The 268,247-nt window shown below is 37.9% G+C and overlaps 2 protein-coding genes across 20 annotated transcripts; both read left to right on the top strand.

Moving 5' to 3' along the window:
- The first annotated feature begins 3,031 nt into the window (after nucleotides 1–3,031).
- On the top strand, nucleotides 3,032–19,797 carry RSAD2 (radical S-adenosyl methionine domain containing 2). The gene is made up of 6 exons (XM_043987665.1): nucleotides 3,032–3,383; nucleotides 9,248–9,409; nucleotides 11,658–11,887; nucleotides 16,187–16,336; nucleotides 18,423–18,455; nucleotides 19,539–19,797. Exons 1-6 carry the CDS (start codon nucleotides 3,032–3,034, stop codon nucleotides 19,701–19,703), a joined length of 1,092 nt encoding a protein of 363 aa, XP_043843600.1. The 3' UTR covers nucleotides 19,704–19,797.
- A 19,334-nt stretch (nucleotides 19,798–39,131) lies between these two features.
- RNF144A (ring finger protein 144A) lies at nucleotides 39,132–204,046 on the top strand. 19 transcript variants are annotated; one of them, XM_043984372.1, is made up of 14 exons: nucleotides 40,512–41,038; nucleotides 41,953–41,996; nucleotides 48,526–48,616; nucleotides 49,981–50,074; nucleotides 65,978–66,033; nucleotides 67,367–67,402; nucleotides 67,968–68,024; nucleotides 130,408–130,553; nucleotides 164,140–164,244; nucleotides 164,424–164,484; nucleotides 171,785–171,992; nucleotides 177,633–177,780; nucleotides 189,083–189,172; nucleotides 197,752–204,046. In XM_043984372.1, exons 4-14 carry the CDS (start codon nucleotides 50,058–50,060, stop codon nucleotides 197,881–197,883), a joined length of 1,056 nt encoding a protein of 351 aa, XP_043840307.1. In that variant the 5' UTR covers nucleotides 40,512–41,038; nucleotides 41,953–41,996; nucleotides 48,526–48,616; nucleotides 49,981–50,057; the 3' UTR covers nucleotides 197,884–204,046. The 19 variants fall into 19 exon arrangements, with proteins under 19 accessions (XP_043840326.1, XP_043840312.1, XP_043840315.1 ...); XM_043984377.1 differs by lacking the exons at nucleotides 40,512–41,038; nucleotides 48,526–48,616; nucleotides 49,981–50,074 and adding exons at nucleotides 39,175–39,275; nucleotides 128,493–128,611; XM_043984380.1 differs by lacking the exons at nucleotides 40,512–41,038; nucleotides 48,526–48,616; nucleotides 49,981–50,074 and adding exons at nucleotides 39,175–39,275; nucleotides 92,994–93,035.
- Nucleotides 204,047–268,247: the final 64,201 nt, after the last annotated feature.

Below are 268,247 nucleotides of genomic sequence, written 5' to 3'. Positions count from 1 at the left end.
TGTTATTTGTTAGGCTGTCTCCCTCTCACCCTGTGCACTCTTATTTTCAGATACTTAGAGACAAATGCCCATGATTAATCAAAGTTGTCCTAGATAACTTCTAATCATTCAGTCTTTTCATTATTGTTCTGTGCAGGGAGCACTAGCAATCAGGCTACAAGGTCTATCTTCGTGTTTATGCTATGGTACGCAAGTGAAAACTTCTCACCTCTCTTCCTCTACTTCCCCTTCCCTTCCCTCCTATCTCTTCTCTCCTTCTCTCCCTTTATCAGGGTCCACACTTAAATGAACCAATATTTCTCTTTAGAACCTTCTATGCTTAGAACTGCCATTTTATAAACACTTCAAATATCACATATTAGCACAAAAAGTGACTTTGTAATGTTCTTTATGACCCCTTAAGGAATTATAATCACTTGTTTCTTGACAAAAGACTAAGAGAAGAAATCTACCAGAATGGGAAGGTCTTGTGTCTTCCCCTCTCAGCCTTGTATCACCATATGTTTTCTGACACTATTGAGTTGAGAAGATTAAAGGTAAATGATGTTTTTCAAATATTTGAAAGGATATATTGATGAAGGATTCAGTTTGTTCTATTTCACTCTGACAGGACATAACTAGGGACATAGGGTTGGGATGGTGGAGAAGTTGCAGAGATGTTGATTTTCATTTAATATAAGCAAAACTATTCTAAGCATCAGAATTATCCAAAAGTGAAATGGGCTCTCCTGGAAAGCATTGAACTTCTTTTTGCTAAAATATGTAAAGCAAAGCACCTGAAGCAATGCCCATTCAGTGATTAAGGCTAGTGAAGTGTCAGGCACTGCTAGGCTCTGGGGAAGCAGAGGTATGTGCTATCCACTTGGGTTTCTCTAGAAGTGTCATACAAAGAGGAGATTGAAGCCATTAGACTAGCTACTCTTCTCTCAGAGAAGAGTTTCTGGTCTAGAATTATATTTGCCTTTTCCCAAATATTGCTCTTCTAGGGGGAATGATTTTAGCTTCAAACTGTGTTTTCTGGATGCTATACCTTTAACGAGGAAGAAATGCCCCATTTAGGTGCATGATTCTCATTCTCATTCTCTCTCTCTCTCTCTCTCTCTCTCTCTCTCTCTCTCTCTCTCTCTGTCTCTCTCTCTCTGTCTCCTCTTTCTCTCTCTCCCCCTCTACCATCTCTCTATCTCTCTCTCCCTCTCTCTCATTCTCTTTTTACACACACACACAATCTGTGTGTATATAGATAGATATATACATATATATGTATCTATACATATATATGTATAGATACATATATATGTATATATACTAAGATTTGACTTCTCCACCAAATGCAATTTAGACAAAGTGAATGAGCTATCCCACTAGGAGTGAAATATCTCTGCTCAACAATCTCTGGTCTCACCCAGGGGGAAATTCCCTAAAGTCTATAGTGTAATAAATCGGGAATAAGGACAACTCCACTACATGTTGGCTTCTCCCCAGAGTCTTTCACTTGCTGCAGAAGAGCCTGAAACTTAGTACCCTCTCTTGAAGCTGGAACCCTGAAGAACTAAGATCTCACTTCTTCCAAGTTCTCACTCTGTCCCCCTCATGCAAATGGAGAATTAAGTAATCATTCTCCACTAACAAGGAGAGTTTTATACAAATGTCCAACTTTTCATGACCCCATTTAGGGTTTTCTTGGCAAAGATATTGGAATGGTTTGTCATTTTCTTCTCCAGCTCATTTTACAGATTATGAAATGGAGGCAAGCAGAGTTAAGTGACTTGTCCAGGGTCATATAGCTAGAAAGTGTTTGAAGGTGGAGTTGAATTCAGGTCTTCCAGACTCCAGGCCCAGCATTCTATCCCCTGCACAGCCTAGCTGCCCCCCAGACACATAAAAGGCATTTAATAAATGCTTGCTGATTGATCAGTTGCTTGACTAGTGATATAAGGCTTTGGTTATAAAACATTCTATATGTTACTTCCTTTTTATCCTCACAAATGTCCCTGTCAGCTTATTGCTATGTGTTCTTTCCAAATATCTAATGAAATTTAATCAGTAGGAGTTTGAATTAACAGGTACCTTTCTGAAGTCATTATCCTTGGAAAATATATTATGTTGTCTTAGGATGTCAGTGATTCAGAATTGATTTATTTTTCATGTCCACATTAACCATGTTGAAAAAAATTAAGAAAAATAAAGAAAGTGAAAAAAATATGCTTCAATCTTCGCTCAGAGTTCATCACTCCCCTCTCTGGAGGTGGATAACATTTTTTTATCATGAGTCCTTTGGAATGGTTGGTTTACAGTTTATTGTCAATTAGTTCATTAACTCTTACAGCCAGAAGTTGCTCTCAGTCCACAGTACCTGACCCTTAGTGAATGCCAGAAGATGAAAGGAATGAGAAACAAAAAGATTTAAGATGAAAGCACTTTTGTTTCTTTGTTAATTATGGAGCTGGCATTCCAGAGGTCTCTGGGGAAAAGGCAGACTGATTTGGAGTGGAACAATGGGAAGAATATAGTTGAGAGGAATGGCCTGCTTTCAATACCTCCCTCCCAACTCTAGATCTTTGATTCTATAAAGCTAAAAATCTTCTGTTAGAATAAGCCCAGGGATATAAGACAGCCTGAGTGCAGCTTCAGAGGCGAAGTTGAAGATAAGAAAACCCCGGGAAGTTTCCCCCAAAACACACTGAAAAATATCTTCTCAAGTGCAATACTAGGGCCTTAAGTTAAGCTATATCACCAAGGCATCCAGAACACTACAATGTGGTGCAGGTAGCAAGCAGTGGGTGAAAGAGGGAATCCTGAGAAGGTAATTTCATTTTCTCATAACATAGATTGTGTAATTTCTTGTCTGCATTCCAATTTTCATTTCACAGAAGAAGGAAATGAAACTACTCAACTGACAAGAAAAACAAGAAGCATCATCTCTCACATGTGACTCAGCAGCCAGCCCATGGGAACCCTGATATTTAAGAGCAGAGTTTGAAGTGAGCTTCAGTTGTGTCCTGTGCACAGCAGTGAGAGAGAGGTGGCAGATATGTGGTTGCTCACGTTAACAGGCTTTTCTGAGAAGCTACTTTATGTATTCAGTCTCCAGCTAACTTCTCTGTGGAAGATCCTGATACATTTATACTCCTCAATTGGGGCACTGCTATGGTCTTCAGGTAGCAAGAGGAGCAGTCAGCACGGAGAGAAGAGAGGAGCAACAAGAGAAGAGGCTGCAGGAGAGGAAGATGCATCAGGGCTCTCTGTTAACCCTGTCAGTGTAAACTATCATTTCACTCGACAGTGTAACTACAAATGTGGTTTCTGCTTCCACACCGCTAAAACATCATTTGTGCTTCCTCTGGAGGAAGCCAAGAGAGGTCTCCTTATGCTGAAAGAAGCAGGTGAGTCTGACTTAAGGGTCTTCAGTGTCCTGCACAGAGTGCTGAAAGGAACACAAGATTCAGAGTCTAAAGATCTAGCTTTGAATCCTGGCTCCTCCATGGGAATTTAGAAGTTGGAGGGATGTTAGAGAACATAGTCCTGGGTTCTTAACTTTTTTTGTGGAATGGAGCACTTTGGCAATTTGGTAAAGCCTATAGGTCCCCCTTCTCACAATGTTGTTTATTGCGTACCATTCGTAAATGAAAGAAATGTTATCTTTCAATTAGAGGGGGATAAAAATAAAAGATGTAAATGTTTTTGCCATTCCAAGTTCACAGACCCATGAAATCCATGGAACCCAGGTTAAAATCCCATGACCTTTCTTTTTGCATATGGAAAGGCTGAAGCCTAGAGGGGTGAAGCAGATTGCCCAAGATTGCACAGCTAGTAAGTGACAGAGCCCAGAGCCAAGACCAAAGGGGCTTCTGACTCTAAATCCTATGTTATTAATATTAACTATGTGACCTTAAGCAAATTGGTTTCTCCATCAGCCTCATTTTATCACCTGCCAAAAAAAAAAGAATTGAAATAGATGATGCTAAAGATCTTTTCCAGCCCTAAAATCCTATGATTTTTCCAGGATGTTGTGTATTTCTGTTTATCTGTGTAGGTATGTATGTAAGTGTGTAAGTTGGGAGAAGGTAACACTGAAATAAGAAGCCCTTCTGTTAACAGGCTGAAAGTCTACCCTGGTGTGTTGTTCAATCTATTCTTTCCCAGCTAATATTAACAATTATTCTATTTTAAAATGCTAAAACAAAATTGGGAAGGAATCCCTGGCCCTTGCAGGTTCCACCAGAACTTTTTAATTGGGTCTAAAAAAAGAAAGGGGAAAAACCACATAATCAGGTGAGATAACATTGCAAAAGTTCATTCTGCCACATGAACAATGTTAAAACAAGCTTATAGGGTATGAGTTGAATGATGTTACAAAAGGTTTCATAATTTTATGGTAGGATTTGATTCTGATGCATTAACAATGAAAACAAAAGTTAGGCTGGTATAGGCTGTGACTTACCCTATTGGAGGGAGCTTTCAAATGCAGATCACAAATCCATTTAAGTGTCAGTAATATTTTTCTAATATTGGCTGGGGAGAAAACGCTTATGATACTTTCTTGGATGTCACATTGAGGACAATTTACTTCCACATAATTCTCAAGAAAGCAAAGCCCTTCCTGAACTAGGGGTTGGAAAGTGGTAAGCTGAGTAAGTCTGTTCAGAGTTTTATGAGCTGATATACAGTGGACAGTGATGCACCAAATGAATGCATGGTACCTGTGTTGATATGTCTGTTCTCAGGAGAATAACTTATTTATCTCTTCATTTAAAAAGGTTCAAGCCAAAAATGTACCTTCAGGAAACAATTTATGATTTTATCAGGCTCCCTAGTCATTGGGCACACAGCCTCTGACAACAACATGAGTACTGTACTCATTAAACAATCAGACTTTAACTTGACCACAGAAGTGTCTACAGAATTGTAATTGTGGATCATTTTATATCTGTGGACTACTTCCCTCCACCAAAGAGAAAAATGGTGTCTGGTAACTGAGGATGCTATTATATCATTTTATGAAGTCTTAGGATTTATAAGGCACTTTCCTCAAAACCATTCTAAGAATAATGTAGAATAAGGATCATTAATTACAGTTTATACATGAAGAAACTAAGGCTCAGAGAGCTGCAGAATCTGCCCATAATCACATGACTAGTAAGTTAAAGAGCCAGAACTTGCCCTAAACCTACACTACTCAAGGCCCACTGTACGTGCCACTATACTACATGACTGTACTTCTAATAAGGAAGTTTGAGTGGGACTATTAGTCATGATGACATGATGAAATATCAGTTGCTATTTTGAATAATTGAGGAATGTTTAAGACATTTTACATAGACCTTCAAAACTGATTTTGAGAGTTGGTTAATGTCTTAGAAATTATCTAGTCGAAGATCTATTAAACTGGCATCTATGGAGACATAAGGGGTCCACAGGTATATTTAAAAGGATCCAAGAATGTGGGTTTTTTAATACTCAATAACTTTTTCAATATGATTGGTTTCCTTTGCAATCCTACATATTTTATGGTATGAATTTTACATTATTCTGAGAATGGGTTCATAGGCTACACCAGACTGCCAAATGAGTCAATGATACAAAAAAGGTGAAGGGGGAAAAAAGGTTAAGAAACCCTGATTTAGGGGGCAGCTAGGTGGTGCAGTGGATAAAGCACTGGCCCTGAATTCAGGAGGACCTGAGTTCAAATCCAACCTCAGACACTTGAAACTCACTGGCTGTGTGACCCTGGGCAAGTCACTTAACCCTCATTGCCCCACAAAAAAGAAAGAAAGAAAGAAACCCTGATTAGTTAAACTGATTTAGAACCAAAGGATTTAGAGCTGGAAGGGACCATAAAGACCATCTCATCTATCTGATTTTAAAATGAGGGCATTAAGTCCCAGAGACAGTAAGTGGTTTGTTCAATGTCCTACAGAAAATGTTAGAGCCAAGATTTAAGTCCAGAACTTCTAACTTCAAATTCTTTCCACAGTGGCAGGTTTCATTTCCTGGAGTATGAGATATGTTAGAATAATAGCTCTAGAACAGTGTTGTCTTCCTGTACAGCAATGACTGTAAAAGTCTTTGCAGGTTTTGAGCCAAGAAATAGAAGAAAAATAGAAACAACTTCCTGCTATGTTCAGTCATTTTTCAGTTGTGTCTGACTCTAGTGACCCCCCACCCCCCCACCCATTTGGAGTTTTCTTGGCAAAGATATTAGTGGTTAGCCATTTCCTTTTCCAGATCATTTTACAGATGAGGAAAAAGAGGGAAACAGGATTAAGTGACTTGCCCAGGGTCACACAGCAAGTAAGTGTCTGAGACCCAATTTGAACATTGGATGAGGGTCTTCCTGACTCTAGGCCCAGCCCTCTATCCTCTCTGCCACCTTACTGTCTTAGATACTTTGACCATTATATATTTAAAAAGAAATGTTTAATATTCAAAGGTATAGATCTTTCTGAGATGTATTATACAATTCCCTACCTTCATAGCAAAAGAGTATTGATCATAATTTAGCTTAGTTATGACTGAATGTAACCATAGTGAACATCAATTATAGCACCAAACCATAATATAGTGATGCCTTTTAGGTTGCGTGCTACTGATATTTGAAGGCCTATTTGGCTCTTCACTGACTGCCAATAGACTGTTCAACTGCTCACAATGTTTCACTTCCTCTGGACCATTTCTGATGTCTATTGTCATGGCATCTGCTCCTTTTCATGAATGGGTATTTATGCGTCTTCCCTCGCCACTGATTCTTCTGCTCATTGCCCTCTTCTCACTCATTATTCTCCATTTCCCCCCCTTTCTTCTGTTCTTTCTCTTTTTTTGTTTCTGCTTCTATTATATTTCTAGACTCAAAGCCCACAAGTTCTCTTGTAGCCAATGTCCAGCAAGACAGTACTGTTCTAGAGAACAAACTAAAGATATAGCGTGTTAGCTAATATTTTCACTGGTGTCTCTATTTGGAAATTTATGTATATAACTAACTTTCAGCACTTTGAAGATGTGACTTGTGGAAAGGCTGTGTATCATAATAGTTGTCCCACTTCCAGCAGTCAGGATGTTGTGATTGATTCTTGTATGGTTCTTTAATACTTATGGTTTTGTTTTTGGTCCATACCTGAGATTTTATTAGCATGTGTTTCCGGCGGGGGAAGGGGGGGGAGGGGAATGGTATGGAGAGGACTTTCAGGGTGGAAACTAACTCCATTAAACCTTTCAATTTGTGTAATTAATGAAATGTAAGAGACTGTAAACAGTTGATCTTGACATTTCCCAAAGCCAGAGGGATTACAATTAGAAAGATCTAGATTAGGGGGGTGGCTAGGTGGCGCAGTGGATAAAACACCGGCCCTGGATTCAGGAGTACCTGAGTTCAAATCCAGCCTCAGACACTTGACACTTAACTAGCTGTGTGACCCTGAGCAAGTCACTTAACCCCCATTGCCCCGCAAAAAACAAAACAAAACAAACAACAAAAAAAAAAACAAAAAAGAAAGATTTAGATTAGACTTTGGGAAATTGAAGATATTACCAAGAGAGCCTGTGATAACACTCTCATTTTACAGATGAAGAAATTGGGGTCTAAGGTATTTAAAACGACTTACCCAAGGTCACAAAGCTAGACTGTCGTAGAGATAGAAATTAGATCCAGGTACCATGTTGTCTCCTGATTCCATAATGTCTCTTTCTTAAGAAATATAGCCTTTTTAAAGACAAGCCTTTCTGAAGTTACCTGGATGAAAGGACAAACACAGTAACAATTAGAGCTGAACAAAAGCAAAAAAAGGCTGCTGCCAGTGATTCCCTTCCACCCTCCCCAAAATTCTTGGATCTGAGCTGGATAAACACTGTTATTCCTGGCTGTCCTTGATATTTGTATAAACTTGAACCAATCACTTAACCTTTCCATTATTCACTTTTCTCATATATTTAAAAAAAAAAGATTTCGATCTGGAGGATTGTAGGTGAAAGAAGGAAAGGATGGAAGGAGGACAGGTCAGACCAGGTGGTCTTTTTTCATCCTATCCAGATCTGAGATTCTGTATTTTGTTGGAAGAGAGGCTCTATAAAATGATCCCCTCACCATCCAGCCTCTGCACAATAAATTGCCTGCCAGCCATATAATTCCATAATTCTATCATATGTCCCTAAGCCATGGCCCACTTTCTTCATTGTCTTCCTCTACTATTTTGGATCAAGTCATTCTCTCCTTAATCTGTGCTTGCATGTGTTACTACTTATTTCTGTACAACTCCTTTTGGCATGTTATCCATTATTATCCAATATTCCATTGCATATTATCAAACTTTCTTGTTGTTGCATCTTAACTCTCCAATTGTACTGTAAGACTCTTGAGAAAAGAGACTTCAGACTTAAGGATTTAGAGCTAAAAGGAGCATTGGAAACCCTCTGGTCCAAATCCTTTTTTTTTTTTTTTTTGATAGATGAGGAAGCTAAAGAATGGAAAGGTTAAGATATTGGCCCAAGGTTACACAAACATCAAGAAGGACATCCAGGAATAAAACTCAGTTTATAAGATCATAGGATCCAAGGTTGTAGATCTGGAACTCAAAAGGACCTCAGAGGGCAACTGTGTCAGCCCCCTCATTTCACACATGAGGAAACTGAGGCTCATAGAAATTAAGTGATTTACCCAATATTACACAGATAGAACATATCATAGGAGAGAATTTCAACACAAGTTCTCTGACTTTAAATACTCCATATTACCCTGTATCTTAGACTTCTTTGTTTCCTACAAATATTCCTGGTGCTTTGTACAGGGCCTTGCACATTTTAAGTGCTTACGTAACAGTGCTTATGATGAATTAGGTGTTGCTCCAAAAATACTTGATAATTAAATTTAATTCAAATCTAATCTGAACCCCAACATTTTTAGAGCTAAAGTTATTTTGTAATTTTTAAATACTGCCTAAAAATTATGAATATGTATCATATTAATTTTCTACTTGTCTTTAAAATAGTTTGGTTTTTTTTTCTGCAAACATAGCCTAATGTTTGCTAAGTGGCTAAAGGATTGTTTATAAGTTAAACCCAGAAACAAAGCACTCTGTAAAGGTCAGCTATTCTTTATCTAGTAGTTTCTATCTAGTAGTTGAATATAAGGACTGTGTTGTTCTTCATTCTTTTCTTCTGGCTCTGACATAGGGCTTTGCATCTAGTAGGTATATAATAAATGGTTGTTTAGTTTAGTGAAAAAAAAAATCATAAATTTTCCCATGCCATTTGACAGGTATGGAGAAGATTAACTTCTCAGGAGGAGAGCCATTTCTACATGACAGGGGAGAATTCCTAGGCAAGTTGGTGAAATTCTGCAAAAAAGAACTAAAACTCCCCAGTGTCAGCATTGTGAGTAATGGAAGCTTGATCAGAGAGAAATGGTTCAAGGATTATGGTGAGTGAATTCTTATGTGCTAATTGGTTTGGTACTTTTTGATTATTGTTGGAGTCTATTCTTTCTTTCTCCCAGAGGACTGAGATCAATTGTCTTGGGGAACTAGAATGGGGAAAAACCAAAACTCATCTCCCAGAAACTTTCTGCAAGCTATCTGTACAATTTGAGTTCAGCAGGGACCTGAATAAGTAACAATTATAGTTTTTGGAACCAGAAGGATCTTTTGAGATCACGTAGTCCAGATTTTCATTTTACAGCAAAGGAGGCTGAGGCCTGGAAAGGGAAAGTGATTTGTGCTAGCTTATACTGATAGCATGATCCTAAAACAAGATTTGAACCCAGGTCTTCTGATTCTCGATACATGACATCACAAGACCTAGAATATAACTTATAGGACTCTAATTCTGAAGGCTATTTAGTCCAAAGACATTAGTTCACAAAAACAAAAAAATCCTGATGGCCAGGGAGACTGTGACTTACCCAACGGCACACAGATAGAGGAAGTAATTAGCTGAGGGGAAATTCAAACTCATGTCTTCAGATAACAAATTCAATGCTCTTACCACTGTACCATGTCATTAACATTAAGAGGAGAAGGAAATGAACAAAGTGGACCTTAAAATGTACCTTAAATGATCAACTGGATATGTGGCATAGCTGAAAGAATACCTAATTAGGAATCAAGGGAAGTAGGTTCTAATTCCAACTCTGCCCCTGTCTAATCTTGATAAACCTTGGCCTTAGTTTCCTCTTCAATTTTTAAAAAATCTCTTATTTTTGGGTGGGGCAATGAGGATTAAGTGACTTGCCCAGGGTCACACAGCTAATAAGTGCCAAGTGTCTGAGGCCAGATTTGAACTCAGGTCCTCCTGAATCCAGAGCCAGTGCTTTATCCACTTCACCACCTAGCTGCCCCTGGTTTCCTCATCAATTAAATAGGGATCGTGAACTAGATCATCTTTAATGGTCCTTCTCCCCTGTGAAAACTGTGGCTCTTACAGGTAGGACATGGCTTTATAAGAAAGAGGAACATGGGTAAAAACTTGGACATGAATCATAGGGTCATGGGATCATAGCTTTTAGAATAGTAGGGGACCTAACAAATTATCTAGACTAGCTCCCCTATCTGTACAGAGGAGCTCCCCTAAGTCAGACAGGAGAAGTGATATGCTCAAAGTCATATAGGCAGCAGGAAGCAGAGTTGGAAGTTCCTAGGATGCCAGGTTGGTTATGTGTGGATCCATTTGCTAACATTTATATAGCTCTTTGGGGTTTTCAAAATACTTGATATAGATGATCTCATTTAAGCCTCACAATAAGCCTGTGATACAGGTGCCATTGTTATCCATAATTCACAAATAAGGAATATAAGATTCAGAGATTTACCTAGGGTCAGACATCTAGTAAATGTCAATGTCATCTCCAAAATGAGAGGGTTGGACTACATGTTCTTGAAGACTCTTTCAACTTTCTCACAGTCTATGTGCTCAACAGTGTATCATTCTTTTACTTGACACTTGACATTGTCAATATACATTTTAAAATTTTCATTTGGGGCAGCTAGGTGGATAAAGCACTGGCCTTGGATTCAGGAGGACCTGAGTTCAAATCTGGCCTCAGACACTTGACACTTACTAGCTGTGACCCTGGGCAAGTCACTAAACCCTCATTGCCCTGCAAAAAAAAAAAAATCATGCTTATTCATACTTTTCAAAATATGTGTCCATAAAAAATAAAGCTTTACAACAATAAAGATTGCCTTACATACAACATAAATTCCAATGGATTCATGTTGTATGAATCTAAATCAAGCTATTTTTCACAAGTCCATTCCCTAGCCAAACTGAGGCTACAGAAAGCAACTGTGGTATGTAAATCATGTCTCAGGTAGTTGAAAAAGAAATAAAACTTTTCTAATAGAATGGAAAAAATCATAGTAGAAAACTACCTTGGACTTCAGGTTCTCATCTTGAAAATGAAGGGTTAGATTATATGAACTCTGAGGCCCCTTCTAACTTTTAGATCTATGATCCTATTCACAGATGCACATATATGTACATATATATGACTATTTATACAAACAAATATATGCATAGATAAATACTGAGGCATACCTATGTCAATTCATATATGTATATACAATACATATGTAGATACACATATACATACACTGATGAATATTTATAAGCTAATCATTATATCCAGTTCTTGGAAAGGGAAAATTAAATACTGTTTTTTTCCCCTACAGGTGAATACCTAGACATTCTTGCTATTTCGTGTGATAGTTTTGATGAGCAAATCAATGCACTGATTGGTCGTGGACAAAGGAAGAAGAATCATGTGGAGAATCTGTGGAAGTTGAGGAGGTGGTGTGCAGATTATAGGGTTGCTTTCAAGATTAATTCTGTTATTAACAAATTTAATATGGAAGAAGACATGAATGAACAGATTCAATCCTTGAACCCTGTTCGTTGGAAAGTAAGTACATAACCACATTTGTCATATTTTTTTTCAAAATAAAGCAACAGTTTACTGAGGTTGTTGTTGGCAAAGTTTGGGATCACTCAAGCTCAGTGAAAACTCCCAGCTTGGATATAAGGGATCTAGATCCTACTTTTGGTTGGGTTACTGGTGTGTGGAAGCATAATACTCTCTACCCATTCTTAATTATCTACCTAAAATAGTTTTAATACTCCATCTGATGTATGACTGGTGGATATCACAATGCCTTCTTACCCTGTGTTACTCACCTATATTTTCCCAACATCTTCAAAAGATCCACCCACAGGAACTGTGGTTCTTTCCCTCTGGTTCTCCATTTGCAAAATAGGAATAATAGCACTTTGGGAGGGGATGAGGATAAAAGCTAAAAGATATGCTAAACACTTACACATTTCTCTGGGGAAAGGCTATGTGATATTATTATTATTCTTTTATTTAAGATAGTGATAGGAACCAGACTTGTGGTTTAATTAGCATAAAAAATTCCCAGGTGAAAAAACTTCCTCTCCTAATTCAGGTCAACACCTTTGCTTCAACTCTACTTCCTCTTCACTGGAAATTCAGACAGCTTTTGGAAACAATCTGGGCTCTGATAGGCTTTATTTGGCTTATCTTTGCTGACTAAGGCCTCCATCACAATTCTCCTAACAATATTTCCATGTCCCCCATGTCTCCTCTAGCTTTATATATTATCTTCTCCCATTATAATGTTAGCTCTCTGAGGACTGGGACTTTCTTGTCTTTGAATCCCTAGCTCTTAGCATAGTTCCTTACTCATACTAACGCACTTAATAAATGTTTTATCTAACAATCTGGATATCATCTGATCTTAGAGAGTTACTAGCTTAGAGCACTGAGAGAATGAGTGACTTACCCAGGGTCACACAGCATGTAAAAAAGACAATAAAGATCAATATTTATGTAAGAAAAATGGCCGACTGATAAATGAACTTTGTACCTAAAGGGGGATATAAATTATTCTAAACAGAAAATATAAGCGTCAGCCTAGACCAGCAGAAAGGAAGCCAGCCTCAAAGCCAGAAAGACTTACATTAAAGTTTGACTTCTGATATATACTGGTTTGGGGGAACCTGGACAAGTCTCCCAGTTTCTTAGTGTTCTAGGTGGTTATAAGATATTAATATGGACTCCTGTGTCTATGATTTTCAGTTGTTCTATGATTGAATAAAAGGGTTTTGTATTTTATGAATATTATTTTTAATTTTATTGATGCTTTTTGTTCCATCATATTAATTACCAAGGGTACCCCTACTCCTTTCCCCAACTAGAAATCCCTCTCTTGCAAAATAAGTGAATGAATGAATGAATGGATGGATGGATGGATGGATGGATAAATGAATGAATGAATAAATATATATATATATATATATATATATATATATATATATATATAAATAAATAAACAAATAAATAAATAAATGAAAAGAAAGTGGGAAATAGAGTCAGTTTAGCAAATTCAAACTCATATCCTGAATCCAAGAGTATATTCACCATTTACCATTACACCTCACCACTGAAGTGAAGAAAGGAAGGTGAATTTTCTCAACACTTTTCTGATTATTTTACGGTGTTCAGTTTATTTTTTGTCATTATTCTTTCTGTTTACATTTTTGTAGTCACTCTGGATACTGCTTTACTTTTTTTTTTGCTTACTTCATTGTCCTTTGATTAAGAATTCTCGGGGGGAGGGGCAGCTAGATGGCGAAGTGGTAAAGCACCGGCCCTGGATTCAGGAGTACCTGAGTTCAAATCCGGCCTCAGACACTTGACATTTACTAGCTGTGTGACCCTGGGCAAGTCAGTAAACCCTCATTGCCCCACAAAAAAAGGGGAAAAAAAAGAAAAAAAAAGAATTCTCTACCATACCTAACCATAGTTGCGAAAGATATCATCAATTAATTTTTCTCCTATCTTTTTTCTTTGTAATGTGACCTTTTGCTCACATATTTACATTTTTAATTTCTTAGAGAATATGGCATAAGATTTTGGTCTACACCTAGGATTTGCCCAACTGTTTTTCAGTTGTCCCAGAAGTTTTTTTCATGTGGGGAGATCTTCATGAAATTATTTTTTTCTGTTTTATTGGACACTGTCAGTGAATTTGATATGTTACAAATCTTGCTTATCTAAATTGTTCTTCCCCTCTATTTTTTTCTTTTTTTTTGGCCATTACTATGTACTCTTCATGATTTAGCTTAATATGATAATTTGAGGACTGGAAATGCTAGGAGAAAGTATATTCAAGTACTACAAATTCAAAGAAATACTCAGGTGGTGGTCTAATATTTGGGAGGGTGAATGGTATGATCCCTCATTTCTTTTTTCTTTTTTTTTTCTTTTTTTGTGGGGCAATGGGGGTTAAGCAACTTGCCCAGGGTCACACAGCCAGTAAGTGTCAAGTATCTGAAGCCAGATTTGAACTCAGGTACTCCTGAATCCAGGGCCAGTGCTTTATCCACTGTGCCACTTAGCTGCTCCCGATCCCTCATTTCTTAAAATAGAGGGTTTAATGTGATTGGCAGCTAACCAAATAATGATTGTTTTTCAATATGAAGTAACATTTGGGTCTGTGCCCCACCCCAATTTTGAACCACTTACCACACCTAGAAATATAGAACTTTAGACTCATAGGATGCTGTCAAAAGCAAGAAAGAATGCACTAGGCCAAAAATAAGGCTATAGGTAGAGGTCATGGCATCTAGGGGAAAAGGAGTGATTTTAATGGGGTGGTTGTTTAGTGGTTTAATGAAAGATATGAGACATTAACGTGATTCTTCTCTCCTTGGAGGGAGTAAAAGACTAATTTCCTTCTTTATTACCTATTGGGTTTAGACAAGATGATCACCGATGTCCTTTTAGGCCCTAACTTTCAGTGATCCTTTGATCCACTGAGAATCTGAAATTTAATAATTCTATAAGTATCCACTTGGAAAGGGTTCACTCATAGTCAGTTACAAAGTAAACCTTGACAAAAAATATGTACTGAGTTTATCTTATCTCTTCCATTAAGCATAGACCCTTTTACTAAAATATACAGGCTAATTTTACATGTGAACTTCCTGCCTTAAACTTCTCCCTGCTCCAATCCATCCTTCACACAATTGCTGATTATATTGCTAAAGCACATATCTGAGCACCTTAATCTCCTGCTTAATAAATACCAGTGGCTCCTCTTCTCCTCTGGCATCAAATACAAACTCCTCTGGCATTTAAAACCCACCACAATCTGATGGCATCCTACCATTCCAGTCTTCTTTAACATTCTTCATACAATCTACATTCCAACCAAACTGGAGTTCTTGCTATTCCTTACACACAGTCTTCTGCCTCTTTATGTCCTTGTCCTAATACAAAATGTGCCCCATGCTTGGAATACCTTCCCTCCTCATCTTTACCTCTTGGAATCACTTTTTGTTTTGCAATCATTTTAGTAGTATCCAACTCTTCATGACCCCATTTGGAGTTTTCTTGGCAAAAACACTGAAGTAGTTGGCCATTTCTTTCTCCAGCTCATTTGACAGATGGTGAACTGAGGCCAAAAAGGTTAAGTGATTTACCCAGGGTCATAGAAATAGTAAGTGTGTGAGGCCAGATTTGAACTCAGGAAGACTCATCTTCCTGACTTCAGGGCCAGCACTCTATGCCACCTAGCTGCCCCTTGGAGACACTGGTTTCTTCTAAAATTCAGTTCAAGCTTCGCATCTTACATTGAGTCCTTTCTGATTCCCCCAAGAAGCTAGTGCCTCCACCAAAATTATCTTGTATTTATTTATTTTGTATGTACTTATATTTGTATATATTCTCTCCCCTTAAAGCATGTAAACTGTTTCCTTTTTGTTCTTGTATCCCTATCACCTAACCTAAGTGCTTTGCACGTTCTCTTTAAACAGATATAAAAATCATATTAGTTGAAATTTGCATTTAACCTATCTGACACTTCTTGGAGTCTGTACAAGAAAAAGAGATATGTAAACCTTAAAATGCTATATAAATATGAATAATATTTAATATAGTTATTTAAAGCATCTGTTGGATGTTTCTGTTGCTGGGTGAAATTCTTCCTTCTTTACAGACCTTACAGGAGTCACTTATATGTCCCTGAAGTGACTTTTCTATGTAACATACTTTTTGTTTAATTCAAAGGGAGCTCTGTGCAACAACAGAGAGGAAAGTAAGTTTCAGGAGGAAGCATGCTCTGATCCCCTAACAATGAAAGGTACTTGGGAGAAAACAATCACAATGCTACTCTTTCAGGTGTTCCAGTGCCTGATCATTGAGGGGGAGAATGCTGGGGAAGATGCCCTAAGAGAAGCAGAGCGATTTGTTATCAGTGATGAGGATTTTGAAAAATTCCTGGACCGGCATAAAGGCATCTCCTGTTTGGTTCCTGAATCTAATAATAAGGTAATGGTGAACAATAAATATTTCTTTTACTTTCAGAGAGATCTAAATTAAGCACAAAAATATCATTGTTAGAAGATCATTGTGAAATTTGGATGGGACATCAGAGGTCATTTAAGTCAAGCCCCTCATTTTACAGGCAAGGAAACTGAAGCCCAATGAGTGGAAATCTTGCCTTATCTTACATAGGTAGGAAGCAACAGAGACAGGATTCGAACCCAGGGCTTCAGACTCCAAATCCTTAAACTCTTCCACTGCATCATGGATCAGTAGATTTGGGGTCTCAGGAGCTGTATTTTAATCTCTACTCTCAGTGCCCTCACAAAATAACTAAGTTCTCTAGGCCTCAGTTTCCTCAGCTGTAAAATGAGAGGCTTGATCTCTAAGCTCTTGTCCTTTAGCTACATTATGCAAGATAATTTTTTCAGTCCCAGAAGTCCTACTCACATACTTTGAAAGAAATTATTGATTTTCCTGTCTGAGAGACAATCTAGTGATAATATATATGTATAAATATTGTGTGTATGTGTGTGTATGTGTGTTTATGTATGAAGGAGAAAGAGAGAGAGAGAGAGAGAAAGAGAGAGAGGTGAAGTAGATAGAGTATGAGGCTTGAAGAATCAGGAAGACCTGAGTTCAAATCTAGCCTCACATACTTCCTAGCTGTGTGGCACTGGGCAAATCACTTAATCTCTGTCTGCAATAGTACCTACCTCACAGGGCTGTTGTGAGAAGCAAATGAGATATTTGTAAATTACTCTGTAAATCTTAAAATATTATTATTTTTACTTTTGGTTCTAAATTTTTGTGTGAACATATAAAAATTATTATTTCAGAATCTCAGACCTGGAAGGGTCTTTAGAGGTCATTTAATCCAACTGGTACCAGAAGAGAATTCCTCTTTTTATGGAATTCCTGAAAAAAAGACCTTGTACTTTCTGCTATGTGGCAGTTATAGTGAAAAGTAATGGACACTGGGTCAGAGAATCTGGTTTTGAATACTGACTCTGCTAATACTTAATACTTGTGTAACCCAGAAAAAGTTACTTTCAGGGCAGCTAGGTGATGCAGTGGATAAAGTACTGGCCCTGGATTCAGGAGGACCTGAGTCCAAATCCGACTTCAGACACTTGACACTTACTAGCTATGTGACCCTAGACAAGTCACTTAACCCTCATTGCCCCGAAAAAAAAGAAAAAAAGAAAGTTACTTTCCCTTTCTGAAACTCAGTTTCATCTTCTGTAAAATGAGGTAATAAGACTAAATGACCTCTTTCCCTTCAGCTCTAAATATTGGTGGGGAAGCTATTGTCCATGGCTCCACCAAATCAACTCACTTAATTGTTGAACAACTCTAATTGTTAGGAAATATTTCCTAGTGTGAAATAAAAGCCTGCCTCTCAAAACTCTACCAATTGTTTCTAGTTCATTTCTCTGTGGCCAAGCAGAGTAAGTCTCATCCTTTGTCCATTTAATAACCCTTCAAATACTTGAAGATAGATATATTTCAACCATTCCCCATATGGCAAGATCTCTAGGTACGTCACCATTCTTCAAATTCTTTTTCAATGTCTTTTCTAAAATATGGTACTCAGAAACAAATGCCCCATATGTGACCCAATCAGGGTCACAGGGCAGAGTGCAAGATAACCCCCTGTCAGGGCTTTAATGTTCTTGTTTGTATAACCAGGAGGTGAAACTCCATGATCAGTTGGTCTCCTTCCAGCTCTAATATGTTATGAGTCTGTGACAAATATACTTTCAAAGACCCACAAACTCATCCATATGGGTACCCCTTCCACTGACAATGACCCTTCAAAAGTTACCATGGTCAAGAGATTCATGATTTGTTAGTCACCTTTTCAATGCTGAACCTTTGTGGACCTCAGTGCACAGACAGGCTGTCACCAGGCCTCTATTGAAATATTGCTAGCTTAGTAGGCCTTTGACAGCTCAATGTCTGCTGACATAACCTTCAAGGACTGTGGGTCAACTCCATGTTGCAATGGAGTATTTGAATAACACTTTAGTGGATCATGTAAAAAAAATTGAAATTAAGTTTTTGGTGATTTTTTTTCTTTGCATTGCAGATGAAAGATTCTTACCTTATTCTGGATGAATATGTAAGTCAACAAGTTATAAAAACAATATTGCTTACAAATCAGTTAAGTGCAACAATTTTACTTGTGTTTTAATGAGCTAAGCCATGTGTATTATTTTGAGTGTTTCTAAAGCAGCATTTCATACTTTTAAAAAAAATAATATATTAATGAGTAATTATTTCTTATCAAATCAAATATCCATTTAGGCTCATTTATGGAAAATGTTCATTGTGACAAAGGATTTTTTTAGCCTTCTTAAAAACTAATTCTTTACAGTTGTCAAAATCCATTTTAGGATTATGACTGTGTCTATAGGACACAAGATAGAGTAGTGAATTGGCAATTATTCAGTAAAACTGGTTACGACAGAGAGCCAGTTGGTATAATTCAAAAGCAGAGTGTTTTGGTTTTGGTTTGGTTTGGTTTTTTGAGGGAAAATAATCTCTTTGGGGAACTTAAGAGAACATTGGCTTGGGTGTATATAGACCTGACCTCCCCCACCATCTGGGTAACCTTGGTCAAGTTATTCCACCTTTGTTGGCCTTAGTGTTTCTATCTTTAAGTAAATGAATTGGACTAGAGGACTAGGTTCCCCTCTGGCATTAATGTTTTGTGAATCTTTCTTTCTGTAGTTCTGAATCTCTCATTTGATTGTTGAATTTTCTCAGAATGGCCAAATGAGCTGCTAGATAAACCACTTTGTTTTGTGAAAACCACATCTGAAGCCAAAATGCGGGTTTAGAAATTTTAGTTACTACTAAGTGCTGGGACTGTGTTAGACCTAGTGATAGACACAAAGACATAGCCTCTGCCCACAAGGAACTCAAAATTTCTCTTCTTATCTCTCCAACTAAGTAACAATATATGGCACTATGTGAACCAATCAGTGAAAGTACAGGCTTAAGACTCTTTGGACTTTAGTATATATACTTGGTCAAGAAGCATTTATTAAACACCTGTTTTATGTCAGACATTATACTATACACTGGTGGGAAAGAACAACAAATGTAAAGGCAAAGGTTCTTAAGCCCTTAATGAATGCTAGAGATAGTAAGTGATAGGAGCATTTTAGCATGTACTAATTTTGTATCATCAATTTTCTAGATGCGCTTCCTGGACTGTACAAGGGGCCGAAAGGATCCTTCTAAATCAATTCTAGATGTGGGGGTTGAAGAGGCCATAAAATTCAGTGGTTTTGATGAAAAAATGTTTCTAAGGCGAGGAGGAAAGTATGTATGGAGTAAAGCAGACCTTAAGCTGGACTGGTGAAGCTAATGAAAACATTGGCATGCAGGAAAGGAATCCTTAAGATAAATGGATGGTTCTCTTTTTCAACATTGTAATCCTATTTCTGAACTACATGTGAACGACATCATTTTTGATCATGCAGATGCTCCATGGGATTTTAGATCTTATAGGTCATCTATTCTAACACCTTCATTTTACAAAGGAGGAAATCAGCAACCATAGACACTGCGTCTTGGTACATGTGAAAGAGGAAAATAGGAAAGCTGAACAGGATTTGAATGCCTCTTGCAATGCTCAGTAAGATCACTAGGGGGCATGTGGTTATTATAGAATACACAATAGACAGTTGTGTTGAACTATCGTAGGCTTTTGCTTGGAGGTAGCAATAACATTGTCAGAAAAATTGGTAAACTTGACCCATTTTCTAAAGCTAGCATAACCACTTTGATGAAAATAATGCTGTGTTATTTGACTTAATTGATCTTTCCAACAAATGGGAAAGAAAATGTGCCTGCATGATCTTTTTTTAATTGTTTTCCCCTCCCTGCCTAAATTTTGTTAGAACACTGGACTTGCGATCAGAAACAAACAAACAAACAAAAAAACCTTAGGTTGGAAACTTGCCTAAATGACTTTTATGGCCTTTCCAGATCTAAGACTATAATGCCATGATCTTTCCAACTACCTAGTTTATCCTTCACCTAATCACTGTCAGAATCTGGCCTACTATTTTAAAGTATTCATTCATTCATTCATTTATTAAACACTTATTAATTACCTGCTATGTGCTAAGCATTAGGATACAAAAAGAGGCAAAAGACTCTCAAGGAACTTACATTCTAATGGGGGAAACTACTATATATAGAGAGAGCAAGCTATATATATATGTTTGTATATATATATATGTATATGTATATATACACACACACACATATATATACATATAAATAAATGGAAAATAATTGAGAGGAAAAACATTGGAATTAAGAGGGGTTAGAGAAGTTTTCCTATAGAAGGTGGATTTTAGTTGGGACATAAGTAGGGTTTTTATTAGAAGAACTTCATCAATTTAGCGCTGGAGGAGACTGAAGAAGACAACCCTATCCTCCACTTACCCCCACTTATTTTTCTTTTTTTGGTGAGGCAATTGGGGTTAAGTGATTTGCCCAGGGTCACACAGCTAGTAAGTGTTAAATGTCGGAGGCCGGATTTGAACTCAGGTACTCCTGACTCCAGGGCCGGTGCTCTATCCACTGCGCCATCTAGCTGCCCCAACCCCCACTTATTTTAAAGAACTTAGGTGACTTAACCAAGGTTACATGGGCATTAATTGTCAGAAGTGAGATTTGACTCAAGGTCTTCTGACTCCACAATCCTTTTCCCACACTAATACAAAGTATTACTCGAATTTTAGATGTGATTGTGCTTCAGTATTTTTAGGGGGAAAGTATTTAGAAACCAAGTACCTCTGTTTGCAAGTATTTATGTTTCAATATTTTGGAATGGTGTTTTTTTTTTCATTGTTACTTCTTTGGAGAAATGCCTAATTCCAGGCATTTCCAATTCTAGTACTTTTTCATATTTCTCTAGTGTTTTAAGGTTTACAAAATACTTTTTTCCCCAAAATAAATCAGTAAGGTATATAGTTCAAGTATTGCTATCTTCATTTTACAGATGAGGAAATCGAGTCTCTAAGAGGGGAATCCAATTGCTCATGGTTGCATCATTTACTACATATGTCTAGCAGTGCAACACCTTGAGTATAATTAAAACAGAGGAGTCATATGTTTTACAAAAAAATTTTCTTTTTTGTTTAACCTACATAAATCAACAAGCATTTATTTTATAAAGAGCCTGCTATGTGCCTAGTACTATTCTAGGAGCTAGGGATAGAAATTAAGAATGAAACAATCCCTCATCTCAAAATAGTGTAAATAAACTCTTGATAATTACTGATATATATTGTCTTCTACATTTAAGCTTGTCACTGTGTGGAGATTAGACTAGCTAGAATCATAACTAGAAATTTTTATTCCCAAGACAAATCACACAAAATGGCTCAGGGAAAAGCAGTTTGAAATATTCTCTCAAATGAACTTTTTAAAAGAAATTCAGCTGAGAAGCAGTGAGAGGTTCCAAGCCACAAACTCCCTTGGCAAGAGAGACTCTCCATTGGAAGTGTTCCATCTGATAGCTCCTTACTTTGAACAATTATTTTTACCAGGTGCTAAATTCAGTGAGTTATATGATATAGGAGTATCAGTGATGCTACTGTCCTTTAAATTTTAGTGCTCTAGGGGTAAAGTATTTATTACTCTACTCTAATTTTTGTCTCTATAACATAGAGATAAAGGTTTGCAAAACAAGGCAAAAGCTACACCAGAAACTGATTTATTAAGAGTTCTAACCTTTCAGAACATTCTTTGTTGTAATAAGCTATATTTAATGTCTTTGATTTTGTGTTTGTGTGTAAAAATGCTTTTTAAAAATAAGTGGGTAGATGAGAGTTAGTTAGTTTTCTATGATTATTTCTCTGTATATGATGACTTTGAACATTAGTTAAATGTATGCTGAAATAAAGTATTTTTTACATCATTCATTTTTCTATTTATATTGTTGTTATTTTACAAATTGTTTTTCAGGTTGAGCTCCCTTCACTTTGCATGAGCTCTTAAAAGTCTTTCCAGGTTTCTGTGAAACCATTCTTTTGATTATTTTTCATGACCTCATAAGGTTTTATTATATTCCTTTATTGCAACTTGTTCTACCATTCTCCAATAGGTACCCCTTTAGAGCTACATAAATTTCTGAACTTTTATAAATATGTATGTATATATAGCTCAATCACCTCATAGATTATGCATTCTTCTCCAAGTATTACAGTGTACTGAAGTGTGGAGTAAGGGGTGGGATTCTTAGAAACAATCATCTGTGTTCATAAAAAGCCTTCGCTAAAAGCTGATATTAATAATCAGTAGAATTATCAATAATGAATGAGTACACTTCAAATAACCTAATCAGGGCTAAGCCTTGATGTGATAGGATGATGGGGGAAGAAGTTTCTCCATTATGTTACAGATTTGGGCCATGACCTATAATAAGAGGGAAGAAAAATCCAGAATGAAAGCCTCATACTATCACTTTGCCAGTTTGCCATGCCAGTCAAAAGACCGAAGAATTGTTATAGAGCTAGAAAAAACAATAATAAAATTCATCTGGAAGAACAAAAGGTCAATAATATCAGTGGAATCAATAAAAAATGGGAAGGAAAGGAGCCTAGCATCCAGATTTTAAACAGTATTATAAAGCAAAAAACATGAAAATAATCTGGTACTGGCTAAGAAAGAGAGTTATGAATAAATAGAATAGATTACACACTAGTAAATGACCATAGTAATCTAGTATTTGATCAACTCAGAGATTCAAGCTTTTGGAACAAGAATTCGTCATTTGACAAAAATTTCTGGGAAAATTAGAAGTTTGGTAGAAAGTAGGCACAGACCCACAGCTCACATGGTATAACAAGATAAGGTCAAAATGGGTAAATGATTTAGACATAATTGATGAAATAAGTAAATTAGGGGAGCATGAAAAAATGTACCTGTTAAATCTATGGATAAGGGAAATGTTTATGACCAAACAAGAAATATCAATTTGATATTTGCTATTGCAGATATCCATAATATATGGAATAGAGATTCAATGTAGCATAGAGAATAGGGAATAGGCCTCGGGTTCAGGAATAGTTGGATTCAAATCTTGCCTCTGACACATACTGATTGGGTGGCCCCCCAAAAATCATTCAACCTCTCAATGCCCCAGACAACTCTCTAAGACTATATATTACAGGGCAGATACTGTTCTGCATTTGTTAAGAAAATTTCTTCATGGGACATTCACTGTATTGATAAATTAATAGGTATAGTCTCTTTCCCCCTCTCCCAAAGGGGATCATTAAAGAGGTTGAAGAAACCACAAATCCCAAAGCCATGAAGTGTTTCTCTCTCTCTCTCTCTCTCTCTCTCTCTTTCTCTCTCTCTCTCTCTCTCTTTCTCTCTCTCTTGCGCGCTCTCTCTCTCCTGTCCTGTTCCTCCTCCTCCTTTTTCTTCTCCCTCTTCTCTCTGTCTCTCTTTTCTTCTCTTTCTTTGTCTCTGTCTTTGACTTATTTCTAACACACACATAGAGTTTAGCAAATGTTTATTAAATCCTTATATCGGGGGCAGAGCCAAGATGGCAGAGGAAAGACATTAAACGCACAGAGCTCCTGATACAATTACCCCAAAAACAGCAATAAAAGAACCCCTGGAGCAGAAAAACACACAAAAATACGGGCTAAGATTATTCTCCAGCTATAGATAGATTGCAGGGGGCTGTGCTGGACTACGAGTAAAGTCCAACCCTGTGATCACGCTGACAGAGACTCTATCCATGCCGCCAGAGGAATTTACCCCAGAGCTTCTGAATCAGCCACATCACCAGTGTCTTCTAGAACAGAGCATTCAGTCCAGTGAGAGGGCTGAACAGCTGGCCAGGGGGGAAGTGCAGGGGTATCAGAGTGACCTAGGGAGGAATTCAGCTGTCCTACCCCAACAGGGAACCAGGAAGAAATCCTGAGCGGCAGGAGGCCCAGGTGGGGGAGGGGCACAGGCTCATTGAAGCTAAGAACCACACCACAGAAAGCTTTGCTGGTTGGTTGTTTAGTAAGTAGACTTGAGGTTATCTTCAGACCAGAGAACAGGCCAGGCGAGAGTAAAACCTGCCATCCCTCAAACCAAAACACCTGGGACCCTTTGAAGGGGAACAGTAGTGGAACCAAAAAACAGAGCCCCCCAGTAGAGAGTTTAAAGTCAATTAAAAGATGAGCAAGCAAAGAAAGTTCAGAATTATAGAAAGTTTCTTAAAATAATACTTCCAACTCATAAGAACTTTTTCAGAAAGGAATACACAAAGGACACAGGTCTGAACTGAATATGAAGGGATAATATTTGTAAAGCATTTATTTTTTGTGTATCCTTGTCCTTTGTGGAGCAAACAGAGTAGGTTTTTTGGTGTCTGGGGCCAGATTTGGGCTCGGGGCCTCCTGGGCCCAGGGCTGGTGTTTTGACCACTGTGCCACCTAGCTAACCCATGATGACATCTTTAAAATAGGGGTTAGGGGTAGGAGGAATAGACTGGGGGAAGGTGGAGGTGTGGTAAAAAAACATAAGTTTTAGCTGAATCATTTGAGAGTTGAGCGCATGCTACTGAAGCGGTTTTTGAAGGACTGCCCCTTTGGGGAGGAGACTGAGAGGAACGGCAGGTGCACCAGCGGGTGTGCCTGCTGCTGCCCCTGCTGCTGCCCAGAGAGTGTGGCCAAGCACACCGTACTTCCGGGACGCCAACTTAAAAGAGAGTAGAACAGAAACTCGCTCTCTGTCTCGCACACTCTGGCTTCTCAGTTTAGCAGCGATAGCGTGCTTTGGTGATTGGCTCTGGTTCTCGGCCTGGCAGGCAGTTTTGGGATTCGGTGAGTTTTATAAAAGAATATAGACTAAGCTTAGATCTAGGATTATTCATTTGTATTTCTACTTTCCTATTTCTCTAATCGGTATCACCTGTTTGTTATCTAATTCCCAAACAATAAAAACTAATCTCTCACTGATTAAAGCTCAGAGGCTTCTTTTTCTTAGTGATCTGGGAGATATATAAGGGAAAAGTTCAAAGGGGAGCTTAATGCTCTTATATCCAATTTTAAATCTCACAGAGGAGAGAGGTAGAATGGGGAGAGGTAGCCCACATGAAGGAAACAAGAAAAAAACCTATGGAGAGGAGGGGAAGAGGGGGAAGGAGAGGGAAGTGAGTGAACCTCTACCATCAGAATTGGCTCAAAGAGGGAATAACATACATACTCAAGCGGGTATAGTAATATATTTTTGCCCTGAGGAAAAGTGGGAGGAGAAGGAGATGGGGGGGGGGAGGAGAAGGGAAGGAGGGAAGGGAAGTTGGGGAAGGGAGCTATAAAAAGCAAAACACTTTCAAGGAAGGTGAAGATGTTTTGCATAACACCACATGTATGACATATATTGAATTGCTTGATTTCATAGGGAGAGTTGAGAAGGGAGGGAGGAAGAAAAATTTAGAAAACAGAATTAGCTCAAAGGCCTTAACCTCATCAGAGTGGGCTCAAGGATGGAATAAGACACACACCCAATTGGGAAAAGTAATCTATTTAACCCTACAGGAAAGTAGGAGGGGAAGAGGATAAGGAGGGAAGGGTGAATGAAGGGAGGGTAGAGTGGGGGAGGGGGCAGTCAGTAACAAAACACTTTTGAGGAGGATTAGGGCAAAATAAGATAGACAATAGAGTAAATATCATTGGAAGGGAATGGGATGGAGGGAAATAGTTATGAAGATTGACTACAATGTCAAAACGTATGATACCTACTTTGCTGGGCTATTGTGAAGAAAAATCTCTATCATGTTCAAGGTACTATATAAAAATTATGATGAATGGGATGCTATCAGAAAAACCTGGAAAGACCCACATGAACTGAAGCAGAGAGAAATGTACTATATACAAAATAACAGCATTAGTGTAAGATAATCTGCTGGGAAGCAAATGGTTATTTTCAGCAAGGCAATGATCCAATATAACTCTGAAGAATTTATGAAAATTACAATCTATTTACAGAGAAAGAACTGATGGTATCTGAAAACAGACTGAAACACATTTTTTTTGATAATTCCTTAATCTGAAGTTTGTTTTTATCTGTTTTCTCTCAGAATCTAAATAATGTAGAATTGTTTTCCATGGCTACTCAAGTATAATTTATGTTGAATTCTTTGAGTTCTTGGTTGAGGGTGGGAGGGGAGGGAGGAAAAGAAGTTGGAACACAAGGTTATTTTTTTTTTTATTGAAAATTGATGTCAAAATTTTCTTTTACATGTAATTTGGAAAATAAAAGTCTAAAAAACAAAAACAAAACAAAAAATTATTATATCAGGGTTTTGTAATGTTTCATGAAGATGATTTTGGGCCTTCATAGGTTATGTCAATAAAGCACAAATACCTGTAGGTTCTTCGAAGATGGTCCCAACAATGGTCTATGTATTTGCTCTTCAAGGATAAACTTTGTGAAATGTAAAGTGTCTATCTCAAGCCCTTCCCCCAAATCTATTCTCCACATACATGCAAAAGTGATTTTTCTAGAGCACAGTTCTGACCATGTTGACCTTCTACTCAGTAAATTCCAGTGGCTCAGAGGTGACAGAGAGAGTCACTGGAAATGCAATTTCCCTTGACATTTAAAACTCTTCACAAAGTCTTCGCCTTTCCATATTGGTCTAGCCATATTGGCCTTGGTGTTCCTTAACCAAGATGTTCCTTGCTTTGCATCCCTCCACTGGCTCTCTCCTATTGCTGAAATTCATTCCTTCTTCACTTTAGTCTTTTAGACTCCATGGTTTCTTTCAAGACTCAGTTTGTGTTACCTTCTACAATGAAACCTTTCCTGATTCTTTCAACTTCTAGGGCCATTTCTCCCCAAAATGTCTTATATTCAGTTTTCATGTATTTTGTATAATCTCAGATTATAAAAACATGATGTTTCCCCTGACAGAATGTAAGTTTATTGAGGTTAGAGTATTCATCTTTGTCTTTGTATTGTTTTTTGTTTGTTTCTTTTTTTTTGGTTGGTTGGTTTTTTTTAGTGAAGCAATTGGGGTTAAGTGACTTGCCCAGGGTCACACAGCTAGTAAGTGTTAAGTGTCTGAGGCCGGATTTGAACTCAGGTACTCCTGACTCCAGGGCTGGTGCTCTATCCACTGTGCCATCTAGCTGCCCCTTGTCTTTGTATTGTTAACCTATAAATTAAGGAAGCAATCAATGTAGGAGAAATAAGGTCTTTAATCAGGGAAAAAGAACTATAGCTCCTGGTATGGCAAAGCTCGGAAGCTAGGAATACCCAAAGATGGGAACAGAAGACAAGGTTTTTATGGGGTAACAGAACAGAAGGGAACCAAAGATAGCTCCAGAGTCAAGTACAACTACTTAATATAAATGAACCATTAACAAAAGAAACAATAAAACTGCTCCGGACTCTAAATAGAAACTACTTAATGTAGGTGGACCCTTTTTACATAAGATAAAGGGAGTAAGGAAGGGATCATTTTGCTTGGGGGAAGGTCCATAAGTCAATCAAGAGTCTGGAATTGACAAAAAAATTGGTTAGCCCCAGGCAATTCACCTGCCTAAATTGAGGGAACTGGGTGTGGAATCAGTTATAAGTAAATTTGCAGATATCAGTATCTTCATTGTTTGACATAATGCCTTACACATAGCAAATGCTTAATAAATGACTGATTGATCATGGCGGGGAAAGGGGAGGATTGCTTAATGTCTATGGTGAAAGCACCTTTTATGAAATATCTTCTAAAGTGTGATAAGATTTTGATCTCCACCAAAAGATCCAAGCCAATAACAATTATAATTTTTTTCAAGTATTGAAAAAGAAATAATGTTCAAAGCAAGGTGCTAGTTGCTGGGAAAAATGCTAATCCTTCCTTGAAGGCATTTATGGAGTCAGACATTCAAATAAGCTCTTTATTGAACTTCTGCATGTGGGACTGAATTAAATATTTTACCAGAATGTATATTAATTATGAATAGAGATTGTTAATTTCTTTTTGTATTTGTATTCCCAGAACCTACCACAGTAGCACCAATTCATGTAAGTCTACCATAGTAGAAACTTTTAAAAAATTTATATCAGTTCCAATCAACAAAACTTTGCATCTTACCACTCCCCCACCCCACCCAATGATAACTAGGAAAGAAAAAAAAACTATTCACAAACATGAATAGATGAGCAATATAAATTTCAGCACTGGCCATGTCCAAAAACATGTCTTATACTGTGCTCTGAATTGTCAACTTCTCCATAAGGAAGTATGTAGCAAGTTTCATCACCAATCTTCTTCAATTGTGGTTGTCCACCACACTGATCAGAGTTCCTAAGTCTTTCAGAGTAATTTGTCTATACCATATTGTTGAGATTTTAGACATTGTTCTTCTGGTTCTCTCCATTTTACTCTCCATCAGTTCTTTTTTTGGGGGGTGGGAAATGAGGGTTAAGTGACTTGCCCAGGGTCACACAGATAGTAAGTGTCAAGTGTCTGAGGCTGGATTTGAACTCAGGTCCATTGCGCCACCTAGTGGCGCCCACTCTGCATCAGTTCTTATACTTTTTCCAAGTTTCTGTGAAACTATCCCCTTCATTATTTTTTACAGCAAAATAGTATTCTATCACATCCATAACTTGTTCAGTAATTCCTTGATTTATGGGTACTCCCTCAGATTTCTACACTTTACTGTCTCAAAAAAAAGCTATAAATATTTTCATGCATCTTTAGGATTTGTTTAATTTAGGAATAACACCTTCCTTATTCTACCCTCCCTTTAATTCCACCTTCTCCCTTCTCCCCTTCCCCTCCTAATTCTCTGCTGAGTGAAATGTATTTCTGCACTCCTTTCTCTCCATTTTGACCAGTTCAGATGAGACTGAGCTTCAAGTGTAAACCACTTCTTCCTCAACCCTCCCCTACCTTCTTCCTTGTTTGTATAGTTGTCTACTTGTACAATCCAAATGAGAAAATTTTTCCTAACCTCCTTTTAATTCCCTCCCCAGTCCCAGGTATGGGGCTTTTCTTTTCCTCCCTTTCCATTCTTCTTTTAAGACATAATAGAATCATTCTGTGGCCTTCTGTCTAATTAGATTCCCTCTATGATACCTGATAATGATAGGGTTTATAGGTATATATGTAACACCTACCAATATTAAAAATGTATGCAGGGGCAGCTAGGTGGCACAGTGGATAGAGCACTGGCCCTGGATTCAGGAGGACCTGAGTTCAAACCTTCCTCAGACACTTAACACTTACTAGCTGTGTGACCCTGGGCAAGTCACTTAATCCCAATTGCCTCACCAAAAAAAAAAAAAATGTATGCAGTTTACCCATGTTTAAGTCATTTATCATTTTTGTTTACTTTTGTACATTTGTGTTTACTTTTTTATGTTTCTCTTAACAACTGGGTTTGGATTTCAAAGGTTTTTATACAGCTATGGTCTTTTTTATTTAAAGTCAAGAATATGTAGAAATCCTCTATTTCATTAAAAGTATACTTTCCCCCTGTAAAATTATACTCACTTTTTTTCTGAATAAGTAATTCTTGTATATAAGTCTAAAATCTTTGCCTTTTGGAATATGGCATTCCAAACTCACTGCCCTCTTACAGTAGGAGCTGCTAAATCATGTGTAATTACAACACTGGTTCTTTGGAATTTAAATACTTCCTTTCTGGATGCTTTCACTATTCTTTTAATTTGACCTGGAAGCTTTGGAATTTGGCTTTAATGTTCTTAGGAGTTTTCATTCTGGGGTTTCTTTCAAGAGGTAACTTGAAGATTCTTTTTCTTTTCACTTTACCCTTTAGTTTGAAAAGATCTGTGCAGTTTTAAGATTTCTTGAAATATGATATCTAGGCTTTTGTTTTAGTCATGGCAATCAGGTGGTACAATTGTTATTAATATTTTTTTTTTCCTGGATGCTTTTCAGGTCAGTTTTTGTTTATTTGTTTGTTCATTTATACTTGATTTGAGAAAATGGGTAATTGTCTCCAATCAATGAGGATATAATAGTCAATCATACTCTTCCAGACCTGTTTTTAGATCAAAGGTCTCAGATCCCCTCCTCCCACTGTGGCTAACAAAATCACATGGTTTAAGGAGCCCTGAGTTGGCCTCAATAAGGTCTGCTCCTGGGTTGTGTCCATATAAGGAAAAATAAAGTCCGCTCCTGAGTTTTGTCCATATAAGGAAGAATTGATTAGGGTTGGGAATACTGCATTCCAGTTAGCTAGTTTTTGGGTGTAGATTGTAACCCTTGAGTAATCGGCCAGTGATGAAAAGGGGGAAGTTCCATTCTAGGGACTAGGGTTTAAAATAGGGCCTGTGAGCCCCCATTCTTAGCACCCACTAGCTGCACACTAGGGTGCCCCTTTCTCATAAGAAGGAAATAAATGAGCCTTTGTCACATCACTGCTGAGTTCCCAAGAATTATTGAGAAAAGGATTTTGGAAGAGGATTTTGGGATATAAGGAGCTGTGGGGGGACCCTCTGTGTTCCAGCACTCTTTGATAGGATCCCACTGAACTGTTATCAGTGGTTGAGCGATCATCAGAGCCAGGAAGGCCTCCCTCCCCCTCACCACCCCCCGCCTCCCCAACGCCTGAGCCCAGGAGACATCGAAAACGCAGGGTGGAGCGCACTCACAAAGGGGGTAAAAATTTATTAACAGGAGAGAACTTCAATCACATCTGCGCACACAGATCCCAAGAGGAGGAAAGGGCTGTCAAGTACTCCTTTCTTGGTTACCACAGGAAAAAAGGCATCTGGTGTGCCAAGTGGTTTGAGTCCATAGGCATCAGATTGAGGGAGCTATAGGGAGGGTGGTTCCCAAGAATTCAAAGGGTCCATTAGAGACTGTGTTGAAGGAACTAAGTAAGATGGGGAATGCCAGCTCCAGTAATAAAGAAAAAGAAGAAAGTATATCTCCTGAAATTCCCCAAAACAGCCCTTTGGAAGACAAATTAGAAAGCTGGGATAAACTTGAGAGGTAAAGAGAAAAATGCAAAAAGAGAATGAAAAAATATTGTTGCCTAATATGGGCTAGGGTTCCCCTCAAGGGAGATCCAGTCCTTTGACCTAAATTTGGATCTAGTGAAAATCAGGTATGTCAAGCCTTAAATGTATATGTGAGGGGCAGCTAGGTGGCGCAGTAGATAGAGCACCAGCCCTGGAGTCAGGAGTACCTGAGTTCAAATCAAATCCGGCCTCAGACACTTAACACTTACTAGCTGTGTGACCCTGGGCAAGTCACTTAACCCCAATTGCCTCACTAAAAAAAAAAGAAAGAAGAAAAAAGAAAAAAAATGTATATGTGAATAGTAAAAATCCCCCAAATCAAGAATAAGAGGAATATGCTAAACTATGGCTTTCTGAGGCTAGCCTGTTTCCCCTATGGAATTAAGAAACTAAGGACATGGAGAATAGCTCAAAGTGGGATCCATTAGAGTACTTGTCTGCTCCCCCTATACTCCCCTTCCCCCAGTTGTGGGAGCATCTAGAATACAAGATGGGGAGGGGGTCTTGAGTTCTATGGCCCCCTCATCCTCTGGAGCCTTTCCTAAACCACATGGAACTCTCCAGAGAGAGCTGCACCAACTCCATAAGGATATCCAGAATCTCCCTCTGGGATCAAAAGTAGAGGAACCCAGTGTCAGTAAACAAGAAAGATTGTTCCCATTAAGGGAAGTTCCATTAGGAGGGGGTGAAATAGGTTATATAGATGCTCCATTAACCAGCCTAGATATAAGAAACTTTAAGAAAGAATTGAGCCCCTTGGTGGAAGACCCCATTGGATTAGTGGAGCAGTTTGATCAATTTCTAGGTCCCAGTATATATACCTGGAAGGACTTAATGGCAGTTATGAGCATTCTATTTTCCGTAAAGGAAAGACAGCAAATCAGAAGGGCAGCAATGGAAAACTGGAAAGGCACCATGTGCCTGGCCTCGGGGTAGTCCGAGCTGATCAGAAATTCCCAAATGAATATCCAGGGTGGGATAATAATAATGAGAATCACTGGAATCATATGCAGGACTTAAGGGAATTGATAATACAGGGAATAAAAGAGTCAGTCCCTAAGAGTCAGAATCTCAATAAAGCCTTTGAAATACAGCAAGGGAGGGATGAGTCCCCTTCTGTGTTTTTAGAGAAACTGAAAGATCAGATAAGACAGTATAGAGGTATGGATCCTGAAAGTCAGCTAGCACAAGAAATGCTTAAACTTTGTAACCAAGTCCTGGCCAGCTATTTAAAGAAATTACAAAAAGTGGAGGAGTGGAGTGAGAAGCCATTGGAGGAATTAGTGAGGGTAGCACAAAAGGTGTTTATTAGTAAGGAAGAGGAGAAACAGAAATAAAAAGCTAGGATTATGATGTCTACCATGACCGAAAGCATACGAAAGCAGGAAATGAGCAATAGTAGAAAAGCTAGCCATCCCCCAGAGGGATTTCCCAGGAGGTATTAAGGGAACTGCGACAAGTATGGGAGAAATAGTTCAAGGGAAACAGGGCAGGAAAGCCTATGGAGGAGGAGTACTGAGAGGAAACCCCTCACCTACTTCAAGTGTGGAAAAATTGGGCACATGCAGAGGAACTGCCTAAGTAGTGAAGAGGAGGCCAAAGTGCTTTCCTTGATGGAATTTGATGACTAGGGAAGTCAGGGGTTCTTTATTCTGGGCCCCTGCTCAGAATCCTTGATAAATATAAGGGTGGGGCCAAGAGAGGAAGAGGTGATTTTTATGATACTTACTAAATTTTTTAGGAGATAAGGGGTTAGGGGCAGCTAGATGGTGCAGTGGTTAAAGCACCGGCCCTGGATTCAGGAGTACCTGAGTTCAAATCCGGACTCAGACACTTGACACTTACTAGCTGTGTGACCATGGGCAAGTCACTTAACCCCCATTGCCTAAAAAAAAAAAAAAAAAAAGGAGATAAGGGGTTAAGAGTGTCCAAATCCAAGTTACAATATGCTGAGAAGGAAGTAAAATATTTAGGACACTTAATAACTGCAGGAAGAAGAAGACTAGACCCTGAAAGGATTATAGGGATCCTTCACCTCCCCTTGCCTAAAACAAAAGGAGAACTGTGAAAGTTCTTGGCTTGGTAGGACATTGTAGGCTATGAATTGACTCCTATGCCCAACTCAATAAACCACTATATTCCAAGTTGTTGAAGGAACCAAATGTCATAAGGTGGACAGAAAGAGAAGAAGAGCAGATAGAAGAAATAAAGTGATTATTGATTAAATCCCCAGTACTAGCCCTTCCATCTCTACAATGAGGCAATTTTATTAGGAAAGGATGACTTGGTACTCACTGTGAAAAACTGTCTGAACCCCACATCTTTTATATGTGTGAGAAATGGAATGACACCCCATGCTGGGAGGGACATTGTGACCTCTGGCCTGAAAAGAAACTATGTGACTTTAGCTTCCAGAAGTGACCTTTTCTGGGGTTTTGAAGGTCAGATCAGCATCAGGAAGTGATGTTTGCCACGCATGGGTCCTGTCAATCAGTGCTACCAACCAATTAGCTTGGAGCTGTGTGTGTGTGTGTGGACAGCCCTGTTTCCTGTTTCACAGGATGCTTCTGGGAGGAGCGAGGCCATTCGTTTCAGGACTGCGGCTTGGCAGGAGGACAGATGCTGGGCTCTCTTAAATAGTTAGATGAAGTTTGCTTTTTACCTCTCTCTCTTCACTAACTTCTGATATACTTTAATAAATACTTAAAAGTCTAAACTCTTACAAAAGCTTCTAATTTAAGGCAATCACTCATTAGATTTTAGACATCATAGCTAGAATTTTAGGTCCTTACAGATGGCATGGTGTTAGTGATAACAATGATCCATTGGAGCATGATTGTCTGAAGCTTATAGATTGTCAAATGAAAGTTCGGGGGGTGGGGGGGACTTACAAGAATCTCCACTCACTCAAGGGAAACACTTGTTCATAGATGGGTCCTCTAGGGTGGTGGAGGGAAGGTGACATAAATAACAGTTATGCTATAATCGATGGGAACCATGCTATGGTCATAGAGAGTGGAAGGCTGCCAAACAACTGGTCAGCACAAACTTGTAAACTATATTCTTTGAATCAAGCATTAAAATGCTTAGCCAATAACTCAGGAACTATATATATCAATTCAAAGTATGCCTTTGGAATAGTACATGTGTTTGGAAAACTCAGGGAGGAACCAGCCCAGGTGTACAATAGGGATGGAGATAGACTCTTTTGTCTAGCTAAATTGAGTTGATGGGATTAAACCACATCTGGACTTCTCCTGCCTTGCCCTTCAGGGATGGTCTGTTGAATACTTCTCTATTTGGTCATAGGTAGAGTTCATTTTAATTTGGACCATCCTGAAGTCATGTCAACCAATGGAATTGAATACTAACCAATTAGCTTTGATCAATGTATAATGACCCACCTTGACCACAAGAGGATCACCATTCTTGGCTTCTTGGACCTGCTCCTTTGGCTCAGAATGCTGTAGTTTGGTGCACACTCTTCCTCTTAAGCCTTGAGACCACATGCTGGCTCTGTGAGAGACAGCATGGGTCTTCTGAGGCTATTTTGCCTGTGTTAACTGCCACTTGGTCAATTCTTTACTCGTAGATACATGATATTAACTAATAAATGGGGGCAGCTAGATGGCACAGTGGATAAAGCACAGTCCCTGGATTCAGGAGGACCTGAGTTCAAATCTGGCCTTGGACACTTGACACTTATTTCCTGTGTGACCCTGGAAAATTCACTTAACCCTCATTGTCCTGCAGAAAAGCCAAAAACAAACAAACAAAAAACCCCTAATAAATGCTTACTGCCAAAATGGGTGAAATAACCGTTATTATATAAGTGGCAAATAATTTTTTTAAAAACAGTTTAGCAACAATAATTAAAAAACAGTAGGGTGTACCTCACACTTATCTGATTGGCTAATATGACAAAAAGGGAAAATGATAAATGTTGGAGAAGATGTGGGAAAATTGGAACATTAATGCATTGTTGGTGGAGTTCTGAACTGATCCAACTATTCTGGAGGGCAACTTGGAACCATGCTCAAAAGGCTATAAAACTGTCCATACTCTCTCACCCAGCAATACCACTACTAGGTCTATATCCCAAAGAGGTCATAAAAAAGGGAAAAGGACCCACATGTACAAAAATGTTTTTTTATATCTGCTCTTTTTGTGGTGGCAAAGAATTGGAAACTGAGGGGATATCCATCAATTGGGAATGGCTGAACAAGCTGTAGTATATGAATGAAATGGAATGCTATGGTACTGTAAGAAATGATGAGCAGGCAGATTTCAGAAAAACCTGGAAAGACTTACATGAATTGGTGCTGAGTGAAATGAGCAGAACCAAGAGAACATTGTATACAATATCAACGACATGGTGTGATAACCAACTATGATAGACTTAACTCTTCTCAGAAATACAATGATCCAAAATAATGTCAAAAGACTCATGATGGAAAATGCTCTTGACATCTAGAAAAAGAACTATGGTGTCTGAATGAAGACTGAAGCATACTATTTTCACTTTTGTTGTTGTTGTTTTTTCTTTCGTGTGTTTTTTTTTCCTTTTGTTCCTATTCTTCTCTCACAACATGACTAATGTAGAAATTTGTTTAATATGATTGTAATGTATAATCTATATCAGATTGACTCTGGGAAAGTCACTTAACCTCCATTGCCCCGCAAAAAAATTTACAAAAAAATCTATATCAGATTGCTTACTGGCTTGGGGGGAGGAAAGGAAGGGTGAGAGAAAAATTTGGAACTCAAACTCTTACAAAAATGAATGTTGAGGGGCAGCTAGGTGGCGCAGTAGATAAAGCACTGGCCTTGGATTCAGGAGGACCTGAGTTCAAATCCGACACCAGACACCAGACACTTGACACTTACTAGCTGTGTGACCCTGGGCAAGTCACTTAACCCCAATTGCCCTGCAAAAACTAAAACAAAAACAAAAAAAATGAATTTTGAAAACTATCTTTATATGTAATTGGGAAAAAATAAAATAAAATACTATCAAAAAATAAAGAAACTAGGAAAAAAATCCAGTGTGATAAAAGTGTGATTTCATTGTGAAGAATCAAGGCATATATGGTAAAAACTTTTGAACTCCATTCTAAATACTGCACAATAATTGATTTCACCAAAATAAGGACACATTATGTATTAAAAGGTATTTTTTAAGATGTAAAAATCAATAAATTAGCAAGTATTTGTTAAGCATTTACTATGAGGCAGACACTGTACTTGACTTTGGAGATATGAATACAAAGAATGAAACAACCTTCACTCTAAAGGACTTTCATTCTAATGGAGGAAGCCAAAATTTAAATGAATATATACATCATGAATAAAAAGGGAAAATTAAAAATATATAGATAATATTATGTATATATTAATATTACAACCTGATAAAATATATGAACACCGATGTTAATATATACATAATACAACTATGTATATAATATTATATATGAGGGAATTAGCCTATGGAGGCTAGGTGACTTGCCCAAGGTCACACATTAGTAGCTCAGGTAGGATTCCAAATCAAGGCAGCTCATTGCAAAGTGGTTAGAGAGTTGGACCTAGAGTCAGAAAGACTTAAGTTTATATTTTTCTCCAGACACTTAAGAGCTGTGTGACTCTAGGCAAGTCACCTCTGTCTGTCTCAGCTGTTTTTTGGTTGTAAAATGGGGATAAAAATAACACCTACCTCCCAGAGTTTCAAATGAGATAAATTTGTAAAGTTCTTAGCACAATGCCTAGCATATGCTGTTGTTCAGTCATTCAGTTCTGTCTTACTTGTCATGACCCTATGGACCATACTGTCCATGGAATTTTCTTGGCAAAGATACTGGAATGGTTTGCCATTTTCTTCTCCAGTGGATTAAAGCAAACAGAAATCAAGTGACTTGCCTAGGGGTCACATAGCTAGTTAAGTACCTGAGGCCACATTTAAACTCAGTTCTTCCTGACTCCAGATGCAGTATTGCTGACTATTGTATCTTGTGATATTATTTAATGCTTGACATTGGAATGTATCATCTGACATTATTAAGTACTAAGAAGAGAGACTTAATCTACTAATACAATTAAAATGAGATATCTAAATATAATAAATTACAATTTTCTGTTAATATACTGATTATTATAATTAAATCACTTTAAATCTCTTATAATTAAGGGATGGGGAAAATCTCACTCACAGGGGAATAGATTGGGTTCCCAGATAGGTAATTCGAGACATATACAAAATAAATACACAGTGAGGGTGAGGAAGAATGGGGTCCCTAACACCTGTGAAAATCAGGAATGGCCTCTTGAAAGAGTGCCAGGAGTATGAGGAGAAAGAAGTATAGAAGGAGAACATTCTACTCTTGGGGTAGAGCCAGTTCAAAAGCATGGGGATGGGAGATAAAATATTGTGTATGAAGAATAGCAAATAGACCAGCCTGGTGAAGAATAGCATATAGTGTTTGGGGGTCAGTAATATGTAATTAGCCTGGAAAAGACAGTCTGTAGTCAAATTATTGAGGGCTATAGATAGCCAGGAAAGCTTCTTGAGCAGAAGAGTGGCACAGATCTCATTTCAGTGAGATATCATGAATCCATCTAAATATGGTCATTCCAGTAAAGCAGCATTGATTGGATTAGGAGCCAGAAGTTGTTTTGCTGGTCCTACCTCTGCTGACATTGACTTTCTACATGACCTTTCAAAAATCATTTTCTACCTTTGGAAGTCAGCTGCCTTCACTAATTAGATGAGATAATACAGGTCAAGCGTTTTGCTGCTTGGCACATGCTAAGTGTTCAATAAATGCTTGTTGACTGATTGACCTTAACATAATAGATAAACGTTAGCTATTATCATTATTATTATTTGCCTTAAAACTAAGAGGTTGAGCTAGATGACCTTTTCCAGCTCTGACATTTTGTGATTCATTGTCAATTCTGCTGCTCCTTTCTTATCATTGCTACAGACATTGCCAGATAGATGATATGGATCTGAGTCATCAAAAATGACCACCTAGAGCCTGAAGATTTATTTCTGGAGTATTTACCTACCAGAAACCGAGGATTTTTAATGGGGAAAAGCGGTTCAAGAATCATTATCCCAAAGCCTTGCTTGGGTTCTAACCCAGGCCTTTGACCCCAAATCCAATCCTAAAAAACATTATATGGTCAAAGTCCATAAGCAAGTGTGGGAACCAGGATCAGAATCCAGATTTAGATCTCTTTTCACTTAAAGGAGGATGGATTAGGCTTCCAGACTTAGATGCAATGATTTCCTTTAAGGAAGGACCATCTTGGTTTAGAAAGGTTAAGAGGAGAGGGGAAGCTTAATCAGGAATGGATGCTTTCTCTTAGTTGGTACTTCGTCCCTTTGGTCAGCAGAGGGAGCTGTGCTCGCGCTCCGAAGGGATGAAGGCCAGGCGGTGGTCTTCAAAGGCAAACGCTGCAGCAAACCCACTGACGCTTTATGGCGTCTTTGTGCACAGATTAGCAGCTTTTTCTCCCCCTCTGCCTCCCCCGCTTCTCAACCCCCAACACCTCCACTAACGTTTTAAGGCCTGGGGTGGAGGTGAAAGGACGGGCGGGGGAGCCCACGGAGCAATAAAGAGAAGCCACTGCAGACAACCCAAGTCAGACCTTGCAGCGGCGCGCGGCTGAGTCCCGGAGCCGGGGCCTGCGCGCGCGGGGCAGGGCGCGGGCGGAGAACCAGGGGGCGGGGGGAGCAGTCGGTGCCCGGAGGAGGGGCGGCGGTGGCAGCGGCGGCGAGAGCTGCAGCTGCTGCAGTGTCAGCTCGGGAGGGAGAGACGGAGAGAGACAGAGGCAGGAGATTGCGCAGCCCCGAGGAGGCCGTGCCCGTGGCCGTGCCCGCGCCCGCCACGGCAGAACTGCGGCAAACACCCAGGTAAAGGAAGAAGCGGCGGCTCAGACCCCCTTTGTGTGCGCAGTGCGGACGCCTTCGGGGAAGGATTCCGGGGAGGAGGAGGAGGAGGAGGAGGAGGAGGAGGAGGAAAAGAAGGAGGAGGAGGAGGAGGAGGAGGAGGGAGCCGGTCCGTCAGTCCTACCACCCGCCTGCCTGCCTGTCTCTGAGATGGCTTGCTCTGTCACATCCAGAGCAGAAGCCGAGCGAGCGGGAGGATGTTGCTCCTGCTTGCCGGAGCCTGGCTGCGCCCATGGGGGCTCTCGGGGATCTGCTCCCGCTGCTGCTGACAGCTCTTCTGTCTACTGGCACCCAGGAAGGCAGGCAGGCAGGCAGGCAGGCTGGCAGGGAGGGAGGGAGTGTGCCCTTGGCCTTGACTGCTCTGAGAACTGGTTTGTATATTTGTGCAGACGGCGGGGACGATGGAGAGAGGAAGGGTATTGAGGGGATTCTTTGGAGGGGGGCAGCTGCCTGCCCTTTGAAAGGACCGGGGGGAGGGGAACGGGGGGGGGGGGTTAAGGGCCAGTGCATCTTGCACCTACTGCATTGTTGGTACTTTAACATCCTCCTCTCCCCTCCCCCCCTGCTAGTTTGCAAAGCACTCGCCCTTTTGCATTTTTTTCTCTTTGTGTTTTGTTTTGTTTTGTTTTTTTGCTTGAGGGTGGGGGAACTTGGCCTGTGGCTTATGGGCCAGGGGTGTGTGTGTGTGTGTGTGTGTGTGTGTGTGTGTGTGTGTGTGTGTGTGTGTGTGTGTGTGTGTGTGAAGACCTGAATTTTTTGCACCTGGCCACCCTTTGATCCCCATGTTCTTTTTCCCACCTGCCCGGAAGACCAGGACTAGGTTTAGGTTGGGGGGGGGTAAGGTGGGGGGGGGCAAGGTGATTGTCTAGGTCAGATTCATGAGGGAAAGAGAAAGGGAGCTGGGAATAGAGAAGGTCAAGTTTGGTGGATTGCATTTTCTTCTCTCCCAACATTTAGAGGGTTTGCGCAGCTTAGCTCTTTCCAGTCGTGACAGCTGCTGCTTCCATCCCCACCCTGCTGCCCTTCTCCTTGGCCCATCTCCCTGCTATGTGCATGAATTTGTCAATAGATAATCAAGACCCAGTTTCTGACTTGGAGAGAACTGGGCTGGCTGCTGCCTGCATTCCAGACATGGCGGGTCGCCATGGGGGTGATGGGGTGGGGTGGGGTGGGGGGATTGCGGCTGTGTTGCTTGTAAAATCTGAAGGAGAGTGATAATGCATTTTGAAGGAAATGCATGTTGAGGTAGTGGAGAGATGATCCCTTCCCACAATCTGTGGTCCTTTGACTGAAAGGTTCCTTTCATTCATTCCAGAGAAGCTAGACTGGGAACAGTTTAATTTTGTCTTTGTGCTCCCAATGCCCAGAGCTGGTGGGCACTTATGAAAGACTTGATAATTGATTCCCAGTTGAGCATCTTCCTCACCTATAAAGATATTTGGTTTTTAGACCAAACTATATCTCATCTCTTTCTTCAAGGGTTTGGGCTCACAACCTTACTGTAGGGTAGGAGAACAGTGTGATGTAACACTTTACTAGCTCTAACATGTCATTATTTGATTCTGGCACTTTAAGGATTAGAATAGTCAGAAAAGTAGAATCTTAGAATATTAGAGCTAGAAGCTATTTTAGGTGATCTAATAATAATGACATAATAATAGCTCACATTTCTGAAGCACCTTAATGTTTACTAAGAGTTGTTTTCCTCAAAATGGTTCTTCTGAAAGGTAGGTACTGTAAGTATTATTATTATTATTATTAATTCTTATTATTATTATGTGTGTTTTACAGATGAGAAACCCAGAGAGGGGAGGTGACTTGCTTGAGGGTGCTTCTTAGTGGCAGGAGAAAGACTAGAATCTGGATTTCTTGCTTCCTCTAATTCTCTTTCAGCCCCATCTAGCTTGGCTCTCACTTGCCTCCTTAATGATTTGGCCCCCTTGGATACTTTTTAGTTATTCTTTCTCTAATAACTCATACTCCTGAGGTTTTTCCTGGATTAATAATGGGTTCTGCTTACGAGAGGTTTTAGTATGTCATATATGAAAGTGCTTTAGGATAAGTAGAGATCACTCTCATTTTACCAAGGGGTGGAAAACTGTAGTGTTTTAGGCTATGTAAGTCTTACATAAGCTATACCCACGTTATAAGGCCTTCAGCCAGTTTCTTGAAACTGAAATAAGTAATTTATGTGAAGGTGCCTTCTTTATGCAGGACTAGGGGAAAAATGATTTGTTGAAATCAATCCTGGGAATCTCTTCTTCCTTCTCATCCTCCTTATTTTATCATTTGTGAAAATATGAATACATAAAGGATCTGTGATTAACTTTGGTGCGGGAACTTCCTTCATCTACAAATTAGTAGATAGATAAGGTCCTCTTAATTTCCTTGTTTCCTTGTAAATACATGGACAACTTCTCCATTAAAGAAACAAACTTATTTAAGAGGCCTTTAAAATGGGGGCAAATCAGCAAAGACATTTTAATATTCTGAAGAACTAGCTCTATGACCTTGAGCAGTAACTTCCTTTCTCTGGGCCTCAGTTTCCTTGTCATTGAAATGATGAGTTTGGATTAGATGATGTTTTAAAAACCCTTTCTAGCTCTAAAAAAAAGTCTGTTTCTATGATTCTGTCTTCTAGGTGGAACTCTATTGCTGAACTACTAACTAGCTGCTTACATACTTGTAAGTCTTAAAAAGATGAACATTTCTTTTCTGGCCAGAGGAATAGATTAGCCACATAAAATGTAACACTTTTCTATATCTTAATCTAAGAATTTGAATAGAGAGTGATAAAGCCGTGATAAGAGCACTTAAAAAAAATTGTCCAAGAGAGTTTCCGCTCCTTTTAAAAAATGTTTTTCCTCTGAGACTAAACCCAAGGGCAAAAGTTCTTAACCTTTGTGTGCATGTTCCATAGACCCTTTTGGCATTCTGGTGACATGTACAGACTTTTCTTGGAAATAGTTTTTAAGTACATAAAATAAAGTAGAGGATAAAAAGGAAACCAATTATTTTGAAATATATATGTGTGTATATATAAATATGTACAACTACATGTATGTATGTGTCATGCACACACATACATATACATGTTTTATATGTGTGTATATATATATATATTCCAACATATTGTCAAATAATAACAGCCACCACCTTCTTGATCCTTAGGTTAAGAACCTTTGCCCTAGGGCAACTTGACAAGTATCATAAATCTATCATATTAGAAATCTGTCCTTTAGAAATCTAGGAGAGGGGCTGGGGGCAGCTAGGTGGCACAGTGGATAAAGCACCAGCCCTGGATTCTGGAGGACCTGAGTTCAAATGTGGCCTTAGACACTTCACACTTACTAGCTATGTGACCCTGGGCAAGTCATTTAGCCCTTATTGCCCTGCCCCCCCCCCCAAAAAAAAAGAAAGAAAAAAGAAAAACAATAGAAATCTAGGAGAGAGATATGTCCTTAAAAATCTAGTTTCCAAACCTTGTTGGTAGAAATAAATGCTTTGATGGCTCTTATAAACAGCTTGTTAAATCAACCAACCATCATTTATTCTGCGTCTATTACCTGCTTAGCACTAGATATACACAGGCAGAGATGAAACAATTCTTGTTCTCCAGAAGGTTATGCATTGTGTCAGGGGAAACGATAGATAGACAGACAGATAATACATATGTATATATATGAATGCATTTGTATATATACATACACATATATATCCATACAAGATGGCCAGTGCTTTCAATACATGGAAGAAGTGAAACAAGAAGAGCCTTATTAGAAGTGTCCTGAATGGTAATAAAATCCAGCTTAAGCAGTTGATTTTGCAAGCATTTTTTTTCCTTTCTTTCTCTTTTTGGTTTATATACCACTTTACCTTTGAACTGCCTTCCTTGCATTGCCTCTTATTCCTCTTTATCTCTAATGTTGATATCAAACCACTAAATTTTTAAGGGAGGGAAGACAGACAGACAGTCAGATATAGACAGAGACAAGACAGAGACAGTCAGACAGAGATAGAGAGGCAGACAGAGAGACAGAAACAGAGAGACAGACAGACAGACAGACAGACAGACAGACAGACCAACCGACCGACCGACTTTGGAAGGTAGTAGTCAAGGAATGGTGAGAGAGGGACACTGGAAAATGGGAGACACAGGTGTGTTAGTCCTCTGTATATATTCGGGATATCCACTCAGACACTAAACAGTTACAATTATTATTGCAAACCCTTTCCTGCCAGAGACTGTTTCTTGAGGCTGGGTGGTAAAAGAAAGAATGCTGGCTTTGAAGTTAGAAAAATGGGCTAAATTCTAGCTTAGGCCCTTGCTAGCTGTGTGACTGACTAAATCACTTAGTCTTGCTAAAGTCTACACCTTAGTTATCTGTAAAATGGTCCTAATCTAGTATTACCACTTCTATCTCTTGCAAGAGTATTTGCAAGAATATATTTTGTGACCCTAATTGTGCTATAAGTGTGAATTATCATTTACCATTTAATATGACTTTGAAAGGCAGTATTCTATAGAGGATAGAGAATTGTGATTTGAACTGATAAAGAATGGTTGTGTGGTCCAGGGCAAGTCTCTTTACCCTTCATTGTGGCAGGTGGCCCTGTAAGACTTTTATATTTTGAGCAGGTGCTGATCTGCATTGGTAGAGGGAGTTTTCTTACTGGCTCTGCCATATATCAGTGAGAACACCAGTCTGGTCTAAAAAAAGAACAAACATTTTTACTAAGCACCTACTATGTATCAGACACTGTGCTCTGTGCTTGGACAACAAAAATAGAAATGATTTATGAACACCTAACTTGGAAACACCTGCTACTTCAAATAGTGCATCAGAGGCCACAGTTGGAGAGCTGCTTCCCAGGAGCACGTAGACATATTATGGTTTTAATTGGCTATTGATATTGGCTTGGGAACCTAACCACCCTTTATAGCGATTTTTTTCTTATGGGAAGATGAGTCCCAAATAACCATGTAAGAGATAAACCTTTGGAATACAGCCCCTCTACAAATTGGCAACTGCCTGTATGTGAGATGTGGCAGCCAAGAAATGTAATAGGATCTTAGTGTCTTGTACCAGGGATTTAACAGTACTGTTCTGTGCTTCCCTGGTCACACCACGTCAGGAATATTGTGTTCAGTCATGGGCACCACATTTTAGGAAGGATCATTGATAAACTGGAGAGATCCAAGTGAGGGAGATGGGATTAGAAAGTACCTTGACATAACAATTGTTTGAGGGAACTGGAGATCTTTATCCTGGAGAAGAGAAGACTTCCAGTTGAGAAGGGTGGTATTTTAACCATCTTCAATATGGAAGTTAATTAGACTTGTTTTGTATGGCCTCCGAGGACAGAATTAGGAGCTAGTGGGTAAAAGTTGAATCTTGATATAGGAAATATTTTAATGATTAAAACCTGTCTCAAAGTGGAATGAATTGCTTCCAGAGGTAGTGAGTTTCCCTTCCTTGGAAGTCTTTAAGCAAAAAATTGCTAACGCTTTCTCAAGTATGTTATGGAGGGAATTCTTATTCAGAAATGGGTTATACTAGATGACCTTTGACTTTCAATTTTATTAATGTCTCCTTTGATTTTCAAAATTTCTAATTTGGTATTTAATTGGGGGGTTTTAATTTGTTCTTTTTCTAGCTTTTTTCATTGCATACCCAATTCATTGATCTCCTCTTTCTCTATTTTATTCACGTGGGAATTTAGAGATATAAAATGTCCCCTAAGAACTGCTTTGGCTGCATCCCATAAGTTTTGGTATGTTGTCTCATTATTGTCATTCTCTTTGATGAAATTATTGTTTCTATGATGTGTTGTTTGATCCACTCATTCTTTAGGATGAGACGATTTAGTTTCCAATTAATTTTTGGGCACTATGAATGTCTACTTGTCATCCTTCAACTAGTCAATTTCTTGGTGACATCTTTTACTCCTATTCTTTGGAGTTTCTCATTGGTCTTTTTGTTGTTGGTGTCGTAGCTTGCTTACTTACATCCACCATGTGTTTCTCTGTTCCCCTTTGTATGATACTTGTTTTTAATTGTTCAGAGGAAGTGGTATTTATTTCATGTCTAGATAACAGCAAATTTGTAAAATGTTAGTATTGAAATCTGGGTAATAGGCATTCTTTATCCACTTGATATTTCCTATGTCGATGGACAGGCCAAACTCCTTTCTTTGAGTGATTATAGATCTCGTTCAGAGACCTTTTTGGCTCTTGGGGGAGTCAGTAGAATGTCATCTGATAACTGAAGCATCTGGAGAATCTCACTATCCAGAGACAGCCCCTCTTTGATGGGTTCAGAGCTGGCTCTCCTTAATCACAATGGTGATTTGGGGGAGCATAAAGCTCCTTGTTTTATATCTCAAATAATCAGTAGAGAGTCATTGAATAAGGTTATTTCTATTTTTATATCTTCCAAGGAATCTTTATTTATGGATGGAAAACACCTTTTTTTTTTTAAAAGAAATGGCGCTTTGTTCTGCTGGATCAAAGGTGTTTTCTTTTTTAAATCAAACAATAAGCACAGTGAAGTCTCTATCTTTCAGTTAATTGGGAAATTGTAAAGATGTGGACCATTGTTGAATATTAATTGGAAAGCCTGCTTATTCCTTACCAGTAACCTCATTGAGGAGGCCCTCAATCTGTGATAATAAAGATTTTATACAAATGAGAGTGTAGGCACATAGGTCGTTAGTTAATTGATGTTCTGTCAGTTACCTTTTATTAATAATGTCTGAATTCTTTCATCTTCTTCATGTATCTTATATATTAATCCCTCCAAGTTCTTAGAATTGTATCACCTCTAGGATGGACCTCCATTACATATAGTTGGTCTTGTCCTGTTGCTTTTCCCATCTTTGTCCTTTGAGGTACCATTTATACCTCCTCTTTGAGCATATTTGGACACTGTTATTGGAACTTAAGTGTTTTCACACTGTCCTTGATGGAGAAAATAGTTTGTTAAAATGTGTGGGGTTTTTAGTTGTTGCAGTTTTTCCCATTTTTCTCCTATTTGTAGACTTTCTTACTCTTTTACTCTTAAAATCCAGTTTTGGAGCTGCCAGACCATTTAATTAGAAGGTACTTCTTGCCCATTTCTAGGTACTTTAATGCTATAAATGTATATTGAGTGATCCCAGAGGGTGGGCAATCTTTTGATCTGAGGGTTGAAAGATGGCTTACATCTGATCCTCTTTATGACAGCACTCATGGGGGCTTGTTTTCATCACAGCTCCATACCATTAATTTATTATTTCCCCCTATTATACCCTCTTCTGTCTGAATTTTGCAAGGTCCCAGACTGCCTTTCTGGATCAGGTCTTTGGAGAAGGTAATAAATCACCTACAACCTAGACAGTAGCAATACCTATACAGTTGGGAAAATCCTGTCCATCCTCCAGAATACCTAGATCCTATTATACAGGTCATCTAGTAGCTGTTCACACCTTTCACTTCCCATGGTCCACATTAAGTCACATAGAATAAACAGGCATGGAAGGGTTTTGATATGCAGTGCAAAACTCAAAATCTTTCCTTCTAAATCCATGGCTCTGCCAAACTTCCTTAGCATTTAATGTCCAAGGCACTACCATCCTTCTAGTAACCCAGGTTTGCAGTGTTAGCATCCTTTATTCCAGACTTGTCACTTCTCCCACATATCTCATCTGCAAAATTTTATTGTTTGTATTTCTACAATATCTCTTGCATCCATCTCTCTTTTTCTCTCTCTGTCTCTGTCTCTCTCTTTGTCTCTCTCTGTCTCTGTCTCTCTTTTTCTGTCTCTCTCTCTTCCCCTGTGTCTTTGTCTCTGTCTATCTGTCTCTCCCTGTGTGTGTGTGTGTGTGTGTGTGTCTGTCTGTCTGTCTCTGTTTCTGTCTCTGTCTCTGTCTCTCTCTTTCACTCTCCTCAAATGGCCATTGGCTCAGTTAGGTCCTTCAGCATTTTTCCACAGACTTATATTCTCCTTATTGCTCTCCCTACCTCGTTTCTCTTCTCCCTCTAAACTGCCAAAATGATTTTCTTAATTCACATATCTGACCATGTCACTGTCTTACTAAATAAATTCTAGCAGCTCCCTATTGATTCTAGGAAGAAATAGAAACTCTTTTTGGCATTTTGCGACACTTCATAAGCTGGCCCTGACCTTTCCTGTCTTATGTATATTATTCCCTTTTCCATAATCTACAAATTGGCCTTTTTGTTCTTCATACACCATCTGTACCTCCGTACTAGATTTCCTCCATGCCTGGAATTTACTAACTCCTCACCTCTGTCTCTTAGAATAACCTATTTTCCTTCATGTCAAACCTTAGTACTACTGAAGGGAAGCCTTTCCTGATCCTCTCAGATCCTAGTGCTCTCCTCAAACTTCCTTGTATTATTTTAATATAATTTACATATACTTCTGTATATGAAGAAATGAGAAGGAAAGGTATTTGAGGGCAGGGAGTTTTTATTGTCTTTCTTATTAGTAATTTGGAGTATAATCTTTCAAATGGTTGTTGAGTTGGAATTTCTTGCTCTTTTGACAATTATTTATTTATATATGTGTACAATGTATGTAGTAGGGAATGACTTTTTGGTGTTATATACCTGTGTTAGTTCCTTATATATCTTGGATATCAAAGGTAATTGTTGGATGAAGAAAATATTTTAACAATGATTGAAAGTAACAACTTATTGAAAAAAACTGGTACTTTAGGGAGAACACCTTGAAAATTGATATTTGGAAATATTTCCATCATCATGTGATTTCTGTTGCTGAAAGTGATGGAAGAGTGTCAGGTATAAAAATTATCATATCTTCCCATTTGAAAAGGTTAAAAACAGAATCTTTTAACTTGTTTAAAAAAGTCTTCCAAATGAATACTTTCAGTGATGCTTTAGACCATCTGTAGAAAAATGGAACCCTTTCACAATAATTTGGCAGAAATAATATTGCCTTTAGAGAACATCAAATTATGAATTTCTACAACAACCAAAACTTTGCATAATTTGTGAATGAATAGGTTTGAAAAGTGAGTATCATGATTTTGTAAGTACATCTCCAATGTACCTCTTTCACTTGAAACTATGTATCATTGAAAGATCTCTTTTTTATCAGTGCACATGTATTTATCAAAAGATTTCTATATCAAGAATAGAAATAAATTGAAATTAGAACCATGAGAACCTTCCATCTTTTGCTTCTAGTGTTGCCCTTTGGGGCCAAACAGAACAAATTTTCCAGGGGATTCCCTCTTCCAAATGACATCAGTCCTTAGAAGACTTGAAATCAGCTGAGGTAAGGTTGGACCAGATTGACAACATCCTAGAGTTGATGATTTTTCTAAATAAAGATCCCCTTGCAAAAGTTATGATCTGTTAAGGCAACCTCTGCCACACAGTGCAGTTTTGATGATAACATTTATTTTAGTCTTCAAATTTTAGAATTGGAAAGAAGATTGAAATTCATCTAGTCCAACCCAAATAAGAGAGCAGACTTACCCCCACATCACAAGGTTGTCTGATTTAGTAGTTGAAGAACCAGAATTAGTTAATATATCCCATGTAATCAATCGATCAGTAAAGATTTATTAATCACCTACTACTTACCAGGCACTGTGTTCAGCTATGGTGATACAAGAGAGTCCCTGCCTCAAGGAACATGGAATGTAATATGGATTATATCCTCTCTGTGAGGAATGTTTTCTGTGAATGGCTTTCGTATTTCTTTTAGCCTACCTTGCCTTGCTATTTGTACATTTAAAAATAACAAATATCCAGTGTTTTTGTGTCAAAGAATACCTTCTTTTTGGGGACATTTGAAAGTTTGCTCTGGGGACTGGATGTGCCTTGTGGTGCTTCAGAGCAGACAGAAACAAATAAACATGGGAATAAATAAGGAAAATAAAATTTGAAACTTCTGTTTTGGGACACCTGTCCTGGAGTGTATGTTTTGGAGTGGAATGAATGCTAAGCCAGTCAAGTGAAATGAGGACTTCCATTAAAACTTTCAGAGCTAGCTACTTAGGGTTTGGAAAATTCGTATTTTTAAATATGGGCATGTTCATAATCACTTCACACTGACAAGTTAAATATAGTCATTCATGAATGGGAGTAAGTTAGACTAATGTTTGCTTGGTTCTTGAAGAGCCCTGTCATTATGGTCTTATAATAATAATTTCTACTACATCTTTGCTTGCATGGCATTTTATAGTCTACAAAGTTCTTTCCTTACCTAACCAGTCCGATTGATAGGGTCAGTGGGTGGTACTGTCTCCACTTTGAAAATTGAGGAACAGACCCAGATCATTTAAGGGGATTTACTAAATTTTACATTGCTAATAAATACTCAAGATATCTCTCTAACTACATTTTTATGTTTCCTTTTCATGAAAAATAAAACATTTAGTGTTCTTAGGAATTTAGATAGAGGGTTGTGGTAAAATAAATGATTAATGGCATGTTGCCCAGTGAATTCAGGCAGAAGCATTCCTACCTTCCTTCAGGTGCAGGGGGGCCCCTTGGACATAAGTGTCTTCCTGTTTTGTATATGGACTCCTCCTTGCTTTCCAGTTTCCTTCTGTTTCATTTTACTTCCCCTCATCTCCATTCATTGTCTTCCCTTCTTCCCTTCCCTCTTTCTTGGTGTCTTCTGGGCTGTAGACAGTGGCACTGAGGTCACCAGGAAGATGTGGCGACTAGGATAACCAGGCATTAGGACAGGAATATAGTCATCAGAGATGAGAATCCATACAAGGTAAGGAATTAGGGTGTCAAAAGAGCATGTTGTTACTACATCTCAAGAATTTAAGTATGCAATTCACAAGGTAAGTAGCAACCAGAAGTCAAAGATCTGGTTAGTTTAAAGCATCAATGGTTGGAGTAATGATAATCAATCAACAAACATTTATTAAGACCTTACTGTGTATCAGGCAATGTTCTTGGGATACAAAGACAAAATTGCAACATAGTATGAAACTGAGCCTCTGGTAAAAGCGCTGAGTCTAGGACATCATCCATTGTAGGGCAGATACTGAACCCATAGGTAAGTATGTGCTTGTACTTGGCTGCACTGTAGATGAGAATGCAATAGAGACCAACAGTCAGGAGACAAAGATGGTGGGATTTAGACTAGTTTCTGATTTTTGTTTTTGTTTTTGTTTTCTTTTGTTTCCTGTTTTTCAGAATATTAAGATAGAGATGCCAAGAAAGGAAGTTATTTGTCCAAGGTGCCATACTTAGTAGTAAGTAATAGCAAAACTACGGTGCAGTTATGTGTCACAGTAGATAGAATGCTGGGTCTGGAGTCAGGAAGGCTCATCTTCCTGGGTTGAAATCTCACCTTAGACACTTACTAGCTGTGTGACCTCGAGCAAGTCATTTAACCCTGTTTGCTTCAGTTTCCCATCTGTAAAATGAGCTGGGGAAGGCAATGGCAAACCAATCCAGTATCTTTGTCATGAAAATCCAAAATGGGGTCAAAAGAGTTGGGCATGACTGAAATGTTTGAACAACAACAGTAGCAAAATTGGGATTTGAATTCAGATCCACTGCTTCTAAATGAAATACTTTTCCCACTACATCATACTAATGAAAGAATAGTAAAACTTATGCTGAGTGCAGATTGGGTTTTTTTAGCTTGTGTTTTCATAAATTTGGTGGACCAGCCTATTTTGTTTTGAAAAGTGAAATGTTTTAGGGCAAGAGAGGGGCATTTATTTTTTCTTTGTGTAATGCCTAGCTCGTTGTCATGTATACCCTAGCTTTCTGACACTGTATGTTTCTGACACTAGCTATGAAGAAGACATTCACAGGCAGAGTGCAGGCTCATTGTTCAGAGCAGGCACTCAGTTTAGTCTGAAAACAATTCACAGGCTCTTCTGAAAGCTCAAAATGGGCTGTATTGTTCCACAATCACTTATTTCCATCTTAAGCCTTCAGCATTTAGGGTTTTATGGATTCCAGAGACTAGACTCAGAAAAACTTTGGAAATTAGAGAACAGAAGGATGTGGGGAAAACTGGGTGCTCATGCTGTCACTTACCCATGCTTTAGTCATTTCTCTTGAAAGCTATCAAAAGAGATCAGCACACTGCTTTAGGACTCAGGGGCATAGCTTTTAGAGTCCAAAGGGACCTCTGATGCCCCATAGTCCAAGCCCCTTAATTTATAAATGAGGTGACTTGTCCGAAGTCACATATTAAACATTTGAGGCAGTATTTGAACTTGGGTTCTCAGATTCTAGAATAATACTAACTGACATTTAAATAGTGAACATTGCTAAAGGCTTTACAATTATCTCATTTGATTCTCACAACAACCCTGGGAGGTAGATGCTATCACAGATCAGGAAACTGAGTCATACAGAGGGTGACTTCTCCCAGGACACACAGCTAGTAAGTGTCTGAGGTCAGATTTCAATTCAGGAACATGAGTGTTCCTGACTCCAGGCTCCACACTTTATCTACTGAGCTACCTAGCTACTCCCCACAACTCAAGCTTTTTGAGTGCATTGTACCATGATGCTCTTTGTGACCCTCCATAGTGGTCTCCACATAGTGGATTATCAAATATTGAATGAATAAGTGAAATTCTAGTTGAGGAAAAATTCACTGACAATTAGAATTTCTCTAGAGAACAATGAGGGTTAAGTGACTTGCCCAGGATCACACAACTAGTGTCAAGTATCTGAGGCTTGATTTGCATTCAGGTCCTTCTGAATCCATGATAAGTGTAAAGGAGCTGAACCTTTACTGCCAGATCTTTATTGTCAAGTTTCTAATGTTCACAGCATTGTGCTATACCATGGAGAAGTTATAAAGATCTAATTCCTGCCCTCACAGAGCTTCTAGAGGAGATGTGGCATATCTATAGATCTATAGATGTATTTATATATACAAGTATACATACATATATATGCGCATGCAAATAACTACAGCATAAAGGAAGATGATAGTAAGTCATGAAGCATTTTATTAAATACTAACTGTGTGCCAGGCACTGTGCTAAGGATTGGGAATACAAATAGAGACAAAATATAGTTTCTGTCTTTGAGCTCATAATCAAGTAGTTAAGACTAGGCAGATTCTAAAGGCTCTTAGTGTTTCCAAAGTTAGATGATCCTCTAAATGGACTGTCTCTACTAAAGTACTCCTCTGATACTTCATCCAGGCATTTCTTTCTTTTTTTCAGGGCTATGGGGGTTAAGTGACTTGCCCAGGGTCACACAGCTAGTAAGTGTCAAGTGTCTGAGGTCGGATTTGAACTCAGGTACTCCTGAATCCAGGGCCCGTTCTTTATCCACTGTGCCACCTAGCTGCCCCCTCCAGGCATTTCTTAAGGGCTTACAGTGGGCCAGGCATTGTGCTAGGTGCTAGGAATATAAATTTAAGCAAAAAGAAAGAGTACTTGCCTTCAGGGAGATTATATGCTAATAAGGGAGGACCACACATAGTAGGAAACTAGAAGAGAGTCCAGAGAAATGAGGATAACCAGCTTTGGGGCATTGTAGAAAAAGTTAGGGGGGATGGTAGGGGGTTGGCCCTAAGAGCTAAGAATGTTTTTTCATTGTAAAATGTAGTTTATATTTAAAAATTTAAAGCAAAACACTAAACCCTCAGATTTGACCCAAGGGCTATAGTTTTACTCGAAATATAAAGTCCTCATGGTCAAGGTCAATTTTTTTGTTTTTATTCTTTGAATGCCTAGTATTTAGCACAGTACCTGGCTTACAGTAAGCACTTAAAATGCTTGTTGATTGATTGGTTTGTCCTGGTGTAGAGTTGAATGCTATGCAAGCAAGCACTGGTAATTCCTGCAGAATCTGTGGGACAGCTTCCTGTACACCCTCAGCTCTCAATTCTTATTCATAGTCAAGTTTGAAGTGGCTTATCTCCAGAAACTTTGCCATCAGGCAGTTGCGAAATCTGTACTGGGGCATTGAGGAACTGTGATCTCCATAGGTGGAGGAATCATCAGTTTCAGAAGGAACCACAGATTCCTGAGATGTTGAAGTCAGTAATAATGCTCCTTTAAGTCATTTGTCCTGGGAAATTTTTTCCCAACCAGTACGGGACACATTCTTTGATACTGACCTTGCTTTACCTTAGCTATTTGAATGTCAGAAGAGCAGTTTACCCCTAGTCCCTGAGAGGAGGAGTTTATCTGGGTCAGAACTGTATATAATAATTAGTCCTTAACACTTGACTATAGACCTGGTAGATGAAGCTACTCATCTCTCAGGAAAAAAAAAAAAGATTTTATCTGAGTAGCTCAGGCCATTCAGTTCTAGTCTAGAAAATAAAGCAAATGAGCAGATATAGAATAGAAGAGACAAACCCAAAGAAAATTGGCTTATTTTGAAGAATAAGATTTTCATGTGTTTGTGGGCCTTTTTCCTTGTTTCCTCTTACTCCAGAGAACCTACTTGCTTTATGGTTTTGATCTAACTATATTCAAGGACTTGTTGATAAGTACTGCTGCCAATCATATTTCTTAAAAGGCAGATTCATTTTAATGACTGGTAAAAATGAAAAACAGTGGGCCATGAGTAGCATTCCCAACCATTTTATTTAGAACAAGGAAGGATGGATACTGTTGAAATTTTTATTAGAGCAAAGGGGTAAGATTCACACATCAAAGAACCACAATTAGAAGGGGAAGATTTAGGGTAGGTAAACCTCTCAGCAGTTTTAGGAACTAAGCTGCTAATTTTGCAAGCAGACAACAGGAACTGACTAGAGAACACCAGATCTAAAGTTAGATCTCAGCCAAATTTTGCAGTCTGTTAAGTGACTTACTGTTTCAGGCAAAATGGCAGCTATGCCAAAATTCTCTTCTGATAGTTTCAAAGATGACCCCCCCCCTTTTTTTTTTAAGTTGAGGTAGTTGGGGTTAAGTGACTTGCCCAGGGTCACACAGCTAGTAAGTGTTAAGTGTCTGAGGTCAGATTTGAACTCAGGTCCTCCTGACTCCAGGGCCGGTGCTCTATCCACTGCACCACCTAGCTGCCCCTAGCTGACCCCCTTTTAAAAAAATAATAATAACAATAAATATTTTTATTTAAAGTTTTGAGTTCCAAATTCTGTCCCTCCTTCCTTCTCTCTCCTCCCCCTTCCCTTAGGTCATAACCAATTAGATACAGGTTATACATGTGCAATTATGTAAAAGTCCTATTAGTCATTTTGTATAAGAAAACTTGAATAAAAGGAAAAAAAGAAAGTGAAAAATAGCATGCTTCAGTCTGTGGTCAATTAATAATCAGTTCTTTCTTTGGAGGTGGAAAGTATGCTTCATTATTAGTCCTTTGGGATTGTCTTGGATCATTGTATTGATGAGAATAGTTAAATCATTCACAGTTCATCAAACAATATTCCTGTCTCTGTGCACAATAGTCTCCTGCTTCTGCTCACTTCACTGTATCTCAGTTCATACATGTCTTTCCAGGCCTTTCTGAAGTCATCCTGCTTGTCATTTCTTATAACACAATAATATTCCATCACCATCATATACCACAGCTTGTTTAGCCATCCCTCAATTGATGGACATTTTTTTGATTTCCAATTCTTAGCCATCACAAAAAGGGCTGCTGTAAATATTTTTTTACAAATAGGTCTTCTTCTCTTTTGGGGGTTGTTGTTGGGATCTAAACCTAGCAGTGGTATTGCTGGATCAAAGGTTATGCACAGTGCTATAGCCCTTTGGGCATAGTTCTAAATTGCTCTCCAGAATGGTTGGATCTTTTCACAACTCCACCAATAGTGTATTAGTGTCTCAGTTTTCCTATATCCCCTCGGATATCTAACATTTTCCTTTTTTTTATGTTTGCCACTCTGATAGGTTTGAGGTGACCTCAGAGTTGTTTTAATTTGCATTTCTCTGATCAGTAGTGATTTAGAGCATTTTTTTTCATATGACTATAGATAGATTTGGTTTCTTTGTCTGAAAACTGCCTGTTCATATCCTTTGACCATTGGGGAATGACTTGTATTTTTATAAATTTGACTCAGTTCTCTATATATTTGATGAGAGGAAAATGACCCCTGCTCATTAATTTTCTGGAACTCAGCAGTGAAGTGTCAGAGGCTCTTTTATTTCTTTCTCTTGAGAAAGGGCACCCACCTCAAGCAGTATTTCAGAGTTGCAGCTGGTGAGTACAAAGAGTAGGAGCTTGCAGGCTCCTTTTGTCCTATTCACTTAATGCATGTTAAGTCCCTCCCTCTTTCACCATTGACCAGTTATTAGAGGGTTACAATCTAGCTAATCAAAAGGCATATTTAGAAAACCTACAATGTCTTAATATCCAATCAGTTTAGAGTATTTCTCAATCCATTGGTTTCACATATCCTCCTTCCATCTCAGTCCTCTTCCACTGGGATTGTCTCATGTTACCATGTCCTGGCGTTATCTGGGGAAAATTACACTATACCCAAGATTGAGTCTCTAAATTTAAACCTCTTCCTTAATGAGAGGAGTCCAGAGCCTCTTCTCATATTTGAGAAATGAAGCCTGTAGCCATTTTAGAATTAATAGTCCTATCTAAGTTTATACCTTGATCTTTCCTATCACTGTAGTAACTTTCTATAGTCAAGATTTTTTTGGGGGGGGTGGAGTTGCTCATTTTTATGCCGTTTTTGGTGACTTGGTGTTTTTATGAGAGTTGGGCTCTATTCCCTCACTGTCCCAAGTTATTGTGTTGAGGCTCTCAGTTTTACTGTTAGCATTCACTTCTTGCTTTCTCTGTAGAGTAACGTTTCTGTATGACTGGTATGGGGGGGGGGGTTGGTCATCCCTTTTGGCCTCCCTTGGGTATGGGCTGCCCTATTTAGTGGTGGTGCCCTGCTGCTGGGTTGCTGTGGTTAACAGAGTCTTTCTGTTGGCTAGCCCTGGAGGAGTGATCTTGTTGCTGGTTGGCCCCAGGGGTGGTGCCCTGCTACTGGGTTGCTTATTTTAACAGGCCTCTCTGTTAGTAGGCCCTGGAGTAGTAATTTTGTTGCATATTTGCCCAAGGGTCGAGGCTTTGCTGCTAGGTTGCTATGGTAACAGAATCTCTTTGCTAGCAGGCTCTGGAGGAGTAAGTTCTTTGCAAATTTGCCAGAGGGTTGGAGCCCCCTGCTGCTGGTTTGCTATGGAAAAAGAATCTTTGCTGGTAGGCCCTAGGGGCAGAAGCTTGCTGTTGACCAGCCTCAGGTGGGTGGGGCCTCACTACTGGTCAGCAGTGGAGTCAAGATCACCCTGGTGGTCTTTGCTGGGGGTGGGGAAGCTGATGAAGGTCTTTGCTATGCTGTCCAAACAGCTTACTTGCCATGGGGAGATGCTAGTTTTTAGGACAGTGCCTCAATGATGGGTTGCCACAGGCAACCTGCTTCAGGCTCCCTGCTGTGAGTTTAGTTGCTGCTGCTGATAGACCTCACTTCTTCCCACCCAGGTAAGACAGACCTTTCCTTCTGCGCTGGTAAGCTGCTTCCTTGCTCCTGGAACAATTCTGAGGTGGTTTTCTATTGGTTTGGAGGAGAAATTTGGGAGCGTTTCGGAGGGTTCCTTCCTCAGTCATCTTGGCACTGGAATTGCCTTTGTTGTTGAACCTCAAATCATTATCTTCAGCCCTGTTCTTTCAACCCAGCTCCTGTTTCATATTTGCTTTGTGAACTTCACCTTCAGTTCAGTGTTCCTAAATCAAGCTAACCATATACTGACTTCATCATGTAACACCCCTTCTGGGTTAAATTCCATAGGGGATGAGGAAGAGGAAAATGCTGGTCATAATTTGAGCCTGAATCAGCATTAGTATCTCCTTGGCATTTCCTATAGGGCACTACACCAACTTCCCTATGTATGTCAACATACTTATAAGTTACCAGGCTCAAAATGTGACTCATTTTCTTTTCTGTAAAAATCAAAGGAGTTGGGATTGATGTTTTCTAAGATCTCTTAGAATTTTAAGTTTATGTAATTCTGTGAAATCTTTCTAATCATCACCTTCTATCATCATCTATATCTGAACTATTCAAAAGGAGGAAGAGAACAGCTAGTTAGTCAGTAAAAACCTTATTAAGTGCCTACTATGTGCCAGGCACTGTGCTACCTGCTGGGGATACAAAAAAGGCAAATGACAATCCATGGCCTCAAGGAGCTCATAACCTCGTGCTGGTGGGGGGGGGGGGGCACGAGACAACATACAAAATATCTCTGTCTCAAAAGCTATACACAGGAATTAGAAGAATAGTGATCATTGGTGATTCTCTTCTCAGGGCTACTTAGGTATGAGATTTTTCTCAACTTGTTAACAACAATAGAAAAGTATGTTATCTTCCTGGGGCATGTTTCTAATACAAAACAAAGAACCTCCTAAGAATTATCAAAATGGAAAACCACTGCCCAATTCTGATGACTTCCTCTTGTCACAAATGTCACTTTTAAGAAGGAACTTAGAGTATTGCCAGTGAAGTCTTAGGCAAGAAAGTGAAGAGGGCATATATTTCTTTCCTTAGTATTCTCCATGAAAAGCAAGTTATTGACAGAGAAAACATAATTTTGGAAGTGCACAGATGTCTAAGAAGTGGTTTCCGAGAATGATTTAGATGTCGATATCATGGTTTATACAATAGTTGACACGTTTCTTTTTTCTTTTTCTTTTTGCGGGGCAGTGGGGGTTAAGTGACTAGTCCAGGGTCACACAGCTAGTGTCAAGTATCTGAGGCTAGATTTGAATTCAGGTCCTCCTGAATCCAGGACCAGTGCTTTATCTACTGTACCACCTATCTGCCTCTCCTCAGAAGGTCTAACCAGCAGCTATGGGTAGAAGTTGCAAAGATTCAAATTAAGGCTTGATGTCAGGAAAACTTCATTATAATTTGAGCTGTCCAAACATGGAAGGTTCTGGCTGGAGAGGTAATGAATGGTTTCCATTTCCTCTGAGATCTTCAATCAGATACTAGATCATCGATTTTGGGGTTTGTTATAGTGGGGATTTCTTTTGTATATGGGTTGAACTGGATTGCCAATGAAGTCTCATCCAACTCTCAGAATCTGTGATTCTGTGAAGTCTTTCATTTTTCCTCTTCAAAATAACTCATCTTACAAATAGTCAATGTATTAATTTTTTTCTAAGCACAGCTCTTGATAATATTACTCTTAGAGTTCATCTATTCTAGAATAGGAGAATGACCTGCATCCTGTAGATTACACTGAAGTTCTACATGTTTATGTTATGAACATCTTCAAGGAATGAATTGGCAAGTGCAGTTAGTAATATCCCTAAACCAAAATAGATTATATTTTAACAGCTAGGAAAACACTGTTGTTATTATTATGGGAGGGAGATCTCACTAAGTGACCCAGTAAGTAAAAAGAAAAAAAGAAAAATAATGATAAAAAAAGACATGGCATACAATCTTTTTTTTTTTTTTCGGGACAATGAGGGTTAAATGACTTGCCCAGGGTCACACAACTACTGTCAAGTATCTGAGACCGGATTTGAACACAGGTCCTCCTGAATCCAGGGCTGGTGCTTTATCTACTGTGCCACCTAGCTGCCCCTATATGGCATATAATCAAATCAACTTAATTCTGAACTTTTTAAATGAATGTTTGTTTAGTGAAATATTTTGTTATAATGAGTTGGTATATGTTGTATCTTCTTAAGGAAGTTCTTTCTCCTTTTTAAGATGATTTTATAGTCTTCCAGATACTATTTTTGATGCTGAAGAAAAGGACTATTTATTAGAATAGTGAGGGTCCTTTAAGCCCAATTTAAATGCCAGCTTTTCTCTGATTCCTGAATCTGTAAGGATCTCTCCTGAGCTGACATACTTCAAAGTATTTTGTATTAGTTTCCTCTCTCTCCTATAAATGGAGGGAGTTGGACTAGTCTCTTAACTTCAATCCAGCTCTAAATTTACGAGTTTATATCTTAAAACTATTTTAACAAGATTTACAGTGCCAGTAGAAATCAGAGTAGATGACCACAAAGAACCCTTCAAATTAGGAGATTCTTTGAGTGTAGAAAATATATTTTTTTCCCTAAAATCAGTCATCCTAGCTGAAGATTTAGCTGATTTGTATCCTGAGATAATTATTTTTTAAATAATAAAAGTATTTTATTATTTTCCAGTTACATGTAGAAATAGTTTTCAACATTTGTTTATATAAGATTTCCAATTTCAAATTTTTCTCCCTCCCTCCCTCCTCCCCTAGACAGCAGGTAATATGATATAGGTTATATATATGTAATGACATTAAACATATTTCTGCATTAGTCATGTTATAAGAGAAGAATCAGAGCAAAAAGGAAAAAGCTCAAAACAGAAAACCAACAGCCCCTAAAACAAAAGAAATAGTATGGTCCAATCAGCATCCATATTCCATAGTTCCTTTTTTTTTTTGTTTTTCCTGGATTTGAGAGCCTTTTCCATCATGAGTCCTTTGGAACTTTCTTGTACCGAGATAATTTTTTTTTTTTTAAGTGAGGCAATTGGGGTTAAGTGACTTGCCCAGGGTCACACAGCTAGTAAGTGTTAAGTGTCTGAGGCCTGATTTGAACTCAGGTACTCCTGACTCCAGGGTTGGTGCTCTATCCACTGAGCCATCTAGGTGCCCCAAGATAATTCTTTGTGTGTGTGTGTGTGTGTGTGAGAGGCAATTGGGGTTAAGTGACTTGCCTAGGGTCACACAGCTAATAAGTGTCAAGGGTCTGAGGCTGGATTTGAACTCAGGTCCTCCTGAATCCAGGGCCGGTGCTCTATCCACTGCACCACCTAGCTGCCCTGATAATTCTTTTTTTAAAGAAATAATTTATTCATTTTATTTAAAGACAGAGAACACAGTATAAGTGTCTGTGGTGAGGAGGTGATAATTGGCAGATGTCTTCTCTTTTTGTTGTCTACCACTTTCCCACCCCAACCCTTCCTGCCCCTGGGCAGGCAAATGTGATAAGAATGTCTGCTAGGCAAACTCTGTGGGGATGCCTTTATGGTATGCTGTCTCAAAGTGCAGTGAAACTATTAGCATACAACCTCATAAACAGAGAAAGGCTTTATTGGAGCTGGACAAGAAATCTATTCATATTCAACTTAGCCAGACTTCCCCAGGGTGGCAGTGAGGAAAGTGCTTTTGTAAACTGTAATGTTTTACAGAAATAGGTGCTGCGGTGAAGAATAATGATAATAATAAAGTAAAAGCTCTTCCTGGCTTATAATAATATATGACACTAATAACTATAATCATTATTTTAATTTACTATTATTCTTACTAATAAGACCTGCCAAAAAGAAGAATATTCATGAATACTCAGGGTGATAGTAACATAAGCATATTGTCTGTTTGCAGATTTAGATGCATGTTCTTTGGTCTTTTCTTTTTTCCCCTTAAGGTAAAGAGGTAGGATGGCTTAGTGGAAAGGGCAGTGGATTTGTCAGAGCACCTTGGTGTAAGTCCCAGCTCTACTACTTAATACACATGTGATTTGGGCCAAGTCATTTAACTTAAGTAAGCCTCAGTTTCCTCCTGCAGAATGGATTGGACTGGATCACTTTATAAGGTCCCTTCTAGGATAAAATCTATCACTTTAATCAATTGTGGGGAAGGAAGGAGATGATAGATAGACTTTAAAACTTTAAGGGACTTTGAAGATCATCTGTATCTCCAGTTTAGAGATGGGAAATCTTAAAACCTAGAAGTATTTAGTGTTTGGTACAAGATTACACAGGAAGTAAGTAGTGTAGCCAGGTTTTATAAATCAGGTTTTCTGGCATGTAGGCCTAAAGATTTTTGTACTGTATTATCCATTTGTGTATATGTTTCCTCTTTTTCTTAATCTGATTGTTTTGCTGTGGGGGGCTATTAGCTATCTATCAAAAAAGCTCTAACATTATGGAGTATCTGTATGTGTAGGGGGGTGGGTCAGAAGATAATCCACCCACTAACTAGATTAGTGTATTTAGGGAACAAAAGGGGTAATCCAAAATATGTGAGTGTTGAAGGGCAAATTGTTTTAGGAAGTGGAGGTGAGTATTATAGAAGGCCTTCCCAAGGAGTTTAGGCACAAAAGGGAGGAGAAATATAGGATGATACCTAGAAAGGGCTGGAAAGTTCATGTGAGTTTTTGTTTTTGTTTTTAATTTGAAGGTGGGCGATTTGAGCATACAGAGAGAGAAAGACAGTAGAGAAGAAGCCAGTATATGGAGAAATTGAATATTGATGAGAGAGTAGGGATGAAATCTGCTGGAGATAACAGGATGGAATGAATTACTTGTGCAGCTAGATAGGTATGTCTTGGCAAGGAGAAAGACTGCCTCTTCATGTTAAATGAGTGAAGGAGAAAATAATGGCAGAAGACAACAGAGTGATTTGAGATGAAGAATAGGGGAGAGAGGAAGCTAATATTCAGAATGGTTATAACTTGTTCAAGCTCTCACAGACAGTAAGGATCTGAGTCAGAATTCAAACATATATCTTCTAAGTCCATTGTTTTTTTTTCCTACTGCACCACATAGCCTCTCAAATAACTACCATGCTTAAAACATGTTGCCTATTATAGATTTTAGAGTATTTACTTCAGTAGTGTTTTTGATGTTTAATTCTTAGGTCCCTTTAAAGTATTTCTGTGACATTCTCTTAAGCAATTTGAATATTTGCCTAGTTATTTTGCTTTTCCTCTGAATTTGCTTAAATACTCCCCTTTGTTGTGCCTGTAGGTAAAAGAGGGTAAAATGTAATCTAACTCTGAACTGAATTACTATGAGCTGAGTCACTATATGCAATTTGAATGGAATTCTAATTAATGATGATTTGTAATTAATTTCCAGTTTCTTATCGGGTTGCTTGTAGAACCCAGTACAGATTATTGGTGATTTCTAAATTTACCTATTTGCAAGCCTGAGATAGAATTTTTTATTTTATTTTATTTTATTTTTGCGACATTGAGGGTTAAGTGACTTACCTAGGGTCACACAGCAAGTAAGTGTTGTCTGAGGCCGGATTTGAACTCGGGTCCTCCTGAATCAAGGGCCGATGCTTTATCCACTGTACCACCTAGCTGCCCCCCTGAGACAGAATTTAATCTGACAGTAATCAAGTACTTCATATGCATAATGTTATGCCAAACCATAGGACAGGATTCTTTTAGCTCTTGTTCTCACCATTTACTAAAGATGAGGTATATACACACATCTATTTTATAGTGAACTCTTTGCACTACAGAATGTACAATAGTAAGAAAGCAGCTAGGTGGTTCCTTGTATAGAGCACTTGACTTGGAGTCTTTGTTGTTGTTTGTCCTTCATTCCTGAAGAGGACAATGATGTCAGGGTGATGTCATGACTTGCACTGAATTGGATTTAACTGAGAGAGGGCTCTGCAAAGTCACCAACTTTACTCTCTTCTCCAGAGCCATCTGGGTCCAGTGGTAAGATATAAATCAGGATGACTGGATATGACCTCGGATGTTTAAGGCAATTGGGGTTAAGTGACTTACCCAGCATCACACAACTAGTAAGAGTCTAAGGTGAAATTTGAACTCGAGTCCTCCCAACTTCAGGGCTAGTACTGTATCCATTGTGTCACCTGGCTGCCCTGGGGATAGAACACTGGCCCTGGAATCAAGAGCATAGTTGAATTGACTGAACAACAAATGCATAAAAGAGATGCAGTCTGATATAGTTTGAGGAATAGCATGATATAGAACTAAAAAAATAAGCTGAGACAAGATTATGCAGATGTTTCTCTGACAAGCTAATGACATTAGATTTCAATCAATAATTGTTAGGAGTAGTTTGGCTGGGGGAAAATGTTTTGAATTTGAATGAACTCAAGAGGACCTGAATTTAAATTTAAATCCCAGATCTGTTGCTCTGTGGCAAATGCATCTGTGGGCTTTTGTGACTTCAGGCAGGTCACTTCCTCTTTCCTGGGCTTCACTTTCCAAAATGACAAAATAAAGAAGTTAGACTAGATTACCTCTAAGGTCCCCTCTGGCTCTAAAGTTGTGATTGACTGGAGTTTTAACGTACTTTTAATGTACTCTTCTTAGAACAACCCATTAAAGTAGGTAGGACAGGCATTACTAATAGATACCAATGGATTTTGATAGGTTAAATAACATGATCAGCTGTATACATTAGGAATATTTATTGTTAGCGGTGTGAAGGATGTAGAGAAATGAGAAGGTAGGAAAACTGGTTAGTGTATTATTGTGGGAGTCTTAGTAAGGCATAATGTGGACCTGAATTCTGGTGTAGCACATTTGGAGAGGAACATATTGAAACAATTGAATTGGTAAATACTTGGCAATTGAATGGATAGGGGGTTGCTTATGGAGAGAATTATAAAATTTTAGAACTAGAAGGGATCATAAAGATCCATTCCAGCCTCCTAATTAAACAAAAAGAGTAGTCAAAGACAACTCTTTAGATTTTGAGCTTAGGGGGCTGGGAGGATAGTGGTGCCACTAAAAGATACAGAAACAGGGCCCCATTTAAATAGTTGTCATGTCCATTATGAAGGTGATGATGGTCAAAAGTTACTTTTAGGGGCAGCTAGATGGCGAAGTGGATAAAGCACTGGCCCTGGATTCAGGAGTACCTGAGTTCAAATCCGGCCTCAGACACTTAACATTTACTAGCTGTGTGACCCTGGGCAAGTCACTTAACCCCAATTGCCTCACCAAAAAAAAAAAAAAAGTTACTTTTAGATCTAGGCTCAACATCTTAGAAAGGATAGTAATAAACTAGAAATGAAGTAATAAACTGCAGATGAAGGTGAAGTGTACCAGAGGTTATGTTCCTTGACCTTGGAATGCAGTGAGGTTGCATAGCAGCAGTATTGGGCCACCTGGCCCTCAGTAGTGGATCACACTGTGTTTTAGTGTGGAGACCTAGCTTTGAGTGAGGAGCTTGGATTAATTAGTCTCCTGGTAGGTATAGAGGCTATGACCTGTGCTGGTGAAAAATCATGGTCTGTCAAGGAATCATGACTTTCTCCCTTCCTCCTCCCTCCCTCCCACCCTCCCACCCTCCCACCCTCCCACCCTCCCACCCTTCCTTCCTTCCTTCCTTCCTTCCTTCCTTCCTTCCTTCCTTCCTTCCTTCCTTCCTTCCTTCCTTCCTTCCTTCCTTCCTTCCTTCCTTCCTTCCTTCCTTCCTTCCTTCCTTCCTTCCTTCCTTCCTCCTTTCCTCTCTGTATCAATACTCATTTAACTTCTAGTCCACACAAAAATTGAAAGTATCTCTTAATAAATAAATATAGTTAGGATAAATAAAGTCATTGACTTTTTTTTTTTTTGTGGGACAATGAGGGTTAAGTGACTTGCCCAGGGTCACACAGCTAGTAAGTGTCAAGTGTCTGAGGCCAGATTTGAACTCAGTTACTCCTGAATCCAGGGCCAGTGCTTTATCCACTGCGCCACCTAGCTGCCCCCAAGTCATTGACTTTTTATGAAAATACATGTCTCATTTTCACCTCTAAGCCAATATATTTCCACTAAATGGTGGGGAGCATGATTCATTACCAGTCTTCTGAAGTCATGATTCATCATTGTATTCATCAAAGTGTTGAAGTGTTTTAAAATTGTTTTCCTTTGTAGCACTGTTATAATTTCATAAATTGTTCTCCAGGTTCTGCTTACTCGATTCTGCATCAGTTCACTCAAATGTCCCCAGGTTTCTCAAAATCTATCAATTTAAGCATTCATTTTGTTATAGTGATATTCTATAACATTTACATACCATAATTTGTTCAGCAGCTATGAATATTTTAGTTGGCTAAACAGTGTATCGCAAAGGTGTCAAAATTTATTTCTGGAAGCAGAATAAATTATAATTGGGAAATGTTTAACAACACTAAAAAAGACTAAAATATAGATAATGTTAATATGTTATTTTCTAAGGCAATATTTAACTTCAGGGATCATTTCTTTTTGAGTTTGACACTCTACTGGTGTAGTGAATTGAGTGCTAGACTTGGAGTCTGGACAATCTGAATTTTTGAATCCTGTCACAGACACTTGCCAAAAGTGTGACCTTGGGCAAATTACTTAATGTCTATTGGCCTCAGTTTCATCATCTGTAAATGTAATATCACCTACCTTACAGAATTGTATTTAGGAGCAAGGCTTTGCAAACCTTAAAGTGCCATATAAATGCTATCATCATTATTTCTTCTGTGTTCTTTTTGTCATGTATTCTTAGTATTAATTTCTAGTGGTAGTTGGAGAGGTGGGTCAAAGAGTATGTACTGTTTTGTGATATAGTTCCAAACTGCTTTTCAGAATGGTTAGACCAAATCACAATGCCTCTAAAAATTCATTAGTGTTTCTCTCTCCCACATCTTCTCTAATAATTTGTCATTTATTTTTTTGCTATCTTTGCCAATCTTTTATGTAGGAAGTTTTTTTAAAATTTTAATTGATTATGTTATTAGTTATTTGGAATATTTTTTTATGACTTCTGATAGCCCTACAAGCTGTTTATAGTCTTTGACCATTTATCTACTGGGAAATGTCTTTTGTTCTAATATATTTGTATCAGTTCCTGTATAATTTAGCTATCAAACCTTTATCAGAGAAATGTGTTACAAAGATTTTTTTCCCCAGTGTTTCTCTATTGTTAAAAATTTATTTTAAAAGCTTTTATATTTATATAATTAGAATTTTTGATTTTGTCTTTTAGGATCACCTTTGTCGTTGTTTGTTCAAGGACTCTTCCCCTATCCATAGTTGTGAAAGGTATCTCCTCCTTTTCTCTAATTTGTTTATAATATTGCCTTTAATGACCATGTATCTGTTTGGAATTTATTGTGGTATGGGATGTTAGCATAGACCTTTATACTGCCCAATTGCTTTCTGGTTTTCCCTAGCAATTTAAAAACTTTATTTAATTTTATTACATAGGGAGTGCTTTCCATAGTAAGATTTATAGAATACTTTGCTATTATGATTGAATATTTCCAGATCTTGTCTGCCCAGTCTGTTCCATTGGTTAACTTTAAATTTTTCAACTGTTACCAAATAATTATGATGATTATTGCTTTGTACTATTTGTTATCAGGTATGGCTAAGTTCCTTTCATTCCTAATTTTCTTTTTTCTCATTATTTCTCTTGAGATTCTTGGCTTTATATTCCATTGGATGAATTTTGTTAAAGAATTTTATCTTGTTCTAGAAAAGTAACTCTTCATAAGTTTGACTGGTATGATAATATATCTCTAAGTTAATTTAAATAATATTATCATTTTAATTATATTGTTATGGCTCCACCATGAGCAATCAATGTCTCTCTAATTATTTAAGGCTTCCTTTATTTCTGTGAGGAGTATTTTGCAATTGAATTAATATAATTCCTTAGATTTATTTTAGTAGATTGACTCTCAGATATTGACTATATTTTCTACTTACTTTGAATGTAATTACTGTTTAAAAATCTCTTCCTGCTGGGTTTTATTGGCAGTACATAGAAAAGCTAATGCTTTTCCTGGATTCATTTTATATACTGTTACTTTACTGATACTGTTTATTTGTTCAGTTAATTATTTTTTGTCAACTTTTTAAGTAAACATACCATCTAGAAATAATGATAATTTCGGGGTTTTTTTTTTCCCTTTATGTTTATTCTCATAGGGATGGAAACAGACATCTTTGCTTTACCTTTTATCTTATTGAAAAAAAGCCTCTCTCTAGTCTTTCCCCATTACAAATAATGATAGCACTTGATTTTAGATACAGGCTAACATCTTAATGAAAGATGTACCTAATTTTTTGTATGCTTTTACTGTTTTAAGATAAAAGGCTGTTGCATTTTTTCAAAAGCTTTCTGCATCTACTGATATGGCTGGATTTTTCATTGTTTTTTAATATAGCCTGTTATATTTACAATATGCCTAATATTGAACCAACCCTTATTTATTTATTTTTTAGTTTAATTCAGTCTGATCATATTATATAGTATTTTAAATATGTTTCTGGAGCTTCTTTGCTAATGTCTGATTTGATAATTTCACATCTATCATCATTAGAGCTATTCTATAGTTTTCTTTCTCTGCTTTCTCTCTCCTTGGTTTAGGTATCAGGACCATATTTGTCTCATTGAAGGACCTTGGTAGGATGTCTTCTTTCTCTATTTTGGCAAACAATTTCTGATAGAGTCATCAATATTTGAATGTTTGATAGAATCTATAAATATATCTGTCCCCTTCTTTTTTCCTTTTTTTATTCATGGCTTGTTAAATTTGTTTTTCTAAGATTGGGTCATTTAAATTCTCTTGTTCTGTTAAACTTTATATTTTCTGCTTCCAAAAATAATCCATTTGTTTGCTCTCTGTTTTGTTGTCTTATAATTAGGCAAAATAGTTCCCATAATTTCCTTCATATCATTTTATCTTTTAAAAATAATCCTTTTTCAATTTTGATTTTGTCAACAGTTTTTTTCTCTTTCCTTTTTCAAATTAGGTAATGGTTTGGTTTTTTATTACTTTAAAAAAACTTTGAGTTTTATTTATAAATTTAGTGATTTTATTTTTGTTTTTCAATTTTACCTATCCCTTTGATTTTTCAGAATTTTTATTTTTGTGTTTAGTTGAGGATTTTTGATTTATTTTTGAGTATTTTTTTTTTAGTTGCACACCAAATTCATCAATCTTTTCTCTGTCTTTTGTTGATGAAAGTGTTTAGAGAACACATTTTCTCCCAAGGACTGCTTTGGATGCATCCCCAAAGTTTTGGTATGTTGTCTCTTGTTGTATAACTTTATTTAAAATGATCTATTGTTTCTATGATTTGTTATTTGATCAACATATTCTTGAGGACTATATTATTTAGTCTCTAAATTTAAATGTTGTCTTCAACTACCCTTTATTGATTATAATTTTATTGTATGGTGGTGAGTAAAGTATGCATTTCTTATCTCTGCTTATGAGTTTTTTATCCCTTAGCAAAGGATCTATTTTTGTGTAGATGTCATGCAAAACTGAGAAACATGCATTTCTTTGATTCACTATAGAGCTATAATATCTAAGTTTTCTAAAATTCTGCTCAGTTTCTTATTTTTTTATCTTGTCTTCTCTTAGATTTATCTAGATCTGAAGGGCCATGTTAAGGTTGTTAAGTATTATAATTTTGTTGTCTATTTCTCTATCTTTAGAGGCTTTTCTTTTATGTACATAGGTATTATGCTTTTCTGTGTATAGACATTAATCATTGATATTTTTTCCATACCAATGCTTCCTTTAGGCATAATATAATTTTTCTGCTTATCTCTTTTAAACACATCTCTTTTTAGTTTTGTTTTGCCTGAGATCATGCTTTCTATCTCTATTTGAATCATGAGGTATAATAAATTATCTTGATATTCTTTTTAGGGCTGTGTGAATATTGAGTACTGGAGTATGTTTCAAGTGAGGTTTTGGGTTTTTTTGTAAGCAACAGGTTGTTGGAATTTGCTTTGTGGTTCATTTTGCTATCCTATGTTTTATGGGCAAGTTCATCCTTTTCATATCCATGGTTATGATTATTAATTATGTTTCTCCATTGTATCTTCTTTTTCTTTTATTTTTCTCTCCCATTTCGTTACAAAGAAGAATAATGTGGGAGAATGAAAAGGAATGGGATTGATAATAGTCATCTATAATGAAAGTGGTATGATCTCACTCATTTTCCACTCCTTTCACCAAATCTAGACCACAAACACAGGTTCTTCTTATACTTTCTCACTTTTTAAATCCTGCTTTATGATTTGCACTCTGTAGTTATATTTTGTTATTTTTCCCTCACCAATTCAGTCCCTGTCAGTTAAACTTATTTTTTCCACTCCCTGACTCATTCTGTTTCCTTATGGATTTTAATGCATTTATATATGAAAATCTCTGTATGTAAGCATGAACATGCTACCTTCCTTTAACTAGGTTCAGATAAGAGTAAGGTTCTTGAGATGCTTATTTTTCCCAAACCCCATTTCCATATTTTCATATTTTTCAAGTATATCTCAATGAAAAGAAATAGGGAATTGTTTCCCCTTTTTCTTCATTTGTCCTACTGCATTCTTTTTTTCTCTCTTTTTTTCTTTTCTTTAAACCAACCTTGAAAAAAATGGCTCCTTGTTCCTGAGTTGATCTTCATTTACTATGACCTTTATCTGTTCCCCTCTATTTATTTGGTTCTCAACAGTTGATCATCATTTGTCCCCTTAAAATTTTCCTAATGTAGTTAGTTACTTTTCTGGGTTTCTCTTCTCTATTGTGAGTTTCTAAGGTTGTTTGGAGCACTGCTACTTTTTCCAGGAATTCATGTAAGTCTTCTGAGGGGCTAATAAGAACATTTTTCTGCACTGCCCCCCAGGTGATTATAACCAGGTTTCCAACATATTATTCTTGATTTTAATATTTTTTCTTTTACCTTTTGGCATATTATATTCTAAGATTTCCTCTCCTTTATCATAGTTAACAGGATAGGCTTGTGTGATCTTGATTCTGATATTTTAACAAGCAAATTCTTTTTTGATTATTTTTGTTATTTTTTCTTTGACCTGAAAGCATTGGATTTTGACTGATATTTTTATGTGCTTTTAATTTGCATTTTTCCCAGAAGATAACTGGTAAAAACTTTCTATTTTCACTTTGATCTCTAGTTTTAAGAGATTAGGGCAGTTTTCTCGAAAGATAATATCTAAGTTTTGTCTGGTTTTCATATTTCCTTTTAAAATTATTGAACAATAATTTTCCTGTCATTTTTTGGGGGGTGGGGCAATGAGGGTTAAAGGGTTAAGTGACTTGACCAAGGTCACACAGCTAGGGTCAAGTGTCTAAGGCCAGATTTGAGCTCCTATCCTCCTGAATCCAGGGCTGGTGCTTTATCTACTGTGCCACTTAGCTGCCCTGTGTCCATTTGTTTTTGATGGTAGTTATCTTCATAGTTTCTTCTAAATTTTCAATCTTTCTTAGGGATAGGTTGTATACACATATTGAGCCTTTATAAGTCCTGACTACATATTGGAGATTACTGGCATTAGGACTTATGGGGATCTGCAAGTACTTCTTCCTAACTCTGTCCCCTTATGCAGCCATTGAATGTGGGTTTCAGTGTTTTCAGGGGCTGCTTGAAAATTTCTGTCTCCATCTGTTTGGGTAATTTCTTACCAGGAGCTAGCTTTGTTCCCGAACAAGGCCAAGATCCTGTCAGCTTCAGACTCTATTTGAAGATCACAATGATTTCAACTTTTGTAGCAAATATGAATATAGATTCTTGTATTTGTCATGTCTGCCACTTGAGCCCATCACCTCTCTCAAGAGTTTGTTAGCACACTTCATCTTTTGTCCTCTAGAATTGTGGTTACTTCATTGATCATCATTCTTAAGTCTGTTAAAATCTCCTTATTGCATTTAGGATGATTCCAAAGTAGAAAGTGAAATGCTTTTCTGCCTACCTGAGCTCCTGACACAAATATTAATTAATGATAACCTCCATTTTTCCATCTTTTCATTTATTGGTCTTTATTGATTGCATGTGTTTTTATATCATATTTATGGAGCTTCATTTTCTCAACTCTTCTCTAGGACCAACCTTGGTCATTACAATTACAAAGCACTGTTTCCCCCCTTTTCCTCTTCCTCTTTTCTTTCCCCTTCCCCTTCCCCTCCTATTTTCCCTTCTTTCCCTTTTCCCTTCTTTTTCCTTCCCCTTCCCCCTTTCTTTTCTACTTCTCCTCCTTCCTCCTCCCTTTCCCCCTTCCCTTTTCCCTTACCATAACTTTCATTTTTTATCATATTTATGGTAACAAAATACTCATCTCATAACAACCAGGTGGTTGTTGTTAGTTCGTATAACTAAAGAAACCAAGTGTCCAAGAAGCCAGGCAGCCTTCTCAAGATCACACAACTGGCTTATAGGCATTTAAGGTTTGATTTCTGTTTGAGATATACCAAGTTTGATTTTACTTCCCCAGTACTATGCCTTCTCCTGTTTTATATCTCTTCACCTTAAACTTGAACAACTAACTTTTTATAGCTTGAGAATTTTTATTCATTTTTCCAGGGTTTTTTTTCCCGAGTGAAATATCAATTTTGAGTCACGTTCAAGTATGAGTCTAAAGGAAAGAAAAAATAACCTCTAATAAAATGCCACCTCCAGCCTTGGTGCTGGTTTTGTAATATTTTCATTGGACTGTTTCTTTCAGTAATTCCAGGACACTCTTCCCTCTCCAATGATTTGAGAATTTGTCCTTAGCTCAGATTCTAGCAATTCTGAAAAAAGTTTCAGAATCATAAGAGAATAATCTTCAGTTGTCCCTCTCCCCGCTAAAAGGTTCTTAGTACAACTTATGACACTACTGTGTTTGACCATAGCTTGGTCTAGAAATGACTTTGTAAAATTAATTTTTAAATGGAAAATCTTGATGTAAATGAAAGTTGGGGTAGAGAATGAGTTTTACTTTGGCAGAGTTTTTGTATCTGTCAAAAGTGCAATACTTTTTCTGCTTGCTTCATACAATTCTGTGATTAGTCAATAGACCTCTGTAGCAAGGGTCATTTGAAATATCAAGGAGAAATTTTTAAATATTGTTCTTTACTGTTGTTGAATTGCTGGTTTGGGAGAAATAAAAAATCTTTTTTAAATGGGAATGGGGAAGAATTGAACACCAGGGTCTTGGCACTCTGGCAGAGGAGATTACTAAAAACAAAATGATAATCACCACTTTTTTTCCCATTATGTTCCCTTGTCCCTGAGTTTTTGTAGCTATATGGACTATTTTTTTCATTTTTATGCTGTCTTATAAACTGTAAATATAATCAGTGATTGTTTATATTTTCTATAAGCATCCTGATTGTTCTAGCCTTGATGAAAAGTATTGCTTAGGACTTTTTTGTAATAAAAGAACTAAAAGATTTGTGTAATTCCCCTTGCCAGTGAAATTGATTTATAGTAAAAAAAAAAAATGGGTTAAAATCTCAGTTGTTTGTTACTAACTGTATTAGCTCGGACAAGACATAGCCCCTCTCTAGGCCTTCATTTCTGCATCTATAAAAAGGAGGGGGTGAATTAGATGACTTCAGATACCCTTTTCAGTTTTTAAAGTCCTGTCATCCTAAAAAGCAGATTATTATGAGTTCAGATGATTAGAGAAACCTTCCATCAATTCCTTTTTTTTTTTTTTGACCACATCCTTCAGCTTTTCCTTTACCCTCTCCAAACCTATTTTTTTGTTCTCCCCTTTACCTGTAATCCCTGTATTTCTCAATGTTTCTCTAGGCCATCAGGCCTACTCTGTCTTAGCTTTCTTCTCTTCCAAATTTTGGTCCTATTGTTAACTTTCAACTATACACTCTCCTTGACACCCACTCATACCCTTACTTCCTATATCCTGTTGTCACTTATGCCTCACTAAAAGACAATTTTGAGTTACCCCCTTTATCTGTTCCATTTAAAGAACTCTCATGATTGGATCCAGTGCAAACTTGATATCCTATCTCTGTGAGACTTTGACTTCAACAAGACAATCTGTTTACTCTTTTCTAATTAATTCTATTCTACTCCCCCTTCAGTGATTGTTCCAAACATTCTCTTCATTCCTCAGGCCTCCCTTGCCATCTACTTCCCCTTTCTCTTTTAGCTAAAGACTGTTTCATACTTTACTGAGAAAAAAACGGTGGTTCACCACTAGTTCACTTTTCTCTTCCACCTTACATCTAAAAATAGCATGATGCTATGGGGAAGAGTGCTGAATTTAAGGTCAAAGGACCAAGTTCAAACCTTAGTTCTGTTGCTTATTATTATCTTTGTGACATTGGGCAAATCTGTTTACCTTTTTTTTTTTGTCCTCTGTTTGCTCATTTTAAAAATTGGGATGTTGAACCATATGACTCCTAAGGTAGGTTCCTTCTGGTTTTAGATCTGTGTTCCTATATCATTTCTAGCCAGTTCTGTTCTCCTTTTTGCCAATCTTTGATGAAGAAGTGGCAAAGACCAATGCTGTTACTATACCCTTGATACCAAACCCTTATCACCTCTTCCAGGATCACTTGTCCCCCTTTCCACTAATTTTCAATCTTTCCCTATCTACTGGTTCCTCCTTTTTGCCAAATGTGTGCATGTCTACCTATCCATAAAAATCTTTGCTTGACCCTTTCATTCCCTTTAATTATTGTATTTTGTTTTCATCTATTTTATATCCATACTCATGGAAAAGTCTGTCTGCTCTCCTCTGTTTCCTCTTTTCAGTCTCAACCCCTTGAAGTTTGCCTCCTTATCTCATCACTCAGATAAACTCTTTCCCAAGTCACTAGTGACCTAATTACCAAGTCCTCTTTTTGATACTCACATCTGACATTGTCAAACACCCACTTCTCTTGGTTATTATCTCTCCCCTGGAATTTCATGATACTGATTTCTCTTACTTTTTCTCTTACCTTTCTTACTGCTCCTTCTCATTTTCCTTTGCTTATGCAACTATGCATGTCCAACTTTCTAGCTCTGTGTCTTTTGAGTATCCCCACGGTTCTGTTCTGGGCCTTGTTTTTCCTCTATACTCGGCTTTCATATAGTTCAACTATCATTTCTTGCTGGTGAATCCCATATCTATATATCAAACCCTCATCTCTTTTCTGAAGCAACTACCAACTACCTGTTTTACATGTCAAAAAAAAAAATGTTCTGTAAGCATCTCAAACTCATCAGGTTAAAAAAAAATTACTATCTTTCCAAACCCTCTCCCACAAATATGTATCTTTCCTTCCTGAGGCCCCCACTCTGTTTTGATTTGGGCCTGTAATTTCAATGGTATGGGGCAGAAGTGTCAAATAGGCTTGACTACAACACTCCTAGAAGGAAGTTCCCTGAATCAAATTAAAATGAATGAGGGAAATAATTAACAAAATAAATTTAAAATACAATATAACATAGATAATAATCTGGTTTTCTGAGTCACTATGCAGTCCATCATGGGGTTTAGTGGCCCTCATTCCTATTTGTTTGACACTACTAATGTAGTGCTTCAATAGCAACATTGTAGTCATCTCTTTCCCTCACCCCCAATATCTAGTCTGTTGATAAGTCTTATTAATTGTATTTCTACAAAATCTCTCCTTTCCTTACTCACAAAGCTACCACCCTAGTTTAGGAGCTTATCACCTCTTTTTTGGAATATTATATTAGCTTCCCAATTATTTCCCTCTCTACACCTGCAAAATTGACTTTCCTAAAGCACAGATCTAATTTCCCTAAGAAGCTACATAGTTTTCCTCTTCCAGGAAGACAGAAATCCTAGTTCAATTGTTTTCCTCATTTAAAGTTCTTCACAATATATTACACTCTACCTTTTCAGGCTCATTACATAATAGTCTGAACCCTTACTGCTCTTCCCTGTAAACATCCCATTTCTATCTTTCTGCCTTTGCTTTGATTGTCCCCAGTACATGGAATATACCTTCCATTGACTCCCACCTTTTCTTTCAAGGTACCACTTTTGCCAGGGAACCTTAATTGATTCCCAAAGTGAGTAATGTCTTCTCATGGGAAATTACTTTATTTATTTATAAGTATCTTGTACTTCTCCATAGAACATAAGCTTCTGAGTGCAGGGATTATCTCACTTGAACTTTGTGTTCCATTACTAGTGTCAACCTGAAAATTAATGAAACAATCAATATAGGAGAAATAAGATCTTTAATCAGGACAGAGGAGCTATAACTAGGAGTATTGCAGAGCAAGAATGCTAGGAATACCCAAAGATGGGGACTGAAGACAGGGTTTATATGGGGTAACAAAACAAAGCTATGAGATTACCCTTGAATTAAGTATAGAAACTGCTTAACTACTTACGGAAACTATATTAAATAAATGGACCCTTTTACATAATAACCTTAAGTCCAGGGAGTGAGGTGGGGAATCTTTGGGAGGGGATATTTTGTTTGGGGGAGATCCATAAGACAAGAGTCAGGAATTGACAAAGATTGGTTAGCTCCAGGCAATTAATTGGCCTAGGAATAGGGAATAGGTGGGGATCAGTCAGTTCTCAGTAAATTGTGGTTATCACTAGACACTTAGTAGGTGCTTGATATAAATGTTTGAGTGAGTGGCAGAACCATTAGTTGAGCTGGGCTCATGAAAACTTTATTGGACTTACAGCGCATTCCTGGCAAAGGGAATGGTATAAGCAAAGACATTGTCCTGAAAGCCCAGGACAAGTTTGAGCCAGTGAGTCCATGACTATGATGGAATAGTGTGTATTGGGAAGGAAAAAGAGAGATGTAAAAGGCTGTAAAGTAATTTGATACCAGTTTGTGGAAATTGAAGAGTTTTGACTTATCTCATAGGCAATTAGGAGCCTTTGATGTTTTTCCTGATGGGAATGATATGATAAGAGCTTTGCTTTGGGGAGATGAATTTGATCGGAAGGTTGGGAACAGAGGAAGCATAGTTCTGTGGAAAATGTGCTGAATTTGCAGTTGGAAGACTTGGGTTCAAATGCTGGCTTTGCCACTTGCTACCTGTGTGATCTTATCCAAGGTGCTTAATTTGTTTGGGCCTCAGTTTCCTAAACTGTAAAGGAGGAATTTCTATTAAGTGACCTCAATGGTACTTTTTAGTCTCCAAATCTATGAAAACAAGGCTTTTAAACTATTCCTTCACTCCTGAAAGGAGTGAAGACTGCAAACTAGGTTGATGGTTTTAGAAATAGAGATATGAGAGATATTTTGAAGCAAGAATCTACATATTATATGATGTGGAAGAGGAGAGGCTATGACAAATGAGGAAGTCAACCAGCGTCTGTTAAGTACCTACTACGTTCCAGGCAGCATGCTAAGCACTGGGGATAAAGTGAAAGGCAAAAGTTAGTCCCTGCTCTTATGGAGCTTACAGTCTAATGGAGCAGACAACAGGCAAACTAATATGCACAAACAAGATAGAGACAGGAGAAAATTAGGCTAAATCCTAGAGGGAAGGCATTAGCTTTAAGCAGTAATGGGAAACGCTTCCCATAGCATTCCTGGAGATTTTAGCTGGGACACGAAAGAAATCAGTGAGAGTTGCAGGCATAGGAGATAGCCAATGGAATTCATGGAGTTGGGAGATGGTGTGTCATGTGTGCTGGGTCATGGGTGGAGTAAGGCACAAGTGTCAAATGTGTTTTAAAAAAACTTATTGCTATTGCCATATACACAAGTTTTGGTTTCACATATTATTAATATTATACCAGTAAAGGATTGACCATGTGTCTCCCTAACTTCTCATGGTCTCATGCCATGTGGTAGAGAAAGCAGGGAGAAAGCTTCAACATGCCAGTTAGTGGGAGCAGGAGAAAAGTCCCAGAATAAATCTTAGAAGACTCAGAAAACCTTCTCATGGCATCTTCCAAGGGTTTTTTATACTCTTGAATAGAGGTGGGTCATTATACATTGATCGAAACTAACTGGTTAACATCATTCAGTTCCATTGGTTGACTTGATTTGAAGGTGGTCTACATTAAAATGAACTCTATGGTTGACATCAGGGAAAAGGGAAAAGACCCTCACTCAAGTTGCTTAAGGGCAAAGTCCATTATCTAGGTGTGGTTTAATCCTTTTAGTCTTTCATTGATCTAGACAAAAGAATCTATCTCCTTTCCTTTTGTTCCTTGGGTTTGTCCCCGATGAGATTTGATGAAGTTTCTCTAGGAGAACTGGGTTTTCTGGGGTGAGGGGAAAGGACTGAGAGTGATCTCTGTGTCCCCCAAGAAATCCATTACTATTTATTTTTTCACAAACTCAAATAAAAATGTATCCCTATGACCACATATTGACTTAGAAAACCACAAATTAACAATATCTATGTTGTATTTTATTGATTTTTGTTAAATAGTTTCCAATTACATTCTTATCTGGTTCAGGGCTTTAAGGGATTTGGCCCACAGAGGAGTTAGACACCTTTGGTGTATCATATAAGAATACTAGAAAAGGTTACGAGGGGCTTTAAAGGTCAAACAGGATTTTATATTTGATCCTATAGGCCAATAGGGAGTACCTGGAATTGATCGAATGGAGGAAGAGGGGATGACTTAGTCATACTTCCTCTACTTCTCCTGATACATTTTATGTACTGTCAACCTGAAAATTAATGAAACAGTCAAGAGTTTGGAATTGACAAAGATCAGTCAGTCCCAGCTAATTCTTTGGCCTGAGAATGGTGAGGATCAGTCAGTTCTCAATAAATTGTGGTTATCAATACTAATTGAGCCCTCTGGCTCTACACCTGTTATTCCCTCACCCTTGCCTTATGGCCAACCCATTTTCTTTTTCTAATGTACATTTCACTTATGACATCTTTTATTCCTCTTCTTCCTTAAAGTTAATCATGCATTCTAAGTTACAGGCTGCTTGTGCCCAACACCTTGCCTCTCCATTGCCCTCTCTGTAATGGTTACTCTCACTTCTTTGGAGTTAGACTTTTGTGTTCCATGCTTCAAAGGGAGGGTATTTGTATAAAAAGTATCATCTTTTGGTGATGGAAACAGATTTAGAGCATGAAAGAAGCATTAAGATCTTTTAAAAGAGGCCTAATGTTACTCCTATGATTCTTTTGGGCCCAACTAGTGCATTTGAACTGCCTATCTCATTTACAAACTGAGGGATAAGCTCTATAGGCTGCAGTCCCACTGCATAACATAATCTAGCAATTGGCATTCTTTGTGTATGTAGATTTTCTTGTGTATATCATCAAGGCAGTCTTCCTTCCCCTTTTAAAATTAACCAATGCCTCTTAATTAGCTCTGACTTTCCATATATTTTGGAATAACAGATCTAAACTTGGGAAATTAGGAAGTCTGTATTCTAGTTTTATGTCTGTCACTAATCTATTGCGTGACCTAGAGTAATTCTCACTTTTTCTGGATCCCAGTCACACACTTATAAAGGCATTGGGTTGAATATTAAAATCCCTTTCAGTTCTGAAAGCCCCTTATCTTTCTCTTCATTCTTGACATGGATCATTCTTTCAACCTTCATAAATGAATGAATAAATATAAAGAGATTTAATAAGGCCTTACTATGTGCCAAACATGCAGAATACAAATAGAGAGTTCAACTGTTAAAATGATTCAAAAGTCTTGGAATTCCTCAGAGTGCTTCATAATAGGGAAAGCCAGGCCCAAGAATCCCTAGAGTTCATTTGATGGATTGTCATAACTACTTAATAGCCACAAATGAGGGGGAAAGACTAAAGGAAACTTTTTTACAGCCAGATAGTTCCTGGATATTATGCAGGCACTCATAACTTAATAAAAAAAAAACAAGTTTAAGTTGAACTATAACAACAAATCTTAGAGAAAGAAAATTTAGAATTGAACAAATTATTGGAGAAATTAGAGGTAAAAGACTAAAGGCACCTTCTAAAAGGGACCACTAAAATATACATATTTCTTCAGCAACACATGGTACTTTTGCAAAAATGATGGAATAAGTTAAGGCACCAAGAAGTTGCAAATAAAGGTAGAAATACTTTACATGTCTTTTACATATTATAATGCATTAAAAATAGTAGGCAGTTGACGAACAGAAACAAAACACAAAGACACAAGGAGACTTAATAAGGAAGTATTAATACCTAGTGGGACAAAGAACAGATCTTAGAAACAATTTTCTAGAAGAAAATTATTTTTGGAAGAAACTTATTAAGAAAAGATACCAAAATTTCTGGGATTTAGATAAAACAGCCTTTATTGGAAAATACATCACTAAAACATATATTAGGAAATTAGAAAAGAAAAGTTTTAATGAACTGAATATTCATTTAAAGAAATTAGAAACTCAACAAATAAATCCAAAACAAGTACAAAAAAAGGACCTCTTGAAAATTAGAAGAATAGGGGCAGCTAGATGGCTCAGTGGATACAGCACTGGCCCTGGATTCAGGAGGACCTGAATTTAAATCTGGCCTCAGACATTTACTTGCTGTGTGATCCTGGACAAGTCACTTAACCCCAGTTGCCTCACCAAAAATAAATAAATAAATAAATGAAAATGAAGAGAATGTTTTGTTAAGGGCTAAAATTCTAGCTAGTCTGTCTCAAATATCCAATGAGTGGTTGCCAATAAATTATAAGCTTTAGCAAGAGTTAGAGTTTTAAGCATTTATTAAGGAGAATAAGAATTTTGGTAAAGAGAGAGAAAGGCCTAGATTCCTATCTATTAAAGGGAGAGCACATTTCTAGCTCCGCTCTCCACCAGAGTCCAAAGGAAAGAGCGCGAGACTGAGCGCCAGTCTCTTCCTTCCTCCTCCCACTAGCCCACATCACTTCCTGACGCCAAAGAAAAGACTCCTGGTCTTGCCCTCAAAGACCTTCGCTTCATGGGTGGAACTCTTCTACAGTAGGTTTCCAGCAGGTGGCGTCATTCCAATCGTTACAGTTTGGAACAATCACTGAAGGGGGAGTAGAATAGAATTAATTAGAAAAGAGTAAACAGATTGTCTTGCTCAAGTCAAAGTCTCACAGAGATAGGATATCAAGTTTGCATTGGATCCAATCATGATAGTTCTTTAAATGGGGCAGGATTGTAGTTCAAATGCCGAAGAGAACCTTAGACTCCATGTAGTTCATCCCTTTCAGTTTATAGATGAGGAATCTCAATCCCAGGGAAGTTGTGATTTGTCCAAGATTGCACAGTTAATAAACATCAGAGGCGACCCTTGAACCTAGATTCTCAGACTCCAGAATTAGTGTTCTTTCTTCTTTACCACATTAGCTCCCTCCAGATTTTTGTCATAAATAAAGTTACTATCAACATTTTTACAAATAAGGATCTTTCAGTCAGAAACATCTTTGCAGTATAATCAATCAAACATTTATTGAGTGCATTTGTAACAGACATGATGCTAAAGATAGACCTCATACTTTTTGGGTCAAAAAGTATTAACATTTATCAAATGTTCTTGCTCAATTCCATATTGTTTTCTTGGATGCCTAATAATATCTAGCAATTTTATAGCACTTTAAGATTTGTGAAGTTTACATGTATTATTCCATTTGAACTTTGCAACAACCCTATAATGTAGGTGTAATTATTATTGCTATTGTTGCTGTTATTAGTACATGCTAATTATATTATGTGATTACATAGACTACATATTATGATTCCATAAAACATATATTATGCATTATGTAATGATTAAATAATATATAATGATAAATCACAGCTTCATCAGTATTTAGCTTTCCATAGTTCTTACAGAAATGCATTTTCCTACATAGGGGCAAGTTGTTTAGGGTTTCTTTAATTTTTTATTTCCCTGATTACTAATATTTTGAATACATTTTCAGGTTTGGTAGTTTGTAGTTCTTCTTTTGAAAGTTATTTATATCTTTTGACCAGTCTAGTGATTTACTTACAATATCATTCAGTTCTCATAAGAACAAGAAACTCAGGAAGGATCTCCTAGAAGAACTGGTTTAACACTAGAAAAGGCAATTTGATTTTTAAAGGCATGTGAAGTTACTTGTTCTGTAATGTAAGGTTGTACAAAGGTTTGGTGCAACTAAGGAGCCATAGACACAAGGAAGAGGATAGGAAAATCCTCAACAAATCAGAGATTGAATGTTTTATAAAGGACAATCTATACAAGGCTAATTGAAACTCTGTAGGATGTAATGGCTATCATAAGCCACAGGGTTAACAAGGAAGAAAACTTCATGTGGTAAAAATTTTTGTAGTATTTCTTATTAGATAAACTGCTTCTCAAAGCTCTTGGAATGCTAACACATGGCCCACAGACTGAGAAAGGAGAAGAGGAAGTACTGTCATATCCTGTCAGGAAAAAAGCTACCAGATGCCAGTAATTAGTCTAACACCCAGTCAGGGACAATGGGCTATGGGCCTAATTGGGATCCAGGCAACACCAAACTGGGTTGTTACCAGGCCTCTTTTGAGTTTTACATTTTTACCATACATAATGTTACTATCAGCATTTTCACAAATAGGGATCTTTCAGTCAGAAACTTCCTTGAAATATAATTAGTCAATCAATAAACATTTATTGAGTGCATACTTTGTACCAGGTATGATGCTAAAGATAGGCCTCATACTTTTGGGGTCAAAAGGTATTAACATTTTAGTAAATGTTCTTGCTCAATTCCATATTGTTTTCCAGGATGCCTAATAATAGCTATCAATTTGAGAAGAGCAGGAAATCTGATTGAAAGTCTCAGGTTAGGAGGTGAGTACCGAAGAAAGAATGAGATACAAAGGATGCTTGAGGATTATGACTGTCTTCCCAAAAGCCAGATACCAGAAGAAAGCTATCTAATCCCCTCTGTTTAGTCTATTTAGTCTTCTCTTCTACAGGCCCACTGTTCCTGGTTTTGCCAGTCACTCTGAATACGGGACATGAGCCCTTCTAGCATAGCACTGTGCCTGGCACTAACTAAACGCTTTCTTGTTGACTTTACCACCTTGTAAGTATCCTTAGTGGCACCTCAAACTGAACACAGTTATCTAGATGCCACCATAAATAGGCATAAAAGCACATCATTTCACAACTGGAAGAGACCATAGAAATCATCTAGTTCAAGAATTAGCAAACCATGGCTTGTGGTCCAACTCTGGTCCACCACATGTTTTCATATGGCTTGTGAGTCAAGAATGGTTTCTATATTGTAATAGTTCAAACTCATCATTTTATAGATGAGGAAGATGTAGGTGAGGTAGGGGTAGGGACAGCTCAAAATTATTATACCAGAAAGAAAACAGAGTTGAGAGTGCAATATTAATCTTCTGATCCTAAATCTAATGTTCTTCCCACTACACCACTGGGGCAGCTAGGTGGTACAGTGGATAAACTGCTGGGCCAGCAATCAGAAAGACCTCATGTTCATGAGTTCAAATGTGGCTCAGTGGATACAGCACTGGCCCTGGATTCAGGTTAAGTGACTTGCCCAAGGTCACACAGTTAGGGTCAAGTGTCTGAGGCCATATTTGAACTCAGGGCCAAGGAAATGGCCAATCACTGCAGTACCTTTGCCAAGAAAACCCCAAATGAGGTCAGGAAGAGTCAGACACAATTGGAAAAATGACGAAACAAAACTACTACACCATGGCTTGCTAAAGGTCACAGTAAACTTAGTTGGTGACAGACCTAGACCTAACATCTCTTTTTTCTCCATTGCTTTTCCTCTAACAGAAGCTTTTCTCATACCATATTCTAGCCAAGTTTATGTTGTATTCCTTCACATACTAGTTATCAAACAGTATCCTGCTTCTATTTAAAAAGAATTTGCTTAAATTGAACAGCATCTTTATCTCTGAAAGTTTTTGCTTGTCATTCCCCTTCACTCCACTTCCTCCCACTCCTGGTTAACCATGGCCATCAGTATGTAAACTTCTGGTACTGTCTGTACTTTCCCTCCCAGGAGCTACTGTTACCAATAGGAAAGTCTCTTGGATGTCTTGCATTGGGTGCCAGGGTTGAGAGGGTTTGTAAAAAGCACAGCTTTGTTGAGTTGTGGAAAACTGCCTTCTCTGCAGGACATACTGTTTGGTCACAGGGGATTGATTCTTGTCAAAGAGGCAAACCACAGGTTATTTTTATGCCAAAAATTTCCTCCGTTTCTTGTCCGTCCACTTCTCTAACCACATGCTGGAACAGAACTGTGTGTGCAGCTATAATCAGCATGCTTAAACGCTAGTTAGGTGTGGAGTCCAAGAGTCCTCAATGCTTCTAAAATAATAGTACATTACTATTGACCTTCTGAAATTTGTACAAAATAAGATGCTTTAGAAAGAGTGCTCTCTCCTTTTTCTTTTTTTAAAAGCCTATCAAGTGTTCAAAAATATCTCCAATTACATGTTATGGGGGTTGTCTGATTCATGAGTGATGATGTATGACAGTGAAGCATTCTGGCTGCTACCCCTCAAACAAACTATCTGGTTTCTGGAACAAAATGCATCTTCAATGATATGCCTACTGTATGTAACTTGAACAGTCCTGCTTTGAATATCCTCTTGAAGTCATAATTATGCTATTGAAAATAGGCATTCTGCCTGCTGTGGTTTTTCTTTGGCTCCTGAAATATGTGTTGTCTTGTGTATCCCTGTTCTCTCTTGTAAGCAGTGATTATCATTAATATTCCCTGGAAAAAGATGGCTGTGTGATGGTGTGGTGTTCTTTCCCAAAGTAGCTCATCTCTTTAATAGGCCCTTATTCCTTTTAGTACTCTAGCTATTATAACATAGGACCAAGCTGGTGGATGTGTTACAATCAATAGACTTGGGTCCAAACCTCACCTTTGCAAATTAGAACAAGACATATAAATTTTATGGGACTTAATTTCCTATTCTGTAAAATTGAGGATAATATTTGCATTATTCCTAATAAATGCTTGTTGAATGATTGATTACTTACTTCACTGGGTTGTTGTAGAGGACAAAATAGAAATTGTTAATGTGGTGTTTGTAGGTTTTTTTTTCATAGCTAGAAGGGGCTGGAACAGGTACAGGAAGGCTAGTGTACTGTTGCTCAGGTGTTCTGAGACTCAGTGTGATGTACTCATATACATTTATTTTTGCATCACAACACCTGGATTTGTGTTCTAGCTCTTAATCACGTAGGATCTTAGAATGTAGAACTTGGAAGGACTATTAAAAGTCATAAATGCTTTCATTTTATAGATGAGGAAGATGAGAGAATTGGCCTAGAATAATCCATAGGATTATAATTTAGATCTGGAAGTGTGAGAAAATAATGGGACTTGGCAGACATCCAGGGTCCCCACCTGAATACTGATTTGGAATTGAATTGGGTGAGACTGACTGAGAATCTACTTAAGGTTGATTAAATCCAGACCACACCTGGCCAGCCTCCAGTGGGGTGTTGTTCTCAGAGGCTGTGGACTACAACATCAACACAAAACCACCCTCAACCAATCAGCTTGAAGGACCTCTCCTTCCAGGGGATGGGGACAGGAAGTAGGAGGTGAGCCTGGCTCCCTGGGTCTGTTTTTTCATTCCAGTACTTCAGGTTCGTGGCAGAGAGAGAGGAAAGGAGATAGGCTTTTCTTGCTTTATTTTTTATACTCTATGTGTTCTCTTTACTTTTTAATAAATGCTTAATGCCAAAAACTGGTGCTGACATTTCTAGCTTATAAGTAAACCTTAGCTAGTTCTCCCCCCACATGGGGGGTAGGAGGGTGTAGAAACAAGGTGACCACATGGGGCAATGGGGGTTAAGTGACTTGCCCAGGGTCACACAGCTAGTAAGTGTTAAGTGTCTGAGGCTGGATTTGAACTCAGGTACTCCTGAATTTAGGGTCAGTGCTTTATCCACTGAGCTACCTAGCTGCCCCCACATTAGATTTTAAATGTCACAGTTGGCAACCCACAAGGCAGAGTGTTTGTATGTTTCTCCCATTTTCATTAATTTTATGTGCCTGTCCCTTTAAATTTTCAATTGGGTTTCTTCTACTTGCTAAGTACCTAAACACCTGCTTTTCTCTAACTTTAGTCTGGCTAATCAGACAAATGGGGGATAAGATCATGTTAACACTTGGTCCTTTTGAATATGAATATTTTATTCCTATTTTTATTTTAACTTTTCTTTGTGTTATAGTGAGGAAATTTTTGAATTACAAAAAGGGGCCTAAAAATACCAGGGGGACTAAAAATACCAAAACTTACCATATTATACAGTGGTCTCCCCTAGAAAGGATACTCACAGCATGGGATTCTTATAAGCTACCGATTCAGCCAGGCATGAAAAAAAACAGACCCAGGGAGCCAGCCTCACCTCCTACTTCCTGTCCCCATCCTCTGGAAGGAGAGATCCTTCAAGCTGATTGGTTGAGGGTGGTCTTGTGTTGATGTTGTAGTCCACAGCCTCTGAGAACAACACCCCACTGGGGGCTGGCCAGGTGTGATCTGGATTTAATCAACCTTAAGTAGGTTCTCAGTCAGTCTCTCAGTCATTCTCACCCAATTCAATTCCAAATCAGTCTTCAGGTGGGGTCCCTGGGCATTTGCCAAATACCATTATTTTATCAAGAAGGCAGCTCAGAGTCCATCTAATCCAACTCTCAAGTTATAAAAAAAAGATACTGGGGGTCCAGGGAACGTAAGTAATATGCCGGAGGTGTTACAGGCACAAAATCTCAGTGGTGGGATTTAATCCCAGAGATCCTCTGATTCCAGAACCCAGGGTACTTTTCACTGTTCTCTATATTTTAGACCTAAATCTCCAATCCATGAAATGCTACAGTCAATAATAAATTATATATTTTTCTAAGCTTGTCTCTCTTACTTGCTATAATTTATGTATTGTCATCTGCTTTTCTAACATCCTTTTAATTAAAAAACAGTCCATTTACCTTATTTTCCTTGTAGTAGCAATAGCTGATTCTAAAATGAAGATACCCCAGATGTATTTTTGAGGAGGACCAATCTTGTAACATTCTAATAGCAAGGATGACAGCTTCTCTGTGCCTTCCTCCACCCCCCACCCTATTCCCCCAGCTCCCCTCAATGGTCCATTGTCAGCATAGAGTTATAAAGAAGAGAAAATTCCCTTTAAGTGTCTTTTGTCTGTCAAGCTCCATTGATAGATAGAAGCATGGCATTACTGTGGCTGTAGAAGGAGCCACCCTTGTGGCTCCAATCCAGGGGATTGTAATTGCCCTCTGCCTTGGCTGAGTGATCCATTTTGTTAGCTTGATAACATGCTTCTGCTGGTCTCCTTTAGACATAGCTCAAGGACTGGAAGATTCATGTCTTGCAACAGGACTGATACCCTTGTCTCCCCTCCCAGTTTGGCAAGACCAGAGTCTACGAGAAAGGAAATAATGTGTAACAAAGGTGGAAAGGTAGATCGCAGTCTAGTTTATGAATAGCTTCAAAAGTCAAACAGAGGAATTTGTGTTTAATCTTGGAGGGAATAGAGAGCCTTTGGAATTTACTGATTGTGTGGGGGGCAAGTGGGTGGTGTTATGATCATATTTGTACTTAATGAAAACCCCTTTGTCACCTGTGTGGAGAACAAATTGGTCAGAGGAGAGACTTCACTCAGAGAGGCCAATGAAAAGGCTATTGTGAAATAGTCTAGGTGTGAGGAGACTGGCTTGAATTAGGGTGGTGACTTGGGTGATGGAGGAAAAGGGATGTATTTGAGAAATGTTGTGGAAATAGACTTAATATGATTTGTTAAATTCTTGGTAATGTGAAGTGAGGGAAAGGGAAGGGTTAAGAATGTAAATCCGTGTGACAAGAAGGATGGTGGTGCCCTTAACAGTAATAGAGAAGTTTAGAAAATGGAAGTGGACTTTGGGGGAAAGAGTTCTGTTTTAGAGGTGTTGAGTTCTAGATGTCTGTGGGAGATGTTTGAATTATTTTATTATTTAGTATGTTTGTCCAGATTTATTAACTAGAATATAACCTCCTTAAAGTCAAGTTTTATATATTTTGGTATGTGTAATATTTGATTTTCAATAAGCAAGAACATGACAGGTTTCCTTCCTCCAAATCTACTGCTCTTGCTATAATACTATGGTATTATCAGAGGCAGGGAGGTCTCAGATGGCCATTGCATTCAAGAACTATTGTTGTTGTTTCTTTTCCTTTATTCTCAAAGAGGATCATGATATCAGGGTGGTGTCATGACTTGCAGTGAATTGGATTTAATAGAGGGAGGGCTGTACAAAGTCACCAACCTCACTCTCTTCCAGAGCCATCTGGGTCCAGTGGCAAGTATGTCAGGATGACTGGAAATGGCCTTGGATGTTTTTTTTTAAGGCAATTGGGGTTAAGTGACTTGCCCAGGGTCACACTAGTAAGTGTCTGAACTGAGATTTGAACCCAGGTCCTCTCACCTTCAGGGCTAGTGCTCTATCCAGTGTGCCACCTAATTGCCCCAGGCCTATTAGTTAGTGCTTAGCCAGAGTTCCCCATTTTCATTTTTTGTGACCATTGCTGCTTCTGTTAAAGGAAGGATTCTTCTTTAGCCATACCATATTTTCTTCTTCGTCTTCGTCTTCGTCTTTGTCTTTGTCTTCTTCCACAATAAGGGTTAAGTGACTTGCCCAGGGTCACACAGCTAGTAAGTGTCAAGTGTTTGGGGCCCCATTTGAACTCAGGTCCTCCTGAATCCAGGGCTGGTGCTTTATCTACTGCACCACCTAGCTGCCCCCCCATGGGCATGCCCATCTCTCAGTAGTAAAATATTAACCTGTTTTTGTTGTTGTTGTTTTTTTCTTGAAGAGTTGGAGATGGTGATGAGTTAGAGTGAAGACTTTTGATTATCTTTGGGAAAAGGATATTCAAATAGTGTCATTTAATAGGTAATTCCAAAGCACATTGAGGTTCCAAGTTCTGTTTACAGAACTTGACTTTCAGGTCAATCCAGCTAATGCTTTCCTTCTGGCTATTGGAGGTGGGGCAAGGAAGTTAGTTATTGAGCTTGTTTAGATAAGATGGTGACTTCAGTTTAGTATCCTCATCATATCCCTTACTCCTCTGTGAATTCCATGTCACTATTCCTGATAACAGAAAAAAAAGATAGCCAGAACTGGCCAATGTAACTGTTAGCTCGGTTGACCCAAGACCTTTAAGGAGGACTGGGATCTACTCCTGACTCCTACTCCCTAGCCTACTGTTATTCACTGAAGCAGTCTTCCTCTCTGGGACTTACTTTAGTTGGTAAGATGAGTTGATTGTGCTAGATGATCTCAAATGTTGCTTTCTGCTGTTTTGATTTAAAATATTCAATATATTCCATCATTCTCTATTACTATTCAGTATGGTTTTATCCTTTCTAAAACCTGAATTATTGATTTGCAGTTGGAAGGGCGGTGGTACAGAAGGTTATTGTGGTTGGTTTAGCACCACTTGCCTCCACATTTTCAAGTGGTTTGTTTACTGTCTCCAAAGGAGAGGGAGAACTGAGTAATGTAATGGTCTTTTATTGTACTGTATAATTGGCAGCTGAGTAATCTGAAAGTAATTGGTCTGTATAACATCAAACTTTCTGGATTGAATGTACTTGGTATTAAGTACATGGAGAGTTTGGTTTTTTTTTTTTTTGTTGTTTTCTTATAAGACAACACTGGGAAAAAACCATAGCCATCTCTTCATGTTTGCAATTGAATTTAAACTTCATGTATAACAATAGATTTCTTGTTTAAAAATGATCTAACATAGACTGTAAGATGCAGTTGATTTGTTTGGTTTTGCTGAATTGCTTCCCTCTTTTAATCTTTGATTCACTGGATAGGAGAGGTAAGAAGAATATATTCGGAAATTAGGTAATATTTGAAAAAGATAAATAAAATTAAATAAATTAAAATGTGTATTTGAGTTAAATCTGGTACTGGGTTTTATAGTGTCTTGGTGAGATGTTTCTACTTACCAGACTTGTTCCAATTTCAATCAGTGACCCATGTTTGACAGATATTTGGGACTATGGAGATACAAGTACAAAAATGAGCAATTCTGTGCCCCTTAAGAAACATATTCTACTAGAATAAGGGTTTTTAACCTTTGTTGTATAATGGATCCCTTTGGCATACTGGTGAAGCTTATGGACTTCTCAAATGACTATTTTTAAACAAAGGAAATGCTAAATTTCAGTTAGAGATTAATTTTTTTATACCCAAATTCACGGATCACCTAAAATCTATCTACAAAAAGGGTCAATGTTGAGAAACCCTATAATTTAGAGGATAAAACATGTATGAGGGAGCTATTGTCTCCCTTCCCCCCTCAGTTTTTATCTGGGTTATGAGTTTCATTCTTTAATTTTCAGGCAATGTAATGATAATAAATTTGTCTAAGGAGAATTCTACAATTGCAATTGATATTTGGATAAGCTGGGTAGAGGAGAGCCCAAGAAGAGTTTGGCATTCTGACCTATCAGGGTTTCTTTTTACCATCCCACTGATTTTTGTAGGCATGCATACCTTCCTCACTTCTGTTTGATACCTAGTGATGACAGTGCCATAAATCCACTGGGCCTCAAATAGATGTTTGAATGTTAGGAAGGAGTGATTCTGTCTTAGCCCTTCTAACTTTGAAATCTTTTTTTTTGTTTTGTTTTGTTTTGTTTTTGTGGGGCAATGGGGGTTAAGTGACTTGCCCAGGGTCATACAGCTAGTAAGTGTCAAGTGTCTGAGGCCAGATTTGAACTCAGGTACTCCTGAATCCAGGGCTGGTGCTTTATCCACTTTGCCACCTAGCTGCCCCTCTAACTTTGAAATCTTAAAAGGGGAGACTGATGATACAGATTACTCTACACGTGTAGCCTTTCAGCTGGAATATTTACACCCATTTATTAAAAACAAAACAAAACACCATAACTAAGTAAAATCACAATTTGTGTTCTTTATTGTATCTCTAAAGTTCATGGTCAGCAGTAAAAAATTGTCGGGGCATGCCTGTTTCTTGAATAATTATTCTATTTTGTATTGAAACTGTTGACATCTTGGCTCATCTCCTGTTGCACTTAAACCCTCCCTGAGACTTGTTGGTTTCCTGTGCATTGAGATTAACCTTTTATTGTGATTTGTGTGTCTGTTCAGCATGAGTGTGTTGAAGTAGACATTGTTTGGACTTTGTGGTATTTCCACCCACTCCCATTAACTGGGGTCATTCATTAAAGAAAAACTCACAAGCTGGAAAGAGGTACTGATATGTGGACATAGTGAGATTGTGTCAAAGAGGAAGAATTTACAAAAAGAATGTGGAAAGGGAGCAGAAGAAGAAAACACATTTAAAAAAAGAGAGAAATAGTGTGGAGCTGTGGAGTTACAGATTTTAAACCAGAGGGTCTGGATTCATAACAGCTGTGCCATTTAACACCTGTACACCATGTCACTTCTGGACCTCATAGATCTAGAGCTGAAAAGAACTTCTGAGACTAGTTAAACCTCTCTGTTTTACAGATAAGGAAACTGACCCACTCAATTTTTTATATATGTCCATCTAACTGTGGGGAAGAAATGGAATTTGAGCTCAGGTTTCTTCATCTATAAAATGTGGGATTGAAGGAGCTATTCTCTTCAAATCCCTTTCATTTTGAAATCCTTTCATAGACAGTGGATGTTTCATTTAATTACATTTCAAATGAATAATTCATTTTAGTGAACTGCAAGTTTAACATGAGTCTGCATTTTTTCATGTCAATCTAGTTTTATTTTGTATTCCCGTTTCCTTTGGGCTGTTCAGTCCTGTCTGACTTTTCTTGACCCCATTTGGGATTTTCTTGGCAAAGATACTAGAATGGTTTGCCATTTCCTTCTCCATCTCATTTTACAGATGAGGAAACTGGGGCAAACAGGTTTAAGTGACTTGCCTAGGTTCATACTGCCAGTAAGTGTCTGAGGCCAGGTTTAAACTCTGGAAGATGAGTCTTCTTGACACCAGACCTGGCTCTATCCACTGCTCTACCTAGCAGCTCTTGAGGGAGTATAGTGATTATTTAATCTAACTTTTCATTTCTTGGATAAGGCAACTGAGGCTCAGAAAGGGGTTTGCCTTCTCTAAGGTCACATAGTTAGTTTATGGTTTTGACAGGATGTTTAATGAGGCTTCTCCTAGCCAACTTGTGGATAAGAGAGAAATGTTGTAGGCTAAATGAGAGCACGGTTAATAAGATTGGTTCTTGTTAAATGACTCTATTCCAATTAATGTATTGATAATATCCTGGAAGCAAGTCTATAGGGGCATTTCTCAGGGCTTTCTCTCTCATCTCTTTTGAGTTCAAGCTTGGTCATTATAATTATACAATACCAAATTGCAGTTTTGTTGTTATTGTCCTTTCCATTGTTGCAGTAATTGTATATACTGCTTTCTTGGTCCTACTTTCCATAATTGTCCCCGTGCCTCTCTGTATTCTTATTTGTCATTTTTTTTTTTTTTTAGTGAGGCAGTTGGGGTTAAGTGACTTGCCCAGGGTCACACAGCTAGTAAGCGTTAAGTTTCTAATGCTGGATTTGAACTCAGGTCCTCCTTACTCCAGGGTCAGTGCTCTATCCTCTGTGCCACATAGCTGTCCCTATTTGTCATTTTTATGACACTGTAATATTCCATCCCATTACTGTACTGTAATTTGACTATCCCCTAGTTAATGGGCTTCTATTTTGTTTCCAAGTTTTTGCTACTTAAAAAAATGTCACCATAACAGACCATTCTGTCTTTGATGTTTTGATGTTATTGGGATATATGGTAGTGTATATATATAGTAGTGTGTGTATATATATATATATATGTATATATATATATGTGTGTGTGTGTATATATATATATGTGTATATATATATAGTAGTGTGTGTGTATATATATATATATAGTAGTATATATATATATATATATATATATAGTAGGCCTCCACCAGTCGCAGACGACCATGGATCATCATCATCTTGAAGAACCACAGGCCAAAGTGTGGCTGTGCAGTCCGATACGGGAGCCGCAGCTCCTGAGTGACATAACCGGTAACTGTCACATCCCGTGTTCTATCTACCCTATAAGGAATAGCTGGAGTGTCCTCTCGAGGGCGCTGGCCTGGGTGGATCAATATGGAAAACAAGCTGTTGCCCATGCAGCAGGTTTTCTCTCTCTGAGACATTGGTGGATCCAAAGGAGAGGCAGAGCCAATACTATTTGGCACCAGTGCCACCGCAGGAGTTGCCAGAGGGATGTGATGTCCAACATCTAACTGTCTAAGGGACTCCGACTCCTGATTTTTCCTCGGGGTTAACTCCTGAAGCCTTTCCCATATATGGGTATAGCCGCAAGGCAGCAGAGGCTTAAAATCAGGGTTTCCTTCCCCTAGGCGGGTTGCCTGCCAAGGCTGATGAGCCCCACCTGCCCAAAGCAACTGGTTTTAAGGCACCAGTGACTTGCCTTGGCCCCTTCTCCTGTTAGTGGAAACAGTTCCACCATGAGAAGGCCAGGAGTTGGGCTTCGGTTGTCAGAGGCTATTTGAGAAGCACGCTATTGGAGCATTTTATAGAGAGTGGGAGCTTATCCCCACTCCCACCCCGGCATGACAAACCTTTGGAACCTCTCTCTCTATATATATATAAAGTCAGTGATATCTCTAATACAAAGGAGTGAACATTTTGATTACTTTGCATCAGTCTTCCTAGCTTTTTCTGAAATTGTCCTCTTGATGAATACATTTTAATAATCTAACACTATATGCAGTATTCCAGATTTGTGGACCTCCCACTTCTGCAAAGTACAGAGGAAGAGGTATCATCTCATATGTCTTTGTGACCAAGCTTATTCTTTGTAAAATAGTAGTTTTTTCCACAAAAGTTTAAATTAAATTAAATCCAATAGAAAGATGCCATGCTCATTATATTTTTAGCCTCTGAGTGATAGCTAATTTAGTGGGTGATATAGTTCGGTTTAAAAAAATAAACTGGACAGTAGAGATGGCTTAATAGTAATTTCTGTAAAAATGACTTAGGAATGTTATTGAGCCTTAGGAATCAAGCATGTGTTGGAGTTGTTCCACATGCATATTCATATAAAATGCTTCATTCAAAGTCTTCTTTCTATTTACTCATTCCAGGACTAACTTATTCATTTACCTACTTATTGATTTGTTTATTTTGCTAAATGTGCCTACTTTGAAATAAGACAGCACAGTCAAGATTTGGAGGTTATAAACAGTGAGTTGTTATATTAAGAGCTGGTTACAATTTTAGTGTTTGGTAAATCAGACTAATCAAGTTGTTTTCTTACCAGGTTCTCTGAATCAAGAATAGAGTTGGGATGGAAAGCAAATATGTGAGTTCAGTTATTATTATGTTTGCTCATAGTGAAGCTTCATTTCTTGAACCATGAATTATCTTTAAATGGGGGGGCAGTTTAAGTAATAGTTTGGATATTTTATGTCTACTTATTTCTTCTATCCCCAACCCCACCCCAGTGATGTTGCTGAAAATGGATTCCAGTGGACATTGGTTCCTTTGGTCTTCCCAGAATCTGAAAAGACCAGTGGCCTGTGGTTTGCTTTGGGAAAAGCACAGATTGAGCCTGGAGAATTTTCCAGTGCCTTAAATTATCCAAAAATGACTATTTTTTTTTAAAGAAATCACAATATTTTTTAAAAAGACTTCAAAATGCTAACTCCTCTGTTTCCTCCTCTATAAAGAGGGAGTTGGGGGGAATTGGACCAGAGTTCCTCTTCCCAATTTAAATCCTAAGAGTTATTTATTTCAGTTCAACTGCCCACTGGATTTTCCTGCTTGACTGTCATTCTATTATCTCAGTCTTCATGTATTTAAAATAAAACTTGTCATTCCTTTTTAAGCCCTACTTCCCTCTGTTCCACCTTACCCTCATTTATATCATTCTCATATTTCTGAGGTCAGGTTAGTGATGTTTTTATTTATGTTGCTGTACTCTGGTTCTGGTTATGTGTCTATGTCAGTGCTTACACATCTTCATATCCTTCTCTGATTTCCTAATATTTGTCTTTTTGAAGATAGGCTCCTTTTATAAATCAAAATTGCTTCATTCTTTGTATTCCTATCTCCAGTGTCTAGCAAAGTATTTGACACATAGTAGGATAGTAGGTACCTAAATGCTTGTCAGCTGATTTCATATGATGGCATTCTATTCCATTTTATTGGTACATCACAATCTATTCAGCCATTACCCAGTTAATGGATAACCACTTTGTATACAGATTTCTTTTGGGGTGCAGTTAGGGGGAAATCCAGGATTTTTTTTTGGCAAAGGGAATATAATATAATCACTTTGTATCTGGTATTTTGCTACTACAAGAAGACTCACAAAGCACATTAATAGGTTCATAGATGTCGTGCTGAAAGTAAACTTGAGAGGCCATCGAGTCTAGTCTACTCAAGTTACAGATAAGAGAACTGAGTATTCAGGAGGTTGTGACTTGCTAAAGGTTTCATGTTGTCAGAAGTCAGATTTGAACACAAGGTCCTTTGACTCTATAATTGGTAATCTTACCTCATTAAACCTAGGATGTTCTCATCTTCATCTTAAACAGATGAAAAAACAGAAGTACAAAAAAAATTAAGTGACTTGCCCAAGGTGACACAAAACTTAGGACTTCTAACTCTTAGTCATGTACTCTTTTTAATATTTTATTTTTTATTCTGAACATTTAAGAAAGAAAACCATAAACATTTTAGCAAAGAAAAATCAGAGATGTTTGTATATGAACTATAAACTTCTGTTATATATATTTTAAATATCATTCCTGATCTGTGTCTCCATTCAAAACTTCGTTCTGCTCTCTTCTTTATATTTTCTTAATGCTTTATTGTTATGATTATAAAATGGTGAGATCAGGTCAGGTCACAGTTACACCATGGTATACTGGCCTGCCTCTTCAGTAAATGTCAATTTCTTATTTTGTCATCTCTGCCACTCTGATGAGTGCAAGGTAGAACTTCAAGGTTGTTTTAATTTTCATATTTCTTATTTGTGATATGGAAGATTTTCATCATTTGTATCCTTTTTTTTTAATCATAAAAGTATTTATTGTTTTCCAGTTACATGTAAAGATAGTTTCCAACATTTAAAATTTTATTTTGTTTTATTTTTGCGGGTCAATGAAGGTCAAGTGACTTGTCCAGGGTCACACAGCTAGTGAGTGTCAAGCATCTGATGTCAGATTTGAACTCAGGTCCTCCTGAATCCAGGGCCAGTGCTTTTTCCACTGTGCTACCTAGCTGCCCTTCAATATTTGTTTTTATACGATTTTTAGTTCCAAACTTTTCTCCCTCCATCCCTTCCCTTGATCTTCCCCAAGACAGAAAACAATCCAATATTGTTTATATATAATACATTTCCACATTAGTCATGTTGTGAAAGAAGAATCAGAACAAAAGGGAAAAACTTCAAAAGAAGAAAAAAAACAATGAAAAAAGTAGAAACAATATCGTTCAATCTGCATTCAGATTTCACAGTTCTTTTTTTGTTGTTGTTGTTGTTGTTTGTTTGTTTTTCGGGTCAATGAGGGTTAAATGACTTGCCCAGGGTCACACAGCTAGTAAGTGTCAAGTGTCTGAGGTCAGATTTGAACTCAGGTCCTCCTGAATCTAGGGCTGGTGCTTTATCCACTGCGCCCCCTAGCTGCCCCTATGCCACCTAGCTGTCCCAGTTCTTTCTTTCTGGATGTGGAAAGCATCTTCCATCATGAGTCCTTTAGAATTGTCTTGGATCATTGTATTGCTGAGAAAAGCGAAGTCTGTCACAGCTGATCATCACATAATGTTGCTGTCATTATGTACAGTGGTTCTGCTCACTTCACTCAGCATCAGTCCACTTAAGTCTTTACAGGTTTTTCCCGAAATCTGCCTGATCATCATTGCTTACAGCACAGTAGTATTCCATTACATTCATATACCACAACTTGTTCAGCCATTCCCCAATTGATGGGCATTCCTTCGATTTCCAATTCTTTGCCACCACAAAGAGAGCTGCTATGTTTTTGTACATGTGGGTCCTTTTTTCTTTTTTATGATCTCTTTGGGATACAGACCTAGTAGTGGCATTACTGGGTCAAAGGGTATGTGTGGCCCCATAGCCCTTTGGGCATAGTTCCAAATTGCTCTCCAGAATGGTTGGATCTATCCTTTGGTTTTGTAGCAATTCCCTTTATATCTTGGCCATCAAATCATTAAAAAAATCCTCTATGGATTTTCCCCAGTTAAATATGGTTATTAATAGAAGGTAGCATTTAGAAGGAAGACTAAGAGTTTGCACTTCATCTTTTCACAACAGCTTTTTATATTTGACAACTTATTGGGGGATGACTCATGCTCTTATACAATTGTGTTAGTTCTCAGTATATTTTGGATCTATAGACCTTCTTTAGACATTTGATACAAAGATTTCCCTCCCTTCAACTTTCTTGTTTTCCTTTTTTTCCCCTGAACAAGATGCTAGGTTCAGTTGTTTCTTCTGTTACTGCTGGCCGACATCACATTCTGTCATCACCCTCTAAATGTCCACATCCTAGGGGCTTATTTCCAGTTACTCCATTAAGCAATGTGCAAAAATAAGAAATCAGAAACTTCAAGGGAGGATTTCTTTCCTGAAGTCTTCAGTCTCCACCCCTGCCCCTACAGGTTGAGAACACCTTTCTTTATTTTATTTTATTTTATTTTATTTTATTTTATTTTATTTTATTTTTTTGGTGGGGCAGTGAGGGTTAAGTGACTTGCCCAGGGTCACACAGCTAGTATGTGTCAAGTGTCTGAGGCCGGATTTGAACTCAGGTCCTCCTGAATCCAGAGCCGGTGTTTTATCCACTGCACCACCTAGCTGCCCCCTGAGAACACCTTTCTTTAATAATTTTTTTTTTGAGATCTGGTTGTTAAACATTTAGCAGCACACCCCTGTCATTCCTTTAATGTTTAATAATGTACTGATTTTTCATGATATTATTTACATTGCCTTCTTGTGTCTCCCTCCCTCCCTTCCTTCCTTCCTTCCTTCCTTCCTTCCTTCCTTCCTTCCTTCCTTCCTTCCTTCCTTCCTTCCTTCCTTCCTTCCTTCCTTCCTTCCTTCCTTCCTTCTTTCCTTCCTTCCTTTTACTGGTATATAACCCTTTCATGTGCTTATGCCTCATCTTTCTACTACTCTCACCTCCCCTCTATCCTCTCACAGTGCTTATAGGTAATCAGTATTAATATATTTATTAAATAATGAGTTATTGAATAAACCAAAATCTTTTTCAAACCTACATTGAGAAAATCCAGGTCAAAGGCTAGAGTACCCCAAATCTAGCTTCCACAAAATTGAATCAGGAATGAATAGACAGAGCCAGTGCTGATTTTAGCTAGTGAGCTACCAATTTTTTTCTAACCATATGGGAGCATATTCATTTTCATAAAGCAAAAACTGAATAGCGGACAATACCAATAAACAATTCTTTATCTGTGAAAACTTAGGGATTTTCTCCCATCCCCATTGCTTAATTCATATTGGAACATGGCATGCAGGGTTTTCTTTCTTCTTTAAATGGTCTTCCAAATTCCTATGTTCCTGGTTTTTTGTAATGCTTTCATTTTGAGGCTGCCTCTCCCCTTGCCCTCCCCATATTTAGCTGGGGTGGGGTTGGTCCCTGAACTGAAGAAAACCCTGGGTATAGGTTCCTGTAATTGGTTGATAGCAATTTTTTGGAAAAGGGAATGTTGTAGTGTGAAGACTGATAAGATATCTTCCTTGGCATCAACTTCCTTTTGATAGTTCTTTCTCTTCCTAGCTTCTCTAGTACATGTGCCATTTTAGCAAAAAAACTATTATGGATAAGTAAGTCGGCCACCATCCACTATTAGAAGTAAATTTAATAAATAAAATTTAAAAAACAATAAAAAAGCTAACTGGTTGGCAAAATAAAAAAAAAGAAGAAATTTTAATAAATGGATGGCATCCAGGATCAATAGTTCCATTTTGGCTTCAGGCTCTTCTGTTGCTACAAGTTCCAACTGTTCCCTGCATCTTGCAAATCTGTGGTTTTGCTTTGTAGTATATACAGGAGGGGGTGAGAGGCAATAAAACACAAATTGCGAATGTCTAGTCACATTCCAATATCAATAGAAAAAATAATACAGCTCTATTCCGTACCTAAGACAAGATAATAGATTTCTACCAGAAGGTATAGCTTGATCATAGAGTTGAGAAATTTAGCTTAGGTCCTATAGTTAATATAGTAACTGTGAGAATCCAAGTCAGTCACTGTCCCTACTTTATTTGCTCACCTACAAAGTGGGATGATAATACCTAGTATTAAGATATCAATATGATATAAGTTTGTATAGGTTAAGTTGTGGATTGAATGCTGGCTTTGGCTGTAATGATGTAGGTTCAAGCCTTTCCTCTGATATTTACTAGTTGTGTGACCATGATGACCAAAATGACTTCTCAGAGTCAAATTCTATCTTTTGTAACATGGGGATAATAACTACAGTACTTACCTCATAGGGTTGTTGTGAAGCCCAGATGAGATTATATATGTCAAGTGATTTGTAAAGCAGTCAATTATTATCTTCACCCATCTCATCCTTTTCATGATTTTGGATAGGATTCTGATAGAATTATTCCTGGGACAAGTCATTAACCTGTTTTTCTCTTATGTCTAATGTATTAGCAGGCAATTGCATAAAATAATTGCTTTTTTGTAACATGGTAAAACTATGATATGCAAGCTTGTCTTTCCTATAGGCTTACTGAAAGCATCTTCAAGACGGACACCTCCAGTGGCTGACAGCATGATCACGGGGATGTTAGTTCGTGAAAGATAGTGAGCTTCTGATGTTTAATATATCCACCAGGAGCTCGTTGTCTTTCATAAATTAATAGACGAAAAGTCCCCGTACTACAGTAGAGACCTCAAATATCCTGATGGGACCTGGACTACTGTTACAGATTGCACTCCTTGCCCACAATCGCCAGAAAATAACATCGAGCCATACACATTTAAGAACAATGTTTTAAGTATGTGTTGCCATACAAAATACCCATAATCTTCAAGCTATGTGAAATGAAACACTTTTAAAATATAAACTTCTAGAAGAAGAAATTAGAATCATTTGTGGATAGGAAGATAGTTATTTTATCCTATTTACATTATTATTGTTGTTGTTATCTTGTTCTCATCTTTTTAATGGAGTTCAGATAGAATTGGTCATAAGTTCCTATACTAATATACAGTTTTTATATTTATTGTTTTGTGGATTTTGTGTGGGTGAACAAGATGACTGCTTTTTGTATTTGACTGAGTATTGGACTTCCTTCATGTTTAAGTTACTTAATTTCTGTTCATATTTTATGTAATATGTGTTTGATAAAGTGATTTCTTATGACCATCCTGCATGAATCTGCTGAGCTATTATATGATGTGGAGCCGAAGATATCATTGACAAAAACAGCAATAACAAAAAACAACCAAAAAAAATGAAGTCCTTGCCCATAACTGTTAAGATCTTTTCTTCCAGTTGCTTGATAAGGTGTTGGCACATAACCAGAGAGTTCCTATCTTCAGTTAGCTTCATGCACATTGGTGGTTTTTCTGCTATAAGTGATCAGCACTTTTGGTACCAAAGCATCTCAAGCAGGTGGGGTATGGGTATTTCTGGTATGTTCCGATGTATCTTATACCAGAACATGGAGGGATGCCCCTCCCTCTGCTGTTCCTTCTGCCAAGATGATTATCACAATGGTTTCAAATAGGGCCCATGTATAATACTGTGCTGGTTCATCTCTTTCTTACATTCATAGGAGCTGTCTCATCCCAGTGGTGACTGGGGTGCTATGCCAAACAGCAATCTTATTAGAGTCCCATTGACCAGCATCTAAAGGTTTCTTCCAGGCATATTGATAGTTAGTTTAGCAGTCCCAACATCTATTCTACTACATGGGTGATGGGTTTGACTTTTTTTTGCAGGGCAATGTGGGTTAAGTGACTTGCCCAGGGTCACACAACTAGTAAGTGTCAAGTGTCTGAGGCCAGACTTGAACTCAGGTATTCTTGAATCCAGGGCCAGTGCTTTATTCACTTTGCCAGCTGGCTGCCCCTGATGGGTTTGACTTTTAAGGAGTTAGTGATTTATTTTTTATTATTAGCTTTAATTGGTTATTGTTATTGTTGTTGTTGTTGTTATTATTTTTATTGTTACAACTACTTTTTTTTTTTTCGGGGCAATGGGGATTAAGTGACTTGCCCAGGGTCACACAGCTAATAAATGTCAAGTGTCTGAGGTTGGATTTGAACTCAGGTCCTCCTGAATCCAGGCCCGTTGCTTTATCCACTGCGCCACCTAGCCACCCATACAACTACTTTTAATGGTTACAAAAGTTCTTCTCTGATATTTCCATGCCATGTTAAGGTAACTCAGGATCCTGTAAAGGTCTTTGAACACAGCCCTAACAACAGGCTTATGTATGCGTATTCTCTGAGGAATAGCCTAGCCATACACAGACTCATCACCAGCTCATCAGCCCCTAAGAAATGAATTCTTTGAGCAGTGACCCCAAATTGTTTCAAGATGGTGCTTTAATAACCTAAGTGATATAATACATTTTATAGATCGTAAAGTCCTGCTGAGTTTCTCCTGATGCTCCCAGTAGCTCATCAGTCACTTGAAGGTCAGAGATCTTGTATTTCCAAGATCGAGCCCAAGCCCTTCCAAAATTGAGGGGGCATTGCAAAGGAGACTTATGCTTCATGTAGGGACTGGACATATTGACTTTTAAACTCCAAGATTCAGATCATCGCAAACATTTACATAGAGCTTTCTCTGTATATGCCATTGTACTAGATGTTGGGAACATAAAGCTATACTTAGGTATAATCTGGATCTTACAATCCCAATAGTAGAGATCACATATACTATTCAAAGTATCATATGCTAAGTACTAAATGAGAGGTGGAGAAGGTTTTACTAGGAGTTCTGAGGAGAGGAAGAAAAAGAGAGACAGAGAAAAAGAAATAGGAGAAAGGAGAGAGATAAAAGAAGAAAGAGGAAGGGAAAGAGAAACAGAATGTTATCGTCTGCACAATCAGTAAAATGAAAGGTTTGGAGTAGGTGATTTCCAAATTCCCTTCTAGGTTTAAAGCAAATTATCTTAGGATGTAGGAAATGACCTGTCTGTGTCTTTAAGGAAGGTCAGGATTCAAATAAACTGGCATCCCAGGAAGGTATGGAACAACATGAATCAAGGCAGGTTAATAGGTATTATATATCCAGAGAATTCTAAGGAGCCTAGATTGGTAGGAGTAGGGATTTTGGTTAGAAGAAATTATAATTGGCTAAAAGGGTAGTATGGCACCGTCTTGTAGAAACCTTTGGATTCTGCTAATTTGAAGGCTAAGGAATTTGAATTTAAATTTGTCTTGTAGACATTGGGGTGGTATTAAAGATGTATTTTGGTATGATAGTTTCATATGCTAAACCATGTTTAAGAAAATTAGTCTGATAATAGCACTTAAGATTAGATGAATCAGGTGAAAGTATGAAGAAATCAATGATTTAAGTGATTAAGGTGAAATCAAATGTTCTTTAATTCCCCTTTCTATATTAGCATCATTTGATTCTATGAATGGATACAGAAATGCAAACATATGCCTTGCTGATAATAGTTTGGTACAGTTTCAAATGGATGATAAAATTATTCATCAGAGGGTGATAGATTATCAGGGTTTAATAGTTTAATTGGCATATCTGAAGGCTTAGGTCCTGGTCCCATGTGTTTGAATAATTATGAGATCTTTGCCTCATCACTTGAGACCTCTCTGCCTTAGTTCCTGATCTCTAAAATGGAATGATAATATTTGACCCTACCTGGATTGTTTTAATGATGATATTTTGGTGTAAAGATCTGCTAGATATGGATTCAGAGGAATTAGCTTAAAATACCAATTCTGCTGTTTATTTTCTCTATATCTTTGGGCAAGTCACTTCCATTCCCCGGGCCTCAGTTTCTTCACCTGTCACTAAGGTCTCCTGTAAATCATTTGAGCAAGAGTATGGTGAAAAGAGTACTGGATTTGAAATTCAAAGCCCTCCTCTGACCATTTTAACCTCTTTGGATCTCAGTTTGCTCATCTGTAAAATGAGGGCATTGGATTAGGTGGTGGTGGAGAGGCCTTGCCAGATATACATATATAATATTGTGATCTCTTGGGGGTGGTGCAGACCTACGATTTCTTGGGTATGGGAAACTCAGAACAGAAACTCCTTACTCAGATGCAGATGGGCAATTCATCTTAAATTCATAATCTAAGAGAGTTGCCTCGGGTCACAGAGGTTAAGTTACTTTCCCAAAGTCACATGTGTCAGATGTAGGACTTGATTCCAGATATTTCTGACTCGAAGGCTGGCTCTCTATCCAATATACTTTAATGGGTGAAAATATTTAAATCTTCAGAAGACAGGGAGGCAGTTGTGGTATAAATATGCATTGTTTTATCCATTTTTCAGCTCCCAAAATATAGTGATAATCATGATAATGGTTCCTGTTTGCCTTTTAAGAACACATGCTTTCTAACCTCATTTTGGGAATATAATTAAAGGTTTTGTTCAGCTTATTTGACAGCTTTTTTTCCCCCGTGAAGAAAAGCGTCCAGAAGAAGTGCCCATGTGAAACTGTTGTTTTGTCATCTGTCTTATTGACACTTTATTTGGCCGATGCCTGGGTTCTGACAGATAGCTGAAGTGGTACGCTGTACCAAAATGGAAATCCTTGGGGAGAGAGCTACTGACAGAGGCAATCTGGTGTGTGCTCTTGAAATTAGCTCTTCATACCAAAAAAAGAGACCAAAAAAGTTTAAATGCCACTTGGAATTTATTCCCTGATTTTTATTTTTTATTTTTGGATACCAAAATGACATATGCTGTGTGACTCATTACTATTCTTGGATAGAATCCTGGAACAGTAGCATAGGAAAGGACCTTTAAATATGCATGGGGATGATACTAGCACTACTTATTTCACTGGGCTGTTAGGGACATCATGCAAACTCTAAAGCATTGTTCAGACAGAGGACTATTATTATGAGCTAATCTGAGACTTTCATTTTACAGTTTAAAAAAACAAAACAAAAGAAAACTGCTGCTCATGAAGAGGCAGCAAGTGACCCCAAATCATGCAGCTAATTAGTAGCAGAGGCTAGGCTATGATAATCTGGGTTTCCTTACTCTAGGTCATTCTTTTTCATAATTCTATGTTTGTGAAACTAACAGTCATCTTTATCATAGATTCACATGGCATAAAAAGATCCTGGGAATTTAGAAGTGAAGACCCTTTCCCCCATGCAAGGATATATCTAGTTATCATTCCTCCATGTATTCTATGATGTAGCTACACTGACCTTGCTATTTATCATAGTCTTCCATCTCCCAATTCTGTACCTTTGGATTATCCTCCATCCATGGAATGCTTTCTCCATCTTTACCTATCAGAATTCTTGGTTTCCCTCAAGACTCAAACCAAGAGTCACTTTCTACATGAGACCCTCCTGCCCACTCCCTGCCAATGACTTCAAACTCAAAGTTATCTTGGATTTTTTATTTTATTGTTTTTTGCAGTAATATTACCTTATATCTAAGCTCCACTTTGGGTTCAGCCTCCTTATCATGCCGCCTAACTGTGGCTGTACTCCAGATCTCTGTCCTGAGCCCTCTTCTATTCTTTCTATACCTTCTTACTCAGTAACCTCCAGAACTTTGGATAGTGCCTGTCACTTAGTAGATACCTAACTACTGCTTATTGATTGATTGCTCCTGTAGATTTAACCATCACCTTTAAATATATACCCCTGGTTTATCTCCTGAGTTCCATTCACATATATCTTATTATTGTTTGTCCTTCCTTCTTGAAGAGGACCATGACATTGGGGTGATGTCATGACTCACAGTGGATTGGATTTAAGTGAGGCAGAGCTCTGCAAAATTACTGGCTTCTCTCCTTCAGAGCCATCTAGGTCCAGTGGCAAGATATACATCAGGGTCTCCACAGATGTCTTTGGATGGAGTGGGAGACTTTGACCTTTTTAAGCTAAATTCTTCCCAGGTCTCAGTTTGCTGGAGACCACACCCCTTCAGTGATTAAAGCTAGGTAAGAAGTAAGGCAGAGAATGGCCTCCTTTACCTAGTAGGAAGGAAGGAAGGAAGATAGCTTAAACTGAATGTCTCATAGGCATCTCAAACTGAACTGAACTCACTACCTTTCCTCTCAAAACTAGCCCTCCTCTGATATAAAGAAATAAATTCACATTCATAGCTGAGCAATAAGGTTTAATTTGAAGATGCAGCAAGTGACTTCAGAAATTCAGAAGCCTAAGTTGAAAAGGTTTCCCTGGTTCTTAACTGCCTTTGGGAAGCCTTGTGGCTAAACAAAGGAATAAATAATTTAAAAATGGGACACCCACCCCTTCTTTGATATTGTTTTGCTTTGATGATAGCCTGTTTTTTTACCCACAAGCTGTAAATTGTCTTAATTAATAAATAACAACTTAAGTCTTTGAGGAGACAAGTATAAGTATGAAATCTGACTTAGTCCCCCCCCCACACACACACACCTTTCCTTTCTTCTCTCCTCTCCTTCTCCATTTCTTTCTGTTTCTTTCATGAAAATAGAGTACTTGTTCCAGGACATAATTTGCTTTGTTAGAGGAATTATTTTATTTTCATTAAAATACATACCAACCACACAGGCCTTACAGTTTCTCACAAACACTATACTTCTCTCTTCCATATTTACATATTTATACTCTGTTCACCATGCCTATAATGCACTAATGAACTCCCAAATTATTCCACTTCTTAACTCCTTTGATTCCTTCAAACTTGCTTTAATGCTACCTTCTAAATGAGGCCTTTCTTGATCACCCCCTCCCGCCATCTGATAGTTCTTCTCTATAAATTTACCATATATGTGATTTTTTAATTTATGGCTCACAGTACTGATTTATATACATGTTCTCTCTTCCACAGAAGGTAAGACCCTTAAGAGCATAAACCAATTTTGTCTTTGGATCCCTAGTTCTTAGCTCAATGCCTTGCCCATAATTGGCATTTAATAAAGGCTTAATGATTGATTGACTAATTTGTGTTATGCATGTACCTACATATGTGAATGTTTTCTTCTACTAGAATGTAATGTCCTTGAGGGATGGGGCTATTTTTGTTTGCTTGCTTTTGTCTTTGTGACCCTGGCATCTAGCACAGAGCCTGAGGTATATTAGATACTCAAACATCTGTTGTTTCATTAATCCAAAGTTGATTGCTGTCACTTTCATTTTTCTAATACATTTTTACTTTGTCTCATGTGCTTAATCATTTTGTCCACGTCTTTCCTTTTTACTTAACTTATTTTCACATGGGTCATAGTTATTTAAGTACTTACCTTCTCCTCCACTGGACTTTGAGTTCCTTGAGTATAGAGTCTTTGTTATTCCTGTATCTACATACCAGACACATGGCCTAACAGGTAGTAAATATTTGGATATTCAATCTATACCCAACTGTGCCATGAATCAGAGTAAGAACAAGGCAAGTCAATAGAAGTTCACATACTTTATTGGAAAGATGAAACTATCGTGTGAAAAAGTTTTTCATTATTTTTTCTAATTCTGTAAAGTAATCCTTTGGTAATTTGGTATCTCAGTGAATAAGTAAGTTAATTAGGTAACTGCCATTAAAAAAATAAATTGGCTTGGCCTATTGGTGAGAAATTAATAGTCATTTAGGTCTCTCTGTCTTGTAAACAGTATTTTGTAGTTGTATTTATACAGTTCTTGGTTGTATTTTGATAAACCTCCAAGTATTTTAGAAATTCTATAGTTATTTTAAGTGGAATTTCTTTTTCTGTCTTTTCCTTTTGGCTTTTATTGATATTGTGTTGATTTATCTTATATCCTGCAACCTTGCTCAAGTTATTAATTATTTCATTTAATTTGTAGTTGATTTGCCAGTTTCCTTTAAGTCCACTGTCATATCATTTATTAAAAAATCATTTGTTTTCTTTCTTTCTTCATGCTTATTCCTTCATTTTCTTTTTCTTCTCTTATTGCTTTTGGCAACACTTTAGTACCGTGTCCAATAGAAGGCATAAGAATGGCATCCTTCTTTCACCTTCATTACATATAATATTGGCTTTTGGTTTTAGATGTACATTGTATTTCATCTTAAGGAAAGGTCCATGTACCTCCCACATTTTGGAACAGGTGAATGAAATGCAAAATTTCCTAAGTGTCATACCCTATCTTGTTTGTTAACTAGTACAGTCAATGACTGACAGATATGAGGTCACTACTGGAGGAGCAGGACTAAAGTTAGACATTAAGGAAAGGGAAGGGTAATTAAGATGGAGTAAGGAAGGATGCAGGTTGGGAATGTATTTGTGTTTAAAGGACAGTAAACTGAGGAGCCTTTCTAGAGCAGAGGGAGTATTAGAGGAAGCATAAGATAAAGCAGGCTGGGGAACATTGTGGAGGGCTTTGAATTCCAGGCTTATGAATTTGGATTTTATTCGAATAGAAAATAATCGGGAGTCATTGAATGCTTTTGTGTTGAGAGCAAGAGATTGCTCAGAAAGATTATATGATCATAACTGTCCTTGGGAATCTTTTCCTGGTAGTAGTAATAGCTAGAGAAGCAGATATCACAATGCCTTATACTTTAGGTTGTGTAATACCTTTGGCAGCAGTGAGCCAATGTTTGTGCCACAGTTCCTTTTTTCTTACAGGGGAGGCAGTTTAGTTCCTACAGCTGTGAATCTAGACGTCATGAGATGGTGGGAAGGCAACATAGGGAAAAGTTGATTTTTTTTCCATATGAAGAGTCAGTGAAAGCTTGTGATCAATTGAAAATATTTGTCAATCTATACATTTAATAATAAATGTAATTTTAAAATTCTTTGTATAGAAGAGTATGGTATATGGGGGCAGCTAGGTGGCACAGTGGATAAAGCACCAGCCCTGGATTCAGGAGGACCTGAATTCAAATTTGGCCTCAGACACTTGATATACTAGCTCTGTGTGACCCTGGGCAAGTCAGTTAACCCTTATTGCACCCTCCCCCCCCCAAAAAAAAAGGAGAAGAAAAAGAAGAGTATGGTATCTCTGCACTTTATAAGATACTCTTTTTTTTTTTTTTTTTTAATTTTTTTTTTTTTTTTTTTAGTGAGGCAATTGGGGCTAAGTGACCTGCCCAGGGTCACACAGCCAGTAAGTGTTAAGTGTCTGAGGCTGGATCCGAACTCAGGTACTCCTGACTCCAGGGCCGGTGCTCTATCCACTGCGCCATCTAGCTGCCCCTTAAGATACTCTTATAAAGATATGGGGGTGTTTGTGTATTACAAACTTGTATGAGTTAACAGTGTGATATGGCAGATGAGAATTAATGTGTGTAAGAGAAGCAAGAACATTCAGGATTAAGGAGTTGACAACTTGACCTACTAGGCCATTTATAGAATGTTGTGTTCAGCTTCAGGTGATTATATTTTAGGAAGGATAATAATAAATTGGAGAGTGTCCAGAGTAGGATAACTGATATTGTGAAGGGCCTCTAGCTCATTCCATTTGTGCAGTGAAAGAACTGAGGATGATATTGCTAAGAAAAAGAGAGGAGTTTGGGGGGACATCATATCTATGGAAGAAGGATGAGGATTGTTGGTTTGGTCCCAGAAACAAGGAATAGAAATTGTGAAGATACAAATTTAGACTTGATGAAGTGGGATAAAATGGTGCTAATGGTATCCTAGTGGTTAAAAAAAAAGTTTTTTCACTCTTTGGAGCAGTTTTCCCCACTGGACTCATTATATACCAACCATTGTATACCTTTCATCAAAAAAACAACAAAAAATATTTCAGGTGTCCTATGTAAGTAGTAACTCATTGGCTGGATAAACATAGAAAAGTTCTATGTGAGAGAGAGAATCTCAATTCTAAGCTATAAGGTCTATTAATGTATTTATAATGTGAACTCAATTAAATGCTTATTTTCATAGGTGATTGTTCCTAGCATCCTGGGTAAACTTTCTTGGGAATATTTGGAGGTGCTTATTTAAATCTTATTTTCCCTTCAGGAAATATTGCATCACCATATTTGATTGCATCCAATTCCCACATGACTGAGTTTTATATCCAGTGTTGAAGAAGAAAACCCACTACAGCTTGGATAACAGCTCTCTCCTCAATGTGAGGTGTTTTTGTTTTTGTTTTTTTCCCTTTTGTCTTATATTTTTGCCTCAGAGCTACTTGTCTACTGTTTGGGAGATTGTAACCACCATGTCAGAACTTATTTTGAGTAAGTCATTTTGTTAAGGCTTTTGCTGTTTCTTTGTTTGCTTGTTTTTAATGCTCCCTATTAGTCCAGGTGGTATTGATTATGGCAGAAAAGCTTGCTTGTTATAGCCACACAAAGGAATAGCCTAGCTGTGTAGTGAGGAGTTCTGGGGGAGTGAGAAGATCCACTTCCCAGCCTTATGAGGATGGTGTCTCTCAGTTAGGACCATCATTATCCCGAGTTATATGAAAACATTGTTGAGAGTTTGAAGTATGTTTAGTTGTTTCTTTTGATGTTCCATTTCTGCTGCACCAACCCTGCCCCGCTTCCCTCCTCCCGCCCCCCTCCCGGGTCTTCTGCCTGTGATGAGTGCTAAGTAATTGATGGTTGAAAGAGAGCCATTCCCACTCTATAATGGGCAATTTCTGAACTTACACTAGATTTTAAGACCTTGGACAATCTGTGATGTTGGTAAATCACTTAATCTTTGCTAATTCTCTCAATTGTTAGTCTGTCTCTCCCTGAAATTAATTTGTGCATTTTGCATTTCGTTGTTTTTTATTTTAATTTTTATGATGAATTTAATAAACACAAATATTTCAATATAAAAAGAACAGAGAAGAGGATTGTATGTGAAGCTGTGAACTTATGTTATATACTTTGTTTTTAAGTTTATATTAAATTTAATATGGTAGTAATAAAACTATGTTTATCTTTGTCCCTTTCTGAACTTCTGCTTTCACTTAAGTTTTAAATATATATATATATATATATATGTACATATATAAAATAAAGAAGAAAATATGGAAAAGAGTCAATGAAATTTGTATGTATATATATATATTTCATTGACTCTTTTCCATATTTTCTTTATTTTTTTCTTTCCTATAATTACCTACCAAATCTTCCTTCCACACATTAAAAACACTTCCTTGTAATCAATCAGTATGGTTAAGCAAAGCAAATCAACATATTGGCTATGTCTCTGCACCTCTAATTCATCATCTCTCTGCAAAGAGGTGGGGAGCATTCTTCATGATCAGTGTCATGTGGGAATGATTAGTTACTACACTGATCACAGTTCTGAAGTCTTTCAAAGTTGTTTTGCTTTAAATTATTGTGGTCCTTGTGAAAATTGTTTTCTATTTCTACATACTTCACTTTACATTATTTTATCTAATTTTCCCTAGACCTCTCTGAATCTAATTTTATTTCTTATTGTGCAATAATATACATTTACATACATAGACTATAATTTATTTGGACATTTCCCGTATCATGATCATCCTCTTTGTTTCAGGTTATTTGTTTTATTACAAAGCAGTGTTATCGATATTACATACATACTTCTACATACATACACACATACATATGTCACTTTGGTTTGTTTTTTAACTCTTTGGGGTATGTGCCTTATAGTAGTTATCCCTGGAAAAAAAAGATTTGTAACAGTAGTTTTTGAATATAGTTTGAAATTGATTTCCAGAATGATTAAACTAATTCACAACTCAACTCCACCATTAATGCATTAGTATGCCTCTTCTCCCATGACCCCTTCCAACATTTGCCATTTTCTTCTTTTGTCATCAGTGGCAATCTGATAGGTGTGGGACAGAACCCTTATTAGTGATTTGGGTCAGTTTTTATGTGTTGTTCTTATGAAAACTACATAGTCAAATCCTTTGACTACATATATTTATTTCTGTGTACTTATTATATATCAAAGCAGCTAGGTGGTATAGTGGATAGAAGGCTGGGCTCTTCTTCCTGAATATAAATCTGGCCCCAGAAACTTATTAGCTTTGTCACCCTGGGCAAGTTACTTAACCTTGTTTGCTTTTTTTGTTTGTTTGTTTGTTCATCGTTTGTAAAATGAGCAGGAGAAGGAAATGGCAAACCACTTCAGTATCTTTGAGTCATGGAAGTCAGAAGTAATTATTCTATTTTACAGAGGAGACAAGTAAGATAGAGAAGTTTTCCAAGTTCACAGTTAATGCTATAGTTTTTAACTGCAAATGATAAAGTACTTTGCTTTTTACATTGTGCTTTCTTTTTTTATACCAAGATTATGAGTCTGATTAGCCAAGTATTACCTTCATTTTTTTGGGGGGGGGGGCATGGCAATGAGTGTTAAGTGACTCGCCCAGGGTCACACAGCCAGTTAAGTGTCAAGTGTCTGAGGTCAGATTTGAACTCAGGTCCTCCTGAATCCAGGGCTGGTGCTCTATCCACTGTGCCATCTAGCTGCCCCTACCTTCATTTTTTAAAAGCTAAAGGGCAGCTAGGTGGCGCAGTGGATAGAGCACCGGCCCTGGATTCAGGAGGACCTGAGTTCAAATCTGACCTCAGACACTTGACACTTAACTGGCTGTGTGACCCTGGGCGAGTCACTTAACCCCAATTGCCTCACCAAAACAAACAAACAAAAAACCAAATAAAAGCTAAGGAAGCTGAGACAGAGAAGTAGAATGACTTTTCCAAGGTCACACATCTAGTATCAGGAAGATCAGTGGAGCTAGAGTCAGAGGATATGTGGTAGAAACCTGGTTGTAGCTACTACTTAATAGCTGTGTGACTTTGGGCAAGTCAGTTGTCTCTATGTGCCTCAGTGTCCTCCTTTTTTAAATGACTAGATATGCCTCTAATCCACCTTACAGCTCTAAATAAATAAAACATAAGGGTCAAAGCTAGTGCAACCTTATGTTGTAACTCTAAATCTAATGTTCTTTCACTCCTTCCCCCATCTTTTCTTTCTCTTCCTTTCTCTTTTTCTTTCTTTCCACTATCACTTAGCCTAGCCTATTAGGACTGTGTCCTTTTCTAACATAGGTACAGACAAAGAAAACAAAACTATTCGCCACACCTATTCCACACCTATTGTCAACCTTCTCTTCGAGGGGTTGGGAGCCTACTGCATGTCAAGTCCTCTGAGGCTGTGGTTGGTCACTCTGGCATTCTCTTCACTACATCAGGTCTCTAGTCTCCTTCATTCTTGTATAGAATCAATTCCAGGACATTGGACTTCTCCTCTGAATTGACAGGATTGTTGGAGGTTGCTAAGATCATTTTGGTGATCAATTGTACCACATCATATGAGGGTTTGGAGAGGAGGATAATCTGTTGTCTCACTTTTTTTTTTTTAAACTCTACTTCAATTCCTTTCTCCTGATTTCAAAAAAAAAGGTAGGCACTTTCTTGCCTCCACATGTTGTAAGCAAAGATGGATTTACACAATGGGATGCTTCTTGCATAGCTGAACATCCAGATGATTATCCCCCTTGGATAGAAACACAGCTCTGATTGTATGATTATTTAGGACTATCCCAGTTACTAACTCCAAATAGGAAGCCCTTACTAATTACGCCCTTACTAATTTAACAGTAACTGAGATTACGATGAGTAAATGTCTGGGGGAGTTTAACCTAAATACGATCGCTATCCCAGAGTCTAAATGACTCAGATTCCTTGGCAATCAGAAATTAGGATATGATTGCAAATATCTAAGAAAAAAGAGATTAGAGAGAACACAGGACTAAATAAGGGTCTATATTGCAGATCAATGAAAGTCATTCCTTATTTGGATTCGTATTGCTTTCCTTCTTAATGCAGGCCCTACTAGATGAATATAGCTATGTCAAATGTTCCTGCTTCCAAATTTAAAATCAAGAGTCTTTATTTGGTCTAAATTGCTAGGTGGATTTTAGGCTTTTTATTTCTCCCTGTTCCAAGTGTTAGCTGCTTTGCATTCTCCGAATAGAGTACTTGAAGTAAAGCACTCCTGCCTTCTCATAAGACATTTTCTGAGAATCTGAAATGTATTTTTTCTAGCCTGAATGACTTAATTCACTCTGTAATAGTTACTGATTATAGAATTAACATTTATGACTCTTAAGAACATTGGAATTCTAAGATTGGTGCTATGTAAATTTTTTTTTGTCAAAGTAAGCTTTCTACTTTGATCAATCATGTTTTCTTCAGTTGTGAGGTGGTAGTTAGAGAAGGCTGAAAATTCCCATTTCTTTCTCCTGGATCTTGCTACTTTAAGAAGATAATTGAAGGGCTTACTCTTTAAAAAAAGAAAAGAAAAGAAAAGAAAAAATCTGAATTTTCAGGATTGAGGTTAACATCTTTGAATACTGCATAGGCATTAAGGGCATGCCTTTCCCTTGATGACAATTCTCTCCTTTTCAGAAACTCTATTTGTTCCTCTGTCATCTCTCAGCAGCTTTCATCAGGAAAGAGACTTTAAAAATTATTAACCTAAAATTGTATATTGTGGAGATCTTTTGCTGTCTTCTGAAACAGATATAGAATTATCATCCTCATATTAAAAACATAGAAATAACTGAGACCCAGAGCAATTAGCAACTTCCCCCAAATTTTATATATATAAAACTAGTTAATAGGGAAGTGGAGATTTGCAAGAACACAGATCTCCTTTGTTCAAATATACTAGTCCTAAGATAACAGTGTCACAGGGGAAATAGGTGCTAGGGGTCCTTAGGTATTCCTCAGTAAATAATTACACTCTCAGACACAGTCCAGTTAGAATTAAAATGATCTTTTATTTGGCACTAGAGAAAGTAACCTGGGGTAAGTGATAGACTTCACCCCTGGGGAGGACATGACTTAGAAACATTTTCCTCCCAAAACAGAAGGAAGGTAAAAGCTTTAATAGAGGATAGATGGAGTGACCACTTGAAAATGGTTCCTTTTGGAGTGTGGTAGGGAAAGCTTGAATGCTTATCTTTCCTAAGAGTCAAGGGGGATTATTGTTTAGGAATGGTGGTTCTGATCTCTGGAGTTATCTTTGTCTTCTGGCTCTGATTAGATAGTAGACAGGCCTAATTGACTTTCCTGCTATAGACTTTTATCTCCTCTTACTTCTTAGCTGTTTCTGTCCAGATAACTAGTTGGCCATGCTAAGCTTTAATAGTCCCTTAATTCCTCAATATGTCTGTCATGTTATCTGGTCAGCCTAAGCCCCATGGCAACAGGATCATATTTTAAAATTTTTATGCATATCTTTTTTTTTTTTAACATAACCTTCATTTGTAAATCTATCCATTCTCCTCCCCTATCCAGCCATCTATTCCCTTATTACAAAGACCTAACAGGAAAGAAGAAACAAGGGGAAGGGTTTAAAAGGCAGCTCCATCATGATAACACACAAGCTGAATCTAAACAATATACATGCATTGTTCTATAAAGTCTTCTACCTTTCTGTAGAGGAAATGAAATGAAAGTGTGTTGTTTTTTTTAAATCTCTTCTTTGAGGCCAAGCATGACCTAAACTAATTAATTAGTTAATGTAATTAGACATATTATTTGAATATTTTTGCTATTATTTTTCCACTTACATTGTTATAGTCATTTTTACATCATTTTCTTTGTTCTGTTTATTTTTGCATCAGTGCCTATATGTCTGCACAAGCTCCATTATTCTTCTCCTTTGTTTCTTATAGCATAGTAAAATGTCATTACATTTATATATTTCATTTTGTTTGGATATTCCCTAAGAAAATTGATGTCTAATTTATTTCTGGTTTATTTGCTACTCCTAAAAGTACTGCTGTAAATATTTGTATATTGGACATTTATTTCTGTTGTTGACATCCTTGGGGCATATGCCTACCAGTGTTTTTCAGGATCACAGGATATTTTAGTCATTTTTCTTGGAATTATACCAAATTGCTTTAAAAATAGATGATTTCACAGCTGTATCAAAATGTAATTTTTTGCCTATCTTTCAATAAGTCCTCGGATGCTAATTATTCTCAATTTTTATGATCTTTGCCAATTTGCTTTGTGTCAGATAACACCTTGAAATTGTTTTGGTTTTCATTTCTCCTATTAGTGACTTGGAGCATTGTTTCATATGGTTATTAATAGTTTGTATTTCTTCTTCTGAGAACTGTTTGTCCATGTCCTTTATCTTTCGAGAGAACCAAATGAAAAAAAGATCTGGAAAAAAAATATAGAGTAGCAAAGGTGAGTTATATTTGGTTGTCATATTATGCCTATTAATTTTTGTGTGTTAGAGCAGCTTTCCCATATTTGGAAACAAATGCATTTTTAAAAGGACTTACTAAGCACTTATTCTGTGCCCAGCACCATGCTAAGGGTTGGGAATACAAATTACAGAAATGAGACAGTTCTTGCTCTCAAAGAGCTTACTTTCTTTTTTTTTTTTTTTTTTTTTGGCTGGGCAATGGGGGTTAAGTGACTTGCCCAGGGTCACACAGCTAGTAAGTCAAGTGTCTGAGGCCGGATTTGAACTCAGGTACTCCTGAATCCAAGGCCGGTTCTTTATCCACTGCGCCACCTAGCCGCCCCTAAGAGCTTACTTTCTAACGAGTGAGACAGTATCTAGAGGAAAGTTGTGGCCAGGATAGAATGATTTGTTTTGGAAAGTGGAACAATAAGGCCATCCATTGCCACACTATTTCCAGGGGCAATAGTAATGATTATTAGATACCAATTCTCAATGTAAGAAGTAGAAAGTTAGGTGGGGTCCTGAACAAGTGTGGACAGAAAAAGTCCAGGGTACATATGAATACGCACATTCCTTTGAAATGCAGAACTCTTGTCTTCCTTCGGATGGTCATTTTTGTTTTTTTGGTTTTTTTTTCCCTGGGCAATGAGGGTTAAGTGACTTGCCCAGTGTCACACAGCTAGTAAGTGTCAAGTGTCTGAGGCCGGATTTGAACTCAGGTACTCCTGAATTCAGGGCTGGTGCTTTATCCACTGCACCACCTAGCTGCCCCTCTGATGGTCATTTGAAGGATGCACCAACAAAAATAGTGGATTATATAATGTTGAATGTTAATTATAGTTTAATATGCCTGTCTGCTACAAACAGAATTAATAAACAGATCAGAGAAATTATAATATCTTATAATATCTCCTACAATTTGTTTCTATACCTGTCCTACAAAAATAATAAACAGATCAGAGAACATGCCTAAAACTAGATCAGAGAGCATAATGTCTCCTATAAGATAAACCAGATCAGAGACAGACAGAAAAAACAATACCAATTTAATTTTATCCCAAGAAGAAAGAACCAGGACCATGTGGATACCCTTCCCAAAAGGGCTCAGATACCCCTTCTTTCTAAGGGTTTTTAAAAGATTTCTTTGCTCTCAGGTTACTGAATAACTTAATTAGCATGATTACAAACCCAAAGCAAATACTACAAATGTAAATCAATACAAATCAGTTTAACAGCTCAATTTAAAGCCAATGCTATGGTTAGATTATGTGGAGACAGGAAGGGTATTATAAAAAACAAGGAGGTCTAGATAGTTGATTAGGAGAACAATAAAATCTATTCACTTTCTTGGGAAAGAAGATAGTGAATAAGAATTTCAAAGGGGCATTTAACTTTGTTTATTCTCTTGGGGAGAGTAAATAGGGACTGTCTGGTTTCAGTTTGAAGTCTTTGAGCAAAGGGCATTTTGCTCCTATTAATCCAGGGTCTCATAAAATCCATTTGGATAATAAGGCACCTCCATCAAATCCAGGTGATCCATGTATTCATATTAACAATAATAAATTGAAAACACAGTTACAGTTCTAGTAGAAAGACAATTTAGGGTTAAAAAGTATCTTAGGAATCAGCTATTCTAACAAAACTAAAAACTTTTCTATTGGAGAGAACATTGGCTAAGTACAAATTACATCCCTGATCTCTACAACCTGTGTGTTGTTGGACAATTTACCTAAGGTCTCTGGGCCTCTGATTCCTTATTTGTAAAATAAGGAGGTTGGCCTAGATGTCTTTTCAATACCTTTTCAGCTTTAGATCTATGAACCTATGTATGACTTCTCATTCATCTGGAAAATCACCTTCTACCATGCCATGATACTCAGCCAGACATCTTATTTTCTCATTTTGTAAAGCCTACTAACACCTGATACTTAAGATTTTGAAAGCTAAGCTCCTAGCCTTAGCTTTATCTACTGAGTCACCCTTTCCTATTTTCTTCTAAAGTCTTCAAGGGAGAGGCAGCGTGGAATAAGGAAAAGAATGCTGACTTGGTGACAAAAGAAAGCTACATTCAAATCTTACTTCTAATACATAGGTCTTGTTGACCAGAGACAAGCCACCTAATCTTTCTAAGCTTCTGTCATTTGATTTGTAAAATAATGTTCACAGTACCTAACTTAAAGGATAATTAAACCTTCAGTGTCCTCTCTAGTTTCTGAATGATAGTGTTCCTCGTTTATATCCTTCCTCGTCTTTCCCCCCCTCTTTATTATTATTTCTTGTAATCTTTACTCCAAATGTTCATTTGGACTTTTGTGCCTGACCTGTGGTAGAGCCTTCTGAGTTCATATTGATCTGATCATCCAGAGTCAGACATAATGTACATTAATCCTGACATAGTGATGTCATTTTTATCCTCTTTGAACATGAAAGATAACAACCAATCTCATTTATTCCTGTATTATTTTAGCCTGGGTGCTAAGGATACACACATACACACATCACACACATTTATGTCTGTATGTATATACAAGTATTCATATATACTTGAGTATATGTGTGTGGTTATGTGTGCATATGTGTATATATCTTTGTATTCCCATTATACTGGTGTGGTTTTCTTTAAATTGAGCTGAAATAATTATTGCCTAAAATTTTAACTTATCTTGTAAGGTTTATACCTTCAGCTCAGAGCACTTGCTGGACAGGAACCCCAGAAAGTCCCAGTAATAGCTGAAATTCCTCATAATGGAAGAGAAGCTTGTAATCTGATTTCTTTCCCCAAACCTGCTTCCCTTTCTATGTGAGTAATACCAACAGTCACCCTCAAAGCCTTGATTCTATCTGTGATTATTCCCCCTCTTTTTTATCCTAACAGTTTCTAAGTTGTATCTTTCAACCACACTATCTCTTGCCTCCTCTGTCTCCTCCTCTCTATTCTCATAGGTATCTGTCTACCTAGTACAGACCCTCATTACTGTACATGTAGAATGTTGCAATAGGCTTTGAATAGCTCTCTCTGTGTCCAGTTCTCTTCCATGCAATCTGTCCTTCATAGAGATTACTGTTTTTTGTCATTATTTTGTGCATATCTTCTCTGTTCACTTCTTAAAAGCTTTTAGTGGCTCCTTATTAACTATAGAATAAAATTCATTATTTTGATCATTGCATTAAAAGTCTTCCACAATCTGGCATTATCACTTTGACTTTTCAGCATTATGCACCAGCTGAATGAGATTGCCTACATCCTGATTTCATACAACATAACAATACAGTACACATTTATTAAGCACTTACTTTGTTCCAGGCACTTTGCTAAGCACTCGGGATATAAATAAGAAAGAGAAAGACAGTCTTGCCCCCAAGGAGTTTACAATCTAAGGGGGAAGACAATATACCAAAGAAAATATATGTATGGGCCAAATTCAGTATGGGGAGAGTTAATTGGGCAGCTTGCTATAATATTGGGGTTCAGAAAATAATGGAAGACCTCTAGGTCCAGAGTTTCCTCTCTTCCAAACTGCCTTTTCTTTAGTTATTTCTCTCAGACTGATAAGAAAGGAGATTAACAGCCTCTTTTCCACAAACAAATCAGGTTTTATTAATGGGAACAAAATTTACAACACAAGTGAAGTTAATAGAGCCAGGGACAATGAGAAAGGGGATAGAGAAAGGGAAAAATATGTCCCATTTCTCAGATGGTTAGAATCTAAATCTCTAGGGTAAAAAGGCCCCCAGGTACCTCAAATAAGCTCTGCTTCCTCAGCTACTCAGAACCTTGGCTCAAACAAAAACTGACTCAAACCCTAAACTTGCTTCCAGCTCAGCTGGCCTGAAGAGCCAGCCTTGCTTCAACAACACAAACTCACCACCACCTGGAACATGTAGTTCCAAGGAAAATCAGTGTGCAGTGTTTCCTGGTTCAGTTCTAAGGTCAACCACCACCAGCTCCTCTCCCTCTCCCTCTCCCTCTCCCTCTCCCTCTCCCTCTCCCTCTCCCTCTCCCTCTCCCTCTCCCTCTCCCTCTCCCTCTCCCTCTCCCTCTCCCTCTCCCTCTCCCTCTCCCTCTCCCTCTCCCTCTCCCTCTCCCTCTCCCTCTCCCTCTCCCTCTCCCTCACCCTCACCCTCACCCTCACCCTCTTTCTCCTTCTCTCTCCCTCTCTCTCCCTCTCTCCCTTTCTTTCTGTCCCTTTCAGAGTTCTCTCTCCCCCTTCCTCCCTTTCCCACAGGAAGGGAGGTTCTTAGCCATGCTGTGTCTCCATTTGGTTCAACATACCCCATGGGCTGTCCCCATTATAATTGGGGAATGTTTCATTAAGAAACATGGAGGTGTTTCCTTGATGAAGCAGTAAAAAATAGCAATATCTTAACTGCTTTAATCTGTCAATCAATAAACATTTATTAAGTGCCTCTTTTGTTCTAGTCACTGGGGGAGGCAAAGGGCAGTTCCTGCCCTCAAGGGGCTCACAATTTAGTGAGGAAGACAATATACAAATAAATCTATGTTCTGTGTATGTGTGTGTGTATACACATGGATATATAGATATATAAAACTATATGTAGAATAAATAGGAGATAATTAACAGAGGAAAGGCACTAACATTAAGAGGGATTGGGAAAGGTTTTCTATAAAAATGAGATTTTAGTTGAGACAAAGGACAAGACAAGATTAAAGGAAGACAGATTAATCAGTAGGTGAAGTTGAGGATGAAAAACATTGCAGGCTTGAGCTATAGCCAGAGAAAATGCAGCTGGGGGTGATGGAGAGATACCTGGAAGCAAAGTTGAGAAGGGAAATCATTCCAGGCCTGAGGTACAATGTTATGGACAAAATCTAGGAGGTAGAGATGTTTGAGCAAAACAACCTGTAAACAGGTTGCACTAAGATGTAGAGTGCTAAAAGGAGACTGATGTATAATTAGCCTTGAAAGACAGGCTAAAGCTATGTATATAAAAGGTTGTTTTTTGGGGGTTTTTTTTGTGTGGGCAATGAGGGTTAAGTGTTTTTTTGTTTTTTGGGGTTTTTTTTGCCTGGGCAATGAGGGTTAAGTGACTTGCCCAGGGTCACACAGCTAGTAAGGTGTCAAGTGTCTGAGGATGGATTTGAACTCAGGTTCTCCTGAATCCAGGCCCGGTGCTTTATCCACTGTGCCGCCTAGCTGCCGCCCACCCCCCAAAAGGTTTTAAATGCAAAAGAGAAGAGTGTGCAATTTATCTTGTGGCTATAAGGAATTCATTGTGGTAATTGGAACTTCTTGAGCACCAATTACTTGTTTAGATTTGTGCTTTGGGAACATCAGTTTGACACCTGTTTAGAGGATGGTTTGGAGCAGGGGAGAGAGACTGGATGCGGGATGGTCAAGAAAGAGGCTATTGCCTTTTGTGGGGCAGGGGTGGTGGAGACCTAAATTGGAGAGTAGAGGATAAGTCAAACTTAGCTAGCCTGGATAAAAGGAAGGGTGGTGGTATTGTTTGGGGGAGACTTGTGACCTGGATTGGTTGGGGGGGCTAGCTCACTCAAAAAATTGTAGGCTCATAACGAATCTCATAAAATGAAAAGAGATTTTATATTAGGTGAGGAATGTATGGCCGGGTAACAGATAGATTGGTGACTTTTCCGCTGGAGTAAGAAAAGACTGATCTTTTGTATTTTTACCAAAAGAGAGGGAAGGGTGTTACAAAGACCTGGGAGGGAATTACAAAGCAAGAAGAAACACAAAATAAACTGGGGCCAGATAACTGAGAGGGGGGTCTTTCTTTGATAACGGGGTATCAGTAGTGTATGTAGCATCTCTCCAGATTTTGCATATCATCTTGCAGGCCTTAGCATTGCTCATCAGCATACTGGGGCCATGCCCTACTACACCTCATTCTTGAGATGGGAGAGAGATGTTTTCCCCTTAGCCTAAGGGATTTGAATTTTTGGATTTCTTGGGGTCCCACTACAAGGCCACCCATCTTCACCCATAGATGATGATCCAGTAATGAAAACTGAGACCATTTGGGTTGTCAAAGAGGAGCAGAAAGAAATAATGTTCCATGAACCTAACTGTTCACCTGTCTTGTGATTAGTTTCTCTACTTGTTCGATTTCTCTTTCTTCTAGAGCAGTTTTACAACAGCAGAATATGCACTTAAATCCTGGCAGTATTATAGCATTCATTTTTGGGAGAACCATGTAACAGGTGAAGTTTTTGTTGCTTATTAACAAAATGCTTTTATAGCATACTTTTTCTTTTTTTTTTTTTGGTGAGGCAATTGGGGTTAAGTGACTTGCCCAGTGTCACACAGCTAGTGTTAAATGGCTGAGGCCGGATTCGAACTCAGGTATTCCTGAATCCAGGGCCGGTACTCTATCCACTGCGCCATCTAGATGCCCCTTTTATAGCATACTAATCACTTTCCTTATAATAACTGATAATTGGTGCAGATGTTATTTCCATTTTACAGATGAGGAAACTGAGGTTTAGAGAGAGGTTTTGTGTGTTTTTTAAACTTAGATAAGGTCATATAACCAGTAGAACCAGCGTCTGTAAAATAACAGGCTTTAGAGTTAGAAGGAGGGAGCCTTAGAAATCTTTTGCTTCAATCTCTTTCATTTAAAAAGGAAAAAAAAAAAGGAAACTTAAGACCAAGAGAGGGAAGTGATTTACATCATCCAGGTATACCAGGTAGGGCAGGACCATTATTCAACAAGCTCAGGTGTCCTGACTATGACCAGGAAGTAAATATCCTTTTCTCTATATCCTATTTTCGGTTTCCCTGAGGCAGCTATTATAGGTATTATCATTCTGATTTTCCAAAGGAGAAAGCTCAGGCCCAGAGAATTTAAATGGTTTACCCGAGATCATCTAACTAACTACTTAAAATTGGGATTAGAATTCTGGCTCTTCCCACCCCATCATACTGTTTGTCCTATTGTATCCTCTCCCATCAGTGCTAGAGGCTGATAAGAAGGATCCTAGGCCAAAAGCATTTCTTTCCATGCTGGTTGCCCTGGCAACAGACCTACAATTTTCTGCCCAGTAACTGTGGTGAGAAAAATGTTTGTTTTTGTTGCCACCCAGGGCTAGGGTATTGAAAGATGAGTTCTTCAACCTCTTTGGCCATTCCCCAGAATATTATCTAAGGAAACAAAGTGAAAGCAGATGATGCCCTAAAACCCCGTATCTCTCAAAACCATGAAGTTGTTCTTTGTTAAAGCAGAGTTTGATTTTTAGAAAAATCAGTTCTTGGGTAGAATTAGGCTGGCATTCACTCGGCTCTCCAGATTTTCAGAGTTATTGTGGCTCATCCAATGTCACAGAATTAGAACCTTGGAGAGACCATCTAAGTCCAGTATTCTTGTATATATGAGGAACAAGGATGGAGAGAGGGGAAGGACCTCAGACTATAGGCCTAATAAATATCAGAACTAGTTTTTGAATCCAGGTCTTTTGTTTCTTATCCACCTATACAATAATAATCACCTCTCTGGGTGAGAAATAGCAGAGTATGCACACAAACAATGCAGCATAACTGGATAAGTGTATGAGGGAAAGAATAGCCCAGAAAGATGGGCTTTCATTCATTAAACTGAAGGTCAGAGGAAATGAAGGAAATATTTCTGAGTTGGGTTTTTCTTGTGCTCAGGAGAATTTGGCAAAATCAAGTGCGTGGGTAAGAATGGAGGGGGAGTAAGTAACTTTGAGTTTTACTTTGTTTCTGGCTCCTAGAGTGTAGCTACAAAACATTGCTAAACCTTGTAAGAGGAATATAATGTTGAAACTAAATTCTAGCTTTCACCTCTCAAGTATTTCAGGGTTAGCATTGTATCTTGATTCAGGGGCAGGCTGGCCAAAACAATTTCAAGTTTTGGAAAAAGAATCAAAATGTTGACTTGAATGCCAGTTGTTCAGTTGCCGATAGGAAGGGTAGAGAATAAGAATTTATATAGCATCTCCAAATATGTGCTAACCACTGTGCCAAGTGCTTTACAAATATTATCTTCTTTGATCCTCACAATAGAACTGGGAGGTAGATACTATTTTACCTCTATTTTGCGAGTGAGGCAAGCAGAGGTTAAGTGATTTACCCAGACTTAGATAGAGATAGATAATATAAATGTCTGAGGCTGGATTTTAATGTAAGTCTTCCTGACTCCAGGCCCAGTCTTCCCTATCTACTACTCCACTTAGCTAGGATGCTTTAGGATGATAAAGAGCCTGGAGACAATGTCACAGGAGGATATGAAGATATCTGGTCTATAGAAGAGAAGTATAAATACACCTGTGTGTGTGTGTGTGTGTGTGTGTGTATGTATATACATACATACAAAGATATGTATACCAATTCACATGTATAGACATATACACACACACACACACACACACACACATACCAATTCAAAATATGTACATAATGATACACTGAATTGGCACACATACTTATATACCAATTCATTCACAGTTCTGCATATATATGGCTGGCTATTTATTTATCTATCTATCATCTATCTCTATTTTGAATTGGTTAACAGTATTTTGAATGGTAGTTGGTAGGTGGCTCTGACAAAATGAAATCTCAGGTGGTTTCATTAGATGTGCAATTTGACTAGTTTAGATTGTCTAGTTTTTGATAAACATCACATTGTAAAGATCTGGAGTTGTGAAACTCATTGATCTCTCCTTGAGCCTTATGCAAAAGAGCTTTAGATGTTGGTGAGGTCCCCTACAGAGTCTACATAGTACATACTTTGTTTTATTCTAGCCAGGCACCCACCCAGGGCAAGACCTATCCATGCACAATTATGAAATAGGCAGTTTATTTTTGGCAACCCAGGTCTCCCTATTCAGCTTTCCCTGCCACACCATTCATTTCCTTTATAATTTCCAGCTATTCAGTTTCTTACTAATCTTCCCTAAAATAAACAGACCATTTAGGAAAATGTCTAAAACTCATAGTGTTATATTCCAAGGAAGTCTTACTTTTTAACAGGGACTGTAGCTTCAAGCCAAAAACAGAAAATAAACATCCACAAGCTTTGCCCTCTGATAGCTGTTTTTGGGTATGTGGAAAAATCATTATTTGGAAGAAATCCAACTGGCTTACATCTCCCTCAAATCCTGACTTTTTGCTTATTAGTCCCTATGGCACTCCTGTTCCAATGACTGAAATTCATTCATCACCGTTCAGCATGTAGTCCATGTAAGGATGGCACCAGCCTTCATCAAAGCATACTCAAAAAGGAACGCATGGATAAGGTAGTATGTTTGAGTCCATCAGAGCCTTACCAGTGTCCATAAAGTCATATTGTAATTCATACTGTAGATCACCTAATCTAACCTTGTAAGACTAACCCTGTGATGAAAGTATGGAGTATTAGAGGCAAAAGGGGATATAAAGATCATTTATTATTTATCAATCAACAAGCTTTTATTAAATGCTTGTCATATGACATGCACAGTGCTAAGTGTTAGGGATAAAAAAAATAAAACAGTACCTGTCTTCAAGGAGCTTACATTCCATTGAAGGAACTAATTTTTACAGATATAAGTATATGAATATTATGTAAAAGTAAATAGATAATTTGGGAGAGAAGCAGTAGAAGTTTGGGGGTAGGGGATCAGGAGAGGCTTCGTAGGAAGTGACATTTGAACTGTGTATTTATTCTTACCATTTTTTTTGAGACAATTGGGGTTAAGTGACTTGCCCAGGGTCACACAGCTAGTAAGTGTCATGTGTCTGAGACCAGAATTGAACTCAGGTCCTCCTGAAATCCAGGGCCAGTGCTCTATCCACTGCACCACCTAGCTGCCCCTTACCATTTTTTTTAATGAAAGAAGAGAAGGCTTAGAAAAGGGAAGGGGCTTGCTCAAGGCCATCCAACAGGGATATGACACAGTAAAGATCTTCCTTATTATTCTGTTATCTGATTGCTGAACATTTTAAAAATGGTATAATCTAAAACTGCCAACCTTAGGATGTTTTAGTTGGGTAATGTATCAGTTCAGTGAGACTTGAAACTAGAAGTAGAACTACATCTTCTTGGGTCTTCTTCTCAAGCTTGGAAATGTGTCATGCACAATCATTCAATTAATTTTGCCATGTGTTAGGTGGTATATAAATGGAGATTCAGGTACAGTCTCTGACCTCAGTGAATATAGTCTATTTGGGGAAAAGAATCAATGCTGAAGCAGTTACTTTAATACTTTGATAAATCTGTGAATCTTATTGGTGTTGGCAAGCCCTCTGGTGGTCGAGATGACAACTTGACTATGTGTTTTTATCCTGGGCAACTCTTTCTCACGTCATTGCAGAAATCTTCCATATGCAGTCCCCTTAACATTCAGGGGTTGTTTTTTGTTGTTGTTGTTGTTGTTGTTGTTAAGTCATTTCAGTCACATTTGACCCCTGTGACTTTCAGTGGACTTTTCTTCAAATCTTTTCATATGTCAGTATTATTTGAAGTCTAGGAAGTAGAATGTGTGTGTGTGTGTGTGGGGGGGGGTGCTGGGAACAGTGTGCAGAGAAGGCTTTGTGGAGTGGATTTTTTTAATGGATAAAAATAAGTATTTAGAAAGGAAGAAAGGCTATTATAGGTGGACATTTTAGTGGGAATCCAGGAAGCAGGCAACAACAGGTGGGAATAATTCAGTTCCTGTGAAGACACTGGTCTATTCCTATTGAAGACCTAATGTTAGGAGAGATAATCTCTAGGGATCCCTCTTTTAAGATTTATTCATTTGTGAGTAGTCAAAGAATCTGAAATTTGGAAGGGATTTTGAATGTCATGTAATCTATATCATGCTGGAATGGTATCATCTATACACCATTTCCCCCAAAATGGTCCTCCATCTTCCGTTTACAAACCTTTAGGGAGGGCAAATTCACTACTTCCTGAGGCAGCCTATTCCATTTCCCCCCATTTTTCCCTTTTAAGCAACTGAAATCTACTTACTTTCAAATTCCACCCATTTCTCCCAGTTTCTCTATCTGAGGACAAGTAGTACAAATTTAGTCCTTCCCACTTCTATATGACCAGCCTTCAAATAATTGGACTATTAAAACCATCCTTCAAATAGCCAAACTAAGTAATTTAGTAAATATGTTATCCTTCTCCACATCAAACATGTTAATTCTTTCAACTGATCCTTGTGTCATATATTCTCAAGTATCTTTCCTATCTGTTTACTCTCTTTTTAACTCTCTTTGGTTTAGCATGTCAATATCATTCCTAATATATGGTACATAGAAGTGACTACAGTTGTGGTCTGACTATGGTATAGTTGGACTCTCATCACCCCTCTTATGAATATTAGACTTAAATTTACAGACAACTGATACAGGAAAGACTCTCACATTAATAATAAATCATTTATGTGCATGTTGAAAGATGATTAATGTCATTTAAGTTACTCTGTTACTTTGTCCTCACTAGGCCTGGTGTCTTCTGATTCTTTTCTTGAAGAAAGTATTTCTGATGTGTTAGTTTGTGGCTTCTGTGTGAGCCTCTTTCATTCCTTCTTCCTGATTCACATTTTCCAAAATGTTTTTGGTTTTTATTTTTTGCTTTCTTTACCTCTTTCTACCTTTGCTTTGAACTTACCAATTATTATAGATATATTGATATCATTTGAAGAGTTTTACTACACACTTTGTACAATTTCATAGGATCATAAACTAAGAGATGGAATGGAGAGACCTGAGAGACCATCTAGTCCAATCCTCACATTTTACAGATGAGGGAATCCGGGGCCCAGCGGTATTATGTAACTTGCTTAAAGCCACACTGATAGGAAGTACAATACCCAGAATTTGAAACATGCTCCTCTAACTTTAAGCCCCAGTGCTCTTTGGAGCTTAGAGACAGAAAAATTCTCTCTTCACCAGCAACAGATGGTAGTGCTTTACCTCTGATCACTTTCATGGTGGGTGTTCTTTTTATGGAGACTTAATCATAGTTACTAGAATACCAGAGAACCAAGTTTTCCCATGAAATTATTTTTCTTACAGCCTTTGGACATATTGTTAAATCAGCTTTGCAATCCATTTCTTTGCCTCTACGAGAGAACCTCTGACTCATCCTACCATATAATGGATGCACATTCCTTCTATCTTCTGGTTTCATGCATGGCAAAATGTCAAGATTGACATGGCTCATTTCTTCCAAATAGAATTTTTGCTTGTTGGCACTGGACAAGGATCTCTCAGAGTACCTGTAGTTTATAGATAGGGAAAATGTATAGATGGTCTAAAGACTGTATAATTCTTAGCACCCTTTGCTCTTCCTTCTCTTACCTTGCCACTGTCATTACAGAAATAGAAAGGAGTACCAGAGGATGAAGCACCATTTTTGTTTTGTTTTATGAGTTGCTATGGCCAAAGAATTCATCAGGCTTTTCCTCCTTTGCTAGTCCAGTACTAAGAAAGCTACCTCAAATCTTTTCCAACTTCTTCCTAAACCCTGCCAGAAGTTGTGGATCACCACTAAATGCTTTGCTTAAAAGGTGTTTCTTTAGTTTGTTTTTTTTTTTTTTTATTTTTAAAATTTATTTATTTATTTATTTTTTAGTGAGGCAATTGGGGTTAATTGCTCAGGGTCACACAGCTAGTAAGTGTTAAGTGTCTGAGGCCGGATTTGAACTCAGGTCCTCCTGACTCCAGGGCCAGTGCTCTGTCCACTGCGCCACCTAGCTGCCCCAAAAGGTGTTTCTTTAGGAAACAGAATTTAGCCACCACGAAGATGAAGTTCAGTGATTTGGTTCAACAGAAATATTTTGACCTCTAAAAGAAAATCAAAGAGAAGGAGGGAGAGTGGTGGTAATAGCATAGCAACAGGAAGAGGTGAGAGGGGACAGGAAACTCTTACTACAATAGGTATAGGGACCAGTGACTGCTTAGGTGAGGTATGGATATGGATGGGGGAGGGGTGGAAAGGAGCTGGTAGCAGAAGCAGTGTGATTAGAGAGTGAGATTGAGTTCTAAGCTTGGAGTCTCTTGAAACAGGGGTTCAAACCCCTGCTGTTGCCACTTCTAAATCTCAGTTCCTCATCTCTGGTACCTGCTTCACAAGATTAGTGTGGTACTCTTTGTAAAAACTATAATTTTTCCATCTTCTTGAATTCAGAATTGAGATCTAACTGCTGGAATTGGAGACAGTGAACAAAGGGTCTGGAGGGGCAACAGGGCTTCCATACATCACATTTAGGCCTGGGAAGTACTAAATCCTGGCCATATGTGCTCAGTTCCCTCTTTTGATCATTTCTAGAATATCCCCCCCCCCCCCCCCGCCGAGAAAATGAATATGTTACTCCCCAGAGAAGTATCGTTATACCAAAAGCCTGAGATGGTGAAGTGCTAGGATTTTATGGTCTTTATGACCTTGGCTAAGTTTCTTAACCTTCCATGTACTTCCTCAGTTTCCTCCATAAGATGAAGATAACTTCTAAGGTTCCTTCAGGCTCTAAGCCTGTGAACCTATAATCCTTTGAGTCTTATACATCACATGCTTCATAACTTCAAATGACTCTCCTGGAAATCCAATGTCTTTTTGAAACTTCATTGAATGGATTGATGGGTAGAGATGGACAGGGAGAGGTTCGGAAGATGTTTGAGAACAAGAATGTTCTTTGGAAATGGTTCTAACAGTACTTCAGCTGAGGCAGCCATCAATCCCACTACCTGAATCTTCCACTTCAATTAAAATATCCCTTATTTCTCCCAGAAAACTGCTCATTGCTCCCGATTTCCATCAGTCTGGACTATCTTCTTTATTGCCCCCTTCAATTATCTCATTTCATTACCTTGTATTATCCCTCTTTCAAGGCTCAGCTCACATCCTTCCTTCTCCCAGCCCATGCTGTGTTCCCTCCTCAGAGCTGCCTTGCCACTCGAGCTCATACTACATGATTGAACTCTTAAATGTGTCAGTTCTCACTTTCCAATAGTATTATAAACCCTGAGTAAAGAAAGCAGGTCCCATGTCTTGATCTTCTTTGTGATCTAGCACTTTACCTATGAAGATAGAAAAAAATGTGGGACAATAGAAACAACACCAAATTTAATGAAACTTAGCTCTTCCACCCTGGGCCTCAGTTTCCTTTAACAGTAAAATAAGAGGGTTGGTGTATAGAGGTCTACATGGCCTCTTGAATCCCTTCCAGCTCTATATCCATGGTCCCAAGATCCTAATAACAGTGGGTTTTTTGCATGTAATAATGCACTCAAAGATTCATGGAATGAAGGAATGAATGATCTTTTTTTTTTTACTCTTCATTTTTAAGTACAGTCCTGGGCACAATGAGTACATAAAATATTTATTTGAGCATCAGCCAATATGCAACTCAGAGGATAATTTGATTATAAATATAACTTTTGATGTGTCTAACAGATTTAAGTTGTTGTTACTCACATTGAATTATCATTGCCCTTAATATAAGCTTTCACTTATGGCACTCTGATTAACTGTACAAGTGAATCTCACTTTATGCAATAGATACAACTCTGAAACATTGTACCTAAATAGAATTGGCTTGGTGGAGAGTGCTGGACTTGGAGTCAGGAGGGCCTGGGTTCGAACCTTGCCTCTGACACTTCCTAGCTGTGTGACCATGGGTAAGTCACTTAACCTCTCTTGAATCTCAGTATCCTCATCTAGAAAATGGGTATGATAATACCTGTAGTACTTGCCTCCCAGGGTTGTTGTGAGGCCCAAATGAGATAATGTGTATGAAGTACCCTACAGACTTTAAAGCACTGTGTATATAGACATAAGCTATTATTGTTATTATTGTCATCTTATTCTTCTCTTATTATCAGTCTTGTTCTCATCTTTTTCTATGGATGTTAGATAGAAACAGTCCTAGGACAAACTATCAAGCTATTATTCTTTTCTATTGAATGTTCTGTAGACAATTGCAAAGGCATATAAAATAACTGCTTTTTAATAATTACATTTAAAAGTATTGGGATGTAAGTTCATCTTCTGTAGGCTTGTTAAAAGTGTCTTGGAGGCAACTCTCGTGGCAGCCAGGGTTATGGTGATGATGACGATGGTGTTGTGGTTGTTAATGGTGATGATAATGATTATAATTGCTACTATTAACAATTTAAGTGTACTATGGAAATACTTGTGTGATTCTTGGAAATGTCTGCCTCCTTTCCTGCTACTCTGCTGCTGCCTGAATGTTTGAATGACTGAAAGTCATTTTGTATGTTCTTCTTCTGTTTCTTACATTGCCATAGTCAAAGAATTCATCACCTAGTGGCCAGCCAACTGGTGATGAGCCTCTTCCATTCTTAACCTCCTTTTCTAATACTCTACAATTGCCTCTGCTGAAAGCAGATGGATGCTACATGGTACTGAAGGCCGTTTTGTATTTTCTTCATTGGTTTCTTGTGTTTCCATGGCCAGAGAATTCATCATCTAGTGGCTAGCCAACTGGTGATGAGCCTTTTCCATGCTTAGTTAGATTAATCCTCGGATAGCAGATACTGTCTATCCTTGGAATTGTGCTCACAACCTTTTGAGTTTAATAGAATCTGCCAGAATTTACACTTTTTTTCCCAATAGATGTCAAGGATCCAAGTTCACCTCCATGCCACAATGAGGAATAGGACTTGTTAGAAGGCTGTTAACTGGGACATCCTTCATGACGGTGGCAAACACTGTTGTGGAATATTCATGTCCCTTTTTTATTCCTCAGTTAATAATGCTAATTACAGGCAGCTTGGCCTAGTGGATAGAAAGCTGGAATATTTGGACTTGGACACATACCGGCTGTGTGATCCTGGGAGAGTCATTTAGCCTTTTAGTGTTCTAGAAAAATCTCTAAGACTATAAATTGCAAAAAGAAAAGTTAATGGCCTGCATTTTTAGAGGGTGTTTCCTTACCTGAGATTTCCCTATTAGCAAAGAAATTACACATCCAAACCTTATCCCCCAATCTAATCAGAGGATCACTGAACCAAGTAGTATCTTTTCAACCTTTGCATGGCACATACCTTGTTGAGAAGAGCCTTTAAGTCTGCATTCTGCTTTCCAGAGTCTAAGGCTTTAAAGAAATTAACAAACACCACAGGGGTCTTATATTCTATTTTACTTGTGTTACTATGTCTGCTGGAGGAAATTATAAAGGTCCACTTATTACTTTTTTCATATTTTTATTAAGAATCCCCTCCACAGATGTTTAGAACTTTGTCATGAAGACTTTATAGGGTTGAGAAAGGAGTCATATGCACTGGTGCCTTCTCACTTGCCTCTATGACACACTGTGGAAAGCTTGCATAGAGGCCACAGCTACTTAGATTACATAAAACTGGCATTGCTATAAATATTTGCTTAGTGGTGGTGGTTGAACTTTGGTTTGAAGACCATTTGTGGTGCTGATCTTTCATTTCACTCATTTTAGGTTGCTCAACAATGACTATGGCAAGATACAGGCCTACGTGGGACTTGGCGCTCGATCCTTTGGTGTCTTGTAAACTCTGTCTTGGGGAATATCCTTTGGAGCAGATGACAACAATAGCCCAGTGCCAATGCATCTTCTGTACCCTGGTTGGTTATTTTGAAACATATGTTTTGAAATTATTTCAAGTAGAAGACTGGGCTTTCTTTGTGGTTTCTAAGGGGACAGAATGCCCTCCTACCCTTAAAACACACACACACACACACAGAGGAATGAGTATGAGATTTCTGTTTGCTCATTTAATTTTACACTCATCTCTTAGGAAGTCCATGGTCTTCAGAAAAAAATCCCCAAGTGTAAACTTTTGAATACATTGCTGTTTATGATGCCAAGGACAAATACACAGAAAAAATAATTTTCAAGCACAATCTAAAAAAGCCTCAGCCAGACATGGGTTCTTCTATTTAAAAATAAATTTCATGACACTGATTGAGAACTCAATTTGACAACTACAGACTTATTTCTAAATCCAGCTCCAGGGTGGTGTTTCTGCAAAAAAACAAGTATACACATTTCAGCCACTGAAGTTGTCTCAGTTTTAGTGCCAGATCAGAATGATTTTATCATGAGATCATAGTGAAGCTTCCATAAAATTAATTGAAACTTTGCATTTCTGAAGCACTCCCTCACTGGATCAGTTTTCTCTTGCTTCAGTGACATAAAGAGAATTACCTAACAATTTGAGCTATCCAGAAGTAGAATGACCTCCCTTGGGTGGTAGTGTGCCTTACTGGAGACCTTTAAGTGGAGACTGGAGGATCAGTTGGGGATGTTGGAGAGGGAATACCTATTCAGGTAGGAGTTAAATCAAATGGTCCCCGAGGTCCCTGTTGCTTTTTCATTGACCCCCAAACCTAAAGAACTCTTTATTTTTCTCTATTGGAGGAAACAAAAACTTGTATTCAGCTAAATTCATCTAAGCATGTTTCTCCTTCCGTGTTCATTTCTTGGATTTCATTTTAATTATATTTTTGTTGTTACAAAAATGTCAATAGTCAACAAAAACAAATTAAACACATGAAATAAGGAATGATAGACCAAGACCTTTAAGAAGACAGAACTAAGTGAAATAACAGACAAACATAAAATATTTTTTCCCTGTGTTGTCTTCCAGGCCAGGCCATTTTGTAGTTTTGGACTTACTTTTCCTTTTATTTTTTTCTCCTCCTTTAGAAATAGTTTTAGTTAGTGTGTTTGTAGATCCAATTCTTCTGTTTTTTGTCCTGTATTCTTTTCATATCCATTGAAAGCTTCCTATTTATTTTATGGCACTATTGTGTTCTATTGCGCTAAGGTACCAAAATTTATTCACTTAATAGCTAATTGAGTCTGCCTCTTCTGCTTCTGTAAATATAGCAGATATATACATGTATAATATATATTATATATATGCACATATATAATTTATATTATAATTATATATATATATATATATATATATATATATTCTTGTTCAGATAGTTCTTTTCCTTTTTAAGATGATTTTTGGGTTAGGGTCCTGGCAATGAAATAACTAGGTGAAAATATATGCTTGATTGTATGACTCATTCATTGGATGTTATATTGCTCTCTAAAAGGTTTGCACAATTTTACAGTCTTAGCAGTATGTGAGGGTGATTGTTTTTCTATAGCCCTGCCAGCAATGAATTTGATTATTTTTTTGCTATATTTATAATTCTAGTGGGTGTAAATTTGCATCTTAAAGTTGTTTTTATATCCATGATTTTGAAAGTAATGAGCATCATTTTCAGTGTAATGTATTTAAACCTTAAATGTACTTTAACCAGTTTTCTTAATCATGTTATTCAGTTAAGTGATTCCTTATAGGTTATGGATATATCATACTTTTATCTGTCATATGTGTTTGTACATACACAAGTTTTGGTTCCTAGTTGTAGTTTCATTAGTGTATAGAAACTCCCATCTTCAATCTTTCTGAAACTTATTAGAGAATTATCTGTGATACTGATCAAGTTACTTTTCAGGGTTTAAATAACCAATAGATAATATAGTCAGGCTTCACACCCAAGTTTTCCTAACCCTAAAATCAGTTTTCTATTACAAATGAGGGATGGCAGCTAGGTGATGTGTGGATAAATCACTGGCCCTGGATTCAGGAGGACCTGAATTCAAATCCAGCCTCAGACACTTGACACTTACTAGTTGTGTGACCCTGGGCAAGTTACTTAAAACAAACAAAAACCACACAAATGAGGGAATATTCATAAAAAACCATACAAATATCAGTTGTTATTACTTCTACTGCTATGTTAGTGGCATGTTAATTACTTGGAACAAGCAATAATTTTGATTTTATTTTATTTTTTGATTACAGTGGTCATGCTTGTATACTTCTAGGATGACTCAGAATATTTTATCTTTGTCATATTAGGGGCAGCTGAACAGTGCAGTAGATAGAGCACCATGTCTGGAATCAAGCAGAATTGAGTTCTAATCCAACAATACAGTTTTTTAGCTGTATGACCCTGGGCAAGTCACTTAACCTCTGCTTTCTTCAGTTTCACCATCTGTAAAATGGGGACAATAATATCCATTACCTCTGAAGGTTGTTGTGAGGATCAAGTGAAACAATAATTATAAAGTGCTAGTATAGTGCCTGGCACATGGTATGTGCTATATAAATAAATGTTAGCCTTTATTAGTAGCATTGATTTTTATTATTGTTATATGAAGTCATATTGAGCTAGTTTTTCTGCCTTTACTTAGTTCTTTCCATTGCATTCAGGATTTTATACCATAGGCTCACTCCATTGTGTTCTCTGTTTCTGTTTCTGTCTCTCTGTCTCTCATATTTTATGGTTTGTAAGACTGGATATAACTCTAAGGAAACATGCAAAATTTGTAGCTCTTAAAAGGAACACAACAGTAACTCTTTGAAAAATAGTACTGACTGTTGGTAGGAAGAAGCCAAGTGCAAAGGTCACTTATGCACTCAATGAAATAAGATGCCACCAAGGTGAAAAGGAAATTATGGTTTTAAAAAAATGAATGCAACAAACTGACAAATGATTGCAGCATAATAGCCTAATTAATCCTCAGAAACTAAGCAAAGGCTTTTAGAGTGATTTGGTAGCTAAAGGGGTTACGTATTGATTCCTCTATGATACAACTTAAGTTGAAAGAACAATGAGTAGATCAATCAAAACAAACAAAACTACTAATAGTTACATTTCTATGAAGAAAAAATGTTTATCATGGGCAAAGCAATAAAAATACTAGAGTACTAAAGACTGCTAAAAAGAAAAAGGGTTTTTATTAATTAACCACACTGTTTGTTCAAGGCTTTATACCAAAACCATTATCAGAAGAGGACCAGGTGGGACCATAATTTTTGAGCATCTTCATCAGACTGTAAAAGCATGCTCCATTCAAAATGTCTGAGGATTAAAAAAAAAAAATTCCAGTGGGGCAAAAGTCTTGCTCCCATGGAAGAAATGATAAAATCTGATAAATATATTGAAATACCTGTAGAAAAGCATATTTTTTCAAGAATTACAAAGATTCCTACATGGAGAAGGAATATTGCAACAGGTATGCCATGTATCATAAAAGATCAGCCATGCTGCTAACTCAAGCCTGAACTGACACCACCACCTCCCTCAACCTCTTCTCCCCTCTGATTGGAGGCCTGGAGGGTAGAGTGCCAAATTTCTTCCAGTACCTTCTTTATATAGGACAGAAACTGGACTTCTTGGCTCATTCTATTCTACATCTGCTGCTCTGCTTGGTTTTCAACTCCATAGTACCAAATTTCTTCTACACTGGGTACTGCCTGGTGACTCCCCCACTCCATTAGAGTTTAAGCTCCTTGAAGACAGGTACTGTCTTTCTTTATATTAATTGCATCCCCTGTGCTTAGTACAGTGCCTGACACATAGTAAGTACTTAATAAATATTTATTGGATTGGGTTTATTTTATTTTTTGAAAATTTTCTTCCCAAAGTAGAAAAAATAATCCTGGGAAATTGCCTGATTTAAATGTGTTTTTTTTTTATATGATTCAGGCTGTATTTGTAAAATACAGGTTATCATTCAGGCTCTGTTTGGAAAAATAAGTGGATTGTTTATAAAATGTATTCCTATTATCCAATGTGATAAAAATACACTTTCATAATGACAAAGGTTGTATGTCAAAAGTTTTTAACTCAGTACAAAATCATGTAAAACTAGAAATTACAGGAAAAAGAGAACATACTGGTTATGCAAAGTATTTTAAGTTGGTAAATTTGTAAGTTTTATTATATAAATAAAAGCAATCTTTTCTTACCCCATTCATTTGTACACTATTATACTACCACCAGGTTTTCTTAATTGATATGTTTACTGCATACATACCAGTTTTTTCTTTATTGGGGACAATGGGGATTAAATGACTTGCCCAGGGTCACACAGCTAATAAGATCTGAGGCTGGATTTGAAATCAGGTCCTCCTGACTCCAGTGCTGGTGCTGTATCCACTACACCACTTAGTTGCCCCCTTTTTTCTTCTATTATTATCATTTTTCACTTTTCCTTTTCATGCAGCATCAAAAAAGTTTTTCTTGGGTTTTTTGTGTCTTATAAAGGACCTTTTGAAGAAGTATATTTGACTAGTCTAAGTGAAACCAATAAAATTAAAGCTTTACATGTGTTGGTTCAAAAAAATCAACTCTACAAGTACAGGATGGGGAAAAAGTATGATTAGGATTATGAAGCTACTGGAAACCAAACCATATGAGGACCATTTGAAGGAACTGTGGATGTTTCCTTTGTGGTAGAAATCTTGGGGGTAGAAGTTGAAAGGAGCAAAGTTCTCTTTAGCTCCTGAAAGCAAAATTGGGAGCCATGGGGAGAAAGATTCAGAAAAGCCAGATTTTAGCTTGGTATAAAGCCCATTATTTTAATACAAGTATTCCCCAAATGATATTTTGTGTTTTGAGACATAGAGACCTGATAGTCTCTGAAGAAGTATTGAAAATATTACTCAGAAGATAACGAATAATCTCAGGATGGGTATGAGGAATCTGCAACACATTACAAACTAGGAATTAAGATATCATCATCAAAGAAATGCATTACTGAAAAAGAACCTGGACTGGTTAAAAAAAAAAAGCAAAACATTTTTGATGTTTCATGCAAAGGAAAAGTGAAAATGATAGCAATAGAAGAGTGAGGAACAATACATGCATAAGCAATGTGCTCATCTAGGATCCTTTTTGTGATGTTAAGAGAAAGAAGTCCTTCTTAATGGATGGATACCTTGTTGTAATACTTAAATAACATAGACATGGGTGAGAATCATATGTGATAGGGAAGCATGGATGGGTTATGACCTCCATCTTGGAAGAAATTGTCAACTTGGTGAGATCTCAGGTTCATTTGATTATTTGAAAAAAAAAAAAGCCAAGATTTCCTAATCGTTAGAGCTGTATAAAAGTGAAATGCTGTCTGGGGAGGAGAGTGAGTTTCCCATAACTCAAGAGCTTCAAGCGGAGACTTCTTGACTGCTTCTAGGGGGTTATAGAGTTAATTCCTGTTCAGCTGTGGATTGAATTAGCTGACCTTAACTGTCCCTTCCAAATCTGAGATTCTGTAATTCCATGTTGCTTATTGATAGGCAGGAAATATCCGTCCAACAACATTAAAGCCACTATTAAAAATCTTCAACCCAGAGGAAAGGAAATTGCTTGTGACATTTTCCTGAGTTGGGAGGGAGGTGTGGGAGTAGTATAGAGATGTTGGAAAAAACTAGAGGGAAAAAGAAACACTCCTTCATTCAATTAGAAGATCAGAATGAATTCATACTTTTCTAGAGAAATGTGCCATCATGGTCAAGCATGTTGACATGGACTAAATAATTAGTTTCATGCAAAATTATAGTTTCGTCCCAAAAACCCTTTCTACATTTGAAAGTAATGGTACATGGTTCCATTTGCTGAGTGTTTGCTTTATCTCCCTGTAACTAGCAAAGTGTGCCATGGGAATTATGGGAGGTTGTGTGGTAGTGTTGGGGAGTGGAAGGGGAAATGCCCTTCAATACATTCCACACTTTCCTCTCCCCTCATCTCTTAGCAAAATTTCTGGATTCCTCCCCCTTCTATTTTTAGAGATTTCTTATAAAAAATAAGCTCTGCTAAGTCAGATGAACAGAATAGGTAAAGTCAGTTAATATGAAGGCAGCAAACTATTCCTGTTTCAGCAAGAGGTTTTCTTAAACTCACCACTAAACAATTTAAAGTGAGGTTGATTCTTCAGAACATTTTTGGTAAATGCAAAATGTTGGCCAAAAATATTTGAACTTTGGTCTGTGACTCAGTGGAGTGTGGAAAAGAGGAAGTATCTGAGTGTTGGCAAATAAGGTGGAGGGGGCACATATGCATGTCCTTGGTCTGAGAGTCTATACTGTTTTTAGTTATGCCATTGTTACACTGGTTTCCAGTCTTTCTGAGTGAGTCGACCCCACTTTAATGTAAAAAAAAATAAATTATGGCTTGCCAAATCATAAGGGCAGCACCATCAGACCAAAAATGCATGATCCATAGCCGTTTTTCATCATAAAAACCTTAGAAAGTTCCTTTGTATTGTATTTGTTACAATATACATTTAAAATAATAATCATACACATAGGTATCCCGAAAGTGCAGTCTTAAACTATAAAAACTTAAATGATAGCTTTTGATGTTATTAAAACTTGCGACTTCACTAAGGCTTTTTCAGACATCTTACTGATGTATTTATGTTAGATATATAGGGTGAGAAAGGTGGTGTGGAAATAGAAAGTGAGGAGAGGTGTGGCAGAGTAGATAAAGGAATCTGGAATACATGGGTTCAAGGCTTGCCCCTGAGACTAAGTCTCTGTGACCAAGAGCAGGTCAGTTATCCTCTCAGTGAACCAGGAATCTTTTAAAGTGATCAGCTATAGATTTTTATTCTTTTGTTTTCATATTAGGAATTTCTGGGTGAAGTCACAGTTGCAAAAAAAAAAAAAAAAACCAAACCCAGAGGATATATATAAGACATTATTCAATTCTCAGGCACTATTTAAAAAATAAATTCTTGTGACTTTGTGGGCCTTTTGTAAAATTTCTGTGGCTATCCCAGGGTGTGAGGAACACAGGTTACAAATCATTGGTATAGTGTAAACAGCAATAGATTTGGAATCCAGATATTTTGAGTTCAAATTCTGTTTATGGCATCACTTGCAAGACACCTTGCAGAAAGTGACCTTAAAGAAGACATTTTCACCTCTATGTGCCTCAGTTCCCTCATCTGTACAATGGGAGGGTTGCACTAGGTGGTCTATGAGGTCCTTTCCAACTTGAATTCCTGGGTTTCTGTGAAGGAGCAAATGAGAGAACCTGATGGGCTTCTGCCAAAGGAGATTAGTAAAGGATTCATGGGCAGGGGCAGAAGCAATAAAGGAAGGAGGGCCAGGTCCAAGTGGTAATCACAAAATGCATCGCACAGACAGGTAGGTGCTGAAGGGAATTCATTTTAGTGCTTAGGAGAGGAAGAAAACCTCTAGGATTTTATTGACTGTAAACGTAGTGTTAGCTGTTGATCCATAAACCTAAATTGATTTTTAGAGAATAGCAATAAGAGCAATGTGTTTAGAACATAGGCAGTTATATCTCTGCTGCTCTTTGGGCCCAAGGCTAGGTCACACCTTAAATCTTGTATACAGGTTTGGACACTGAACCTTTGAGAGGTTACAGTGACAAGTCGGAAGACATGAGAAGGATAGATGGCAAAAGACCTGGAAACAGTCAAATACAGAGAACATTTGTAATGGGGAATATTTAACAAAGAGGAGAGAGACCTAGGGGAGAGCTAGAGGATATGATATAGTCTTCATAAATCACTTAATCCAACCCCTGCATTTTTATAAATGGTAAAACAAGCAAAGAGAGGCAAAGTGATTTTTCCATTGTCACAGCTAGTATGTAACAAAGCCAGAATTTGAATCCAAGTATTTTGGTTCCAAATGGAACATTTTCTCTATTTAAAGGTTATCTTGTGTTAGGAAGAACATAATTATTTATAGTTAATGCATATTGCACTGGTTCCCAACCTTTCTGAGTATCAAAGAAAAATTTTTTTGGCTCACCAAATGATGGCCAACTAAAGAAAATACATAATTCATAATAATTTTTCATCATAAAAACTTTAAAAGTTCATTTGTATTGAATAGTTTTATCCATTTAAAAATGATGTGGGTTGCCTTCTGTAAGGATGATGAATTGCTTGTCACTTTAGATATTCATGCAGGGGAAGTAGTACTACTCATGAGAGATACTGAGGAAGGCATTCCTGTGTGAAATAGAAGGTTGGTCTAGATGACCCTTATGTAAGCTCCTTTTTTGAGATAATACAATTCTTTTTTTTTTTTTAGTGAGGCAATTGGGGTTAAGTGACTTGCCCAGGGTCACACAGCTAGTAAGTGTGTGTTAAGTGTCTGAGGCCGGATTTGAACTCAGGTACTCCTGACTCCAGGGCCAGTGCTCTATCCACTGTGCCACCTAGTTGCCCCAAGATAATACAATTTTATGAAATCATCTTGTTTCTGGCCCAAAGAAAAGCATGTGTTTCAAAGAAACTGTAGGACCAGATGTAAACATGAGAAAAATTAATAGGTCATAATTTTTGTTGTTCTATTGACTGAAACTCCCCTGAAATGATGACAATAGTGATAGCTAATACTATGGTGCTTTAAGATTTTAAAAGAACTTTATTATATGGTATTTCATGTGATCCTTATGACATCCCTGTGAGGTAGGTAGGTGCTATTATTATCATTAGTTTTATAGATGAGTAAGCTCAGGTAGTTAGTGGTTAAGTGATTTGTCCAGGGTCACAAAACTACTAAGTGTCTGAGCAGGATTCATACTCAAGGGTTCCTAACTCTAAGTAAGACTAGCTCTTTAAACATTGGGACACCTAGTTATTGATTGAGATCATCTCCCAGTCATGCAGTACCATCACTGAAATTCTACATTGGAGTCATTATTTTCTCCTCCTTATGGAATTACTGGGCTTCAGAGATGATGATAGAAATCTGTGATGACCTCTTAGGGGAAAATAAAGTAGAAGGGCCCAGGGTTCCCAGTTGCTGAGGGAAAGAATGCTGGGCTCTGGGGGAGGGAACCTTCAAGATGTGATGAGAAAAATTCTATGTGGTCACCCTATTTCTGTCCCAAGTTTAGGGAAAATTAGTGGGGGTTTATCATATATTTATTACTTAGAAATTAGAAGATACTATATCAGTTTTGGGGGCATTAAGCATTTATTAAAGCATATTAAATATTAATAAAGAATGCACATGGCGGGGCAGCCAGGTGGCGCAGTGGATAGAGCACTGGCCCTGGAGTCAGGAGTACCCGAGTTCAAACCCAGCCTCAGACACTTAACACACACTTACTAGCTGTGTGACCCTGGGCAAGTCACTTAGCCCCAATTGCCTCACTAAAAAAAAAAAAAATAATGCACATGGCTCTGAAAGATAGGAAAACCTAGCTAGGAGAGAGGAGAGAGATAAAACTGGGCCACGTGGCTCCCCTTCCAAGTTCCCAGGCTAAGAGAGGATCAGCGAGTGTAAGCTCTCTGAGGGAAGGACCAGAGGCGGCCCTTACACACTGCTTAAAGCTCATTGGCTAGCATCATTCAAATAAATTGGTTCACTGGATTTGAGGGTGGTTTGGCACAGTGCGTGCTGAAGTCAGAGCCCAGAGAACTGATCCTCTGGGGGAACAAGGCTTTCGGGTGGGTGTGGGTTTGGAGTGAGGTAACTTCCTGACTCTGGGCTGGCCTTAAGCAATGTCAGGCCAGCTTCTCTCAGTGGGGGCCTCTGGGAGTCCCCAAACCCCTATTTTTTTTAATTGTTTTTTTTTGGTGAGGCAATTGGAGTTAAGTGACTTGCCCAGGGTCACACAGCTAGTAAGCATTAAGTGTCCAAGGCCAGATTTGAACTCAGGTTCTCCTGACTCCAGGGCCAGTGCTCTTTCCACTGTTCCACCTAGCTGCCCCCAAACCCCTATTATTAATAATTTTCTCACAAAGATAAATTTGACCCTAATGAGCCTTTCATCCATTGCCTCTTAGAGTGACCCCTCTTCTTGCAACATACTTAAATTGGACTTCTCTAAAACATACTTCGTTCATCAAGCCTTCTTTGTGTGCACTAGCCTACAGTGATCATTTCCTCCCTTGAACTCCTAGCCCTCAATTGATACTTTATGTTGCCTTTTGACACATTTAATAAAAATGAGAAAAAAATCTAATGTTTCCAGAGAATTGTGGTGGGGCCTTAGAGAAGATGTATAATTTAGTTTAGACAAAATCCCTGCCCTCATGGAGTTTGCAGTCTAGTGAGAGGAGGGGAATAACAAACAAACACAGATGACAATAATGCCAAAAATGGGATGATAAATGAATCAGAGAGGTTCAAAGCAGCATTAAATTAAGAATAAGGGGAAAGGAGGTTCACAATAGGCAGTGGTATCTGGGTAGGATTTTGTGTGTGTGTGTGTGTGTGTAAATTTGCCCAGGGTCACACAGCTAGTAAGTGTCAAGTGTCTGAGATCAGATTTGAACTCAGGTCCTCCTGAATCCAGGGCCAGTTCTTTATCCACTGCGCCACCTAGCTGTCCCTTGGGTGGGATTTTAATGGAAGAATAACAATTCAGTAGGGTAGAGGAGTAGAGAGACAGCATCCGTAGTACCCTAGAATCTCAGAGTTGGAAGGAACCTCAGAGTTGGTCATTGAGTCCAACCTTTACCTGAACAAGAATTTTCTCTCTGTCTTACCTGACAAGCCATCAAAAACCTTTGAATTAAGTCCTGTAGTGAGGAGGGATCCCTCTACTTAGCAAGAAAATTCATTTCACTGTGGGCTATCTCAATTTCTTAGGAACGTTTTTCATTCTATCAAGCCAAAATTTGTTTCTCTGCAACTTTAAGCCATTGTTCTTTTGCTTGGCCCCAAAGGCAGACCTAAAAGCCCAACAACTCCTCTTCCCAGAGACAGTCTGATACTTGAAGAGGATCCAGGCACTGGCTGCATTGCCAACCAATAGACTTCGAGGTCTGATAGCACAGGCCACATTTGGAGACAGAGGGCCTTCTGTCTAGATTTGTAGGAGTGTAGCATATTTAGAGAAATCTAATGTGAAATCAACGTAGAAGGACAGGGAATTTGTATTCGTGTGTTTCTAGGAAGGCATGCTCTGATGATAATTCCCTTTGAGTTAATATTCATTATTCTGAATATAAGGTAGGAAACATTGCATAAGAAGAAAAAAACCACTAGAGTGAGAATCTGGAGTCTTGGGTTCTGGTGTCAATTTCACCATTAAACAGCTGTGTGACTATAGGCAAATCACTTTACATCTCTGAGTGTCAGCTGCTTTACCTGTAAAATGATACTAGGACTTAGATGACTTCAAAGGCCCTTTCCTACTCTGATCATGGATGATTGTTTGATAATATAGTAATGACAAAATAATATAGTCAGTAATTTTAGATAATGTAGTAGGACAGAAAGTTTGCAATGGAAGGTACAAAGCTGAAAGAATTTACTGAACTGATTAGAGTTTTTGACGTATGATCCAACAAGTATTACAAGTATGATCCAACTTGTAATTTTATAAGTGAACAGCTAAGGCAGTATTGGATAATGAAAAGGACCAGCGTGGATGACAGAAGCTCTGGGTCTATGCCCCACCTCTGCCATTTTTTAGCTATATGACCTAAAGCAAATAAACTTTACTTGACTATACCTGTTTCCTTAACTGTAAAATGGATACAGTACTTGCACTGCCTATATCACAGGGGAGATGTGAGGAAGTACTTTATTATTATTGTCGTTGTTGTTGTTGTTATTTGTGAAGCAGTGAGGGTTAAGTGACTTGCCCAGGGTCACACAGCTAGTGTCAATTGTCTGAGGCCAGATATGAACTCAGGTCCTCCTGAATCCAGGGCCAGTGCTTTATCCACTGTGCCACCTAGCTGCCCCCGAGGAAGTACTTTATAAACATAAAGTGCTGTATTAATGCAAGATTGTTGATATTGTGATTGTTAATTACAATCCCATTATTTCTAGTTTACATGAAAAATTAGAAAAGGCAGTGTGGGACAGTGAGCAAAATGTTCATTTTCGAATCAGAGGAGTTGGGTTCAAATTCCAGAGTACATATATGATTAGGGGCAAGTCAGTCACTTAATCTATTTAAGCCTCAGTTTCCTAATCTGTCAGATGTGGAAGTTTGATGATTGCTGATGATTGCTTTTAGCTACAAATCAGTGATCCTATCATTCTATGAAAGGCTCAATGTCACACAAACAAATCTAATAAAACTAAGATTAAAAGGGAAATAATTAACTAGGGTTTTTTTGCATTAAGTTTTACTGATAAATGTCTCATATATATGTATATTCCATGTATAACTATATATATAGTTGTATTTGGAATTGATTCAGATTTATAAGAATAAGAGCTCAATTAATAAATATAGTCTAAGGATAAGAACATGAAGTTCTCAAGGGAAGAAACTCAGGCTATCTATAGTCACATGAAAAAGTATTCCAAATTACTACTAATTAGAGAAATGCAAATTAAAGCAATTCTGAGATTTCACTTCACACCATCAGTGTAAAAAAATATAAGAAAAATTATAGACATTGTAGGGGCTGTGGAAAAAATAGGCACATAAATACACTGACTGTTGGTGGACCTACTAATGGGTTCAATCATTCAGGAAAGCAATATGGAATTATACAAAAAAGTTACTAAACAGTATGTGTCCTTTCACCCAGTTATAATACTGCTAGACCTGTACCCAAAATTGACCAAAGAAAGAGGAAACAGTTCTATACATATAAAGATTAACATCAACTCTTTTTTTGTGATGGCAAAAAGCTGGGAACTAAAAACTGAGATGTCTATCAATTGAAGAATGGCCTAATAAATTGTAGTATATGAATGTGATGAACTATTGTGTCATAAGAAATGAGGAAGTAATAATTTCAAAGAGATTTAGAAAGACTTTTGTGGATTGATGCAGAGTGAAGTGAGCAGAACCCATATTTATACCATAACATCAATATTATAAAAATGAACAATTTTGAGGGCTTTTATAAACTGATGAAGAATGGAATGAGCAAAGCCAGGAAAACAATTTATATGATAATGACTCTGTAGAAACAGACTTTGAAAGCTTTAAGAACTCTGATCATTAAAATGACCATTCATGATTCCAGAGGACGAATCATGAAACATGCTTTCTGTAACTGAGAGGTGAAAGATATAGGGTGCAGATTGTGACATATGTGTGTGAAGAGAAAAAGAGTCATTGAGACACTTGTTTTGTTTTACTGTATTTATTAAAATAATTTCTTTTCTTTTTTCCCCAGTGGAATGGGAGGGAGAGAAAATAGATTTCTAATAATTAAAAAAAAATAGAAATGTTGAAGAAGTGCTATAGATGTGGAATGTTGCATGTACTATAAGATGAAATCACCTTATTATATTAATCTGATTGTTTTACTTTGTTAAAATAGACCTCACAAAGTGGGAATGATCTGTAAATGTTTTTCATGTAAAAGCAAAATCTAATAATAAAACTTTCTAAAAAAGATTCAATGTCAGAGGGAAGAGTAGTAGAATTAGAGAGATGTGACAAAGCTAGCATGTGGTTTTGTGTTAAATATCAGATGAATTCTGTTCAGTCCCACACATAAATATATGAAGAGTGTCTCAAATGTATCTAATGCTATTCTGAAGTCTGCCCTAAAAGCCATCATGCTCAACAGAATAAATGAAACCTTAATGATTTTCCAGCTAATGATCAGACTAGCCCTAATGAAGCTTGGTAGATAGAAATTTAAAAGTATATGCCTGCCTTCCTACCTTCCATCCTCTTTCAGAATCATAGAAATTTTATCCCATTTAGCTAATTTGTAATCTAATGAATTTGTTGTATTATTCATGTGTTTCTTTTTCAGATGGTAGAAAAGTAAAACTTCCTGTTAAAATAGTTTGCTTGTAGAGCCCAGAGTTCCAGAGCTAAGAAAACCAATGTAGTGATTTTTTAGTTCTCTACAATAGCCAGAAAATAAATACTTGTACCTTTCCAATTGCTTCCCTTGTCTTCTGTATACAAAACCATCTCCAGATAGGTTGTCTTAAGACATCCATCCTCCAGACACTATGAATTCCTAAGAGTTAGAATCAGTTCTGCATAGGCAACGACTATAGCCAGCCTAGTTTGTTGTTAATCAAGACTAAGAAAGCAAATCTCTTTACCTTTTTTGTTTTAGAAAGGCAGTGTTTTAGAAAGAACTAGGCAGGGGGCAGCTAGGTGGTACAGTGGATAAAGCACCGGCTCTGGATTCAGGAGGACCTGAGTTCAAATCTGGCCTCAGACACTTGACACTTACTAGCTGTGTGACTCTGGCCAAGTCACTTAACCCTCATTGCCCTGCAAAAAAGAAAGAAAGAAAGAAAAGAAAAGAAAAGAAAAGGTCATTTAATATCTCAAACTCTGCTTCCTTAGTGGGGAAATAATAATACTTGTCTTACCCATCGAGTAATTGGGTTGGGATGAAGATGCTTTATAAACCTTTAATTGCTATGTATGTGTATTGTGCATACCTGTGGTAGGTGGGTGGGGATGGGGAGGGGGGACTCAGGATGTGGAATGGGGAGAGAGGGAAGGTCCAGTCCTAGGATTTGATTGCTATAGCAAACTCCTTAAATGAAGAAAGTTCCTGTTCCCCTGGAATCAACAATTGTTCTGCAAGTTGAAGTCTTAGAGTGTTGTTTCCTGGGGGAAGTGAGAGGTTAAATGTCCTGTCTACAGAGCCTGTATGTATCAGAGACCAGGTCTCTATCCACTACTCTATAGTTATTCTATAAATTCTGCTGGTATTGTTTTTCACAATAATTAAGCTTAACCTTTTGATTTTATAAAAGATGTCCATGTTTTAAAAATATTTATATGGCATGTTTACATGTGTATTATCTGATATGATTTTGCAATGTGTATTATTTGCACATGACTTTTACATGTATGCATAGCATGTGCAACATATACATACATATACATGTGTAATATTAGCTTACATGTGTGTAGCACTTTAAGGTTTACAAAGTGCTTTCCTTGTAACAACTTGGTGAGATCAGTAGTGCAAATAGCAATATTTCTGTTTTCTAGATGAGGGAACTGAGGCTTATAGAGGTTCTCTCCATGTTCAAGACACCTGTAGGTCCATGCTTTATTCTTCTCTTCCCTTTCAGTTCTTCTCCCTCATCTCTATCTCTCCCATTGTGTATGGTTTCCCACCACTGCATACTTTTGGAGTTGTCCCTTTGTTTAGTGTCATAGAGATCACAGAATTTAGAGTCTAGAAGGCACATTAGAGATCATGGTTCAATCCCTTTCATTGACAGATGAGGAAATTACAGATGCAGAGGAATCTGATTGGTAACAATAGGCAGAAACTGTGGGAACTAGATTTCAATATCAGGTCTTGTGTCTCTAGAAAGCATCATGCAGTGAAAAGAACTTGGGATTTGGAGTAAAACAGAGTAGGAAAGAGTTGGTTTTGAATCCTATCTCTACTACTTCTTACCAATTTGACCTTTTTAACCTTCCTGGTCCTTAATTCCCTTATCTGTAAAATGAGGGGATTAAACCAGCAGCCCTCCCAGACTCCTTCAGCTCTGAATCTAATGTTTTTTTCTGCTTCCCAGCCCCTTCCTCTATTCTATCACAAACTCAGTTTTTTAAATTTGATTTCTCATGATGCCTGCACTGCATTATGAGGCCATTCATTTTCCAAGGTTTGGCTGATCTAAGCTTGAATTGTAACTTCCTTTAACCCAGTATCTAAAACATTACCAAACTTGCCAGTAGTTGTTAACAGCTGCCTTTCCCCTTGTGACCTGTGTGGGGGTAGGGAGGATAGAGATGGAGGAAATATGTGAGCTGGCATTTTTCTGCTCTTCTCAAGTTCTCTTATCATTTCCCAATAACCAGCTCCAGCAATGACAGCCAGGAACCCATAGGAAAACGATTGTTCTTTGTGATAGGACATTAGCACCAGAACCAATTTCATTCTAAATACTTGCATCAAAGTCTGCCACTGGTGATGAGCATAGATTGAGAGTTGGAGGAGCCCTTAGACACCACTGAATCCAAAAACATTATTTTACAGATGAGAAAACCTTGAGGCACATAGAGGTTTGGCAACCTGCCTAAGGCCACATAGGTAAGAAATAGCAGAGCTAGGATTCTAACTCATCATCTGATTCAAAACCCAGCCCTCTTTCCACTGTACTATGCTGACTTCCTAATCCTTGAACAGAAACCCCAAACTTTTTATGTTAAAAGGTGCTATTTATTCAACAGTTTACTTAATAATTATGGAACATTGACTCTCCAAGCACTTCATAGGTACTGTGCTTCATTTAAGTGGGAAAAGCCATAGACTAGTTGAAATTTGAATCTCAGTTCTGCTACTTGTTAGATATATAACTTTAGGAAGATGCTTCCTTCTTTGGGCTGGCTCAGTATCCATGTCTCCAAAATGAGGGGATGACCCAGTGCCATAATATGATCAGTTGCTAGTGAAACATATATATTTAGATATTACACAAACTCAGTTCTAAAGGAGGTTATAATTAAATAGGAATGGGGGACAGGGAGTGGGCAAACACCTCTTCCTTCCCTTTACTAGTTTAAATTCTAGGAAAAAGAATGATATGTGAAATATGAGATGGGACAGAGCACTTTTAATTGGGGAGAAGGGGAAGAGTGTCAAGAAAAGCTCTGTGGATGAGATCGCACCTGATATAGACACTTGAAGGAAGGAAAGTACTTTGAAAGATGGTGATTTAATGAGGTAAAGGGAGCAAAGGAAGCTGAAGAGCAATCTATTCCAAATATAGAAGGTAATGAAAACAAGAGAAGACATAGGATAGGGCAGGTTGAGATGAAGAGACTACTATAAAATAGCATCTTTGCCTAGTTAGGATGTTGGGCATGACCAGGGCCTATGGGAATAGGACTTTTGTGAACAGAGCAGAAATTCACTTACTAAAACAGACATAAGATTAGAGTAGGACCACTAAGGAGTAACAATCCTGTGTACATATAGCTTTAGGGTTTATAAAACCCAGTCCTTACATTATAATCATTCATGGTTCTAGTATGAATATTTATAGACTTTCCCTGGTTCCTATGTTTTAAAGTTTCAGAGCTAGATTTGAGCTCTGGTTTCTTAATTTTTATTCCTTTGCTATTTCCACAGGATATTTCCTCAGGACTGACTTTCTTAGTAAACTCTCTGTGGAGGACTTAACTTCTAGGTGTGATGTTTAAAATCTGTGATGTCTAAAATATCTAATGTGTGGTCGCCTTAAATTAGGAGCTTTAGCACCAGTCTTTGGGCATTAAGCATTTATTAAAGTATACTAGGTATTAGGAAAAAGAGAACACGTGGAGTTAAGAAAAGGCCTATTTAGCCTAAAATCCCAGCCTGATCTGGTTCTTCCTCAAGTCTTCTGCCATGAGCCAGCTTCAACCATGAAGTGCTCAGCAAACTGAGTGTGGAAGCTTTTTATAGGTCCAGAGTAGAGGTGGTCCTTACACACAGCTACAAGGCATCATCCAAGTCCATTGGTTCACTGGACTTGAAGGTGGTCTCCAGTTGAGTTCAAAGTCCTTAGCTTCTGAGAACAATACCTTCTTAAGGGCTAGCCAGGTGTGGTTACAATCTAATTAACTTGAAGTAGGGTAATCAGCAAAGTCAATCACTCTCACTTAATTCAATCAGTTTAGATTAATCTCCAGGTGAACCTTTGAGTATCTGCCAAATGCCAATATTTTCTCACATAGGAATTAGTTAAGTCCCTCTAGCTTTGGGACTCAGAAAACTGTAAGGGTCCACAGTAAGACCATGAGGCCTATGAGCTTTGATTAGGAGAGAGCATTGTGAAGAGTTAGGTGAGTAATTAGGTTGGTGTCCACGCCCAAGAAGAAAAACTTGAGCTGGGTCTTCAAGAATGAGTTCAATTCATCTAGTGACAAAGGAGGAAAAGAGACTTCTAGGTAGGAGAAACTATTTGAACAAAGGCTTTTAGGGCAGAAACCCCCACCTTAGAATTTTCAGGGGACTCTAAATAGTCCTCTCTGGCTGGAGTGGAGAGAGATTGTACAGTGACTCAAAGAGAGTCATTATGGTTGGCTGGTACCCTGGAGACCTATGTTTATATCCTTGCTTGTTGTTCAGCCTTCATTTTCAAAGAAGATCGATGATATCATGGGTGATTATCCTGGTTTAGCTCTTATTTTACTTGACTTCTGAGTCTGTTTTCTCAAGTGAAAAATGGGGGGGGGGGCAGCTAGGTGGCACAGTGGATAAAGCACCGGCCTTGGATTCAGGAGAACCTGAGTTCAAATCCGACCTCAGACACTTGACACTTACTAGCTGTGTGACTCTGGGCAAGTCACTTAACCCCACCTGCCTCACCAAAAAAAAAAAAAAAGAAACAAAAGAAAAGGAAAAAAAAAGAAAAATGGGGATCATATTGTGAGGAAAATGCTTTGGAAATTTTGGCTATAAAAACATAAATGATGATGATGATGTTAGAAAGACCAAATTTCCTCTGGGGGGAAAATGTTGATATCCTCTTTTTTTTTTTTTTTAAATTAATTAATTAATTTTTTTTGTGAGGCAATTGGGGTTAAGTGACTTGCCCAGGGTCACACAGCTAGTAAGTGTTAAGTGTCTGAGGCCAGATTTGAACTCAGGTACTCCTGATTCCAGGGCCAGTGCTCTATCCACTGCGCCACCTAGCTGCCCCCTCTCCTTTTTTAAAAGCAAATATCTTTGTGTAATCAATGCTATGGCTTGTCAGCAAGATGGAATTCTTACAGTATGGAGAAAGTGTAATGCCTTTAATGAACGGCACAGCAGAGGTTCCCATGTGTTGGCAAGGTTTGTTACAAAGTCTTATGGCTACTAAGCAAGGGAATTAGTAGGAAGCTTGATGTAATGCGGCATTGCTGAGTATTTCAATTTCTATCAGTCCCCTTGAAAATAGCTTCTTTAGGGAGGGCTCAGAATATTACCTACCATATGATTAGAATCCAGGATTGTTGGTTTTCATAGCCTATGGCTTTGTGTAAAACAGTGAAGTTCCAAAGAAAATCAAAGGTGGAGATAACACCCTGGACACCATCTACTTGAATCCATTCATTTTCTAAACTGAGTAATACTAATAACAGAGTTAGTATTTGAACCCAGATCTTCTGACTCTATCAACATGATTCTTTCCATGATTTCGTACTCCTCTCTCTCCTGTTGAAATGGAAGTGATCTTTTTCCAGATTTCTGTTTCTGCTCTGCCTGTCTTAGAGAACATGTCTATTCAATATGCTACCAATTGTATGAAATGCTAAAGTGGTAGGCCCAGTGTCAGAAAACAAACAAACAAAAACATGGTTTGAATCCTGATTCAGATGCTTACAAGTTTTGTGACCCTGAGCATTTCACTTAAACTTCCTTGAGCTTGTTTATTCATCTGGCCAGTTGTGAAGATCAAATGAGATAATATTTGTGTAAGACACTTTGCAAACTATAAGTAGCTTATAAATGCTGCCTGTTACTGCCATTGTTGATACTCTTTCAAGCAGAAGATGCCCTGAACAGTCTAGTAATATTTTAATGAAATATCAGATCTATTTCACTACTTCTGCCTCTTGTCCTCTCCCCCAAAGTACTTAGCAAATAAATACTTCAAAGTCCATAGGAGACAAGACTTAATCCAGGTATTAGGTAAGTTAGAATACTAGGTCAATAGCTTCTAGAACTGGAAGACACTTTAGAGATCTTCTAGTCTACTTCACTGCCTGTTTCACCTGCTGCCGCCCCCACCTCCACCTTCTACTTTACAGATGAGGACACTGAGTCCTATAAGAAATGCTTCCCTTAAGGTCACATAGCTAGAAAAAGATAGTAGAACTAAGATTCTAACTCACATGTCTTGATGGTGGTTTTTAAATCTCTCCTGTGGAAATTTATGCTGGATGGTAGAAATCCATATACAAAGATCCAGATGTGTTAAATCAGTTTCTAGTCTACATATTATTTTACACTTTGTTATGTTATTATCTTGTCCTTTTCCTGGCCCAGATTCGGGTTAATATTTGTTGAAATGAAACTCTCCTTTGCCTTCCATGAATATATGGATTATATGATTTAAAGCTGGAAGGAACTTTTGGAGGTCATTTAAACTGATTTCTGAATTTTATAGGCAAGGAAATTAAGACCCATGGACAAGATATTACTTATCCAAGGACCCAGTTGCTTAGCTGGGAATCAAATCCAAGGTTCCAGACTGATTAAAAAAAATTCTATTATGCCACACTACTTGACCAAAAAAAAAAATAATAATGAGCAAGGCCTGTGTAACGATTGGAATGACGCCACCTGCTGGAGACTTACTGTAGAAGAGTTCCACCCATGAAGCGAAGGTCTTTGAGGGCAAGACCAGGAGTCTTTTCTTTGGCGTCAGGAAGTGACGCGGGCTAGTGGGAGGAGGAAGGAAGAGACTGGCGCTCAATCTCACACTCTTTCCTTTGGACTCTGGTGGAGAGCGGAGCTAGAAATGTGTTCTCCCTTTAATTGATAGGAATCTAGGCCTTTCTCTCTCTCTTTACCAAATTCTTATTCTCCTTAATAAATGCTTAAAAGTCTAACTCTTGCTAAAGCTTATAATTTATTGGCGACCACTCATTAGATATTTTAGGCAGTTTAGCTAGAATTTTAACCCTTAACACCTGTTAGACTCTATTCTATTAATCCTCCAACTTTTCATCCATTCTTGGATTCTGTCAGTTATCTCATAGAGGGCATTTACTTCCATCCTTTACGGACTTGTGATTTTATCAACATGAACACTCCCTCCATCGATTCTTAGTGCAGTACCTCTCAGTCTCCATAGATCACAGTCATGAATTTCCATAGCCAAAGAAATTAATTACTGAGTAGTAAACCTGGTAAAGAATCTCTCAGAACTCTGGTCCTTGCATAATGTAGGGGCCAAATTTAATATGTAGAAGGTTAATTGGGTGGCTCACCATAATATTGGGGTTCAGAAAATAATGAGGGACCTCTAGGTCCAAAGCTTCCTCCCCTTTGAACTGCTTTAACTCACCACCAGGAGTCTGTTATAAGTCAGACCCCTGGGTTAATATGTGGAGAGTTAACTCTCCACATACTCTCCACATATTAAATTTGGCCCCTACAATAACATCCAATCTGTCACTGAACCTGCACCTCAAGACTTCCCAGCATGAAAACATTTTCCAGAGAACCCAAGGGCATCCACAAGGTTATCACAGGGCATCAGTATAGAACTTTGATGAAGGAGTTATACAAGATTTTCAAATTTAAATGAAATAACATTGTTTTGATTAATGGGTAGATCATTTTTAGAAGAAAGGATCAGAGTTGCAATTAGCTTACTTGATTACTTTTGCATTGCTTTGTATCCCCGGTGCTTAATAAATGCTTTGACTTCTCAAATAGTCAAAGAAAAAAAAACAGGTTATTAGATGACAAGGGGGACTTGGAGTGATATTGCTTCTTTAAAATCTCATTAATATTGACTATTATATTACTTTTTGCTTTAGTTATTCCTCCCTGAATGTTTTCAGTTGGAAAATATACTACCCCCATCTGCCATATCTTGTTTATCATCCCATCTTCACAGTACCTTTCATGTGGATAGTTCGCCCTTACACCATGTCAGGCCCAGTGAAGGTTATGATAAACCATTTCAGTGTTGTAAATAGACTTCTTTCTTTAGAACTTCTTTGTTTCAGCATCTTCTTTATTTTGCTTCTTCTTTGGACAACACGTGCACACAGAGTTCCCTTAGCTAAAAGAATCATGCATATCCTAATGAAGAAATATTAGATAAGGGGTCTGATTTCATCTGAATTAATTTGTTCATTAATTCATAAATTTTTTAAGCATCCATTAAGTTAGCCACATCAGGGCCTAGCCAGCTAAGTCTTGTCATTTGTTCTGCCACAGACCCCCTCTCCTCTTCTCCTCCTCCTCCTCCTCCTCCTCCTTCTTTTTGTGGGGCAATGAGGGTTAAGTGACTTGGCCAGAGTCACACAGCTAGTAAGTGTCAAGTGTCTGAGGCCAGATTTGAACTCAGGTCCTCCTGAATCCAGGGCCAGTGCTTTATCCACTGCACCACCTAGCTGCCCCTACCACCTAGCTGTCCCCAGACTACCTCTCCTTACCAAGAATAGTGAACCTTAGAACCAGACCTCCAGAGACCCCCATCCCTGATTGATTCCCACCCTATAGTAAATAGTCTTCTTAACTTTGGGGTGCTTCCTAAAGCAGAACTGATTGGATCTGAGGGTGTCAGTCAATCCTCTTTTCAGCCTTCTCTATTTGGTCAGTTTCAGAATATATTTCATCCCATCCAACCAGACACTAGAGCCTAAACAACAAAGTTATTTTGTCATTTGCCCTGTTACCTCCCATGTACCATCCCCATGCTTTCCACCTTTTCCATGGGGAACAATAATCAAATCAATATTTGAATTTTACCATGGCTACTGAAAATAGTATTACAATCTACTGTTCCACTCACCACCCATGAGTGGGTAGAACAAAGTTTCCTTTCCTGGCCATCATTTCCTGATCTGAGTTTATATCCTTTAATAGAATTTAAACTTTGTGGCAGCAGATAGGGTTACACTTTTGTATTTGTATCCTCAGTGCTAAATAACAGTGTATGACTTAAATATTTGTTGGTTGACTGATAAGGGAGGCACCATGGTGTTAGATAAAGAACACCCAATTTGGAGTCAGAAGATTTTGATTTGAACCTCAGCTCTACCACTTAACTACCTGCATTACCCAGGGCAATTCACTTTCCATTTCTGATGATCTCATCTCTAAAGTGAAGGGGTTAAACTGGATGATCCCTGAAGAAGGTTTGGAGTTCTTTAAAAAATGGTTCATTAGGGCTATTGGAGGTGTTAAGATGAAGAAACTCTTTATATCCCCGCCCCTTTTTTTCTCAAAGATTTGTGGACTTATGTTCTCAATAAAACATGGACATAAATAGCATGCACTCCATGTCTTGGGTGTTGACAGAGCAGAGCTTATCACTGACACTGTGATCCTTAACCCATTTGTTTTAGATAGTGCAATGTCTAGCATGTAAAGCAGGCTTTTTCAGGGTATGTTATTTGTGATCACTAAAGGAAACACGCTGATTTATAGGAAGTCCTGCCTGATATGTTCTTTTTATATTTGTAGCAAACTACTATTTGCAATTGTTAAAATACTGTTTTAAGTTCAGTCTTTCTTGTGAACCTTTTGGAAGATGAAGATAGAAATATGAAATATTTGCAAATAATATCCCACTCACTATGTCCACACCATTGGTATTTTTTTTTCCTTTTTAGAAGGGCACCTCTATCAGTTAATTGAACTGTGTTCCTGTTAATTCCAGAGGGAGCCACTTTGTTGAACCAGAGATGAACCGGGATATGCAGAGAACATGGGTGCCCATGTTGCTTAAAAAACATCCAGACTAACAATAAAAATTCATATAAACACTTACACAGCTCACTTCTCATAAAATCTATATGAGGAAACAGCATAAACACTATTTCCACTTTACAGATGAAGAAAATATAGGTTAAGTGACTTGTTCATAGTTACACAGCTATAGTTACATGCTAAGTGATGGAGCCAGTTCAGGAAAGAGTACTGGCTTGTGACATTAGAAAACATAGGTATGAATCCCAACCCTGTTTGTTTGCTGTGTGACCTTGGACAAATCTCAGTAGGCTTCAGGTTCCTCATCAGTAAAATGAAAGGTTTTGACTAGCTGGCCTTTGAAGTCCATTCTAACTCTAAATTTATGAAGCTATGAGCCGTGTCTTCTGACTCTAACTTTTTTCTCTATGTCATGCTGCTCCCAAAGTCAGGAGAGGAAGTTTTGTTTTGTTTGTTTGTTTTTTTTGCAGGTCAATGAGGGTTAAGTGACTTGCCTGGGGTCTCACAGCTAGTAAGTGTCAAGTTTCTGAGGCCGGATTTGAACTCAGGTCTTCCTGAATCCAGAGCCGGTGCTTTATCCACTGCACCACCTAGCTGCCCCCAAGATTTTCATTTTTGATCCAAGCCACTGGCCTCTCTGGCTTCTTTTAATTACCAACTAAAATTCTACCTTCTACAGGAAGCCTTCCTTAACCCCTCTTAATTCCAGTGCTTTCTTCCTTTTAATTGTTTCATATTTATCCCATATATAGTTCACTTTGTATGTATTTGCTTGTATGTTTTCTCCCCCATTAGATTGTAAATTGCTTGAGGGAAGGTACTATCTTTTCCTTCTTTTTTTTTTTTAGTAAGGCAATTGGGGTTAAGTGACTTTCCCAGGGTCACACAGCTAGTAAGTGTTAAGTGTCTGAGGCCAGACTTGAACTCAGGTACTCCTGAATCCAGGGCCGGTGCTCTATCCACTGCGCCATCTAGCTGCCCCTTTTGCTTCTTTTTGTATACCTAGCACTTAGCAAAGTGTTTTGCACATAGTAGGCACTTAACAAATGTTTATTGATTAATTAATTAATACTTTTATACTTGCATCATGTTAAAGGTAAGAAGGTTTTTTTTTTCCCATAAATTTTAATTCATAGAAAAGTATTATGGAACATATCAATAACAAGAGAATTGGACCTCTTTACAATATGTTTTCTCAGTCCCCAGTCTCTGTGAATGAATTGTTTATTCATAATTATTATTCTTATTATTAATTTAATTATCCATTAATTCAGCAAATATTGATTCAATTCAGCAACCATCTGGGCAAATAGTCTGTATGAAAGAAGTGTTAAAATTTGGAAAGGTGGAGTGAGACAAATTGCAGAGGTCCTTGAATTCCAGATTCATGAATTTGGACTTTATCCTATGATTAAGGAGAATTCATTGACATTTTTTTGAATGGGAGAATGACACAGAGAAATCAGTATTTTGAGAGGATTAACCTTTTGGGGGTATGAAAAATAGATTGAATTTAATGAGATTTTTGTGGATGGAAATAAATAGTAGTGGTACTGAGGCACTAAATTGTGGGTGGGTTGGACTATGGGCTTGGAGGTGCCGAACCATAAACTAGATGTTTCATTTGATTGGCAGTATGAGAACTCTGTACCATGGCACTATATAAATTTAGAAAGGCATACATCTTCCCAACATCTCCCCTTCTCTTTTTCCGAAGGAATGAAAAAAGCAAAGCCAAAAAAAAGTGAGTGTGCTTTATCATATTTGTAAAAAAATACGTCTTATAATTGTGTTACAGGGCTTTACTTTGACCTTTTGTTGGTCTTCAAAATATTCAGATTCTTTTCAACATTCACTCAGAACCTGCTAGGAGCTTAATTAGAGCTTGCTGGGATAAAAAGTATGTGCTTTCATTATAAAAGACAGGAGAGTACCATAGGGAGAGGAAGGGTGCTTTAGTCTGTTCTTGAAGACTGAGACCAGAGGTTAGCTATTCTGGGGATGAAGAAAGTATCAGGTTAAATGAATTCAAGGCATTGTGGCTGTTAATAACCTAGTGAGTTAGCATGCCATAAACAATAGCACATTGAGAATAAGCTGAGAGAACCAAAATTGAATAATCACACTCAAATAAAGAGAAGATAGCAATACATTTGTATACTTCATTTTTTCCTTTTCTTCATATCATTAAGTATATTTTATACATTAATCGCTTTATTATTATTAAGTGATCATTTTTATAATATAAATTAACATAATGTGTCCGTCTCTCTCTTGTCTCTTGTGTCTCTGGCACAGTAAATAGAGCACTGGGTTAGAGTCAGAAAGACCTAAATTCAAATCCTACCTCACTGTTTCTGTGACCCTAGAAAAATCATGTACTTTTTCTCTGAGCCTCAATTTCCTCATCTGCAAAATGAGAGAGTTGGATTAAGCACTAAATCTCAAATTCTATGAACTATGTTAACCTCTCAAAACTAAACAAGCAACAAATCATGGGATCACAAGTTCTAAAAGTCTGGAGGAAGGCATCAAAAGCCTCATTTTAGTTATCCTGATCCTCAAGTTGTCAAAAACAACAGAAGAATAATAATTGATGATAGTAGGGGTGCTGGGTGGCTCAGTAGATAAAGCACCAGCCCTGGATTCAGGAGTACCTGAGTTCAAATTCGGCGTTAGACACTTGACACTAGCTGTATGACCCTGGGCAAGTCACTTAATCCTCATTGCCCCACAAAAAGTAACTAATTAATAACTAAACAATAATAATAACAACTAATATGGTGCTTACTATGAGGACACAGTTCTGATTGCTCTGAAATTCTAGTTTTGTCAGGTTGGCCAGTTTTCCAATGTGAAACATTCCTTGGGATACTGGCTTTTCATAAATTTCATAGATGGAAGTAGCATCAGAGAATTTAGAGTTGGAAGGGACTTGAGATCATCTTACCCAACCCTAATCACCCTGGCTTACCACCTTGGTGTCATCCTTAACTCCTTGCTCATTGCACATATCTGATCCATTGCAATCTTGTTGTATATGCTTTTACAAGATCCCTAGTATGCATTACCTCTCAACTAATGTCACTGAAACCCTGATTCAAACCATCATTTCTTGCTGTTCCTATAGTAATAGCCTTCTAACTGTTCTCCCTGCCACAAATCTCTCTCCATTTCAATATAGCTACCAAAGTGAATTTTCTGAAATATTTGTGAAAATGGGGTCCAGGTTCAATAAGAGTGTAATTTATTAAGATATGAGACCACTACTAATAATCAGAATGAAAGGGATGGGAGAGGGAAGAAGCATTAAGTACCTACTGTGTGATAAGGACTTTACACATATTATCTTATTTGCTCCTCAAAACAGAATCAAATGAGTAGGTGCTATTATTATTCTCCTTTTACAGTTAAGGAAACTGTGGCAAATAGAGGTTAAGTGACTTGCCCAGGGTGACACAACTACTAAATGTTTTGAGGTTATATTTGAACTCAGCTTCTCCTGATTCAAGGCCCAGAATTCTATTCTCTACACTACCCAGCTGACCATATCATCAGCCCAGTGACTCCTTTTTTCATCCAGTATCAAATGTAAAGTCCTTTGGTGCTTAAAGCCCTGTAAGCTGCCTCCTTTCTGTCTTTCTAGGCTTCTTAAACCTTCTTTTCTCGCTACACACTTTCTGATCCAGCTACGTTGGCCCATTTGCAATTCCTTAAAGTGAGTACCAGATCTCCCATCTTCTTTCTCACTGGCTGTCTGTCCTTCATGCCTAGAATGCCCTACACTCTCACATCTGCCTCTGAGTTTTCTGACTTCTTCAGGACTCATTTCAAATTCCACCTTCTGAGAGTGGCCTTTCTTGAGCCTCACAGCTCTAAAGCGTTCCCTTTTCAAATTACCTTCACAGAGCCTGTCGGCCTTACCTGTATAGAGAGATTTATGTGTTCTTTCCCATTAGAATGTTCTTCTTGAGAACAGAGACTTTTTAATTGCCTTTTGCCAACTTAACAGTGTCCAGTACACAGTAAATGCTACACATGCCTCATTTCTACTGAGATATTTATATGTTCTCTCTCCTATTAAAATGTTTCTTGAGAGCAGACTGTTTCTAGTCACCTTTCTTCATGTCCTTAGACATTAAACAGTGCTTATTGACTAACTGACCCCCCTCATTTTTCAGAGAGAAACCTTGAGACACAGATCAGAAAATTAGCCTTTCCAAAGCACATGGCTAGCAAGCAGGATAGACAGGATTTGAAAACATTTTTTTTTTTACTTCAAATTTGTGTTTCTTTCCACTTTACCGAATTGGTACAGACTTTATAAAGAACAAATCTGTTAAATCATTTCCCAAAATGCCAAGTGGGAAGTTAAATGATATTTTAACAATGGCACACAGATGTCCACAAAGATGTCCAGGGAAATGGAGAAACAGGACAAGAGGATTTGAATGGTGAAAAATCATTCTTTTCTCCCAATTTTCTGTTCTGTTTTTTTAACACACTTACTTACCTTGTTCTGTATGAGCGTCATCATCGAATCTTATTCTGAGTTGGAAAGGACTTTAAAGCGGTAAGACTAGATGATTTTTCATTTTACAGATGATAAAAATAATGCCCAGAGTAGAGATTCGACTTGACCAGGGACACACAACTACTCTTTCTTCTATCCAAACCTTCTCCAACACAACCTGGCCTATCCCCTGAGATAGTAAGCTTCTTAAAGCCATGTAAAGTGTATCTAGCACAGTGAACATATCTTGAAGCATGGATATGGCTGAGCACGAATTTAGGATTAGCTTAACTTAGGGTTAACCCTAACTCTAACCTACAGGCCTTCTCTCTGGAATGACTGTACTCTAGAATCAAGTGCTGAACCAGGGAGCTGGCTCCAGCTAGGGACTTGGTAGAGAACTGACCCTCCTATGGACTTCCCAGCACAGTCTTTGGGTATTTGGATTCAAATAAGGCAGAACTTTGTCAAGGGCCTACACCATTCTAAACTTGGGAAGACCTTTATTGCCATCAAGAGGCACGCTTTTCTTGCCTAGAGGGCACCCAGCACAGTCTGGAATTTGGTGCCCCGCCCCCCTCAGGGTAATAGATCATGGCTGTCTGTGGTCCACCCATTTCAGTCTGAGGCTGGTCAGCACTTTTCAGCCTTGCAGCACTAACCCAGCCTCCCCACACTCCCCACTGATAGTAAGGCAGCCTCTTCCTTGTTGGAAGATACAAAGGACCAAGCAATTACTGGCTGAGAAACACAGGGAAGAATAGTTACTGTGCCTCCTGATCGATAGGCTGACATTGTCTTGTGTAAGACACAGGAGCAAGTTGGTTTGATACTGTGAAAGAGGACCATAAAGCAAGCCATAGTCCCACTATAGTTTAATCTTTCATAGCACATCTTCCCCAACATAGGGTTGTCTTCACCGGTGTCAATAGTCAGAATGGCCAATATTACCACACCTGGATCTGCCTATCCTCTGTCTTAGATATGTTTTTTCCCCTGTCGTCAGTCTGAAAGTTATCCAAGTCCCCAACTCAGCAGTGACACTCCTGTGGGTCTGAATGCTCTATGACATTGTGGTACCCACAGTGGGCAAAGTTGTGATACTGATGGATGTGGACAACAAGAAATATCTGTTGACTCCCTACTGTATACTTAATGCCATGTGAGGTGCTGTGGGGTAGCAATGGAAAGGCATCTATGAGGAATTTATCATCTAGTTAGACAAACAAGACAGAAACATGGGAGCTGATTTTGTGAACAAGACAGTATCTTTTTAAGGATTACATTACATATTAATATAAAACAGTGATAAATTATGAAATTCAGACAAGTACAAAAGGACTTCAGAGAAGGGAGAGTCACTAGGGGTCGACATCATCAGGGAAGATTTCACAGAAGAAGTAAGATGAACTGAGCTTTGAAGGCTTAATTAGATATCAGGAAAACATGGAAAATGACACAAAGGCAAAGAAATCAGAATAAGCAAATCGTGTAGTGGTGAGCTGATTTACTTAGAAACCGAATCCATTTAAAGTGTTTCACTTTAGAAGGGAGAGAAAAACATTTTCCTCATAGGTTAGAGATTTAAAATAAATCCCTGTTCCTTTCCAATATCCTTCTCTTAACTATCCCTTGTAACAAAGATGTTTTAATATCTGACGGTTTATATGGCTTCTATATCAATAGTCTACCACCTTTCTATTAGGAGGAGTGAAATAAATTTTGGTATCAGTCCTTGGAAATCAGTATTGGTCATTGCATTGATCTGAATTTTAATGTGATTTACCTTTACATTATTATGAGCATTTTGTATATTTTCCCCTGGTACTGCTTTCTTTACTTTATTCATCCAGGTCTTTCCTCTAACTTCCTTATATTAATAATTTCTTATGGCATAGCAATAATGTTTTTGTCTTTTGTTTTTTGTTTTTTTTGGTGAGGCAATTGGGGTTAAGTGACTTGCCCAGGGTCACACAGCTAGTAAGTGTCAATTGTCTGAGGTTGGATTTGAACTCAGGTCCTCCTGAATCCAGGGCCAGTGCTCTATCCATTGCGCCACCTAGCTGCCCCAGCAATACTGTTTAATAGTCACATACCACAGTTTATTCATCCATTTCTCAATTGATGGGTAGCCACTTTTTTTTCTTTCCCACTTCATGTTTATATACACACACACACACATTTGAGGCAGCTAAGTTATTGTTAATGTTTTGGCATAATTCATAGGGTGCATATGCATTCTCCTGGTAGCAGTAAAATATACTTTTGTAAGTTCATAGACTACTTCCACAGTAGAGTCTTTGTGGATTTGTATAGAATATATATAAGTTTGATCCTTTAAAAATAATTTCTGCTTTTAGATTTTTAAACATAACATAAATCATGATCCATATTGTCTCTGGAATTGAAATTCTCATGTTTAATGGATGCTTAGGTCAATTACTTAAATTCTCATCAGCCTTTATACAATAATAAAAAATGGATGCATCTTTCTCTTCCCTAAACCAATCATCTAGTTAGTGGTGAAAATAGACTCTAATGGCACAGTTTTCAAATCTTTTTTAGCCATTGCTTTTTCCTGATCTTCCTCCCCCTTAATGATCGTACTTTCCATTTAGGATCATCTCCAATTTACTATATCTATTGTTTATTCATAGTTGTTTACATGTTATTTCCCTCATTAGACTGGGAACAATTTGAGAGCAGGGACTTTTTTTTACCTTTATTTGTAACCCCAAACGCTTAACACAGTGCCTGACACATAGTAGGGACTTAAATGCTTATTTGTTGACTTCACCACCTTGTCACTGTCCTTAAATTGTGGTACCTTAAACAAAGGCTTCTTATTACTTGCAATTAAAGCTTAATATCTTTAGATTAAAAATGTGACACTGAATTAAGTCATAGTATGTGTCCAGGAACTGTCGAATTGAATTATTTGTATTATATGTTGTTTATTGGTGAAGTTCCACTTATAGGGAATTTAAATTATATGAAAATCAAAAGCTAACCGCATTTATAGGTGGATCCACTCCCATTTCCTTGTGTCTTAACTTCTTATTTGGTTTGAATAATAGGATGCATACCACTTACAGGGACAGCTATTAAAAATGGTCCCGATCTAACATTTGAACATATTTAATTAACAATGGGAAAATCGATCTGAGAAAGCTATTATATTGTATCCAGAACAGGAAGATATGGGGTTTAGCTCTTCTGAACCTCACCTCAGAATGTGTTAGTGCTAAGTCATAAACAAAGTGACCATCTAATCCAAACACTTTATCTAGAAGATAGGGAAGCTGATTGAAGTCCAGTGATGGGAAATCATCTGTCCAAGATCATACAAGTTGCAGAACAACGACTGAATCTGAGCTTTTTTGACCCTGACCTCTGTGCTCTTTCCATCATGCTACCCTGTTTTTGCTTACTTCATTTCCTCTTCCGCTCAAGCTGTTCTCTTGTTCATTGTGAATAAGCACAGAGGAAGATATTTCTCAAGGCTGTGACATTCAGTGCCCGGTACAGGGCTCAGAGCTCATCCCAAATGCAGAGATATCCTGGTCCATTAACTGTGGGGTAGCAGAGGACACCAGGGACCTATGAAGATTATAGCTTCATAGAATTAGAGCTAGGAGGGTCCTTTGAGACCATCTTGTCCAATCTCCTCATTGTATATATGGGCATGTTGAAGCTAACATAAGTTAAGTAATTTGCCTAAGGGTCACATGGCTAGTAAGTGTCTGAGAGAGGATTGGAACTCAGGTCTTCCTAACTCCAAGCCCAGAGCACTATCCACTGTGCTAGTTAGCTGTCTCAAGATGGCAAGCCGTTGCAGCTATTTAATCACATATGTTCCAATCCATCCTCTATTTACAAGACTGAAAAAGAAAGACAAAAAAAAAAAAGAAAGACAGAAAAGGTGCCACCAACATCATCATTTGGTTATTTATTTATTCTTTTTTTTTTTTTAATTATTTTTGGTGTGAACCTCTGTTTTTCATGGCATAGAAAACTTCTAATGAGGAACCCACTTCAGCTAAATTAGATCTGCAACTACTCTGCATTTTATTATTTAGAAAACTTTCTAGGGGCACTGAGAGATTAAGGGACTTGCCCAAGGTCATACAGCAGGTTACATGTCAGAGGAGAGACTTGAACCCAGGCCTTTCTGACTCTGAGGCTAGCCCTTTGCCACTATATCATGCTGATTCTTTGCCATTAGACATATTTTTACCTTATCATGTAGTCATCATCATTATCACCATCATCGATAAAATTTATAGAGTGCTTATTATATGTAGGCACCTTAGTAGGTGCTTTAGAAATATTATCTCATTTGATCCTCAAAACAACCCAGAAAGGTGGATGCTATTGTTATCCCTTTATTTATCAGTGAGGAAACTGATGCAAACAGGGGTTAAATGACTTACCTAAGGGGTCACACAGTTAGTAAACATCTGAGGTTAGATTTGAACTCAGGTCTTCCTGACTCTAGGTACAGTGCTCTATGCACCACTCTTAGAGATTAGAGTTTAGTCCAGCTTGTTCATTTCATAGATCTGCCACAAAAAGTTTCAAGGATATATGCAAAATGATATGACTCTGGTATCTTATATATTATATTTGAGAATAAATATTTAAAAGCTTAATGTGATTCTAGAACCATTAGGAATGGGGTCATTCTCTTTTTTAAAAAAATTATTTATTTATTTTAATTTTTCTCAATTACATGTAAACATATTTTTTGAGTTCCAAATTTTTCTTCCACCCTCTCTTCCCTCCTCATTCCGAAGCCAGTAAGCAATTTGATATAGGTTATACGTTACAATCATGTTAAACATATTTCTACATTAACCAGAACAAAAGGAAAGAAAAAATGCAAGAAGAAAGAAACAAGAACAATAACAAAAAAGCAACAACAAAAGTGAAAATAGTATGATTTGGTCTGGATTCAGACTCCATAGTTCTTTTTCTGAATGTGAAGAGAATTTTCTACTATAAGTCTTTTGGCATTATCTTGGATCATTGCATTGCTAGGAAGAGCCAAGTCCATCATAGTTGATTATCACAAAATGTTGTTGATACTGTGTATAATGTTCTCTGGGTTCTATTAATTTCATTCAGCCTCAATTCTGCTTATCATTTCTTATAGCACAATAGTAGCAATGGGGTCATTCTTGACAGGACTTAAAAAAAATATCTGAGGCAACATATCTAAAACAGAAGTCATTTCTGGAATTATTTCATTTTTCTCTTTGTATCCTTAGTACCTGGAACTTAGTAGGCACTTAATAAATACTTGTTGATTGATTATATACCAGAACTGTTAAAACAAAACACGGATAATTTCAGATCAATATCTTTCCATGATGGATGATATTTTGCCGTTGCCTTCTTAAGTGAAGGTTTAATAAACTTAATTTATCTATTTCTTGACAACTTCTCATCATCATTGTGAAGACTAATGGTTCTGCTTTATTTATTTATTTTTCCCTAATGAGTATCATCTTGATAACAAAATGGAAGAATGTTTATACACGTTTTCTCTGTTATTCTTGCAGTGCCTGAAACAGTATGTTGAGCTGTTGATCAAAGAAGGACTAGAAACTGCAATTAGCTGTCCGGATGCAGCTTGCCCAAAACGAGGTCATCTACAAGAGAATGAGGCATGTTAATAATACAAATGAGTCTCTTAATGCATGAAAATTGATTCCAATTAGATTACTGGGTTGGTTTGCTCTGGCCTACATATTAGGAGCTCTTAAAAGTCACGCATGTTTAAATACGCCTTTGGTTTTCCTCTGGCCTTAAGCTTATTTCTGTTCTCCTTTGTGTTTTTAATTAGATTGAATGTATGGTTGCATCTGAAATTATGCAAAGATATAAAAAGCTGCAGTTTGAAAGAGGTATGTAATTGGTTTGCTATGTGACTGCTCCACTTGCTCTCAATTCCAAATCATCCTGATTTGTTGTTTTTGTTATTGGAGGGAGAAGGTACAGAGAGGAGTAGCCCTATAATGTTTAATTTTGTGAAATAAAATTCTTATTTTTCTTGAAAGGCTGAATAATAACAATAACAACACCTTAAATTTATATAGTAGTTTAACATTTCCCAAACTCCCTGTAACTCAATGTGATAAGTACTATGAGTATTATTTCACAGATGAGGAAACTGAAGCTTAGAAAGGTAAAGTGGGCTGCCTGAAGCCATTAATTTCAGAGTCAGGATCATAATCCAGACCTTCTCCAAATCTGAGGCTCTTTGGATTAGAGCACTTTGGCTATAAAGTGAACTTTGTAAATCAAATCATATTTTAAATCATCTGCAGTGAGCCCACTATCTAAAGGAATATTATTGTCATTGCCTTTGCATGGGTAAAAAACTCCATTATTGAGGGCAGCTAGGTGGTGCAGTAGATAAAGCACTGGCCCTGAATTCAGGAGGACTTGAGTTCAAATTGGCCTCAGACACTTGACACTTACTAGCTGTGTGAACCTGGGCAAATCACTTAACCCTCATTGCCCTGTGCCCAAAACAAAAAAACATCATTATCATGACCATCATCATAATTGCTAACATTTATACAGTACATTAAAGCTTGCTAAGTGATTTATATATATATTATATCTTGTGATCATCCTTCAGTTTGTTTTGTACAAGTTAGAAAACTCATGTGAAGACTGAGGGCACTAACATTGTATAGTCTGATTCTACAATGCCTTTGAAGCTCTGATATTCTGTGTTCTGAGTTCTCATGTAGATTTACTATTCTATAGTTCTTAGGCTTCTATCAGCCCCAAGATTCTATGATGCCTAAAGCTAGAATTTTGATGTACTAAATTTCCTAAAGTGAAATTTACTTAGAATTATCTGCCCCTCAGAAGGCATGTCATTCAGCCAAAAGATGATAGATAACAGCAGTAGTGTAAGATGATCTGCTGGGAAGCATGTGGTTATTTTCAGCCATGCAATGTTCCAATATAACCCTGAAGGACTTAAGAAAATTGCAACCCATCTACAGAGAAAGAACTCATAGTATCTGAAAACAGATGGAAACACATTTTTAAAACTTGTTCCCCTCTTTGACAAATCCTTAATCTGAAAGTTTTGGGTTGTTTTTATTGTTTCCTCTCACAACCTAGCTAATGTGGGAATGTTTTCCATGACTACTCCTGTATAATTTATTTTGAATTGCTTGAGTTCTTGTGGGTGGGGGGTGGGAATGGAGGGAGGAAGAGAAGTTGGAACACAAAGTTTTAAAAAGGTGATGTTAAAATTTGTTTTTACATATATTTCGGAAAATAAAATTCTATTTTTTTTTTAAAAAGAAAGCAATCTTAGAGAATATCTAGTCTAATCCACAATAGATAGATAGGTAAAATGAGATCCACAGAAAGTGACTTGTTTAAGGTCATGCTATAGCATGAAGAGTTTGAACTAGAATATCTCCAGTGGCCTTGTTTCTACACTGCCCAAACATGAACAAAGAGGAGCACTGGATTTGGAAAGAGAAGACCTAGGTTTTAATTCTGACACTCTTGCTTATCTTGGGGAAAGCATTCCCTCTCTTTGGGCTACAGTGGCCTCCTATGTAAAATCATATGGTTGGCTTAGATTGTCTTCAAGGACTTTTCCTACTTTAATTTCTGTGATCTGCCAGAAAAAGTTCCTATAGTCACTTATTCTGTACTATTGGCCACCATAAATCATGAGTAAAATTAATTACCTGATAACTTTAGTACACCAAGAATTGAAGCATCCCATGGTTATTATCTAAAGGACAAGTTTTTTTTCTTTGTTTCCTAAAAGCCTTTTCTTTAAAAAAAAAAAAAACTATTATAGGGCACCTCCTTGACACTCCCCCCACAAAAAAAAAAATCAATTCTCTTCTTTCAAAAAACCTTGGTTCTTTTTTTTCTTTTTTTAGTGAGGCAATTGGTGTTAAGCGACTTCCCAGGGTCACACAGCTAGTAAGTGTTAAGTGTCTGAGGCCAGATTTGAACTCAGGTACTCCTGACTCCAGGGCCGGTGCTCTATCCACTGTGCCACCTAGCTGCCCCTTTACCTTGGTTCTTAATCCAATCCATTATATAGCATCATGAACCAATCATCCATAATTACTTATTTACCCTTGCCTGTAGAAAGATTAAACAAGTCGCTGGAAGCTTCAGAAGTTCTGTATAGTTGTGCATCATATAAGGTGTGCATCTTTGATTCTTCTTCATACCCTCAGAGCTTTGCTCATCTTGTTCACCCCCATTAGTATTCAACACTGAATAATGTTTTTAAATCAAAAGACACTTTCAAATGTAAATGAAATACACAATCAGATTGGAAACAAATCCCAAATAGTTCTTTTACCTGGTTGGAAGATGTGGATCAGAATCTGATGAATTTTTTTTTTTTTATGTTGAAGGGAATATTATTGCCTGTCAGAGCTTTCTTCCCAAAACAATATATTTGGCATTTATTTTTCCTTTTAAAAAATGATGCCAGAATGTGTCTCTAGGAGTCTATACATTTAGGTGAAGTCTGGTTTTTTGAAGTTTATCATACACATAACTTTTATAAAGTGGCACACACTATAAAATGCATATATGTTTAAGTATAAAATTGGTTAATCCATAGTTCTGAAACTTTTTTTAAAGCTCTTGTGCAAACATTCATGAAAGACAATTTCTCACCAAAACTGGAAGATTTGGGGATTACAAGTAAATAAACACTTCAGGTCACTGCTTTGTTAGACAAGGGAGTTGTATAATTTTTCTTGTCCAAGAATCTTTTGGGCCTGCTTAAAAATAAAATTGAGGCCGTTCACTTTATCCTAAAACAAAGTGCTTTCCTTCTCAACATCTAATATCCAATGAATGCTTTTTATTTTTAAATAATGCAATAAGCATTTATTAAATACTTACTGTGTCTGACCCTATGCTACAAATACCTGAAGTTACAAAGACTTAAAAAAACCCAAAAAACAGTTCCTGCCTTCTACGACTTTACATCTTGGAGTGGGGAGTGGGGGGAGTGGGGATGGAAAGCACAACATAAATAAATAAAAAATATTGGCAGTGATTATCTCTTCAATTTATCTTGTATATATCTTGTTTGTATATGGTAGTTTGCATGTTGCCTTCCCTTTAGTCCATGAGATCCTTGAGAAACAAAAAGAACACATGATTTTTTTTAACATTAAAACTATTTCCAAATGTCATTTTATTAAAAGCTCATAAATTCAACTTTCATCAGACCAAAAGGCAATCTAATAAGGTTAAAAAAGACTTATACACACACTCATACAACAACAACAACCCTGAATTCCTGGGAATATTGAAAAGAAATTTGATTTGGTTACTTTTTTAAACCAGGTGAAGAGATCTCATTAGATCATCAATGTTCTAGGAGGTAAAGATTGCTAGGAACCTTGTTTGATAAATAAATGAATTTTATTTATAATTACCTTACCAGTTATTTATTTTGTTTTTCCTTTCCTTTGTTTTCTTTTTCTTTGTAGCTCTTTCTCAACTGTTCTTTTCTGTCAAAGACTAGGCCTAACCCTGAGATCTTATTTACAACTGTCGATTTGATTAGAAAATTCTCTTATCTAATGAGACCTGACTGTATTTTATAAGTTGATAATCTATGAGTTATGTCTTAAAATCTCACTTTTGATTTTTTTTTTTTTTGGTTTTTTGCAGGCAATAGGGGTTAAGTGACTTGCCCAGGGTCACACAGCTAGTAAGTGTCAAGTGTCTGAGGCCGGATTTGAACTCAGGTACTCCTGAATTCAGGGCCGGTGCTTTAACCACTGCGCCATCTAGCTGCCCCTCACTTTTGATTTTTTAAATATATTTTTTTGAAATATTATTTTTGAAATGCTATTCTCTTCTTGATAGAGGTGGTGGACTGAGAACACAGAATGAGACTTTTTTTCTTTTTGGACATGACCTATGTGACAATTTGTTTTGCTTGACTATATATCTTTGTAACAGGCCTTATTTTCTCTTGTCTCACTGGAGGGTAGGAGGGAGAAAATGTGGACCTTCTTGAAAATAAGATAAAATGGAACTTTAAAAAATCTCATTGTTAGGATATAAGAAGACTCAAATATGTTACTGCTAAGCCTTGCTTAGTTAAAAAGAATTGGCCCAAAGCTTCCAATACTACCAACATCAAATTAGTGAATTTTGCCTAGCATTTCCTAATTGATTCTGTTCTGCATTGTATTTGCAATATGACCCACTGAAGCCTGGGGAATGAGTGTGTGAAAATGTTAGTAGAATTCATAGCCCAGAAGCCACAAGCAGTATGTTCATGGTGTTAAGTGTCTCCTGGAGATGCAGCCAGTGTGGCAGGTGTATTGGACCAGAATCCCTTTCACTCTCTGTCTCCCAGTGAGAATCTGGCCCACCAGGCACAAGACAACAAGGCAACAAGCACAGTTTTACCATTGTAGAAACACACAAAGTCAGAAAATTAAATTAGTTTCCATGGGAACTTCAACTATGCCTCCTTTACTTTACAACCCTATTGATAAAGGGCCTGTCATTATGTGATAACATAATGGATGGTGCTATCTATCTAGGCTATTTCTTTGTTCCTGTTGAATGACCCTGGACTAACATACCCCTACATAATGCACACACTCAAGGGAGTGCAAGCTGGGCTGAAAAAAAAATGTGGCTCACTCATGTTCTCTGGTAAATTGGAAACCAAATAGAAAATGGAATGGATTTTAAATGAGTAGCCATAGGTCCAAATCACGGCTCACTTGCTTTTTACTGGTGTCACTCTGGGCAAATTACTTTATCTAATTAGACCTCAGTTTCCTCATGTGTAAAATGAGGGAGTCGGTTTAGTTATGTTCTAAGGTCATTTGCAGCACTGTGATAGGTTGATTCTAGTGATTTTCTAAAGGGTAAAGTAGGTAGTCATGGGAGAAGGTGAGACACTATCCTATTTCTGACCCACTTGATTCTGTCTCCTAACCCTTTAAAGAGATGATCCTGGGCCAAAGATAGGAACAAGACTGAATCACAGCATGTCAGATCTAGAAGGAATCCTTAACAGTTAGCTAGTCCTATTACTTTATTTTGCAGATGAGAAAGTGAAGGCTTAGAAAGGAAAAATGACAAACTCAGCCAAGGTCACTGAAATCCTAAGTACCAGAGTCAGGATTTGAACCCAAAGTCTTCTGATTCTGTGGACTTTCCTTTATGCCACCCTGCCTTCAAAGAACCCCACTCTGTTTCTCCTGGTACTTCTCTCTGGCATTTCTGAAACTGATGGGAGATAGAAATAAGCATATCTTTGCAGTTGCTTTTTGTTCAGGACACTCTCTTTGTTTCCCTGGGATGCAGCAGTCAAAGCCATAAAAGGATACAGGGTCACTTTTAGACAGAAGTGTCAAATTTTATTTAAAGTTTCTCCATACTGCCCCTTTGCTCTGACTTTCCAATGCCAACCTAGAGTCAATTTATCAGAGCCAAGAAGACATTCAGAGGAGATCTAGCCCAAACCTATCATCTTGCACATGAAGAAATTAAGCCTTCGACAAGTGATGGTTTGGTCAAGGTCACCACAGGGTGAATCAGAATCCAGACTCTAAAACCCACTACTCTTTCCAATATAATTTCCAGTTACTTCCTGCTGCTGAATAGTCAAGGTGGCAGTCGTTTTTAGCCAATGCATTTCCAACCCCTAGAGACATCATGGGGTAGCCGAAAGGATATTGGAAGTCAGGACACTTAAATTCAGATTCCTACTCACTACTTGTGTGACCATGGGCAGGTCACTTCAGGCCTCAGTTTCCTCCTGTGTAGGATAGAAAGGTTTGGACTAAGTGATCTCTCATATTCACTTCAGCTCCAAATCCTATGATCTTATAATAATACGTCTTGTTTTCAGTCACTTCACACCTTCCACTTCCATTAACTTTGTTGCATCTAATTTTCTCATGGACCCCGCTCTCAACCAGGTTGCCATGATTTTAGAAAAATTAAATTACTGCTTGAAAAATTATCTTTAGATGAAGGGCCCAGCCCCTAAATTTAAGATTCAGATTCCCGCCAACCCCCCCCTCCCCCGCCAAGTTTTTAAGGAAATAAAAAGAGGAAGGATGGGAAAGGGGAGGAAAAGAGCCTGTTGCTCTTATCCCTGATATTTATTAGATTTTAATCAAGTTGATATGTATTTATTTTAAAAGTATAGTTTTGTTCCTGGTCCATGTAAAAGAAAACTTTGGGGGCAGTTGGGTGGCTCAGTGGATAAAGCACTGGCCCTGGATTCAGGAGGACCTGAGTTCAAATCTGGCCTCAGACACGACACTTACTAGCTGTGTGATCCTGGGCAAGTCACTTAACCCTCATTGCCCCACCAAAAAAAAAAAAAAAGTACAGTTTTGGAATGAAACGGGAGTGGAGTAAAGCAGCTTCTAAATACCACTCTGCAGACTTGGGTCATTGTTTTTCATTTTTCTTTTTTTGTTTTGTTTTATTTTGTTTTTGCAGGGCAATGAGGGTTAAGTGACTTGCCCAGGGTCACACAGCTAGTAAGTGTCAATTGTCTGATGCCAGATTTGAACTCAGGTCCTCCTGAATCCAGGGCCAGTGCTTTATCCACTGTGCCACCTAGCTGCCCCATGGACTAGGTTTTAAATTAAGTATAATCCCTCAACTCCAATAATCTCTATGGTCACATGACCTTGATATTTAAGGGAGAGTTTTCCCCTCAGAAATTAGTCCACAGTTTAAATGAAAGTTCTGGGACAAGACAGGTAATGCAGCTACCAGTCTTTTGAATGTTTTAATTCATGGTATATTTTTAGTGCTACTAATTTTCAGAAGGAAATATTTCTTCTACCCTCCTTTCTCCTGCCGAAATCCCTTCCCATCCTTTAACGAGCAGCATAAATGTCACCTTATCCATAACATGCTATTTATACTTCTCATATGTACTTAGCCTAGGTTATTGAGTATTATCATTATTTGTCTGCTTCAGAATCCTCTCCCTCTTCTAGACCATGAGAGCAAGAATTGTATCTTATTTCTCTGCCAATACCTAACAGAACAGTTCCTGAAGTCAAAGAATGATCAGTTCCAACCTGGACATCAAGTCCCTCAGTACTGTATGTTCTGTTAAGTGTTCATTGGATTGAAAGTAGAGTAACATTCTGTAATTTTAACTTATATTTCACATTCCTACATTAGAAGTGCTGCTGGATCCCTGCCGGACGTGGTGCCCATCTTCTACCTGCCAGGCTGTTTGCCAGCTTCAAGATATGGGGCCACAAACGCCACAGCTGGTGCAGTGTAAGGCATGCAACATGGAATTCTGTTCTTCTTGCAAAGCCAACTGGCATCCTGGGCAAGGCTGCCAAGAAACAATGCCAGTCACCTTCCTACCAGGAGAAACAAGGTATCCTCTTTTTACAGGATGCTTCTGGCTTGTACTAGTCCCACAAGGCTAGGGCAAGGAGGATGGGATTAGAAAGCCCCTGTCTTCCCCAAGAGAAGGGTCTCTAGGACATGGGGAATGTCTTAGTGGTATTTGCCTCATCATACGATACATTCCTTGAGTTACTCGATTCTGTTGTAACTTCCATCTTCTACAGTATAGTAAAGAGGAAGAGAAATAACAGGGATACCTTACTCATTAAACTATGCTGCCTCATTCCCACTGGACTGCAGTTCTAGGTCTCAGGGAGATGGCCAAAAGCATGTCCCCAGGCAGCTGGGCTTCCTTATGCTCTAGCACAGTGTGTGTGCCTTGTAATCAGGAAATCTACTTTCAAGCCATACCTCTCCCATGGACTCCCTATGTGATCTTGTTATCTCACTTCTCTGCATTTTCTCAATGGCATTAATTTACTGGGCCTGGAGTCAGAAAGGTCTCAGTTCAAATCTATCCTCAGATACTTACTATGTTTATGACCCTGGGCAAATTATTTTAAGATCTGTTGGCCTCTTTTTCCTCAACTATAAAGTGGCGATATAATAGAACCTACTTCCTAATCTTGTGAGGATCAAATGGCATAATATTTGTAAAACATTTAGTATGGTGCCTGGTAAATAGTAGGCACTTAATAAATTTTCCCTTCTCTTTCATAATAATAATAATATTTAGTATTTATGTACTGATAATTGTATATTAATTAATATTTATACATCGTATTTACAAATTGCTTTAAGATTTGCAAAGTATTTTATGTATACAGATACTCCTCAAAATCCCATGTGTATTTAAGCTTTAGTAGCTTAAAACTATATTGAGAATTCTGAGATACCCAGTTTGTTCTGATTTGATCCTCACAACCATCCGATGAGGTAGATGAAGATAGATGAAGAAACTGAGGATGAGAGGGGTTAATTGCCCTGCCAAGGGCCATAAAATGAATAACTGTCTCTGGCAGGATTTGACCTCAGGTCTTCCTGAGTCTTAAACCAGGACTCTGTTTACTATACTACGCGGTCTCTCTAAAGTCATCATCATCCATGAAATGGTACCTCTGAGTGTCACTCTGAAGTTCAAATAAATGGCTGTAAACGTCATGATAAAATGAAGTTCTGTTTAAAATTTCAAAGCATTAATAATAGTAATTCTGATTATTACAAGTACTGATTTAACTTTCTGTACCACTAGGACTGCTAGAATAAGGTTCAAACATCCCATTTCCTTATGCATTAAGGGTCCTTTAGATCATGACACTAGATAAAGCCCTTTATAACCAGGTCTACAAGGAAAAAAAAATTATTGGGAAGGTTATAGGGAAATAAGGGGATTTAAGATCACTAAGAAGATGATTAAAAAAACAAAAAACAACCAAAAAAACTCCTGTCTTCCCTTGATGAAATCAAATTACCAGGCCCAGGTGAATCATATCCTATAATTGGCAGATGGGGTTACTAAACCACTATTACTAACCTTTGAAAGAATGGGTAGAACAGGATTGGACAGTACTGGAAAAGAGCAAATGTACAGATTTTCTTGGAAGGAAGGAAGGTTTTTTTTTTCAAACTGTAGGCTAATAATCTTGACTTTGATTCTTGGCAAATTTCTAGAATGGAATGTGAAAGGGATGGTTTATGAGCATTAAGAAAAAGGTAAACATTGGTCACTAAGACACAACAGACTTCAATAAGAATAAGCAGTTCTGGCATCTGCTTCTTTTCTGATCTGACAGTACAACTAGATTGATAGATGAAGATGTTGCCATAGAAATAGCTTACCAGAATGTCAGCAGGGCATTTGATAGTTTTTCATAATATTCTTGAGGACAAGATAGAGATGTTTGGGTTAGATGATAGTAAAATAGACTCACAACTGGTAGAAAGACTGGACCCAAAGAGTAGGGATTACTAGCTCATTGTCAACCTGCATAGAGGATCCCCTTGGCATGCCCCAGAGTGGTACCTTTGACCCCTTCCTGTTCAACAGATTTATCAATAACTTTGATAAAAGTAGAATTATGTAATGCTTATCAATTCTTTAGGCCTCATGAAGCTACGAATGATATCTACTGGATGACAAAGCCAGAAATTTCTCATCACATTAGAACAATATCTATTAAAGTGAAATTTAATAGGGAGAAATTTCATGCCTTGCATTTGTCTTTAAGAAATCTGCTTGGGGCAGCTAGGTGGCACAGTGGATAGAGCACTGGCCTTGGAGACAGGTGTACCTGAGTTCAAATCCAGCCTCAGACACTTAACACTTACTAGCTGTGTGACCCTGGGCAAGTCACTTAACCCCAATTGCCTCACCAAAAAAAAAAAAAAAGAAAAAGAAATCTGCTTTATCCCGATGGGAAGCAACCATTCATGTGAAAAAGAAATGGAGGGTTTGGGGGATTACTGATGCAGGCTTACTGACATGCTGATCTCAATCCTTCTCTAAGCTCAGCATACACTGACATCTCTCTGGGTTTTCTTTTCTCATTCAGAGACTGTGAGGGAAGCAGAACTATGCCATGCAGATGTAGTATGTTAGCACTCTCTCCTCATCATTCTCCAAATCAATCCATGGGAAGCTACTCACTTCCAGAACCTCATGGTCTCTGTACTTGAAACATTAACAGTGTCAGCCTGCTCCTAGCCCCACAATCCACTTTCCATTTTCCCACCAATCAAAATTTGTCCTAGGGTCAAAGCAGATCTCCTAGTGTTCCATACTCAGACTCACATGCAAACAACTGAGAATCCATAGCCAGGCATGCCCACAAACCATTTGTATTTGCTCATAAACTCCAGATGAAATATTATTTATAAAGTGCTGAATATGGTGCCTGGCATATGGTAGGCACTTAATAAATGTTTATCCGCTTCATTCCTACCGTATCTCTCATTCACTGACTCATACCAATACTCTTCATCAATTTAGTTTCTTCAGCTACGATGTTAATTCTGGCTCCATCCATGGCCCTTTTTCTGTATACTCAGTAACATTTTCTTGAATTACTTCATCAGAAACATCTAAGGAATGTAGATTGTACCTATGCCTCACGTCAAAGAATGATTACTGGCCTCAAAGGGACCAGAGAATGTGTGACCATAATAATAGCACTAATATACCACTTGAAAGTTTGTTAAGGGTTGCATTAATATTGTCTCATTTGGGGGGCGGCTAGGTGGCGCAGTGGATAAAGTACTGGCCTTGGATTCAGGAGGACCTGAGTTCAAATCCAGCCTCAGACACTTGACACTTACTAGCTGTGTGACCTTGGGCAAGTCACTTAACCCTCATTGCCCTACAAAAACAAACAAACAAAAAATATATTGTCTCATTTGATCCTTATAACAACCCTATGAGGTATGTGCTATTATTCTCATTTTGTATATGAGGAAGCTGAGGCAGGAAGTGAGTTCTATAGTGATTTGGACAAGATCACACAGCCAGTGAGTGTCTGAGGCTGGCTTCACACTGGAGGCTTCCTGACTAAAAAGGCTCACATTCTGACCACTGTACTATCTGGCTGTCTGACAGAACTAAGCTGCAGGTGTCTGTACTGCATTCTCTACACAGATGCCTGACTTTCACTTTGGCCACCCCCAGGTTCTGTGCATCATGTGGTAGACAAGAAAGCTGACATCATCTTAGGCAGCATTTAGGAAAATGAAGTGCCCAAAAAGGGAGGTGTCAGGTGCCATTCTGCTCTGCCCTGTTTGCACAGTATCTGGAGGGTAGCCTTGAACTCTTGCTACCTCATGTTAAGAGGGACATTGATAACCTTATTATATGTCTACATGTTGTGGCCAGGATGGTGACCATGTCTTGTGAAGGGCAGTTAGAGGACCTGATGATGTTGGTTCAGGTATGGGAATGAGGAGAAGTGCAGAAAAGGAAGATGGTTGTTCTTAAACAGTCAAAGCCCTCACATGTAGCAGAAAGATTAGATTTTTTATCCTTGACCCCAGACATATGAATTAAAAACTGGTTTAAATTTGCAGAGGCTGATTTCAGCTTGATAGGAAGGAAAACTTCCTCAAAGTTAGACCTATCCAAAAGAGTAATATCTTTCTTCATGGAGTGCTGAGCTCTCTTTCATGGAAGACCTTTAAGTGGAAGTTGAAGGTGATATTTTAGAGGAAATTCCAGTATACTGGGCTACATGACCCCAGAGATCCCCTCTGACTGTGGCAAATTCCATTTCAGTATAAGATTATTCTGTCTAAAACATTACTTGGAGGATCATAGAATTTGAAGGAACCTTAGAGACACATCTAGCCTGACCTCTTATTTTAAAGATTTAAAAACCGAGACACAGGCAAGTTAGGTGACTTGCTCAAGGTCATACAAGTACAAAGCACTAAAGAAGGAGTGTCAACTTCTTTCAGGTCTTTTAACTCCAGAGCTGGCATGTTTTCCATTTTACTATATAAATATGTTCTTCCCTTACAGTGCAGGTGACTCAGGTCTCTATTAAAACTGTCATTCACAGAATCTTGAATCATAGAGATTCAAGAACTTCCCATGGTTCCCTGTTCTTGTTCCTTTTCTTCAGAGTTATGGCGGTGTTGCCCCCATTTTATAGATATGACTCAGAGAAATGAAGTGATTTGCTCCCACAACTAGGTCAACGTGGAAGCAGGGATGGAAGCCTGAACTTCTTGCTTCCTGTGAAGTGTTCTTTCCATTCGTCCATGTTGATTCTCATTATGATTTCTCACAAATACATGTTGATAGGTGAACTAGAGAGAATATGAAGTCACCTTAGTAAGAGATTATCCTGTTTAACTTTTCTATAGAATTTTCTCACAAGGTGAGTGTAGAGAGTTTCCCCAGGTGTCTGCTTTGGAGAACATTGAATGGTTAAGTTATATGTGTTTAATATTAACATTAGAAAGACCATGGGGTTTATAGTCTAAAGATTTGGGTTCAAATACTGCTTTGTCATTCATGGGATCATGTACGAGTCACTTAACCCCCATCTGTAAAAGAGCAGTTTGGACTAGATTCTCTCTAAGGTTGCTATAGGTTTCTAAGATCTATATAGTGAAACCTCACATGCTTCCAAGGTATTATTCTATCTTATATAACCATCCCTGGGGAGATGTAAATACATCTCCCTGCTTCTTGTAAACACAGTGGGTTGTTTTTTTTTTTTTTTTGCAGGGCAAAGGGGGATAAGTGACTTGCCCAGGGTCACACAGCTAATGTCAAGTGTCTGAGGCCGGATTTGAACCCAGGTACTCCTGAATCCAGGGCCGGTGCTCCATCCACTGCGCCACCTAGCTGCCCCACAAAACAGTGTTTTTAAAGAGAAAAAAGAAAAAAAAAACAATCTGGAATTTATGTTCAAAGTAATTGGCATAGTAGCAGCTAGGTGGCACCGTGGATAGAGCACCAGCCCTGTATTCAGGAGGACCTGAGTTCAAATCCGTCCCCATACATTTGGCACTTAGTAGCTGTATGACCCTGGGCAAGTCACTTAACGCTCATTGCCCTGCAAAAAAATTAAATTAAATTAAATTAAAGTAATGGGCATAGCCAATGCTAATGGGTAAAGTATAAGACTGAGATGCCAGGGCAGAATAAACCTAACAGAGTGTCTCCCTACAGCTCATCTTTCAAAATAGACGAGGAAGACGCACCAATCAAACGCTGCCCAAAGTGCCGAGTGTACATTGAACGAGATGAAGGCTGTGCCCAAATGATGTGCAAAAACTGCAAACATGCATTCTGCTGGTATTGCCTCGAGTCCTTAGATGTGAGTATGCCCCACCACATAGTCTTGGAACCTGGATGCTTAGCCTTGGTTTCCATATTCATTACTGAGTGGATACAAGTACAATGAGATCATGGACAGATTTTTTACTTTTAGTTTGGGGTTGGGGAGGAGGGAGGTAACCATTTCCTTACCACTCACTCTATCTAATTATTTTCCTTTTTTTTTTTTTTTGAGGTAGGAGGGAAATTGATGATATGGGACAGATTTTTTTTCTCTTATTTTGAAAAACAGAATCAAAGACCTCTAGCTCACTCCTTTCGTTTAGGACTTAGTATGGGTAAGATATCAGGCCTACAAAAAAAAAAAAACCACACAAAAAAACAAGATACAACACTTGTCCTTCAGGAGCTAACAGTCTGTATACATGCAACTGAAACTGTCAAAGAATACTATCTTTGAAATGGCAGTTCATATAAACAATAGAAGAGATACCATAATGCAAAACATAAGATTAATAGGCAAATGAATGACACGAACAATAATTAGTGTTAGAGTTTATAAGAAGAAAAAGAGATGGGAGGAGAGAGAGAAAGAGACAGAGAGAGAGAAAGCACATATTGTAGGTTGCTGTGGTCAGGGAAGGATGAGGAGGAATTTGGCCCTAGCTCTTTGAAGGATTTATATAAGCAGATGAAGTATATTGTAGGATCAGAGGATTCCTTTTAAGGCATATGGACTATAATGCAGGATCATAGGAGTAAGAGCCAAAAGGACTTTAAAGATAGTCTAATGCCATTATCTTAATATACTGATGGGAAACTGAGACTAAGAGAGGGGTGACTTATCCAAGTTCATACAGATAGTGTAAGAGCTTTGAGTTGTAGCAGCTTAACTCTTTTTTGGGGTGGGGTGTGAACAGCTAGATAAAAATCCACTTACCCAAAGTAAAAAAATTCAGAATTGGAAGGAATCTTAGATATCATCTGGTTCAATTCAAATTATACATGAAAAAAGTTAAATTAAAAGATGGGAAGCACCCTGCCTATAACCGCCTTGATCCAATTAACCAGAATTTGTATTATTCTTTTGTAGTGAGAGTGATAATCAAAGTTCTGATTCTGTGGTGACACAGACTATTAAAATGCCTTCTGAATCCTCAAATTGATCTATATTCAATGTTTAGTTAAATATTTCCTACTGTATTCTATTTTAGAAATTTCAATTCAATAAGCATGTAATAAATGCTAACTCTATATGGAGTACTGTGCTAGGCACTGACAGAAAGTTTAGCTAAGGCACAGGAAGTTATGAATTTGGGTCTTTTATGCTAGATGGGCAGCTGGGTATAGTAGTAGACAGAGTTCTGGACCTAGAGCCAGGAAGAATGATCTTCCTGAGTTCAAATCTGGCCTCATACTTAATAGCTATTTGCCTCAGTTTCCTAATCTGTAAAATGAGCTGGAGAAGGAAATGGCAAACCATTCCAATATCTTTGCCAAGAAAACCCCAAATGGGATCAGGGAGAGTCAGACGTGGCTGAAATGACTGAACAATAAGTATTGTTCAGTACCCTCATAAAACTTAGATTAGGACCAATGTGAAAATAACTTTGATCATAGGATTATTATTCTTGAGCCCAGAGGGATCTCAGAGGCCATCTAGCCTAACCCCATTTTACCTATGAGAAAACTGAGACCCAAGTAATTTCCCATATTATTAAGCCTTGAGGAATAATTTGAACCAAAGTCATGTGACTCTAAAGCTATGACTTTTCCCATTGTATCATTTTGATAAGTGCATCCGAGAGAGGTAAACCAAACACCCTATTTAGTCTAAAAAGGGAAATTCTGTCCTGGAGGCCGTCATGGAAAGGTTCATAAAGAGAGCTTGGCATTTCAGCCAGTTTTTAATGGACCCATTATCCTGAGAGATAGTGGTACTTGGTGGAGTTTCAGCTTTAGAACCAAAACAACCTGGATTGAAGTCACACCCCTCACACACACACAGGCTTTGTGTCCCTGGAAATTGCAGTAATCAACTCTCTTTGTTTGAAGTTGGCAGAGAAGGCTGGGGGCATTGGTGAAGGCAACTTTATGATTTGTGAGTTCACTTCAATCAAACCCCAAGTCTATTTCCTATAGGAATGCAGCAGGCAGAACATGCAAGAGGACATTCTAGGCATAGGACACTGCCTGGGTGGAGGCTTAGAGTCAGGGTTTATAATAATTCAGCTCAACAAACATTCATTAAGTGCTAAATAAATGCCAGGCATTGTGCAAGGTGCCGGAAAACAAAGATCAAATTAAAAATATTCTCTACCCTCAAGGAATTTACATTCTCTTTGAGGTGGGAGGTGGGAGATGGGAAGACAATATGTATGCAGATAAGTCCGTAATATATACAAAGTCATTTCAGGGAGTAGGGATCAGGAAAGGCATTATATACATGGTAACACTTGAGCCAGGCCTCGAATAGATCTAAGGATTCCAGGAGAGGGGGTGGAGAGCAGTATTTCAGGCCTTGGGGAGACAGCCTGTACAAAGGCACAGCCTGCACAAAGGAGGGGCATTGAGAAAGCCATTTTTGAATGCAATGTTGAGTGTGTATGGAGAGTAATGAGAAGCCTGTCTAGAAAGAGATTGGAGCAAGATTGGAAAGCAGAAAACTGGTTTGGTTGGAGCAATAAAATATGCAGGAGAAAATAAGCTAAAGTGGCACCAGATCTTGTAGTTCTTTGAATGTCAGACACTGAAACTTTATTTGGTAAGCAAAGAGGAATCCTTGAAGAATTTTGAGCAGCGGAATGACTGAATGACAGTAAATTGTGATAGGGAAAATAATCTGACTAATATAAAGGTTGGATTTGGCAGGTAGACAAGGGAATGAGAGGTTAATTCTGGTGTAGTATATAATGTTATTATTTTATTTTTTATGATTTTGTTCATTGTGTGATACTGAAAGGCAAATCATTTGTAACTTATGACCTGTGTTATTTGTGGCATTGAGAGGTTAAGTGTCTTGTCTCTGGTCACCCAGCTAATGAAAGAAGAACTCAGATCTATAGTTGGTCGTCCTGCCTCCAAGACTGGTCCTCTATATACTGTGCCTCAGTACTCCTCATGGTAACCATATTAATCAAGATATTTATTTGACCAGAATATCCAAATTCCTCTCTCTTATCTTAAAAATAAACAATAATTAGCTGTACTTTGTTATTAGTGTATAGCTGAGCAGCTAGGTGGTGCAGTGGATAAAGCACTAGCCCTGGATTCAGGAGGACCTGAGTTCAAATCCAGCCTCAGAAACTTGACCCTTACTAACTGTGCGACCCTGGGCGAGTCACTTAACCCCAATTGCCTCAAAAAAAATAGTGTATGGCTTCTTTCTATGACCTGTAAGTCCCTGATGATGCAGGTACTACTTGTCTGATGGCTAGATTATCCATAGTTTCGTTTTTCTACTTTTACCAGCTCTCTGCTATTATTAGCTCATTAGAATTTCACTTATAGTTGTCAAACAAAGGGGCGTGAATTGAAAATCAAATCAGTCTGATTTACTTCATCTTGGTCATTTTGTCCAAGGGTTCAAAGGAGGAGGAGTTTGAAATGTACCAAAATTTATCTTCTGGAATATCTACATATTTCACATATTCTTCCTCTTCCCCATCTTCCACTTTCCTAAATTCTCTAGCTCAGCGGCGTCAAACTCAAAAAGAAATGGAGGCTGCTAAATAGTATATAAAGATCCCTGCCAGCTGTATGTTGATTTAGAACCCTACCCTACATGTATGTATATGTATGCGTATGCGTCTATATGTGCATAGATATGTATGTATACGTATATGTACATATATTTTAATACACCAACACATTAAAATCAGATAAGTACTACATTTTAATGTTTTGGGCCTGAACTCTGGAGAGTTGTGGGCCACATATTTGCTATCTCTACATTTGATTGTAAGTGGGCAGGTGGCTGCTCTGGTTCTAGAGGAGATCTTCATTCTCCCTCTAGAATGATCCAATTTTACAGTGATTTCTACATGTTCCCTGTTGATGTAAAATAGTACTGTCTGACAGACCCTGCAAACTAGCATTCAAATATATGTTAAAAAAAGGTCAAAGACCTTTCAGTGGCTTTGGTTTAAGCCTGTGTTAATGATAGTTAAGGACAGGAGCAAAAACTACCAAGCTTTGATGACAGAATATTTTCTGTTTAGCATTTTTAGTCAGCCTGCTGTTTGAGGAGGCGATACAGGAAGGGAAAGACTATTTTAATTTGGTTGCCATAGAAAACAGATTCTAGAGGGAAATGATTTACTTCTATATTCAGTTATTAGAGACATCATATCAATTTAATACCAATTACTAAAATGTGAGGCACTAGGCCAAGAATATTCTTTAAAAGGCATATGAGAGCATTTCATTAGACAATTAAGTTTTACTTGTCTCTAATATAGTCAGTCTGTGCCTATAATACATAGAGAGAGAGAGAGAGAGAGAGAGAGATTGAGAGAGAGAGAGAGAGAGAGCCTCTTGCTTAATAGGTGTATCACATATTGTTTTTTAATTGAAAAATTATACATGATTCAAGATAGTTTCTTTCTGGACATATTCTTTAGCTTAGTATTCAAGGGTTTCCATAATCTGGCACCAACCTATCTCTCCAACTCTATCTGCTACAGATCCCCTATAAAAATAAATATATAAACTTTCACATACACATACACACATATATACCACATTAATCAGTCAATGGATCTGATGAAATTTTAAATGGTTTATGTCCTGTGATCTCTTTATGAATTGTAAATTTCTAGTCCTCCCCATTGTACCTATGTATAATGTGGCAGTTGGTCATTCATAAATGAGCTCCTTCCAGAGCTGAACAGCTTAATAGTAGAAAAATTCAATTCTGAAGTTAAGGAGCCAAGCCCTCTTGGGAAAGTGGAGAGGAAAAGAGTTTTTGCCTTTTTTACTTCATTCCTACCCCCACCTATCACTGGCTGCCATCAGAGAGAAGGAACCAATTAGAGAGACAGCACATCTAGCTCAGAGCATAGTGACAACCAAGGACAAATACAAAAGCAAAAGACAGATAGAGAAAGTTAGCCTGAAGAAAGAAGCAACTTCAAGGCACGTGACTCCTTTGAACTAGAAATGAATGTTGGCTAAAGAAAGTAGGTGTACCCTTTGTACACAAATGTCTTCTACTTGCATGTTTCACTACCTAAGTTTAATTCAATTTATAACCTAAGTTTAAGCCCATGCTTACCCTTGATTCTATTCTTGTGGGAGAGACTGTCCTAGGCATTTGTGGGAAAATATTTTATACCAACTGCTCATAGCAAATAATCCCTTTCTTATTGATTATTAACTGCCTGAAACTCAATAGGGAGCATTCCAAATGGGGGCTCATGACCAAAAATAAGAGAAACTCTAGTGATAATCAGTATTACTTCCATAACCCTGAGAAATCACCCTCCCTTTGGGGGCTGAGCCTGCCAATGTGAATACAAGTTGGAAGAATGAGCCCAGATGGGGTTCTATACATATATTATTTCATTTGATCTTCATAACAATCCTGTCAGATAATGGTATTCTTCCCATTTTACATGAGGTGAGAGGTTTAAGTGACTTATGGAGGGTCACATAGCTAACAAGTGTCTGAGGCAGTTTGCAAAATCAAGTCTTCCTGACTCCAAGTCTAGAACTCTATCCAGTAGATTCCTAGTTAGGTACCTGACTGCCTATGTGAACATTCTGTACTAGCCAAACTGATAATGGTCCCCTGAAATTTCCTTGTGCTTTCCTGCCTCAGTACCTTGTTATGCCCTGTTTGATCTACCTATAATCTATTTCTTTCTTCTACATGCTGCAATCTTACCCATATCTGGTCTAGTTCCATGAAGTCTTCCCTACTAATAGCCCAATCCCTTATAAGACTCTTATCCAATTTCCCCTTATGGTAGAATCATAGATTTTACAGAATTTAGAAGTGGAAAGGACCTCCGACATCATCTAGTCTAATTTCATTTTATTGATGAAACTGAGGCCCACAGATCTTGAATAACTTGCCTAAAATAATTCAAATAGAGGTAGCTAGGTGGCACAGTAGATTGAACTCTGGGGCTAGAGTCAGGAAGATCTGAATTCAAATCCATCCTGAGAAGCTTGTCACTTAAGCACTCTGAATCTCAATATAATTTGTTTGGGTGTTGTAAAGAAACCACTTTGTAAGCTTTCCTGACTTTTCCCTGCTTTGACCTCCCACTAGCTTAAAGTGTTCTTGCCCTTCTCAACTTTTCATTTTCCTAGAATATTTTATATAGATTTCTCCCATACCCCCCCATCATTCCCTTCTTTTTATGCTATTTATTATCCTCTGTCTATGCCCTGCCTCCTCATGCTTTCTTACAATTTAAACTCCTTAGAGGTAGCTAGTTGGCACAATAGATACAACAATGAACTTGGAGGCAGCAAGACCTGAATTCAAATCCTGCCTCAGACACTCAGTAGCTATGTGGGCCAGTCCTTTAACAGCTCTCAGCCTCAGTTTTCTTATCTACAAAATGGAGAACTTGTCATAGAGGATTTTGTGAGGATCAAATGTGATAAAATATGTAAAGCTTTGCAAACCAAAGTCCTATACATATGCTATATGTTGCCATTACTATTATTATTTTTTCATTACCATTATTATTATCATGATGATTATAAATATAATTTCTCAGCTTTTTATTTCTCCCTATTAACATCACTTTTCACATAATAAATGTTTAAGGAATATGTGTTGAATGGGATTTTAAAATTAAAAAGTGCTATAATAATGGGAGTTGTTGCTGTTATTTTTCTCTGTGACCCCTTTGGTCCCTTACTTGTAGCAGTTCACCTAAACATACTGGCTAGTGATGATGACTTCATGTGAACAGTGATTCTTAAAATTTAGGAAATTTTGTTTTTTTAACCAGGACTAAAATCAATAGTGTTAAAAGTTTAAACCTCAAATCATGACTTTTTAATAGGAGTAATTTTAAAAAAAATTAGGAGAATATAAACAAATTTAAACTCTTGAGATGGCTGGCAAACACAGGGTTTTATTTTTAACATTGACTGTCTTCCCGATTGACTCTTTTAAACTTGTCCCATTGTTTCTGTTTCTAACTGCCAGCTTACTGAAACTCCCTTTAACACAATGGTAAAGGAAATGTGGCATCCTAGACAAATATACCAAGACTGTAAGTCAAATCCTGCCATTGTTAGACCCAAAAGACTCATTAGTTAAACTGTAGTGGGGCATGGGATGAGGTCATAATTGACCTAAATATAGTAAAATGCTTTTTTGCAAAGCCTATGTCATAAGATGAAGATAGAAACATGTTATAAGCTTGCATTCATTCAGTAAATATTCACTGAGTGACTGATGTATGTGCTGGGTCCTGTATAAAATGGGGAGATGGGAAGAGTGAATAATAATGCTAATAATATAACAATATTAATAGCTAAAATTTATATAGTACTTGCAACATGCTAGGCACTGTACTCAGTGCTTTACAATTTTTTATCTCATTTAATCATTATGACAGCCCTAGGAGGTAGGTGCTATTATTTTCTGCATTTTAAAATTTTTTTATTTTATTATTTTTATTTTTAAATTATTTTTCCTTATCTGTAAAAGATAAGGAAACATAGGCAAACAGCAGTTAAGTGACTTTTACAGTGTCACACAGCTAGTAAGTATCTGAGGCTGGATTTGAACTCAGGTCTTTTTTACTTCAGGCCTTGCATTCAATCTACAGTACCACCCAGCTGCCCCCATCCATTGCTCTACAGTTAGAAAAAGTTATCCCTATCCTAAAGGAGCTGGCATTCTAATGAGTGAAGACAATATGTTTATAGGAAATGGGAATCATAATTATAATAGCACGTATCTCATAGGACTGCTTTTAGTATAAAATGTAACCTTCATTGTGCTTTGTTAACCATAAAATACTATCTAGATACAAGGAAAAAAAATTCATCAAGGAAGACTGGAAAGAGGGTAGGAGATAACCATACACTGGGGCAGAGCTTCTAGTGAGGAGATAGAGAGGTCTGGAGAATCAGTCAAGCCAATAGTAAAGTGATCATGAGCCAGGCAAATCATGAAATGTTGGTACAGGTCACAGGCAGAATCATATCTAGGGGGAGAAGACTGCTGGTGGAGAAGAAATGTCAGAGATAAGATTGAAACTTAAACCTTCTGACTGTGGGTCCAGCTCACCTTTCTGCTATACCATACCAAAAGAAAAGGTTCCAATTGTTTTTCTCTCCAGGAATATTTTAAATGCTGCTGCTGCTCCTCCTCTTCCTCCCCTTCTTCCTCCTCCTCCTCCTACTCCATCATCATGTTTTTTTCTTTAATGGCTCAGCTCAGATTTGCAGAATAGGTCATTTTGGTCACATCTAGGATCCCTTTACTTGCCAAAATACATTATTCTCTTTCTTTCTGTGGTTTCTAGTGGGGAATAAATAGTTTGGTTATTTTAATAATCTCCTTTCCTTTATTTTTAAAAATCTCCTAGTAGCCTGTAGAATTTGTTGTTTGTCAGTGTTAAATTTAGCCATTTGTGTCTTGGACTTTGCTCTATCGTTTCTTGTTTGTTTCTGGATTTTTTTAGATTTAGACTTTGTTTTCTGTCTTCAGAAATTCTGAGCAGTTTTCTTGTGTTATTTGTTGCTTTATGCTGTTCAGGGTTTTTGACAGGTTATGTTCTTCTGGGAGAACTACAATCCTTAAGGTGACTGAGCATTCTGTCTCGGAAAACAATATGTTTTGCTTGTATGGAGATCATATTTTCTTTTAATGGTATTGCTTTTTGCTTCTGTTCTTCCACATTGGTTCTTACTTTCTTGTATTTGCATTCCTAATCAGTTATCCTCTGTTTTTTTTTTTTCTCTTCTGTCAATTATTTCCACTGTGCAGGCCAGAAATTTTGCTTTCAGAATTCTTATTCTCTTTTAAACCATTCAGGAACATCTTGCTGTGGTTTCCTACTCTCTTTTGAATCCACAGGACTCTCTCCCTCATCAGGCATTGATTCATTTTCCTTTGTCTTATAATATTTATTTAGAGATACCTGAACTCCTTTCTCTGATCAGGAGCCCATATTTCCTTCCGTTATTATCTTCTCTGTTGGTCCACGTGCTTCATGCTCAAGGTCTTTAAGTGAGTTTTTACCTTCTCAAGATCTTTGGCAATTTCAGCCATTTCCTTTATTTTCTCTTATTGTTCACTTTTTAACTCCTTCTCCTTTAATGGTAGTTTCCCTCATGGCTGGATCTCAAAGTTGTCTCAGTTTTCTCTCATAGTGGGCACTTCCTAGTTCACTATCTTTGCCCTTAGTGACTTCTGGGGGGACAGAACTGACCTCAGCTGGATACTTTTGCCTTTCCTTAGTGGGATGCCACAGAGCCTCACACAAGTGTCCTGCCTCCGTTCTCTCTGTTCCTCAGTTCTCTGGCTGAGCTCTGTGGTGGAACACAGCATGGTTGTGCTCTTAGCTGCTGTTGAAGACTGAGCATATTTCTGCTTTTTGGATCTCTGAAACCTTGGGAAGGGATGAAGTTGTTGAGTTTTGGTGCAAGCCTGTGCATTAACTTGTTCAGCCCTGGGTAGTGGGTATGTGGATACTGAGAAAGCATAGAGGTTAGGTAATATTGTACCAAGTTTATCAGATTTTTACCTTGTTTGTGTTCTTGGGTTTCTAAACTGTGGCGACAGCTGAAATTGCTTTATCTCTTATTCATGACTTCTATTTTGGAGGAGTTTGAGAGAGGTCATGAGGCTTGGAGAAAATATCTAGCCCTCTATCTTCCAGGTAATTGTTTTTAAAAGAGGCCTGACAACAGAGAGAGCTAACTCCTCCAGCCCTGTTAGAGTTTTCTTTAAGAACCACATGTGAGAGCACAGGAATCCAGGGTCACCAATTCTTATATTTAGAAGGGCTACTTCCTGGCCTGAGGTTTATTTACACTCATTTCAGAAGGAGGGCCTGAGCTTTTACAGTCACCAGGGAAGAATAAACTGTCTTCAATTTTTCTTTGGAATACTCGATTTAAATAAGCAATGACATTTCCTTTTTCAACCAGAACCGATTTTAAAAAAAAAATAACTTTTCTTGCCAATGAAGCAACACAGGAGATTTTGTTGATTTCCTAGTGTTAGGCAAATGGAAGTGAATGTGGCCTCAGTTCAGGAATAGATAAACTAAATGTCACTATAGCTGGGAGGCTAATTAACAATAAGCATTGATAGAATACTTTAAAGTTTACCCAGGCCTTTCCTCACAACATTCCAGTCCAGGGAATAATTCCAGTGTTTTTATCTCTATTTTACAAGTAAGGTTGGTTGAAAAGTGATATTACTTTCCTACAGTCATAATGCTAACAAAAGAAAACCTGAGTCTGTCTTCCCAGGTCTATCTCAATGTATAGAAATACATAGATAGAAATCTAAGGAATATAAAAGTTAAGCATGTGCCATTTCCAAGCTTTCTTTCTTTTTTCCTACTTCGAGAACTTGTGACAAAGTTAATATTGCAATATAACATCTTCCTTTTAAGCAAATGAGAGTCCGCTCTCCCAAGTGGTACTTGCCCTTTTTGAATCACAGCAAAGACTTCTCTAGGACATTTTTGGGGGGGGGGGGAAGGGGGCAGGGCAATGAAGGTGAAGTGACTTGCCCAGGGTCACACAGCTAGTAAGTATCAAGTGTCTGAGGCAGGATTTGTACTCAGGTCCTCCTAAATCCAGGGCTAGTGCTTTATCCACTGTGACACCTAGCTGCTCCCCTAGGACTTCTTCTTACAGGGGTTTTTAATCTAGACTCTGTGAATTAAAAAAAAAAAAGATGACAACTGCATCTCAAGATAATTGTTTTCTTTTGTAATTCTATGAATTTTAGTTTCTGCATTTCAAAAACATGATTCTGAGAAGGGATCCAAACTGCCAAAGTGGGGTCCATGACACACACATAAAAAAGAATATGGGGCAGCTAGGTGGTACAGTGAATAAAGCACCAGCCCTGGATTCAGGAGGACCTGAGTTCAAATCCAGCATCAGACACTTGACACTTACTAGCTGTGTGACCCTGGGCAAGTCGCTTAACCCTCATTGCCCTGGAAAAAAAAAAAAAAGAATATGAAACCCTTGCTTTGCTAACTTCAGCTCCACTTCACCAAATCCACTTATTTGTAGGTTCATAAGTTTAGTTACCAGAGCAGGGGTTTCATGGAATGAATAGAATTCTACCATTAACTATTTCTTGTTTGTTTTGTTTTTCTCCCTCTCTTGTTTTACAGGATGACTTCCTCTTAATACATTATGATAAAGGACCTTGTCGGAACAAACTTGGCCATTCCAGGGCATCTGTAATCTGGCACAGAACGCAGGTGGGCACCAGGTTTTTTTGTTTTGTTTTTTCCCCAAACTGGAATACTGTAATTTCTGGCTGTGTGTTGGGGGTGTGTGTGTATTGTTTGTTAATGACATCATAAAGACCCAGGAAGTGGCTAGTTGGATGTACTGGATAAGAAGTTAAAGTGTTATTCTCATGAGCCTGGCTATTGTCTTAGATTTGGTTTCAGGAGCCCTGAGCTAGACTTTTTTTTTTTTTAAAGGACTACTCAACAGATATGTGCCTTTAGGACAAAGACCTTTCTTGTAGGAGCTTCAGGTTTTGTCATTGCCTTCTCCCACCCCCCCCACCCCCCCGCCCTTTTTTTTTTGATTCTCAGTTATCAAAGCTCAGGATTTCTTCTCCATGAAACCATTCCTCCCTAAATACTAATTACATATATTCCATGATCTTGATGTACAGGGCTCCTGAGGGATGGCAGGCTGAACCCTAGGAATGTGTGAATAAATCTAACCTCTTTGCCACCCATCTTCATATTAGATTTAGGCTACCATGATACAGCACTATCTTTAAAGCTGTAATTGAGGATATAGCTTGTCTGTCTCTCCCAAAACACACACACATATATACACATGCTGCTGAGCTAGCCTTTTAATGAAGATACTCCTCTTCAGATATAGCATGAATTTTAAAAAATATACCTAAAATTTGTAATTACTTAAGCTTTAACTGTTGACGAGATTTCCATAGAAGACACTAGCAGAATACAAATTAGCAATGAAATGTGAAAACAGTCTGAAAAAGAAGTGGGAAAATCCATACAAGACCATTGGGTTTAAAGGAACTTTAGAGAGTTATTCAGTTCACCTGATGCTCCCACTTCTCAATATCATAAATGAGGAAATTAGGTCTTAAAAAGAAAAGTGACTTGTCTAAGGTCTCACAAGTACTATCCAGGGGTAATCTCCCTGTGCCTGTTTCTTCATTTGTAAACTGTGTTGAATGCCTCCACTACCAAGCTCACAGGGTTATAAGGATGGTTATTTAGAACTGTATGGAAATTTAGAGGTAATGTGAGTTAATCTCCCACCCCAATTATAGAGGAAGAAGCTAAAACTCAAAGACATAAAATGATTTGTCCAATATCTATCAACTTAGATAGCAAGTAACTGAAGTGAGATTTAGATCAAGGTATTCTAAAACCAAATCAAGGGGACTTTCCGCAACATTTCATAGCTTTAAGGGAAAGATGTAGGGGAAATGGGTAGCCTGGTGGATGACAACTGTAATAGCAGTAGGTATACATATGGAAATGATTATAAGCCTGGATGAGGATAAGGTTCAGTCTTTTCATATGTAAAATTCAGGATTTGAACCAAATGACCTTCAAGGTCTTTTTCAGTCATAAAAAAATATTTTAATTGTATGACTTGTGAAATGTTACTTCTGAAACATGTTACAGGAAATGACCAGCTACATGTGATAGAAAATTTACTTTTCAAAATATTTTTTAAAAACCCTTCAGAATAAAGTATAAACATAGGGGAAGTTCTGTTAAGAAGTTCCTACTTAGAACATTTTCTTATGCAGTTCTAGAAAAAAGTTATGGTATTTTTAAGAATTTCAAAGATTCTTATGAACTCTTTGGGAAACAGTCTGAGTGGAGGGTAAGAATATATATTGGAATCGCTACAAGGGGCCTTCATTGCATCCTGTTTTTTTCCCTTTTTACCCCACATATCAAAAAGTCTTAACATGATTCCTTCACAAATGAATCCTCATTAAAAAGATAGTATCTTGCTAAAGGAAAAGCAAATTTCAGGTTGCCATACTCGAATGCTTCTTCAGGCCTTAATGTCTTTCTTTGGTGTTACAGCGCCCTCTGGTGAAATAGCAAGTTCTGCAAGTCGTAATAAAAAAACCTATCCATATTTTGGAAGTGCTGAAAAATTCCCCTTCTGAGAGACCAATATATTGGTAACTTATAGTGCAAAATGGGAAGGCTCTATGATTTGGAAAGCATTGAGTGAATTTTTCTACCAATGCAGATCTCAACCTTATCTAATACTTATCTGAGATAAGTAATAGAGAAGCTGCCTGAGGCATTCAGAGATTAAGTTTTATTAACTTTCCACTGGTAAGGTTAGAAGCAGAAAATGAACCCAGATCTTCTTGACTTCAAGTCCTGAATTTTATGCAGTAGGTCATGATATGTGGATGATCAGAATGCCATTGACTAATTACTTTTGATACTCCCTTCTCTTAGGCTTTTGACCTGTCTTCTTTGATTCTGTTCAAAGACCTAGGTTCTAATCTCAGCTCTATCTCTTATTAAACAGTCAATTGACAGCTAGTCAGTCGTTCTAATGTGCAAGACACTGTGCAAAGTTCTAGGAATACAAAGACGTGAGCAAGATAGTTCCTGTGTTCAGAGAGGTTACGTTCTACTGGAAGAGATGATATATTCACATATTGGTATACACAAGACATGTACCCAGCTGACCCACTAAACTTGGGACCTTGGGCAGTCATTGAACCCCATGTACCCCAGTCTTTTCATCTGTCAAATAAGAGGACTAGATTATAATAGGATCATGGGTCTAGAACTGAATGGAGTCTTATTGGACATCTCATACAACTCCTACAGAAGGGGAAACTGAGTCTTAAGGAAGTTAGGTGACTTGCCCAGGGTTACACAGGTGCTAAGTATCAAGGCTTTTCTGACCACAGAAGTCAATGATTTTGTGATTGTGTCAGTGATCCTAAAGTGCGTTGCAGTGGCAGGGCCAAGTCTAAAACTCAGGTGTCCTGATTCCCAGCTCAGCTTTCTTTCTTTCTTTCTTTCTTTCTTTCTTTCTTTCTTTCTTTCTTTCTTTCTTTCTTTCTTTCTTTCTTTCTTTCTTTCTTTCTTTCTTTCTTTCTTTCTTTCTTTCTTTCTTTCTTTCTTTCTTTCTCTCTCTCTCTTTCTTTCTCTCTCTCTCTTTCTTTCTCTCTCTCTCTTTCTTTCTTTTTTTTTCTTTCTCTCTCTCTCTCTTTCTTTCTCTCTCTCTCTCTCTCTCTCTTTCTTTCTTTCTCTCTTTCTCTCTTTCTCTCTCTCTCTCTTTCTCTCTTTCTTTCTCTCTTTCTCTCTCTCTCTTTCTCTCTCTCTTTCTCTCTCTCTTTCTCTCTTTCTTTCTCTCTTTCTTTCTCTCTTTCTTTCTCTCTCTTTTTCTCTCCTCTCTCCCTTCTCTCTCCCTCCCTCCCTCCCTCCCTCCCTCCCTCTCTTCCTTCCTTCCTTCCTTCCTTCCTTCCTTCCTTCCTTCCTTCCTTCCTTCCTTCCTTCCTTCCTTCCTTCCTTCCTTCCTTCCTTCCTTCCTTCCTTCCTTCCTTCCTTCCTTCCTTCCTTCCTTCCTTCCTTTCTGGGGCAGTGAGGGTTAAGTGACTTGCCGTTGCCCAGGGTCACACAGCTAGTAAGTGCCTGAGGCAGGATTTAAACTCAGGACCTCCTGAATCCAGGGTTGGTCCTTTATCCACTGTGCCACCTAGCTGCCCCTGCAGTGCAGTTTTCACTAGGCAATGCTACCTTTTATCTAAAATATAGACTCCCCAGAAATCCACCTCAGTTTACTCAGTACCTACTCTCATAATCCCCTGTGTTACAAGGCTTACAGAGCACAGGTAAGGATGGATCTAAATCAGACATGCCTCTAGACCCACCTGCTAATAAAACAGACAGGAAAGGAAAATTGAGAAACAGCAAGATACTAACCATGCTGAGACAGAAAGAACTCTCCCTACAGGAAGATATCTTATATTAAATTTATGAAGAAATAACCATCCAAGGAAGAGTGAATTGTCTGTCTCTCTTGGGAAGGTAATGGCTTATAATACTGGTCTATTGGAGAACTGAGGAGGCCCTAAGCATTCTTGGGTGATATAGAGATCCCTCAGGCAAGAAAATCTATGAATAGCTCTAATAAAGAGAGATGTGTGGAGTGAGAATAACAGCCTGACCTAGTTGTTTTTTCCCTCTGTTCTTTCTCTTCTCTTCGTCTTCCTTATCCTCTGTTATGAGCCCCAAGTTGTAGAAGCTGATTTTGGCTAGGTGATGATTTCAAGGTTGGCCCACTTAACTCTCCTGATGTTATAATGTGTTTAAGGCAGATTTTTTTTAAACAAGGGGCTTTCTTGGCACCCTTAGGCTATCCTAATTTTCACACTCAATCCTAAAAATACCACATCTTCAAATAAAAAACAGCCTTTATCTAATGAGGAAGTAAAATACACAGGATTAGCATTGTTGGGTAGCAAGCAAGCAAACTGAAAACATCCACCTTTCCTTCCCCGCCTGTGTGAGCCCCATAGAACTTCAATCCAACAGATTTTTCAAGTCAAAGCTCTTTCTACTATACCATGTTTCATCATCCATCTTTGCCCTTAAAATAAAATCCCAGCTCGGAGCAGTAGAAGCAACATTTGATTATGATTTGGTTTCTAATCCTGATTCTGACCCTACCTGTGTGGACATTGGGCAAGTCAGAACTTCTTTTAGGACCAGCTTCTTCATTTGCAAAATGAAAGGGTTGGGAAAGATGATCTTGATTCCCCTCCCCCCACTATGAACCTTATGGGTGACCTTGAGTCTAGGCACTACTTCCTTCAGAGCCTTGGTTTCCCTATCTGTAAAATAAAGGAGTTGGACTAGATAATGCCAAAGCCAACTTCCAAGTCCAGACTGCAATCTTCTGTGAAACAACTAACTGATTTAATCGAACAAGTTTTATTGAAGGCTAAAGGTGGTTCTAACTTGGTTGACAATTTGCCTCACCCCCAAACTGCTTTCATAACCTTAAAATATCCTTTATTCCTATTTTACTTAATAACCCTACCTTTGATTCCTGATCTTGAGACTGTAACCTACTTATTCAGTAATGGTAATTATCATCGAATTGTAGAATCATAAGACCAAAGATGACCTAAAGATTTCAAGTTGACCTCACCTTTTGCTTTCAAGCCAAAACATACCTATATGAGATTAGACAGAAGAGAACCTACAGTATGTACAGTAACACCTAATTTGTTCAACATCCTCAGCATTGGAGTATTCCACAAACTGAATTTTCCAGATGACTAATGAGCATACTCCTTTTGTTTGTTTATTTTGCAGGGCAATGGGGGTTAAGTGACTTTCCCAGTGTCACACAGCTAGTAAGTGTCAAGTGTATGAGGCTGGATTTGAACTCAGGTTGTCCTGAATCCAGGGCCACTGCTTTATCCACTGTGCCACCTAGCTGCCCCCCAGTGCATATGCCTTTAAACAAAGAAGGCATTTTTAAAACACCTCTTCTTGATAAAGGTGTTTCTAAAATGGAATATAGTCTTGTCTTAGGCAGCTGAGGTTTCTAAATACAGCTTTCCTTTTCCTTGAAGGTAGCTAGGTGGTACAGTGTATATAAAGTACTGGGTTTGGAGGCAGGGAGACATGAATTCAAATGTGACACATACTAGTTGTGTGACCCTGAGCAAGTCACTTAATAAGAGGTTAAACAGAGGTTTGCCTCAGTTTTCTCATGTGTAAAATGAGGATAATAATAGCACCTAACATGTAGTCAGTATTATATAAGTGTTAGCTTTTTTTTTTTTTAAAGAAACAAGAGTGGTTTTGTATAAAGAACAATGCATTTCAATACAGGATCTGAGTTCACCCAGCTAAATTACTTATTTCTCTTATATCCTAAGAAAAGCACTTACATTCTCTGGTTCTCAGTTTTTTTTGTTTTTATTTATAAAATAAATGTGTTACTCTAGATCAGGGTTTCTTGACCTTTTTTGTGTCATGGATCCTTTTTGAAGTATAATGGAGCCTATTGGACCCTTTCTCAGAATATTTTTAAATGCATAAAATAAAATATATAGGATTACAAAGGAAACCAATTAGATTGAAATACAGTTATTTTTTCAAGTTAATTGACTCCAAGTTAAGAATCTCTGGCCTAGGGGATCTCTAAGGTACCTTTTAGCTTTAGCTCCTCATCACTGTGTATTTTTTATGCCTTGGTACTCCTTGGACCTTTTGAGAGGTGTGTGTGTGTGTGTGTGTGTGTGTGTGTGTGTGTGTGTGAGTTTGTTCCAACATTGAATTATCCCTAGATGACTGTGTATTTGAGTTTTGTTTTGTAGATTTTCTTCTCTTTTTTCACTGTCAGGCTATCCAGCATCACCTCTTGATGCTTTCAATTTACCATATCTTAGTATCCTGTCTTACCCTTCACTAAACTTCTCTGTTGTGGGCTAGGAAACCAAATTACCACCTTTGTTAGAATGTATGTTAATTGAAAATAACTGATTTTAAGAGAAAGATGTTATGGCATCTCTTAGCCATCCCCTTTTATTTTTTTCTTAATTGAGTTTGTCAGAAAATTGAATTACTTGCTATATTTGCTTTTTATATAAATTTATATTTGGAAGGGACATCTGAAGGTCACTTTGTCCAACCCTCTCCTTACATGTTAAACTCCTATACAAAATCTCAGACAAGTGGCCATGCAAGCCTCCTTTTTTTTACTACCTTAAATATTGTACCATTCACTACCTTGGGAAGCAGGTGATTTCACTTTTGGATAGCTTTCATTTTCAGGAATTGTTTCCTTACATCACCCCAAAGTCAGATCCTTTGTAACTTGTACCCATTGCTCCTACTTCCTCCCAGTGCTACCCAGGAGAACAAATCTGATCTCTCCTCTATGTCACAGCTTTTCAAATACTTTAATAAACTGAAATTAAAATGTGACTTGGATGCCACAAAGCTCAAAGTCAAGATAGAATAACAAAATCAGGCAACTGGGAGCAAGGATGAATACTGTATAAACTTTAATTCACCTAAATCAAACTTGAGGGATGCATTTGCATGCATGCTCACCTGTGGAGGTGAGCAGAGGAGGTGACATGGAGGAGCAGAAGAGACAGAAAGTGGTTCTGTAGAGGGAAGGAAACAGCAATAAAAGTCCTTCCTTTTGCATATGCCTGAGATACTTTATTCTCATGTTTTGGACAGCAGGTGGCGCTCTCCCTTCTTTTTACAGAATTCCAGGACCATTTACTCACAAATCCACCAGCACTGACTGGCCACTTACTTTGTACTCAACCCTTTCTTTGCCAGGCACTATGGAGGATATTGCTTTAATATTTCTATAATTTCATTGTTATTCCTTTTACCATCACAGGCTGCAAGCCTCTCATGCCACAGTACAACAATCTGATAGTACAGGGGAGCTAGCTCTAGGCTATGAGTCAGGTTACTGGGGATCATGTTCCAATTCTCCCAATAATTGGACATGTATCTTAGTGTCAGTTATTTCCCCTCTCTCACTCAGCTTCCCCAATCATAAAATGACAGACGGGTTGGACTGGATTGTCTTTAAGACCCTTTCTACCTCTGAATAAATATGGGGCTGCAAAGAGAGCTTCTATGGTAAAAAAAAAATAATTGGTTACCTCATAACCATCCTGGTGAGAAATTTCTTCCATCCAGAGTGAAGATGGTTCTCAGGTGCTACACAAAACCTCTTGCTGGGGTCATCCCCCAAACCTTTCCAGCTTGGTAAAACCTGCTACTGAGTACTTCTCTGAGGAGGACTCAAGTAGACATGGGGTATTACAATTAATCAAAGCTTTCTTGGGGCAGCTAGGTGGTGCAGTGGATAAAGCACCGGCTCTGGATTCAGGAGGACCTGGGTTCAAATCCAGCCTCAGACACTTAACACTTACTAGCTGTGTGACCCTGGGCAAGTCACTTAACCCTCATTGCCCTGCCCAGAAATTTAAAAATTAAAAATAAATTAAAAATAAAAAAGCTTTCTTCCATCCAGAAACTTTGACAAGATAGATCAATTCTCAGAAAACAAATTGAGATCAAGAAATATCCATTCAGTAAGTCACTTTACCCAAAGTCTACTGCAGTTGGGTCAGATACAGACATGTACCTTATAGCTTTCTGGATTGAATGCACAATGGTCTTCATTAATAAGCAGTCAGGAAGACCTTGGTTCAAATTCTGTTTCAGGCACTTCCTTGCTATGTGACCTTGGGCAAGTGGCTCACCTCACAGTCTTCTCTGAAATATTATACATAATTATATACTTTTAAACATTTTGTAAACCTTAAAGTGCTTTATAAATGTTTTCTGTCATCACCACTATCAGGATTATAATAAGCTTTCTTGTAGCCCTTTAATGTTCCATGGGCTTCAGAGCATCTCTTAGGCTGCTCCCTCTGTTACTTCTTGGTATACCATGGCCTCACCTCCTTTCCCCATCAGACATTCCTTGCATCATGAGATGCTGCTTTTCCAACTGCAAGTAATTAGCAATAATATATAGCTTGCTTACTCCCACCATGTACCTTTCTAATGTCCTCTGGGCCCTCTGTAGTTCTGATTCTTCTGAAAGATTCCTGCTCCATGATCCACAGCCACAGGAGGTCATTGATATTAAAAACAAACAATAATAATAAGACACCTTAAGGTTCCTTTACCACAACCCTGGGAGAGAGATAGTGACTTAGGCCTTAATAAGAACTATTCTGCTTACAAACTCATGGATCCCATTTTCTTCCTTTTTTCCCCTCTCATTCCAGGTGGTAGGCATTTTTGCTGGCTTTGGCCTTTTGCTGTTAGTGGCCTCCCCTTTCCTGTTACTGGCGACGCCCTTTGTTCTCTGCTGCAAGTGCAAGTGTCATAAAGGCGATGATGATCCCCTACCAACCTAGACCCAGGGAAGACTGGACTCCTGCCTTTGGGGAAATGTGGTTCTCCCCTCCTCCTACTCCCTCCCCTGCCCTTGCACTCCCCATTGTTACAGCCTCACGTGCCCCATCCTGCTTCCCAGCTGACACATGGTGCCATGATTCTGGGGACTGATGTCAAGGCAGTTGCAAAGGCCCACATGCAGAGGTCCAGCAGGAACGTGGAAGATGACTCAGGCATGGAGTGCCTGTCATACAGAGGAGAAACATATCAGCACATCTTCAAAGGGAGACACAGCCAGTAAAATATGTGATAACTTTGTATGGCCAGAGACTATGGGGAGGAAGGCCAAACGTGGCAGATCCATAGCCTAAGAGACATTCAGTCACAAAGCATCGTCCCCTCATACCGATCGATGTCAAGATGGGATCCTCCTCTTTAGAGAAAGGATTTGAGAATCACCTGTCACTTCCAACAGAATCAGTGTGAGCAGATTTTGGAGAAGTTCTCTGCTGATTACCCTCTACTTTCTAGTCAGCATCATCAAATCCTTTTCAATGGGATTTTTTTTTCATCTGGATAGTAGAAATTGACCAGCTGCCTAGAAACCATTCCAGGCCCCTTTAAAGGTGAAGGGGGAAAGAGGATCATGTGGGAGGAGAGGAGAATTGCTGCCTCAAGACTTGTCCAGCTTTGCTGCATTTTGAAACACTTAGAAAGTCTCATGTGCTTTGTCTTGTTCTGATATCTTTTGAAAAGCTGTTAGTTGGAGGGGGGAGGGATATAAACCTACCCCACGGATGTTCTTTGTGAAAATTACTGCCATGTTTGAAAGAGCATCCCTGTTGTTGGTCTTTCCACATTTGTTTGGCTATTTAAGGATGCACTCCACACATAGGGCTCATAATTTCTTATCCAAGTATCAGGATTCTTTTTATGTCTCTAAACCAAATGTGTAAATAGTTCAGTTCAGAATCACTAGAAGCAGTTTGCTTCTGTCTTTTCAAACAAGGAGAAAGAACAGTGCAGTATTACTGTCTCATTAGCTACCTGCATACTCACTCAGAGCCCAGCAGGGATTTCTCCTCTAGAATACAAGAAAGTTTTCTTCTCTGGGAGACTAGAGGAGTTCCTGGAATTTGCATTTCACTTTCAAAGTTTTTTCCACTATTTTAAAGAATTATTTTCTTGTCCCAGTGCTGTTAATAGTCCCACTATGACCAACATTTTCCCCCAGAAAATTCATTCAATTCACTCTTATTTGGGGTTTGGTTCTTTTGTCAACTCTGGCACTTTGTGATGGCTTCCAAGATTCAGAAGCTACCTGGAGGCTGATCCAGACACAACCTAGTCATAAAACGCAAATTACTTTGCATATGAGCTCTTAAAATTACTTCAAAAGTAGTTTATTATAAAATGTCCTAACAGCTCCAAATGTTGTATGAAGGCAAATTGACTGCTTTGCTTGTGGCACAGAAATAGGATGGGTCCTGTTGCCATTAGGCTAATTCTCGACACCACACTACATTCCCTTTTGTTTACATGATCTACCATCCATGTAAAAAAAAAATCAATCCATGGCTTTTATTAGTGATATTTTTCTTCTACTACAGGATTCAATAGGCACAAAGCAATCTTCCAGATAGATTTAACCAGAAAAAATACCTTCCTGGGATCAGAGTTGGCAAGGGCTTTATAGATCATTTCAATGAGTCCCTCCATTCTTCAGGGGAGGAGTTGGACCAAGAGAAGGGTTGTGACTTGCGCAAAGTCAGTCAAGTAGTAAATAGCAGAGCCAGGGTTGGGACCCAGGTCCTACGTCCCCCAGACCAGAGTGGTTTCTACCACACTGTACAATGTTCACAGTTATTTCCTTCAGTTTTTCACTTTGAATTATTTGAATATTTATTTCACTTTTCAACTTGGCTTTCTCAGTGTAGAATTTGTACCCATGTTGAAAACAGGGCACCATTCTGTTACCTACCACACTTCCCCCATAGGAAATCACAAAATAAATTGTCTCCCTTTCACTCTTATGTCAAGTTTACTAGGGGAACTAAATACATTTTGAGACCTAGTTGATTTCTATTTTAGTGTTTTTTACTTCTCCTCCAACTGGTTATTTAAAATTTTACCATTGACTAAATAATAGAACTCTTTAATTAAACCCACTCAAGACTGAGACCCAAACTGTGGGTGTGTTGGGCATAATTGTCAAGGAGTCCCTGGGGTAGAGTTATTTGATTAATGGAGGGAGGGGATTGCAGTCTTCTATCACCTTGGAAAGTATTATATAAGATGTGACTAATGACATGAATGCTAGGGGTCTCAGCAGAGACTACAGGAATTAAATAGTCTAGAAAGACGATCAACAGACAATGTATGACCAATTCTATCATTTTGGGGCTAATCAGAGGGGCTTTGCCCTTCTGCTTACTACTTACAAGAGCCAGCGCTCTTGTCATGAATCACAATCATTAATACGGGTGGCATATGTGTACCCTGATCCTGGCTAATCAAGCTTAGGTTTAGCACCTAGGAATTTTAGGATCTTAGAATCAGAGACATGGCAGTGACCTTTCCGGTCACCTAATTTAATCCCTATCCATTGGAAGAATCTCTTCTGTTGCATGCCCAATGGTTGGTTGTTCAGCTTTGGCTTGAACACCTCCAATAGCAAGGAATCCACTATCTCAACAAGACAACCCATTCTGTTGTTGGAAAAATTCCGTTGCAAGAAAATTTTTCCTCATGCTAAAGGATTTTACATTATATAACATAATAACATTTTCCTAATAATTTATAGCTGCAATGATGAAGCCTCAGATGAATTGTACCCTTTGATCATTACAACAACTCTCTGAGGTAGGTAGTGTATCATTAAGTCTTGTTTTGCAAATAAAGAAACAGTCTCAAGAAATTAAACAATTTTCCCAAGTCTAAACTATTAACTCATAGTAAAATTTAAACTTGAGACAAGACCTTCTAATTTTAGTCCAATGCTCTTTCCATTTTGCCATTTTGGAAAGTTTTCCAAAGGTCCAAACTTCATCAGTTACTAAAAGATCAGGTTTCTCTATCAAGTATGAGCCCCATTGGTTAAGGCAAGGAGTCAGTTCCCCCTGGGCTAAGATGTCCATTTGTGCCCAAACTTAGAACTGTACCTTGGACTCTGATTTTCAGTGGTAAGGATAACTTATTTTTTTCTATAATGCCTTGAAGTTTACAAATAATTTTCATTACAACATCCATCATCATAAGCATTGTTACCCCCTTTTTTCTGATGAGATAATGTGAGGCTTAAGGTTATGAAGTGGCCCACCTATTGTCACATAACTTTGGAATAGACCATTTCAGACACCAACTGCAAGGGACTAAAGTATAAAAGGGAATAAATTTCATTGTTGGTATCCAGAAAAGTATGTAATTCTTTCAGTAACTGGCGGATTTTATGCTCTGCCCTGATCATACTTGGGCTCTAGGCTTGATTTCTAAGACAAATGTCATCTGCCTTACTTTGTCATAATCATTTATGCTGACACGTTGGCAGCATCATATCACATTTGACTTCACTGATACCTCACCAGTTTTCATTGAGCCAGTTTTGTCTTTAGTGGGAAACAAAGTTCCTTCAATGCATCTCTAAAGGAAAGATGTCTTAGTATATGAAGTAAAGGGCAGTAGACTTAGAATCAGGAAGATGTGGTTTCAAATCCCCCTTTCAAAACATACTGGCTATGTGACTATGGGCAAGTCACTTCCCCTCTTGGACGCTCAGTTTCCTCATCTGTAAAATGGGAATAATAATAATACCTCTAATATCTACCTCACAGGATTGCTGAGAGGCTCAAATTGGATAATGTAGGCAAAGTGTTTGCAAACCTTAAAGCTATATATGAAAATTAGTTATCAGTAGCAAAGCACACTGGGTCAGAACATTGCTTTCTCCTGCAGCACCCTAGTGATCTTATAAGTAAGGACATTCTTTCCATTAATGCTGTAGATGCCTTCCTAGCCTGTGTGACTTTGATAAGCTCCTACAGGGCATGAACTGCCCAGTTTTTCCCAGGCCTTTCTTTCTTGCTTTCTTGTAACATCAAAAGTAATGGGGAGTCTATGCAGGAGCTACCCCTTCCACTCTCTGCATGTGCCTGGCCCATCACACATTGTTAACTGCATTTGTAGCTCTGAAAGCATAATGTACATAAAACTGAAACCCATGACAAGATTTTTGAACTTGACACCCGTCAGAAGCATCGGGAACAATCCCCTTGCTCATTGATACCGCTAATCACTCACATTGCTGTAATGTTTCAGAGTTTACAGAATGTTTCCTCCACAAAATCCCTTAGGAGTTAGGTTGTGTGAGTAATAGTATCCCTGTTTCCCATATGAGGAAACTGAGGCTTAGAAAGACCTTATGTACTTGGTCATAAGGCCAATCAATGTCAGGGCATGGACTTGAATCGGGTCTCCTTCCTCAAAGCCCAACATTCTTTCATGAGATAATGGATTTGGAACTGGAAGATACCATAGACATCTTACAGTGAGCCTCCTCATTTTAGAGAAGAAATAGACCTATAATGATGAAGTTACTTGCCCAAATCACACTGGGATTAAAGGACAGAATAGGGATTTGAACTCAGGTCCTTTGATTTTCCTATGACATCACCTCTACAGTACTGAATTGCCTCTTGCATAGACTGACAGCACAACATTAATTTCATGTTAGTTCCACACTATTCTCTTCATTTGCCTTCCCTTAGTCTTTTAACTTTCTTATGTCATTTGCCTTGTAAGATAATGGTGTGACTGCTTTATAATGCTGGGGTGAGAAAGGACAAACTAACCATATTACTTACATAAAGCTAGCTTTTGTGAATTGGTCTTGACTGGGGGCACATAATATAATTCCTGGTATATCTGAATCACTGCAATAAGCCACCTTAACTCAAATGACTTGGTGGTCTCATGGATTTGGAATTTCTCCCCAGTCAGATTATTCTACAGATCATTAGCTGTCTCATACTGTTGTTCCAGGATACCTGTTCGTCCTGTGTTACTCTTGTCTATGTCCTCTCCAAAGTTCCACACCTTAACACAGTTTTATTATACTTGAGAGATCCTCCTGCTTGGATTCATCCAGAAGGTGCTGTTACCCACCTGACTTGGCTTCAATTTTTGTTGCCCAAGGCAGCTGCCCTCAGGGATGCTCTTGCCTCTGAAACGAGGGGTGAAAATTTTGAAGGGAGAACCAAGCTGTTAAAGGACCTCCCGAGGGACATTCAACTTCATTCCTTTTTTTTCCCCAATACCACAAAACTGAAAAATCTTTCTCCCCACTCCAAGATGGGCGACAAGAATACATTTTCCAGAAGACCTGATTTTAGAACAGGTCAAATTCCTGTTTGGAAACCTAGGCCCCTGGAAAAAAAGCAATGCCTAGCAATGCAGTAATAATCTAGAACTATGATAATATTATCACTGGCATTACAGTGAAATTACTTCCTGTATCACAAAGGAATACTGCCCTTGGTCTACTTAAAAATTAAGGTCTTACACAGCAACATATTTGTGTATTTTCTCATTCTCCTTTTTTACTGAAAACATGACAAAATATCAAGAGAATACATATAGCATGTGTGAAAACCAAAGCTTATGTACTTCTTATAATTACATGAAGCCCTTGTAAAAATGGACAAAACAATGAATTTACTATAAGCATTATGGAAAATGTCCAAGAGAGGGGAGAATAGAATTAATATAGAATTGCTAAAGTGCTTAAATAGAGCATGCCCTTTTTGTGTCTTAAGCTCTCATGGATTTTATTCTGGCTTTGGTTTGTGAAACTCCTTCTTCCACAACGATTCCAGAAATATTAGGTGCAGGTATGTGCTAAATGACCGAACCTTTTTTTTTCTTGCTTATTTACCGTGGACGTATTTTAACCCTATATAGAGATGTGCATGAATGAGTCATGCAGTTGTATAAATTATGTATCGCACCGGTGATGGTTTAAAAAAGGAAAAAAAAGTTTGGTTTGTGTATTTGAAATGTAAGTACGTTTTGTGCCACTAACACTGTGATGTATAAAATGAGCTGTTTGAATGCCTTTTAATGTTGTGTTTTGTACTTGGAATCATATTGAAAAGTTTAATTTGTAATTTCAATACATATTTTAAATGATTTTGTCTTCTGTGATTGTTTTTGTATCTTTAAAGGAGAAGTCTCTTTCCAGGTTCTCTTTGGCTGGAGTAAAATTAAGGAACTCTACCCTTAAAAGGAACATGTAATCCTGCCTCAGACACTTGACACTTACTAGCTGTGTGACCCTGGGCAAGTCACTTAACCCTCATTTCCCCATTTAAAAAAAATAAAAGGAACATGTACATAATAGATTGAGAGTGGGCTCAGTCAAGAAGATCTGGGTTCAAGCTTTGCCTCTCATAAATACCAGCTATGGGGCCCCAGCCACCTCTCCGAGAATGAAAGTTGCACAGTGGTTGCTGTTATGCTTTGGTTGAGGGAATTCCCTTTCCCAGACTTCCTTATATTGACATAATCAAATGTCCAATCCAAAAAAAGGAAAAAAAAAAGAGTCCAAAGACTATTTCCATCAATTAGTCATTTACTGAGTACCTGCTGTGTGCCCAGAGTAGTAGTAAGTTCAGGAAAATGGTCTGCATTAACTAAGGGGAAAATGGGCCTCACTGATGGAAAACAGATAGCTGACTAAAATGTATCTCAACCTTCTACATTCCAGGGAATTAAGTATTGGTATTCTAAAGTTTCATCCTTTTTAGACTATTCCATTATCTTTTAATTCACAAATATCTTTACAGATGAAGAAACTAAGACACAGAGAACATACTGAAGAGTGACTTCACTGAGGGTCTCCTATGTTGCCAGAATTGAGATTCAAACAAAGGTCTCTCTTAACTAACTCCAGCACTTTTCCCTTTACATTATTACTTATTGACTCACTTTTTACTGAAGCTAAATAGAGAAATGGATTTCAATTGCATTAGAAGGAAGTGAATAGCTTTGGGAAGCAAGTTACTTAATCCAGAAAACAGCACCCCCCTTCTGTCCACGTGTCTTTCTGTCTCTGTGTCTATCTTTACTTTCTTCTTTTTTCTCTCTTCCTTCCTTCCTACCTTCTTTCCTTCCTTTCTTCCTTTATTCTTCCTTTCCTTCCTCTCCTCCTCCCTCCCTTCCTCTGTCTTTCTTGACATGGTTAAAGAGTATTGGATTTGGAATCAGGTTTCCAATTCAAATTTAATCTTTGTCCTTTATCTCCCGTGTGCTCTTGAGCAAGTGACTAATGTTCTAGGATTTCAATTTTTCTCATCTATAATGTAAGGTATATAGATTAGAAGACCTTTAGGGTTCTTACCTGCTCTAAATCTGTGCCACTGGGATAAAAACGGTACTAAGATGTGAAAAGACACCTTCCTTGAAGATAAGGATTCTCAGGTCAAATCTGCCTCTGACACATGGTTGTCTGTGTGATCATAGACAAATAACTTCTCAACATCCATAAGTCTCTAGGGGATTTTCACCAGGGGTGGGGGGGTTCTTTATGCATAGGAACTCCTAGGTCAAGAATATCTTACCCTATCCCTCTCCAATACAAAGCAACAATCAGTGCCAATACCTGTGTCTGTTCATGAACAGAGAATTGTGAAAATTGTCCTGAATACTAAAAAAAGTTATTTCTATGAAAGTCTTTGACAGTAACATTACTTGTTAGTTTTAAGACAATGTTGTATGTTCTTTATTCCTAGTTAGATTAGGTGTGATCTGAATTTTAATGAAATCCATCTTTTTTGACCTTTATAAATTCTCATCTAAGCATGGCATAGTAACTTTAAGGTGCCTACCCTGTAAGGATGTGCACGTCTCTCTCTAATCTAATGACTCAGACTTTTTTGAGTTGGGATAGCCTGCCATTGTTTTGCTTCTATATAGGTTATAAGTGAGGGGAAAAACAACCTAACAAATCCAACACTAATGAATGAACATTTTTCTGAAAAGATTTTGTTCACACCTTCTATTCCTAAAATTTTATTCAGTAAACATTAAGTATTTTTTACACTTTATTAAGGTTTAGCATAGATGTTTTTCATAATGTTAAAAACCGAGCTACACCACCAGCCTCAGCATCATGGAGGATGATCTTTTTACCCTAACCTTGCCCCTGCCTCCACCACCACCACCACCAAGTAACTTCAATAAGTAGTGCTCCCTGAGTTGGCATTGACAATGAATCTACTAAATTTTTTTCACTGGCATGAGATTTGCTGTCTTATTATCACCATCCCCCCCAATATCTGGGGGTGAGATTGCTCTGAATTACCAAGATTTCTAAGTGAGCCCAGTCCCTTTTAAATGTCTGCTCATATGACTAATAGGATTGAAGTATTCCTAAACATGGCCCTGTGCTATGTGCTAGGGATACAAATATTCAAACATACAGTTTGTCCTCAAAGATCTTACATTATAATGGGTTCAAATGTGACATGGATATAAATATGTAGGGTTTAAGGTAGAGTATAAAAAGGGAAAGGGGAATATTAAAAGTGCTATTAGGTATTTGAGGGAGAAGAGTATGAAGAGTATGTTCTTTTTTTTTTTTTTTTGGCGGGGCAATGGGCGTTAAGTGACTTGCCCAGGGTCACACAGCTAGTAAGTGTCAACTGTCCGAGGCCAGATTTGAACTCAGGTACTCCTGAATCCAGGGCCAGTGCTTTATCCACTGCACCACCTAGCTGCCCCCTTCTTTTTTTTTTTTTAGCTGATAAAACTAGGGTTCTCTTCATGAAGAAGATAGCACCTGAGCTACACCTTGAAAGTAGAAGATGGGGGCAGCTAGGTGGCGCAGTGAATAAAGCACTGACCTTGGATTCAGGAGGACCTGAGTTCAAATCCATCCTTAGACACTTGACATTTACTATCTGTGTGACCCTGGGCGAGTCACTTAACCCTCATTGCCCGGCAAAATGAAAAAGAAAAAGAAAAAAAAAAGCAGAAGAGGAGATGTAGGGTTGGTTTGCTTCAGGCATGGAAAGGGGATGATGATTCGTCCAACTGCATATTTGAAATGGAGACTTACCAATGAGTGGTTTATAAAACACCTGAAAAAATGGATCAGGTAGAGTCATGTAATGTTAGAAATGGAAGAAAATGGAATGTTTACATTGCAACTATAAGGTCTTATATATAAAAAAAAAAACAAAATAAAATATACTTATTTTTTCCTGTGTCCTGACTCACAGCATTTGGCTGGCATTACTATCCAGATGTGGGGGCATCTAGGTGACATAATGGATAGTGTGCTGGGCCTAAAGTTAAGAAGGCTCATTTTTCTAAGTTCAAACCTGGCCTCAGACACTTAATAGTTATGTAACTCTGGGCAAATAACTTAACCCTGATTGTCTCAGTTTCCTCCTCTGTAAAATGAGCTGGAGAAGGAAATGGCAAACCACTGCAGTATTTTTGCCAAAAAATCCACAAATTGGGTCACAAAGAGTCAGACTTAACTGAAAAACAACAACAACGATAAAGCTGTCAAGATAGCTAGCTAGATAGCTAGATAGGTAGGTAGGTAGGTAGGTAGGCAGGTAGACAGACATGCAAACATGGCACTCATTTAGCCTAGCAAAAATGAGAAAAACACCTGGATACAACTTAGCTTTGCTTTTTAGGGTATTTTTTAAAATTGTAAATCAAAAGCATTATAGCTTTCTCTACTTTGTTTAGCTCCTCAATTAAGTAAAGATCCTAAAATTTGGAACAAGGTTTAGACCTCTGTCCTACTGTAGTTCTTTAAGAACTGAAAACTCTGGGTTATGTGTTCATCCTCTAAGGAAGAAAGGCTAATGATCAGTCACTATTTCATACTACAGTCAGTGCTATTAAATCTACATAATGAATGAAAGCACCAGCAGCATTGCTACTTTTCTCTCCCACAGCTCTTTTCTCCACTTCAAGTAGGCTACTACCATTTACAGCTGCCTTTGACTCCATTCAAGACTGAGCCCCACTGGATTTTGCCCCTTCAACTCAGGATCCTGCCCCTCCAAGTGAAAGTATTCTTGTAAATCTGTACAGCCATAGTCTGGATCCTGCTTAGAGTATACCATGAATAGCAGGCTATTCCCTTTGACTATCCAGCACACTGAGTATATGTTTATATGTCAATGGATAAGTCACCTTTCCTGTTCAGATCTTAGTTTCCTCCTCTGCTAAATAATGGTCTTGGATTAATTTGATCCTAAAGGTCCCTATAGCTCTAACATAAATTCCATGTGGGCAGGACTGAGCCATCTCTTTTTTATCACTGTATTTTCCCTCACACTAATAAAATTGTAGAATAACAGATTAAAACCTGGAAGGGACCTTAGAGTTCACCTAATCTACCTCAGACATCAAGAAAATTGAAAAGTGAGTCTGGAACAAGATTCAGGAAATACCTGTTGAATGAATGAATATCATCATAGGTGAAAAAGTGGACTCCCCCCCCCCAGATTGTTGTAACTTCTAATAGAATATTTTCTTCTTATAGATTATCAGAGCATAAGGCTCATGTAGGCAGGCACCGTTACATTGATTCTTTTTTATCTTCACTTCTGCCTTCTACTTTGTCCTGCACACTTTAAATATTTAACCAATGTGTTTTTAATTGAATAAGGCTTATTGGATGGAGGAAAGTTACAGACTTGAGAAATTAAAAATAGAACTTCAAAAGTTATATTCAAGTAGATAGTGATCAAAATCCTTTGAATTTCCTTCCCTACTAATAATGAGCTAAGCAAATTATAGAAGGAATGGCAAGTACCAAATCGTTCATTCCTATAAGACCTACTATAGGAATGGATCATAATGCTTAGCTTAGGAAATTTAGGTGTATAAAGAATATTTCACAATTTAAACTCACAAAATTAGTGTCTTTTTAATCGGTGCAGTAAATGGCCAGCAGGGTGCAGTCTCCCCACATACCACTACAGCTTTAAGACTTGGTAAATCCTTTATTTTCATTGAAAGCCCCAAAATAGCAATAATAAATCTAAGTAAAGGATGCTTTGTAAAATCTTCAAATATGTGATATAAGCCAGATTTCAATAGTTAGATACTCTTTTTTACAAAGCTCTTCTTGAACAATTACTACAGAGGGTGATTGAGATGATTCTGGAAAAATAACTATTTCATCTCATCTTTGTGGCTGTTCTCTATCTTCCTGTGTTTGTATAGGCTGGGCATTATACCTCATGAGCAGATCATTCTCATCACCTAAAGAGATTCTCTTCTATCAAGGCCTAGTTATTGTACTTCCTTCAAGATGCCTGTTTTAAGCTCATGTGAAAGTGATCTTTTCTTCAAATCTTCCTAAATCACTTTTTCAGAATTTCTCTTTTGTATCATCATCTGGCTTATCATAGCTATTTACACTATCCCTCTTCTCCTTATTAGATTGTAAAGTCTGAGGCCAAGTACTGTGTCACTTTGTGTGTGTGTGTGTGTGTGTGTGTGTGTGTGTGTGAGGCAATTGGGGTTAAGTGACTTGCCCAAGGTCACACAGCTAGTTGTGTCAAGTGTCTGAGGGCAAATTTGAACTCAGGTCCTCCTGAATCCAGGGCCAGTGCTTTATCCACTGCACCACCTAGCTGTCCCACTGTGTCACTTTTTCATCATTATATCACCAGTGCCTAATGCAGTGTCTTGAATACAATACACACAATGAATATTTTATTTAAAATGTAATTAATGTATAAACCCTGGCCCAGGGCTATGTACTTCTGACTCTGGATACCCATTATCAGTTCCTGAGGGGAAACGTGCTTGTATAAGCTCTTTCCCACTGAGATTCAGATCACAAAAGATAGCCCCACTCCAGAACCCCAAGTGAAAAATCATAAAGGAAACAAAAAAACAAACAAAAAGAATGAGTTGATATATCAGCTTGCTTTTCTAAAATGTCAAGAGCAGTGAGTGGCTTCTCCAACGAGAATCTTTCCTTCTAAGTGCCTGCCATCCATCTATCCATCCATCTCTCCATCCATCCATCTATCCATCCATCCATCCATCCATCCATCCATCCATCCATCCATCCATCCATCCATCCATCCATCCATCCATCCATCCATCTATCCATCCATCCAAATATCTTGGGCAAAGCCTCAGTACAAGAATCCCAGTCCATAATGGATTTTGTTCTCTAAACAATATTGGATATGCCCACATTCTCTACAAGGAAGTCTTCTCCTGATGCATGGCTTCATAAAATTTATCAGGGGACTCACCAGAATAATTTTCCTTTATAGTCTGCCTCTATTTAATACCCCCCCCCAAAAAAAAATCAAGGTAGGATGCTTTTGGATGCAATGTTTCATGATTCCAGTTCTGCAGTTTTCCTGAGACCTGGAAACATGCCATCACTTGACCTTTTCCTGATTGCCTTGTCTAGTGCTTTGAACACAGAGAATCAGCAGTGTTTACTAAGCATTTCTAAAATCAAATGAATCGATCTATTTAAAGCTAGAGTTTACACTCATATATACTTGATAAGGAAAGAAAGTTTTGCAAAGTTCCTATAGGTTTATATCTGCCTAGGTGCTGGAAAGTGTCTTTCTCAATCTGAAACTAATTAGGAAAGTGAACAGAATGTAATGGTGGGAAATGGGGTACGGGGTTTGTTGGGAGTTGGGTTTCTTAGGAATTCCTCTTTAAAGAATTACACCTTCTTGCACACAAAACGTAGTTAGAATAAGGTGATAGTTTATTTAGGAGCAAGGGAAGGGAAGGGTGGGGGGGAGGGAAACCATGAAAGAAATCCTTGGACTTTTCATGGGGAGATTTGGCATAAAGCACATGGCTCAGAGGTCCAAATCTCCTTGAACAGGAGACTGGAAGGTACTTTTATAGAGGACTGATGGGGGTGGACCATTTGCCTATGGAAAGTTCCTTTAGTAAGAGAGGACCATCCCCCACTGGTGGTAGCTGGGGGAATTGGGTGAGGAGTGGAGGACCATCCCCCACTGGTAGTGACTAGAGGAATTGGGTGAGGGGTGGCTACGGATCCCTCTTCAGAACACAAAGGCCGCAGCCACACCCAAACTTATCTCCCCAGGGTAAGGGAGACCAGAATGAAGGGTAGGAATCCCAAGCTAGCTCAGTCTGATTTGGTTCAGTTTATCTCTCTAGGCGTTATCTGTCCTCCGGTTTAGTTTCTCAAGGAGAAGATTCCTCAGTGTGCCCCAGAGAAATTCTGGGGTGCTCTGCGCCACATGACAAGAATATTAAAACAACTTAAAATAATGAAAAAAATTGGTAGAGAAAACCAAAACATAATACTTTTCCCCTTCATTGCCTAGCCTAGAATCTTTAGAACCTCAAAATGACATGGGATATTAGTAATATTGTTAATATTACTCACACATGACCAGGAATATTTTCTCTGAAAGTTCGTTGAAAAATTGTCTTCTAGCTTTGTCCTTAAAACATCCAGGAAGGGGAAGCCAGATAGCTCCCTAGGAACTTATTCTATTTTTTGGATTGCTTTGTTAGTAAATGTTTCCTTTCATCAGATCAAAATCATCCTAGCAGCAATTTTTACTCTTGCTCCTGGTTCATCCCTCAGAGGACAAGCTGAAAAGGCCTAATCCCTCTTCCACAGCCCTTCAAATACTTGCAGACAGCTACTATGAAACTGTCTTCTCTTCTAAAAGGAAAATATACCCAGTTCATTCAGCTGGATTAGATTTCCTTGGAAAGAGACCTCTAGTGGCCTAGCTGTACCAAATTTAAAACTATTTTATAAAGTGGCAATAATCAAAACTATTAGGAACTGGCTAAGAAATAGAGTGGTGGACCAGTAGAGTAGGTTAGGTACAGAAGACACAGTAGTAAATGACTATAGGAATCTGCTATTGGTAAATCCAAAGACTCCTGTTAATCGAGTATCCATTTTGACCTTATTACAATATATGGTATGAGATGTTGGTCTATGCCTGGTTTCTGCCATACTATTTTCCAGTTTTCCCATAAGATTTTGTCAAACGGTAAGTTCTTATCCCAACTTAGTAAATGTTTTGAAATCATCTTTTTATTCTAACTTGACAAAAACTCCTGGGGAAACTGGAAAATGATATGACAGAAACAAGGCATAGACCAATATCTCACACTGTCTATCAAAATAAGGTCAATGTGGGTACATGATTTAGACATAAAGGGTGATACCATAGGCAAATTAGAAGAGGAAAGAATAGTTTACCTGTCAAATCGATGGAGAAGGGAATAATTTGTGAACAAACAAGATATATAGAAAATTATGAAATACAAAATGGATTATTTTGTTTACATTAAATTAAAAAAAGTTTTCCACAAATAAAAACAGTGCAACCAAGATTAGAAGGAAAGTAGAAAGTTGGGAAACAATTTTTAGTCAATGTTTCTAATAAAGGCCTCATTTCTCACATATATGGAGGGGACAGCTAGGTGGCACAGTGGATAAAGCACCGGCCCTGGATTCAGGAGTACCTGAGTTCAAGTCTGGCCTCAGACACTTGACACTTACTAGCTGTGTGACCCTGGGCAAGTCACTTAACCCCCATTGCCACACACACACACACACACACACACACACACACACACAAATAAATCAAATATATGGAGAACTGAATCAAATTTATAAGAATACAAGTTATTCCCCAATTGAGAAATGGTCAAAGGCTATGAACAGACAGTTTTCACATGAAGAAATTAAAGCTATCCGTAGACATATGAAAAAATGTTCTAAATAAATGAAAACAACTCTAAGGTTCTACCTCACCCCTATTGGAATGGTTAATATGAGAAAAAAGGAAAATGATAAATGTTGGAGGAGATGTGGGAAAATTGGAACACTAATGCATTGTTGATGGAGTTGTGAACTGATATAACCATTCTGGAGAAAAATTTGGAACTACGTCCAAAGAACAACCAAACTCCGCATACCCTTTGACCCAGAAATACCACTACCAGGTCTGTATGCCAGAGAGACCATAAAAAGCACCAGCATGTACACAAATATTTATAGCTGCCCTTTTTGTAGTGGCAAAGAATTGGAAATTGAAGGGATGTCCATCAATTGGGGAATGGCTAAACAAGTTGTGGTATATTAATGTAGTGGGATACTATTGTGGTATAAGAAATTATGAATGGACAGGTTTTAGAAAACCCTGGAAAGACTTATATGAGCTGATGCATAGTAAAGTAAGTGGAATGAAAAAAATTATACATAATAACAATAACATTGTGTGGTTATCAATTATGATAGGCTTAGCTCTTCTCAGTAATACAATGATTGAAGACAATTCCAAAAGAATCAAGATAGAAAATGCTGTCCACATTCAGAAAATGAACTTTGGAGTCTTGAGTGCAGATCAAGGCATATTATTTTCACTTTTTTTGTTGTTGTTTTTCTTTCTTGTGGTTTTCCCTTTTGTTCTGATTTTTCTTTCACAAAATGACTAATGTTGAAATATATTTAACATGATTTTACATCTATAACCTATATCAGATTGCTTGCTTTCTTGGGGGAGCTGGGAAGGAAAGAAGGAAGGAAAGGAAGGAGAAAATTTTGAAACTCAAAATCTTATAAAAATGAATGTTGAAAATTATCTTTAAATTACCCTTTACATTTAATTACTATTGTATTTAATTGATTAATTTATAATTAATTTTTAAAATGACTATTTTAATTACTATTAAGTGGAAAAATTTTAAAAGTAAAGAGACCTCTAGTGGGGTACCCAAACGATCTGATCTTGGGTCTAGATTGTTTTTTTATCAATGTTGTGGATAGAGACATAGATGGTACACTTATTGAACTTTTAGATGAAAGAAAAGTAGGAGACAAAGCTAGTATATTTATAATAAAATCAGAGCTTCCCTAGAAACTACTAAGTTGAAAGAATTTCCTTTGGTTACCTGGCTAAATACATATGTCTTCAGAAACCACGACCACCTTGTTTGACACCCCCCTTATCAAGGCATATGCTGCTTGGCCATAATCACTACTGCACAGTGGCATAAGTAATGAACAGTTTAGAAAATATTATGGAGTCCTAGGCCCCCACAAATTAAGACAAAATTATCATAACCATGGGTTTGAATGATCTTGAAATGCTTGACATCCATGTACCAAGTGCTGCTACAATAGCTCAGACAGTCATTGAAGGGTACTCTTTAAGATCTACACTCTTTTCAAAGTTTCTTGGAGAAATAGGCATTCTAAAATAAATGAACAAACCCCACATGATTAAAAATAAAAGGTAATAAAGAATAAAACATAATTGGGACATTGGTGTTCATTCTTTAAGGAAAAGAAAAGAGAAAAGAAAAAAGAGAAAATAGAATAAAGGAAAAGAAAAAAGAAAAGGAAAGATTAAAGAAAAGAAGAGAAAAAAATAAAAGGAAAGGAAAGGCATACCCTTGGCATAAAAGAGGATGAATTATTCACTATTATTTGGCATAAAAGAGGATGAATTATTCACTATTATTCATATTTGTGCCACCACAAGAGAATATACAATCATGGAGTTGATATATGAGAAGAGGGTAGTCATATAACCCTCACTATATCTGAGCTAAGAGAGGAAAAGGATGGGGTTTAGGAGAGAGGATTTTAGAAATATAAATGAAAGTAAATAGAGAAATAACCTGGGGCAGGAAGAGAGAAGTAGATGGGTGACTTAAGAGAAGATAGACTTGAAGAAACACTGGTCAACCAAAATAAACTCTTATGGAGGACTGATTAAAAAAAAGTAAGGGGGGAAACTGGGATCTAAACAATAATTGAAGAGGAGGGAAGGAGGCTTAAATCAGACTATTTCAACCATAAATAAGTAATGCTATTTCAAAAGAGGAAACATAATAGGGGTAAAGAGATAAAGATAATGGGAAAAGGGGAAACACGTCAAATGGACTTTTTTTTTGGTAAAGTAAGAGTTAAGGTCCTTAAATGAAGGTGTTAGGGGAAGGGGGAAGAGAAAACTGCAGAAGGCTTGAGAAAGGAAAAGAAAATTTGAACTAATTTCTGTGGGCACTGAGATGGAGAATCATATAAGTACAAGTAAAAGGACTGCTTTTTTCAGTAAGGGCCCAGTTGAAGTTGGATAACATAAATTTGGGGTAGCTAGATAGCACAGGGAAGCTAGGTGGCATAGAGGATAGAGTGCCAAGCCTGAAGGTAGCAAGACTCATCTTCCTGAGTTCAAATCTGGTCTCAGATACTAGTTGTATGACTCTGGGCAAGTCCCTTAACCCTGTTTGCCTCAATTTTCTCATCTGTAAAAGGCGAACTACCCCAATTTCTTTCCAAGCAAACCCCAAATGGGGTCACAAAGATTCACACACAACTGTAAAACAACTAAACACCAACATAAATTTGTTTTCTTTGTTGTTGTTTCTGTTTTAACAACATAAATTTGTAACATCTCCAGGCAGCATAGTTGTGAGACTTGCCGCAGCTTTATTTCAGTGACTAATAAGTAGAAGTTGAAGAGGTAGATGGTGGAAATAATTCAGAGCTAAGATTTGGTAAAAGGTGAGTAGTGATACGGCAAAGGTGCAAGGGATTCAAGAGCAAAGGATAGTACAGAGTTAAAATGGGCACCTATTGGGTTGAGATGGGAGAGGGGGGCAAATGAAGTCAGAACAAGAGAAATGGCCTGAATGACTACTGAGAGATAGGTGGATTGAGGTCTTTTTGAGGCTGAAGTACATGGTTAAGAGGAGTTAAGCCTAGAGAAAAGTAGAGGGCTAGGAGGTTGTCATCAGATAGGGAAATGTCAATCATTTTCATTAGAAAAATAGAGCACTTGTGGGTAATGGCAAGGTCCCACTGAGGTGGAGCCAAGATGGAGTTCATGGGATTTAAGGAGGCTGGGGTATATTGGGAGATTAGGGAATTTGAGTGAGCCTTTCTGCATTATAATATAGTTCCCTAGGATGAGGGCAGTGTTTGGGGAGGACAGAAAGATTATGAGTCAAATGTTGAAGCCCTTGAAAAATATAGAATAATGATCTGGGGGCGAGTGTACTACACTTACCATAATTTTGATCAGGTAAAACATTTTGATTGGCTGTACAATAAAGGAAGAAAGTCTGCTGAGTAAAGAAGGCGAAATGTCAGTCTGGAATTGACAATATGGACCAAGGAGTGTTTGACCTTCCCCACTAGGACCAGAGTGTCAGGAAATGTGAGAGAAAGTATATATAGCCAAACCTGGAGAGCAATGTAGCAGGAATCACCCCTTCTACATATGCACTATGGGTTGGGTTTGAGAATTGTGCCTTTTTTCTATTACTACCCATTTGAGCCTGTGTGCTTTCACTGTAACATGAGTGATTTGACATTGATTTATAAATCCTTACATGCCAAGGAGAAGGGACTATTCTGGTATTATTATCTCTATCTCTATCCAAGTCTATATCTATATACATACATACATACATGTGTGTCCATGTTTATGTGCATGTATATATGTATGTGCATGTATATATGCATACATGTGTGCATATATGTATATTGTGAGTGAGATTTTCCCCGTCCCTTAGTTATGAGATTCACTATAGTTTTAAGCGATTTAATTAAAATAATATTCAATATATTAACAAAAAAATAATTGTGATTCATATAGATTGCATAAGGTTAGTAGGTCAAGTCCTTTTTCCATGTTTCTCAATTTTCCTATGACATAGTGTAGTAGATCTTGTGATATCTGCCCTAGGAAATGTCACAGGGTCTGTAGGTGGTCAGTAATACTGTTCACGCCGCTTTACACTGGCCTACCAATGATCCACCCTATTGATATCACAGTGCTGATCCCTTGTTATTACTCAAGACTATGTCCTAATTTTAGATAATGTCCCCCAGGGTATATAAACCTATGTAGTTTGTACTTCTGGGTCTTTCAGGCCCAAAGCCTGGATGACCGGTTTTGTTGAGGGACTGGCCCTCTCTCAATAAACCTATTTGCTTCAGCCTGGAAACTTTGTTATTTTCATTCTTCCGTCGGACTTAAAATTTTTTCGCGACAATATCCACCTGCCTGATGAATATGTCCCTTGGGCTCTTGTGGTAAGGAGCAGCTTAAGATCACTGAAAATGTTGCAGTTTTTTCAAATGCCAGCCAATCTTCTCTCCTTCTCCTCCTATTCAATTCTGGATCCAGCTAATTGTCCATTTTCAGTTCTTCACCAAGTTATAGGTACTGATGGACTAACTAAATAGGCTGCCCATTTAACTGCAGGATAATGTCGAGCACAGTGCCTGACTCATACTAAGCACCTAATGCTTATTGACTGCTGACTCACAGAACAATATAAATTCTTCATCCATTTGGCTTCCTAGGATAGGTATAATCTATATTAAAGTTTCTTGTGTATAGGCTTTATTTCCTATTAGATTATAAGCTTTCTGAGGACAAAATGATGTTGCTAGACTGATTCCTATAAGCATACATCAGAATCCCAGGAACCCACTTAACCTCTGACCACAAAGGGTATGAACTGAAGATGTAGCACTATTTGCACTATAACTCCTTGAGAAGTTTTTAATGGGAGGAAAAAAAGATTGTTCTCTGGACTGAATCTATTTCTATTCTGTGCAGCTTCTAATACATTGTTAGTGCACAATGAATGTTAAATAATAATTTAATGTTTTTATTAATGACAAAGAAGCAATCAGTATGTTAATGAAACTTGCAGATGATACTAAATTGGGAGTTATTACAAACACCAATTAGGGGAAGCAGACAATGAAAAGGGACAGAAAAGAGAGAAAGTTACAACAAAGCAAGCCTCAGCTTTGCAAAATACAAGCAAATGCACCTGCAAATAAATCCACATTGTGGGAAACCCAGAAGGCAATACTGCTGAAGCAGATTGAAGAAGGGGCATATTTCTAGTGTGGTCTTAGAAAGGCTACCACGATAATATATGTAGGGGGACATATATTATGGGGATGACAAACATGAGTCTCTATTCTTATACTTCACTTAGCATTGGACTACCTCTTTGATTTTCATTCCTACGTGTTTTACTCCCTAGCTTGGTTAAGGGACTAAATATCAAGCATGATAAGCCTAAAGTCCTGGACTCTTTGGTTTAGTAAGATGATAAAGTAATTTTAAGTGCTGAAAGGGAACATAGAACTCACATCAGAGCTGGAAAAGACCTTAGAGTATAAAATGTCAATACTCAACAGGATCTTAGAAGTCAAATAGAATATATGACTCACTTACTTTAGGATGTCTAAAACGAAGATCAGAGAGACTGGGAGATTTGGCAAAGTTCCACAACTGATTAGTGTTAGAGCCAAAACTAAAACCCAAATCTCCTAATTCTGAATCTTCATTAAAAATGCCTTTCTGGCCCCAGGTTTGACACCTCCTTCTGCCACATTGACCCTAGTAGTCTATATTTTGCAAGGCCCAAGTTGTGACTCTTTTCTGAAAGTTACTATCTTGTGAATGTCTTGCCAGGGCAGGGAAAGGGAATCATTTAGTGAAGCTTTTCTGGCAGACACCTGAGTGGTAATGGATGTAGACCAGCAGAAATTAAAATATCAGTGGAGGTGGTGGCAAAGAGTTGTTCCCCCCACTACATCAGATAGGCTTTAGGGTCCCTGGCGGATTTCACAGCCTACCTGTAGAAATGCCTTGTTAGAAAGCAGAAGGCATTTTGTCACTCTCCATGAGAATAAAACTCACTCTTGGTATAACAAATCCAAATCCTAAATCAAAGGCATGATTTAGTAATGGGCATGTGTATAACATGAACTACTAATGGACGAGATTCCCCTAAGGTAAATTAACCAACCAAAAGACCATAAGTGACTTGTCTAAGGTAGTAAGAGACAGAGAAAGGAATCAAACAAAACACAGAAATCAATACACTTTCCATTGTACCACACTGAAGATCCTCCTCCTATAGTTAATACAAAGATAAGAGTCTCCAACATTGATTGCATAACTATTTTTGTTTCTTCCCAGGACTGACTTTTTGTTCACTTATTTAGGATTTTATTTTCCCTACAATTACATGTAAAAACAATTTTAATGTCAATTTAAAAAACTTTGTGTTCCAAATTCTCCTCCTTCCTCTCTCCCCATCTCCCCGTAAGAACACAAGCAATTCAATATAAGTTATACATGTGTAGTCATGCAAAACATTTTCACATTAGACAAAAATAACTTAAGAAAAAGAAACTAAGGGGCATCTAGGTGGTGCACTGGATAAAGTACTGACCCTGGATTTAGGAGGAAGGACCGGAGTTCAAATCCGACCTCAGACACTTGACACTTATTAGCTGTGTGATTCTGGACAAGTCACTTAACCCTCATTGCCTTGCCCACCCCACCCCACCCCAAAGAAAAAGAAAAAAAGGAAAAGAAACTAAAAATATATGTACTTCAATCTGTATTCAGACACCATTAGTTCTTTCTCTGGAGATGGATCACATTTTTTTTTTTTTTTGCAGGGCAATGGGGGTTAAGTGACTTGCCCAGGGGCACACAGCTAGTAAATGTCAAGTGTCTGAGGCAGGATTTGAACTCAGGTACTCCTTAATCCAGGGCCGATGCTTTATCCACTGCGCCACCTAGCCGCCCCCGATGGATCACATTTTTCATAAGTCCTTCAGAGTTTTCCTGAATCATTGTATTGCTGAGAAAGGTAATTCTCAGCTGATCATCTTACAATATTGCTGTTACTTTGTATACAGTACATTTCACTTTGCATCAGCTCATGTAAGTCTTTCCAGGTTTTTCTGAGAACATCCTGCTCATCATCATCATCATCATCTCTTTTTTTTCCCAGTGAAATGAGGATCAAGTGACTTGTCCAGGGTCACACAGCTAGTAAGTGTCAAGTGTCTGAGGCCAGATTTGAACTCAGGTCCTTCTGAATCCAGGGTCAGTGCAGCTGCCCCCTTATCATTTCTTATAGCACAATAGTATTCCATCACAATCTCATCCCACAATTTGCTCAGCCATTCCCCAATTGATGGGCATTTCCTCAATTTCAAATTCTTTGCACCAGAAAAAGGATGTCATATTTTTTGTACATATAGGTCCTTTAAAAACTTTTTTTATCTCTTTTCAGATACTGACCTAGTAGTAGGTCAAAGAGTTTGCATACTTTTATAACACTTTGGCCATAGTTCCAAATGTTTGGAATAAGTTTACAACTCTCCCAACAGTGCATTAATGTCTCATTTTCCCCATATCCCCTACGACATTTGTCATTTTCCTCTGCTGTCCTATTACCCAGGAATTTTTTTTAAAAGATTTTTTATTTTTATAAGCAAGTATCATCTCTCTCATTGCCTAGCACCAAGTTGAACAATTACAAAAAGAAAAACTTTCATAACAAATATACATAGTTCAACAAAACAAATTCCCACACTGACCATGACCAAAAGCATGTCACAATCTTGTTTCTGTCACAAGGGAAAACCTTTGAAAAGTACCAGCCTGAATGTAGTACTGACACATATTCTCTACATATTTAATCTATTTGAAAGTATTAACACTATTATGAACTTGCTTCCTCCATTGAAGTCTTTTTCTGACATCTCTTTGTGCTGTGGAGGTAGCCTTGAGTTCTTTAAATCTATTCCAACAGAGCAAAAACTCTGGCAGATCCTACCAGGCAAGAAAGATTGTGAAAGTCAGACAGGCAGTCTGTTGTTTAAGAATGAGTCCAACGGGCAGCTAGGTGATGCAGTGGATAAAGCACCAGCCCTGAATTCCGGAGGACCTGAGTTCAAGTCTGGCCTCAGACACTTGACACTTACTAGCTGTGTGACCTTGGGCAAGTCATTTAACCCTCATTGGCCCCCCCCCAAAAGCACAAAAAACACCCCCCCCAATCAAGAATGAGCCCAATTATGTTAAAGGGGGTTATTATTGGAAGGATGACTGTCAAAAGATGAGATTTTTTTGGTGAGAGTAGCACATGAAGACTGTCTTCATATAGGGGTCTTGATTTGCACTAGTGGAGTTCCACAGAGAAGGAAACATGCATCTTTTGAAATATCTGAGTATTAACTTGCTTTTTTGCAAAACATTCAGCTGTCTCATGAGGCTACTTTGCGGAGGAGTGAGGAGAGAAGTTCCATTCCACTTAGCACCTGAAAGAACAGTAAATCTCCCACCCTTATCTTGGAATGTTCATTGCTATGAGGTCATAGTGAAAAACAATTTGTGGTGGCCCAGGAATCTAGAGAGAAAAAAATCTGTTATTCATATGGCCAAGTCCAGTGAACAGGTCAGTATCCTAAAAAGTTTTTCTGGAGTTTGGAAAAAAAGAGAACTAACACATTAAAAATAACTTAAAAGCAAGAAAGGAACAAAGATTTAAAAACATTAAAAAATCATAATTTGGATGAATACACAGATGGTATGCTGATCAAATCTGTAAATATCACAAACTTGGGAAAGATTGTTATCCCTAAAGCTCAGAAAGGACTTCAGTAGGCCAAAATAATGGACTGAATCTAGCAGCATGAAATTTAATTGTAATAAAGGCAAAGCTCCTCTATTTGGTTTTGAAAAGATCAACTGCGTAAGTAGAATTTGGAAAAATATTAACTCTGTAAGCTCAGGGTAATGCGGCTGTCAAAAATGTTAACTGGATCATTTTGCTGTGATTTCATCAGTGGAAGAGGTTCTTCAGGACAGAAGAAGGGAAACCTCTTAATTTACAAAAAGGAAAAAATACAATCTGTAAACTAACAGCTAATGATTCCTAAACAGCTTTAGATTCCTAAAAAAAAATCTAGTCTATTTTATTAGAAAAATGAATTGTGATCATTTAGAAAAGGAAGCAGTTATTGAAAAGAGCAACCATGATTTCATCAAAAATAAGGTATTCAGACACCTTCCATTTTCTCTTGTCAAAAGGCAAATAGAATGGTAAGAATGGGGAAATGTAGCCTTGGTATACTTAAATTTCAGCAAAATATGTCAGTTGTTCTTGTTATCCTTGTAATAAAAAGGAAATGAGTAGGTCAGATCATAGTAAAATTAGGTGGATTCACAATTTACTGAATGACCAGATCCAAAAGAGCAGTCAGTAATGTGCCAATGGCAACTAAGAGAGTGAAGTGCCTAAGAATCTGTCTTTGACCGTTTGTTAGCCATGGATAAAGACTTGAAGAGTATACCTATTCAATATGCAGACATCACAAAGCAGGGATGTGATGGATGTGATATGTGATGGATGACAAATTCACTTCTTTTTTTTTTTTTTTTTTGGTGAGGCAATTCGGGTTAAGTGACTTGTCCAGGGTCACACAGCTAGTAAGTGTTAAGTGTCTGAGGCCGGATTTGAACTCAGGTACTCCTGACTCCAGGGCTGGTGCTTTATCCACTGGGCCATCTAGCTGCCCCCACAAATTCACTTCTAAAAAGATCTTTACAAGTTACAATGATAAATTGAATCTAATAATATAAGATCTGAGTGATAAATGCTAAGATCTACACTTGAATTCTCCTCCCCCCCCCCAAAAAAAAAAGACAGCCTTGCAAATACATGATGGGATAAGCATGACTGGGTCATAGTTCCTTTGGGGAAAGATCTGGAGGGTTTGGTTAAATGACTGCTCAATATGATCAGTAGTGTGACTTGGCAACCAAAAATGTTAACAGAAAATTAGGTTTCATTGAGATTCATAGTTTTCAGAATGAGGCATGAGAGGTACAATACTGCTATACTGCTCCTGGTAAAACCATGCTTAATTTGGGAATACATATGTTAGAGTAGACATTGACAATCTGCAGAATATCCTGTGAAAATCATACTTTTGTTTGGCTGAAAATGATTCATCCCTGACCCCAGACCTAACTCATAGTGTGTGTGTGTGTGTATGTATATGTATGTGTGTATATATGTATATACATATATACACACCATACATCTATACCTATATTGTGATAAAATAATGAAATTTGGCAGATGCCCAGGGGCCCCTCCTGATTGACTTAGTATTGTTTGAATTGAGTGAGAATGAGGAAACAGACTAAGTATCATTGGATGGAGGCCACACCTGACTGGCCCTGAGCGACATGTTGGTGTACTACTGATGTCAGCAAGAGACCACTCTCCATCAATCAGCTTGAAGTACCTCCCCTTTGGGAGGAAGGAGAGAGGAACAAAGAAGTGAATGCTCGCTAAGAGAAGAACTCTCTTTTTGGTGAGGAACCAGCGTATCAGTAGATGGAGAACAGGGTGGGGGGCCCTCAGTCATTTGGACACTGGCTTGGTGGTGGTGAGAGATTTCACGTGAGCTGCTAAGAAAAGAAATTGCTTTCTTTCTCTCTGGCTATGCCAAATTAGATCTGAACTAGGATTTCCATGCTATAAGGAATCTGTTCTCAATCTCTCTCTCTCTCTCTCTCTCTCTCTCTCTCTCTCTCTCTCTCTCTCTCTCTCTCTCTCTCTCTGTCTTCACTAACTTATAATATATATTTTAATAAATCTTTAAAATCCTAAATTCTTGTCAAATTTGTCAGTGATTTTAACCAGCTTCCCCCCAAGACTGAGGAGGGGCCGATTAGAACCCACAATTTAGATTTTAAACAATATAATATATTTATGTATATATATAAAGATAGATTTGTATACATGTATATTATACATGTATATATGCAGATGTATGTATATTATATGTATGTGAATCCACCTAATTATATTATCATCTGGCCTATACATTTCCTTTTTGTCACAAGGATAGCATGAAAGATATTGACAAACAAGTATGTGTATGTATATATACATATAAATGAAATTATATCCATTCATATTTATGTGTACATATATAAAAATCTTAGTTATCCTTAAAAATCCAATTCAAATGCTATCCCATGCAAGAAGATTTTCCTGACTGCTCCTACCAAAAGTGATTTAGTTTTCCTTGGGACTCTCATAGCGTTCCCCCACCCACCATTAAGATTATTTTTTATTTACTCTGTACATATTTTCTATCTACAAATAAATTTCTACGCACATATTATATGTGTGCATTATATATACATATACATATTCCTAGATATGATATCAATTTATAACTAGATGCCCTGATAAAATAGAAACTCCACAAAGGCAGGGACTATTTATTTTTTCTTTGCATCACCGGTAATTGCTACCACTATGCCTAGCATATAGTAAGCCCTTGTAGATTTCTTGTCAGTAAGGATGTAGATGCTTGGTGATTGGTTGAACAACATGGCTATCAGATACTTGAAAAATTGAAAATTGAAAAATCGGTTTAAGGCAAAGGGCGTGGTTAGCTTGGATTGGAGAATAGTTGATTTAGGAGGAGGGCTTGATGGTGGGCAAAGTACTCTAAGTATAAACGAACCAAACTTTTTCTGCTTGGCCATAGATGACAAAACTGGAAGAAATGGGTGAAAGTTGAAGAGAGGTGGGTTTACTCTCAATCTAAGGAAAGAATTCCCAATATTCAGAACTGTCTGAATGTAGAATGGATTTCCATAGGAAACCATCTTTTATTTTTGGAATTTAAGTGTAGAACCCTGCATTTATCATTCAAATTAATGACCTCTCACTGGAGATAATTAAGCAGTGGTTGGATAGCAACTCATAAACATTATTTTGAAGGGGCTTCTGATTCAAGTATAGACTGGACAGATTGACCTCTGAAGCTCCTTTCCAAAGCTGACATTCTTTGAACCTCATACCCAGCCCCCTTCTTCTATATTTATTTGCTTATCCATGTTGGTCTAAATCTATGGAATTCCAGTGCCTTTTGGACTTTTACTTGTTGAAGGTCCCAGATTAAATCCAAATGTTCTGGCACAAAAATCTACATTATGCCCCCCCAACCCCATCCCCATGGCAGCCAACACCAGTATCATTCTATATAAATATTTTCCTGTAAAATTTTATACCTCTAATTTAGTGTCTGATTTCCAATATAAAGAAAATGCTGATGAACAGTTTAAGATCCCCACATGACTGCTTTGTGAATATTTATAAGGGGTCTATGGTAGCCTGCTTCTATTATTTCTGGCTGATCTTTATTATTTAGAGAGCAATTCATCATTTTCAGAGGCAAAAGATGTATTGGTTTCCAACATCTCACTGCCTGACAAATGCTTTTCATAGCATTTTAATTCTAAAATGGACTCAAATAATAACCTTTGCTGGGGTGGTTTTCTGTAAGAATTGCTTATCTCGGATATCTATGGGTCCACATTTCCAGAGGACAAGATGGTGTTTTATTACAAAGAAGGGAGCTATAGAGAACATTTTGGGCAAAATCCACACGCTGTCAGCATTCACAGATTGTTGGCACCTGCTCTTTTAGTAATATGTCAGCTAGTTGCTGAGCCTCATACTTACATCTCAGTTCATTCTCTGGTAAGAGAACTGATTGTTGGAAGTGCCCAACTCACAAGGACTAAAATAATTTCTAGTAGTTAAATGCCCCTTTTGGGGAAGAAATTTGGGAGACAGGGTAGGGCCAGCCTTTCATTTACTTCCCCTTCCCCTCTCCCCTTGAGCACCACATCTTTGGCTCATAAAATCAAAGGATTACAGCTAGAATAAATCTGAGAAATTATCAAGCACAATCTGCTAATTACCATTTCTCTCAGGGCAGTGACTTTCTAGGGCTCAATAAACCAGTAGTTATTTAAAGACTTCTATTGCTTAGCATTGTGTTTGAAGTCATGAAGGACACCATGAAATACAAGACAGTCTCTAATCTCAAAGACTTTATAGTCTACCTAGAGATATAAGAATCACACATATGGGATAGAGGACAATTCATGACAATATGTAATCAAGGGCTGATCTCTTGGTGCAACCTGTAAGTGTCATTGCTATTGAGATGTGAACTTGGAACAGCTTGTGAGTGCTTCTTGGATGAGATGGAACTGGATCTGTACCTTTTTAGGACTGGATCGGCTCTAGCTGGGTTGAGTGTGCCTTCAAGGTCCTCATAGTTTGATACAGTGGAAAGAGTATTAGATCTGAAATCAGATGTAGGTTCATATCCTATCTCTAATGATTATCACCTTTACATCCTGGAAGAAGTCACTTAACCTTTCTATGGCAGAGGTTCCTTTTTATGTAAAATGTAGGAGTTGGACTATATGGCCTCTGTGGTCCCTTTTGGCTTTATATCTACGACCCCCAAGTAAATCAGGTCAATATTTCTTCTCTTGGGAATGATTTATGATGATAAATGACATTAGGGAATATCCAGGAATGATACCCAGGAAATAACTGTTGTATCACTCATGAATCTGTAATTTTTATTCAAGATTCCTCTGTTCTAATTCAAATTAATTAATAATGGAGTAGAGAAAAATATGTAAAAATATAGGATAGTGTGTTTTTTTGGGTAGAGACAATTCAGTTCCTATATAAGGGCACTGGGCTAAGAGCTTTACAAATATTGCCTTATTTGTTCCTCATGATAACCATATGAGGTAATTCCTAGTATTATTCTTCTTTTATAGTTGAGGAAATGGAGTCATATAGAGTTTAGGTGACAGCCTTGGTCATACAGCTAGTAAGTGTCATAAATTTGATTTGAACTCAGGTTTTCCTGATTCCATGCCTAGCACTCTATTCACCACACCACCTAGCTGTCCCTTTTGGACAAATCACTTCCCCTCTCTGACACTCCCCCCCCCCCTTTTTCCTCATGTGTAAGATTAAATAAACTCCAGGCAATTTCTAAGATAGTTTCCAGGTCTAAATATTAAAATCATCTTTATCATTTGATATTTGGTGTATTCTGTGACATAAAAATATGTTGTGCTTATCTTGGTGCCCTCCATAAAAAGGGGTATGACTACTGGAGCAATTTGAGGAGTTTATCCACAGAATACTTCCAACACATTCTGGTTTTTCTTTTTGTTTTTTTTCTTTTTGTTTTTTTTAGTGAGGCAATTGGGGTTAAGTGACTTGCCCAGGGTCACACAGCTAGTAAGTGTGTGTTAAGTGTCTGAGGCCGGATTTGAACTCAGGTACTCCTGACTCCAGGGCCGGTGCTCTATCCACTGCGCCACCTAGCTGCCCCCAACACATTCTGTTTTAATGGCATGGAAGAGACTCTGACTTTTCAAAGGCCATAGCATCATACCTTAAAATCTCTCAGGTTCTATTATAAGGACAGTTAGCACAGTGGATAGAGCACTAGGCTTGGAGTTAGGAAGATCCAAGTTTAAATTTACCCTTCAGACACTTAATAACTGTGTGATCCTAGGAAAGTAACTTAACCACTGACTACCCAAGTTTCCTCAACTATAAAGTGGGAATATTTATGGCACCTACCTCCAGGGCTATTGAGAAGATCAAATGAGATGATTTTTGCAAATCACTTAGTCCAGTGCTTTGTAAGTACTATATAAATGTCAGTAGGCACTATATAAATGTCAGCTATTATTATTGTGGTATAGTTGAATATACTTTGAATGGACATATGATGACTATGTTGTGAATGAGTTAAGCTAAGTAAAAAGAGTTTATTACCTATAGACTAGCCATGTGAAAATGAATTATTTAGTCATGCCAATCCATGAAGCAGAAAAAATAGAAAATGTCCTTGGTTCTCTGTGGCCCGCTCCTACTCCCATAGCAACAGGAGCAGAGTAATGGAAAAGCAATCCAAGACTGGTAATAATCACATGGATATCAGACAATCTACAAAATTTTAATTCTGATATTGGTACTCTATATATAAGATCCTTGTTCTCTGATCAATAATAAGTGGACCAAGTACGAGAGTAATTGAATTATGTCAGTCTTGATGTCCTCACTATAAAGCAAAAAGAATAAAATCACAACTAAATGGCAGATTAAATTCACAAGGTCTCCTTAAAGAGACAAATAAAGAAACTGATAGAGTTCATATTACTATGTATTCAAAATTACCAAGAAACACTATTTCATGGGGGCATTTGGTCATCTTATAATGCAGTGTTCATTATAAACGTTGGTAAAAAAAAATTGCCTTGAAAACAATTGTAGCTCAGATACCAAAATTTGTTTCAGAGAATAGATAACTCAATAAGATCTTCCAAATTAAATAAGCATTCTTTAATAACCAGTGAATTCCATTCAAATGTAGGAATAAGAGGGGAGTAAAAATATGTTGGGAAATATGGAGCAGGAGTAAAGAATGAGAGAGGTCAAAGACTTGTAGGCTACACAGAAGTCCTATGCTTATATATCATGAATACATTCTTTGAGAATAGAATCAGAAGGAATTAGACACAGTGTACTATTTATAACCCCATGAAATGAATAACTGAAAATTGATTTTATTAGTGTATAAGTCATTCCTAAATCAACTGTCTGTACAGTCAAAATGCCATCTTGTTAAAGATGAAAAATTAATGCTAAACTAGAAAGACAAAAATGAAGAAAATATATACCATGCACTTAATAATAATAGCTAGCATTTATGTAATGATTTAAGGTTAGTAAAGCACTTTACAAGTATTATTTCATTTGATCTTCTCAACAACCATTGAAGATAGGTGCTATTATTATTGCCATTTTGCAGGTGAGGAAAGCAAGATGGGCAGTGACTTTTCTACAGTCTCACAGTTAGTAAGTATCTGAGATGGGAATTTATTTCAGGTCATTCTGACTCCAAGTCCAACACTCTGAGCGTACCTATTTAAACAAGCTATTGATACCAAAAAACGAAACAGAAGAAAGGACATCAATTCTGATTTCAACAAGTTAATATAAAGTTTAGTAACTGTAAATCAATTTCCAAAATGAGGATAATAAAAGATCTGAAAAAAACACCTTATTCAATAATACTTGACCTAACCTTAATCACTGAATGAGTGTTGCCTCAGGCAAATTGAGATGTAAGAAAGACCTTAGCTTTAAAAGGTCAAGGTCTCCCCACTGCATCAGGGGGCATCTCCAGTCATCCTGATGAATAGCTTGTCAGTGGACCCAGATGGCTCTGGATGAGAGAGTGAGGTTGGTGACTTTGCACAGCTCCTCCCCCTTCAAACTTACATCCAGTGCACTGCAAATCATGACATCACCTCCAGATGTCATAGTCTTCTTCTAGAATGAAGGACAAATAACAACAACAACAATGACTTACTAGAGAGATTTGGTGGCCAAAGGTAATTTGAATTTATGGAGTGGAATGTAGGAAAAATGTCACCCCCATAACACAGGGCCCATTTTAAAGAAAGTCTGGCAAGAGATTCAGCTAAATAGTTTCCCCCATGGCATTTATAAATGGTGTTAGAAGGACAATCAACAGAAAAAAAAAATATGAGAAAGATCTTCAAAAGCTCTTATAACAAACTCTTTTCACCATCAAGAATGCTATAGATCAACATATTTTAACTCTAACATAACAATACCAGGTATAGCCCTCTATAGGAAATGAAAATTTTACTGAAGTAAACAAAGATGGGAAAAGCAACTGATGTAGACTAAGTATACACAAAAGAAATCTTGTCTAGAAGCAACATAGTTTTGAGTCTGATGACAGATCAGTTTTTAAGGTATCTGAAGGCACAGGGGAAATATTGGACTTAATTAAAATCAAGGGCAATAGAAAGATATCAATAACTATCAAACCACGTATCTACTTTCACATAAATATGAAAGTTTTCTTAAGATAACCTATATCTATATCTATATCAATATATGCATAGAGGACCTCTTTGATGAGGGCATTAGAAGGTTACAGGTATACTTTCACAAGTGCTATTTCTTAGTAGATCACATTTTTACCATCATAAAATGGACTGATAAAGGGCAAATTTCCACCATAATGGTTCTCTTTCAATAATATAGCTCCTGTGGGCATGCCAAAATGTAAGTTCTTCATAACATATAATAGAGATAAACCACATTCAATGTGCCTCTGGCCATTAATATCAAGCAACATTTAAAACAAGGAGGTGTATGAAAGACAAAGATATTCAGCACTAATCATAGAAGAATTTGAGTACAGACTCCAAGTCAAAAAGTGATTCTCTACAGGCAGTGAGGTCCTCTATATCAGGGCTTCTTTAACTTTTTTCACTTACAACCCCATTTTGCCTGAGAAATTTTTATATACCTATGCCTGGGCATATAGGTATATAAAATAGGTATACATAATCTTTTCTTGTTGCTAAATTTTTCACAACCCCTACATTCAGTTACATGACCCCTTATGGGGTCTCAGTCCACAATTTTAGAAGTTTTGCTCTTGATTTGTGAATGACAATGTGGTGATCTCAGTAAGTCCTAGAACACTTCAGAGCCGCGTAATTTTCCTTCATTTGTCTTACTTTCTCCTAGTCTAGGTAACTGAACAGTGACTCCAAGAGATGGAAGATTCTAGTCCGCATATTGGTATGAGAATTCATTCCAGTCCTCATCTTCCTTATATTGGTAATCTGTTGGGTTTGAGAAGCAAGGAACTTTTTCAGTAGGTGGTGAGTTTTGCAGTAACTTCTTGGAGAATGCTTCCAATGGCAGGAGTATTCTGCAGCTAAAAGGATTAAAGAACCATTAATTAGGGGATAGCTAGGTGGCACAGGAGATAAAGGATCTTCCTTGGATTCAGGAGGACCTGAGTTCAAATTTGGACTCAGACACTTGACACTTACTAGCTGTGTGACCCTGGGCAAGTCACTTAACCCTCATTGCCCCTCAAAAAAAAAAAAAAGAAAAAAGAGCCATTAATTATTCGTTTATATTATTAGCAGATATTCAATGCTTGATTTTTTAAAAAAATAATAAACATTTTTATTTAAAGTTTTGAGTTCCAAATTCTATCTCTCCTTCCCTTCCCCCTCCCTGAGGCAGCAAGCAATCACATTTACATATGCAATTATGTAAAACATTATCACACTAGTCATTTTGTATAAGAAAATGTGAATAAAATTTAAAAAATGAAAGAAATCAAGTGAAAAATATCATGCTTCAGGCTGTGTTGAATCAATATCAGTTCTTTCTTTGGAGGTGGATAGTATGCTTCATCATTAGTCCTTTGGAATTGTCTTGGATGATTGTATTCCTGAGACTAGTTCTTCATCAAACAATATTGCTGTCACTGTGCACAATGTTCTCTTTGTTCTACTAACTTTACTGTATATCAGTTCAAATAAGTCCTTTCAGGCCTTTCTGGAATCATCCTGCTTGTAATTTCTTATAGCACAATAATATTTCATTACAATCATATACCACACCTTGTTCAGCCTTTCCCCAATTGATAGCCATTCCTTTGATTTCCAATTCTTCAATGTTTGCTTTTTGACTGAGGGTAGTACTAAAGCTTGATTTTCCTGGAAGTCTTATTTTTCCCTTTCAAATATGGTTGATGCATGTGCTATCAAGGTCACTCCTCATGGACCTCCTTATAAGAGGAAAAAAGCACATATTGCTTTGTCTATTACAATTCAGAGAAAATTTGAAAAAACAAATGCACTTCTATAGTGTTTGCACATTTCGGAGACCAAGACTCATGTGCTTTTCATTAAAGGACAATTAAAAAGCCATATTTACTCCATTGACTATTTTTTGCTTGAAAAGTGTTTTGAGCTGGGCCTGACTCATGCCATCACCTTGGTAGTTGAGTTGTATACTAGAACAAAAGAACATTTACTCAGCCATAATTTGTTCAGTTTTCTCTGACTCTTCATGACCCCATTTGGAGTTATCTTGGCAAAGATATTGGAATGCTTTGTCATTTATTTCTCCAGCTCATTTTACAGATGAGAAGAATCACACAAACAAGGTTAAGTGAATTGCTTAAGGTCACACAGCTGGTAAGTGTTTTAGGCCACATTTGAACTCAGATCTTCCTCTCTGGAAACCCAAGACTGAATTTACTGTGTCATCTAGAAGCCATAATAGAAGAATATTTACCAAGTACACAGTAAGGACCTCATGAGTTAATTCAGATAAATGAAGCTCCAATCTAGATTAACCAGTCAAACATTTGAGAGCCCTTCCAGGTCCTTGTATCTGTTTTGTACTCAGGTGGTGAGGAGGTTACATAAGTAGTGTAATCCCTTATCTTAATATATTTTAAGGAAAAAAAAACCCAGCCTAACCTGAATGGAGGAAGGGGTTAAAATACTTCTCCTTCCACAAGAGATGATGTTGAAGTTTCACCTCTTTAACTCTAAACTATTCCTTTAATTACTAGTTAACTGTGTGTCCTTGGGCAAATAACCTTCCTTCTATGGACTTCACTCTTCATCTTGAAGATAAGAATAAGGTTCTTAGAACACAAGTGACTTGCCAAAGATCTCTAAGTCCAGTGCTCTTTTTATTATTAGTCTCCACTTCCTCTGTAGCATTCTTTTCGGTTTTTGGTTTTTTTTTTTTTTTTTAGTGAGGCAATTAGGGTTAAGTGACTTGCCCAGGGTCACACAGCTAGTAAGTGTTAAGTGTCTAAGGCTGGATTTGAACTCAGGTACTCCTGACTCCAGGGCCAGTGCTCTATCCACTGTGCCACCTAGCTGCCCTGTAGCATTCTTTTCTATCCTTGATCTTCTAAGTACCCTGTTCTGGCCATGGTCCTTCATGAAGTTGGTAAATGAAAAAATGAAAATGAAATTTTATATATATATATATATATATATACATATATATTAAATCGTAAGTATTCTTTTACAAGGTGACAACTATCTTGACGTTTGTCCCTCTTGAAACATCAAAGGTACAAATCCACTGAACACCCTACCTAATTATTTCATGCTACTAGTTTAAACAACCCAACATTATTTTTTGTATTTCTCCTTTTAGAAATTGACAGGTTGAGGTAGACAGTTTGCTTTTAATGACCTTCACTGATTTTTTATAGTAGCAGTAAAGTTTCTTATTAAACCTTCTACAATAGTATTTGATTAAAAATATCACCAAATCACAGAATTTGAGAGTTGGAAGATACCTTAACATCCCATACACAAAAGATATTCCCATTGTAACATACCCATATCTAGGTTCTGATGGAACATCTCCAAGAAAGGAGAATCCACAACTCCTCAAGGGAAGCAATTTCACTTCTGGTAAGTTTTAATTGTTATGAAGTTTTTCTTGACATTATGCCTAAACTTTTTTTTTGGCAACTTATAGCCATTGCTTCCTGTTCCACCCTCTGGGGCCAAATAAAACAAGGCTAATACCTCTCCCAGGTGTCAATCCTTCTAATATTTGAAAACAGTTATATCTACCCAGTTATTCTTTTCTCCAGGTTCAACATGCCCAATTCCTGGTATTTAAATTTGCATGTAAATCTATAATTACTGGGTAAATCTGCCTCTATTTATATTTCCAGTCCTCGTATAAATCAGTACATAGCAGCTCACTCAAAATCACAATATATTTATCAAGTATTTCTTACAACTAAAATTCCAATACATGAGGGACTTCCAAGGGGGCATATTTGGGAACTGATATTGATATACACAAACAGCTGTTTGTTATTGGCAGTAGTGTCAATATATAAAAATTAGACGCTTGACATTCTGGAAAGGAATCATTTTCAACTATCATGGGAAAACTATCTCCATCAATAACTTACAGATCTGTGATTTCGTCAGTGTTGGTCATCTTTCCATTGATGTAGATTGTGACCTCTTCATGACTTAATAGATGAATGTTATGAATTCCTCGATTTAAATAATTCACTGTCAGGTGACCTTCCTTCCAGGGTTGATCTTCAGATAGAAGGTTTTAAGTCCAACAAGTACTAGGGATACACTTGAGTTCTTTCCACTTACACAGTCTTTGAGAAATCAAGGGATACCTCCAATACGATCAGGCATTGAGAAGCACTTTAATTGATTAGAAATCATACATACCACAAAATAATACCAGTTTAAATATATTCACATACATAGACTTTGGATACTATTAAAAAAACACAGAGAATCTTAGTATTGACAGTTGCCTGTCATCATTGGAGGACTCTGGGTGAGCTATAGAGGGAGAACTCCCATAACTCCCTGAGGAAATTTTGACAGCTCTAAGTTTCATGAGAGAAGGAGTCTGAATGAGGAACTTCGAGAGAACTGAGTGTAAAAACTGCCATTCTGGAGGAGAACTGAAGGGAAACAGAAAGTTTTAACTGACATCATGATAAAAATGGAATGAGTTTAACTGTTTTTCATTTCTGATAAGAACTGAGCTGAGCTATTGAGTGAAGAAGACAACCTGTCAAAAAGATATTCTGAGAATTCCTGAGTGGAACTGTAAAGCTTTAAATTTAATTCTCAGGTGAACTCAATTAATTGTTAAAGAGATGGTCAACTGGCATTTATGAGGATAATAAAGAAAAAACATCATTCTGAGTTTTAATTGCATAATAAGGGAACTGAATTAGCACACTATAATTCCAGTGTTTTTTGGAGGAGCAATTAGTGGCAATCATTAGTGAGAAAATTGTAGTCAGGAAATTCTTCCCTTGCTTTTCCAGACCTCAGACCTGATTGGGAGTTAGCAGTTTTAATGGAATAGGGGTTTGGAACTAAATAATTAGATAATGAGAGACATTTAGCATCTTAAGTGATATCTGAAATAATTTCACATCATTCCTATTAGATTGCCTTTGAATCCAGTGAAAGCAACAGTTTAAAAATAGAAAGAAAAGGGAGCAGCTAGGTGGCGCAGTGGATAGTCAGGAGTACCTGAGTTCAAATCTGACCTCAGACACTTAACACTTACTAGCTGTGTGACCCTGGGCAAGTCACTTAACCCCAACTGCCTCACTAAACAAATTTAAAAAAAGAAAGAAAGAAAGAAAGAAAGAAAGAAAGAAAGAAAGAAAGAAAGAAAGAAAGAAAGAAAGAAAGAAGGAAAGAAAGAAAGAAAGAAAGAAAGAAGGAAAGAAAGAAAGAAAGAAAGAAAGAAAGAAAGAAAGAAAGAAAGAAAGAAAGAAAGAAAGAAAGAAAGAAAGAAAGAAAGAAAGAAAGAAGTCAGTAGTTTACAGAAAAAGTAAGGTTTGGTATGTTTGTACTTCAGCACCTGAAAATTATTGCTCCTACCTGACAACACATCCACATACCTGAAAGTAATTTCTTTATCTGGGGTCTCATCGTTGGGATTGCTATATGTAGGTTAACAAAGTTTCTGCTGTATGTGAGGAAGAGAATTTTGGACACCAAGAGTTAACATGACTGAGAGAGTCTGTGTGTAGTAATGAAATAAGGTAAACAGAAACTGTCATTGCTGAGAAGACTGACAATGATGTTTGGAAGGAGTTTGTGAGAGAATGACAGCTAACCGTCTATGAAGACATTCTGTGAATACATTGTGAAGAAAATTCCTGAGAGAAACTAAATGAGTTTAACTGTCTTTAATTCCTGTTGAGAAATGAACTTAGTTATCTCATGTTGTAGAGAACAGTTAAGTGACATTTCTGATGTGAATTTAGTAAAGTGTTTTTCTGAGAGTACCTGAGTTAATGCTTTCTAAAGAGAACTGGTTTGTTGCACTGTCAATCCAGTGTTTAGGAGAATTTGTCAGGTGGTGATGGGTGAGAGGGATTCTTGTCAGCAACTTCTTCTTCACCCTGCTTTACCAAAGCACCAAAGTGACTTTTGGGATAACCACTATCAGTCATTAAAAAGTTTAAATCATGTTTATCTGTATCTCTGCATTATTGGTTACTTCTAATAAGCTACACCACCAGTAAAAAAGTGAGAAAGGAGAGAGATTCTGTGAAAGAAGAGATTGTCCCAATTCTCCTGGGAGATAACATCTCAAGATAATTGATTAGTTAACTAACAAGATAATGATAAAAATTTTGTATTTTAAGTAATCTGGGAGTTAATTCCAGAATATGCTCCTAGACTGACTTTGAATCCAGTAATAGAAAATTTGTAAGGTGATGAGTCAGTGCTAGACTGAAGTGTAGGAATTTGGTATGATTGTTCTATGGAACACCTGACACATTTTATGTACACCCTCCATTACCATTCACCCTAACTCTGTATAGCACTGTATATAAATAGAAAAAAAAAAGGTTTTCAGACAAAACTTTCTTTTTGAACACTGCTGTTATCCTGGTGATGGAATGTGGTTGTAAGTCATGGAATGCTAAAATCTTCATAGGATAAAATCAAAATGAAAGAGCAATGGAGAAATACATAAGAGGCTTAAATTGTATAAGTTTCCCCACATTTATTTGTATGGAAGAAATTGGCATAAAATGCAGTATCCAGGAAATTTATAATTAGAAAAGGAGGGGGACTATCATGGGTGCAATTCCTACATCATGAAAGTTAGGCAGTTTTGCCTCCCCCTTCCTCCTCCCCAACACATAACAGGTAATGGAATTATCATTGAGATTTAATTGGATCATCAGACTAAGGCTATAACAAGTCGACAGTTTCCTGATCAAATTAGGTACAAAACTATAGTCCTTGAGGAATAACTCACTTATCAAGTTTGACATATACTTCAGGTTGTTATGTCACCATAGCAAAAAAGGAATCTGGGAAGCTGTACCAAAGCAAATCAATGATCCATCATTATTGAATATTCTTTCCAGGATATTGTTAAGTAAATTTCTTTGCATGATGTTAGCTGGCCTACAAGTGTCTCATTTCATTTCAATCCTTAACTGGAGTCACAAGAATGATATGAGTCAGACCTGCTTCTGAACATTTGGTGTTAGCAGGTGTTTGGATTAGAATAAACTCGTAAATGAGTTTGTAGTTGAAAGGGTGGTGGGGAGTGATTGATAGAAGAAGGTGAGTCCTTGATGATTGAATGCTCTGATTTGAGAGCCTTGCAGTCTGTGGTTTGCCATGCTTCTGGCTCCATACAGTGAGTGAGCTCCCATTGACCTGGAGGAATTAGAAAGTAAATTGTTTATGGGCATTCAGCAACTAGAAATGGATGCAAATGTCCTCTGGGGATGTTAGAACAATGCCCTAATGCTAATAAATGATATAAACTATTACTTGTTGAATATGAAAATCTTCTGTTTGGGGGTGTAAGTGATCTTTAGATGCCCAAGCTGGGTTCTCCATGAAGATTACGAATTTGGGGACTAGTTTAAACACCTTGCAGATGGGATTGTTTGAGCCTCTTCATATAGCATTTAGAAGGCCATTAAGAACATTAGCATATGTAGTTCATTGAGGCTCTTCAATGCAAGGCATAAGGGGAAGGCACCTGAAAGCAGAATGTCTGGGCTTCCCTAGGAACTCAAAGGCCTTTTCAGAATTGGGGATAAATGTGACAAATGAAACCTTTCGAGTTGCCTAAGCTATATGTGACCTTATAAATATGGCAGAGTAGTCGGAGTTAACTTAGAAATGTAGGAACTAGCAGCAGGTAACAAAGGGAAGCAGCACTTGCTCAGAAACGTGAATTAACAGTAATCTTGGGTCCCATCTATAACAATTCTCAAGTGCCCAGAACAAGTGGGTTAGCACTCTAGCCCAGAAGATAGGATAGTATCAGTGATAGCAGAAGTGTAGACAGTGGCAGGGCCAATTGTAACTCTTTGCTTATTAGAGTCAGAAATTGATAAGTCCCCTCCACATTGATGTAAGTACAGTACCCACTGATCAACTCCATAATTTCCCTCTTCTCAATCACCAGAAGATAGAATTGTTGGAAGATAATTTGGTTTGGGAAATCAATGGGTAGGATTTAGGAGAAGAAAAAGGAGCAAGCCGTTATTAAGCATCTATTAATGTACCAGGCCCTATGCTAAGCACTTGACAAATACCTCATCTGATGTTTTCAACAATACTGTGAGGTAGATACTATTATGATCCCCATTTTACAATGGAGAAAACAGGCAAATAGAGATTAAGTGACTTAACCAGGTTTACACAGTTGGTAATTATCTGAGGGAGGATTTGAACTCAGATACTCCTGACTCCAGGCCCAGTTCTCCTACATGGAGCCTCCTAGCTGCAATTTAGTGAAGGTACCTAGTTTACTATAGACAGGAAGTAAATAAAGCTTTCTCTGGTTAGCCACTTAGTTCCCTCAGAACAAAAGGATAGTCTCTCAACAGAAAAAGGCTTTTAAATATTCAAACATCTGATATTCTTTTTTCTTCCTGCTCTTAGCCATGGGTCTTCCAGATAGAGAGATAAGTCCTGACCAAGGAACACTGAATGGGTGGTAGTACACAGTGATTGTCTTTGTTAACCCTAAAAATGAGACAGGCTGCACACAGGGAGGTAATGACCTCTTAACTACCTTACTGTAAATGATCTTGAAACATGATGAGGATCAGTGACTCTTGTGAAAATGTCATCATCTGTACTGTGGCCTTGATGTTTCTGGTACTGCTCTTGATTATCGTCACCACTTGACACTGGGTGGGCCATAGTGATCTGAAAAGATTTGGCATCATTCACCATATGGACTAGATTGTTAATATCTAGGAATTTGTTCTTCCCAAGGTTGAAGGAGGCAAAGCATAGGAATAGTGGCTTTCATTCTCCTTCATGTTTGATCATTCTTTCATAGGACCATTAATTGCTTGTTGTCTTTTTGCTATTTTTTTTTTTTACTTCTTGAGTGCTGCCTGTGCCAGCCTAATTGAATTCCTGGGGTCAGGGTTGTCCAATAATTGGACAACTAAGGACATTTAAGTGGTAGAATTTCCTATATGAGAATTGAAGACTTTATCATCAAGGGGAAGTATATGTTGTGAAATCAACACTTGTCCCATATTCAGGTTGGGCAATTTTTTTTCTATTGGTAATAAGACTATCCTCAGGCCTTATTTGGTTTAGTGGACTAAGGTTTTGGTCACTGACATAACTTAGGGGTTGCCTAAGCACAAAAACCCAGCCCCACTCCTTAGGCTTGATACATACTTCTGACTGGCATGCCACCATGGTAAAAATGGAGGGAGGCATGCTGTACCCAAATTAATCAATTTTGTATCTTTAACAAATATACTTTCTATGCTATAACAGTGATTGATCATTATGACAATGGACTAGTTATTTCTGCTCTGAGTCCCATTTTCCTTCTTTGTCAACCTTTGAGATGGCTGGACTATATCTATAGTACCAACCTCAAATTACCTATTTATTTCATGCTTGTAGCACTTAAATATTTCTACTACTACTTTATCTTTCTTTCTCCCAAAATATACTAATCTGATTGCAAAGAGAACACTGATTCTGAAATGACTCCTGTTTTGGTATTAGTAATTTCCTAGCTGTAAGGTGTGCACATTCTGGAGTCTGAATATGGATTGAAGCATTTTTTTACTTTCTTTATTTTTCTTTAGTTTTTATTTTGGTCCATGTTTTCTTTTAAAATACGAGTAACATGGAAATATATTTTGCAAGACTACATGTATAACCTATATCAAATTGCTTCCCTTCTTAATGAGGGGGATGAGGAAGAAGGAAGAGAATTTGGAACTCAATTTAAAAAATGAATGTTGAACATTGTTTTCACATGTAATGGGAAAATAAAATACTAAATTAAAAAGATATGGATATTCTATTCATGTCATTTTTATTCTCACTCTGAAAAATTTCTACACATTTTCATTTTCCATTTGATCTTTTGTTTTAATGCAAAAATACAGTTTTGGCTACAGTTCCAAGGAAGCCTGATTACTGTGTACTGATCACTGTGTCTGAGTGAGGCCGATAATCTAGCAGTAACCCAAAGCAGAAGTGGAGCCTCTGGGGGAAAGGGAGATGGAGAGGGAAGCAGTGGGTGTGGAAGTTACAAAAGTGCAGGTCAGGTGGAAAAGTTCCAAGCCATTGGAAGCCCTCTCAAAGAGAATGTGCTGCCACCTGGAGAGCTTGGGAGTTCCTCCTCCTCCTTGCAGCTCTTCCAAAACTGGAGGACCACTTTCCAAACAAGTTGGAAAGCATTTCTTAGGCACCAACTGTGTGCTAAGCAAACTGGGCATACAAAGAAAAATCTCCCAATTCACTTCCAACTTGGTTCATTGCAATCTGACAAGCACTGATTAGTAAGTGTGTGTGACCAGGACTACAGGCCCTCCCCACAAGCATCTTTCACTCTGCAAACCTTCAAGCTCCCTATAAGTGAGAACACCAACTGTCCCTATGACAAAGGAGGGCTCATGGCTTGGTTAAGTCTACTAGGCAGCTTTGAGAGTCAGGACTGGAGGCCAAGGATGGGGAGGAGCTGGCAGGGCCATCAGCACAGAAAGGCAAGTGGAAAGGAAGACTGGGGAGGGCTGAGCACTTTGTAATTGATCCTACAAGGAAGAGGGAGTCACTGCTTTAGAATACAGGTGTGACATAGCCAACACTGACTCTTGGGAAGATTACTTTGGTTACTTTAGTAGAGGTGAGAGTAGATTGGGGAGGGAAAGGGAATGAAATGAAGGTAGAGGCTGTATGAGTGAAGGTTAGGGAAAGGAGCTGTCCACTTGTTCAGAGGGGACTATGGTTCAGAGGTGGCCCCTGAAGCCCCTTCTGTCCTGTCACTGACCCTAATTCAGAGCAGGTGTCACCTGGTGAAAGTCCTGTGGGGGAGGGAGGGCCTTGGGGGTGGGTGAACAAAGGCTGGGAAAACTTTCCACGATTCATTCCCAGCCCCTCCACTCCTGTGAAGCACTGCAAAGTCAATTTCTATCCCTCCAATCTTGGGAGGCCATTTACAGAGAAGGAAAGAGGTCAGGTGACTTGCTGAAGATCACATGAGACTGATCAATGTCAGAGCCAAGTACCCAGTGGTCTCAAGTAGATTCTGCACACACTGAGACCCCTTTGGGTGCCCTAGACCAGTTTTATAGCTGTGCAAGAAGCTCAGGAAGTTTTGGGAGTTTTTTGACTGTTTTTTTCTCACAACCTAGCTAATGTGGGAATGTTTTCCATGACTACTCATGTATAATTTATTTTGAAATGCTTGAGTTCTAGTGGGTGGGGGAGGGAATAGAGGAGGAAGAGAAGTTGGAACAATTTTTTTTTAAATTGATGTTAAAATAAATCTGTTTTTACATATAAAAAAAAAAGAAGCTCAGGAAATCTGGGATTGAGGGCAGAGTCCTCAAAAGTTGAACAGTGAGGATTTTACTTGGGTGGCTTTGTTAGGGATAGACTGGAAACACGAGGATACCTCGTGTTTCCAATAGAAGTGGATGCATTTTTCCTGACTCCGAGGTATCCTCGTGTTTCCAGTCTATCCCTAACAAAGCCACCCAAGTAAAATCCTCACTGTTCAACTTTTGAGGACTCTGCCCTCAACCCCAGATTTCCACTCCCCCCCCCATTCAGAACAAACAGGCCTTGGAGTCAGGAAAAATGCTCCAATAGAAGTGGATGGGAGATTTGGTACCTCTGAGCCATGTGCTTTATGCCAAATCTCCCCATGAAAAGTCCAAGGATTTCTTTCATGGTTTCCCTCCACCCACCCTTCCCTTCCCTTGCTCCTAAATAAACTATCACCTTATTCTAACATAAAAAAAAAAAAGAAGTGGATGAGCGTTTAGAGTAGGGCCTTGGGGATGGAGTGGTCCTGAAACAGTGGGAAGGCAAGGGGGTCAAGGGGTGGGAAGAGCCTGATGACCTGGGGCAGGCTTCCGCCTTGCACCGGGGAATCAAATTCCGTGCTCACGATGTCAGGAAGTTCTCCACCTCCTCCTGCTCCAAGTCAGCTGGGGAGGGAGCGATCCCAGACAAGGGCACAAATTAGGCTCTGCCCAGGAATCCTGTCCCGTTGCCACTTCACTCACCTTTCTGGGAAAATAGTCTTCTACCACGCCCCCTAGCCACAGGGCCTTCTGGTGGCTGTGGGCTAACCTCAACCACGCCCTACTCCCCCAAGCCTTTCTCCTTGGCGATCTGCAGCACCAGCCAGACTTCCTGCAGTGTCCCAACACCCACCGGCGCCAAACAAGGTCCACGCCTGCTCCACCTACACCGCCATCTCTCCACATTTTTTTTAAAGAAAGGTTTCATGATATAGAGGCGTGTGCCTTCTCAGTGGTCTTTGAACTCCTTTGTTCTTTAATGGCCCACGAATCTATTCCCTAGTGGCCAACCAATTGGTAATTAGCCTCTTTGGACTTAGCTCAGAAAACTCTGACATAGTAATATGAATGTAGATTTAGTAAGTGAAACAAATGAAAGGGAGAGACTGGAGAAAAAAGTGGAAAGGAGGAAACTAATGCTATATCCCGCCAGTCATGCCACACTATTGGGGCTGGTCCAGGATTCATTGAGTTGACTGCTGCATTTGTCAGGGACCAACCGTAGAGATTCACCATCTAGGATCTTATTGGATATAGGATCCACTAGAGAAGAAAAACGTGGTTTTATTTTCAAAATAGTATATTTTCTGATGTTTTCTGTTTATTTTTAGTCTTTGAAGTTTTTGCATATTTACATTATAGGTCCCTGCACCTATTACTAAATATAGAGGCCGATAGCAATAAAATAGATATTGTATCCCTAAAGTAATAATGATTAGCAATGAAGATAGAAACACACAGAGGACTCTTAAAAAAAAAAACAAACCTGTGACAGCATATAAAGATATTGAAGGTAATATAAAAGATGATTTTCATAATTTGAGAAATGTGTAGTGATCAATAAGGCAGATGAAAAGAAAAATAAAAGCATAATTTTTAATAATTTACCTGAGAATTAAAACGCTTCTAAAATTCCTAATGAAATACAGGTTTCAAATAGAATTTGGAACCTCTTTACAAAGTCTCCCACAGTGGACAAGGGAGTATTGCATAGAGTTTAAATATTAATTGATAAGGGTTGATGTGGAGATAAATTATGAGAATTATCTGGTAGAAAAGAAAATAGCTCAAAATGCCAGAAGTAGCTCCCAATGCTAATAGACCTCTCCACTCCATAGCATGTAATATTAGAACACAATGGAACCCCAGACTGAGGTTAGACTTTTTTTTGAGGGGGAGAATCTATGTCCCCCTAGGGAAGAAACATGAGATATATAGGCCAGATACTTAATCATAGCATTACATCCTTGGTAGGTATCCAAAGTGTCAAAAAAAAAAAATCAGCGAAATAAGCTTAAGGCATGGAATTTGGAATTAAGCAGTTTGAAGATGGCAAAATCTAGAATCACCTTTGATAAGGATTCTTTCAGAGATTAAATGCTCAAATCATTCAATCTACCATTTAGTGGACCGAGACAGTGATAAGAGCAGGAAAATGTGAGAAAACATGAGCAGACTAGAGCAAAGGTGACATTATTATGGTCTATTATATTTGTAGTTTACCTAGTATTGAACAAACCTAGCACTTCCAGTATAAATCCAACCCAGTCATAGTACATAAGATTTTTGTTCTGTAGCCTCTTTGTTAATAGCTAATTTAAAACTTTCACACTGAAGTTCATGAGGGATATTTGTGTATGGTTTTCTTTGTTTTGACTTTCCTTTGTTTAGGTATCAAGGCTATATTTATATGAGAAAAGGAATTTGGCAGAATCCATTCTTTTTGTACCTTTGCAAATACATTATGTAATATTGTAATAAATTATTCTATCTTGTCTCAGCTCTCCCTGTCCTCACTTTGGGAGCTTATTTATACCTTTTAAAATTTCTTTTTCTTAGATAGAATTACTTAAATTGTATGTTTCTTATTCTGTTATATTCATGCATTTCATTTAAACTGTCAGTTTTATTAGCTTGTAGTTGGGAAAAGAGTTTCTAATGATTCTTTATATTTCTTCTTAGATTGTGAATTTTCCTTTGTCATTTTTGATACTGGTAGTTTGGCTTTTCTTTTTCTTTTTAAAAATCAACTTAGCTATTGTTTTTGTATTCTACTATCCCCCTCCACTTCCTTTTAAAATTATTAATTCATTATTTTTGCTTTCAATTTTTAAAATCTTTTTTTTTAATTTTCAGAGTTACTAATTTGGCTTGATTTTTAAAACTTTTGAGTCTATTTTTAAAATTTGCATGCCCCATTCACTGATTTGGGGCCTGAAGGAACTGAAAAGTTAACTACTAAGAAACAGAAATGTAAGCACAAGAAAAATATAAGACATAGCTGATATAATTACCTCAATTTGCCTAGCTACCTGGAAAAATTCCAACCTGTGGCCATGCTATCCTGATCAGTGATGCTCTCCTCAGAGCCATGATTTTGGGAAGGAAACAAACTATGCTTTGCCTCATTTGTGCCTGGACTCACACTCCAGATTTCTTTTCTTTCTTCTCATCTGGTGCCATGCTAGCCTGGAGAAATCTTCACCTTACAGCCCTCCTATTCTGATTGGTGACTCCCTTCCAAGTTACAATTCCCCTGACCCTATTTCATCTTAAAATATAAGCTCCTCAAGGGTAGAAACTATGTAGCTTCTATTTGTATCCCCAATGATTAGCAGAGAGCTTGACAGTAATATTGAATATTATTATTACTTAATAAATTATCTGTCTTTCTTTAGGAGGTTTAGGAGCACAAGAAGAATAATCCATGCTTCTCACACTAGTATTTAAGAAAATAGTACTAACTACAATAAATTAATTAATCAGCCAAATGAGCAAATATTCCTTGAGTTCTGAGAGCTAGGCACTGTCCAGATACTGGGAATACAAAGAAAAAAAATTGAAATAGACCCAACCCTCAGGTGGTTTAAATTCTATCAATCCTGTACCATCTGAAGTAATGCAAAGCAATGCAAAAAGTATTACTTTCTTTTTCACAGTGTGTGGTGGAGATCTGGTGGCTAAAATATAGAGGGCCTAGGGTAACATCTCTACATATAGAGAAACTAAGAAGTCAGATTCTGAAAGAATCATGAAGGTGCATAAGGAAGAAAATTGAAGATATTATGGAGCATACATAAACATTCTGTGATAATTGAGGCAGCTAGGTGGCTAAGTGGATAGGGCACTGGCCCTGGAGTCAGGAAGATGAGTTCAAATCCAGCCTCAGACACCTACTAGTTGTGTGACCCTGGTTAGGTCAATTAACCTCTGTTTGTCTCAGTTTCCTCATCTGTGAAATGGGATAATAATAGCACCTACTTCCCAAGGTTGCTGTGAAGATCAAATGAGATAATAATTGTAAAGTGCTTTGCATAGTGCCTGCCATATAGTAAGCCCTATTAAAATGTTATCAATTATTTTATTATTAGATGCAATATTTCCTAGAGATCTCTGCTGCTAGATACCATGACTAATTGTGCACCAGAGAAAATGAAGAAACAACACCACCCCCCAAATCTCCTCTGGTAGAGATGAAAAGATCACCTCCACAAATGTTATTCCTTTTTCAAATACCTCAAACTCTCAACCTCTTCCAATTTCTCTAGGGCTTGACAGACTTGGCTTATTAAAGGCTTCAAGGATTATGGGACATTTCTACCTAGGCAAGGACCAACCACTTTTCCAATTGAATCAGAGAATTCCTTCAAACTTTGTAAAAGGAATGATATAGAGTAGATACCTCTTTCTACTTCATCAGCATATTGAAACCTGAATAATCTATTATCTACTGCTTACTCTGTGAATTCTTCAACCAGTTGATGAGGAGAAAGGAAGCAAACCCTCCCTTTCATTCCAAAGGGACATTATTACTCCATTGCTAAGTTATCTAAGTTAGCAAACTTGTTTTACAATAAAACCTTTTCATTTCATTCATAGAGTGTTTGATTTGGAAAAAATCTTAGAGACCATCTCTTCCAACTCATTTACACAACAAAACACCCTCGATATTAGAGCTGGAGGAAATTTAAAGGTCATCTAGCGTGACATTTGAGGAAAATGAGGCCTAAAAATGACATGTTCTGCCTAATCTTACATAGCAAGTTAGTGGCAGAAAGAACCCCATTCAAACCTATCCTTAAGTCTCAATCCAATGTCCTAGTAAACCCATCTGCTTCCATGTTTTCCTGTTGGAAACCTAGCAATGGTTCCAAAGATATTCACCCCCAAGAGCACTAGCACTCCCAATTTCTGATCCAAATAGATTCTTCAGAAACCTGTTCTTTTTCATTCCATTAAAACAGAAGACAGTCTTGAATTATTCTACCCTCTGCCAAACCCACAAAGCGCTCAATAAATTGAAACTCAATTTCCCCTGTAAAGCAGCCTCCAATTCCTTCCCTGACCTAGGAATGTCATGTAATCTCTTCTATACAAACACACATTTGACTCCCTCTCTGCTGAATGAGGGTCTTGAGAATTTTATTTTTCCAGATGTCTCATAGTAACAAGTTTTCCATCTTTTAATACTGAAAGAGTCCTGTTATTAGAGAAGCAGCAGGAACTGAATGAATAGAGCACTTGGACCTCATGATCCATATGCCAGGTTTGGTTGAAGCCATGATTATGTCACTATTTTCACACTTTTATGAAAAGATGGGAAAAAAAGAAACCTTGAAAAGTTCAGTCAAGATAACTGTTGACAACAGGATGAAAAATAAGCTGCCTTTGCCTGTAAAAATTAAATTTTAAAAATATTGATGAGAACCAAACACTTGGATATTTGAATTAATATTTGAAAAGAATTCTGGAGTGGTTAAAATAGCATTGGACCAGGAATCAGAAGATAGGGATCCAGGGCCTAGCTTTGTCACTGACTACATGTAAGGCTTGATGGACCAGTCATTTTCTTAATCTGGCCTTAGTTTCCTAATGTGGGAAACAAACACAGAGAGATCACATTCAAGTCAGGAAGCTGCTATCAAGAGCCAGGCCAGACTGGAAAGAGAGGAAAGAACTGCCTGTGGAATCAAGAAAGAAACAGTTCTGCCAGTCGATCACTAAACTGTGGAGAGGAACAGACCCAAGGAGACTCCCTGAGTGACCCTCCTACCAGATTTGCTACACCTAGGAGGGGAAAATGTGAGGACTCCAAAAGAAAAGAAAGAATGCCAACTACCTCTAGTAACAGAAGCATGAGTTGTTTTGGTCACTTATGTACCCTCCAAGAATGCCTCAGTATTTTTGTACTGTTTGGACCCACTCTTCCCATAGAACCTATGTATATCAAAAAGTATATTTCAACTTTATGAGACAGGGGGAATGTTTTTTTGTAGAAACCAGTGAAATAAAGCATGGAAACAACTCATCCATCATGACCGCATTTCCTGAGTGTACTTAGTGGGGACTCTTTAAAAGGGAGAAGAAGAATCCCAGGTCAACAGTTTAAGATAATTATCCAACCCATGTATTCCATATGTGTGTACATTACTATCATCATACCTAATGTTCATTCACAGGATGGAGTTTGGTGAGTAATAGTATTAGAATGCCTCAGGATTATCATTAGAATTCAGAGGAGGGGGTGCAGCTAGGTGGCACAGTGGATAGAGCACTGACTTTGGAGTCAGGAGGACCTGAGTTCAAATCCAGCCTCAGACACTTGACACTAGCTGTGTGACCTTGGGCAAGTCACTTAACCCCAATTGCCTCACCTTTAAAAAAAAGAATCCAGAGGAGAAGAATAGTCAGGGATGCAGGCCACCAATTCATGTAGGATTTGGAAGAGAGTAGTCAAAAAGGGGTGCTATATGGTAATATTAGTATTATACAAGCAAAACCTTGTATTTAATAAATTCAAGGTCCAGGCAACCAAAAATTAATAATAATCTGGTAAATTTGAAGTTAGGGCAGCTATTCACATAACAAGACCAAAATATGTGAAAAAAAACTTCCTCTTCTTTCTACAGTATGACTTTAATTAACCAGGAGTAACAGAAAATAGGAAAATGTATTAAGTTGAATTTTCTGAAGGTCAATACACATTTCTTTTCTCCAGCCTCTAAAAAAACCCTCTCTTTTCCTTGCCAAGGCCTCCCCTCTCTATCGAGACTTCATCCCTTTCTGTCTTCTCCAGAACATCACCACTATCATTACCTCTTTCTAAACTTCATGGCTTCCCTATCTATTAGTTCCTTCCCTGCTACCTATAAACATGACCAAGTTTCCTTCATTTTGAAAAAGCTATCAATAGATCCCATCATCCCTGCTAAATGTCATGCTCTAATTCTCTTCTCTTTCTCTTAAAGTCGTTGGGGAAAAAAATCCATCTATTGTTAGTGTCTTTGCTTTTACTCCTCCCTCTTTTTAACTACATATGGCTTCTGATCTCATCACTCAATAAAAACCACTCTTTCCAAAGTTACCAATGATTTCTTAATTGCTAACTTTTATGTCCTTTTCTCATTGCTCATCCTTGTTTTCTTTGCATCACTTCATTCTGTTTACCACCCTTTCTTCCTGGATATTCTTCTCTGTGCTTTCAGGACATTGCTCCTCTTCCCTGTACAACTATTTCTTTTCTCTCTCCTTTATGGATTCATCATCCATATTATGCCAACCAACTGTGGTATTCTATAAGGTTCTTTTTTTTTTTTAATCTGCAGTGTTTCAGTTGGTGAACTCATCAGTTTCCATAGGTTCAGTTAAAAGCTCTATACTGATGAGTCTAAGCTCTGCATACCCAGCCCTAATCTCTCCCCTGTATTTCAGCACCAAATGAAAGTCTACTTATTGGAAATTTTTAATTGACTATGTCATAGATGGTCCTTTTCAACTCTATTTTATGATCGCATGATCCTAAGTTTAATACTTCTTCCTCATGACAATTGTTCAAATACTTGAAGGTGACTATTATGTTGCTTTCAAATCTTTCCTTCTCCAGGTTAAACTTCCTGAGTTCTTTTCTGGACCTTCATTTCTTATAGGTTCATTCTTCCTCTGTCTTGCTAGAGTCCAGGCCTCAAAGCCACTTCCCAGAAGTCTCTGTACCCTTTCTCTCTTTATAGAACCCTTTTTTCTATGTTGTCTTACACTATCAAAACCATTAGAACACAAACTCCTTGAGGGCAAGGTATGTTTTGCTTGCTAATATTTGTATTGCTACTGCTTATCACAATGCCTGACACTTAATCAATGTGTTTCTCTCTCTCTCTCTCTCTCTCTCTCTCTCTCTCTCTCTCTCTCTCTCTCTCTCTCTCTCTTTCATTTTCATCCAGCCTATCATATGTAGGGATTTGAATTCAGGTGAATGGTCTTTCCAGTGCCTGACATTGTCTTTCAAGAGACATGAAAACTTGGTGTGTTTTTTGTTTCTTCAAATCTTGAGGCTGAAATGATTTTTAAAATCGGTATTTCCTGAAGAAATGCCAATGGAAACCTGAAACCATTTTTTTTCTTCTGGAGGCTTTCAGAAATCATACAGGTAGCCAGCAGTTATAGTGTTAATGCTGCTCTGATGTCCTCTTCCTGGCTCTCCATACAGTGGGCAGCCCCCTATGCTTGGACAGTGAAGTTATTGTCCATCTCCACTGAATAAACAGTATTTGGGGCCTATTATTTCACATAATGATTGTCATGTAACTCAATAAAACTAAATGCTTTATTTGTGCTGCTGCCTGACCGTGTATTTCCTTAACAACACAACATCATTGTGTGCCTGAGGAAACAGCTGCATGAGACAGGCAAGGGATGACACATACTTGGAATTTTCTCCCTCTCACAGCCATGTTTTTTGATGAATATCCCATGGAATGAATAAAAGCACTCTGCTGTAAATGGTGGGCAGGTGCTCTCCAGCTGCATTCTCAATGTGGGGAGCAAACCTTGGGACAGCCCATCTATTGCCCCATCGCAGCAGCAATTGAGCCAGAGATGAGTTTGGTGTGCTTAGGACTGGGCCAGAAAGGAAATTCTCCAACAGATAGCTGATGAAGCAACTCCCAACCCCCACCTATGAAAAAAGCTCATTCTATCCTTTTTACTTTTATTTTATTTTTTGGGGGTAGAAAACCTCTCAATTTTGTATGGATATTTCATCTCAAAATATCTGGGTGTGGTTTTCCAATATTACTTTAAAATTCAGTATTCCCTGTGACCACAATCTACTGGATATACACATGGTTCAATTATATAATAACTCAAATTTTTATAGCCCATTAAACATTATAAAATCTATAAATATATATATATATATATATACACACACACACACACACCAGTCAGTCAGCAACATGAATATGAGCTGGCAATAGACTCAAGGGTAAGTTTAGCTCACACAGCTAGGAGATATAACGAACAATTTGGCTATAATGGGTATGTAGCATGAAAGAAGCCTTGAAAACAAAATTGTAATTCATGATGTCAAAAATGATATAACAGGGGCAGATAGGTGGTGAAGGGGATAAAGCACTGGCCCTGAATTCAGGAGTACCTGAGTTCAAATCTGGCCTCAGACACTTGACACTTACTAGCTGTGTGACCCTGGGCAAGTCACTTAACCCCCATTGGCCTGCAAAAAACCAACCAAACAAACAAAAAGATGATATAACAAATCAGACAAATTCAGATGAGCAAAATAGGAACCCCTGGAAAATTGTCTCTTATGGGGCAAGAGCAAAGGAAACTACTCCTTTTTGATAGAACCATCCTAACTTTGATCCCATGAAAGAGACTTTGGACACCTGGTGATTGTTGATGGGGAGTCCTTTGTTAGTGGTGATAATAGTGAGGAACTGCTATCCAAAAAGGAGTTCAAATGGTATGTTGTTAAATAGGGAAGGAATTGAGCTATCTGCTAGCTTCCTTATTTACCTAATTATTCTTGAAAACCAATTGCTAAACTTAGTTTCTTTGCTGTTGAAAGGGTGAAAGTATTGTTAAAATGCAAGTGTAACAATTTTTTTTTTTTGCAGGGCAATAGGGGTTAAGTGACTTGCCCAGGGTCACACAACTAGTAAGTGTCAAGTTTCTGAGGCTGGATTTGAACTCAGGTACTCCTGAATCCAGAGCCGGTGCTTTATCCACTGCGCCACCTAGCTGCCCATAACAAAATTTTTAATGTATAATATTTTAAAATCATTGTTTTAAATGTTTGCACTATCTAAATTTTAACATTCCTGGAAAAAGCTCATTTGCCCCATACCACTATTTGTAATAGGGTGTAACTCCAGTTCTAAAGCCCATTGGTATGGGACTCTTTCCTCATGGGTAGAAATCAATGTCCTACTCCTATGTGAAGGGTAGGGTGGACTTGGTCAGAGTGGAAGAAAGAAGAGCTCCAGTTTATTCAGTTTTCAAGTTCCAAGTGTCTTCAGATCTTTTCAAGTTTCTTAAGGCTTTGAGTACTTCTGGCTTCCACCTTTGAGAGAGAGGGAGAGAGAGAGAGAGAGAGAGAGAGAGAGAGAGAGAGAGAGACAGAGAGAGAGACAGAGAGAGAGACAGAGAGAGAGAGAGAGAAGATGGATAATGCCTACCCTACTTCAGGTTGCTGAAGAAAAATACTCAGGAAAGAAGCTGACATGAGAAGAGCTGGGAATCTCCATCATGTCCCTATCCCCACCTTGCTATACTAGAAACTTCAGTCACATGTGGGACAAACTCTAGAAAAGATAAAAGCTAAAATAATTGAGAGACATTGTCTTGCTTTTGTAGTTGAAAACCATAGAGGTCTCCTATTATCAGGAATACACACAGTCCTTAAAATTGAATTCTCTGAGTTGAGTTGCCTTGATCCCAATGGGAAAGTCCCTTCCTATGTATTGTTTGGCACATGTTTTCATATGTATTTTTTCCTCTGACTTCTATTTTTCTATTGATTTAGATGAATGAGTTTCTTGGCTAAGTGTTATGCATGTACATTATAGAATTGATTTTTGGTGGGAAACTGGTCAAACCTTGGATATAAATCTTGGGTTCTTCCTTTTACCATTAAAGAAACAACAGAGTTAGGTTGAATCTGAAGATCACATAACCTAGGCTAATAATATTTAAAGGAACATATATATATATATATATATATATATATAATTCTAGCAAGTACCCTTTCTCTGAAAAAAAAAACCGCAGTAATCTCTGTTACCAACTTCCTGCTTCCTTTGGCAAGAGTTAAATTCTCCTTTGAAGAAGGGTGGAGGGAGAATAGACTAAAGATGTCTATTCTGCTTCCCTTCCAGCCATATGATGACACTTCCATGCTATAGGTAGTGGACAGCTGCTTGCATTAAGTGAATTATAGGAATAACAAATCTAGTCCAAGAAAAAGGTTCAATTCTAGTTCAATTTGGCAAAAAAAAAATGGAATTATGAACGTCAGCATGGTTCAGTGGAAGGTACATTGAAGAATTCCAAGTGATGTGAACAAGATGACAAACTAGACACTATATCTGATCACCTTGACCTCTCAAACTTTTTGAAAATGGACATTATGTGTCAAAGATAAAGCAACTTCAGCTATCTCCATGTTCTATGATATTCAGAAAACAAAACTCAAGAACTAGGAGCTCACTGATCATGAGCTCATTCAGCACCCTTCTTCTACCTCCCATACTACCAGCAGCAAGTCTGTACTAGCAGACACAAGGACATGACATAGGCTTACAATAAAATCCATGCCTGTACTCCAGTGTCCTCTCCCTTTTTCCAGTATCATGGAGACTCTGGATTCAGGATGCAGAAGTTTACTCAGGCCTCAACAGCCACTTTGACCACAGCCCTTTAAAAGCAAAAGCCTGCTGGAGTGTTGCAACCTTGAAGCATCAGCACTGTGAAGCTGTGAATTCCTGATGCCAAGGTAAACAGGATATGGACTGCTAGTGCCAGGTCAGAGAACTTAGGTTCAGAGGAGGTAAGATAGGTCATCAGGACTGGACATTAGGTGTGTGAGGAGATGTATAACACTCCACCAAACCTAAAGAAAAGAGCATAGCACCCAGCTGGGGCTTGTTATAACCACCCAAATATAATTTGGAGAGCGTGACTAACTGAATTGCCCAGTGTGGAAGGAGGCTGAGACAATTAGAGGGAAGGGAGTCGGGAAGTGAGTGATAAGGAAAGTAATGGGGCAGGGGAAGGGGAAATACTGAAAGCACCAAAGATTTCAGAAAGAAGACAACTTAAAAGACATTGAAAACAAAAGAAGGAAATATGGCCTCAAAATCTAGTAAATGAGATCAGGTATTTATATATAAATACTGTAAAGTAAAATGATTGATCACTTGATGAGACAGAGGGCCCTGCAGAATTTGAGAATAACATGAAAGTACAAGATGATAATCTTGAGTACTTTAAAAGACAAATGAGAACTATGAGAATAGAATTTATGTACTTCACAGCAAAAATAATAAACAATATAAAAACTTAAGTCTGCAATGGTAAGACTCAACAAAGAGACAAAAGAGAGAATAATAATTGGGAATGCAAATACACAGAAATGAAGGACAACCTAAAAGAAGAGAAGCAACCCCCCCAAAACAAAACAAAACAAAACAAAACAAAACAAAAAAACAAGAACAGTAAGAAAAAATGTGTTCACTATGTAAGTAAAACATACCAAACCTGAAGATAGACTGTACAGAAACAGCCCAAGTATCATTGGTATCCTAGAAGAATATGTCAGGACAAAAAACCTTAACACCACAATGAAATAAATAATACAAGAGAACTGCCCAGAACTTTGAAATGTATAAAATGAAATAGCAATTGAAATAATTCCCAAATCATCTCCAGAAAAAAAGAAAACAAAACAAGACTGCAAACTCTAGGACACATAGTGGTTAAATTTAATTCTTCATTTCATAAATAACACATCAAGCTATCAGGAGAAAGGCTTTGAAAAACAAAGGAATGGGCATTCAATAATGCAAGACTATTCCATACTCTTTAGAAAAAGGAGGAGGAAATGGAATAATGTGTTCTGAAGAATAATTTAACTCAAGTTACAGTCTGGGATGACCCTGCAAATCTGAGCTTAATCTTACTGGACAAAAGATAGTGTTGAATATCAAAAAAGGAGTTTAATTGTTTTTAGAAAGAAAACCATAACTAAAGAGGTTATTTGTCACCCCAAACAACAGAAATGCAGAAAGAATGAATGAACGAAGAAAACAAGGACAACAGAGAGTGACAACAGAGACCAATAAGAGACTTCTTTCTAAGTGTACACAAGGATACAAATGTGAAGGCAGAAATTTGGTAGAGGTAACAGTGAAGAAGCAGACAGGAAGGATTATGGACATAACCTAGTTATTTTCTATTTATAGGTTAATGCTTCTTTTGTGGGAAGGTACATGAAAGCAGAGGAGGGGAGCAGGGATATATAGAGATGTGAGTAGTGCCCTGGAGACAAATCAAGGGATGTCAATGAGGGGAATGTGACTCCTGTGGTCTCAGAAAGAGAAGAGCCTATGGGGGAGTGTGTGAGGAGGAGAGGGGAAAGATTGGAAAGGTGGTGGGAAAGGAAAAATACGCTATGTTGGAGGTGAAAGGGGGTCCCACTAATGAATGTTCTTATGGTGAAGAGAGATGGACAGTGAGAGGAGATAAAGAACTTACACACTTATATCAACTAAGAAGAGGGAATAAGAGATGAAAGGAGGAGAACCTAGTGGAAACAGGGACACCTTAAAAAAAATTAAAGTAAAATAACTAAAGGAACATGATACTGTCTATAGCCAAAGAGGAAACCTGAAACTGAAAAGCTTCTGCACAGACAACATTAATGCATCTAAATTAAAGAGGAAAGTGTTCAAAAGGGGAAAAGAAAGATCTATGTATTAACTTTCCCTAAAAGGGTTATATACACATGCAAGATATATATGCATTTATTTACACATGCATACACATGTACATATATGTACATGTATATGTGTGATATAATATTATATAACATATTATATAATATAGTATAATGTAATAGTATTAATATTATTTGCATGTATATTTTCAATTCCCCAGGAAAGGAATGGTCAAATTATATGAACAAACAGTTCTTAAAAAAGAACTCAAAGTGTTCACAACCATATGAAAAAATGCTCTAAATCACCAATAATAAGAGAAATGTAAACTAAAACAACTGTGAGGTTTCACCTACCCTGGAAATTGGCAAAAATAAGAATAAATGGCAGCACTAAATGTTGTTGGGGTTGTGGGAAGATAAACACACAAATACATTGATGGTGGAGCTGTGAAATGGTGCAATCATCTTGGAAAGCAATTTGAAATTATGCAAATTAAATGACTAAAATGTCTATTCCCTTTGAAACAGAGACTCCATTACTGAGCTTATACTTCAAGGAAGCCTTTGGTAAGAGAATAATCCCCACTGCAAAATATTTATAGCAACACTTTTTTTTTGTGATAGCTAAGAATTGAAAACGTAATAGATGCCCATAAATTTGGGAATATCTAAATAAATTGTGGTACATGAATGTAATGTGTGCACTGTGCTTAGTGCTAGGGATACAAAAAGAGACAAAAGACAATCCCTTTTCCCAAGGAGCTTACCATCTAATGGAGGAGACAATATAAAATAAATATGTACAAAAAATAGGAAATAATTAACAAAGAAAAAACACTAAAATTAAGAGGGGTTATGGAAAGTTTCCTGTAGAAGGTGGGATTTTAGTTGAAACTTAATGAAAGCTTGTAAGGTCAGTAGTCAGAGCAGAGGAGAGAGAGTGTTCCAGCCAATGAAAATGGCCATAGCTGAGAGATGGATTGTCTTCTTTCTGGAACAGCCAGGAGGCCATTATTAAATTTTGTCTCCATTATTTTAATGTACAGACAATCAAAAAATGCTAAATCCAGTCCTAATTTGTAACATTTGCCCATTTCTGAGGTATAAGTGTTCATATTAACAATTTAACAATTGGCTCTTATGAACTCATTAGAGCTGGCTCTAGCACATGCCTGTAGCTATCTTTCCCAATTTATATTTTCTACAGATTTGATGAACATACCATGTAAATCTATATGATAAATATCTATTTTATTTATGATAAAAATTTCAAATAGCATATGACCAAGCATAGATCCCTGACATATTCAGCTTTATTCGATGTTGACATTGAACTATTAAGAACTCTTTGAGACTCTCATCAAACTAGTTTTGATCCATGTGATCATATTATTATTTAATTCATATCCCTCCATTTTTCCACAAGAATTATATGAGTTGTTTAATGAAAGGATTTGCTATAACATAACTAAATTATATTTAACACACCCCATTTACTAGTTTCGTAGTTTTATCTAAGAGGGAAATGAAATCAGTGTGTCATGACTTGTTCTTCATGAAGCTAGTTTGGATCGTTGTAACCACCATGGCTATTTTAACATATACTGACCATCTCTTTAATGAACAGTTCTAGAATTTTCCCAGTTATCAAAGTCAAGTTTACCAGCTTATTATCTGCAGACTCTAGTTTCTTCCCTTTCTTGAATTAGTATTTGTCCTTCTCTAATCATATATACCTCATCCATTTCCCGGGACCTTGCAAACTTTACTGACATTGATTCAACAATATCATCTGCCAGTTCTTTTAGGACCCCAAAATGTAGTTCATCTGGGTCAGGTGACATGTTTATCAAGGGGAACTAGGTGGTTTTTTACTTATCTTGGGTTAAACTCCCTGATAGTCATTTTGCTCTGGTCATTTTCAGTGTAAAGGTCATTCTCCACTGCAGACAAAGCAGAACAAATATGAGTAGAGAAATTCTGCTTTCCCTCTTCCATCCATTCCAAGGAAAGGTTTCATTTCTTATTTGATCCTTCTTTTTCTCCCATTATAGTTACCCCAGCCCCTGTCTTTTTCATTATCCTTAGCTTTTTTTCCATGAGCTTCAGTTTATCCTGAATTTTAGAATTCTTGATACTTTTAACAGGTCTATACAGTGTGGTTATATCTGTCTAATGTTACCTGGCCTTGTTTTTATTTTTCTGTATTTAAAAAAAAAATCTGTTTGTTGGTGAGTTCCTCATGTATCTCCATGAATCTTATCATTCAAATCCCATTCCCCCCCATCAGAATTCTCTTTTTTTGCCTTTGAGTCTTCAGAATTTTATTTGGCTGTGTTTTATTTCATTTTCTAATTACTTGTAAAGATTTTTTTCAACATTCATTTTTGTAATATTTTGAGTTCCAATTTTTTCTCCCTTTCTCCCTTCCCTCCTTTCTCCCCAAGATGACAATCAGATATAGGTAAAATATGTACAATCATGTTATACATATTTCCATATTATTCATGTTGTAAAAGAAGAATCAAAACGAAAGGGAAAACCACTAGAAAGAAAACAAATAACAAGAAGTAAAAAGAAAATAGTATACTTTGATCTGCATTCAGTTTTTCTGGCTTTGGAGAGCATTTTTCATCATGTCTTTTGGAATTGCCTTGGATCATTGTATTCCTGAGAAGAGCTAAGTCTTTCACAGGTGATCATCACACAATGTTGTTGTTACTGTGTACAGAGTTCTCCTGGTTCTGCTTACCTGATGTGTATGAAGCATCAGTTCATCTAAGTCTTTCTAGGTTTTTCAGAAATCCATGTGCTCACCATTTCTTATAGCACAATATTATTCCATCACATTCATATACTACAACTTGTCAGAATTATATTTGGGAAGGGAAGAAAAGGGAAAGAATCCCTTTCAACTCCTGGAATAATTTTCCCTGAATAATTTTTGTTCATTGGATCTAATGTTTCTTTCTTCATTGATTTCTTTGAAATCATATGAAAGAACCCTGCAACCTAAAAATAGAACACTAAAAAATAGACCTCCCTCTCCCTCTCCCCATTCCCATTCCCATACATAATTTTCTGTGTTTCTTTTCCTTACATGTCAACCATATTAAATATTGTGATCAGTATTGGATTTTACATTTTAGGAAAGACACTGACAAGCACAAGCTGGATTGTGTCCAGGGGAGAAAAAAAAGGATGTTGAAAAGACTGGAGGATGTTCCATAGGAGGATCAGTTGGAGGAACTAGAGATATTCATTCAGGAGGAGAGAGGATTGAATAAGGACATAAATTCAAAGGGTAGTCATATGGAAGGGGGATTGAACTTGTTTATCTTCATTCTAAGTCTGGTAGAATTATAACTACTGAGTAAATGTTACAGAGGGTAGTTTTAGCTCCACATACAAATAAAGTTCCAATAATTAGAGTTTTCCTTTCTCCCACCCCCAACAATGACCTTAGAACAATATCAATAACTACTCTTTATGATTGACCCATCCCTCCTTCATATACTGTGTGCCATATAAGATATAAAATATACAAGGAAAATATATAGAGAGACAGAGCTATATACATACACACATATATATGTGTGTATATATATATATATATATATCAGTTCTCATCTATTCAGTGGGTATTCTGTTTTTGAGATATGCACATCCTTTTTCCTAACCTTCTCTTGTTAAGCCGATATCCATTAGATCTTCAGTGTAACACTGCTTCTATTAGCAAAAATAACACTTGTATAAAGTGAGAAATGTAATACATGTCCCCATAGCATGCTGGGTATAGAATGAGTCATTTAATAGGAAGATTTTTATTATTTGTCTTAAATACTTATCTTATAGTTCATTTCAACCAATATTTGATTTATATATAGATTTCTGGCTACCTTACTTGATACATAAATGTCCCCTCCTTTTTAAAGCACATCCAGACATATATATATATCACTTTGATCATTTGGTTGGTTTTTGTTTTTTGTTTTTGTTTTTGTTTTGGTCAAAATATAAGCTCTCAATTTGGAAACTCCCTCCATTATTGAAGACAATAAAGACAGTAAAGTCTCACCTGAGGATACTGGACACTGAGAGGTTAAGTGACTTGTTCATTAAAACTGCTATTTAATATCCATAAAAATGGAAGGATTTGGACCCAGTCCTTCCTCACCCCAGAGGTCCACTAGCCATGTTTTCTGTATGGATGCCATCTTATACACTGCTTCTAGTGTACAATTATTTTTTGGCAATATATCACAGCTTCTCCATTGTCCTTTGAGTAGACTACAACTTTAATTCCTATACTAGCAGCTATGTAGCCATCAGAAGACTAATGATGTTAAAAAAGACGAAGCTTTGTTTCAAAGAGAAACAGTCATTAAAAGGACTGTGGGGGCAGCTAGGTGGCACAGTGGATAGAGCACCGGCCCTGGATTCAGGAGTACCTGAGTTCAAATCCGACCTCAGACACTTAACACTTACTAGCTGTGTGACCCTGGGCAAGTCACTTAACCCCAATTGCCTCACTAAAAAAAACAAAACAAAACAAAACAAAAGGACTGTGAACTTTCTCAGTTTTCTACTGAGAACAGTGGTTTGAGAATCATACCTTACAGGGTGGCTTTGAGTAAAGCACTTGGTAAAATGTAAAGCCCTCTAAAACTCTGAGTTACTATTATAATTGTAATCTGCTTTATGATGATACTAATGATATGGCAATGATATTCCCTCCTTTGAGGCAATGATTCCTAATTTTTCCTAATTTTCTTCCTCAAATAGCTTCTCTTTTGTCCTGTAACTCCCTCCTCTCCAATTCAACTTTCCTGTCCTTCAGTAATGGGGTTTTTATTTTATATAGTCAATATATTTTTTTTTTTTTGCGGGGCAATGGGGGTTAAGTGACTTGCCCAGGGTCACACAGCTAGTAAGTGTCAAGTGTCTGAGGCCGGATTTGAACTCAGGTACTCCTGAATCCAGGGCCGGTGCTTTATCCACTGAGCCACCTAGCCGCCCCTATAGTCAATATTTTGATATTTCTCTCTATACATGATCTAAATGATTTATAAAATCCCCGTAATAGTGAGGAATATAATGCTTCCTCACCTCATTCTATATAGCTTTTGTCTCTATCCTTCTGTAAATTCTTTTCTAGATCTTGTGACATCACATGAGTACCAGAGAATATAGCAGACTATTCATTATGTATGTCTCACTCTTGGCTATATGATCACTATACCACCTCTCTCATAATATCCTTTATGATAGCTTTATTATCACTTATCCTTCATTAGTAATATGTAGCACCCTAATTATTCCCACAATGCACTTTCCCTTGCCTCTTGGGTGACTATTGATATTTAGTCTCTCATGGTCATAGTATGCCTTTCTGTTTTCTGCAGGGAAATGAGGGTTAAGTGACTTGCCAAGGGTCACACAGCTAGTAAGTGTCAAGTGTCTGAGGTCGGATTTGAACTCAGGTATTCCTGAATTATCCTCTGCACCACCTAGCCACCCCCTGGTCATAGTATTTCTTGACTAACAAGCAAACATCAAGAAAAGAAGTTCAATGTTGAAAAGGTGGGCCTTTGTTTCAGGGAGAATCTTAGAGCCTTAAAATCATGGAATGAAACTGAAAGTATAGGAAAACAGAAACATGAAAAATGGAAAAGATGTGTGATGATTTATATGGCAAAGGAAACAGCACCTCTAATATTATAGTCTCCAACACACTGGATTAGGACACATAAACATCAATAGCATGCACATAGTTGGAAAGAATAGGCGGACTAGACCGATTTTAGATAGATAGAGTCTGAACAACATAGTTTTGAACATATGACTGATCCATTTTCAATTTCTAGATCTCTGGAAAAAAGGAACAATTTATAATGCTTTAAAAATGATATATTATTATCACCTTAAAAAAGAAATAATAGAATATCTATTGTTACTTTACTTTTTACATATATCAAGGGAATCTTTGATGAAAGTATGAGAAAAGGTCAGATTTTATGAATCATGAAGAGGATAGTATTTTCATAGTCCTCTAAACTTTGAAAATGATGCCTTATTTTCAAATTAATGTATTGCCAATAATTAATCTAGTGGTGGTAGTGCTAATTGCTATTTGTTGGAGAGGTGGAAAGGTGTAAGGGAAAGACAAGTAGCCTGTAGAACCTGGGGTCGAATCCTGCTTCAGACTCATAACTAGTTAAGTGACCCTGGGTAACTCATTTAACCTCTCATTGTTCTAGGTAAGTCCAAGTCTATAAGTTGCAAGAAGTTGGTGACCTGCATTGGTAGAGGAAGTTTCTTAAAATGAGAGTTCCCTCTACCAATGAAATCACAGGTCAAGTCCCTATTAATTAAGCTTTCCATCCGCTAGGAAGGGCAGCAAGGTGACACAGTGGATAGAGAACTGGGCCTGGAGTCAGGAAGACCTGAGTTCAAATCTGGTCTTAGACACTTACTGGCTGTGTGACCCTGGGCAAGTCACTTAAGTGTGTTCGTTTCAGTTCCTCATTTGAAAAAGAGCTGAAGGGAAAAACTGGCAAAGCACTTCAGTATTTTTGCCAAAAAAAAAAAAAAATCAACCCAAATGGGGTCACAAAGAGAGTTGGATATGACTTGATAACAACAATCCTCTAGGAATCATTTGCTATAGCTGGTCTGGTACAAATCTCCTTCTGTAGGCCCTCTCTCTGGACTGCTTCATTAGAATTTAAGACTCTCATAGCATGTAAGTCCTTGAGGGCAGGGACAGTTTTACTTTTTGTCTTTCTGTCCCCTGTATCAAGCACAGGACCATTCACATAGTAATAATTAATCAATGTTTGTTGTATTATCATTGAATTTACCTAAGACATTTTATCCTTGAGTTTGGGCTCTGTACTGAAAGGAAATGGCAATTTGCCTTAGGGAATAAGATAGGGAGGGGATCATAGCATTCAGATGTGGAAGGGATCTTTGAGATCATCTGAGTCCACCTCCCCATTTCAAAGATGAGGAAACTTAGACCCAGAGAAAGGAACTGCCTTTTTCATCTTAATCAGGCTAAATGATAGAGCCAGGATTTGAATTCGAGCTCTCTAATGCCACATCCATTGTTCTTTTAACTACATAGAACTATTTCCCTTGGGACTTCACTTCTTTCATTTATAAAATGAGGGAAGTTGGCCTAAATGATCTCTAAAGTCACTGCCTACTCTCAATCTTTTGATCCTCTAAGGACATTAAACAAGATCACAGTGGAAAGAACTATTATAAGTTGGGGCAGCTAGGTGGCACAGTGGATAAAGCACTGGCCCTGGATTCAGGAGGACCTGCATTCAAATCTGACTTCAGACACTTGACACTTACTACCTGTGGGACCCTGGGCAAGTCACTGAACCCTAATTGCCTCACGGGGAAAAAAAAGAATTGTTATAAATTGCCTTCTCTTAAAATTAACAGCGTATTATAATGGAAAGCATTTGAATTTGGAGTCAGAAGAATTGAGTTTGATTCCCGAATTTTGAATCCTGGATCTGTCACATATTAACTTTTATGAGCACCCAGAAGTAATTTCAGCTCTTTGGGCCTCGGTTTCTTCCCCTGTAAAAAGATGTGACTGAACCTGATCGTCTCTAAGGTTCCTTAAATAGCTCCTCAACCTATGATTTGAAGTTTTAGGCTGGGTTTAATTACGAGCAACTCCAGCATTATTTCCATTATGTCATATCTCCAGCAGATGGGGCTCTAGGATTTTACTATTCTGTTTTCCAAAAGGCAGAAAATAGCATTTTCCTTCTTTACCCCTTCACATTTTCTTTCTCTCCTTTTCTTTTTTCTTTTTTTTAAATGGAACTCTTTTTTCTTTTCAGAAGAACCCAAATTAAACAAGGCAGCATAGATAGAAAATACAGACTCTACAGAACTGTTTTTCTGGTCTCCATAATCTTGAAAGGCAAGAAAATAGCTGGGTTCAAATGTAACTGGCACTGTGTAGCCATGAGCAAGTCACTTAACTTCCTTGGTGATCAGTTTCTTCATTGGTAAAATGGGGTTTAACCAGATGTCCTCAGAATTCTCTTCTAGGATTTCTCTCTCTCCCTCTCCCTCTCTCCCTCTCTCCCTCTCTCCCTCTCTCCCTCTCTTCCTCTCCCTTTCCCTTTCCCTCTCTCCCTCCCTCTCTCCCTCTCTCAACTAAACTTATGAATCCTAATAAGGAGATTGGCATATACTTTCTAATTCATAACCATAAACTAAGAAATTTCCCTGGGAGGCACTGAGAAATTGAATGAATTACTTGCACAGGATGACACAGCGTGTATATGCCTGAAGAAGACTGTGAACCCAGATCTTACTGGTTCTATCTGCTATACAAGTACTTTTCACATGTTTTCATCTCAGTAATCCCTTTATACTCTTAAATTTAATTTATCCTCCTCTTTGGCAGAAACTTATCTTGGTCTTGTTTATTAAGTTCCTCCATGGACCTTGTGTTATTATTATAGGAAAAAAAAACAATAAGGAAAACCTTGGACCAGAAATAGGGTTAAGAATAGGGTAGAAAGATGAACTATTCACCCTCTCCCCTTTATAAAGAATAACAATCATCACAGACATTTGGAGAGCACTCAACTAATTATATGAGGCTTTTGTGTACTTTATTGCATTATGAAACAGAGGCAACAGTTTGCATTTCTTTCACCCTTTTATAGTTTAAAAAGCACTTTACTCACAACTAGGATTCCCTATTCCCTCTCCACAACCTACTTCACACCTCTCCACAGCCAATTCTGTTTCTGCAACATTTTTTGCCTCTGTCTGTTTTTTTCTGCCCATATAACCATTCCCTCAGTTCAGACCCTCATCACTTCTCACATGGACTTTTAAAAAACCTTATTTATTCATCTTTCTATTTCCATTCTCTCCCTTTTCCTATTTATCTTCCATGTAGTTGCCATTTAAATTCCCTAAATCACAGGACAAACCCCACTCTTTTGTACAAAAATCTTCAGTGATATTCTATTGCCTCTTGAATGAAATATAGACTCTTTATCCATCCACATGAAGCCCTCTAGTACCTGGTTCTTACTGGGTAAGATCAGGAAAAATCTACATGGAAGTTGTGGAATTTAAAATAGGTCTTGAATGATAGATATGATATTAACAAACAGGTAGAAGTGAAGAACAGGGTATTCTGGGTAGAGGGGACAGAATCACTTTTCACCTCTGAGCTTTAAGTGATTCTGTTCCCGGAGAAGAAAGGTAAACAGAACATACAATCTTAATCAATGTCATGCTGTCCTTTAGTATTCTTGGATGCCAGAATCCCAAGACTATATCTGAGCTAAAATATTTACCACAAATATGGTAACAGAAAATTTCCAAGATTTATCACATTGTAGGTAAAGCCAAGTAGGCCATGCCTGTTGTCTGAACAGTTTTTCATCAGGGAGTGGCCATGTCAAAAACAAGACTTCATTTGCAGAAAGTAAGGTTGACCATATATGGTTCTAATTAGATATGAGTGTTTAAAAGCCAATGAAGAAAAAAAGTTCCAAGCAAAAGTTCTAGTTCTCCTGAATTTTATAGGAATATAGGACAGTAATGGAGTTATATTGTATCTCATATCCTATAGCATCAATCCCCCAAGCTGATAGAATCCAGTGTCATATTACTCCAGCTTGGGAATAAATAAACATAATTGCTTACAATTACAATCCACTGAACCAAAAGGTTTTCTAAAGGACAGAGATTGGAACATATTTCTAGAATAAGTGGGAAGAGGGGCAGAAATAAAATATTATGGGTATTCTAAGGAGGGGGAGATTACTTCCATCTTGTGTGTGAAGGGGTATGAAGAAAGTCTTCATCAAGGAGGTTTGATCTGGGCCTTGAACAATATGGGGTGGGGAGTGAGGCAAGGGGTGGGAGGCATTCGAAGCATTCGGTGAGTAAGGAAACAGAAACTTGAAAGTGCAGGATATTCCTTTTGGAGGAATGGTAAAAACAAAATATTGACTCGTAGGCTGTGCTAGATCATGCCTGTCCAATTTACCTATACTATTCCTGCGAAGGAATAATCCTTTAGAGTTAAATTACATTAGGTAAACTCTAGGATATTATAATAGCAGATCCATAAGGGACCTTAGAAAACAAAATGTAATAGTACTATTATTTCACAGGATTTTAGCATGTTAACATACTCAAAGTGCTATCCTGTGAGGTAGGTATTATAGTTGTCCCCATCCTAGAGAGGGGGAAACTTATGCTCAGAAAGGAGAAGTGACTTGCTTAGGGTCAACCATCTAGTAAGTGTCTTGAACCTGGGACTTCCTGAAATGAGGTTTGGTGGTCTCACTGCTGCACCATCCTCACTCTCCTTATGATATAAGTATAAAAGTTGTAGAAGACCCTTGAGATCCTATAATCCCAAAGACGTCATTTTTCCAGAGGAAGAAACTGAGATTTGATTTCCATGAACTTCTCTACCACAAGTGAAGTTTGAAATTCAGCCCTTTTATAGTTTCTATGAGCCTGTGATGATAGTTGCCTAAACATCTGGGGTCATCCCCAGTCATCTTGATACATATCTTTTCATTGGATCCAGATGACTCTGGAGGAGAGAGTGACCATGCACAGCCCTCCCTCACTTAAACCCAATTCATTGCAAGTCATGGTATCACCCTGATGTCATGGTCCTCTTCAGGAATGAAGGACAAACAACCAAAGCACATTGTAACCTTTAAGAATCTTATGAGTGTTAGCTACCATTATTTAGACTTCCTGAGAATTTTGTGGAATAATAATAATAGCTAATCCAAAATCCCAACTCATGCCCAAAGGCCAATGAGTATATCTGTAAATCAGGCAAGGTCAATCAAGTGTGTCATTTAAAATAGTGTGGGACTAGCCTGTTTCTATCTAAATTATTGGGGAATTAGGTTGGGATTTTCTAATATATTGCTACTTATAAATCAAAGACTATTGTACCAGTTTGGGCAGTAAACATTTATTATTAATTAAGATTACATATTACTAAAGTATTGACCATGTGTCTGACTAACTTCTCCATTAGTTACAGGCCTAAGTAATTACATACCCAGCATGGAGTAAGAGTCTCAGGAAGGAGAGGAGAGGGCATGTGACTAGTACAAGAGCATCTCTAGCACAAGGGAGAGCATTTATTAAATCATATTAAATGTTAGGAGAGCACTGGCCTCATTTAACATAAGCCGAAAACCCCCCAGCACCATATTGTCTCTAAGAGAGGGCACATGGCTCCAGGCAGAGTTCAGAAACTCTACGTTACCTAAAGAGGAGAGCACTCACAAACCGGACAACCTTCCTTGCCTAGCATGCCACCCAGAATGACGTTCACCTCATGATCTCAGTCTCTTTTCCTCTTCTGATAGAGGTGGCTCTTACACAATGATCAAAGTTAATTGGCTAGCATCATTCAATTCCATTGGTTGACAAGACCTGAGGGTTGTCCATATTAAAATGAGCTTGGTCTAGTGAAAGACAGACCCCCTGAGGGCAATGGCGTTTTCAAATAGGTGTGGTTTCTATCTCCATAAACTTTCAAGTGGGGGTGAAGAGAAAGCTGACTAAGACTGGGTCCCTGTGTGCCCCAAGAAATCCATTATCAATAATTGTTTTCTCACACAAGGAAAGGTAGCATGATACAAGTAAGGGAAACTTGGTCATTTAGTAGATCCTTACTGAGGCAGTTACTACATAGGTATTTAACAAACATTTATTAGGCATCAACTACGTTCTGCAGAATTAAAATTAAATATTATACATGGAAAAATAGAAAAAATATATATCCCAAAGACATTCCCCAAAAGAGAAAAAGACCTATTTATACAAAAATATTTATAGCTGCTCTTTTTGTCATGGTTAAGAATTGAAATTTTGTTTATGTTTCAGGAACCGTGCTAGATGCTGAAGATGCAAGGGTGAAACAGTCCCTGTCTACAAGGTGTACAGAAATCCTCTGTACTTATCGTTTGGATCTTGCTTTGGCAAAAAGTGTTTGTGTGGCCTTTTCTCTTCTTGCTCCTTGTTGTCAGACACTGAGGCAAACAGTTCTGAAACATAGTGTAAGAGAGACAATATTGCAGTCTGGAGACCCAGCTTAGAAGGCTGACTTTGAAATCTAATTACTATCTATGTGATCATCGGCTAATCACTTATCTTTTCTGTGCTGCAGTTTCCTCCTCTGTAAAGGGGGGATCATAACATTTATACTCTCTACCTTAAGACACTGACTGGAAAGCACTTGATAAGTTTTATTTCCTTTTCTTTTCTTTCTTCTGGTAGGGCCATGAGGGTTAAGTGACTTGCCCAAGGTCACACAGCTAGTAAGTGTCAAGCTCAAGTATTTAAGAAACAACCAAAGGCAACCCTCTAAATTCTAGTTCTTTTATTCCTCTTCCCCCAGCGGACCCTTCTATTTTTCCCTTCAGGATGAGGAAGTTTTTTTTTTTTTTAACCATTCTTCATTGGAGGAAGAGGAAAAGTACCTCCATGGTCAAATATTTAAGCATATAGTAGCCAGTCTAAATATGCTTAATTTCTTAGTGCTTTGGTACTATCTTCCAACAGTAGACACTATAGATAGTATGTTGGGCATATAATTTATACTTTCTTGGCTTTGTAGGGCCTGCCAGAGTCTGAGTTCCACTGACATTCGTCTGAGTCATAATTGGAAATTCTGGTAGCTGGAACAAGGGATATGAAGCACTCTAATTTGTCTGGAGGTGATTAGAGGTTGGGTGAGGCAAAACAGAAAAAGGGGACACAGCTGCTTGAGTGTAAATGGGGCCATGACCATGGAACAAGATGGGGGAGGACCCCCACACTAGTGGATCATCTACTGGCTTCCTGCTTTAACTACTTTTTCTTGTTTACTTGGTGGTTGTTATTCAATATACATGGTCAATCCAAGGGCCGCTAGGGGGATGGGGATGGGAGAATCTGACCCATCTCCCTTCCTCTGACTCTATATCCTTCACATTGTCCTCATGTAGGCAGAAACTTTTTGATTTTCTCTTTCTCTTTCTAATCATGGTGGGTAGGCCCAGCTGCTTTCAATTGGGTTTCAACCATATTGTGTAAAGTGAAGGGAGATTTACGCAGACTTGTAGCATGATTAGGCCACTTAAGAAATGGCCTAAAAGTTATCACCAAGAAATATGTAACCAGAAATGGGGGTCAGCCATTTATGGCATGAGAGTGAGTGATTACATATGGACAGCCTAAATGATACCCTGGTGCCCATGGCATATTAGAAGACTTAGAGGGGCAGCTAGGTGGCATGGTGGATAAAGCACCAGCCATGGATTCAGGAGTTCCTGAGTTCAAATCTAGCCTCAGACACTTGACACTTACTAGTCGTGTAACCTTGGGTAAGTCACTTAACCCTCATTGCCCCACAAAAAAACAAAACAAAACACACACACACACAAAGAAGACTTAGAGGAAGATTTCTATCTTATTGGACTGATCCTTTTTTCAATATAATCCAATAGCTTGACAAACATTTATTAAGTGCCTACTATGTAAAAAGTACTATACAAGGAACTTGGCGTACACAGACAAAAACTGACCAAATCCTTTCCTTCAAGGAGTTTACATTCTAATGGGGAAGATAGGATATAAAGGAATTAGAAAAAAAGGAGGTATCTATGTGCTGTCATGGTCTAGAAAGGGCTATGAAGTATAGCAGAATTCTGGTTCTGGGAAAGATAAGGCAATTGCTCACCTGTCAGAGCCCAGGGCTCCAGGGGCAGAACTCAGGTGGTTCTTATATAAGGGAGAATGACCAGGAGGCTACATGGTCTGAGAATGTGTGGGAAGTCCCTTTATTGACCAATGCTGGGTGGGTTGGGGGTATAAGTGAGTGCTCCTGTGGAAAGAGG

This window comes from Dromiciops gliroides, chromosome 2 (assembly GCF_019393635.1).
Source record: "Dromiciops gliroides isolate mDroGli1 chromosome 2, mDroGli1.pri, whole genome shotgun sequence".
NCBI classification, from domain to species: Eukaryota; Metazoa; Chordata; class Mammalia; order Microbiotheria; family Microbiotheriidae; genus Dromiciops; species Dromiciops gliroides.
The sequence above is the reverse complement of the archived record's forward strand: the minus strand, read 5'-3'. Positions and strand labels throughout refer to the sequence as shown.

What these genes read in the sequence shown, in the direction of transcription:
- RSAD2 (XM_043987665.1), top strand. Translation starts at nt 3,032, where the DNA reads ATGTGGTTGCTCACGTTAACAGGCTTTTCTGAGAAGCTACTTTATGTA. An exon ending in CCTTATGCTGAAAGAAGCAG is followed by an intron (nt 3,384 to 9,247) that starts GTGAGTCTGACT and finishes GCCATTTGACAG; the next exon opens with GTATGGAGAAGATTAACTTC. An exon ending in TGAACCCTGTTCGTTGGAAA is followed by an intron (nt 11,888 to 16,186) that starts GTAAGTACATAA and finishes CTACTCTTTCAG; the next exon opens with GTGTTCCAGTGCCTGATCAT.
- RNF144A (XM_043984371.1), top strand. Translation starts at nt 40,995, where the DNA reads ATGTTTACTAAGAGTTGTTTTCCTCAAAATGGTTCTTCTGAAAG. An exon ending in CAAAATGGTTCTTCTGAAAG is followed by an intron (nt 41,039 to 65,977) that starts GTAGGTACTGTA and finishes TTTGTCTTTTAG; the next exon opens with GATCACCTTTGTCGTTGTTT. An exon ending in GTCATCTACAAGAGAATGAG is followed by an intron (nt 164,245 to 164,423) that starts GCATGTTAATAA and finishes GTTTTTAATTAG; the next exon opens with ATTGAATGTATGGTTGCATC.